We start from the raw sequence: 286,162 nt of genomic DNA on the forward strand, positions 1-286,162 counted from the left end.
GCTGTAATCTGCGTGGGAGGTGAACTAACTTGCTGTTACAGATGTTCTCTAATATTTGTCAGGGCAGTATACATTTATCCAAATGGATATTTTGTGTATATGCTGAGAGAGTCTTGATGTCCATCTTTAATTAAGCCAAAGGGGATTCTCTTCAGTATAAGAGTTAAGTATGATGGAGGCACTGTTTCACAAAAAGAAAAAAACAGAAACCCATTTAGGGGAAGACGCTAATTTCACTTCAATACATCAGAATCACACTTTGCAAGATAAAAAAAAATAAACTTATGAAAGTTGCAAAATTAATTTTCTTCCACACAATCTTTTATTTGTAAATAATAAAAATGAACTTTTTATATAAAACATACACGAGTCATTTGAGCCACATCTGTAATACAAACAAGAAATGTTGCAGTGAATACTTTTTTTTCTCTCTCTTTGTTTCAGTGGAACACAATTGTAAACAATCAGCATTTTTCAATAATACTGACAAAGTAAATGAATCAGCCTCACTGGACATGAAAAGTAAACTTTATTAAACATGTTTACATGACATGAGTTGGAAGTTCATTTAAAAGCACAGGGGAGTGTTCAGACAACGGTTTTGAATAGAAAGATAGCATCCAATTACCAGGAATCTAGCTTGGCCATTGTTTTTTAAAACAATAAAATCGAATAGGGCACCAATGCTTCAGTTCTTCCTGCTCAGCAGGTCCAGTAGTGATTAACCTTGATTGCCCTGCAGAATAAACGGCAAATTTGTCCTGGACAGTTTGTTAATAACAGACAATCACATGGTGCAGGCAGTACATCTTATATATATAAATATATATAATTAAAATCTTGTTTGTACACAGTTTTCTACATCTGTTACAGCCCCACAGTAGGAATCTACACCAAGATATTTAGTAAGAAGGGGGTATGGTCAATACTACGTCACTTTTCCCATAGGGTTAAAAAAACAAAAAACAAAAATATTCTTCTATAGACATTGAGCACCAGAATGAAGGACACAATCTGGATTGAGCTGTGCAAAATGTCTATATGTGAAATGAATGGCTTTAGTTTCTTGGTTATCTTTTTATAATAAGTACGAGCAAACTGTACAAGTACATGCAACATACAAGCTGGTCTATGTGGAACTAACACACATATTTATTTAAGTAACTTTTTTTTTGTTTTGTTTTACAAAATGTGCATGCGGCTTTGAACAGTTCCAGAGTCATGCTGCTCTACTTGATCATAAAATAAAATGACCGCTTTAAGAATGAGAGGAAATGGTATCCTTGCACCTGCACAGTCTGCAGTCTTTTTTGTCACATTTACAGAAATGCACAAGGGAATTTCGTTTGATTTAGTTTTGAAAATCAAGGCAAAGAGGAAATGAAATGGACAAAACGCAAATTGAAATTTGGCTTCTTTTGTCGAAAAAGTTTAACTTTTTGCAGTAAAAAAATCAAGCTTTTGTGCTTGCATTAATTTCAAAATAATGTCAACTAAAGTCTGATAAAAACATTAACGTGTGCAGGGCATCTCACTGAAAGTCAGTGGAACCAAACAAATTATACCATGCTCTAACCAGGGCAAACAGAGGTGTCGAAAGTGACACATATTCAAACAGCCTGGGTACAGCTCAAAGTGTCATATGCTAACCCCTTGTATTGGTCAACATCCTGGGAAGTCAAATATATATTTATACAGGCAGGACTGAATTTAACTTATTTAGGATTCAACAAAGAGAACTGCATTACAAGTTAACATTTTACCGTTGAAATTAAGACAGAAACTGCTTTTCAACAGTCCCCAGCATCATTTGCAGAGAGATTGCTTCAGAACTTTTGTTTTCCATGCAAAACATCAGAGAACATAAAAACCTTTATTCATAATGCAAACGTGTGCCTGTATACAAAAGAAAAAGGAAAGGAGCAGCATGTAGATGCTGCTGTAAACTGCTTTCAAGGGGTAGACGAACCAGAACTGGGAACCAGCGCTGTCCAGAAAGTGGGGAAGGTTTTGCTGACAGACACTGTCTTGGAATGCTCTTAGAGGCTACTGCCCTTTTCAAGGGCTTTGGTTACATGAAAGAAGTGCAGAACAGGGGCACCACAGCAGCGAATAAACACTGATTACAGCTTCAGCAGACGTGTGGGCAAAATTTCCTTCTCTCTCAAAAGGACTCAAAGGTCTTCCAGTTAGATTTTTTTAAGCTGCAATATTAACTCAGTTCTCAAACGTTACAAATTAAAACAGACTCACACTGGCCTACTAGCATCTACATGGTGGTTATTTTTTCTGCCAATTATAAGCAGCATTGTCTTTTTAATTTTTTTTTTCAATTTTTGCAACAGCCCTCTTTCTTAAAAAAATGTACTACTGGCAAAAACAACAGGAGTGATTGTCTGGCTCCAACAAAGCTTTAATCGTGTTTTTGTCTGGTTCTGATTGATATCCTGTTTTTTTTTTTGTTGTTATGTCAACGTGGATTTCCTCTAAGTTCACTAGGATCGGATGCAAGGAGGTCCGGTTGAGCTTTCAAGAGATGACTGGGAAGCCCGGCGAGTAAGGGGTGCTAACGTGGGATCCACCAGGGATGAAGGTGGAAAAAGTTTGTACCAGCCAATCACTGTACTGGATAATTCCAGCTCCTCCAACAGAATCTGAGCAACGCCCATAAAACATTTGTGGTCCATGCGCCCATAATCTCCCCAGACTATTACCTGGTGATGAAGAAAAACACGCAATGTCAGTGGCATGGGCATTAAATAAGCCAGCGATATTTTAATGAGACTTGTAAAAAGGCTCAATGCTAATTAAGTAAAAGCATATTCCTTCTTCAGTTCCATATAACCCCCAGCAAGATATAAAAGTAACACTTGAAAGTGCACCCTACTCAATGCCTCTGTACCAGATGTTCTAAAAGGTAATACCATAAGAAAGATTAAAAAAAAACATTTTTCTAATTGCCTTTGCTTTACCTGACAAAGTAAACATGAAAAACAATAGGGCATAACTAGGGCACAGATTTGTAGGACAAGTGTTTGCCTTTATCTAGGGAAAATAATTACGAAGAATTATGTTGCAGTATGTTGCTCTACCACAGTAGATATATTGTAAGTCTCAGTTTAGATTTTGTTTTGCATCAGTCTGAGCCACTCTATTAGTCACTTGTGGCTGGGATTCCCAAAGCAGCAAAGCATAAATGGCTCAGCAACACCAGGGCTGAGTGGTCTTGAGAGGTCTTGAGGAAATCTTGTGACGTTGTCAGAGATGCTGTGTGCTAGACGTACTGTATTATCAAGGAGGTTTAATTCTAACTGGTCCAGGCATCAGGATCAAAGTAACAACAGCAAGCAGATAGCTCTGATAGGACATATTCCAGCGGGAGACATGTCCAATCCTCCTCTCACATGAGTTGTCGGAGGGGTCTACTGCGATACAAGGCTGATTAACAATTGATCATTTCACTTTGGGTGATGTAGGGGTGTGATGCAAAAAATAATTGCCATTGTACATCTACAGACAGATTATAGAAAAGCAGTAATTTCAGAAATGTATATTCCACTTACCTGTAGAACTTTACCCTGTGGGCTTTCTTCAAAAAGCAGTGATTGCTGGTATAATGGATCAAGTGTTTTCCGTGCAATCTTTGTTTTCTTTTTGGCTATGCATGCTCCGTTCTCCAGAAGATAAACTTTAACATATGGAGCTGGAAAAGCAAGAGATAAGGCGTGATAAAACTCACTGACGTTTCTGTCTCTGGATCAACACTCAGACACGCGCAACATTCTCCAGATCTAATACCCAAATCTTGAGATAGTCATGAGTAAAAATCCTAAATGAAGTACCTAGCTACTGAAGTACCAGTGTGAAAAGAATTAGTGTTTTGAATAAATATGCTAACTCTATAACCAAGACAACTCTACTTACAACCATTATATTTTTTTGCTACATCACTCACCAGGAAGAGATTTGGAACCTGGTTTCGGTGTTAGGCCACGTGCTCTGATAACTTCTACTTCTAACTGCCCTTTCTTGTCCATCATTCCAATCTGAATATCGCCTGAGAACAAGAAAAATCAATAAATAGTGATTAACCTGAAGAAAAGGACTGAAACTGAGGTGGGGTCAGAGTAATTAAAGAGGAAAGTAGAAACCCTGCTAAATACAGCTTGATATATCACATTTTTTCAGAGGTTGCCGAGTAACACAATTTCCTTTAACATTATTACAACTGCCAAGGCAGAATGGTGACAGAACTGCGATTAGAACACGTACTGTACATCCACATCTTCCTGGTTTTATTATATCGATCTCTTTTTAAAACATAAACTCTTATTTCTCATCAGTTTTAACAAACTTGTTCATTTGTTGTTGTTTTTTTGGGGGAGTTCAGAGAGTGCTGCTGCCAGTATGAATCCCTATGAAAGAAACCAAACCCTTACCCATGGCAGGTGTGGCGAGAGTCTGTCGACCAACCAGCTGCGCTGGGCCCAATCCATCAAGAAAATCGCTGAACTGGCTGTCAGCTCCTAATCTCATCCCTGAGAATATTAAACTATACAAAGATGCATGGATTAAAAAGACTGAAACCAAAGAACAGACACCTGGCAAGAGTATTTGTCCCTGCAAGCGCTTTCCTGCTTGATCTTGCTTGTTGCTCTTCAATTGTATTTTAATCATGTTCAATGATGCAATGTGAAATGGTTTGAGATTGTAAAATCAACATATCTTTAGAAAATGGTTTAAATGTTAAGACCTAGAGACAGATACTGTATGGATCACTAGTCAAACCTCTTTTTGAAACTCATGAAACCAACTATTTAAAGAAGACAAGTAGACTGAAAACATATTCTGCTTTTAAATAAGTAAAGCAAAACTCTCTTTTGTGAAGCACACATACTTTCCATTACCTAATCCCTTCAGGAATGCCAGATGGAGATGCCATTTCAACGATTCAATATGTACGTATTCATGAGACCCTTTCTATTAATCACCCTGTAATTAGATGAAATACGTATGGAGTCCAGATCCACTTTGCCATATATCAATGAAAGAAATTTTGAGTGGCAGTATTACTGTTACCTTCCAACATTTTCTTGATTAAAACCATTGATGCTATTTTTGGATTGACAGATTCTGAGACTACTACAGTAGGTAGCCTTTAAACTAAGGAGGGATTTGGAACAAAGTGGCATAAAATACAATGGGGGACTGAATAAAACTACTTAAATACATGAGATGATGGATCTTTGATTTTTTATTTTTTATTTAAAAATCAGTTACATTAATTCAACAAAATTCTTAAACTCATGAGACAACACACTTCTATGAGTATCAACTGGTTTTAACTGTGCATATTCCTTTAAAAAAGCTACTGGCATTAAAAGTTTAGTTTCTAACAGCATATAGAAGGGAGTCATTAATAAACCATATTCTGGTACTCTGGAATTCCCAATGTACAATTATATAAGTAAACTTCAAAGGATTTTTCACTGTACTGTGCATAATTATCTATTGAAAGTATACAACTAAACTTCTGACCTTTAATTTAAAAGGAATCTATCATTTATTTAAGTTTCATCTTGATTTCTCTTGTCCGGGACAGCTATACTGATAAGGAATGTTAATATTATAGAGGACTGGCTTGTTCTAAGATTCTAAGAGAAATTATTAAGATTTTGTACAGATGGTAAGAATTTGACTACATTATGGAGGCTATATTTTTCAAGATGTTGAAGCTATACTACAGTAACTGTAGCTCCCATACAAGAAAAGTTTGTCTACCAGGACTTCTGGTAATGGGCATGACTTTAATAAAAAAACATGTCAACATGAACAAATTAACCCACCTTTCAACAACCTTTCAGTCACACTATAAGGTCATAAGGTGTGAGCAGATACTGCAGTACAAAGAATGTTTGTTGAAGGAATAGCTCTGAGGTATCAGATAGAACCATTTTCACTTGACAGTCTCTACTATATTTACTACTGTTCCAAACTATAACGGAAAATATCTATTCAGTTCAGAATAGTGACACTGAATAGTGGCTGAACTCATACTCACTTCCCCTCTGAACTGTAGCTGTTCATGCTTCCATCTGTGGACTCACGACTGGCCTGGCGAGCCATTGCATTCCTGGGATACTCTACTGCCATGCCCGTTTCCTGGCTTCTTTGAATCTGACTTTTCAACTTCTTATTGGCAGCTTCTGAAAGCAAACACACCTCATAAAGCAACCGGTTTTCATTCAAATACTGTGTATTAGATTTCTGATACATACAGTACTGTACAACCCAAAGTCCGAACGTGACTGACAAAATAGGCTTTTGTAACACTGAATTGAAAATCCAAGGCTTCTGGATTATACTTGCTTATTCCACTTGAACTTTACAAATATTAAGTTTTGGTAACATTTTATTTGAATGTCATTGCTAAATAATCCCTTCATATCTGATACACAATACATTTTAATCCCATGCATAACGCTTTATACTTTAGGTACATGCGCAAATAAAATACTGTGTACATGAGAGGTCGTGACATTTGTTTTTGCGTAATGTATAGCACTTGGTACTATGCAACAGCTTTGCAGAAATGCACACCCAGCCACACCGCAAATTTATAACACCATGATAAAATACTTCTCAGGCTAAATAGTTTTCATAGCTGGGGCAAGTGTCAATGCACTACAATGCAACACAATTCCACATCTTTGAAACAAACTTCATAAATTGTTCCCTTTTCACATCAGGTGGGAATTTTAACATGACCTGTCCTCCCACCCTCCTTAACTGCCATTAGCACCTTTCATTAGTTCACCCACCCATTTCTCTCCCTCATTTCCAATCTCTCTCCCTTTCTCCATTAAAAAGGGGCTCCCGACATTTTCTTTCCCACTCTCTTTTCTTTTCAGTGTATAATTGACCTCTAGTTATATTATGGCTGCACCTCAACTACAGCATTTTTAGAAGAGTATTTTCAGCTTTATGCAGGGGCATTTTAAAGACAAACTAACTCTGTCTTAATGGTATTTCAATGTGAGTTTTTCTTTAATTCTAGAACAATAATGTGCTGTTTTGTTCACTCTTTAATTGATAAATAAAAACTATAAAACCCAATATTTGTTACCAATAGATAATACTGAGAAAGAAATTAAGCAACGTCAGAAAGATGTTTTCAAGATAACAAAGATCACAGTATATAGCACTGTCTTTATCTGAAAATAAAGACAGTTAGTTATAGTGAGCCATTTATATTTTGACAAGGAAGACCAACTTTTCTTTGCTTCAGCAAACTGTTTTGCCATTGTGTGGTTTATTTAGACCTTGTCAAAACTGCCAAGCTGACATCACTGAAGCTCTTACTGAGCCCATCAGCAAACAGCATAAAAAGACCACCTGCTATGGGCAATAGAGTTTATGAAAAGCTGATTTACTGCAAAAAGCTGCTGCAGCTGCAGCTTGATTTACTGTATCATCCACCTGCTTTCAAGATATTATTCAGAGGTTTGGATGAAAAAGAATCAAGTATTATTTTTTTGAAAGTAAATTTATTAAACATAAATAGGCTGATCTTAAATACATTGTACTTTAAAGGGTATCAAAGTACGACTTCAAAGACTTTAGTTCACATTACATTTGATTACGTTCTGAGGATGATCAGTACCTGACAAACGCTGAGCCCACACCAGCCAAGTCCAGCAATGAATGCACAACATTTCATTCTTTAGTGTCAGCAGATACTACCTGACCGTTTGTTTTCATTTTCTTTTAGTTGGAGCCAAGACCATTTTGGATTTTTTACAATTCAAAAGTACTCTGTATTTCTCATATCCTCACACAGCATTACCAACCTGTGACAGATTCACTTTTACGGCACAAGATTCCCTTCTATAAATGTCAGATTTTATGTAAAATAGAACTGCAGTATTCATCGTTCTAGCAGGCTGGAAGTTACAGATAGTGCTTTGATCATACTGTCATCTCTGAACAACCCCCTATAACACAAGTCCATTAAAGAATGTTTTGATTCCAAAGTCATTTTTCTTCTCTGTGGCTTCACTTTCAATCTAATTTTTCGCATACCTATCAATTATAATGGAAAATATCCCATGAGATAATAAATAAATGCAACAATGACTACATCTATACTCTTTGTTATAATTAACAATGTACTGTATGAATTCTGATGCTGTACACATTATAATTTTTCATCAAAACAGTTTAGCTTATATTATATATTAGAGACTTATTGATTTGATAGCAACATACTGTTACATTATTATCACATTTTTAAAATAGACTGCAAAAGATACAAAAACCCTTTTCAAGCTATATGTGATTATTTCATTGTACTGATAAAATACCATTCAGCAAATCTTTGACCACGGTGCCTACATGATGCCTTATCTTGTCACAACAATGTGTCAAACTAGATACTGGGCATCTATCAAGGTATTTGGCCAAATACTGCTTCCTTCTGAGCCATCAGTCTATGTCATCTTCCTGAAAGCATGGTTATTTATGAGCAATGATGCATTTGATTCTTTGAGCTGGAAATAATGATGCTTTCAGACAGCTCTCTATAAGGCACATTATCAAGCTACAGATGCAGTTCCACAATCGGCTTTAGCTCCAAACCGAATTTGGTTTTATGAGAGCCCAATTGCTTCCAGTGTCTTGCATGAGAGGTTCAAATGTGTAGAAATTCATCATTTAAATTGAAACTGCAGGCTGTGTGCAATTTTTAATTTAATAACACCCTATTATTTTTGCCTTGATAATCCTAATAAAAGTTCTGATAATTGTCTTATTTTCTAACTGGTAAAGCTGTGATACTGTACCTTTATTTCACAGTCTACATTTTGTATTTTCTCTTTAATTAAAAATAACATTTTAGCACAAAGTTACTAACCATCCTTATATATATTATGCCTCCTCTTATCAAACTTTACTTTTATTTAAAAAACTGGAGACTGTTTATTGGACTTGCATGATATGGTCCCTTTTTCAGAAATTTAATTTGGATAACCACAGCTGTGTTAGGCTTTCTCTTCTTTGTCTCGTGTCAAACCCAGCTTCCTCTCTTCAAGTGAAAAGCAGCTTCTGAACAGTTATTTGTCTCTAAAGTATGGTAAAGACATACAGTAAAATAAGCATTTCGAATTTCTACTTACAAATCTGAAACCTTCAATATTGATCCACTGAGACCCTCTTTAATCAACAAACACTATTCTCTTTCTATACTGCTATAAAACACAAGTTAATTTAGAAAAAGTAGATTTAAGCGATTGAAATGGACTGGGGACGTCAAGCAAAGAATGTTATTTGTTGAAAAAAAAACAATCCCATATAAGGTATCTCTTGCAAGACAGCAGTACTGGAATACATTGCTATCAGCTGTAGTAAATTCCTTTGCTCAGCAGTTGCTTTGTTTGCTATCATTCAGCCTGACAACATTAAAAATTGCTTTGAATACTTATTTTCAGCAGTGTCCTAGCTCACAATGTTTGTTCTGCAATTGAAAGATCATTTTCCTCTGTTTAATACATGTAATTATCATCAAATCGGAATTCACTAGCTGATTTACTTTTCAAATTACAAGTAAAAGGCCCTTTGAATTGTAAGGGAAATTTCAGTTTGCTGTTCTTCAAGTTTTGGGAACATTATAATATTAATTTGGTTTTAGGCACACAAAAAAATCCAGACAGGATTACAAAATTACCAAAGTGGGAAACCAACATATGTGGGTTTTATTGATAACAGTTGCCAAAAAAGAACATGTTTTTCCTGCTTATTGGAGTGGAGAGTGAGAAAAGAACCGTATGTTTAGTGGCGTACACTCATCAGTTCTCAAATGTAATAAACAACAGCACTGCTCCAGACTGTCAGAGAACAATGCAGTTCCTTTCTTGGCTTTGCCAGAATATAACATAATATCTACTGTAGGAGGATCAGGATGATTTTATATTTCTACTTTTTATGACAGAAAAAAGTGACAGGATCTCTATTTTACTTTGACGTCATACAACTCTATAAGTTTCATGTTAGTAACATTGTTAAATTAGAAGGTACTGGATGGAAAAAATAAATAACACCGAAAGACTGATCAGGTGCACTTTTTTATTTATTTTTTAAAGAAACATCAGCTTTAGCAGGAAGCAAAGTGGTGGAACTTGGGTGTGCAGCGCAAAACTGTGGAGCAAGAGAAGAAATAGCACTGCAGACACTAAATTTGTAAAACAGAACAAGCATTTAGATTTCTGAAAAATATTAACCAGCTGGGTTTCTAATGTTATAATAACAGTTGATATGCTTCACAAAGCTCTGTAGCTAGGCAATAATTCAAACTGAAAGTTGTGAGAAGACACATAAAGGAGAAACATGCTAGAATTCCTACAATTTGCTGAGAAGGCAGAAGACATTTTAGTCCAGAATCATCCCTTATATAAATGTATAGTGTTATGTTTTTTTTTCCCTACACTGATTTTGTATTTTAACATGCAGAATATGTCATTTATACCGTATCTCATGCTGTTTTATTACTTGCATAGCAGCATACCATACAACGATATTGCAGTGATTCCTAATATCAGTCCAAATATGTTCCAAATTTCTATATGAACTCTTTCACATCATTGTATTATTCATCCAAAAATGCAGTGAAATGAATGAAGTGAATAAGAACAACAATTAATTCCTTTGTCTCAGAATATATGAAATTATAGGTTTTATGAAAAGATCATACTTTACAGCAAAGTCCTAAATGCACAAACTTCTTTTTTCTCATCCAAAAGCAATAAATTAACGATAATATTTGCTTACCTTCAATTTTTGAGTTACAGTATAAGATTGCCTTTGATACTGTACAGACTACAGCGTCTTTCAATGTGAAGCCTTTGCAAGCTTGAGTTCCTTACACCTTCTTTTGTCAATTTCTTAACAAAGAGTGTCCCTTTAGGCCTTGTACATCTAACTGGCTTTTATGTTCCATGCAAAAAAAAATCCATAGTCTGAGTGCAGCAGGGGTTCTTTTCTGACAGATTGCATTCCCTTTCACAATAACCTCTCGACCTTTTTTCTTCTTATTTTTTACACTACTCAGAATATAATCTTTACTTCTCATTTCACGATAAGGATAAAAAGAAAAGTGTTTTAAGGTTAACTAAATTGTTAAATGTTTAATTATGCAATTTATAGGAACTGTCAAGGAAAAGTCATTTTTATCCGACTTCCTCTGTGCATCTTTATCTTATTAGATTGCAAACTGTGTGACTCACATACAGTACCAGTACAGAACCTCAGTACTCAATAAACTTGGACAGAAAGAACATTTTGAACCCCTTTTTCTAACCTCAAAAAACACCAGAAATAGAACCTTCCTGGTGTTGTCCAAGGGTAAACCACTTTACACAGATCTATGAGAAAATGGATTAGCATGCCTTAGTTTCAGGAAACTTTCCTGAAGAAAGTTATTTTTCCCCACGTTTCCTACAAGCTCAACATCCGCTGACTCAAAGCCATGTCCAGTGAATGAAAATGTAAAGCCAAAAATGTAAAACATGAATTTAAAACCAACAAAAATCAATATAACTTTGCTGTAAGTCCACAGTATAGCAAGATGGAAGATGTTATAAATATGCAACAATAGCATACTGTATATCGCAATCATTCTTAAAAAAGAGGGAGAGCAAAAAGAAATAATGTCAAGAGAAAGATATTTATATAATGAACTGCAACACACCTTGTGCAACATGTGCATTAAAGCTTGTAAAGTATTACAAGCTTTAATGCACATTAAAATTAATTGCAAGATACGTCTGCTATTTAATATGGTTTAATACAATCATACTAACAAGTTCCAGCAGAAAGCCAAGTAACACCAGAGAAGAACTTCCTTTCCCCTGGCAGTTTAGGGTTCAGACAGCTCCAGCCTGCTTACCCGTTTGGCTGAGCTGGGATGTGCTTCTGCTCCTCCGCGATGGCAGACCCACAATGGCTACCACCCTGGCGCTCAGGCTGGACCGGCGCTGTTTTCCCCCTGTCCCGACGGTCCCGATGGCCGTGTCCGACTGGCTGCCATCGTTCCTCTCCAGGTTGTAGATCTCCCCGCTCACACTTGTGCTCTTCATCATGCTCCTCCCAGAAGGCCGCATCTGTCTGCTGCACATTTTAGAAGGGAATGGACTGTTTTTAAAATCAGGGCAAACAGAAATAAAAGACAGACAAGTGGCAAGACGAGACAATTTCATATCGGGAAACGGACTGCGTGTCTGTCTGGTCTGCAGCTTTGAGTGGATGTTATTACAGAGCTCAACTATAACGATATCGGTACAGTCGGGTCTGGGTGGGAGAAAGGGCATGCAGACATACAGCATATTCTTCCTGCATGTTCCTCACAGAAAGTCCTGTTTTTTTAATCTTAGTGAATACTAACACGTTGTAAGAGTTCCTTACACTTATATAGCACTTTTCTGGACACACCATTCAAAGCGCTTTACAGGTAATGGGGACTTCCCTCCACCACCACCTGGATGATGCGACGGCAGCCATAGTGCACCAGAACGCTCACCACACTCATCTCTCAGTGGGGAGGACAACAGAGTGATGAAGCCAGTTCAGAGATGGGGATTATTAGGAGGCCATGACTGGTAAAGGGCAGGGAGAAATTTGCCCAGGACACCGGGGTAAAACCCCAACTCTTTTTGAGAAATGCCCTGGGATTTTTAATGACCACAGGACCTCGAGTCAGGACCATGGCTCTACATCTCATCTGTAGGACAGCGCCTTTTCACAGTATAGTGTCCCCGTCACTATACTGTGGCATTAGGATCCACACAGACTGGGGGTGAATGTCTCCTACTGGCCCCACTAACACCTCTTCCAGCAGCAAACCTAGTTTTTCCCAGGAGGTCCACCATCCAGGTACTGACCAGGCTCATACCTGCTTCCCTTCCGTGGGTTGCCAGTTGTGAGATGAGGGGTGATATGGCTGCTGGCTAATAAAATGTTTAAAAGTCAAAGTATGAAGGTTCTAAAATGAATAGGCTGAAAGTCTTTTGGAGCTACTGTATCAAATCAATACAGTGTGAGATTTCCTTTTTGTTTTTATTACCCATGGAAAGCCTTTTTGTTGATCTTTGAGTTCTGGAGCATGATACACACTTCACATTTGGAAAAAAAAGTAATCAATATGTTTCCTTCATGTGTCCAATATTCACTTATGTACCTGCCGACAACCTAAATATAACTCTTACAAGCTCAAACGTATTTCAGTTATTATGGGGGATATATGTTCATTATACATTTTTTAAAACTACATACATTAAAAAATAAATAATTAGAATGATGATAATTGACTCAAATAATATGTCAGCATACATTAGTAAAATAACATTGTCAAGTTGATTTCTGTAAAACTTACTTGTGAGTTTATAGTGCATATTTACATTGTGGCATTTCAAAACACACATTTCCTGAGCATTTAATGACAATGCCTAAAAAAACTTTGAAATACAAAAGTAAAAAAATCTAGAAAAAAAAACAATAATTTCATTTCAGAATAATTCCCCATATGAAAATAGAAATACTTATTTCTGTTTGCTGTGTATTTCAAGAAATAATGCAAGCCCCATATAAAACCCAATGTTCAACTCTTTAAAGGTTGAAGGGCTTGAGGTGATGACATGATCTTGTAGATTCCATCTTTAAGCCTTAAAGTCATTCATTACTTGTCTAATAACTGCCACCATATATCACTTACTACTGGTTTCTCAAATGCTATTTAGAACTGCAACAGCATATTTACCCAGCATTGGGATCAACAGTAACCACTAGCATAGTACTGTAAGTGATTTTTAAAATATTTAACCTTAACACAGTTTTTAAAATAAAATGGTGTCCTTTATTTGTTCTAACATTTAGTCTTCTTTAAGAACTCCTATGCTCTCACTTGAATAGCCCATTAAAGCTTTACAGCAGATAACCAATACAATAGCAACCTTTTGTTGAGTAGAACCTTATGACCATTGTATTGATCAGGGAAACTGTACTGGGACTATTAAAAGAAGTACAAATCCAATGTCCAATAATCTGTCATACAAGAGACTCATTTAACACAATACCTCATCTTTACGTATAAGGCTTTCCTATATAGTGATATTTCACCTGGAACCCATTAACAATACACACAATGTAATTTCCTGAAGCAATATTTGTACCATACACATACTGATATTTCACTTATTCATTCTTCACATGTCATCTGCATCAGTCATCTCTATTGATCAATGATTGCATCCTGCTATATGTTTTTTGGAACAGTATGGACAAATGCAATTAAAGACATTCTAAGAGCATAGTAAAACAAAACAATAGACTTTCATATAGATATGCATCAATCTATATTTCAGCACCTTATCCAATTAACATTAGAACATCTAAACATCCACTCCAGTATATTTGGGAGTGTAGATGATAGATAAATTATACAGTAGCACTGACAGAGATATTTGTCAGCACTTCCACCCAAAACTGGAGTGGTTAACTGCTTGACTGAAATACAGTGTAAACAGTACAGGTATAGATTTGTTTTTATTTCCATGTGTTTAAATAAGTGAACACCTTTGACATTTAATGACATGATTAATTGAAAATGCAACTGAAAACATGAATAAATATATACAACACAGAGGTCAACTGTCGTTTGTAATGGCACATCACTATATCTAACATTATTGATTAGAATTCTAGTAATAAATCCGCCTGTTAATGTTATATTGCTTTTTGTCTGGGAGCGCAAAGAAATGCCTTAAAATGGATTAATTGAAAGTAAGGCAGACAAAAAACCACTCACCAGTTCTGTGTTTTGTATCCAAATCATCCAACACAGTGAAATCTACATTTTAAAAGTATACCAATACCATTGTTGCACTGATGTTTGACTTGAGACAGCCCCAACAAAACCAGACTTCTCTCAGCATGCAGCATGCATTTCTATTTCATTGTAAGAAATAGCGCAGTGTCTTCTAGTCGCTGTGTGTTCACTTCTGCACAAAAACTGGGGTACCTAAGCTTCTCACGGTGCCACTGGCCTTTAGCTGTATGGTAGCTGTGACTGGAAAGGATGCCTTCCTCTCCAACGGTGCTATGCAGAATTCTGTTGTGGTTCTCAGCCCCTGTGGCATTCCTTTTTAACAAGGTATCTCATGAATACTAATAGACTCCAAAGTAGTTTAGACTTGAACTAGATAATGCAATAACATATCCTTGCTACTCCTTTGCATTAATTATGACACAAGATCTGGAAGTTGGCAGACCATGCAGATTTTACAAAGAGAACAGAACTACAAATGATCATTTTCTAAGCGAATGGTGTGTGATAAACCATTTTATTCTAATAAGGAGGTGGCTATGGGTTACTGCCACTTTTTTTAAGAATCACATCATGTTTTTCTTTTTCTCACAGTAATATCCTGAAAAATAAATAGGAAAATAATTTTAGGTCCTCTGATTATTAACTAATGTCATGTCTTTATTGCTGGAAAGTGTAAGGACGATACTGGGACAGGTGGTAATACCATGACTGTCTGTTTTTTCATTTCTGCTGGGGGGATCCAGCAGCTACAGTACTTCTCCAATATGAGAACTCATGTGGCTGTAAGCGGTCAATAGTTTAGCTTTAAGCAAGGGTCACCTAGGAAGATTTGAATATATGAACTGTGACACAAAAAATCCTAAATTAAATAAAGGTAGAATGTTTAAAGTAAAGAAGAATGATTTAATTTTAAATCTTTCAATGTCTTCCAAACACTTCAGATACTAAGGATTAGTTTTAACACTGATGTTGCTATAAAATGTTGCTATTATCAAAAGCAACATTTTGATACATGTTGCTGCATGTATCAAAAATTGACTTTTAAATAACACTGACCATGTGTACTCATATTCTTGTAGTGTAGTGAACTGTTCAAATTAACAGTGCTTGATTTTTAAATAATAACTAAGTGTTAATACAATAAGCTTTAAAACCAATTGGCAGTTATCAGAAAGGAAGATTTCTCTATTTTTATGGAAGTTCTACCAGAAAACCTAATTTTTTCACACTAGATTTTTGATTGAAGATCGATGCCTTGCAAGATTAATCACATTTCAATCTATATTTATTTGTCATGGAAGGCATTTGTTCTTAATGAAGTAGTCTGGAGAGCATATGCCAATGGAAAATCTATTTACTGGCAGTATTTTGCTCTTCAAGGCTCTGTACTGCCAAACAGTAGTACTTCAAATTCCTTAAGGATAGAAACAATAATTTAATCCATTTTGTGACAGATTACAAGAAACAATAAGCTAAGCAAAAAAAATATTGCTTTTACATTGTGTTTGTTCTATTAATGAACACCATACAATAAAGAAAAGGCTTCAAGTTGTTGTTCAAATTAAATGAATTTGATTCACAAGCCCAAAATGGACTGAAAACTTTCTAAATGTTATTTTAGGCTCTGACATATGACACATACTGTATGTCATGTACAATATATAACAAATGATGTAATACAGTCTATTATAAAGTATAAAATACAAGAAAAACACACTTCCTGATACAGCATGTCACAATTGGAAGTTCATAATATGACATACCGTATTATATGTTAAACAGCACTAGAAATGAAATGCAGGAAAGGAACCCTGCCCACTACCATATGCCCAAAATAAAAAATGATTGCTCTCTGTAATTTACTGAAGAACTAACGTTCGCAACTTCTGCATATTAGGAGTAAAAGGCAAGCATAATAGAAAGGCATACCTAAACCTAAAGCAGCTTCACTGAGCATTATGCATGTCTTGTAAACTGAAAGCACCAATGTCTCCTTTAAAGAATACATTGCATTTGCCTAATTAATACTCCTGAAGAACATCAGAACAAGCATTTCAAATTGTGGAAATGAATTAACCTTGCAGTCACCTTTGTGTCGCACTGTTATAACAAATATCTTCATGGGTTATACTGTAGCATATATTTTGCTCCAATATGATTTTTACAGTGGCATATACTGTAGGCTTTTTTGCAGCATGTCAAAATAACTAGATTATGGCACCCATACTGGAAGATAAATTATACTGTTTTTTTTTGTTCTGGCTAATTAATCATACTTTGTCACTTTAAACCTTTAAATGAAAGTTCTCACATCTACAGTATGGAAATTTGAACCAGGCACCAGTTGTGAAATTCAAAGTTTCAATTAAAACATGAAATAACAATAGTAACCTTGTATGCAAAGGGTTCTGTTGTTGATTGCGTGTTTAAAATAAAAATTGCAGAAACAGGCACTCTCTCAGATAATGAGTTAAAAAGGTTTTGAAAATACCTTGCTGTGTAGGTGTTTTCAGAGATATCAATGCCAAGGTGGAGAACCACAGAACAATTATTACTAGAGCTTTTTGATATAACATCCTGAATTTTGTGATTATCACTAACAGCACACTTATAAACTTGTTTTAGTTTAAATTAGTCATGCATTTGCCAAAGAATGAAGCATTGCAATAGAAAACTTTAAAAAGTTATTGCCAGATCTATAAACAAACAATTTTAGTTAGGCTTTTTTTGCTGCTGCCATGTGGGTATTTACGCAAAAAGCTAAAAATAACTTGAATATCTTGTTTCATTAAAAAAAGAAAACTATGTCAGTTAGGGATGTTATGACTACAATCCCATATTCCCAAAATGCTTCTTCAAAGGCAAAAAGGGGATTACTGTATATTGTTAAACTGTACCTGTTGAGATTATACGGTTATGTCAGTTTTTCTCCAATACCTTCCATTGGTATTGTCTTCTAATGCTGTGTATTTCTGACTTACAGTACAAGAATATGAATCATATGCTTGTCACAGTTGTCACATCTACTGTATATTTAAAAATCCATTTTTGGCCTACATTCCTGAAGGGTTAATGAGATACAAATATTTGTTGCAGATGCAAATTAAATTCTAATTAAACTGCAATTAAGAGCTCTTCAGTAGGAACTAAACTGCACTGTCAAAAGAAAAATCTACAAAACTAACTAATGGAAGCCCATTGCTGACACTTCAGTTATTGTAACTAAATATTTGCAGTCTTCATCATGATTCAACAGGCCCATTAAGGCTCAATATATTCACACTAGTGTTATAATACAGAACAAGCTTTGAAATGTAAACATTTAAACTTCATCCATTTTAACTGTGTCAAAGAAGGCAGAAAGTGCAGTCCCATATCTGTGAACGTATGAAGTTGCTAGTTTGAGTATTATATCTGGATATAAATGCTAGTGACAAAATGCTATAGAGAGATTTAAAAACCACATCAGTGCACACTGGAAACTAGCAGAAATGGTAATGGCAAAACTTTCAAAACTGGAAAATAATATTAGAATGAAAAGCCCCAATTTTTCACTCTTTATAGCGATTGACCTTGCTATGGTTATTCCACTCAGTTGTGAACTAACATAGAAAGTAAAGGAAACACCTTGATTCCTACAATAAAATCAGTAAAATACTGTATCTACACAGATGCTTCACTCTTACAAGTTGTGAATAACACCTCTATGGTAGTACTATAGTATATTACTAATCATCCCAGAACACCATTATTTAGCTGTCTGGGATCCTGTTACCTTTGTACAAGCCTGATTAAATGCATATTTTAATACATAAACTTACAAAACATACAAACTTATACAATTCTATATACAGTTTATGTCCAGTAACGTGCAAACTAATATCATGCTACTAATATCAGATTTGACTGTTTTTACCGTTTTTTTTTCAAATGAAAGGTTTATTGAAAACTGTAATGATCAAATTGAATACTCCTAAATGTGAAGGATACTGAGTGTCAGCAAAACCTGAAAAGAAGATATCAAATGTGAGATTTACTGATTGCATAGATATTCAAACCCTTAAGTCAGTATTTGGTGGAAGCACCTTCTGGTAGTAATTGCTGCTTTTAACTTTTTTTCATTGGTCTCTTATAGCTTTGCAGAAGTGTTAATATGAAATTGTGACCATTCTTCCTGGCAAATTGCTCCAGTTCTAACATGTCTGTTTGGTATATTTACTGCAATTGTCAAGCCTTGCCATCAATTTTCTATTGGATTAAAGTCAGACTTAGACTGCAATTTTACTCTCTTCTCATCAAATTAATTCAGTGTGGTTTTGGCTGTGTGCCACAGATCATTGTTTTTCTAAGATGTGAATTTAGTGACTCAGGAAGGTTTTCCTCTAGTATGTGCCTCTACTTTGCACCACACATGTTTTACTCAATCCTGACAAACTTCCAAGTCCCAGCTGATGGGGAGCAGCCCCATAACATGATGCTGCTACCACCATGCCTGACATTTAGGATGGTGCTGAATGCGTGAGGTGCTGCGTTGGGATTGTGTCAGACATAATGCTTTGCCTATAGACAAAAATCTTTGATAAAGGCTTTTTCTTTGACACTCCCATATACAGGACATTCTTATCAATATTATTGATGTATGAACAGTGACTCCTATCTAAGAAATGGAAATTTGGAAATCTTTGAAAGCTTTCACAGTAGCACCTAACCACTAGTTTTTGTCTGCCTAGCTTTTCAGTTTGGACTGACCTAGGTAATGTCCACGTGGTATGATATACATTGGACTTGCTAGCTTCACTGTACTCTAAGTGATAAGTAACCTTCTCCAAATCAGTGCTTCTCGACCACTTTATCCCTGATTTGTTTTGAAAGCTCCTTGTCTTCAGGGTTGGTTTACCTTATCACTATGTGAGTTGTGGTTTCAAATTCTACAGTATATCAATGTAACAGATGTTAGATCAATTGTAGTCAAGTTAACCATTTACATCACACACAGATAGAGAGAATCCCACAAAGTTTGTAACCTTTCAAACTATGCTTTCACCTGAAGTGATTTAGGGTTGCTGCAGTAAAGAGAACAGATACTTATGCAATTGTAAATTCTTCTATTTAAATCTAATTTACAGACTACTGGCATTGTTTAGCTTCATCAGTTTGTATAGATTGGAGATGTTTGAAGGTGTGAGTGCATACTCAGACACGAACAACTTGTGGAAACTGTGCAGAAGGCTGAATACTTTTGCATGGCACTGTGTTAAAATACCATTTGGTTAACAGGATGTCAAACATTTGAAATTACTCAACATACAGAGTGAATAAATAAGGTAAACTGTTAAAAATAAAGACGCTATTCAAGGCTACGGGAAAGAAGGCCAGACTTCAGCTAACTACAGGGAGCAGGACACTGGGAAGGGCTAGGAGAGTCCAAATTCAGAACACATTTGTGCCTACGAAACTCACATAAGCACCTGAACATTAATGTCATTAATGCTGTGCTGCTAAGTGAAATTTCACTAACTTCTTTTATTCAGCATTTTCTTGAAACATTTGACACATGCTGAGGAGCACTCTTAACTTCAGCCTTTACGAGGCACGGAGCCAATACGACTGGGACTCTAAGTTGCTAGGCCAAAATATGTTCTGAATCTGGCTTTGGGTGGGGGGGACCTTTACCTCATGTCACCCGCAACTGAGTGTCTCCTCCTACTCAGGTCTTCTGTACTGTGCTTCCTTTCAGTGTGTTCATGCTTTTCCTCTCTGCCATTTAACTCCCATGAAATCCTTCTCTCTTTTTTCTCCTCACCTTTGCAGCTTTCTAAGGACTTTGACCTTTTCACGGCACGGCACAAAGGCATGCAATGTTTAAGTAATATCATTCACATGAAAAAGAATAAATAAAAACAGTAAATGAATAAACAAAAATAAACAGTGGCAAGGAATCCTGACTCACAAAGTTGGGTTAATATACAGTTTAAACATTCCATTTCTTCACTTCATCATTTTCTCCCTAAAATTAAAGCATTACCTCAAAGTTCCTGTAAGCAGTAAGGCCTGTGATTTTGCTTACTAGTATTTTTTGGAACATAAATTGAAATTTTACAAGATTACATAGTACACATTCACATTTAGTCACAAGACCTTAGATGCAGAGTTGCAGATTTGCATTCATTAAAATGACTAAGAATGCAATTGCTGGTCCTTATAGTGCGCCAGTGGTGTAGCGGTATTATGCTGGCGCATACAAATAATGCTGTTGTCTATATAAGTGTCCTGTCTGACCTGTTTTTTGTATTTGCACCGTGGACCAGGAGGAACGATATTTCGTTCCACTGTATACTTGTATATGGCTGGAATGACAAATAAACGTGAACTTGAACTTGTCTCTAATGCTTGGTACAAGCTGCCGAAAGTGGATTTTACCTGATTCTGCCCCTGGGACGCTCGGATTGTATTGACATGTAGCTTGTGCTACTGAGGCGAGAGGCACTGCTGGTACGAGAAATGGCTGACACGTCACTGATATCGCTGTCCGATGATCTAGTGGACACATTGTCACAGCTCCTGTGCTGTTCTTTGTAAAGCTGGAAAGCAGAGAATGACAGACTTTGAGATAACGACTGGTCTTCTGGAACATGACATTCTCCTCCATCTCTGTCACGATGGAGGCAAACAACACACTGGTCTTAACATGTAGAGGTTCCTCTGCTGTGTAAAGGCCCCATAGAAATATGTTTAGATGGCATTTTTTATTTTTTTATTTTTGCAGGAGTCTTTTACCTCACGCTTCGTCTTCAGTTCCCGCTCAAGTTCCTGACTGGAGCTGGACATGGCAGATGTCTTGTAGGAATGTACTTTCATTTGCAGCTGTCGTGCGCGTTCCTCTACAGCAAGAGCTACAGGAAGAGGGAGAGTTTGCAAGGGTTTTCAACTTGCAATAGATTCATTTACACAGAAATCAAAACATATATTAAGTACTAAGACAAAATGTGTGGTGTACAAGTCATAAAAAACAGTGCAATTTACATGAATTTCAGCAAGGATATTAGGTCTATATCATCATTCTCCTCTGTCTTTGCATTGCATCCCTCATTCTCTAAATTCCATGTCATTGAAGGACAAGTAAAAAGCAAGTCTGATCAAAAAGAGGACTGGACTGAATTGCACAGCACTCATTTTAAAGTACAGTTGGAAACATCTGGTGTGAAGGTGATAGCCATGCAGCACACAGTAGGACAAACGAATTTCTCCTCTAAAGATCAGCATTTTCTTTGCAACATCTACGCAGCATATAGCACTGGGTATTGGGAAGCTAAGTATTTTAATAAAAAAGGAGAAATGCATTGTTCTTTTCTGGAGTCCTAGGGTTTAATAAAAAAAAAAAACCCACAAAGCATATAATTAACCCAACAGTTGCAGACTTCTTGTTTTACCAGAAGTTTTGATCAGGAAGATGTTTCATCCTTTTTGATCAGACTTGCTATTTACTTGTCCTTCAATGACATGGAATTTAGAGAATGAGGGATGCAATGCATAGACAGAGGAGAATGATGATACATGTCAAAAACTGATGCCACTGGGATGGGCAAAAGAATCTGCCTTGTTACTCTGATGTGCAATGACTGTGCATTGCCAAATGAAGCTTTATATTGCGGTATATAAATCAGCCATCAGGCCAAACAGTGCGCCTTTACATGTGGAATTCCATCTTCACGGCTTAATACATACATATGTATTGTCACAAGATAAAGCATTTCCATAAACCACTGCTGTAATAAATACAACGATTCTGCTTCCTAACATCTAAGATATGTAATACTCAATGAAAACAATAACATCACAACAGATCTGGGGGTCTAGCATTTTTTTAATTAACTTTTACACGGTATAAAGAAGTAAATAAATCTAATTTATTTTATGACAAAGCCAACTATTGTATTTTATATAGTGTAATAATAGTAGGAATTTTAAAGTTACATGACCTAAACTACAGTATGATTAATTTGTTGGTACAACTAACTCCATTCACAGGCACACTTTCCTATTATGCTGACTACACTGTTTAGGTACTGTATTAAGACATTATTTGCTTTTATTAATTTAGAAGACTGAATTCATAAAAGGAAAGTTTCTTGTTTAATATTAAAGTGCAAAAACTTTAGGACTATAATCCCATTACAATCACTACAATTTGGAAGTTTGGTAAAATGTCCATATAAACCAAGAAAATAAATGGATAGTGAATCAATAAAGAGGTCAGAAGGTCATCTGTTTAACATATAATATTTAACTGCAACACAATTATTGTGGCTTATCTTGGTTTATAGGATCGGAAGGATCATCTCCAGCTACCTTTTGAAAAATGCACAGCATGTCCAGTAGGCTGTGGGGAATACCGAACACTTTTTCTAACCAATTAAATAGAAAATTAAAATGATTGTAAGGAACTTGACTCCAACACATTCAAAAATGCCACTGTATAAAAATGTTGCACTTCTGGACAAAGCATCAAGTCTGAATAAGTAACACAAACCTTGACTAAATAAAATAACTTCAGAACCAGGCAGACTAACCCTGACATGAAGGCAACAATTATTTGTATTCAATTTACAACTAGTGCGATACTTTAAGTTGTACTCTTATTTCTTGCAAGGTGCCATGAAGGTGGTTGGCATGCATGTCTGAATTGAAGAAAACATCCATCTTAGTTTTGTCTGTCTCCATTTCGGGTCATACAGTATGGTTCTGAACATTTATATACAGTATGGAGTTTTGAATGAAAGACTGGGAGGGGATTAAACCCTAATCTCTCCATTTTCCGTTTGCCATCCTATCAATGCTTCTTGTTAAGTCACATTTGAGTTTAAAATCAATGGAGGGAAACTCCACCCCATCTTCCCTCTTTCAGCAGCTCTGTGGCTCTTCGTATGTTATGGGGTTGGGGAGTAGTTCTGACTGTGTCATCCTTACAGACAGGCTGTAACGCTCTTCAGTCAGGTGAGTTACTCCAATAAAGCTCAACTTCTCAATCATAACGTATCAAACTGCATCACTACATATTGGTACTTAATTAAAAATGGCAAAATGTTGGGATTATTGCATCATATACAGCTACTTCCACTGATATTACTTTTTACTCCTACTAATTATCCATGTGCTGTTCATTTATTCAAAGCATTATTACTCACTTATACAGTAGAGTATTTTACTGAGGCAATCAGAACACAGTACCTTGCTCATGGATACAACAACAGAGCTCCAACTGGAATTTAAACCCACAATCATCTAGTTACAACAGCAATTCCAGAGCTCTAACTGCTGCTTTTCACTGTTACTGAAAGTAACAGTGATCTACCTTTATTTTCCAAATCAAGCTAATCCAATTATTCATCTTTCACACAAATCGAGGTTTTCAAAACAATCTGATTGAAAGAACCTGCACAGTGAAAAAAAAACTTTTCACCACATGTCTTAACAAAGCGCTACGTAAGCATTGCAAAAATGGGTAGCGCTGCTTTCCTTTTGGGTTTGCAAACAGTATCCCACAGTACCTTGCTCTATGCTGCTGCTTTTCACTGGGACCTGCGGAAGCTGCCTTCCTCTGCGTCCTGATAAAGGCGTCCCGCTTGGAGGAGACTGAGATAGGCTGCCATGCTGATGTGCTCTGTGGATATGGGGACAACAAAGACAGGCAGAGACAAGACCTGTAAGCACCTGTCAGAATCAAATGCAATGCAAAAACAAGTATTCACTAGCACATGTATTTAGGAATAGATATCATTTGTATTTACTACCAAAACGATGATCCACATCCAAACCTCCAGCAGTTTATCCATCCAGAGTTGAGATTTTAATAATCAGTTTATTTCTTTCCTCATTCTGCTTTTCTAAAAACTGTCGAAAATGTTCCAGCAGACATTCTGCAGCTCACGCTGTTTCTCTTACCTTTGCCATGCAAGAATATGGTCCTGTCTGCTTTCAATAATGGTCAAAACATGGTTGTTTCTCACAGTGAAAATAAACCTAATTCTTTTTACTTACTTGTGACATTGGACAGACACAAGAGTTTTTTTTTCTCCTCCAGAACTATAAAAATAATAACACACAGAGACTGTACTGCCTATAATTACTTTAACCATAGAAGCAAAATACTGAAGGCCGCCAACAACAGTAAATAAATCCCAGACAGAGACTAAAGAGTAGTTAGGCATGGGAGAAAATCACCAAACAACTTGGAAATAAGGAGAGGGGTCCCAGAAAGCACAGGTTTCCAAAAGATGTAATGATAAAAGGTGTATCATTACCAGGAAACCAGCAGAACAACTGGACAACGTGGATTTGGGGCCAAATGTAATCAATTCCAGAGAAAGAAGGAGGAGATGCACTCAGGAGTCAGTGAGGCACAACACCAAACAAGGGAGGCAGACAGCAGCACTTCACTGCACAAAGAATACCACCTGTGCATCAGGGGGGAGGCGGGGGCTGACCCGCCAGGAGTAATCTGATAGACAGATCGGAACATTCGTTCACTAGGCCGCTCGCTCGACCTGGAGCGGGTCGGCTTCCTCTCTTTAACGCTAAGGTGATCAGGTGATCTCGGGGCAGAAGAGATTCCCCTCCCACTAGATGTTAGCCGCTCTCTACAAACAGGCGGGAAAGAGCAAAGTAAAAACAGCGCAGTAATTTATCGACATGAACACGGCTACTGCCGCACCAATAAAACAAATAGAAACGTCATCATTCCTCAGCTCTTCGAAGTCCAGGACTTATTGTTCAGATTTTCAGGTGAGTCTGACCCGTAACGCCTTCAATTTCAATTAAACCAGCAATTCTTTACATTACACCCTCTTTCACATTCCAATGCTGTAATTTCAATTTAAAATCTCAAAAAAGCAAAAAAAAGCAGTTATTCACAATATACTGTATACTGCTGCGGTCAAATTATGTTTTTATTATTTTCTATTCAAACAGATGTCAGATCTGTGTACTCAAGGATTGTGACTTTGTAAGCATATATTATTTACACAAGAAATTAACACACACACGCTCTGTTTGCATACTGTATTTAACAAATATTTAACAATAGTATAGTTTATTATAGTAATAACCTCTAAAATATACAAAAGTAACAGAAATTAATTTTGAAAAAGTGTACTTACAAATATTTTAAGTTACAGAATTTGGGAAAACAGAATAAAAAATATTTTACTGAGATAAGATAAAAGCAAATTTAAAAATATAAAAGAAAAATAATAATAGTTCCCAAGAATGTAACACATAATCCTCAAGTGTAACATACTGTACAATATGCACCTCATAAGACATTTTTGCACTGGTGTGCACGTATTGTGTGAAAGACTTCCAGAAGAACTGATTCTATTTAGCACTTTTCATTGGTTTTCAAAAACTTTTTTTTTTCAATTTTGTTCTGTTATTTTCTTCGAAACTCTTAAACTGTATATCGCCAACATTTTGGAAAGCTTTGTTGAAGAAAGGCATTAAATCAAATCTGCCAAGTTTCAATTTCTGTGAATTCTGACCAGTTTTATCCAGAACTGAAACCATACATTCTAAATACATACTGTATACACACTAACATCAATATCACAGAGTACATATGGGAGTGCATAATTCAGCATTAAAACAAGACCAATAACAAGATCAATGAACAAAATATTTTAAAGCACTATAATAAAAGTCAAGATAATACTGAAACAACACTACTGTACTGCTTTTTTTAAACTTGGTTAAAGCGCTTCCATCAGGTCAAGTATAGATACTGAACAGATCAGGGCAATGATCCATATTTTCAAAGAACACACAACTGGAATGCTTATTATCCAAACCCTTTTTAATGCACATTTAATCAATACCATTAAACTGAAAGTCCAGATAAAACATGTATAGTAGATGAAATGTCAAAAGAAATCTACAAATCCCATTCCATTCTATGGTTATCCAATGTGATAACGATCCAGCATACACATTCACAGTTGCGGTTGGACAAGAAAATAATGCACATAAATCATGCTTATGCATTTTTAAACATGGTGCTCATACTTGGAAATGTAATAAAAAAACAGAAACAAATTATTAGCACGGTATACAGATATATATTTTAGGCCTCATAAAAGTGTTAGTAAAAGCATCCATCTACAGTAAGCAGTTTTAATTCCAACCTAGAAAGTACCATTTGTGATCTTCTGGGGAATGAATCCTGACCTACAGTATGTAAATGATCTGTGTTTAAAGTTAAAAAAACAGTCAGAATAAAATATTTACAAAGTAGTGCTGGCATTTCAGCTTATGTGACCATCAACCTGAATAGTGCTCTTTAACGTAGACAAGCTTGCCAATAGGTGTTTGTTTAGCTAGCTTGCCTACCATGGGCAATGGGAAAAAAATAACCACTAGCATTTCTTCCCCAGTCAAGAGAATTCGGATAAAAGCACTACTGAATTTCAAATGGCATTTCTTTTGTATTTACACATTTCAGAACTTTCTGATGTGGGTGTTGCTGAAATCATCTTAAACTAAAACGTGCATGTACTGACATCCTTAATTTAAAAACAGACTCATTATTTAACACCGAAGTTCCCAATCCTTTAACACCACCACAAGAATGTTTTGAGAAAATACAGTACAAGCAAACACACTTATTGTTCTTTTAAAGGTAATCTGAAATGAGCGAGTGTGTTGATGACTTACGACATTACTAGTTTAACCATTAAGAACTTTTCCGAACAAAATCTCTTTAAAAGCATCACTCTGTTATCACTAGGAAAATGGAGGCCACAGTTGATCCTACCTTTCACTTTCAGGTGCGCTGTTTTTTCTACTATGTTTTTGAGAGCTAGACCTTTCCAGTGTTCTTGACTGCCTGCAACATGGGAAGTGACATGGAACAAAAAAAGAAAAGAAAACAAAAAGTGAAGAATGTGGAGATGGCAAAATGGAAAAGAAGCATTACGTCAAAGGTTAATGGAAATAAATGAACGCCTTCGTCGTTAAAATCACCGTTTTTCTTTGTCAAAATGATGCATACATCTCTTGGTTTAGTGTTATTGATCTATGCAGTGAATGATGATAATGCTTAGAAAAAATACAACTGAACAGATTCCAGGATGCCAACCGATCATACTGCCAAATGGCACAACGTAAACGAGAAACGTAAAACCTTCTCCGCAAACTGGACAAAGGCAAAGTTTTGAAAGGTTCAGAAAAACACACTGCAGATCACTACGATTTTGATGTGTTTTGATGGACAGCAACACCACACAGATAACATTTTAGTGAGCAGTTTAGATCTGCAGTATATTGTAGACTCAATACAGGAGCTCAAGGAACCATCCAGAAAGCTGAAAAATGTAATTTATGATATGTTTGGAAAAAAACAACACCACAAAGAGAATTATTCAGTTTTGATCATGTTTTACTCTATATTTCCTGCATGATTGTTTCTTGCATTTCCACTGAGTGCAAATTTTCTGTGTTACTACTCACCCTGTACAAGGGCTTCTGTTAATCAAATGACTAACAAATGATGAAATAGTAGAAAAATAGAAGAGGTGGATATGCCAAGTGAAAGTGGCAATGAGGAATATGTTTAATCTCACGTTAATGTGAAACCTACTGTTTTATTCAACATATTAAAAAAATATATAATAATAATATATAGCCTGTTTGAAACTCTAATGGAAATGTAACCATGAATGCTTAACCAGGAAAATCAAAGTGCAGAGTTTCTTTGAAACGTGTGCAATATGGCAGTAACAGTGAAATGATAAACCCTTTAATACCACCAGCTGTCAAACGAGACTCATAACCAGTGACACCAGGTTGTCTAGGTCTTTTTATCTGGAATCTAGAAAGAGGTTTGGAGAAAAGTTGTCTGTAGATATCACGTTTTGTCAACAACACAGTTCTCTCTGTTGGTGCTTTGTTACCAAAAACACTGGTATTCATCTTTATATAAAACAGGAGAATGAACCTGTGAGTATTTTTTGTCTACAATTAAGAAACTGCAGAAATTCCCAAAAGATAAAATATATATTGGGTAATGTTTATCTTCATTTAAAGTCTCTGACCAAGTCTATAAATATTGACGTATACAGTATAGCTGTTTTAAAATTAGCTTATTTATATGATGATAAATCTTCATGATATATGTTTTTGACTTTTACTTTTGTCATTGTTGTTGCTGTGCTTTGCTTCATAAGATAAATTCTGCCACCTTTGTTCTACAGTATGTGGGCCACATGGAGGAAATGTGTCTGTTTTATCACACAGTTATGTCTCGTGTGCTGCAGGATATTGTGCAAATAGTAAAATGTGACATTTGAAGATCTAGTGAGTCTATATTAGGAGATTAGACACTTTGTAAGAATTTAATGAGTACAGAGCAAGATTTTCCGCACAAAACCTACGATGAGACAGACAGAGGGCACCACATCTTTCGAAAGTCTTTGAGATAAGTGCTTCTGATATCAAAAACAAAACAAAACACTCACACCCCTCCCCCCAACCAGCACACACACACACACACAGTTTTATCATCAAAATTAGGAAAAGGTAATCATTATTTGCACTTAATTAGAGGTTCTTTAAAAATAATTAAAAGCCATAAATGCACAAAAATAAACAAACCATTACAGATCCCCCATTTCAATTAGCAAAGCTAAACAAGCCTGTATAAAGAATTAAAACAGCTGGCAAATCAGTTAGGTCACTTTACCCGTACATCCAAAAATACATAAATGTAAACCTTTAACATTTTAAAAGGCATTAAAAAGTTATCTCTAAGCTATAATGCTAGCAGATACAATGCTTCTGTGTGTTCCAGTCACCCAGCAGTGTGCATGGAGGTACCTCTGCAGTGCCCCTGGTTTAGCACTGAGGTGGTTTATAGTCTCCTGCTTAGGGACAATAGGCTCCAACATCCAGCTTCGCCGTTAAAAAGGAAGAAACATGGAGGTGAATGGGGAAAAGAGTGGAGAAAACAAAAAACACACAAAGACAGTTACACACAATGGGGATGAAAATGTATATCAATAGCACAACATTTCAGTGCTTCCCTTTCATGAGTATTATTGCTTACTTGCCAGTCACAATCTGCAGCCACAAACATTTCTCTTTCCTGCAATCACTATCTAGTAATTTTTAGAATTTAATAAACCCTCAGCCCTGCTCCAAGAGTAAGAGTTTCTTTAACTAATTAAGTAGTAAAATTACAAACTATCCAATATCCTATTAATTTTTTGAACATACTTTTTTTTTTACAAAAGGTTGCAGGATATTTTACTTTTTAAGAACCGGCATTATGTGAATTTTTATTCCCTGGAAGCATTTAGTATTTACAGTAAATGATATGAACTTGTGAAACTCTAGATATTTGGGTACTGCTGTACTATTAAAATACATTGAAGTGAACCACATCTACTAAAATAACAACACAACCTAAATAACAGCGATCAAGATGATGAACTGCAATGAAGTGTTAAGACAAATGGTGGATTCTTATGTTGTATACGCAATCAGGGAGAACAGGGTACTACAGTCTAAGTTGTTCTACTGCTAAGAAGCTACAGTATGCCAGGCTCTACTGGGGACCACAGAGCACAGGAGGACTGTACCAGTACCTGTCGTCCTCTGGGGAGGCATGCTGGATTAAAATCCTGGGACTTGTAGGTCGCCTCCTAGGCAGTGACTGAGAGGATCTATCCATGATTGCCCCATTGACAAGATAGGAAAGACAGAATGAGTTAGGCTGCAGAGTTCCAAAGCGCAATCAGATTGGGACTGAAGGCAATAAAACCTGCAGCAACAGTCTCCTAAAATAATTTATTTTCTCCTTTGAAAATCGGAACATAGCTCTGGAGCCTCAGAGCTACTTAGCCACTTTTGTCTCTGGGCAGCAGGAAGGTACATGATGACATAACAGGGGTTATGCTTTAACTTAGTTCCCAAAGGAAGATCTAATGTCAAGATCTCCTGGGCTCCCAAAAACCTTTGACATTTATAAGACTGTCGAAGAGCCTGCCTTAGGTCAGCCAAGAGGAAGCAACCAAAGCTAAGAGCGCTTTAACGTGAATTAGCAGAAAAGGTATTTCATAAGAATCACTTACACAGGAACATAAAGTAACACAATAATTCAAAATTAAAACAGCAAGGGCATTGAAAGAAACGTTTAAAGAGAAAAACAACATATACACAAAAATCAATGACTGGACACATAAGCACAACAAAAACTAAATACAAATGAATGCAGAAATGTGGACCTATTAACTTGTCAGTGTTCAAACAGCAATGAGGTCACAGATACTGTATATTAAAATAATAAAAAGCACTATGCACACTAAACTTCTGTAAATGTGTTGCAAAAACAAATAAGATCTTGACATTCTTTAGATTCAGTCTCAATTTTGATCCAACAATCTAATTTTTCAAACTGAATAATGCTGTTATCTGGTTTGAAGCATTAGATTATACCAAACCCACAGCTTGCCACAGAGACAGTTCAATGACATACTGTATGCTATACTTTGCACTAAAAACAGCAAAAAAAAAAATCATTTTCAAAACCTTGTAGCTAGGTGTAAGAGATACGATATTGTACTTTTTGGTCATAATGTGTATTTATTTTAACCACTAAAATAAGCCATAATTTCATCTTTGAAACAAATTGATTTTTTGCTTTGAAATGCATTCTTAATATAAAATTACCATTATGCAAAATTCTCCATATAATGAAAACAAAATAAAAATGATCACCGCAAAGTGCTTATGAACACCGTACAATAACCTTTACAAAACTTCAGAAATGGTACTGTAAACTGACTACTGCAATTTCAATCTTCTAAAGTGCTTGGAGGCCTTATTGGAATGTCACTAGATGTAGCCCTGGCCATAAGATGTGTGCAGTAGCTTCATACTGCAAAAATGATTTAGAACTGATGAAAACTATGATTATTCTAAATTTATGACACATGCAGTATAGTACTGTATGTACTGTAGGTCTGCTTAGATTTATATGCTTAGAACACATACAGTACTTAGCTCAGCTATACTTAGAGAGGCATAATATAACAAACATAAAATGGGGCAAAAGGCATTTTATTGTTACAATATTGTTTATGTGGTAATCTACCAAGTTATAGTTTAATTGCAATGCAAATGATATTGTAACTCTATGGAAAAAATGAAGAGGCAATAAGACAATCTTATCCAATTTGGTGGATGTAAATAGCCGAAGTGAAGTGTGTGTACAATCTCTAGGCATCCCACTTGCATCATGTATAGTATCTCCATTTGAAACTGACTATACAACCACATGAACAAGCCCACAGCCAGTGCACATCAACAAAGCCTACTGTATTTCAAGCAAGAGAATCACCAGCACAAGTAAAAATAAAAAAGAAAAATATTTTCTGTGTACCTTTCTCGTTCTGGTGAATGGAAACTAGTATCTGGTCTCAAACAGTTGGTACTAGCACTTCTAAGCCTGTCAAGAGAGGGCTGGAGGTCACTAGTGCCAGTACATTGCATCCAAAGGGTGGTAGAGAAAGGAGAAAGAAAGGAAAACAAAAGGAAAACCATGTTAGATACTAAATCATAAAGGACATGTAATCTTAACACATGAAAAGAAACAACAAGTATGAGGCCATTCCAGATGTTAAAAGAAGCTGAAATGATTACTTCTAAAGTTGTAAGCTGAATCCTTTTGAAATCAAAATATGGGATAGCAAAATAAAGACTATACAATGAATTTCAGAATTCAAGCTCTTATTTTCAAGAGTAGGCATCAGGAAAGTTAAGCATCTCCTTACTCTTTATACCTAAATAACTAAGCACACTGCTTCTAAAATAGCTGAGAAATATAAATAATTTATCGAAAAATTAACAAAAAACTAGAGAGTAAATTCAGAAATAGCATGTTTTCAGCTCTTTTTTAATATGTATACTTTACTCCAAAACTTTGAATGCTTCTTTCATTTTTCATTATTCAGGAAATTTATTCATTTTTCAAATATATTTCAGCAATCTGACAGTACAGCTGTTATCCAAGATGTATTGCACATAAATTATAAGTCCAATAATTGATCACAAAATTCATAACATGTTGTTGTAAACTCTATAGTTTGTCCTCACACTCTGTCATATTCACTTTAAAATGATTTCAATAGTCAATGTGTAGTAGCCTAAATGATTAACTACACATAAAGCAGATATAAATCTCAGTACTCTACGGAAATAAACTGTGACATTTAAAATTTTCTTCAGTATATGATATGTACATGATGTAATCAGTCAATTCAAAGTGACTGCATAAATCACAACTTCTGGGAAAAGGACAGGACAAATATTAAGCATGTTTATTTTTGTTCATTTTCTGTGTTTCTTACCTACTCATGATTTCATCTGTGAATCTCAGAACTCTTGTGTTAAAGGATGTGCGAGGGTTCGGTGGATCCTTTCTAAGCAGTGACTTAGTCTTTAAACATGCAGGCAGAGTGGAGCTTAACAAACAGAATATATTACAAAATGACAAAGGCCATGCAGAGAGAACACATGCAAAACTAAAACCAGGTAAACAAAGTGTTGTGACATAAAAATAGAAAAATGTATAACCTTTATGGTTTATCTGTAGATAGTCCTGAATCTTTTTGTAATAAATATTTGCCAGGGAAATAAGTCTTTATTTTACTATAAATTGTCAGAACTTTCATTTTAATTAACTTTTTTAGCCAAGAATGATAAGCCAAACAGAATCAACTTGTTTTTAAAAAATCCACAGAGAAACCACTGGAATAAATTAGAGCAATTCTTTTTCCTGTTGTTCTGTTTTGCTTATTATACCAAGCACACATTAGAGTGTGTGTTTCTAGCCAAATTTCCACATGCGGTTAAATGTCAAGTTCAAAAAAATAATTATTACATCCTGAAAGAAGCAACTCATCTTCTACAGGACATAGATTTCAAGCAGCAATATTTTAACTCCTGAAATGGTTGATTTGCCAGTTTTCTAATTATGAACAGTGCACAAATGCTAATGTAAAGCAGATACAGGCAGTCAGTTGCATGAAGCTTCAAACAAACTAAATATGAAGATTCAACACTCAATAAAGCTATAGTAGTACTTTCTATCCTGCATATTTCAAAAGGATTTAGGACCCTTTTTTCAATGTTGTGTCTACGGTAGTCTGTGAAGTATATTATTGACCTGCTCTACACACTGTTATAGAAACTATTCCAGAATATGTTTTGGAACTGACCTATTAGTTTATCTACACATTACTATATGAAAACAGAGAAATGACCAACTTCTTGCTACAACATTTAAAAACAAATACTGTAATTCAGAATCAAAGTAATGTAACTACTTGCAGTATTAATATGGGACCTTGAATATACAACCAGCAGTCCTCTGTAGAACCAGCTATTCCAAGAGAACCAGAAAAGCATAGACTAAGCTCAACACAAATCTAGCCTTGTGGCTGCGTAACAGGCCATCCAGACACAAGAAATATGAATTCCCTGTAGGTCTCTATTGCTTCTGTCCCAGCCCATTACAATAGAACTAGCAATTGTAAAGTTAAATTGTTAAGTTCACAGTCTTATCATCAAAACAAAACTAGTTTACATAGACTCCCAAAAGAGACTATGTAGATTTTTTCAAAGCTTCTCAGTCTGGAAGCCAATTATGCTCCTAACTTACAGAAAGTAAAGGTTTAAAGGTACACTTTCTGCAAGACCCAACAATGATGAGATTAAAGAAAATGCTGAATATGTACACTATATTGTTATTAGCATCTAGTTTATCACGAGTTAGAAACAATTTGAGTAAATTTCAAGATTAGATAATTAAGCATAAAATCTAAGCAGCTGCCATGAACCAATTCTTCTAGAAACACCATTTTTATCTTTTTCATTCGATAGAAAAGACTGCACAGCAATTTAATTAAGTGAAGGATGTGTTTTGGCTCCACAAGAGACCATGATTGTCATATGATGTTTTTTTTAGAAACTAGCTATGCAAGAAACAAGTACAGTATTAACTCCAAAAAAGCATTGTAGCTTATACTGTAGCAATTTCCAATTAATTTGCACAGTTTCAAAGGAAAAAAAAGGAAGTAGGGTAAATAAGAAAGATCAAGGTCTAACAATTCTGTGCTCAAGGCTCTGTAGCTCAATAAATTACTTCAGGTACTGTACAAATCCTCAGCGAATGATACATGATTCAGTAAACAGAACAAATGTTTACCTTCTGTGATGGGTATAGCGATCTAAACTGCTGATACGTTGTTGGAAAAGTGTAAAGATTGTTATAATTCTGTTTCTGTAAAACCTATCAGGAACCTGAGGATAAAACATGGCATGCCATCAAAGGCAATGTGTAATGAGAAAATTAGAACAGCAAAAGATTTCTCCCTCTTAATAGTTTCATTTTAGCTTTAGGAAATAGCACTTTTTATATATTTGAAGCAGTAATTTAAATAATCATAACATAATGAATTTAATAAAATATTTCTGTGAAAGTCTGGGATATTAGTACTGTCTAATGTGTACTAGGTGCTTCTGGACAGGAAACAGAATAAACTCCATCAACAAAGACATCAAAGAGAAAATGATTAGCTTAAGATCACAAAAACAAAGTAACTGTATGAACAGAAAACATAACCCATGAATTCATTGAAACTGGAGAGTTGCCATAAAGCAATGGTAGAATTCAGCAAACAAGCAGCTTAAAAGTGCCAAGTCAGTAACCACAGAAAGAGAGTGATGTGAAAAGAAAAGAGATTTACAGGGAAGAGCTGGGAAACATGGGGCAGCTGTTAGACAATGACAAAGTAAAGCGAGGCACAGAATATAGGGAATAGTGGGTGGGGTGGATCACTTGCCTCCCAGTATCTGATATGACTCCTTACCTGTATATGTTCCTGTGAATACCATTCACTAACAACGGCATCTTGGGAGGTAATGTTTTGCTGTATTTAATTGAACTTCTTATGTTTGCCAGCACACAAGCGCATGCAACAAAGAAAGCAAAACAAAGCAGAAGCATGCAAGATAAAAAAGTGACTTGGGTCACTAAAAATATATTTGACAAAATGTAGATAAATGTAGTTCATTGATGTTATTTTGATTGTCACGAACTATGCAAGCATCCAATTCATTATAACAAACTCAAAGTAATGCAATGGACGTTACAAACCAATACCAAGGAATAACTATAATGCTCAAACAAAGCAGCCTAGCCATAGCTGACATATTAGCACACCACATACAATATGACATGTCAAGGACATTTCCAAGCCACAGTTTGCACTGGGCTCTGAAAAAAAGGGAACAGCGATCCAAATAACAAGACACTCAGACTGCAAACTTGAAAATTAAAAAGCCGTGAAAGTTCCCAGTGAGTTCCTCTGTCTTTATTTCATAAACAGAGTACACATTACAGAAAACAACTTCCACAGATAAATCATACTAATGACTTCTTCATGATCTTAGAGTATTTAAATATATAACTAGATTTATATTATAAAACGCAATTGGATGATTTTGAATTGTTACTGCAAATGTTCAATTAACACTCGTAAAAATAGACCAAGATGTCTAAATATCCTGAAACGTTTGACAAGGTACTTACAGAATATTTTTTGAATGATTACATTTTCTGCCAAATAACCTAAAAATTGTCTTTTAAGTGCAATTTACTTATCAAAAGTAAAAAGAAAAATGGTCTTTTCCATCAAGGAGGTCTTTCTGTGTAATGTAGCCATGGCAGACTTGTGTATGGGAATGTGAATTTAGTGATGCAAAGGTCTAACAGATAAAAATAACAAATATTCATTAGCTTTATTAAGCACTGTAAAAAGAACTGAATATTTGTACTCACTGGATACTTCACATAAAGCGCCAAAAAAACTTATATATCATATACAGTAGTTGAAATTTTTCATTTCAGAGAATCTTTAGCTTTTGCCTTATTTTCTATAGCAGGCATGTATATATTATTGCAGCAAAAAAGTAAAGGAGTTAAATATCCATGAAAATTCTATGCTGACAAAATGTAGGACAATCACCACAGAGAGAATAAGCAAATAAAAATGAGCGCTTAAAAAATGTCTCAATCAGAAAAACTGATAAATAAATTGATCGGAAATGCTTGTATGAGATTCCAAATGCAATATGCGCCAAAATAAAATAATAAAAAAACACAACTAAAAGAAAGGAAATAAACATTGTGAGTTCTCAGACTCTCAGATTTACCTTTTAGTATGCAGGCACTCTGCACTTCTCCCTCTCTTTGCTCTGGGCAGCATGAGGAACTCGCTGTGTTAATAATATGGATGGGGTAACAGAAGAAAAATGAAGTAATCAAAAAGAAGGGGAACAGATGTATAGTTGGTGACCCAGTGAAAATGCAAAAGAAAAGGCAAAACAAATAAAAGAAATCTAACGTACTTTTGTTAGGACTTTAAAAGTACAACTCTAAGAATATGGCCAAACAATGTACGGTTCTTATAAACAAAGTTGTCTATACTACTGCAGCTATTTCAGAAGCACTGGAAAACTGCACAGGTATTTGTTAGGTCTCTGGTGAACTAATGCTTTCCACATATCAGCCTTCTCTAAAACATTACCAAATATGAAACTTCTTGTTCCTGCTGTCCTATGTTTGAAGAAAGAGTGTCAATAAACAGTAATCCACACAACAATACCATATACAGTACGTAGGAACTATTAATGTAGATGAGACTTAAAGTACAACAGCACCTTCTAGTGGATATTTATTTAAAACATTCACAAAGGGTGCTGTAGCTGGCTACACTAGAAACTTATTTTTTAACCCCAGATAAGAACTAGAATGTTTATGGTGCAACCTCACTAGCCATGGCAACAGAAGTGCTTCTAGTAGAAAAACTGATTTTATAATTAATTTCAAAATAACCCATTAAAAAATGTGCTTCTTTTAAAATGTTAATCATAAGTACTAAAACAAGCAAGATGCATATTTACTGAGACATTGTGTGGGTGGGACAACTATTTATATACTGCAAGCTTGACAAAGAACACTATCATATCAACATTTTCATCACGGTGTAAACCAACATAAATCAGTATTTCCTCCATTTTTAATTTACAGTACCTCATTGTCCTTTTGCCTAGAAATGCATAATTTTTACTAAGCATTAGTTTGGGTTAAAAAATAAAGTCGTTTTCATATCAAAAGCTCCAAAGTGTGCACACTTTTTATTTACCTTTGACCTAAATTCAACTTTCCAATCGTAAAAAACATTTCTATTTTTGCGCTATTTCAGTCATGAACACTGACTATGGCCGGCTCATGTGTATGCAGCTACTGAAAACAATCTTAAGGGACCAATCCTTCACAATTTTTTCTTAAAATGCATAAAGTAAACCCCAAGTTTACCCCAACCCCAAGTGTCAAAAAGTTACAAAATACTGCATATCGCACCCTGTAATTTTCATTAAGTATTACACGCAATAATACCATATTCTGAACTGTGTAACTACTGTACATTTGTGTCTTCTTTTATATTCACTATTTCATTTTAAAATTCAATGCTCACCTATAATAAAGGTACAGATCTACAGGCTTGAAACAGTGAGTGGTATATAGATTCTGAGAAGGAAATGGGTTTTTTTTTGTCAGTTGTGCACTCATACAGTTTGTTTTTGAGCAATGTTCAATATGAAAAATAACTTCAGGACGTGACACATGCTTTGCACCGAAACCAAAAATGTACCTTTCCTCTGGAAAATACTGGCTGTCCCCATCTCTGGACCTGCGATCATCCTTACTTCTAGAGGCATCATGGTATCTTGTTGGGGAACGAGACTGTCTTGACTGATGAATTTCATCTAAACTCCTACGACACAAAGAAAAGACAAAGATCTCATGACTGAGCAGAGAGAAATGATAATAACACAGAGGAACAGGAGGTGTGAACGAGTGGAATTACTGTTTTGATGTATGAGTTAGGAACTATAAAGACAATGAAGTCCCAAGAGCGGAGGTCATTAATTAAAGGGAGTCTGAGTTGTTTTTCTCAGACACTCCTTAGGTGGCAGAGGGTGCCCACTACCCAAAGCAGTCCAAGGCTAGAGCAAATGCTTACCTCTGTAGTGGCACACTTGGTGGTCTGGACCGGGTCCTGCCCTGGTCATCACCGCGATGAGGAGAAACGGACCGCGAGCGGTGGTGCGCCACTCTCTGCTGTTCTGGCACAGTGAGGGTTGTAGATTTCCTTTCTTTGCTGCTAGACCTGCATTCTGCCGCTGTTTGCCATTCAAAACAAGACACATAACAGAAAAGGGTCGGTTCAAACCATTTGTACGTGGCAACCTGCAGCAGCACCAATCGAGGAATTTTATTGGCTCAGCACTACACATAACATTCACTTTAATGAGAGTACATTTTGTCATGCGGAAATCACGTTTCTCTAGGCTTCTGAAAAGCACACTGGATCAAACATGCCCAAAAAAAAGAGTTGACGGTCAAGTGTCGTCCCTTCTACATTATGCATGCAACTCAAATGAAACAGATCAGTTATTTGTTATGAAAGTGACATCCTTCTAGACATCATGCAAGAGTACGTTTTCTGGTTCGCTTAACAGGGCTGAAGCAGGAAGGCAGAGGGGTGCTGAGGAGAACGGTGTCAATACTGTATGAATATTCAATTGACTTCAGATTACAAATACATAAGCGATTGGAAATCAGAATTGTAATTTACTTTTTTACCTTACAGTAACTAGTACTGTGAATTTGAATTGTGCCTTGAAAAGCACAGGACAAGAAAATCCTTTGAGTGTTGTTTTCATTGTTCACAAGTTCAGTGATCACCTCCAGTATGTAGTGCTTTGGTACACTACCGTATGTAATGTACATGGGCAGCAGCAAACCTTTGCTCCAGAAAGAAAATCATTTAAAGGGAGAATGCTCATGGTAAAAGAAACAGCATCTTCACCACCCTCACATTTACATGTTATTTACTCTCACTCTGGGAATAACATTCGCAATGTCCATTGAGATTTCTGTCTGGCGTTTACTCCATTTTACTTCTGACCTCCTGCATGAGTCCTATAAAGCACTGTGTAAAATAACTGAATCATGCTCTACCACCCCACCCACCTGTTGAAACTACTCCAATACCATCATCAACATCATAATCTGAGATGTCACTATCAGTGATTCGTTGAGACCCTGTATAATGGTGGGACAAACACACAGCTGCAGATTTTGGAGATTCATCACATGTTAACACAGCACGACTTTCAAAGCGGTCCAGATTTCCAGGCTCTTATACAGCATGCCCATGAGGACAGTGTGCTGTTACTGTATGCAAAGTGTCTCTTGCATCATAACCCATATACTGACATAGAATAATTTTAGAAACTGTGGTTCTGGAATCATTCAGATGGAAAGGCTCATCTGTGTTTCTCCATTTGCTGGATGTGTTAACACCTTCCATATTCAACCTGGACATATTGGCATGATAAAGCAAAACAGACAGAGGAGTTTGGAGCACTTGTGCAGAAAACCTAGAGTAGTGACAGCTGTATGCTGTAAAATTGGAAAGTGACTGATTTACTGTATTGGGGGGGATGTCATGCATCATTTATTTTTAAAAATGTAAATAAATTTAAACGACCTTAACTGAATGTTCATTTTATAGCACAAAAGTCAAAATATGTAGCCACATTCAACTTAAACATAAACAATATCAACAAAATGTCAGTAATAATCTCAGACGATGAAGTATAATCCAATAAATAAAATTTTCAGTGTCATCACCTCTTTCCTCTACACCCAAATATGCCTAATGGAATTTTTTAAGCTTACATTTTTAGTGCAATTGCTGTACATGTACAGTACTTAAAATGCATATGTAGAGTATATTTAATGCACTAAAGGTCCTTTATGATGTTGACAACAGTTCAAAAGGGATGGAGTGGAGCTTGATAAAGTTATTTCATATGTAATTTACACAAATATTCACTTCTGGAGGGGGCAATGCCTTGTGCATTTGAGAATTAATGCAATGTGTTCACATATTTACCACACCTCTATGCATTTGCTATTGTCTGAAATACAAAACAGTTTTCTATGAGTCACTTTGAATTACCCATGCCCTAAATTCTGATAATCACCAAATAGCTTAAAATTTGCTTGTTCTTGTTGCTCTCGTGACTGAGAATGTGCAGGGCTAATTTCCCATGATCAAATGAAATGTAAGGGATTTTGAATCATGATAACCTACCTTGTGTTTCTTTTATTTTGCCTGCGGCTGCCTGTTGTAATTTAAAATCAACAAGACCCTTTAAAAATAAAAACAACCATAAAAACTTACTTTGGAGTTTTTTGCATGGGCTTTCCCCGTGGATATGTCTCCGTGGCATGTAAGGTGATGGCTGTGGCAGAGGTAGTGAAGATACATCATGCGTCTGGAGTTTGTACCAGTGTGGCTCATCATCCAACAGAGCTGTTTCCAGCTCTATTAGAATCTAAATATAAAGATGAAATAACACCTCTATTACTTGGGAAAGAAACTTTAATAGTGTTATATTACAGGGAAGTTTGCAGTAGCAGTGTTTTTTTGGAAAATCCTTAGCACGGAACAAAACCTATATTTAAAACCATGGTCACAGAAATATTTTAGTCCTATTCTTGTACGAAGATGAAATTGTTGGATGAAGATTTCGAGCAGAATAGAATTGCCACGTCTGAAACATTGGTTTACTTGTTAAAACGTACCTCTCCCAGAAATTCACTTGCTTCCTCTTGTACTCTTGGTTGGTCCCATACGGTGATCTCCAGCATTCGCTCTCTGAAGTCCCTTCGATGTACATGGGAATACAGAAAGGTTTGGTTCCACTTCGGCTCCAGGCTCTTCTTGACTGTTTTAGTCCTCCGTTTACTCTTGTCACTGAATATTACAATAAAATTCACATTTAAAGGTTATCTCTCTTATTCTGTCTACGGCAGGGTGTACACTGCCATCTACTGTGGTTTAAAATAACTGATTACTGTATTGCTGTTGCATCTTGGAATGGGAAAAATTGCGTTCATGTAATAGATGATCAGTAAAGTGTAATACAGTATACAGAAAAAATAAAAACATTATGTTAGATTAATTACCCACAACATTAAAGAATGAAACGCTAATCTTTACATATATTATTTTTTGTTTCATGATTTATAATTATGATTTGTTGACCAATCTGAGTTGCTTTGCACTCAGCAATATGTTTCTGTTTACTCTAAGTTCTTGTGAATCACCTCCTCATGAAGAGCTGATGACAATACTCAGCCATTTTATCTGCACATGCTAGCGTGTGTTCTGATCTAATTCTGGGTTTTATGTTTAACCTGTTTTGGTATTGCAAATTACATTAATTATTTCCTGAGGTGCAGTATCTTAAAAACAATACAGATTTTAATACAAATTTAAATGCACAATCGTAAAACGTTTACGGATGAAGAAAGTAAATTGTCACAAACATCAGCAAAGAAAAAACAAAAATACTATTTTAGCTCTGATTGAAATATTCACTTTTAGAAAATGGTTATATGTTGGGTATACATTATTTGCAATTCACCAAAATGAGACATTACTGGAAGGGGGTAAGTATTTTGAAAGGCACTGTTAATCACCCTTTAATATATAATTGTAGAATTTGTGGGATACTTTGGAATGTTACTGGTTACTGTATCTCCTGTTGTTTTTCTTCAAAAAATTTTTACAGACAGGGAGTACTGCATACCCTCTGTCCGGAAGAAAATACATTTTGACGTATGGGTTCCTTGGTCGCCCATCACTTCTTGCTGGGAGGCCAGTTGCTTGAAGTACATTAACTATTAGCTGGTGTCCCACTTTATCATACCACAACTTTACCTGTAAAATATTGATTTTCAATTACTGTTATACTAAGAAGAAACAACACTAGCAGGCTAACAGGTCTAAAAAAAACAGGACATACAAAATTTAGAATCAGTTACAAGAAAACTAGACGCCATTCATGCTAGCACCTGAGTAGACAAAGCTCCATGAGGCTGAACAGTACACACCACTCTCTTGATTTTCTGACCTGCATGTTAGTCAGCATTTTGGGTTCAGCCCAGATTTCCTCTTAAAGTGACCACAAACTAAACCCAAAAGGCTGGTGAATTTCCTAGAGAAGAAGACAACCTCCAGAATGCCCAACCAAGAAACAGAAACTCCACAAGTCAATTTATGCATGGTGATATTTTCACAATATTATTAATAAATGTCTAATCTATACACATATTGTATAACATGACTGAACTTTCCATCCTCATCATTCTATTCTTATTGTAGTTTTACAGGGCAAGAACACAAAGCAGAACACCAGACACCAAGAACACAAAACTGAAGTTCTCCACTTGCTCATTAGTGGAGTGAGGGCTGGTTCTTCTACAACGCATGCTACTGATTTTACCCATAAGGCTGTTACAACATTCTGTTTCAAAGTTTGTTTTATCTTCAAGAAGTATTTAAAGTAAAATCAACATTTGAACATTTCTGAAGTCCCAGTGTGCACTGTATGAAGTTATATTAAAAAAAACTAGAAATTTAAACAATTTGCTGTTGAAGAGAAGATCTACATGCCAACATATATTAAAGTAACAAGTAATAGGTTTATTCCATGCTGAAAAAAAGAAGAGAGAAAAAACACAACGATTCGGCCGTGGAGCCTTCTTCCCACACCTGAAGAAGGCTCCACGGCCGAAATGTTGTGTTTTTTCCCTCTTCTTTTTTTCAGCATGGAATAAACCTATTACTTGTTCCTTTGCAGCCTACGCATGCTGACGCAGCTACCCACCTGAACATAAATATCTGTTTTGAGTTCACCACTCTGTTCATTTTAATGCTTGATGTTTTCTTTTTTCCAAAGAAGAGCTGCACAGGTCTCAATCTTATTTTTATTCAGAGTCAGTCTGTTTACAAGTGGGGTTACATTGCATGAGACGCTGAGAGATGGCTAATGTACTGTACATCTTAATAAATATATAGTACTTATAGCATTGCATACTTACAGAAAGCTGTCCTGGTAGAACCTGAGGAGCATCTCTGAGAGTACCTGGACTCGTTGGGGATATAACTGAAATTGAAGGTCTTTCCATTTTCTGGGACTCAAAAGAACTCGAACCTGTATGTTCAAAGAACAAGGACATTTAATGTACACTGAGCATCAAAATTAGATTAATATATTTCTTATTTCTGCATTTATGTTTTTAGGAAAAAAGTGTAGAGAGCCAAAGAGACTCCTATGTATCAGGCAGTCATGACATTCAATATAATGTTTATTCACATTTGGCTTTGTAAAAACATATGTGAATAAACAGTGATGAGTTTGTTTTTTATGCTCAGTATACTGTATCTGAATGCTTGAATGAGTGATGGTTAACCATTCATGTTGGTGTGTCCACTAACTTATATGATTTGGCTTGACAAAACCAAATTATCCCAAAAATAATTCTGAGAGAAAAAAAAAGAATCATAAGGGAGAATTTTTTACAACATACTGTATACTGGAACCTAGAATTCAAATTATAAGTGTGCAGTTGAAAATAATGTCCCTTAATAATTTTTGCTGCTTGATACATGAAAGTGTCATTGCTATTTGTAATCCACAGAGTTATGAACAATAACGTAAAAGGACATGGACATTGATATTACTGTCAACTTGTTGTAGAGGCTAGAAATATAGATTTATTTAAATTGTACATAAACAATACAGACAACATGCTCCTATGACACTGCCCCAGAAAATCACTTATAAAGTATGAGTGCAAAGCAAGGAAATATTTCACAAAACCTACTGGATTCTAGTGGAGGATGTGAAGTTTCTGGAATTCTTGGGATATCTCTAAAAATAAAAACAAATAAATCATAATACCATCAAAATATGTATCCACAATATCGATCATTGAAACTCAAGAGCTCGAGGCAGGACATTTTAAACATGTAAAGGTAAGCTTATTTCTTTTAATAATGAATTACTAATTATTTAAAATAATTTATGGAATAAAATATTTGTATATTATGTTTAACAGGAACATCCACAAAAATGGGATTAAAACATCTATCATCACATTTGTATACACTGAGATTATTAAATGCATTGATTTTCCAGATCAATGCATTATCACATGTGGCACTTTTCTCATTTTCTGGAAAAGACAAATTCTCATGGAAGAAAACATAATGTAGAGTTTCAATACACTGGGAAGTGACTTATAACGTGACTCAATCAAAAAGTCACATTTGGAGCCAAACACTTTCACAAACACTTTAGAAGAGTCACTGGACATCCAAGAATGGTCACTGAGGAAGAGCAGAGACTTGGATTTGCATTTAGCAAACCCACATTTCTTACTGTGCACACAACATTGTGACAGGTGGGGTACAGTTTGAAGGAATAAACAGTAAAGTCAAGCAATAGGAACATATCAGCCTGTTTCAGAACAAAAGGGATAAAAACAGTTTACAGTGTATCCTTTCCAAAGTTGTAAAGTACAGTGGTTTAATTGTAATCAGACTGGAAAGGGAAAGGATAAGGTTCATGGAAGACCACAGATACTGTATATACAGTACTTGTTACTTACTGGTATGCTTTATACACCTTTCTCAAGAAGTTTTTGGAAAGAAATCGATGAATACATCTTATAACGAAAGAGGAAGACAAATCAGAGGTGAGAAAAAATGTTAAGAGATCAAATGAGTAACCAAAGCTCGGAAGGAAGCAAGGAAGAAAACACAGAAAACAGCAGGGATGCTGTGAAGTACAGAAAAACAGGGGGGGAAGGGCATGGAACTCAACTTAAAGAAAAGGAAATGCACAAAAGACAGTTGAGAAACCCTTTATGAACCAATCAAGAGGCAAAAGGGTCTTTCACATAGCCTGACATATTTTGTCATGAAAATAATTTGAATCAATTAGGGTAAGAAAACAGGGGATATGCCTATATTACACCATTCTATAGCAAGCCCAGAATGTTTTTTTTTCCAAGCACCAGTGTGAATTCATCATCATACAATCAATATTAAAAAATGGACACAAGACATTCTTTATAATCCTCACTCTACTATTTTAAGAAAAAAAAATGCCCTTTTACTTTATTTCTTTGAAATAAGGTTCATTTTAGGTTTTTTTATTTTCTTAAAGCAGCTGCTGTTGGTAAATGAATACCACCATTTTTTAAATATTTTTTTTTAATTACAATAAATCTGTCATCTCATGAAATACCACTCACTGTGTACTAAATTGTCTTGACCTAATTTTTTCTAAATTCACCACAGCAACATTTCTCTGTGGACAGCATAATTCATGCTTGCTTTTCCATCCAGTATAAATATTTTCAAATGCCATGGACACATTGCATGTTGAACAGACTTTAACATTTATACCAGATCTGTGAGAGATCAGAAGCAGTGCTTGGATGTTTAAAAGGCAATGCTAAGATGAAAGCCCCAGTTTTCCCCAGAAAGGCAGCATTTCTGTGGCTATTGCTACAGCTCTGCCATCTGTTAGTTGCAATCTCAAACTGCGCATTAACACAGCTGATTAGCTTTTTTGGCAAACGCAAGCAACTTCATCACATCACCTCATGGTACTGTGAAGACCTGCATCATTGTTCCATCAGTGATGGCCAGTTGAAAAGTGTGATGAGATCAGTAATCAATAATAAACACTCGATTATTACTGCTGTAGTGTGCATTACTGAAGAAATAAAGTAGCGGCCATTTTATACAATTGTTGTGAGTTGGGAGTTGCACCTCTTTTGTTAGAGGCAAAAGCATTTTATCCTTCAAAAGGTGCCTCCCCAGTTTCACAGCATAGAACAACTGCTTTCAGTAACTTCTTAGATGAAGAGTTGGGTTGAGTTTTTTTGGTTGAGATTAGTTTTAGGGTAAGAGATGTGGGAGTTCAGATGGGGCAACTGACAAAATGGCTGTTTTTAAATATGCTAACACAGAAAGTTACAGAGATATTCATATGAAAATGCTAGAGCTGAAAAATGCACATTACAACCATAGCCGGAATACAGGCACAACTATCAACAGATAACTTCGCAGAAACAATGCCACTGGAACATGATTGACAGATTCAGCCACTTGGTTAAACACTCTATTGATAAATGTCGAATTCGGGCGCCATATCTTTAGAGCTTTATCTACCATTGTAGTGCCACTGCAGTAACTATGTTGTTATTAGTAATCTCTCTAATCTTTTGAAAGTACAGCTTTTTGAGACTTTTTTTGTCCTTGACTTCAAATATGCAGTGCATGTATTATATGAAACCTGAACTAGCAAAGAAGTTGGTGGTTGAGGATATCAAAACCTCAATATTCAACAATGAAATGAAAACAAGCAAGGAACAACTGGTCCTACAGGTACTGTATAAGACAATGGAGTTATTTTAAACTTACCCAATTGGTCTTGAAACTACGATTTCAACTTGGAGTTCTGATTTGGATTCCAAAATGATATTGTAAACCTCCTTTTTTGTAGCTCCAGGTAATGATTTTCCATTCCATTGCAACACCTCATCACCTTTCAACACAAAAGCCCATTTAAATGCTGTTTAGTTTTACAGAACAACAACATGGAATTGTTGTAGACAAGTGATGACAGAAAGACCAGGTAATGGGGAACATTCAGTTAGCATTCATCTAATGTCATTTTTGACAAACCGAACACCTAAAACATTATCACTGGTTTAAATGTCTGTTGTCTCTGTGTAAATGCATAACCATTACAGTAAGCTTATTCAAACTTAAAAATTGAAAAGAGGAGATCACAAAATAAGCTCAACAAACTAATACAGTATCCTTAATTTTTTATCACCATGGCAAATACTTTTTAGTTATAAGGAAATATCACATTTAATTTAAGTTTTAATTACATTCCTCTAAAGCATATATTTATACAAAATACAGCACATATTTCTTGATACACAATAGACATTCGGTCTTATAATATAATATTCTTAGTTGCACACCTGCTTTTAAATGTCCAACAGCATCAGCTAAGCTTCCTTTCTTTACTTTTGTGATGAAGGCACCAAGTCTTCCTGTTTCTGTAATCTTTCCTCCAACAACCTGGATTGATCAAATATTCTAGTCAGTACAGCAATAGAAAATAAAAAATAAGCCACCATCACGAAAGTTTATAAGATACCATCCTGCTGAACACTCTTATGTACAGTACCATTATTTTTAAATCTGCATGTCAGAGCCCTAGCAGAGACTAGTTTTTAACTACACTTCTGTGTCACAATGCAGTCCCTAATTGTCCTACATTGTCCCACAATTGTCCCACTTGCACTGCGATCCCAATCTCACCCACAAAAAAATAAACTTAGAACTCACAATTGCAGGATCTAAGAGTGTGAGTTTCCTCCAAGCTTAGAAAAAATGTTAATATGTGATATATATTGTATAATCTGAATTCGTGCTGATATTGCCACTTTAAGAATAAAACAAATCTTGTTTAAATCAGGTAATAAATTAATATAATAGAACTTATTAATATATTACCCTTGCTTAAATTTAATGCTATATTTGTTTTTGCCCATCCAATCCTGCCCACAACAAATTTCCATCTGATCCTAATCCTGCTACAGAGTTGTGCTATACACTTCATGCAAATACCTGTAATTCAAAATGTGGGAAACTGTAGATTAGTTGCATACTGTTTAATGCTACTTACTGTATAACATGCTCTGTTGTAACATAGTTTGCTTTATAGGACTTTGAAATTATGTTTGCTTTAAGAAAACACTATATTATTAATTTATTTAGCTGATGCTTTTATCCAAAACAAACTTGAACCCAAAATCTTCCAGTTATGATTAAACAGCCCTAGTTGCTGCATCATACTCTAGAAATTGATAATTTAATTGATCTCATATCAAGCTTTTTGGGTCTAGATACAGTTTGATGGTAAAACATGGAATAAATATCACTTTTTGCCTTTGCTTTTGGCAGTGAATAACAGGAAATGTGAATCACTCATCTAGGTTTACAGGTAAATACACCTACATCTAAACTGACTTTTATTGGAGGAGTAACTACATGAGTCAGACCAAGAAACTCATTGGCTTCTGTGTTAACAGTGTACATTCATTAGAAAAGCTTTTCCCACTAATTTGAAATCAATTACTCTAAATGAGGACTGAATGAGAACAGAATTCATTATTAGTGAACTAGTATCAGTGCAATGAAACTAAAGGATAATTAGCATACTTACTTTTAACCCTAGTAATGAACCTGATTCTTTTGGCATAGTTGTTCTCTTGCTTAAAATAATGCGTCCAATTAAATGATCACCTTCTTTGGATGGCTGCCATGTAACAGGGTGCTGTAAATAAGAAGACATTGATTTAATCCTATTACAACAAGCAAGTTCCATCATACACTCAGGATATCAAGTTCACAAATATCCTTTCCCAGCTAAACAACGGCATTAATTATAGACCTGTGATTATCTTGACAAGTCTAATTTGCTCAGGTCTTTACTTTTACAGTGCTATTGTTTAATGTGCTGTACTCACAGAGTCTGATTGTGAACACAACAGAAAATATAAAGTTTCAGTATGCTTGAAGTAGTAAATGCCAGGAGTCCATGCTTGATCAATTAGAAATTATTATCAGGTATTATTCTACAAGTACTTCATCTATCAGGAGATCTTTATATGGCACTTTCTAGTACCTGTCATTTATCATGTATTAATTAATTCCTGACAATATACTCTTGTGATGCAGTGCAATATGAGATATAAGAGAGTAACGATTTAAAGTTATTTACGTATCTATTGAAACTCTGAAACTTCAATTCTTTGTCAAACATTCCATAAAGTGCAGATCAAATCACTAATTTTCACATTACCTTAAAAAAATAAGTTAAAATACATAAAAAAAACAAATTCCTAATACAAGAAATTGTATACAGTATGTCCAATAAAGTGATCTTATCAATGTACGTTCATATGAAAAAGCAAATGCTCAAGAGAGGTTTTCCTTTTGTAACATCAAGTTTTCTTGATCATTTTAACTGTTGAGGTTATGAGGCTGTCAAAAAACAAATCAGCTCCCACAAACCTTTAAAATTCACTTTAAAACCTCCAGATTGTTTATTCATTAATAAGCAGGTGTCTTACCGAACTAATTGGGGAAGTCTCACTTACATGCCAGATGGCAGGATCCAGAGGAAAGCAATCCCAGTCACCTGCAAACAAATGTGAGAAACTAAGCAACAGTGTTGGAATGCATGCTCAAGACAAGGATTAGGGCAAGCGTACACAGTGCAGATTTTCTCCATTGCTTATTTATACAACAGAGACAAGTCTGGATTCAGTTTAAACAACATTGTTTATAGAAAAAGTGCAAGGTTTATTGAACATTTAAAAATAAGGTGACAGTGCATTACAAAGCGACATGCAGATCATGCTTACAGTTCTTTGAATTGGAAAGAAATTACTAATTTAATTTTCCTTCTTATGTTTGTTTAAAAAGTTTGTGGAAGCAAACTTTAATACAAAGGAAGCAAACAGAAATCTCACACCCTTCCACAGACTTCTAATAGTGCAGGGAGCTCACATTAAAGAGAATGTGGGCTTTTGAAGATATTTGTAAGTACTGTACAGTATTTCAGACCTTTTATTATGCCATGCAAGCATATATATATTAATGTTTTGTGTCAGATGCATCCAATTTAAATGTATTGTCTGGGATACATGTCTAATGATGTACAGTACAGTATAAAACAGACAAATGGCGAAAGTTCTCTTTCAACTGCAAGATGAGGTAACAAGGCAGTTCAGCCAGCAAGAGGAAGTGACTATTAAGATGTTGTTTTTACAACAGTTGTTTATTACATGCTATAAATAGACCTGACAGAGAAAGAGGCAGAGAACTTTTTCACTCAACCTGCCATATCTTGATCTCGGATGAAATAAAGACCTGATGATCACTTCACCTCTGTAGCCTGGACTGTTTGTTTCCCAGTCTCCTGAAGAGGGTTCACTTCACCTCTCTGCCTTCAGCTGTCTTGATCCCCAGCAAGGCAGACTGGCCCTCTCCTCAGTGCTATACTTAAAAGGTAAATAATGGGCCTTACCTTGCTGAGGATCCCACTACTAACACCAACTGAAGGCAGACTGTTACTTGTAACTTGTCCGTTACTTAAAGTTCATTAGCTAATCAATATTGATCTGCTGTCTGATCATCTTATTTTCTCAAATGATGTATAGCTTGGTGATCAGACAATTTGTTCCTGTCAGCTGTTTACATTTTATTTTTATCAAATGTCAAAAAAACATTTTTATCAAAATTCATTGGATATAAACAATTTAAGTAGTTTATAGGTTAATAATTACACGATAACTGTACAAAAGATACAAAAGATAAAAGCCAAGTTAATAATGCTGTGATTACAAATATGTTATACAAAATACAAAATCCAATCTTTCAAAGCAAAACAAAATTAACTTATTGACAGTAGTCTAAACACGTGTATTCACCTAGTTACTGGTATCTTTTCTGTCTACTTCTGTATTAGAAAGAAGTTAAATAAAAAGATGGAATGGAATGTATTATTAGGTCATGGCCAGTTTCTGACAACCTCTCATTGTAGTGCTACTGCCAAACATAGGCAGATGGAAAATGTCATTGCTAAATCCCTGCATACAAAGATTCAAACACTAGTACCACACACATCTGACTAAGCCCACTATTAGGGAATAGAACCCAACTAATTAGCAATTTATTGATTATTTTCTCGGTTACATTACCACAACATCAGTAACTTCTATATAAATTATTACCCTGACCCTTCCACTTTGACTCTCATTAGTATACTGCCACAGATTGAGAAGGGTGGTTTGTAACTTTCTTTTTTCAGTCCTGCCAACCCGGAATAAGATTATCCACACAAAAATGAAAAAGAAGAAGGAAAAGCTATCATGGAAAAATTATAAATTAAAAAAACACTAAGGGTGTTTTATATAATGAAGTTTCATTGCTGACAGGCATCGACAGTATATGATATGGTTCCTGGTGCAGTTGCTGTTTTGAGATTCCACACTGATGCTACAGTATACTGTAATTTATGGATTCAAAGGACCATAGTTCCCAAATGTGTAATAATTATTCCAAAAAAGATCAAACACAGCAAATAGAACTAAGGGTTTTTATAGGAGTGCTTTGTATAAAATACTATAGGTGAATGTTAACCAATTTTTCTGCAAGTAAAACATGACACAATTGAGCTTAAATATTTGTACTCCTGTCACTGATGATGTACCCTGTAAACATTTTTAATAAAAGTTCCATTGGTGTTTTTTGGAGCTTGAATCTGCAGATGACTCCTTTTTAGTAAAGTTGCCATATCACTTTGGTCAAATATGTCCAGGAGTCAACCAGCGAAGAACAGTCACAAAGGATAAAATTTATTTACTGGATTGATCTGCAACATTCTTAGCAACACTAACATACTGTTACACAATACAGTAAAATCCCACCCACGGTAGTCTTTTGAAATAGTTTTCAAACAGAACTAAAAAAGGCAATGGATTTGATCAGTATGTCAGACTGAAGGAAGACAGCACATTGTTGCAGTCTCTCCCTCTTTGTCTTTTCAATATTTTCAAGTGAACTGATAATCTGACTTTATGCATGATAGACAAAGGAGTTTAAAAATCACAATTATTCTTAAAAGCTTTGAGGCTTACTTACAAAATTCTAAAACCTAAGCTTAAATGAACATACAGAACATTTCTGAAGAAAATCCCTGCTTATACTGTAGTTCCAAAGAGCTATATTATAGATTTTCTACCCTATTTGTGAAGTGTGATGCTCCAAAAAAAGTCTCCCTAAACAGAAATGTAATCACCGAATGTGTACTGACCACAAGAAAAGTAACTCAATTAGGAATTTAAATTCAAATGCCTAATTCATTTGAATTTCATTAAAGCCTGCAGTCGTAAATCTACTGATTCTGTTTATTCCAGTTATAAGAATGTTAATCCCTGAACTTCAATGATTGTAATCACAGATGTAGCTAATAAAATAACAAGAAGGATAAAAGTATCAAAACACTTACTATGTTTCATAAACTCTCCCCTAAAGCAGAATCCATTTTGATTTTTAATCATGCATCTACAATAGAAATGTAGTATTGAGGTAGGGTGATTCTTACAGCACACTAGCATACTGTACTTCAGTAACACAATATTATTGTTGTATTATATTTGTAATATTATTGTATTTCAATAAGCAATTAAAAGGGGAAAATGTCGAAAAACCTTCCCTGTTACCTCTGTACACACAAGAAATATTTGAAACATACTGCAAAATGTTACACAGAGAACCCATTATAACAATGAGAATGAAAATTCTGGAATGTACTAACCACTGTGTTGTTCTCAAGGAAAACAACCCAACTGTCTTCCACCAAAGACAGCCGCTGAAAACACCAGACACAACAGGGTACTTTAACCATCTTTCTTTTTTCCACATTCTAGCTGGGTCTCCAAGAACAAATGGACCTCATATCATCTCTATTACAAGTCATAAAGCTTAACTGAAACTTGCAATGTCCCATTGCTGTCTTCGTCAACGTAGAAAAGACAACAGTCAAGATTCTTTCCCATGCGGTGCATTCTTTGCTGTTCCGAGAGTTAGAACTACCAAGAAATCTCGTCGTTAAGGCAAACACAAGCTATACTTATCCAACTTCCAGTTCAAGCACACACAATTAACACACACACATTTCACAGCAGCAGCCAAGCAACTTCAAAGCACATCTGATTTACCTGTCCCTGAGTGCAAAGTATTAAGCAAAAACAGAAAAACCTTGCAAACATTGCTAACTTGAGACTTCAATTTTTTCCAGGAATAAGGATCTCAAATATATTTACGTAGCTGACAGGAGAAAAAAACCCATTGACTTGTAAAGCGTTACAAACTTCTCTGCCATGAAGACGGACCAGATTCTCCCTATTCTTTCTTTAGTTCCATGGAAAAGTGTCAGCATAATCCTCCGAAAGCACATTAAAAAACAGCCTAGTGTTTTGACACCAGATAACAAGGTAGGAAATGAAACTGTAATCACAAACAAATCTCTGCAGATTACAACAGTCATTGATTAGTGTAGTAATCCGTAGGTTCAATCTGAGTCAACTAGGCTTTCCTTCAGGATCTATGGTAGTACTATATCCATGAGCCCAGCATAGACTATTGTACCTAGCTACATGCAAACTCTCAATTCTCTCAGCAGCTTAAGGGCAAATGAATTCAGTATACTGATGGTGCTGAATGAGGAAAGCACAACCCTTAGGCACCCCTGGAATCAATATCTTTGCAGTAGCTATTATTGCTATTTAATATTGTATTTCCCACTGGAGGAGAAATAAATCACCATTTCCCTTAGAGGTGCAAAAAAGTTCTCTACTCAGGCAAAGTCAGTTTTTGTTGGTTAATTCAAACATTAATGGTCTCATAAAATACGACAGGTGAAATTATTCTTTTTCTTTGTAAATTGTGTTGAAAATAAATATAATACATTGTGTTCTATGTTGTCTTTTTAATCTTAATAATTGCACTTCTTTAAACACAAAATTGTAAAATTAAAATGCTTTAAAAGGTAATGAATTCACAGCTCTCAAAGTTTTGCAAATTCTAAATGAGACACACTATAACGACACACATTAGTTAATTTAACAATATACAGTATAACCATCAGTACCATTTTAAAAAATACCTGCATCAACAAAACATATACTAATTAAATTATATTTTTATACCCTTTAGTGCTCCATGCTTTGTAATAGAAATTAATCATTTACAGTTAAACAATATTATAGTGTATTTTCAATAATTATTTAGATAATGACCTTATTATATAAAGCTTACCTACTTTCATAAAATGAAGTTCAATTGGTTTCCACTTTCCAGAACTTTCCTGTTCTGAATAAATCTACGTAATGGCAGTAGAGCTTCTTTCCAACCGTAGGCAAATATTTTACAAAGTCAAATAGCTGCTCTTCTGCTTGACGTACTACAGTACTATTATTTACATTTTACGTCCAGCATGCTTAAATAAATTGACCTTTTAAGTCCGTCTTCTTTTCTTGTGTGAGTCAACTAAGTAATATGTCAAAGTGACTGTGTTCTCTTCGGTAAAGTTCTTTAAAATACAGGACAGCTACTGTTCCTCAATAGGTACTGTATATTAATCATTTTCATGTGCCAAGACATCTTTTAAATGAAACAACAATGTTGTAAAAGAGACTAGACAGAGCATGTAAGCGAATTTGTAAATAATAAAAGAAATGTCTTCAGGTAAGTAAAATAAACACAGAACACCCATTATATGACAAACACAACTATACAGTAAATATAACATGATTTCTGAATCACTGAAAATAAACAGTCTTTGTCTTTTTGAATTAATCCTTAAAGATCTTACCCAGATACCCATTTCCTTTTTTGTTTATATGGCCCATTTTGCTTGTGTTATCTTTTTTATAAATGCAATCTTTAAGCAATTCAAAGCTGAAAATAAAGAAGTTTATTGCCAAAGGTGTTTTAAAATTTGACATGGAACAGAAAGAACATGACCTTTTAAACCTCCATTTAGCCTTCTGAAGTAGCATGAGCTATGGTGAGCTACTGTACATGACCTAAACTTTCTGTTCCAAGAAAAAACGGTATCTCATTTACAGTATATGTATATTATATGAATCACCTAAACTCTATTACAGTACCTGCCAGAAAAAGCAAAGCAGGGTGTGCATACTGTATATTGTAAATGAAGAAAAGGAGGAGCAAATTATGATTTTAAACTTCATGGGAGGTGAATGGGGGAGTGAAAACATTTCACTCCTTAAAATAAAGTTTGAATGCATTTGAATGCATTTTCTCAAAGTCTTGGACCGGTTCATGGATCATTTGTTCTGCAGCCTGATAACACTACAGTACATACTGTATGTGGCCTGATAAAACTACATGGTGTTAATAACACTACAGTGATTATTTGCAACACCCCGACCCTGAAAACATTATTAAGCTGAACATTAATCTACATGGGAACATGGAAAGGTTTATTACATACTGAAAAGAGAAGAAAAGACACACAGCGATAGTACTGTGGCTAAGGATCTGTGCCTGTGGCTGGAAGGTTGCTGGTTCAAATCCTGTGGCTGGCAGAGGAATCCTACTCCATTGGGTCCATGAGCAAGGCCCTTAACCCTAGCTGCTCCAGGGGTGCTGTACAATAGCTGACCCAGCGCTCTCTCCCTGTCTGTGTGTCTATGTGTCTCAGGCCATCAAGCTGGGGTATGTGAAAAGACAAATTCCTAATGCAAGACATTGAAAATGGCCAATAAAATGATCTTATATATGCTTTCTGGATCTTTTCACTTATTTTTTAACAATCACTATTAACAATAAAAAGTGTTCCTGTGCCTTTTTTATCATAAATATACAAGCTTTAGATTTAATGTGTCTCAAACATACTGTACAGTATAAAATTAGCCAAAGCACACAAAACACAAGAAGCACCTATTATACTGTAAGTAACTGACCAATCATTGTAGGGCACCACTAATATTCATGAATTTAAAATCTATTTTATTTTTACCTTGTTTTATTATTTTGGCATTTCCCCATCGTTGCGAGAAACTCTGGCATTTTTAATGTTATAGACAACATATACTATATGTGTTTCTGTGTTTGGAAAATGAAAGCTACAGTAAGCCATGTAAAAAGCTTTTTAGAAATTTTGTAATTTTTTAAATGTTTGTTTAAATGTTTCAAAGTTTTTAAATTAAATATGTAATGTAAAGGTTTACATTTTAAAAACTTTTGTAATTTATAAAACTTGTAATTCTTGACTTGAGAGAATACTTAATAAAGTTAGAAATAAGGCACTTACATAAGTGATAATTCATAATAAACTTTGTTTGCCATTCCAGAATTCAACCTTGTTCATCATACAGTACATATCACCTGTGAAGCTCATACAGTTTGAAGACTTGCTGGGCTTATATATAAAACAGCTGCTGGAGTAGAGCAGGGTTAAATTTAATAACATGAATCCTATGATAACATTACATTTATTGGTATTTGTACTTTTTAAAATAAAATTGCACATTGCCAGTTAGCCACTAGTGTAATTAATTTTTTTTCCACATTTTCCATATTTAGTAATTAATGCCAACCCAATTTTTTCTGTTTCGTTTACTTGTTTAGCTGCCATAGAAGTAAATGTTTAACATTCATGGTTATTATTTCATTGTAGTCTCTAAACTGACAAACAGATATTCAAACACAACTACATTAGCAAGTACTTCCAAAGATTCTTCTTGCAGTTTATGTACTGTATGTACAGTAGTGATGTTAATATTGCCTCTTATGGTATGTGGGGCAGGATAGGTAAGCATACACGTGCAGACTAGATAGAAACATTTTAAATTAGTTGAAATGATGGTAAAATTTGGGAAACATAGAGTATATTTCTACCAAAAGTACAAAGGAGCATATGACTATTGTTGACTGATCCCTCTGAAAAGCATCCCCTTAAATGTACTTTCCAGAATGAAATCATAATTACTGTGCACCAGAACAGCCTGCAATTGCAAAGTTCAAAATAGCTTTCATCCACACTGTGTTTAAGTGCATTACTGGCTTATATAAAGCAGAGTAGTATCATTTTTGCACTGTTTGCTGATTACAGTGGATTTTATGGCTCCTGTTAAATACGTATTCCCAAAGTAGATATGGCTCTACTTTATATATTTACATATGGATTACATATCCATATCCTAAGAGATGTCTGCATCATCCAAAGCTTCAATTATATGAAGCACATATCAGAAATATTAAAGTCTCCTTTCCAAATACTGAACTGCATTCATTGGAGCTTTCATCCAATACTACGGATTTATCATTTAAAAAGGCCATTAAATATCACAAAAAGGAATATTAAAGAAAACCTTACCTTTGCAATTTTAGACATTGAAACTCTGACCCTAACTACTGTAAATTCAACACCACACCGCTGGTTTGCCCTCAAAATGCCATGAAGTCAATTCATAGTAATAATAGATGTGCCAGTTGAAACCTAAATAAAAGGAAATCCTTACCTTTTTCACTGACACTTTCACTCTCAATCTCAACGTCTTCACAACTTGTGTACTCTGGAGTAGAACCTCCTTCCTCTTCGGAACTGCTCACAGACATTTGTCGTTTGTTGCCTCCTCGTTTTGTTTTGTAGGGTTTGGGAGGGGGAGGCCTTAGAGACTCCGACTGATCAGAACTGAGTGAGTCATTTCTCAGCATGGTCTCCATCTTTTCCCGCTTGGTCTTGCGGATAATAGCCGCAGAACTGGGGTCTAGATGACATTGCTTTTTGCCCCAGTCTTGGTCCTTGGATTCTAATTGTGAAGCAGGAACTAGACTATGCCGCGCAGTGGGTGGGCTATGATTTGCCATCTGCTTGGAAACAGAGATTTGCACATTACCTGTTCTTTCTATTGAATATGACCTGTGGTTTTCCATTGGCGATTTATGTTCTTCTGCCCCAGGAGGCTGCGATCGCCTTCCCAGTCGGTTCTCTAACACTTCTGATCCCTCTGCCTCTGTGTTTGCCAAAGCCACATCGCTATGCCTCCTCTGATGCCGAGCTTTTGAGACTTTTGCGTGGATGAGCATCTCCTGTTCTTCGGGCTGGGGTTTGATGGGATACCTTGCTAAATTAGGGTCACTGCGGTACCGTGTCTGGAACTCCTCTTCTTTCCTTTGCTTCTCCTCCTCAGCTTTTTTTCTCCCCTCATCCATGTCTGGGTAGTCCTGTGACCTGCCCTTCTCCAGTCGCCGACTTTCACGGCGCTCTTTGTGCTCCTTGTCCTCTATCTGCCGTTCGCCGTGCTGAGCAGCAGACTTTGGCACGCGCTTCCGTTCATTTTTCACACCTGCCTTTCCATTCTGCTCAGGAATTGCTGAGGGTTTTTTCCTGGGGTTTGAAGACAAAAGACAACGACAGCTGGAATTAAGCAATACTAGAATGGACTGTATTACAACACGCGGCCTTTTGGTTTTAATTCAATTTATCTAAGGACTACTTAACTGCAATAATTACTTTCTTAACTGAAAAAATGACTTTTTAAAAACTGAAACCTGCTGGTCACAATGCATGAATAGGCCTGTACCACAAAGCTCAATGCTTTCATGAAAAATACAAAAGTTTCCTTTAAAAGACTTTTACAAATAAAACATTCGATCCAGCTTTATGTTCACGTAACTTGAATACTTAGACATTTGCCAAATGGGATCGCTAGAGAAATAAAAAATCCACAGTAGTGCCTCGCATAAATTGAAAAATATCACAGCTAAAGAGGATTTTCATCTGCGGCAAAAATCGTTTTACACAAGCACAAAAAAAATCTCCAAACAAGTACAGTCTTTATCGGCAGGCTAAAAATACTTTGTACAAGAAACATCTAGAGGAATAAAGGAACTGACAAAGCTGTGTAGAGGATTTGTCATTTAATATGAATGGCCTTGATTTCTGAGAAGCTGAGTAGAAGCCAGTACCCTAGAGAGTGATGATTATAACAGCTGTGCTTTGTGATGTGATGTTACTGGAGACCTGGGCAGGACAGGTTTTATAGTTTATTCACCATCTACCCACATTACAAAATGAACATGAACCATATTGCATTGAGGTTGCTACTGGCAGTGCAATGAGCTTGGATGTAACCAATATAATTTAGATTCGACTCCACTGATCCTAAAAAAAGACTATGCAGTCGTAATACTGTATTTAGCAAGCTAGCCATTGTAACGGTTCTTGGGGTTTCCGCCCTTTCTGCTCCCACCCTGCCTGTGCGCGAACCCAGTTCTGTGGCGTCATGCAACAGGGAACTCGCCAGCTGAGCTAAAGGAGACCTCCTTCAGCCTGGGTGGCTGAGATCCCTGTTATACGCAGGGGCATATTCATTAAACCATCTTAAAAAATACATGTCTCTATACTCATTTATCTTTCTTTTGTGAAAAAATATGATTCTGATGCAGCACTGCTGTGTCTTGTTTAGGTGCTATTCTTTTTATTAATGACCTATTCTCTTAAGGCTCCTAGTTTTTTTAGCATCTGCAGTTAATTCCCTTTCAACTCCACCATGTCAAAGGTTCTTCAGTGGGAGGTAAAAATAAAGGCAAATGTTAAGTGTGAGCAGTGAATTATCTCTCACATTCTGTGGTCAAAATTCTATTGAAGGGAAAGTGAAGAAGTAACATGAAGTTGTCTCATTACAGAGTGAATCCCTTACCTGTCTCTTGGGGGTTCACTTCTGGAGCGGGAGGAAGGCATTGCTTGCAGAGCAGAATCTGCTCCCTTGCTCCTTTCAGTAGCAAGAACGGGCTGGGGGGCTTCCTGAGAGCCTGCCGCCGTACTTAAGGGGATTTGGGATCTCGAACGAACTTTCTTTTCTCTGGGAACATCACCACGCATGGCAGTGTCGCTCAGAGCCCCATCCAGACTGGATGCCTGCGAACCTCTTCCAAAAAACCATTCTCCCGACTTTGTCAGAATTTCTTGTTGCTTACGACACAGATTGCAAACCCACATTACCTAATTCCGAAAAAAACAAACAAAGAAAACATGATTAAATGGTCCCTTCTCACAGAAAAGGACAATATTTTGAAAACAAGCATTTTGTTATTAATTGTTTTAAGATCTAATTTAATTATACTGTAGATACGTTTTTTTTATTTCAAACAATGAAGACAGATACTAGAATGAAAATATTTCAAAGACTGTTATCTTCTCAGATTTTGTTTCTGAATATTTAAAGGGTCATTAAAAAAAATAAAGTAAGAAATAAGTATTTTCTTTAATTCTCTGCCAATATCCCTGCATTAATTTTCCCTAAATTAATTTTAAAACTTGAATTCTTCTCTGAAAATTTGATTTTAGATTTCCATAAATCCCTTTCTCCAAAAAGGAGATCATCACCTTTAAAGCTTCAGAAATAACAAATAAAAAGCTTAATACCTGGACTGGTCTTGTTTCAGATTTTAGTGTGTGCCTATAGTTATTTCAGCTTTGATAAAAATAAGAAAGATCAAATCTTCTTTGGTCATCATTTTGTTTTCAAAACGGCAATGCATTACTCTTTTACACTTAATTTTGAGGCACTATTTGAATAGATAAGTTAAAATAACAATTGCAAATCTAAAGCTATATCATTACAAAGAAATTGCTGGGAGGAGACAGGAGAAAATTTGCCAGAAGGCCAGAAGACTTTTGTTTGGGGAGTATACAGCTACAGTAGCTGCCACATTGGAAGGAATCACACAATCTTAAAAGTTCAGACAATTTTAAACACCCAGAGTCTTCTGAGTTTCTTCCACCTTCCCTATTCTAATGAATAGAGACAAAACATTTGAAGAAAGAGACTTAGATTTTCCAGCAAAGGAAAATGTTTTTTTTGTAAAACATTGCATTACTGTAGCAATGAAAATGTTCCAATGCAGTAGCAGGGGTTCTGTCTGAGCTTCCTCCCTAGATAGGTGTGGAACTGTGCCAGAAGGCTGCCAGCACTCAGAAAGTCAAGAAAAAATGGCCACTAAGGAATTGGTGGCATTATTTTTCAATGTGATCTTTATTTCTGTCAGTATTTTTCATTACTGTAATAGAATCACTAATGGTTCATTTGCCAGAAGCCTGAGAGTTTCCAAAAATACCCTTTTTATCTATTTTTTTTCTTCTCAAAGATTACTTTTGATTAAAAATGAAAACCCATGAGGAGAAAAAAGGAGAATAAGACTACATCACTGTTTCTATATTTAGTAGAGCAGTCTATCATCACATTTGCAGCCTTAACTAATTTTCATACTTCTGTACCAATCTTACAGCAGTGCAAGTGCTCTCAAGCCAACTGATACATCTTATTGCACTTGCTATACTAGTGAAAGCATTTGATCCTAACTTTATGTGTTTTGGCATCATAAAATTATAATATGTCAATTTGTAAAATATGTGTTAGAATAATCTAGTTAAAAAAAACTAAAGGACTAATTAAACAGGACTTTTTAAAAACTAGGTCAACCCATATGTAAACAGGATAAGCTGAAAAATATTTTTAGGATGAATGTGTTTCATAGTAGAAAAGAGACCTTTTCGTTCTAATTTAGTTAGAATCAATTAAGGAAGGTCATAACTACTATCCCATGTTTGGAATTGGTCGTGGCACAGATTTTAAAACCCTTGTCCATAGGAAAAGTCCTTCAGGATCATGCATTAATGTCAACATTAATAGTAACAGCGTGGAGTAGTGCTTTGGGCTTGAGAGATGTTGGTTGTGCGTCTGTATTTCAGCTGGAATATTGCTCCTCACCTTTGGACAAGGAACCTTAAATAGGTCTCAAGATTGACATTGTCAACGGCTATTTGTTCTTAACTGACTTATCTAGTAAGATAAAGAACTCCTTCATGTCATAGCAGCCATATTACTCAGCAGTTGTGACCCTGGGCAGTACCTGGATAGGAGACCTCCTGGTAAAAACTAAGGTTGCTGCTGGAAGAGGTGTTAGTGGGGCCAGCAGAGGGCGCTCACCATGCAGTCCATGTGGGTCCTAATGCCCCAGTATAGTGATGGGGACACTATACTGTAAACAGGCGCCGTCCTTTGGATGAGACGTAAAACTGAGTTCCATTTCTCGAAAACAGAAGGGGGTGTAACCCCGGCGTCCTGGCCACATTTCCCAATGGCCCTTACCGATCATGGCCCCCTAAAAATCCCCATCTATGAATTGGCTTCATTACTCTGCTCTGTGTGGTGTGTGGTGAGCGTTCTGGCGCACTATGGCTGCTGTCGTATCATCCAGGTGGATGCTGTACATTGGTGGTGGTGGAGGGGATCCCCATTACCTGTAAAGCGCTTTGCGTGGAGTGTCCAGAAAAGCGCTATAAGTGTAAACAATATTATTATTATTATTATTATTATTATTATTATTATTATTTCAACAATAGGCCGTTTCTATAGTACATGGTTCCAGTTTCCATATTGGCTGTGAATTTCCTGCTCAGAGGGGCCAGTGCCACCAGGCCCAGCCTTGTTCGGACGCTAATATGAAAACAGGCAGAGTTGATCTGTATCAGCTGTGCTCTTATTGTATATTGCACTCTTAAATATTGATACAGTTTGTTTTTTTTAAATACAGAATACAAAGCAAGATCCTCTGATCTGTATTGGCTAGAACACATTTATAAACTTAAAAAAATATATTTTTTGCAAAACAAGACTTGGATGCATTATTAATTTTTTGCATTAGCCCTAACCTGTTTCTTACCACTCTAGTTAATATATTTGTACCATTTTATTATGTTTTATTTGTTTCAGCACAATCATGTGTTAGTTATAAATGTATCAGTGCTTGTTTTCTTATAAATGATTTTGCATCAGTTATAACTTGTAAGCCCAAAAAAGCATAAGGCAATAAATTAAACAAACCTCTTGTATCAACATTAATTTGCTTTAAGAATAATCTGAATGCAGAAACTGGGCTGTAATAATTGGGTTGTTGTGATCATGCAATAGAAAGCAGAAATCTTTAAGCAAGCTAACATTCTCTGTACTTTTTAAGCAACCAGGAAGATTTTAACATTTTCATCACAGTTAATACAGTAATCATAATACATATACTTGCTTTCTCATATTAGCAGAAGGTACAGAAACATAATTTATGTACATAAAGGCTTCTTGCAGTATTCATAAAAGTACAAACACAGTCAGCTGTCAGTTTTTATCATAATTTGAATTAAATAAATAAAATTAAAAAGAAACGCAATACTTACAGGTAGCCATCTCTAATAATAAGGGGCTTCCTCACAGTAAAATAGGATGTTTTTTCTTAAAGTTAGATTTCCCCAACATGTCAGAATAAACAGCCAAATTACTGAGTTTATCATGAAAATTTTAGTGCAAAACCTTTGCAGTTATCTTGACAATTCCAGCAATGCAGCTTGCATTTTAAGCAACTAATGTGTAGACTTAAAGCACAGCTAACCCTCTGACAGCAAACAAGTATTATACCCTGATTGAATATACTTGGACTGTGTCCAAACTAATCTAAACTAAAGCAGGCCCGAGTAATGATTCAGCTTAACAATCCACAGATGTCAGGCAACCAGCTAAACACTCTGATGAGGGATTAGTGGGTTCTAATTCAACGTCTTCACCATTATTTAATACATCAGGCAAATGCTGGATAACGGATGGTAACATTTTTCAAAAACAAGAATGTAGAGTTATTAATAACAAAAAATATGGCTGAGGAATTTGTTTCATTTACATCCCATAACTCGGCAACTTCTAGAAAAAAGTTCATTTCCTTAAAAGGACATATAATTAAAACTCTGTACATGTATGAAAAAAAATAACATCTGAATTTTGGCCTCATTGTAAATGACAATTGACACTTGTTTCCACACAGTAGATAAAACTTTTTCCCCCTTTTCTCCTGAATTTCAGAGGTGTTATCCTGGAGGGGGATCATTCTTACCATAAAATTAGACAGTACATCTAATGTATAGCAGCCCCAAGAAAGTGCTGCCTTTATCCATTCTCATTTGTCCATGTAACAGTAGCAAAACATATTAAGTGACACTGTGTTTAAAAAAACAGTTGGTGCAATGAAACTCAAGCTCTCTTGAAACACATGCAAAACCACAACATAAGCAAGAAAATAAAACATAGGACAAGTAAACTGATGAACTTTGGAAAGAAAAAAAATAACAATTATAGTAGAAAAATAGTTATCAAATTGATGTATTTTTTATTATTATAGCATGTTTATTCCAGGACAGATTTTAAAATGTGAGAGCTTCTATCCCTCTGGTGCTTGAGCCAAATGGCAGGGATATTAAACAGAGCACCATCTAATAACTTTAGCCAGAGAGTATAAAAGCACATATATCTTAGAGATAATCAGATACAGAGCCATTTAGAGCTTTAGGCACACTTTTACAGATGATTCCTTGTTTGGCTTGTATAAATATGCCTAAATGGGGAGGTCCTGGGTAGACCAGAAAAAAAGATTAAATGTCTTGTCACCAATAAAATGCTTTGTAACCTCTATTCTAATATATTAATATGTACGATCCTTGAATTGTTATATTACATTAAATATGGCCATGTCTCTGTAAACGTTTTTTTATGCTACATTTCCAGTTCCTTTATGTTGCCCATCTGATTTGAAGTCTGGTGACTTCACTGGTGAAATTTCTTCTCAGTATTATTTAGTAAATAGCAACTACACATTCAGATACTAAAAATCCAGAATGGCACACATCATGAAGTCATGCTGAATCAAATGAAAACAGATTGGACAAAATCCTTAAGCAAAAAAAAAATCATTTTTTGAAATCAGGTTTGAAAGGTTGTATATGATATGTACTGTACAGTATGTATGGCAATGCACCTACAATATTTTATACAAGTTCCTCAGAGAGTAGGGGATGGGCTTAATACATCCAGTACAATGTGCTGCACCAACTTTTTCCTTAAACCTTTCCCTAGATCAGCTAAGGGGTCTCATTCAATTTTGTCTGCAACACACTGCACTAAAACAATTGAAATAAATTATTGAGAATAAGTTATAAACATATTTAGTTACACAGAAGTGTCACAAATAGGTATCACAAATGTTTAGCATACTTGTCATCAGCAGGTGTTTGTGCACGTCACTGATGAATTTGCATGTTAAGGAATGCATTCTCTTGCATCCTCTATAATGAGCACAATGCAATGAGCTTTTTGAACTAACTGCTTCCAAATTGTTTGTATATCTTTACAGCATTCAGCTCCTAACTGGAGCTGTTAGACTGTGAAAAATGAATAGCTAACTATATTAAAATATTAAAAATGTATGAGGAGTGACTACATGTGATATATCCAGGAAGAATTTCCTGGATTGAGCCACAATGATGATAAAACTGTCACAGTTGGTGTTTCTCATTTCAACCCAGCACATGCTCTGGTCGTAAACACGTCACCAATTATATAGCTTAGATTTATTTTTATTTGGCCACCATGTATACATCAGGAAAAGTTATTTAAATGAAACAGGTCTCACTCAAACACAATGTATAATGTGTCCGATTAAATGCTGTTTATCAGTGATTCAGTGGTACAGTACCTGCAAATGATTTTTGTTTACTGTATGCACCGAGTTCCCTCTAAAAAGTCTGGGCAATGAAGCTTTAGGCTCCTACATACACACTTGACTGATCTTGCCACTTCTTGGTTCTGTAAAAATAGTGGCAGAGATGATAGAGCAGGTACACCTGTTCATCTCCAGGTATGTTTATTAGTGAACGACCTTTTCACATTGATCTTCTCATTTCGGATCCTTAAGCCTTCCCTAGCCATGCGTATACTTAGTTTTTATTTGCTGCCAAGCCTGTAAGGCTTTTATCCTATCGGAATCATCAGATGATGCACAGCATGCAGCCACATTTAAGCAATTAGTATGGGCTGATTACCCTTTGTGTCAGACTTTAACTGTAAAATTGTGCAATAACAGATCCTGTGTTCTTACATGGGAAAATTACCTTGCAAAGAAGCTCCACATTTGAGTTCAATAACTGAATCTTTTGATGAATTCATACGTCCATCAATCATGCTTGCCTTCAAGCTGACCTACTTTTAAGTTCGACATAGCAACGTAGCATTTTCATATAAATTTACAACAATGACCAAAAGACTTAACTTTGTCTTGCTGTCATTGCACTTCTTATTGAAAAGACCAGTGCTTAGCATGCATTTTGCTTATTTCAGCTTTCACAAACAGGTCAAATAAATGAAGTCTACCAGAATTGCACTCTAGACAGTCATTACGTGAGCACGTTTTACTGCCAGTTTGATATATAGGGCAATGCACTACCAATAATTCACTGAATTATAAATCCTGGATAAGGATTAAAGACTGTCATAAAACAGATTATAGTCCATTCCTTATAATGAGCTTGTATATCAACTCTCCAAGAATGTCGCTCTTCATGCTATTTATAACAGTTTCATATTTACTTAATATATTTAGCATTCTAAAATCAAACCAGAAAATCAATATTTTTAATAATTTGTTATGGATCTTTGTTGATTTCTAACCCCAGTCTTATTGTTTTTTTCACATCAAGAACAAAGGTACATCTGTTTACCCTGGGTAACAATGAAGTGTGACAAAGCACATGATTTTCAAACAATTCCCTGTAGATTAAAAAGACTTGCACTTAATATAATTTGAGCTGGAATATTTTATAAAATTCCCATCACTTCTATGAAGATTGGGTACAAAAACTTTGTACATTTATGTAAAAATGTAGAAATAACGGACGTTTGCGATTTTCTTTTTTGAAAGTGAATAACATTTAGTGGGCTTTCATATTTAGCACTAGATGGCACCACAGTATCTATCATTAGTCTTCAGAGTGGTTTTTCATTTCCTCGGATAAAAGATACAGTAATTCTTTCAGTTTATGAAGAGTGTAAAACTATAGGACATTAAGGTTTTCTCGTTTTATGAACAAGAAAGTGAAACGTTCACATTATGCGACATTTACATGGTTTATTACTAAAAGAGAACTCCTTGAGAACAATACTTCCTCAAGCATTAAAGATTTTCCAATTGTTTTCCACTGGGTGGCATCAGGCCTCAGCTTCTTTCAACAAACAGAAACAATACAAAGCCAGCTCGTCTCCAATTCAAAGAGTCAGAACGCCAGTTCAACGTCTCCTCCAAAGGACAGCGACTTTTTTACAGCATAGTGGTTTTATATTTAAGTTAATATAAATACAATATCTAAATTAAATTTGAAATCTTTTACAGTTACTTGTCTGACGTTTTGATATACCCATCTGTAGGTTTTCATTAGTTGGTAATGTAAGGCATTCAAGTAAAGCAAGCAGAAGACAAAGGGTTCATCAAGAAATTTGTATGTTTCTTCCACAAAACAAATGCGAGAATCTTTCAAAAGGGATACAATCACAATGCATTTCTTAAAACATTTCTACGAACATAAAAAACTACTGTGGTATATCAATGAATAAAGCATTGTAAAGTGTGGTAAAAGCACAGCCAAGCATGTTAAAATATAGTTAAGCATAACAAAGCACTATAAGGACATACTGTAGAGTTGATACCTAACAGTCTGTGAAATTAACAGAAGGAAGCATGCACATATACCACAGTAGTTCAGTTTAAAGAAGGTGGACCTGCAATTGAAAACAGTACAATATGCTGCTTTTTGATAGCTCCTGCAGGAGACAGAAAAAACTTCGACTTCCTAGTACGTGTGCAGTGGGAACAAAAACAGGGTAGCAACACAGTTAAAAATAGATTTAAAATGAGTCTCTACTGCGCTCCACATTCGATTTTCCTAGGTTTGAAAAAGTCTATATATTTTTGCTGACATTTTGCTTTCTCTTAAATTAAAATGTATTAAATAATAATATTGATGACGGTTATATGTGATATCAAATTGTATCTTGCTTTCCTGTTAGTTTTTTGGTATACTAGCATCCAATATAAACTGCCAATAATCCTTCCTTCTGTAAGAAGTGCAGTGTGTAATATTCATCCATTAGTTAAACACAGGAACTTCAAAAATAAATTAAGCATCAATAAAAATAGAAAGTGGAAAAAATGCGCTTGATTCTGAGCTTTTGCCCAACATGATTTCCTCTTAGTACTGAGGAGTGTCAAAAGTAATGGATGAATTTCCCAGTCCGGCACAAACAGCAAGAATTCTGATATTTCTGTGGTATGCATCTTCTCTTAGATCCACCATATTCTAGATTTTCAAAGTTAATTAAGTTAATTAGGTTTAAAAAAGTCTTAATGGAATGTAATTCATTAAACACAGCAAAGATCAGAGGAATTTAATTTAGAAAATTGTTTTTTTAATTACAAGTAATTTAATTACAAGCAAATAATACAAGTGTATACACTTGTAGCATAGACACACAGTCACAGTCGATTTTAATGAGGTCTGGTTTGTATAACACGTCTGAAATGAATGCTTTACAAGACTCAGAAATCTGTGCTAGAGGCCGGATAAGCACATGGTTCTCACTACAAATTACCACATTATACAACAAATATTGTGTAACCATGTCAGTGACATATATGGTAAATTCAAGTTCTCTAGAGCGATGGAGACACTGTTCTGTGAAGACCATATGTTTGGATTTGTTATTGGAAAAAAACAGCAACTTTATAACAAGTTTTAACTTTGGAATTTTTTTTGTTGTTAGCATGAGAAGGGTTTTGAAAAATGCAGCAACACAAATTCTCAAGGAAAGTAGCACCATTTCTCTCCCCAGCAATTTCCCTCGAGTCTGCATGCCTCTGGAGTTTTTAACATTGACAAAAGCATGCACCAATATGCATTACCATTAAGAGAAACGTTAGATTAGTTAAACTGTGTGGAAAACCTCTGCGTCAAGTGAGACCACTAGCTTTTGTCTTAACTCATTGAGATACATGCCACAGAAGGCTATCCCATGCCTTCGGTCACTTCAGAACATTGCACACTTAAACATTCTGGCAGCTGGTTTTGCAAGGAGTGATCATGCTTATTGAAGACGGATTCAGATGACTGCCACTGAGGAGTCTAGGTGCCGTGGTGAGACCACTAAGTGTGATTCATGCAGAATCTTTCCATTGCATCTTACCCTGTCATTCGATATGTGAAACTTAACAGAAAGGATAAAAAAGCATTGTATCCAAGTTAGAACTGTGTTTGAAAAAAGATTCAAAAGGTGCTAATATTTAAGTACATCAGAGTTTTGCATATCTGGACTCTAGTGTACAAAATTGTAACTTCTGGCTGATTTAATTTTTATTTGTTTTTTATCCATGTTCAAAGTTGTTGCAGACTTACAGGCTGTCAAAATCACTGCATTGCCAGTACCTACACAGCAGTGCTTCAGCACATCCCAATATGTTGACAAAAGAACAGCTGCATTTAGACAGAGTGCAAATATAGCCTCTGTTCACATTGGGTCAAATGTTTGCTTAAGCAATTTAGGGTCTATAGTGAAGCTTTACAAGAAGGTTATAGAAGGGTACATACACTGGAACAGTAAGTGCTTGGTACTCTTAAAACAATATAGGTTGCCTGTTTGGGAAGTGTTCTGCAAATGTGCCAGACAAAATTTGCAAAAAAGTCAAAGTCGTGAGTTAAGGTCAAACCAATGAGTAATTAAATTTCATATAATGACAAAAACCCTTCTGAGACTTTGACTTAGTCATAAATTAACAAATGCCTCTGAACAAGTGGATAAAAACCTCAATAGAGCATGAGCCAGATAGTGCTTCATTCATGTACTGTACTTGTACAGCTTACAAATATTTGAAATAAAAACATCAATAATAAAAAAGATGCTAACCACTTTGTCCTCCTTGTGCAGTGCAATCCAGGAAGCAATGAAAACAAATACATAGAGAGAAGTGAGGTCAGTGTCAATAAGTACAACACAGCATAAAAGAGATTAGCAGGGTGCGTCAATCCAGTCTTCTGACAGAAGTAATTTTGAAGGATTAAAACAAGCAACAACATGCATGCATTAAATAGGCCTCTGCATGTCATTTGTCATGCACTTTTAATACACACACAAAACAAATGTGATTAGACCTAAAAAAGTTGTTTAACCATTCACTATTTTTCTATATGGCTCACATACACACAAATAAGCTTTAGCCTTACTTGCAAAAACTGAGAGTATATGAAGTTTTCTTTACAAAACAAAAGTAAACTATGTTGTGCAATGTTTTCCTAATAATAATGGGTGGCATGAAATGTGCTCAAACATTGCCACGCTAAGGACATTGAGGTGTATTGCAGGCACCAATAACCTAGTTTACAGACGACTATCATAGTTTGATGCTATTAATATTTGTATGTGTATTTCAAAAAACAACAACTGAATAATTAATCAGTTTGCCATTAGTCAAATGTTTGAATTTATGTCAAATAGCGAAGAAATACAATTCCTTTTGTGAAAGTAACTAAAAAGGCAAAATGTTAATTACACCAGAGTGTGTAACTGTTCCTGGGTTCATCAAGTCTACTCTGCAAACACAATATCCAACACAAAAGCTAGTAATTCTCATTTGGGAAATTAACTTTTTGAAAAGTTGAGAAAAAATATCTTATATAAGAATGAAAGGAATCTGGGCACGGGAGCAGTACAGTGGGCGAACAGAAAATCTATTTAAAAAACTGTACATATTCTAATCCAATTTTTACACTTGACTGTCAGCTACCCACCAGCATTACTACAAAGACTAACTCCTAAAACCAAAACGGAAAACAGTCAAGACACATTTTGGTGACTGATTGAAAACAGTCAAATTTAAGAAATAATTTTCAAAAAGGCTAGTCATCATTATTTGGTGGGATGGTACAAGCATCCAGCCCCCATCTTAATCCTTTTACCATCCCAGTAATCAGATCAAACGTCTTAACATCGAAAAGCTCCTTTCTGTGAATCACTGGTTTTGGGCACCCACCATGAAGTGCTCTTCCCATTTTGAGCATCGCCATATAATGGGCTTTGATCAAATTAATGCAAATTCAGAACAGAATCGTTCTGGGTTCTAACACCCATGGGTTTGTTTTCAAGGTGGACATTTTTACTGTTTACTGTCTCCAGATTAGCTTTTCAGTACTAATTTGGTATATTGTGTCAAACCCAACCCTGCAGGATTCCTGTCTCCCCGCTGTTCAGCAACAGGCACAGCTGGTTGTAGCGGAACTGAAGCAGCTTGCAGAACAGCATGCATGGGCTTAGCCAGAGCAGGAGAGCTCCAGAGCCAGTTTTGCTCTCCCAGGAGGGGGTTTGCTGCCCCATCAGCAAGAAAGACAACCTCAAGAGCACCGCAGCCTGGGCCTGGCCTCTGCTCTCTCATTACGAGCCAGCGGGGAGACCAACTCACCGCATGGATATGCTGCTTACTGTGTTGAACAACTGCCAACATCTGCATCTTGTATACCCACATAATAATCTGGAGAATTGTCCTTAAGGAACAGAGAAGCCTGGATTTTAGAGTGGTTAATCAAGAAGCCATTTGCTGTTTTGTTTTACCTTTGCAGTCTCAGTTGTGTCTTTTAGAAAAGATCAAGGAAAGTTAGTCCTTAATTACAGGACTACACCTTTTGTGAGCTTCAAGTATAACATGGTTTCTTTCATTCCTGGCTAATGGCTACGCAGAACGTTTTCACTGAGATGGAGAGACTAGCTTTAATGTGACAAATATGTACTGTACCTTGGTATTGTTTTACCCACTATACCAAACTCAGCCTTCCTATTTCAATCTGTATAATTCCAGTATATTTCATTTTTCTCAATCACTTTAAAAAATCGTACTTCCAAGGGATGCTCAGTACATTTCTGATGATCAACCATTGAAGGTTGATCATCTCAAAAATGTCTGAAGGTCAGAAAAAAAGTTTTACTGCCTGAGATGTATTAGACTGGCAGAGCAGAAGTGCATAATTTAATTAATGTTTTATGGTCTCTTTACAAAACTTTTGAATGTGTTTACTGCTGAAAGTACATTTTAACATTAGAAGATGTTTACATTAGAAGCATTGAAGTTGCACAAGGCCAGGATTGATGCAGAACTCCAATTAATTAATGATACTGTTCATTTTTACTCCTCTGATGTTCCTTACCCTTTTCAATAATGAACACTTCAAGGGCTTTCTGTCTGTTGACTTTCCCTTCACAGACTCATTATGAATAAGAACTAATTAAAGCAACAGGTTCCATAGCAGCAGTCTCCCAGGGGAGCAATCATTAAATATTGAGTTCTAAGTAGGGGTCAACTTTTGAGGTATTTACCTACATGACACTCATACTGAAACGTTTCAATAACAAGACACAAGATGGCTGTTTACCCTCCATGGTGATCTAGTTTGCTCTCATAATTCCTCATTACCCTTTCCTAATCAAGTCTTGGCACTCACCAGCAGTTTTAAAATAAGCAGCCTTATTCTAATAATTTCATCTTTATCTATATGTGTGATATATATTATCTGTGGTTCATATGTAAAAATGCATTTTAGTAGTATAATTAGCATTATTAAAATTATTACCTTAGCTTTAAAAAAACTGTCTAGTGGTTTGCTTTATGACTGTTATGTTAAGGAAATGTTTTTTTGAGCTAACTCCTTTCTCATTGAGTTTTTTTTTATGGGATTTAACTTTAAGAATGTATACCACAATGAAATATTAAAACTAATGAACATATTGCTTGCCCTTCTAGCTGGTAAGTCTGAAAATAAAGGCAGGGCATTTGGTTCACATAACGTGTTCATCACATAAACTGTCATTTTTAATTTCTATTATAAAAAAGAGCCGTTCCCTCATTTATGCAATGTGTAAAATGATTCAGTTAGGGTGACTAAATAAGGGAGATATGTGCTCGTAACTATATGCCTCTCAACTAAATAATAAGCAATATCAATTTCAAAAGTGCTTGTTATCAGGTAGTGTTCTGCTTGTAATTCACTATAGCAGTCTCTCATTCTTCTATACTGCTGCTATTATTATTAATTTGAAACTCAGTGTGTGAAAAGAATTATTATTGTTTTTGTTATTATTATTAATGGAAATAATAACAGCAGGAGTCATCCCCTGCCTGCATGTATATTGGAAAGGGCAAAGAAAAAAGGCTCACTAAGGATGGAAAAAAATTGCATAATGACATTTTACATGCATTTTCATCTTAAATTGGTACATATGTATATATGTGTGTGACAATTACTTGGAGACTGCAGTAAAGCATGTTTTGTTCAAGGTTTTTTCAGAGTAAAAAAGTATTTAAAACCAAACCTTTTACTTGTAGTGATGTGCAGAGCTTTTGACTGAAATCCCTTTGGCAGCAGTAATTCAGAGAGCTAAATGAGCAGGGTGTTTATAATTGTTTTTTTTAAATGCAAACACTTTAATGCTTGTCAAATTTAAAAGCATTTGACAAAGAACAACAGACAGCACCAATGTGAAAATCATTTCAATCAAGAACACATTTCTTTTCAGAAAAGAATACTAGAGGCTGAAGAATAGTGTTGGTGTACGGTATATTAAGAACCAGGCTGCTTATGTGACATGCCTCTTTTGCTCTCTTATTTCCTAATCACTGCAAGTGTACTTTTAAATGCAAGTCCGACTTTAATTATACATTTCAGATTTTAAAGTCCTATCAATTGTACTGTAAGTCAAAGTTATTTTTCTGAGACCCATCTTTAAATGGTCGACTTTTAACAAGTCTGCCACTGAAAGGGGGTGAAAATATTGCCTCTCTCCACCTTTACCTAACAAAATAGTGGAACAAGAACTCAATTTCAGTGGGCACGTACAGTATGTCAATTTCAGTATTTTGATTACATGGTTTACTTTACTGCTCCATTAATATACTTAATGTAGTTTGTGACTGTAGTTATGAATCTCAATTTTAACACCTCACATTCACATTTACTAGAACAAAATATTACACGATAAATGCAATGTGACAGTATATATTTTCACTGCCCAATCACTAGAGACTTCCATCACGTTAGCACACAGTTTCATTCACTAAATTAACTTCCAATGTACAGTATTTGTTTTATACTTTTCAAACTCCCCCTATCATTCCTTTGGCCTTCATGAGCTCAACACATGAGCTGACTGCCTTAATTACAACCACTCCCACTCCCACTAAACAATGCAGCTTTGACATTAGGTTAGTACTTCCTTTCAGACAGACAGTTCAAACTATGGCATTAGGGGCACACTGTAAAACATCATAGCTTCTTGGCTGGTCATTACATAAGATATGCCCTGTATGACATACTTCTATGTAAAACTGTCTTTTCTTCTTTAGTTTCAGGTCATTGCATTAAGACATGGGTCCATTTTTATTATGAAGCTGATCTTTGACTACACTTTTGTAAGCCCAATTCCCCTTGTCCTAAAATGTATAATGCATTAATTAATCATCATCTCCAAATGAAACAGTAGACTATCAGAGAGACCTAGAAATTCAGGGAAACCTACAAAACATCTTTCAAAACAAATCATTGACATTTTTTAGTTCGTTTCAGAAAACTTTCTATCTATTATAGACCTTTACTTAAAAAAAAACATTTTGCAAAAAGCTTCAAGGTGGAAAAAATATTTTTCTTGTGTTAACTGTAGCTGTTATAGACATGGACCCATGCAACTGATGCAAGAAAACCTGCAGGGCTCTAAGCAATGTCTCCTGAGGTGATCAGTACACTGTCACATTACATCATTTAGAATGTGATACACTTGGAGGTCATGTGATATGCTCTAATTTTAAAGAACAACATTAAAAAATCATAATGAATACTTCTTTAAAGACAGTCACACATTTTTATTTAAACCTGGTGCATTTAATGTCATGCCTATTGGTTTTGTAATGTATGAATTAAGCAAACACAGTATCACACAATCTGATTTCTAACCAGTTACATTTAAGGCTAAGCATGCATTAGGTGTTTCAGGGGTGCTTTACTTTTCCCACATTCACCTGAAACTCACCCCACTGTGAAGGACGAAGGCAGAGCACACAATGAAGAAATGTGTTATACTCGCAATCCAAAGCAGAGCCTGAGAGAAAAGGAAACGAGTGACACTCACGTTGTTGGAGCGGAGAGAGACCCGTCCTCCACACCGGGCACAGAATTTCGTCTGGCAGTAGGAGCAAATGTGGCCACAGCCGTCTGCAAATTTGGTTTTGCGACAGATTCCACAGGTTGGAGCATCATCTTTGTGCTCTCCTTGGTATCTCCGTGCTTCTTCCCCAATCTTCCGGACTTGTTCTTTGTAGCTTTCAAATTGTTGGTGCAATCTTCTAATAAGAAGTGGGAGAGGTTTGCTTGTAAGTGGCAGGTTTGATTTTAGACACAATTTGAATACAGTTTATACAGCATACATAACATACAGTGTCTTACAAAACAAATTATTCCCCTGAAAAGCTTTTACATGTTGTTGCTTGTAATTATTAGACTTTCAAATAGGAATTTGTAATCTACTCCAAACTGTTAAGAGTGAACAATTGCTGATAGTATGTAAACAAGTTAGATTTTTGAAAAAAAAATAGAAGATTCTCAACTGCTTCAGTTTTCCACACCAATTCCTATGCTAAAGCAATCTGTTCAGGTGCGAAATAAAAGTTTAAAAGCTCACAAAATTAGTGTAATGGTCTTTGTCTGTTTGTAATCAAAGTGGTTTAATGTCTCTGTAAGTTCCCTCAGATCAATATTGAATTTCAAGCCACAAGTTGCTTTGCGATACAACAAATCGACCATGAAGACAAAGGAGCTTTCAAAACAAATCAGGGAAAAAGTGTTAGAGAGGCACAGATCAGGAGAAGGTTTCTTATCCCTTAAGGGAAATCTACCTTTAAGAAGTGGAATCTGCACTATCACACAGACACACATAGATCAGGCCACCTTTCCAAACCTAGTAGACAGGCTAGCAGGTAAATAGGTAGAAACATCCCTGTGAAACCAATAGTGACTCAGAAAGATTTAAAAAATGAGAGTCACTATTCAGACGTTGACAATATCCTGGTCCTAAAGCTGACTTATCTGGGCGAACAAGAAGAGAGAAGCCTTTACTGAAAAATACTCATCTGAAATCTCTTATAAGATTTTATACTACAGAAATGTGACAGAAGGTTTTATGGTCAGGTGAGACAAAAAATGTTTTAAACTTCTGGTCTAAATGCAATGTGCTATGCCTAGAGTACACCTATCGTTCACATCACCCAGATAGCACTATCCAATCTGTAAACTATGGTGGTGGCAGCATCATGTTATTAGAATGCTCTTCTGCTGAAACACATAAAAAATGTTCTCTGGCAAATCAATATGTTAAAAAATGACAAACCCAACCTCTAGGATAATAACCTTCTACAGAACATCACCAAAAACAATTTAAAACAGCACCTATGAGCTGTTTGAGCTCCACAACTGCTTGACCCACCTAAAAAATAAAACATGGTAATTTATTGAGTTCTTAAGTGAATGTCTACCCTTAGTAAGAAATTCTGTAAAAATATTTTAAGACTGTATGCTAGATTTCCATAATCTAATTTGGCACAGAACAAAAGTCTTCATTTGATAAGGCATGTCCTTCCATCGAACAGAACATAAACTACAACAGACCAGATGAACCTCTGCACTTGTAGATAGCACCACAATACAGGAAACTGGATTGAAACAAAGTATACAGTAGCTGTACATTAGGCAGAGGTGCATGGCAAAAATAGATTGTTTTTCTGACAATTTTTTAGCTGAAAATATTGTCAAGAAAAGCCTTTGTTGCAGTGGCAGTCAGCCTCAAGCGATATTAATGAAAATGTTTCAGGCAGTCTACGAAAAAAAAAACTTATAAGAAAGTGAGAAGAATCTTTATTCCCCACTTGGTTTTCTCAATGTAAAAATAACCTTTTGTGAAATGCAAATTAACCACAGTCTCTACATGAACTGGCATCTGATAATTTCCAATGAAGGCAAAACATTCACAAAGGAATAAAGCATTAGCATAAAATTTCTCTAAATTAAGGTATGCTGCAAGCTTTAATTACCACTGGAAGGATGTAGATATTGTGCAGGTCCCTTGCAATGTAAATACTATGCAAGCTAACTGCACTCTCTACCAATGAATTTTAAAAGATCTGTCAAAAAATAAAAGCCAGCATGTCCTGAGACAAGGCTAAATTAATTAAGTGATGTCCATTTTAAGTTTATTAAGACATATTATAATGCAGTATCCACAAAGCAGTTCCACACTTATGTTATTTATTTAATTCCCTTGCTGTTTAAAACTGGATTAACATTGCTGTTTGATGAGTATATTTTTTTCTGAAAATTAAAAACATTTGTGTCTCTAACCACAGATTTTCTGGTATTGTGCACACTGCCTGAATTGTAACTTTAAACAAATGGATCAAAACTAAATCTAAAGCAGAACTGAAATCCTAGTTCTAAAAACAAAATAACAAGTATCTGTCTCATCTGAATATTATTCATTCCAAAAACAGTTCATCCAACAAGTACTGTATATAATGAAAATGGCTATACCATGTTGTCCCCAATATTAAAATCATTATCTACCAAGCAATTCAAAAATGAGAAGATACTATGATCTGCATAAAATATTGTGTCTGTCTGGAAATACATTCTCAAATGTATCTATTAATGTTCTGCCTTCATAAATCCAAGAAGGTAATTTAACCCTAAAGATGTCAGGACTGATTATTATCTACAATAAAAGACCCAAAGCAAACTGGGCTTACAAGCATTCCAAAAAGCATTTTCCAAGTTAAAAGCCCACTCACTGAAACCTGCCAAGTTTCAGTGAAACAAAAAATGTCCATTAGCAAGTCATTCTGCAACTGGAGTATCTTTAAAGGTGTTTTACTCTTAAGAATAATGTTGCACCTGTTTTATTTAGGCTTGCTGGCAGCAAAACACAAAAGTATTATAAAAAGATCTTCACTGCTATGAAGTACCTCAGCACCCCACCTTGGGATTTCAAATGTGCTGTTATCTGTAAATAAAACATGTATCCTAAAACGCTGTACAACTTCAATTCAGTATCGAAGTCGGTCTTCATGCAATTTATTTGTACTTCAACTGAATTCCCAATCTTGAATTATCATCATGAATCTTGATGAGCACAGGATCTCTCTCTAATGGCTTCCAACACATTTAACAGGATAACAACAGTGATATCGTTCTGCAATCTATCTTTAACTGTGCTTGCAGTTCACACACAAAATAATTAGTGTGACGCACCATGTGTATAAGGTTTCATTCACTTCCACCTTGAATGTGCCTCTGGTCAATGTAAGTAATGGAAATGTTTTATTGGGATTCTAGTCTTCACTGACTTCATTTTCTCATGTTGTTTATTGTGGGGGAGGGGGTGCATTTAAAAAAGAAATTTGATTCAACAACATTCTATTTATACTAAAATGCTCGATACTGTTTCAGATTTCCCTGCCTTCTACAATTATTTATAGAACAAATGCTGGTTTTACTTATTTTGTCACAACACCTAATAATAACTATACTTTAAATACCACATATTGTCATTTTCAAGGGTAATTATTTAATATTATGATAATGATTAAAACAAACAGTCAATACAAATGTAAATATGTTGAGGCTGATTGTCTTCTGTGATTATTACAAAGGTAACTGACTGCCTGTTTAAAGATCCAGAAGCACAGATGGGCCTCAATTCAATAATTGGTATTTTTATTAACCTTATACAAAGAGATCTGCTTCCTTGTGTTTATTCATTCTGTTGATCTACCTGATTTTTAAAAGATAGTGAGAACACATTTCAGGAAAAGTAAGAGAGCTCTTTTGATCGCAGTAATGTTCAGTTGATCTTTTATTAATAATTATGAGTTTTTAAAAAAGCAATTTTTACCAAGAAAGCTTGCTTGTTTAATAAAGCAATAAAGACATTCATGCAATATATTGCATTTGTACTATCACTCCCCAAACGCATGTTTCGTGTAATGTTTATACAACTTATATTCAATATGTAAAACTGAACTATAAAATACAGTATATAATGTAAAAACTACTAGCTTGTTTTACCAGCATGATTGAATTAAAAATATATTTAACACTGATTACTAAAATACATTTTTATCTTTGCAAAGTTCTTCAAAGTGTAAAACAATTTTAATTAAGCTAAAGATAAAAAATCATGTACTTTAATCCCTTCCATTATCAGCAGACACAACTAAATTCTGAAAGCTACTTAAGAAATTTTAATTTAAATACAACAAAACATTTCAAAGATCTGCAAAAGGCTTGATATTTGACTTGTCCAATGATTGTGTTGGTGTGGGCTTTACAGTTTTTTTTAGCACTGTCCCAGTTAATCAGCAACACTTCATTAAAGAAGTGAAAATTAGACTTGTTCCCTACTTCTTGTTTTTTATAGCTGCTGTGTCAATTTTTCCAAAAGGTAATTCTGCTACAGTATACATAAACAAAGGAATGCTTAGTGTGCATAATGATTCGAATACACTGATCCATCACAAAAGGTCAGAAGAGAAACTTAAGTACCTCTCAAACATCACACAAAGACTATGTGCTGCAAAATTCTATGCACATTTGAAAACTTAAAATTATAATTATTTCTGTCTTCCCTCTGCTGACTGCTGACTATGTGCATGCTAAACACCTACTCAGACTGTCAGCACCTCATCACAGACTGGACTTATTTTAGGCAATGTAACATCCCACTTAGACTCCTTCCATACTGGAAGAGTAAACAAGACTCCTACTCAAGCAATAGAAATGTTAGTCTTCAATGTCATTTTTTAAGCGTCCACTTATGGATACAGACCTAGATGTACTACAATGACTTCACTACAAGGATCTACAAAGTGACACGTTTTAAAACAACACAAAGACCAACCACATGGGATAGAAAACAATACATACAGATTGAGCTCAATTTTTAGGTATTTGAAGGAGTTCACCTTTTAAACAAAGGTAGTCTCTCTTGACCCTTGCATGTTTCTTTTGGCAGTGAATGCAGAAAGCATACACCTGCAGACATGTGCAACAGTGAAGACAATCAATGTCAGATGCTTATTTTAGACATTTTAAAGTCCCTGAAAGCTTACAACTCAATACAACTCAGCTGGATCTACCAACACAACAAGCATATGGCCTTCCCTGATAGAGACAGAAATAGCACACTCCTTTGAAAAAACAAATAGAAACTTTATACTGACGCTACAGTGTTCTGTTCCTATCACACAGTAACATTTTGACATTAATTAAATTTAATTTCACACATCAGGAAATGAACACTTTTGTTTTTCTGTGTTTCAACATGTTCCTTCCACTGCTTCATCACAGTGCAGTGCACTTCCGCCCTTGAAAGCCTGTAACTTCTGTTTCAATTGACATGAGTCTCAGTAGTAGATGTCTCCCTCTCTGGAGAGGCCTATACTCTGGGACCTGCTGAGACCTCACAGTGTTGCCTTAAAAATGGTACTCAAGTACACCCACTCACTCGTTCATTTGAGTTCATCTAGCCTGGTATTCACGTGATCAATGGAACAAGAGCAGCTTTCACTTTAAAAGAAATCTTCCTCTATTCCATTGGTTTTTAGCCTGGGGTGCACATACTGTACAACCTGGGGGTGCAAGATGCCCTTTCTGGCCATGTGAGACAGCCAGATTGTTTAGAAGGCTAATCATCATTAAAACAAACATTAAACACAAGCATGTAAAGAGCAATGTAAGAACAACTACTTTTTTCATCATACTTAGATGTTTTAATGCAAATGCACCTTTAAAAATAAAGTGTGTTATTTTTCACATTTTCTTAATATTACTGCATAGTTAAAATAAATATATAACTTTAAAACAGTGTATTTTTTCATGCATTTTTTATTTTATTGCAAAACAAAAATATTTATATTTATATTTCCTTCATTCCAGTTATTATCTTAGGTTTAAAGAACTTACCTACTATAACAATTTTGAACATATTGTGATAAGCAAAGCTGTGCAGGCTGCAGTAAGGGTTAAGAACCACCACTTTATTTGAACCACCGCCTTTCATGAGACATTTTATTTTAAAAAACATATAATGTATCGCCATAACAACAGAAGCAATATCTATTAAGTCCCTTTTAACAGATCAAAAGGAAAAAAAAACTTGATTAGTTAGTCAGCTTTTAAATTATATTAACCTCTGATATCTGCATGATTGACTCGATTCATCAATTCTAATTTGCCATTAAGGACCTCCCTGCTTAAATCTTCTTGTGTTGACATTTATGAATCTGTTTCAGACTATTAATAATTCCTGTTTAGTTGTTGTTAAGTGCCTTCCTTTAATGAGATTCACCTCATAAAGTCACATAATAAAAATAATATATGCTATCAACTGCTACATTAGTTAATAGAGCATTGCAGGTTGAGACTCCCAAGTTCCATATCTTACCTTTTAAGTTATGTCACATTTTAAATTGTTCCACAAAAAAATATTAAGCTAGAGAAGCCAAATTAAGTATATGAAGTAAGTGAAATTTAATGTGAATTGTACTTCTACAAAGGGCCTAAATTGACTAGAAATATTTGACAATTGGTTTCAATAATCATTTGTTACATTTTTAACGTCTCTCAGTATATAACGTATATAAAGTAACTCAGAACTAAGCATTAAGATGTAGTTGTCCACAACAATATGTTCACAACAATATTTTAAATAGACTTGAAAACTTGAAAAGACTTGAAAAACAGTAATAATCAACAGCTGCGTTTATCTAGGCAAAGACTATCTGGTGCTGTTTGCAAGTGAATTTATTACCACAAAGCACATACCATCAGCTGTGAGAGCTCTGGCCTTTCAGCTTACAGTAAGTCTTTCTTCTTGCTAATTATAATTCACTGTCTCCTGAACAGCTGATCGCTTCACAGTAGAAGTGTTGACTTGGAAGTGGAATTTCAAACCTTTATCATACAGTACCAATACATGCCTCACACACTGCAAAACAAGCTGCATCTGTCTACTTTTCATTATTATACTTGGTTTAACAAGTAAATGATGCAACACACCTGATAAACCAGCAACTACACAGGTGAGTCAGGAAAGCCAGACATCGTGGAGACGTGCTGAATTTGACAGATCTGTCTCTGGGTGTTGAGAAAGCTAGATCTCTGCTACAATGTATTTTTACTATGTCTCTATTCTAGCAGTCCTCACTATCATCTGAATCATGTAGTATATTGTGGATAACTGTAAAAAAGGAAATGAAGGCGTTGGTAAACTTAAAAATAATGAGGTTTTGAGTACGTAGAGTTCAGTTGTAAAGATGCACTAATTATTGAATGATAGCCTGTCAACATCAGCCCCCAACACTGGTGAACCAATGAGCTCAGGTTTCAAAACAGAAGCATGCCATTTTCCTTGTATCTCTTTTTGCTAAATACAGCAGACGACTGCTGACCTAAAATGAACAGTTTTGTCCAAGAGGGCTCTAGTTCAAAGGAAAAAAAACGTGTCCAGTCCTCACTGTCAGCACCATGCTTGTTTAGCCTGGCCGGCTTTTGAGGCTTCTTCTGCTTACATAAGCACTTCCACTGAGTCTCAGTGCCTCTGTTCAAACTGTGTGGTGGCATATGGCATCAGCAGCAGCCTGAAAACTGAGCCTCACTTGGCTACTAACTGTTGGCAAGCCTCCCTTCTTTTTTTTTTGCAGGAACTTAACTTTGCTGAGTTTACCTTCTCAAATCCTTCCCCCCTGGCCAGGCATGCAGTAATACAGTGCTATTCCAGAGGTCTCACATGGCTGTTTCATTCTGCACGCTGAATTTGACATGCACTAGCCTCTTACAATCACCCACTGTCCAGGCCAAGTCACTCTTGAAAACTCAAAAAACAATCCTATTACTACTACAGACTAAAAGCATAGGTTTAGGCAACCAATAAAGGAAAAAAAAGGTACATTTTTGGACAGGTATTATATAACTCAATAGTTAGAAAAGAGCAGTGGTTATGATTGCATTTACAGTATATAGGATACTCTAATTACACAACGAATCACAGCATTAGCTGTACATATTTTTTTAAAGCAGGAGATTACTAACAGGACTTCAGCATATTAGATTTTAAAACAAATATACTGTACTGCAAATAAGTCCTTCATGCGCGTATTGAATGTACACTATCACATTCTCATCTTGCATGAAAGCCCTTGTAATACAGACAACATGACGATTGTCCTACTGGAAAGCCTCGGGATGCGGCAGCAGAAAGTGAGGTCCCAGGTCTTAGTCCCTGTAGCGCCTTGTAACAGTTAGGTTGCCATCAATCACTATTAGTGGAGTTCTGTGGAGACCAGACACTCTTGCCCTGACTTTCACACTTGGTCTGCTACTGTATACACATAATACCCATCATCACACATCCAGCCATTTTACAATACAGGGTTACAGGGGAGCTGTAGCCTGTAGCTGTATCTTGGCAAGCAACAGGCTCAAGGCAGTTTACACCCTGGACAGGACACCAGTCACTCGCAGGGCACACACACACACACAGAGACACGCACACACTCTCATCAGGGCCAATTCTTCCCAGAAGGCAATTAACCTACCAGTATGTCTTTGGACTGTGGGAGGGAACCTGAGCAGCAGGATAAAAACCCACAGGATCCCAAGGAGAACATAAAAACACCAAGCAGATATCATCCCAGGTCTGAAATTGAACCCAGGGCCCAGGTGCTGTGAGGCAGCAATGCTAACCACTGTGTCAACATGCCACCCTATCATCACATATCACGATTTAAATGTATTAATATTAATTCGCTCTTCACTGAATATCAATGCTGCAGAATTTTTATTTACTATATGTGCTCAAAAGGGAGGAATGAGAAATCAAAAGACAATTCCTTCCCCTGTAGTTTTGTGATTGAATGAAGAGTGAATTAATATTTGTTCCTGTAATTAATTTGAAATGCTACTTTTCTAGCCCCAGCTTTCTCCTATAATTAGCATGTTCTATGCTGAGTGATGTGCACAAATCCTAGATTCACTGTCAAAGAGGACTCCACCTTGGTCTGTTGCAACAATGACGTTTGTTGATCACAGACTAGACTGTGTGGTCATCTTGCCAGCCACCAATAAGTGTTCAGGACCAGTCAGCCATTTCTGCTGTGGAAGTGGCAATGAGAAAACAATTTCAAAGAGATGTACGGTAAATACTGTATTAGAACGTGTTGAATTTGGAAATACATTATGACTCATTACCTATCATTGCCAGCTGGAGTTTGGCTTTAATTTCCTACCAGGTTAGAAATCTCTGTGAACACCTCAGATGGGAAGCAAAAGAGCAATGCTTTAGTTCACCCTCCAACATACCAATGGCACAAAGGTATTTTACTCTTAATATTAGATACTTTCTTGTTTTTTCTTTCTTGCTTTTCCCAGGTTTAACATTAAACACGTTAAATCACCTCATCACTTGTGCCTGATCTACTCTTTTACAAATGAGCTAAATGATGCTTATGCAACAATCTAAGTCACCTGAGTGTGCCACGATTGGTCTTGAATGATAAATGAATTAAAATGGCCTCAAGTGCATTTCATCAATACTCAAATTCTCTATACATTTTTGTCTATAAACATGTAGAAACTAAATAATAAGCTTCTTCTGTTGCTCAGTATACAAGTGCTGTAGATAAGTCTTAAACAACGTTTTCCTCTCTGGGAAATAATGGCATGTCATTAATCATTGTTCAAAACAAGCCGACTGAACACCACCATGAGACTGTAGCCTTTTGCCTCTGAAAAAACATTTTTAAATACATACTTTTTCATTCAAGTCCCTGGAGGATACTACAGCCGAGTTTTAAGTTAACAGAGCTATGACCTGATCTGACTGTGTAACTATAAAGTACTGTATAAGTGGAGTAAATTTTTTGTCACAATGTCTTTTGATTAGCTTTTATCTTCTGTGATGAGCAATCAGAGAAATTACCTTTTTACTATTATGGGAGTTGCATCATATAGATAGGTATCATAAAATCAAAAGCAGAAACTTTAAAATCCAAAACACAAAAGAATTTGGCACGTCTAATTTTTCAGACTCTACTTGGCAACCTGAATTTAAAAATGAAACACTTCTGAAAATGGCATGGCTATTTTGAAATAAAATTACTCATCCTTGTGTTACAATGCTAAGAATGGTAGAAGATTATGCAACACTCTGCACACAGAGGAGGTAGTATTCAAAATGCTTCATCATTAGGATAGACACCATTAGCAGTTGCACTAGGTTGACTATTTTTTGCACTAGGTGAACAAAAGAAGACCATTCTGCCCATCTGTCCTGTTGGGTAGTTAGTAGCTTACTTGATTCAAGGATCTCATCCAGCCACTTCTTGAAATAAACCGATGCATTGATTTCAACCACATGGCCTGTTCCATACTCTCATAACCTTTCCATAAAGAAGCAGCTCCAGTTCGGGGTTGCACAGTATGTGCACTTCCAGGTAGTTTTACTTGTTTCCTCTTGTTCATGTTTTATTCTTGTTAATTCTGATGTCCACTCCAATAAAGTTGACTGCTTTTAATTTTAATTCCTTATTAGCTAATCTCTTTTCAAGACGAAAAAAAAAGGTTCAGCCAGTTGGTCTCTTAAGTCCTGCATCAGGTTGGACTGATTCTAGAAAACCAATGTCTTTTTTTTTAATTGGTAACAAGAATTATACAAAATATTCTTCATGAGGCCTAAATTTGCATTGTACTATTTTAACATTACATCCCTTAATAGCTAGCTAGGATATTTGCCTATAGATTGGAAAATTGCAAATGTAACATCAAGTCATAAGAAAAGGAACTAAAACTGAACCAGAAATATGTAGACCAATCAGTCTTATATCTGTCTGTTAGAAATACAGTTTTAAAAACTTTATTCAACTAGAAACAGAATTATTCAGCTAAAAACAATAAGAACCCAAGGACACTGTACAGTATGTATGTATACAATTGGATCAAGAACTAGTTCACAAACAGCAGCACGTCATGTTAATTAGCAAAATCTCTGGCAAATGTAACCAGTGGTGTACCACTCAGTCGTTCTTCCAGTTTTAAATTGACCATTTAGATTCTGGAATGATTAGATAACTTTCATATGATACAATTTATTTTTAGGGATTAGCCCAGAAGAGAAGCAAGAAATTACTTTTGTGAATAATGTTGTAAAGCAGAAAATTTCCAAAATGAGATGTAAACCAAAGTCACTGTGATTAATTCAACATACCTTGTTCTGTGATTTTTTTAGCCATTCCTATAATGTGAAATAAAAAGCCTGTGTACCAAACAAAATACATTTAAAAGGAGCCAATATGAAAAAATGTAGAGCAGTTCAGCAGTGCAAATTACAGTCTAAATGTCTCCTACAGTCAGCAAGATGTAAATCTAAATTTATATTGTATTCCTTTAACTGTATTTTTCAGCTGAATAGACTCTGGTAAATACTTACCGGGGGGGAATACCTTATTAAGATGCTTGACCAGAAATCCCAGGAAACTCTTTGGAGTTCAATACTAAGTACGTCATGTGACACCCACATTCCTCCCACAGGACAGGTACAGAATACAGAACACGAAGAAATGTCCTCATTATGCCACAAACAACACTGCACTAGAGAGCTTTCACCATCCATCTCACAGACTTTTTTTCAAAGGGATTACACCAGCCTGACTTCGAAGGTAGACATAGCCTGATTTTTAATTAGAGTGTAAAACCGAACGTGACTTTTTTTCTATTCCTGTAGTCAAGTTTAACGTGGGTACAAAATAAAAACCTTTTGGTGTGCATACGCTTGAACAGATTTTGGAAATGGCAAAACGCTTTCCATTATTGTCCTTAGTACAGTACCAGTGTGAGATTATTACAAGCGTTACATAAGCATAGTACATTTTGGATCCAGGAAAGTATATTTAGCTTCTAAGTCTCAAGTTTATAGAAATACAAGAAAGTACCTCTGCACCTCCTGCTATACACACCTCACTGCAGCTTGATTCAGAACTGTCAGAATGCATGGTGCTACCCTGCATAGTGTGTGCGGTTAATTAACACATCTATAAATATGCTGCAATGAGGGACTACTATTTCTGTTCCTCCGCCGACAAAGGTTCTGTGAAGTGGTGCAGAAATGTAAAACAAGTTTAAGACTTTAACCTTCAAATACCCATCGGATCCCAGAAGGACAAGTATCGTGTGCAACCTGAGTTCACAGCTGGAGTGTATGAAGTAAATACAGATAACTGAAAAAATAGAAATCTTCAGACGATTAATGTGCATAAAATTATTTTTAAAATGAACAGTGACAGTATCTGTACAGTTACTGTTTTTGAAAATAGGCTACTGTTTTATGCGTTTTGCATGTGGAACTTCCTGTCTCAACCAAAACTGTCTGATCTTAAGAAATTAAGAAGTTAGTTCTAACTAGGGTGGAACAGTTGGAAGATAGGTCAAGAACAGTTGTATTTTACATCTCATTACTTAACCTACATCCTCCAGACTCTGAAACCAATTTGAAATAAAGACTGAAGGAAAACAAGTCTTTCTTTGGACAGCTGGGGCTTAATGTAGATGACAGAAGACGAAACCTACTTTCTACTCAGGGAAATCACAGTGGATGCTATTTGTAAGCCACCTTAAATCACTCTAACACAGGGAATGGGCTCTGAGGTTACAAACAAAGCACTGTATGACTTTAAGCCTACCATGTGTTTACCTTCAAACCCTACCAAATCACAGATCAGCAGAGTCAGTTTAAAGCTATTATTTACATTAAGGTCAAATTTAAAATGCTAAAATAATTAATTATTGTTTCCATATAGACTATATACCAACCTGATTCAGAAGTGCCTCTTGTTTAGAGATTCTGTTTTCTAGCCACAGGTTCTGTACTGGGTAGCATTGTGACGAAGTGGTTAGCATTGCTGTATCACAGCATTGAGGCTCTGGGCTCAATTCTGGATCTGGGGTGCTATCTGCACAGAGTTTGTATCTGCACAGTTTGTATGTTCTTCCTGTGTTTATGTGGGTTTCCTTCAGGTGTTCCCTTTTCCTTCTATAGTCCAAAAGCATATTGGACAACTGGCCCTGGTGTGAATGTTTGCATGTCTTTGTATCTGTGTGTCTGTGTGTCTGCACTGCGATGGACTTGTCCATCATGACCCATGACTCTGAAATAGTTATAAAATGGATGGATGGAACTTTTATACTCTTATGGAAAAGAAGAAGACCCATGAACATGCACCTGAAAAAATATTTGTTATGTAACAAGCTACAGACTTCATAGCATCTGACAGGTGAGTTAACGCCTACTGGAGGAGCAGTGCATCACTCACAGGTGTCATTGTAAGCCTTCAATAGCACAACAAGTCTCAGGGATTTGCGGTTTGCTGTAAAGACAAGACAGCCCTCGCTTGAGTCCTGCCAGCTGGGGATTCCTGGTCATAGTCATCTAGTGACATGATCCAGGCTTAAACGTCCGATAACTGGATTATAAATTTTGCGATTAAGGCAAAAACCGGTTCTAAATGTGTTTTTGAAAAAAGGTTGTGGTACCCATTGGCAGAACACATAAATAAGTATCTTTTCAATATGAGAAGCTCATACTGTACATACACAAGGCAAAAAAAAAGGTTGCAAGACATTCATGTACTATGCAACTGTTTCATGGGGATAGAAAATGACTAAATCCACCTACATTCACATTTAGGCTAAGAATTTTTATGCTGCAGTTTAGTAATAGATAAAAGACTGTTTGTATTTATACAGTAGCCCTGCTGTATTCTTAGACAAGCAAATTCCTAGTGATGAATTCTGACTTGCCGAGTCAGTCAGGCCCCCCCTCAGAAACCCTCAGTCAAATGAATGGACTTGCCCTGGCCTGAGGACCAGATAGGCTTCCAAATCTCCTCTGGCTACAACAATCTTCAAATCTAAATTCTATTCAATTCTGCCACAACCAGCGGAACATGCAATTTAATGCACTAGACTAGAACAATACAGGAATCTGTGAAACCTTTTTGGAAACAAGCCTAGTCTTGTCTGAACTGTTATTGCTGCTCAAACTAACCCGAAAAGATCAGTGATTGGTCTTCATATCCAGATAGTTATTATAGTTAGTAGTTTGTAACTCATTTTTTTACTATTGTAAATATGTAATCTTTAGAAGTAGGCATCTTCTACTGATGATAGACAACAACCAGTAGGAGAAGATCCATTAGCTAATATATACATTTGAGGTTTATAACCTAACTGCTGAAACTGCTGTTAAATCGAAAAATCACCTATGTTATTGAATTATTATAATAATACTGTTGTTTTGACAGCATTATTCCAATTAAATAATTTAATCTGGTTTGAATACATTTATTAAATGAAAAAAGATTTATACAAATTTATAAAATAGAGCAAAATAGTTTCATGTGTTAATACTTTTGCTTTCATAGGCTTCCTATTCCAAGTTGACCAAAAAGGAAACAAAAGACAGATGGAACAGGAGATTGATGAACTGCCAGCAGTCTAAATGATAGAATATAGAATTCCCCGGACCACTCTCTCCATATGGCTATACAGTATACTGGTGGTATTCTTTGCATATACAGTAAAACAGCCATTTAAAAAACCATGTCAAGTCACGCAAACAGCTCAAATCATTTTCTGCATGCAAATTATACTATTTAGTGTTTTGAATAAGACTCTTTTCAAACCATTTGCTTGTAAACTTGACGAGCACTGTTGCATCCAAAAAGATGCCTCTGAGTATGCCCAACACTTACTAATAGCAGTGGGAAGAACAAAAGGCTAAACAGTGCCTGAGGGTGGAACACTGCAGCTTAAAGACTGAAATTTTAGATGTCTTTTTCTGCAAGAACAATGCCCACCTAAATCTTAAAAACTGACATTTGATATATCTTTTCTACCTCCATACTTCTGTTTTTCTATCTTTAGTTTTCTTCCCATAGCTACTGAAATGTTATTGTCTGTTTTCTTCCTCATTTATTTTTAGCTGGGGTTTTGTAACCAAAAGATCATTAAAATTCAGACCTCAATCTCACACACCGTGTACTGTAGCATTTAAGATTCTCAGCTTCTTTTCCACAGCTGCTGCTCCCCAGAATCTCTCTTCTTCCAGCAATCTATATTCTCAGAGCCTGTGACGCTATTATGGCCTCTGAAAGCATCACTTCCGGATTCATTGATCCCTGAGTCTTTGTATAATACCACAGACACAAAAGAGTCTAAAAATATTATATATTTTAATAGATCCAGACTTACAATTTTAGGAAGTGCTTTTGACAGCTAAAGCCATTAAGGTTTAGCTTGTAAATTTCATTTTCTATCACTCTTATTTTAAATTTTATATTTTCCTTTCATGTGTCACAATTCTGATCAAATTGACTCCTCAGTATTATTTACTACAACCAACAAAAACCGACCCAAATAGAACTTCCACAAAATATTCCAAATTACCATCCAGCATCACTTAACCCTGTTTATAACAAAGAAAACTGGACTGAGGGAAAAAATAAGTAGGATTATGTAGGTTTCAAGTAATATACTGGGCATCAAAGGAAACCCTATCACTCTGTGTGACCACATATGTTTATAGAATTTAATATACAGATTGTAAATTGATTAAATGCTGGCTAGAGATTATTGATTAAATGTTTTTGGAATCATTCTGATCCATTGATCATTAATGATTGACTGTAATATGTTTTTTACTGTACTTAATAAGCACTAAATCAACTAATGATTTATTTCAGAATTAACCTGATACAGGTTATGAGGTGATTTAACTCAAGGCTCAGTGTAGACAGACACCTCATGGACTGCAGCACTTAGAACACCTCAATTGCTGTGTACAAGAGACCAGTCAATGATATGGTGCAAGAACGATGGTCTGAACAGGATTCCCTACTTCTACAGAACTCCTTTATGTACTGATTGACAGTGACCTGACTGCATGGTGTTACAATGATGAAACCCTTTACTCTCAATGTTGTCATCAACATCATTCCAGACGAATAACCCAAGACCTAATTGTAAAAACTGGTAACAATGTTTGGGGTTTTTTTGCAAAATGAGAATGCAGAATCTATGCCATGGATATAATATAGACCAGACAAAAGTATCTGTGGAATGAGCTGGGATGATGCAGCATGTGACATCTAGAGCTCAGAGACCAGAGAACAGGCACAAAGAATGGAAATTCCACCAAACATCGTATGCAACCTGGTAGTGAGCATGTGTCAGAGATGTATAGTACAAGTTGTATTGTTTCCAACATTAGCCACATACACTACTAGCCTGTGACTTTAACAGTTTAACAGCAGAACCCCTCCTCCCCCCCACCCCGATGACAGATGTTAATCAGTATAGTGAACTTACTTGTATCGTGTCTGATCAATAATACGTAAGTTTCCCTGCTACAATACAGATTTCACCATTTTCCTGATATGAGCTTTGTGAATTTGTTGCAGCAATAAATGACCAGTGGCTTTTGTAGAGTGATGTAATCAGAACCGTGTATCATAATGGGACAGCTGACATATCGATACTGTTCTGAATACAACTTCCATCCATCCATTTTCTAAAAACTTTATCCAATATGGGTGGCAGGGAAGCAAGCAGTGGGCAGAAGGCAGTACACACCATGGATGGGACACCAGTCCATCACAGGGCACACACAGTCAAAAAGACACACTTACTCCAGGGTCAGTTTTCCCAGAAGCCAAATAAACTAACAGTACATCCTTGGAATGTGGGAGGAAACTGGAGCATCAGGACAAAACCTATGCAAGCATAAGGAGAACATACAAACTTCCCGCAGACAGCACTCCAGATTCAGAATTGGACCCGGGGTCCCAGCGCTGTGAGGCAGCAATACTAAACACTGTGCTACATGTCACCCACTTTATGCCACCCTTCATTATTAATTACCTCATCTACAGCGAAAAGACATTCAACATGGTTATGGAACTCTAGGCTGCTTGTAAAGCTGGGATGAGGAACCTAGTGTGCATTAGAGCAACAAGATACAAAATGAAATGAAAATGCTGTTTTTTTTTTAACTATGATTATCTTCAATTTCAAATAAGTGCATGCCTTGCAGCAATTATAATATCCAGCCAAAAAGCAAACTGAAAAACTATCTGTAATTGTAAAATCCCCAAACTTTAGCCAAATCTCTGAAATGCCCAATTCAAGGTCTAAACGCAAACACATGGTCTAAGAAAAGGGAATGCACAGTTATGGTTTAGGAAGTATAAGCAGAACTCTAGTGTTCTATTCTATTACTCTAAACAGGACTTAGATTACCACCAAAGATAAAATACACAGTCTAATACTTTGTTACACAATTCCCTTTCATATCTATTAAGGATTATTCACAAAGTTATTTAAACTGAAGAGACCTACACAAAAACTCACTATTGTGCCACCTAGTGGGGTAAAATGAAGTATCTGAAGTATGCATTCTACAAAGATGAAAAAGCAAATACCTAAATGTCAGAGAAAAATGTTTTCAATAACTCCATTAACTTTATCAAGATTAGTAAAGACGGAGTCAAATCTTAGCTTCATTAACCAATATCATTTACAGTTGCACTTAACAAGCATCAGCAGGAAACTTTTATTCTGTTTTATTTCTCACTCAGTCAACTAAAATTAATTTTCAACATGCAAAACATTGGCTAACACTGTGTTAAAATATTAGAACCATAGCCCTTTTGAGTACATTGCTCAGTTAACAGACACATCCCAATATCTGTTTTACATTTCACAAATCAAGAAACAAAGACTTCCATTTTAAAATAAAAATCCTGTTACAGGATGCTTGTACATGCACCATGCCTGAAGCATTTAAAACTCCTACTGTGCAGATTACCTTCAAACAGGATTTCTGGATAACTGCGGGAACCATATACATCACATATGAGATATATCCTCCTTTATGCTTTCTACTTGGTTATAGTATACTGTTCAATTCCATCAGGGTTGTACAAACTCCTTCGATAAAAGCAGGCACTATACTAAAATACTGAAGGTGACAACCAGACTTGATCTCAATTGTCTAGATTCCAGAAGGCAGCATTTCACCCTTCAAAGCCCTTAATATTATAGACATAAAACATCCATTAGAATTTTGAAGTGAAGTTTGCTCTATTGCCAATTTCAACTTTCAGAAAGATTGAAAAAGGCAGTAGAGAAAACTTGTTTCTCCAGCAGAAAAAATAAAAATGTAATTTTCAATTAGGGTGCTTCAATCTTTAAAAATAAACGTCTCCTATTAACAAACTGCCAACCACATTATTGGAAGCATTGAGTCACATCTGGCACTTTAGTAACGTTTGCCATACTATTTATTGGTATATTTTTAGTGATAAAGAATTTCATACAAGGCTGAAGTGAACACAGAGGACTTGATAAGTCACTTATTCTCTAACATTATCTTAAATGTCTTGTCCAAGATGATGGCTCATAAATCTGCCAGCTGTCTACCATTACAGCCATTTGGATTAAAAATAAAACAAGTAGCTCTAAACCATCAAATCAATTCTACTCTCATACACTGGAAAGCACTGCACAAATCAATATCATTCAACAGAGCTGTTAAAGGCTTTCTCTTCCAAATGTGGGATTCTCTCACATCCTTGAATGGAGCTGTCTCCACCCAAATTTAAATCGTGGAACTATTCACAAAATGCTTACAGTTCATGACTAGAGTCTCCACATGCCCTTGCACAAAGATCTTAACAGTTATGTTTAAAAACATTTTTTAAACAAGACAGGCAGCATTGATTTGAACCTCGGATGCCCAATAGGCAGCTTTTATTAGGTAGATCCTGTAGGAGGTAAAGCCAAAGGAAAGCAGGAGGTTCCACTGCTCTTCTTTTGTCTGTTGGATCAGGAGAAGGTGTTCACAGGAAGTGCCAGTGGGGATGCTTTATGCCCACCTCTGCTTGCATAGGTCCCAGCAAAGCACAGCTATCTTCAGCTGGAAGAGGCAGAGAATTACGAACAAGACCTCTGCTGACTGTGGCCAATAGTCAACTCTGCCTTTTAAGACTAAGATCATCTACCATGTTCCTTGTCTGCCTTATTTCTGTGTTTTTTACAAAAAGCTTATCCCACTGTATAAATTTGTGTCTTCATTTCTCCTAATAAGTGTCTTTATCCTGGCTTTCTATGATAAGACGGGATTCATGTGGGCATGAATCTGCCTTATCTCTTTGAGCCTCCCTGACAAACACATGCTGTAAGTGTGTGTCTGGGGGAGGGGGTTAGGGGAATAAAAAAATAAATGGTTGTCATAATACAGGATAAGATGGGTCAACCCCACCCCCTCAACTTTTCATTGCACTTAAAATAAATCAGTAGTCTGCTGGGTTTCCTTTTTTTTTCAGACAAAGTGCTTCCATCATTCATGTCTCACGCATGGGATGCACCACCATTAGTAGCTGCATATAAAATGCCGTTGGCCTTCCCAGAAGGCCCAGCTTTTCTAGTAATCACAGCACTTGAGAACTCCACAAGCCAGGCAGCTAGCAATCTGCATTGCTTGGTAGGAGACGTACAGTCACAGAGCCACAGGGCTACAGAGTAGGCTATAGTCACAAGTACCTGAAAATTATAAGTTCAGTGTTATAAATAAAAGAGCTTAACTGTACACATCTGTCCAGGAATGAAAAAAACACTCACCACACTGTAACTTGTGAGGTAATGGACGATTTTATTCCAGCAGGCAGTTCCTCTTAGATATCCCTTTTTATACTCTTTTACTCTCATGGGCTAGAAGGCAGCAAAGCAAAAAATAAATCTAAAATTCTTCAGCCATAGCTAATTGTTATTCACAAATACAAATGTGAAGGGTTCAGTAACAAAATTGTTTGCAGTACTGATGAGCAGCAATACTGCAGGAGGCAACAAACAATAACCAATTGCAAATGTCCTCTTTCGTTTGGATCAGCACCAAATGAAGACTTTACCATTACAAAAAATAAGTTTCACTTGAGTAATGCACTTCATAAAGAACATTTTTATGAAGATTTCTGTCGGTTATAAAGAGACCTCTGGAAAATGTACTTTCAGTTTCAATGCAATAACTGAACACAGACCCAGTTTAAGCAAAAATAGCAATGACAGGGTTTTATTAACAGTGCATCCTGTTCATTAAGTAGATTGCTGCCAACATATTAATTAGCCAAGTACCTCCGAAATATAATATTTAGTATGGAATATTCCTTGGGCAAGAGCAACCTTGGAAAAAAATCAGAAACGGAAAAAACAGGCAGAGGAGGTTGAGAGCATGGACATTAAACTTTCATGCTGTTCCGTTCTCAAAGTGCTTCACAGTTCTGTCTCTACAGGGCTGCTAGTGCTGACAGACTATCATTTTCTTTACGGAGGTGCTTTCCTCATTAATATACTGCCTGGCTGCTCATCTTTCACAATTTTTTACCTTCTCTTCCATTTTTGTTCTGTAACCCAGTCTACACTTTACTAAAACACCATTGCAATAGTTACTTAAGTTTATTAATTGTCTTATGTGTTTGGGCATTATATGTACATCACCGATATAAAATTTAGGATTATACAGGTGTAGGAAATGTGTGAAAGAGGTTTCTTTCCTGATCACTTATGATCTTTTCTATAACTGGATAACTGCCAAAAGAAATATAAATCAATTAAAATGTACATGTATGTGAGAGAGCATAAGCCCAGGAAAAAACAGCTTTTGATACCTAATTTATAACTGTCACCCTAGCCTCCTGTAAAGTAATGAGGAACACTGCTAAGAGTTTGAAACTGAATTTCTCTCCTGATGATCTCATACTTATGTAAATGTTGAATTTTGAGCTACACCACATGTTCTGATCTTACCTTTCCTCTCAAGGCATATCGGTGATACACGCATCTGTTCGGCCAAGAAGATGATTATGGACTCAAGTTGCAAGATGATGAAGTTGGATTCAATCAAAGTTTCCACAAATGAGACTAGGTTTTGAAAATGAGGAATGATAACACTCCTCAGACACAACACTCATTTCTGAGGTTAAGCTATGCAATCTCACAATCTCTAATTGTGTGTGTATGTTTTTGGTTAATACACTTCTTTAAAAAAGTATAAAGAATACTTTTTGTACAGAATATTATAAAATTGCTTATTCATCTCTTTAGGGAATGTTGTTTAAAAAAATCAAATTACCTATATTGCACAGTGAATTTATTGTAGGAATTCTGAAAGGCAGCACACAGTCCAAGCCTTTCCAAGTTTTTTCAAGTCTGAATTTTTGCTGAATTATAGGTGCCTAATTATGAACAATGAATGCCATCCTGCGTCCTTATTTTCTTTTCTGAGCTTCATACTGTATGTGTGATACAGTATAGCCTTGTCCCATTTTTGCTTATGAATTCTGGGAGAACATTTATTTCCCAACACATTATACAGTTTCTTCTGAAGATTTCATCACATTTGTGGGGGATCAGTCGTTTTTATTCAAAAGTTTCCAAATGAAATTAATACATTCATCATGTATCCCCTCCAAAAACATGAGACTGTTTCTCAGAGATGACCTAGTTATCTCTCACTTCCTAAAAGGGATATTTTTAGGTGATACAAGTGAGATACTCAATTGAAAGAGAGTGAATTTAATGCTTTCAATTCCTTTAATACTTGCTCTCTCCCTGAATTAACATTTTCTTTACCAATATCCAGTGTCTGGGTTTTTAACAGCAATAGTATTTAAAATTTGCTAAGATATGTGATCAAAGAATGATTTAACATAAAACTGCTCTAAACAAATAGATTTAAATTAAGATTTTTGTCTGCACTGAATTCAGACTCTTCTGAATGTGGCTTTCAATAATGTGGCATCCAATATTCTTGGGTGTATATTATTAAACTAGGTAAGTTCTAATATATACATTTATAATAGATGCATCAGAATGAATGACTTGCAGTTTATATATTTAGAAACTACATTTTCAACCCCTACACTGAAGTGTTGACAGTAGCTTGAATAGTTTGAAAGGTCAGAACTGTTAAGCACAGAAATTGTGATCCATCTGTCAATGACAGCTCTCTTTCCTAAACCAATAATTAAAAAAAAATCCAAACTTAGTCATAATGTTCAGGGATCCATCGTACAACTCACCCATAAGTAAAACCAAAAGAAAGACTAATAGGAACAGTGATTCATTTGCTGAGGAATTACCCAGAATCCACATACAGGTTTGCCTTTATAAAGTGCCTTTTGATTGTTGTGCATCCCTCAATAAACACATTTTTCTACCTGACATTTAAATTTTGCTTTAATTTAAAAAAAGTATTTCTCTTGTGTTACAAATGCTTGCAGAAAGTTATGAGACTACAGGGTTTGTTTTTTCTGTACCTCTGTATATGTAATTTAAAGGTCTGACCAACACTATATGCAAATAACAGTATCTTAGATCAGAAGAGTGGCATGGAAAGAAAAATAATTAACAATAATTAACTGGGAATAATTTACTACAATTTAAGGCATCTACACAAATCAACACAGTAGCTCAAAACTGCAAATACCTGATTTCCCACATGATTGCAAACAAAATTAAAAACAATCAAAATTTCCAAATAACACCTCTGCTTGACTTTTTTATATATACTCCTGTTCCAAAGAACCATACACCATTAGTGGAGAAAAAGATTCTGACAGACACATTTTAAAGTTTCTACTGTATTACTAAAAATATTATGAAGGAAAAATAGGTATTTGGTGTTTAAAGTACTAAAATAGCATCTGGTTGTTTTACAGAAATACAACACTACAGTATGTGATAATACACACATATCATTCCTTTACTAAATGCCAAATGATTGTTTTTTTAATTGTTCATGTCTAAAAATTTAAAACGTAATTACTCAAGGCTTTGCATTTCAATAAATTCTTTAAAACATATTTCCCAACTTGCAACGAGTGAAGTCATCCATGAATAAAGAGGGTACAGATGTACAGTGAAATCTAAGCGCATGGCACACGTTTCTTGAAATTGGTCGTTGGAAATTACAGCAATGAGACTGACAATTAAGCTTTTACTGATTATCAGCAGAATCTTAACTTTATCTTAGAATCAGAAGAACACTAACTACTACAGTATGCGTTTGCTGTGCTGTACTGAGAGATAGTAGATAAGAGAAATACACTGTTTTATTGGTCTTTCTCTATTATTACAAGTCTCTTTTTAATTGGAGATAAGCACAAACTTATTTCTAACCATAAATAAATCTATATTCCAGATTTGACCAGACATTAAGAGACCCAAGTTCTCAAAAAAATGTAAGCAACAATCTGGTATTACTAGTCTTCCGCTGAGAATAATGCTCTGAAATTTAAGCACACTTCACCCTATAATCAACTTATAATACACCTTCTCAGAATTGACTTTATTGTCATATGACTAGAAATGCTTTGTTTTTTAAAGCTTGCTGTGTAAAGAACATAATGCCCCAAATCTCAGAGGTTTTCAAATGCAGCACTCATTAACAGATTGTACACCCTTTAAGAAAAATCCAAACAGAGCATTGACAGAGCCGGTAAACAGAAATATTTAAATATTTCACAAGCTGCTCCCAGTGAGATTCTATTTCCAGCCCTCATCTGTAATTCAGTGATAACTGCCTTTTGGAACCCTGAAACCTTTGGCTCAGTTTGAACACTTTTTTATTGAAAAATGATCCTTGTAAATATTTAGATTAGTGGCGTGACAGCTAATTTAAAATAATACAATCACAACAAAGAGTTCAACACCCTGAAAACTAAACACATACAAAGTCATGTGCTTAGCAACAGGAGGCCTCCTTGGGATTTTTTTTCCCTCAGATTCATCAGAGAAAACATTTGAAAGTTATCAGTTTTGAGAGAATTGGGATTACAATTTGAGGTTTATTTTACTGTAACTTACGGTTTCTTTCAAAAACTATGAAATAACAATTGTAGCGCTTTCAAGCAGGAACACTGATTTGACATTTACATGTAAATTTACATGTATAAAATATTTAATAATATCATGTGATTCAGTGCCTGTCATGTTAGGTGCATCTCCACTCACCAGAATAATTTGCCTGAGCACACCACCATTGCAAGGTAAACATTGCGTTTTTATACTGTCAGTCATATTGGGGAAGATTAATGAAGCATAATTTTGGGTCAAATGTTCAAAATTCTTGTCTTGTAGGCTATGATTTCGTTCCCTCTCCTCAATCACAACCTTAACTCTCTGTAATGTTTCTGCCTTTGTGGCTCTTCATCTACAATAAAGGCACTTTGGAAGCTAATCTGGATACAACTTGACTTCTTTTTCATAGTTATACATGGAGTCCACTTGAATATATAGTATAATTTATATTCTAAACTAAGTCAATGGAATAAACTAAGCTATTGGAGTCCAAAGAAGTCATAAATGTCAGATCTACTGTGAATGTCTATAGTACTTAATAACTTACCTTATATATGAACTAATATTACATAGGATAATTAAGCCAGTACAAGTTCACAGGTGCTAAAACCTGAAAAACAAAGCTTCTAACGTCAATAATTTCATTTCAATAGTTCTTTTTTAACTTTAAAAGTATAATCCTTTACCTGGAGAAAAAGAAAAAAAGAGCAGACTTGCATACAGAATAAAATCTTACTATAGCTGTACATTAGTTAAAATCTGAGGCAATTGTGACTCCTTTTCCTCTTTCCTTTAGCTTATTAATCTGCTTAAGGAAGAAACACTGGTTTGAATTGTCTTTCAAACTGCCATGCTACAGTCAACTGAATTTTACCTCAAGAGAAATTTAGTGTTAAATGGCTCTAATTGCTGTAAACTTGAGCATCCAGCCAGAAATATGGACATACACAAACATCAAGTGCTTAGGACTGGTCACCAGCAATGCAGAAAATGCAGAAAGTCTTGCAGTTATTTATTATCACTGTATGGGGAAAGATTTATTTTTCCCAAAAATGTAAGTAATACATCTCATGTTCATTTCTATGGCATGAATTGTGGCCCTAGTTTGTTCTTTCCTCCAGTTTCAACAATAATACCATACCACTCTTATTCTTCTTATATGTATATTGGTTGGTATTACTTACAGGAAAGAAATCCGTTTCACATATTCGATAATTGTATATGCTGTATACAATTGATTTACCAATCAAAATGACTGTGCCCCCTAATGCGAGATGACACAACAATCAAAGACAGTTTGGCTTATCTGGAAAAAAAGTCCATTCTAATGCAGGATAGACACAAGTGCCTTGGGTTTCTTTTTTGTTCCTTTGCGTTAGTAGGCATGCTCCAAGTTCATAAGCTAACAGAATGCCAGCTTTGTCACGTTAACAAAGATACTCACTTTCTTAAAATGCCCAATGGCACTCACTCGATCACAGCAAAAACACTACAGGCTTGCAGAGGTCTATGACATAAAAGCGTGTGGGAAATGACTCTTGAAATGACCAGGGATGAAGGCTAGCAGTGTATGAATATCCAAGAAGACAATGATGACTTTCTGGTGGAGAGTAAAGCATTTAAAAAGAAGCCTATAAAACATACTTCTGAGAGAAATAAAAAAAAACATCTTATGCCTTATCATCCTGCTTCCCTTGCACAAACTAGAGAACCTTTTTTTTGCCTTGAAGTTGTCTATTAGGAAAAATTTAAATGCCAAACTACAGTTCCCACAATTATCCAAAATACTTATCTTTCAAAGCGACATCTATTGTGCAGTCATATGTTAAGTGCCTGTTATGAATACTACAACGCAGTAGTATCTATTTCCTATAAAGTATTTTATATTATCACAAATACAATGAACCACAGAAACACATTAAAAAGTTTTCCCAGAAACATTTTTGCACTTTCATTTGCAGATCTTCACTGCGGCGAACAAAACACCATTACACTTCACTGAAACAATAGTGGTCATTTTTTTCTGTGATGAAACATTTGTGGTCAAGTCTCACTAACAAGACATATGCAAAATAAATCTTAGAGATGATTTCAAATAGTCTTTAAGTAGTAAAGGAGGCTTTTCACAAAAACCTACAGTACCACAGAGATAAAGGCTGTCAGACATTAGCTATATTTGGTATTCTACAAACTTCAGTGCTTATATAACACATTCCACTGTCATAAGATAAAGTACCCTTACAGCATTCGTCACAAATCCATTCCATAGCTAAGAATCCCAGGAAACCATCCCATAATTCCAAGACTTTCTCTGACAGAACAGAGACTATACTATTAATTAATCAAGTATCCATCCATGAAATGTGTGAATGAATTCATATGGCATACAGATGAATTTCAAACAAATGCTGTTTCTTTGATCTATATTGTTTCTTCAGCATGAACACCAAAACTATCCCGAATGCCAATGATACAGTAGATTTTAAGACACCATATAATTTATTTTAATAATTTAGTAATAAAATTTAAGCTGATATATCTGACAACAAAGGTTCTATTAAATTTAATCACGAATTACAAATTTTGTGTAAAAAGACAAATGATTAACTAAACAAAGCGAGGGAGGCTTTTTTGTAATGTCCACTCTTACACCATAGTACACGCTTTCAAAAAGATCAGAAAACCATTTACTTGATGATTCACTTAACTTTGGTATGGGATAAGGAGTATACTTAAAAAAACCTAGGCAATTAATTATTATTGACTATTTCAGTAATATTCATTGAATCTTATATTACTGAGAGATGGGTGTGAGAGAATGTCATTGCCCCTTTGTGGAAATTATTGTGAAGAAACACCCCATGATAAACACACAATCAGCATCAGACAAATATGTTTATCTATTTTTACATCCTGGAGAGCAAATGCAAGGCAGAAAATCATTACTAGCTCAGCAGTATCCAAAGATCCCAGATGACCCAGAGTTCAGGGAGGTCAGACACAATGTAGCAGGTGACTGGTTACCAAAATGTATCTGGGGCCACTTTGGAGCTACACTGAAATATCATCAGAGCTCTTGTAAGTTCTGGGTCAAAGTCAAAGAATGTTTGAACAATGAACAATGGTGTCCAGTCATGGCAGTCAACTGGATAGATTTTCACCTTGTCCCACCTGAGCCCTGGATGATGATAATTAGGTTAGCAGATGCACTTATCCATGGAGACTTACAGTGCAGAAATTAAGTGTAATTATAAAGAACCACTGTACAGGATACAATAGAGTAGAATAAGATTAACAGATAATAAAAAGTCAATGAAACCAGTCGATTCAGGACTAGCAATGCAAGTGTCATACTAATAATTAAAATAGCACGAACTTAATCTTAAGCTTTGACATTGCTTGACTACTGGTGCAACGTGCACCACTGAATTTTAATTTCTTCTGTTGCATATTTTCATTCAAAAATGTTTCCATGCTTTCATACTGTCCCAAAACTGAAGATTTTTGGTTTATGTAGGATACACGCTGATACTCAAGATGTGTCTGCAGCGGAGGTTATCCCTGATTAATGAGCTTTGAGCTCCACATTTGCCACTGCTGTATGGTATGAAGGAACTATAGCTGTTTAAATAAAGACATTTCAACTCCATATTGTCATTTTAATAAATATAGCCTCCCCTATCTTGTTTCTCCTTTTAGTTTTCATCAGAACGCAAACTGTTATTTCAACATTTCACTCCAAAGTTGCTACTCAGGAAGACAAAGAAAATCTGTTTTCTCTTTTTAAACAACTGCCAGTCTATCGAACTCAGGAGAATGGAGTTAATCCCGAACAAGGTATACAGTACCTCACTTCTTTGTCATGATTACTAGCTCTGTTTTCTTTGATTCCCTTACCAATACAGGCCAGCAGAGAAGGAGCACGCAAAAAGATAATAATACCGAGGACACTGGTCTATTTTTTAAATTATTTCAATTGGTGATGTCAGCTACATTCTTCTTGTACCGACACTAGTATCTGGTTTGAACAGTTTTACTTTACAAAAACCACCACCTCCAAGTGGATAGTATCAGCTGCTATATAGAAAATACAGTATAACTCTTAGAAGAGTTTAAAATCCCAGGTCATGTTCTGTTCTATTGTTTTCTAGAAATAAGACTGGCTCACATGAAAACGGCTCATGCAGAAAAAGGTGTCCAGAGTAAATACCATCCAGGTTTTTGGCTGGGATGTTTAAATTAATTTGCTTTAAAAGACTCATCTGCCAATAAAAGGTCTCACAGACCTTTGAATTTGTATAAAAAGACTCTATGTATTCATAGTTTTCATAAATTTTTATTTTTTAACTTGTAAATAGAACCTGAACAAAATAATTTTTATATAACATATAATTACATATTATTTATATGTACCATATATATATTATTATATATTGGAATATTATATTACATAATATATATATCAAAAGATGAGATACCTCTTTTCTTTTGAACTACTTTTAATTGTGATACACATTGTACTTCACATGACTCAACATGTACTGTGATACAACACAACATTAGGTACATTAGGTCCTTTGAATAACCAGATGTGTTATAGCTGGGCTCCTCTACAACTCAATCTGATTTTTAGTCAGAGAAACATGGACATTTCTCTGAACATCTGACATGCATATGTTCCTGTGTTCTCTCAAGTCAACAATGTGAAGTATATAAATACTTTTAAAAAGTGTATTTTTTCCAAAACATCAAAGCATCTCAACATTGTTTGTTTCAATTCATTTATAAATCATGAATCCTTAATTTGTTAGATTTGTTGATGATAGAAACAGAGACTGCATTGCAAAACAATTTTTAAAAGAGCACTTTACAGTAATGAAATGGAAAAGCAACTGAAATAAGGCCTTCAAGAGAGAATAATATTACACTTCTACCATATGGATTTCACTATTAAAGAGCACAAACCCAATCTTTGAGACTTACTAAAGACATACTGTATATAATACAGCTGAAATCAAGAAAAAGCACAAGCACACAGAAAGTTCAGGTCAGAAAAACAATGATGCTCTTTGTGTCAGGACTATGGTGAACTTCCCAAGTTTTCTGAAAAAGACAGCTGTAGACTCGGGCCTTAGCCTGTCAGCTCTGGAAGACTATTCCCTCCATAAAACACCATTAGATGTGTCAAAGTCTGATTTGGAATGACTAATAAAAATCCAAACCTACAGCAAAGGACCATTTACACACAACCTTTAAATCGAATCTGTCAGATATTAATTCACAGGCCTCCCACAGACAACATGTGCAGATAGACCTGAAGCACAGCTAGCTAGGCTTTGCAGCTTGAATACATGAGCTCAAAGTCAAGACAGGCCTTGTCTTGTTGAGGCACTGTTCTTCCGATGAACTCCTTAAACACAATACACACATTTAATAAGCATTAAATACATTGCTACACACCTTCAGGAACAATGATGAGCACTAACCCTGGCAATGTATATACAATAAAAAACAGTCCAGTCTTTGATGCATTTTTTCCTGTCCCAGTTAATACTCCATTCCTTTTTCTAATTCTCTATAGTCTGTTTCAACAAGGTTCCTTATTTTTTATTTTCACAGCTAAAAACCGAAAATCAAAGATTATAAATCTATGAATCCATTGTGATAGAAAATACAGTTTAAACAGAAGCGTGTGAGTTGTTCTTTACCTTAAATATGCTTTGATGGATCTGATTACTAAGCAACAATGAAACAAAACCTATAAGGAAATGCACTGAAAACTAGATTAATAAACAGGATTAATGTACTATGTACTATGAAAGATATAAAATGAACTCAAACATCATATCCACAGAGCTGCACACAGAGCTGTAACATAGAGTTACTTGCGCAATGTACACAACAATGAACAAATGAACACGTGAAACATTCTGTTTAAGTATGTAAGAGTTTGTGTTGACTTCAGACCAAGAAATGTATTCATTAAGAAACTAGGGACTACTTCTTAAAATGGAATATTGTTTCTAGTCAGCAATGTTATAATCTGTCGGGTGTAGCTCTACCTTTTTCAGCACCACTGCAAAAAGTGTATAAAAGTATAAAACTAATTTAATCTGACAAAAGATGGGTGTGAACCACAGCAAGACTTCAAGGCAAATCAACATACTAAGAAACACAATAATCTCTTCACACCAGCCACCGAATAGCACTTACAGACACCAAGCAACACATTTAACTCTCTTGTTTCAAGCACTTGACAAGTTGAGGGGAACAAGAAATAAGAAAAAAGAACAACGTTATCTCTGCAAGCATGCCAGCCTTGCTCATGATTGTTAGTTTTCATGTTGGGGTAATGCAAATACATCTCAGTGCTACTTTGTATTAAATCACACATTAAGAAAAATCAAAGAGCAAAAATTACCAACAGTTACCTGATTTCAATTTGTTCAGGAAGTTTCTTTCCCAAAACGAGCACAGTTCTTGCTTCTATTGGATTTTCATCTCTATAATACATGGCAAAGTGTTATAAAATAGAACTGCATTTACGGAAGTATCGTACTCAAGATTATTTTGCTTAAAGCTTAAACTATAATCATACATTTTTTATTCTTAATAGATATCACTGCAAAAGGAACTGCATCACTGCACCCCACTCATATAGTCTATAAATTGTCTGATCTATTCTAGATGAATTGTGTGTTGGTGTATAGGTGGGATTATGTATGCTTGGAGCTGAACGTGTTGATTGTGAATCACCCTTTTCTTAAGAATATTGTTGACGCAACATAATGTTAGATTGCAATCAGGAAAAAAATTGGATTTCATTTTTCCGCAATGGGTACCCTTTTCAAATGCTGTAGTGGAAAAGAAAAATTGTGCCACAGTAACAGAGTTTAAAGGTTTTGATCCAGAGCCAAGAGAAATCATTAATTCCAAAAAGAAAAAGAAAAAAAATAAAGGAGTGGCCTTCTTTTTCAATACATTTTGTTGTGATAATTTGTCCATAATTGCCTGATCTTCATAACACTTGCTTTTAATCTTTTAATTGGTAGGGAAAATTGATGAGAAACCTCTAGGATTTATAGAGGGTAGATACATCGCAACCCATTGGCTAAATAAAATGATACTTCTCAGAAATGTCCCCAATATAAATCATACACATCAGTTTCTGAATTTTAATCTACAGCGTGTTTACAAAACTAAAAAGAAAGCACTGCAAAAAGTTCAAGCCTTTTTTAATACTTGAATATACACAGAACATTCTTTGCAAAGGTCAGAACTATTAAACAAAGCGTTTAGAATATTTATGGGAAGTGTTTTCATTTTTAACTATGCCTTATCTCTTCAGCATCTTACCTGCAGTAATTGAGTCAGCACCTTCATTTGACAAAAATTGAAAGAGCGGTTGTAATTATACACAAATTTTAATCAGTACTTCATTTTACAAATGAAACTGGCATCTGGTGAAAGCTTTCTAGCCCTGTTTTTAAACATGTTATACCATACAAAATAAAGGACGCACAAAAACCTCAAAAGAGAAAAAAATTCACTGAAAGATCTGACCAGAGAAAACCTTAACTAGTATGCTTTAGTGGATTAGCTTGGATTTGAACAGTTCCAATTTTCTGCTTAACTTGCTTAAAGGGTTTAAGTTCTTTTGTTTGCTTTGCTTATTTTAAGATGTACTAGTACAGGCTTGCATGCATTTAAATGTCATGTTACATTTTGTTAGTAAAAAGCTGATAATCTAATGCATAATAGGATAATCAAGGTCACTTATTAAAAGTGTGCCATGGGAAGTAAATTCCACAAAACATGTGAAGATTTTAACTGACAATATTAAAATGGAAAACCAAACAGTATTTATACTTTGAATAGATAAGTCCCAAAAATTTTATAAAAGAACACTGCTAGAAAGCAAACTATTTCTTAAAATAAAGGTAATTGGGTTATGGAAGAGACCAAATGAATGACACTGACTCATGTTTCCGACATGTTTTTAGAGTAATACAGTATGTTGAGCTCTGTCTGAACTGTTACATTGCATAAGAATCTAAATGTAATTTTCACAAATCTATTAAGGATTCCAAATGTAAATAATATCTGCACAAATTTCACCACAGTTATTTTATGTGCATGCTCATTAAGTAATGACTTTAGACAATATATCAAACTTTATCAGATGTGGGCAGCAGGCGAGACAATCCAGATCCAGCAATCTGTTTGATTCAAAAGAGCTGGTCATATAATTAATCTCTTCATTCTTCAAGCTGCCTGCTCTCCAGGTAAAGAATGATTGTTGGCACTTATCTGGTCTTGGCACAAATGCAAAGTCAGAAGGTACCAGGTCTTTTTTCTAATGTCCTAAATAGAGTGCCTTTGCTTAGCTTGCTTCTACCAGCCCTAAACACAGGCCTACACACATAGACATTATCACATAAAGCAGGTTTCTGTCAGACTGCATTTGTATACTCCTTCATTGACCATCCAGTACAGCACGGATCACAGATTTACTGAGCATGCTCATAAGTGCTGCTTCACCAGCTGCACTTGAGTGGATTTCTGTTCCTCAAATAATGGGGCTCAGTGATCTAGCTGCTGATCCAGTGTTTGCTTGAGGGGCGTAGTAAGCTAGTCACTTCTCAACGAAGCAACGGAACGTATTTAGGAAATGAAAGGATTCATTTACAGACGATCTCAGTTATGCACACTACCTACGACAGAGTTCACAATTGTCAGGATTGAAGATTGTCCGAATTCCACAGGGTTGCGGGATGAACGTTATGTGGTATCTGGAAACCTTGTGGATGCCACAACACACATTGTATGACAGAATGTGGCCAAACAACACTACAAAAATACCCAGAAAAAATATGCTTTTAACACTAATGTCTGTCCAAACTCTTTCCATAGCAACACTAAATGGGCTGTGCTTTAGAGAGATGGAATTCTAGTTCATTTTTATTTATTTATGTACTGTGTGATACATTTTCAGTGGTGTATAAATAGCAATTCAATTTATCATAAGACAAATGGAGGATGTGAAACTACACCCTACAATCGTTTCATTGCTCTACTTCTTAGAACATTTTGATTTCCTTTATCTAGGCCACTCAGTAGAACACATCCTCTAGAAACCACTAATACTCAGACAAGAAATGTAGCCTTCACATTTACCACTAAACAGTATGATTGTTACTGAAGCTTTCTACCTGGAATTGGAACAAATTAAATTTTCAAAAATAGAAAAGGATGAATATTAATTCATCTGTTAAACTGCAATAATTTGTATTTTCATAATACAGAATTAAGAATAAAACAGGAAAAAAGTTAAGGAAACACTAAAACAATAAAATCACTGCAGACATTGCATTCCCTAGGCTTGCAAAAGCTTTCATTAAAAAAAAAAGCTTTAATGGGAATTTCAACAGTTATAAAATGTTACTTTTCCGAACCTTCTTTTTTACGCTTGTGCTTGATTTAAAAGTAAATCTTAAATGCGTGTGTTGGAAGGCTTCAGCTGCTGGACGTAAATGGTTTTAGAAGTCGTGGACACACATTTTAGCAAAGCATCAAGAATAAAAATTGTGAAAAAATCACAATCAAGCCATGTATTTCTAAAGCAAGATGTAAATCCACATGTAAATATGTTACCTACAGCTGAAATTAATTCTGATTAATTAAATCAAAGCTAAACTTGACCAATTAAAAAAATCTTGTATAGTAAATATGTATAGTGTTCATCATCTCCTTTGCAATTATGATGGTTACTGATGTCTGTTACTCAGTTACTGTTATAACTGTTTTCAATTGTACCCCAAGAACCTACCTTTTTGTGATGCCTACTTAAATCAGATCCTTCACATAAGATAAGACCTTATATTGTAGGTAAAACTGACATATAAAAACTGAGCAAAAGTTTTAAATCAATGAAATTTACAACAAAAAATAATAAATTTAGAGCCAAATACCTGGAATAGAGAAGACAGTATTAATATGTTAGATATTCTAAAAATATGTTACAGCAGTATTGCTAAATATTAAGCTGTTTTACAAGACATGTTTCTTTAATTATGTACAAATACTGGTATTGTTTGTAAGAACACCTGTATGGAGAATTTATAGTTATCATGTTCAAGGAACCCAAACACAATACCCCCTAATTAAATGATTACATAACCCAAATACATTATAGAAATATTTTCCTTCAATTCAGCATTCTAAAAAGGCTTAACATAAATATGTCTCATTATTATCTTTGTTCATGACATATGGCAAGGGATCTAACTATGCACAGAATCTTTATAATTGAAGAGAACATTAAAAGATTTAACTGTTGAATTATATGCTTAATGGAGGTGGAAAGTAATATTTAATTAGGTTCTTGCTTCAAAATCAGGAAAAAGTAAAGACTCAGGGGTCAATATTTAACATGATCTCAATTAAAAGCCATGAACCCAAGTGAAGGCCCCAACTTTTACCTTCAGGCTTGAGTCTTAAATAGAAAAAAATCACCTGAAACATTCCCAGTCAGATATTGTAGTGTTGGCCTGTTGGTTAATAGCACAGAATTGGAGCCATCATTTTGCTCTGTTAATATGACCATCAGTTTTAAATGTTGTTTCAGAGATTGAAGTTTAAAGAGATTAATGGATTAATTCACTGGTTTTTATTTCTAAAGTGCAATCCAGACCTTCAGTAAAACCACAATTTATTTCCAGTATCAATACCGATTACAAATAAAACTATGTACATTTAATAATCTTTTGTTATAGTGAAATCCCTGATAAATTAAAAATTTCTGACATAAATGCTGACAGAGTAATGAAAAGAGAGATTTACATTATTTTTAGATGTTTTGTTTGTTGCTGACATAGTTTAACCTTATCTACTGTATAAATGTACCAACTGGAAAATGTGAGGAAACACAAAACAATGGGTGGTACAACCACCTGTTGCAGGAGGTACAGGGGATTTACCAAACCACTTAATCCGGAATGTTGTTTGCAGATTATTTGTAATAAATCACACAGTGTTGATCGTTACAACATTAGGAATAGACAGAATTAATGTACATTAGAATCCAAATATTGATTTCCTTAGATGTTCCATCATTTATTTAGAAAAGGCTACATTTCTCATAAAAAACAGCAAATTATACTATGACTATAATGACATCAGAAATTTACCAGTTTCCAAGTTTCACCGTCTGTTTTGGATACAAAAAAATAACTAAATGTGAAATGAAAATACTTTTAACAGCCAACAACCTGTAAATATTTTTCAAATAACAGCTGTGTCATATTAGAATACAAGTGAACAGCAGGGACACCTGAATTAAAAAGAAACACAATGAAAGTAAAAGAAAATCAAGAAGAAATTCTCAAGATTTTCTAATCAGAAGAAAAAAACAGGAAATTTCAGCTCAGGAGAACAAAATTATCTTTTTCTTCATACCAGCAAAAGAAAAACAAATATTGGGTATTATTTTCTAGGACACGAATACTTAACTCTCTTACAAGCATGATAAGAATTCAAGTTTAAGAACATGTAGTCTCAAAGGTGAGTATTTAAAAGATACAGTACACACAAAGAGAAGGGTTTTCCCTTTATGGAAGGGTAAAAATTCAATTAAATTTTAAATTTTAAGATAATGTTAATCAAAAATGTATTTTTTTCCACAATACACAAGAGACAGGTCTAACATAGGCAGACATATTTATTAATTTCATTACCTCGCTAAATTAACTACAACTGTGACAATTGATCATACTATTGCAAACTAAACTAATGCAAAGAAACAACTACTTTATAAAAACAACAGATTGACTGAGCTCTTATTTCCTATGAAATATGACAATTCTTCTCAGTATATGAAGTTCTTTGCTTCTACAACGCTGACATTACCCGGTTTATTTATTAGGGTCATACTGAAGAGTCAGTAAGAAAAACCAAAATTGTGAGCAATACTGAAAAAAAAAACACTTTAAATTATTATTCAGTGGGAAACGCTTAGACATTTGTATAAACGTGTAAATGATGTTATGTATTACAACCAAACCTGTTTATTATTATTTTTTTGCTTTAGTTCCAAAACACAGTAAACTGCCATATACGCGTCACATTAAAGACAAGTTTTAAACATTTAAAGACACTGTAGTGTATATTTAAACCACCTGTTCATCCGTTATTTTACGGCTAAACCAATAATTGAATAGGGGAGAAAATCTTAAAAGGGTATTAAAATTAAGCAAACAGCATTGTTAAATCTTTCTCTAGCAATTGTACTTCTTTAACCATAGAATGGGCTGCTGTACATTACAGATTACAGTCTGAACCCATTTTGTTCCTTTTCGTAAAAAATAATGGAATTTACACAGCGCTCGTTTAAATCAATTTTGTGCTGGAGGTACACAAAACACAAAAAAAAATATACGATACGGTTGTTACAGTTAATCATAATGACTTGCAAAATAATTTTTATGATAAAAACACTGGAGGCAGCTCACACCAAATGAAACGCGGCGTATCGTGATCGCATCCTAAAAAACAGGAAACAATGGACGATCGGCAAGTCTGTATGAAACTGGATCACACATACTAACAGGATTGTTAGAAATCTGGATAAAATTGCATTTTTCTCATCTTTATAGCTACCTATCTCATTTACGGGTCCAAGAAATGTATTGAAAAAGTGCTGGCCTACACAAAGCTCTAAAATTGTTAACCACACCCCGCATGCTGAAAAACGAATATGGAATCCCCTTCGAGGGAATTTGGACTATATAAATACAGTTTATCAATTGTTAAAGGGCAATGCGAAGTAACGAGGTTTCGCAAAGAATTTTGCCACCTCTCCTTTATGTCACTGATGTCAAAGGCCATGCTCTTGTTGTATAACACCATTAGTAATTAATTATTTGTATATGCTATGCTATTCACATTTCTGACCTGCTGCTTTGCTAACTAAATGCGTTGAGGTGTGCAATAGAAAACCGGTTAGCGCCCCATATGTAAGAGAGAACAGGGGTATAAGGAGGGGGAAAAAAGACTTTGATAAGTTGTTGGGTGGAAACAGACTATGACTCTGATCTGTTTTATATTTGTTCTTGTTTGATCACGCCCCCCTCTAGCCTCCCCGAGATCGAAGACAGCTGTGGACATGTTCGACTCGCGTTTTTTTTCTTCTTCAGACCAAATCTTATTCTCACAGTCCACCGATTACTTAATTAAGATGCTTAACCATTTTCTACATTATACTGGTCTGTCAGCAGGCTGCCTGTGTATCAACGTGTATGTCGTCGGGAGAATCTATACAGCACCCAGCTATCTGACATGTACCTAATACGAACTAACCTTTCTTGTAAATTGCTACCAATCTAAGAAGTAAATGAGTCTGAACAATTGCAGTCTCTGTTAAAGGCATGCTGCTTCCCTTGTATACACAAACACACATAATAAAAGATTTCACGTTAGTACTATTTGATCAATTTGAAACATTGTACTACAAATGGTAATAATCAATTGACTGAGGAAATATTTAATAACCAAAATGATGGCGGACTGGAATCCAGTATCTCACTATCTCTACAGACCATAGCCACCTTACACGAATTGGAGTGCAACGCTAATTAAAAGGAACTGATCTTCCCTTACTTTAACATGGCTTCTTCTTTTTCCTCTTCTTCCTTCTGTCTAACCATCACAGCCATTATAATTTTTCTTTCCTCCTCCGTCAGATGGCTCAGGTCCGGCAGATCTTGCATCGAAGGAGGCGCGGTGGGTGGGCGAGGGCCGTGGGACCCCAGAGAAGCAGACATGTTATAGCCCTCCTTATCGTGCCGTTTTCTTAATAAAACCCGAGTACAAACCCACTTCTCACAATATAGTCCACGGACAGAGCAGCGGCTCTTGCAAACAGTGCAAGCCTTTCATGGTTGCGGGCACCCACGATTGTGCTTTTTTTTTTCAGTTCGACTTCCCCCACCCCACCAAAATCCACCTCCAATTACTGGTAGCCCATCTTTAATCGGGAGATAACACACAGTAAATCAGCGGCGCATGGGTTTGGTTGCTGTGAAATTTCCCTACCACTAGGCTCGGGTTTGGTGTTTGATGTTGGCTAGGCGGAGTCCGTACGTTGCTCTGCTCTTTGCTACTGTTGCTGATGCTGCTGTCAGGGAGATGGAACAGTCAATGGGACCGCAGCCCCTCAAGCGCGCACCCCTCTCATGCACGAATACGCGCACTCACATTTGAGAATGGGACTGCTTGTACGCGCACCTCTCCCCGTGTGAACAAGCTGGCGGCGCGCCCACCTCCCACCTCTGCCACCCCGGTTCCCCCTACCCCCTCTGGGCTCGTGCACGAATAAATCTCAGCAGGAAGTACAAAGCCTTTTCCCGTGCGCGTCCGTGTTTCTATTCTACTGTCTTGTTCATTCAGGATCCGAGCCGGAGGCAGTCCTGGTACCGGGAATTCACTGTCTGAAAGACGGGCGCAGTATCTACAGTAGTAGTTGATAACCACCACTGCTGTAAAATGTTCAATATATTGTAAAACTATACCTTATATTTTTTTAGGTAAGTACAATGCATCACGCCCTTAATTTGAAAGAATGATGTGCACGTTTCACTCCCTTTAATGCACATCTGTCATCTGTATTTTACTGGTAATAACACAATGAGTTATATTTTTTTTTCATTCTTGTATGTAAAGAGGGGTGTGTGACTTTGAAAATGTGGCTCTGCGCTCATATGTTCTACGTAGCTTCCAGCAAAAAGAGGGTAAAGATACTGAATTTGATCAACGTAAACATCTGAGCATAGGGAGATTTATAATCGATTAAACATCAGCAAATCTCCTGAAACTAGAGTGAACGTTCAAAGAAAGAAAGTAAACTAAGAAAGTTAATCGATAAGAGAGAGAGATCGCTTGGAAGAATCCCCAAACACCATTTGAATTTTCCTTCATTATTACCGTGTAACAAAATTTCAGTGTCTATCATCAGATCTAAACTGAAGACAATTTGCAGGATCTGTTGAATCAATTCAAAGTAAATATGTATGGTTTTATTAGGATGATTTACAATTCTGATTGAGATTACTTTTATGCGCGTGTACTTATTATATGCTTATTAATATTTATCATAATCATGAGGCTTTTGACCACCCATACTATTAGACAAAGATTTAGGAAAAGTCAAATGGTTCTAGAAAGCTATGAAAAGCTGATACAACACCAAAATAAAGGACAAAAGTCACACGATGGCAGTCATACTGTAGTTGGTTTTTCCGGGAATCTTTGACTTAAAAATGTTCTCCAAAAACACAATTGACAGAGATTTGAAACTTGAACTACAGACTTCCTTTATAAGTTTGATTTATGTTTTTTCCAAGAAAACTTGATTGATCACTTGATTTGATTAAAAAAATACTCAGCTGTGTCTGCATTGTTAAGCTATCAAAGTTATTGAGGAGAAGTAGCTACATAAAAAAGACAGCCATCGTAATCCAACAGCAATTTCTAGATGTTTGCATTCATTAGAACATGTGATAGAATATAATGTGATAAAGAATGTAGGAGATCCACAGATCTTTAAGTAAAAGAGACCTATGTCTAATATAACATCCACAGATTAATTCAGTTGATTTAAATTTCTTTGGCCATGGCTCTTGAACTAGTGTTATAGTCACATGCTCTATCAAAAAAATCTTCATAACCTCTGACCTCTCCACATTGTCAAATGCAAAACTGTATTGTAGAATCTTAGAGCTGTAGAGGTCATCATAGTGTAAAATGGCTATATTCCCAGTCATTACTCTTTGCTGCTTTCTTTTAAAGATTATTATTATTATAGTAATTACATCCTGTCCAGGTTTCCTAGTTGTGCTCATTGTTAGCTGTTGTTAAACTGTTTTAACACAACCTTGTATTGGATTAAGAAAATGGGTGGATGATTATTCTGGTATTCTGTTCTCATTTGGTTCTGATGGACTTGGAAATGATAGTAGGCTTTTCATCAATGTTTTTTTTTTATTTGAATGTGATTTGTGGGGCTATTTTCCAATAAAAGTGGAGGCATGTGATGCTCAGACTGTTTAACAGCTGGAAGTCTGGAAAGGAATTGGAAATCCCCAAAATTTCAATTTATATGGGTAAGCTATTTTTTAACAGCTCCATAAACAAACCGCACACAGGCACGCAGATACCATTGCATTCCCACAAGCACCTGATCACTCACTAATGAGCTTCACTCACCTTGTCTATTTAAACTCCCACTCTGCAACTTGTCCTCACTCACTATTGAGGTTTCCTCAGCCAGAGCTACACATCCAGTTAGCGACTTACTCAGACTTCTCATTCGTTCTTCTGACCCCTTGGATTTCTGATCTACTGCTTCTGATCCCCGACCTTGCTCTAGCCTCACGATTTGGATTACATTCGCATAGGAATTCAGTTTTCTCTCTCTGACTCTGCAAAGGGTCCTAAAATATGCACTACACATGACAGGCTCTCATTACAAACAACATTATTCATTTACCAGTGATGTTATACATGGTTGCAATTTCAACTGCTACAATTTTCATAAAATAACCATTGATTCAGGACCATGGACAGAACTTATACTGTAGCTGATCTGTGGTTCTTTGGAAGAGAAGATTCATCTTATCTCTGTGAGCCTCTTGCTTACACCAATAATCTGTTGCATTCAACTCTACTTCCTGAACACTATCTTCCCAAAACCATAACAAAGCATTGAAAATTTGAAACAATGGCTGAATTGCATAAAGTTTTTAAAAAATCTAGATCCAAGAATCAGATGCACAAAATAAACTATTGTAGTAACCTTTGCTTGTAAGCAAACATACACAATTTTAAAGCAAAAAAAGCCACTAAGGTTGTATTGGCCTGCTATACATTATGCAAAAAACACAATTTCCTTGTAACTCCAAGGTAGATAACATGGGTAAAAATGTATTTAAATTCTAACACTAGTAAATATTTTTACTCTGACTAGATTAAAAGATTTTGTCTTTTAAAATTACATTAAGAACTGGTGTTATTAATGTATGTCCTGTTTTTACTATTGCACATGTGCACAATAAAGATGACTATTCTGTTGTTATAAAAGATAATTCTCTATTGTGCTAAAAAACAATAGAGCATATAGTAATACCCGTAGTCTCTCTTCAAATTGTGTTTTCACTTCAGGCTAGAAACAAAAGTTTTTAGTTATTGATTTTAAAACAAAAACATCACAATTATACAAACAGTAAATCTTAGGATAATACTAGCAGCAAGACATTCACTTACAATGTAGCACAAGTATACTGTAGATCGTCTTAATGCTTTTATTTTGTTTATGATAATAAAATCCTTATAGGAGCAATGAGTTTTTCTTTGTTGTCAAAACATTTCATGTACTGTTATAGGTGTGTCATAAAAAAGCCTCTGTTTTGTCTTTCGTTCTATTAACAGAAACTTTCTGAAAAACAAACTATAAACAAAGTTAGATACTTGAAAAATAATAAAAACTGTAATAGCTGTTCTGATGTGTCATCACTGAGATGGTATTCAGGCATTATTTTTTTGACACTTATCACAGTATTTTATGTAAATATCTTTGTAAATTTTACACAATTTATCTTCCATAACTTAAAATTGTTATACATCTCGACTTTGTACTACATGAACACATTTCTTGTACAACCATTTAGAGCTGACAGAAACAGGAAATCAATAGAGAAGTAAAAAGACCTGTTGAGTCTGGGAAATATATGATACAGTACTATGTTAAAATAATATGATGAGAACAGAATAAAGGCTACAATGAGCTAGCTGCCCATCTGGCCTCTTTAGTGGTTCATATTTAACCTTTCTTATGCTATTACTTAAACTGTAATTGCAATTCCTAATCACGTAACATCCCTGCAGTCTGTGATTGTGCATCATCCATTTTTGTTTTGTTATTTATGGCTTTTTTTGCAAGAGGTTTTTTATGTTTAGTGTTCTAATGCTCTTAGCAGCTTTTAGCAGATAGCAAAACAGGATTCATGCAATTTGTTTAATTAGGAAGCTGTGATGTTTTAAGAGGTTGCTCCTTGAGGAAGACACCATTTTGGCTCAAACCCCAGGACTAATGGCGTTGCATTGGGTCAAGATGGCTGCCTGGTAATTGAAAATTGCAGCAGAATGAGACACAGCTGGGCTGATTGAGTCTGGAGCATTCTGAGAGAATGGAATTCCACGAGAAGGAAAAGAGCCGTGAGAATAATTCTCACGTGGAATTAGTCACATCTCTGACTAATCAGGAGGCTGTATCTAGGCTCATTGAGAGACAGGCAGAACCCTGAAAATGGATGTTGTTAGAAATGCATTTGTGTAGCTAACAGGCCTGTAGGACTGGTGAGCTCTGGAGCAGCTTTAAAAGGATAATGCACTGAGGTGTGCCACTCATGGGTCCTAGGCACAATTGGTAGGGTGTGTGAGTATCACATTTCTGAAAAACAGGAATAGCTTGCTGAACCTGGGCTTACAGAAGGCACTCAAATGAGGAGATGTGAGGAGGCAAAAAAAAAGCTGTGTATCTTTTTGCTTTGCTCAAGAGAGCCAAGACATTGCAGAATGATACATAAGAACATAATAAGTCAAGGTAACTTGAAATGAACATTCTGTGCCTAGTGTAAAAGAGTGCAAAGATCCAAAGAGTAAAAATATTAGTGCTGTCAATGTAAGACACAAGGGAGAGATCAGGGAAGACCTGAATATGTTGGGTTGTTTCCGGAAGGTGACCAATGAGAAAGCTAGGAGTCCTGGAGGGCATTTGAATGTAACGATTACATGAAGCCGGATCACTAAAAATGACAACAGGTCATGTGACGTGGCTAGCACAACTCAAATAGTGGGAAGGGTAGCTTGGTCACATGAATGTATTGAACTGTTTGACAAGAAACATTACAATTGACTTCCTGGCAGATTCAGCATTTTTAGATTAGTCAACTTAGTTACAGAAACATGTCTAGTGAAAGTACTGTAATAGTGTATATTTTCTTCATTTACTTTATACACTTTTCATGACTATTTTAATTAATCACTGAGGCAATTGACATCTAGTAGGATGTCAATCTCTTGCTTTTGTAATTGTATAATTAAGCACCTGTTGTCTTTACATACCCCCGTTTCTGAGGGTGAGACTGTAGATGTTGGAGGAGTTGAGTATGGTTTTTAATGGCAATTCTCATTGTGTTTATGAGTTTAAGAATGTGGCTGAAACTGCTAAGTGTATTCTTTAAACATTTGGCTATGGTTTTCTTTCTCTTCTCAGCACTTTTCTATTCACCTGATTAAACAATGCATTGCAGGTAAAAAAATCACTATGAGAGTACAATTCTGTCAAGTATTTCATTTTTGTTTTTTATTTTTATTTTTACACTTGGCCCCTGGTCCTGGATGTAACAAAATCTCAAATTGTATTCTTAGCAGGTGTGCCTGTATAGAAGTGGAAGAAATCTTTTCAGAATGTTATTATTCTATTGATACTTACTACCTTCAACAGCAGTTAAAATCTTGACATAACCTGCCTAATACAATCCACATCAGGGCTTTGCAGTCCCGGGTCTGGAGAGCCCTAATCCAGTGTATTTTATAAATCATACTAAATCAAGGATTTCAAAAGACTTGATCAATTTAGTAATCACTATTCATCCAAGAGAATTATAAGTGAGCTGTGAAATACTTCATTTAAACAAAATCACCTGCAAGTACTTTTTTTCCCCAAGTCTTTAAAAAATATTTACCCATACCTTTAAAACCTGCATAATTAGCATCCTGAAAATGATCTGTCTTCTGTTAATTACCAGTATCGACCAGAAATTCTCACTCCTGGTCCTGCAGGGCAGCTGGGCTTGTACTAACCTGAATCTGCTCGTCATTGGCATAAATGTACTAATTATCCGAGTTCTTCAGGTGCTGGTGCGTTAAACAGACCTAGACCATCTGCAGCCACACAGCCTCTCCACGACCAGGAGTAGAGATCTCTGATATAACCTCAGGACAGACCCAGTATTTGAGCTTGATAGTAGATAACTGAAATCTGGTGTAAATAAGCACGTGTTAATACTGGTATTTATCTTATCAACAGATACCAGTATGTAATTATAAGATTACAGACATTGTTTTTGTTTCAGTAATGTATTTAAAGCTACAAAGCAAGACTATCATTTTGATATTACGATCTAGCCCATGCGTTTTTGTCGTCCAAGCCAGTAATGCTACATTGTGTTCAATAGATGGCGCACAAAGCTTCCGTGCGCTTTATCAGCAGTTTTTTCTATTTCCTAAACGCGACTGTATAACGGAGACACCGTTTGGAGGAACGGTGCTGGTTTGCCGAGAACGATTCTTGGATTCATGTTACAGAGGTTTGTTTATGGTTTGAATATGCTTTAATTTCTTTTTTAAAAGCTGAAACCCATATATGATATACCTGGATAAAGTTTTGGTTTAGCTAATTTGTTTACTCTTTTAAATTAATGTTTAAGGGTTTTCATTTGTGTAATCAACTAAGAATGTTGTCGCTGTAAAAAGCGGCACTCTGGAGTCCGTTTCTTTCAGTCAATACATATGAAAAGTATTCTTTGAAAATCTGCAGTGCATGTATTCCTTTGTTGGTATTCCTGTCATGTGAAATGCTGGGAGATACGTAGTTCCTTCTTTGATGCGATTTACTAGTGCATACGTAGAAAGTTCCGGTAGGTACATTAGCTGCGTCAGCATGCAAAGTTGTTCTTGCAAAGGAACTAGTAATAGGTTTATTCCATGCTGAAAAAAGAAAGAAAGAAAACGTTTCGGCAGTGGATCCTTCTTCAGGTGTGAGAATGACAAGGCAGTGAAGTCTGGTGAAGAGTTTACCTAATATAATAAAGGTACTTTTTTACTTTAACCCAAGAAGGGATATTTTGGGTAAGTTTTTCATTCCGTTGTTAATGGTTAGTTTTGCTACGCAATTCACGTGATAAAATACGCCTGTTCTAGGTCAAGGTTCAGAAACAAGCTTTGCCCACTTTTCTGCCAAGAAACAAGAATCGCTGAGGATTCCTGTCGTGAGCCAAGTTCCTAGTTTCAAGACGCAGTATTACAAGGTTAGTGAAACGTTCTGCAAAATTGAGCTAAAAATAATTTAAAAGAACTGAAAAATACCGCGGAGGGCAGATTCGTATGCTTTATAAATATATATATTTAATCTCTAATTTTTCACAAGGTGAATTAATTGCCATGATACCTGTCATTGTGGTGCACGGAGGTGCCGGGCACATTTCGGAGGAAAGAGTGGAGCTGTCTCGTCAAGGAGTGCGGGAAGCAGTTCTTCACGGGTACCGCATCCTTCAGCGTGGTGGTACCGCGCTGGACGCAGTGGAGGAGGCTGTAGTGCAAATGGAGAACAACCCCGTTTTTAATGCTGGTAACATATGACTTAAATTTTGGATACTCTGCTGTAGTACTAGACGAGAACCTATCCACAAAGACATCAAGCGCCATCCTGATATTCATGTAAAAATAATTCTAAATTTAATCATTTTTAACAAAAATTAAAAAAACCTGTAGCCTAGAAACATTTCCACAAAACACAACACAATGTTTGGTACTTTAAGCGGACACATGGTATCATTTGCTGTTTCACACAAAATATGCAGTGACTTAAATATATTATGGCATGTTTTGAAGACTATACTGTGTTTGTCTGGTGTTCTTGTTTTCCCATGTACCTTTGGTTCAAAGGTCGTGGCTCAGTCCTGAATGAACTGGGAGATATTGAAATGGATGCGATTATCATGGATGGCAAAACCTTGAACAGTGGAGCAGTCTCAGCTGTCAGAAGAATTGCAAATCCAATCAAACTATCAAGACTCGTTATGGAAAAGGTATGGAAATCCTGCAGCTGGCAGAGGAATCCTACTCTGTTGGGCCCCTGAGGAACGCCCTTATCCCCAGCTGCTCCAGGGATGCCGTATAAATGGCTGACCCTGCGCTCTGACCCCAAGCTTCTCTCCCTGTCTGTGTCTCATGGAGAGCAAGCTGGGGTACGCGAAAAGACACATTCCTAATGCAAGAAATTGTATATGGTCAATAAAGTGATCTTATCTTATCTAAATACACCTGTCTGAGCTCTAAAGAGAATGAAGAATTCCATTCTGGGAATAAAATGAAATGTCCAAGTAGGAACTAACAGTGTTCATTTTATGGTCAAACTGAATGTAGTCTTTGTTTAATTTTCTGTCTGATGCATTATGTTTTCGCACAAAGACTAACACTTTTTTTGGATATATGGAAAATCTTTTGATTTTTACAGTAGGTATCTGTTTTTCTTAGACTATCGCTTAACATGTACCAATTTTAAAGGTAGGAGGTGTTATTTATAGTTTCAAAGACTGATTTACACCCAAGGAAATGATTATATAGTATGCTCATAAGAACTTCACATACACACAAAAAAAACCCTGCATACATTTCAGATAAGAAGGCATATACTGTACAGTACCTGAAGCAGCATTTAACAGTAATCGGCTTAGTTTTCTTATTCACTCTTCCTGATTCACATTACTGGTCAGGGGCTAGGTTTATCATCTAAATCATTAGGTTGATCATGTTATAGTCCCCTTTTTCTTTTCATGTTGCTGTTCTGTGTACTCATGGTATCCTGTTTGTATAAGGACATGATTGGGTTTTTGCTCTTTGGTGCTGCTGGTAGCTTATTGATGCAAAGATCACATACTATACTGTCCCGGGGATCCTTCACAGATGTATCTGTTTGAACAGCTTGGTTGGCAGTTTGTTCCATATCCTAATGGCTCTTATTATGACGTGAACCCTGTTTTCAGTCTTAAATGTAACGGTTATACTTTTCCATCTTGTGGTAGTCCTCTGGATTAACTTTGAGCTTGAATATGAACATCCAGGGTCAATTGCTTTGGTGGCAGCCATGCTCTCATACCATGATACAGCTGTGAGAAGCATTTGCATCCACAACTCCTGTTGAGATCGGTTCAGCTCTGCTTAGTGGCTGGGGATAAAAAAAAGGCTTGGGTGTGAGCAGAAGTAGGTAGGACAACCTTAAATATTTTCACATGGAGAAAAGACGTGGTCAGACTCATTTGGACTTAATGGTCTCGGAAGGAAACACAGTGCCAACGCTTCAGTCTCTCAAAAGAATGCTAGTAGTTTATGTAGAATAGAAAACAAGCATGACCCTCTTTATTTTTTCATGTTAAACTACAACTGCTACTGGCTGAAATTTATTGATTTTCCTGGAAGTAGTTCACTAATTATGTACTTTGCAATTCAATTCCTAGGGAAACCTGGAAGAGCTTTCAGTTTGCTATAAAAAAGAAATAAAGGCTCCAGGGAGATTAATGTATTGCAGTGAATTTTTCTGCCTTTCTTTCTAGACGAATCATGTATGCCTGACAGGTCATGGTGCATCTAGATTTGCCAAAGCAATGGGTATTCCAGAGGTGCCAGAGGAGTTCTTAAAAACAGACTATTCCAGGATGAGATGGAAGAAGAATCTGCCCCCTGGATCCAATCCAGTGCAATGTCAGATGTATGCAATTCTTTTCTATTTTTTATGTTTGCATGCCAAAAGATTAGATTAAGCTTGCCTTGCATGTAAATACACTGTAGTCAACAGCATGCAGTTTCTGATTGTGTCAAAGCTAATTTCGTACACTTCTGAAACCACCGTCAATGGTGTGCTCCTGTAATTTATCAAAAGATATCCTTAAATATTCAACAAATGAAGATCTAAAGAAATCAACTTAAATTCAGAAAATGTTCAGTTCAATTAAATTTCAGCATTTGTGGAATGATTTTTTGTTACAAATGCGCCTTCTAACTTGTTAATGCAACTACAGTACATTGCTAGCTTTCATGGTTCCTGTAGGAATATCTAGACACTTGTGCTGTGTAATTGTCTCACTGACGTGTCCTGATGGCTGTGAATTTTACAGGGGAAAAATGGGCACAGTCGGTGCTGTTGCAATTGATGCTGAAGGGAATGTGGCCAGCGCAACATCTACTGGTGGAAGGCTTAATAAGATGGTGGGGCGTGTTGGTGACACAGCTTGTGTAGGTAAGTTATGATAAGATGGTGAGTTTTCTTTGCAAATGATTGTAAGACTACGAGAACAATATGGGTAGAATGGCCTCCTGATTTGGTTGTTAGTTGCTCAGCAGTTTTTTTTTATAGATAGTCACACCACTTTGTGTAACAAGTTGATTCCTAAATGTATTGTAGTTGGGTACAACAGGAATCAATTCCACTGCTCATCTTATAGCCTGCAACTATATCACCATTTAGCTCACAACTGGCAAGCCACTGAAATGAAGCAGGTGTGAGCCTGGCCAGTACCTTGATGGGAGACTTCCTGGGAAAGTTAGGGTTACTGGTGGAAGATACATGTATAGTGGTTCCACCTGGAAGAGCTGGAAGTTGGACCAGTAAGGAGCACTCACCCTGCAGTCTGTGGGGGTAATAATTAGCCAGTGTAGTAATGGGGACATAATACTGTAAAAAAGGCACCACCGTGTGGATTACATGGAAGACCGAGGTCCTGACTTTCACATTTCCCCCTGGCCTTCAACAGTCAGGGCCTCCTAATAATCCCCATCGATACACTGGCTTCATCACTGTTTTCCTCCTCACTGATAGCTGATGTGTGGAGAGAGTACTGCCACACTTTGGCTGCTGTTGCATCACCCAGGTGGGGGCTGCACATTGGTGGTGGGGGGGAGTCCCAATTACCTCTAGAGCACTTTGAGTGAAGTGTCCAGAAAAAGCGCTATATAAGTGTTGTGAATTATTATGAATTACTTAGAAACTTACAGTGGTGATCTTGATTCTATTATATTAAGAAAAATGTAGGAACAATTCACAGATGGTACCAAAAGGAGTTCAGCCACTGTAACAGCATTATCATTTAATTTTTTTCTCAGTCTGAAAACCACATTTCTTGAAAATAATTTATTTCATATGCTATATAAACATACAAAAACACAGCCTAGATACAATTTTAAAATGTAACATGGCTATACAGTTTTTTTTTCTATAAAGGGAATTGCATGCTATGAATTGAGCGTGGATCCATTAGATCGAGGGCTCTTGCATTACACCAGTATGTTTTGTACTTGTACAGTACTGTAACATTCATGTACTGTAAGCCTAGGTCTTTAAATCCACTTGATATTGAATCATGTAACTAAAGGGAAAATGTTGTAGCCAAATATTTAAAAAATATATATATAATAACATTCCTGAATGTTATTAATAAAATTAATTAGGAATATAAATACAGTATAATTTGTATAGCTAGATGTGGTAGCTGAAAATAAAAATAAACTTTTTAGTTTTGGAAAGTTTTGATATGCTTGTTTTAATCAGTTTTCCGGTGAGCTCTTGCAAGTTAAAGTTAGGTTCAAATTAAAAACATGACTGTGCAAACATGCAATTTAAGTCTGTGCAATCATACAAGTATTTAATAAACCACCAAGGGTGGAGTGGGCCTGCATGTGACAAAGCAGCACAACCACATATTTCTGAGAGGTGTCGTTTTTACAGGCAGTGGAAAGGCTGGGCTGTCTAGATATGTTTTCTTGTTTATTTTTGGAATCTGCGAAAATGAGAAATACTGTACCTCAGTTAATTACATTTCCCCTCAAATATCGGAAGTTGTTTCTCCTCAAACGTTTTTTGCACACTTTTGCACATTTTAGAATTCAATTCAACCAATTTCAATTAATTTGTAAGGATTACAGTTGTCAGCTGTTTCCCTCATGTCAGCTATGTTACAAATTTGTCATAAATAATTTGTGATGTGTGAATAATTGTGCGGTGTGTATTACACAAAAAGCAGACTTAAAATAAAAGTAAGTTATGTGCTATATAGTACATTTGTAAGAGTTGATAAATACGGTTTTCTTTCATGATAGTAGCATATAAACCAACTTGATTTTCCCATCAGGCTGTATGAAGAGCTTTTTGTGTACACTTGAAAATGTTATTTTAAAACTTTTTTCAAAACGCTTTGTCTACTATTTTATTTTCCATGTTACAAAGTGTCCTGTAATGGTAGAATCACCAGCAGTTTGAGGAGAGAGCGTCAGCATTCATTTTCCTGTCCCTGCTCAAAACATTGTCAGCAGGTGGCAAAAAGTTGTTTGGCGATAGACGCATCATGCAATTTTTCTCATGCAAATCGACCCAGAAACTGGTTATTCTAATCGCCCATTGTCTTTTGGTCTTTAAAGGTATGCCTTGATGTCAGGGAATTCTAATCTTTGTAGCTATTAGGTGGAATTAATCAAGAATCAAGATCTTCCTATCAAAAAAAAATGTAGCAAATAAACACATTACTGATAAATATTTTTCTGCGTGGGTTTTCATGGACAAGAATGTAATGAAACACAACCCAAATCAACACGGCTGCATATTTCTTCATTTTGTAAATGTTAAGACTATACCTATTTAGTAATACTGCACACACAACCACATCCCTAGTACATCATGGTGTTTAACTCGCGATATGATGTGGTAAGTTGAATTCCAATCCACTGTATTAACGGATACAAATTGGAAATTTTCTCAACCAGAAGTTATTAAACCTTTATGTCTCAACACCTGTCAGATAAGGTTGTGCCCAGCAGGTGTTGTATTTAGATTACTGAGGGTGTAAAGAGCCAATGAGCACCAGCCATTCTCTTTAAGGAGCAGAAACCACACTTTCACACTATTTCCAACAAAATATGTTTGCTTTATAATATATTGTTTTGGGCATTTCTCTGTAATTCATTCAGTGTTTTTTTATTTATATAGTTAAATTTTTTTAATACTTCTGATTTGTTTGGTTTCACTTCCTCTGCAAGCAATTGTAAAATCAGTAATCTTAATAATTTTGAAACATATACAAGATGGTTAAAATTAATAACATCTGGGAATAGAAAGTAACACTTAGAACTCGTATTTTAATCGCATGATAAGATTGCCCTGTTCAGTAACAAATTGTGTGGCTCTAATGTTTCTAGTGCCGGGTATCTGTCTCAACGGTATGACTTTATATGTCAGGTTTTCTGATTAAGAAACGTCATTCTTTAACCTGCTTTGAGCAATTACTGTGAAGCTTGTGTTTGTCCTAGGTATTAACTGCTACTACAGTGGATGATCTTGAGCTTTTTCTTAAGTACATTTTGCACCACCTAGTGGGTAATAAGATTTATGACATCTAGCTGGTTTTGCTGGTCTTTGATCTCTTCCAATTTGCTTATCACGACGCTTTTTACCAGTGGTCTTAAAGCAGTAGTGGATGTAATAAAAGAGCATAGAATAGAATGTATGACAAGTAAGAACCAAAAAAAGATACAGCTGTTTCTGCTGGAGAATTTCAAGAGGTTATTTGTCTTGGTATCTGGACAAATGAATTGTAGAAAATGTTCTCCATATGTTTATGTTAGATGTATCACAATAAGGAGACCGACTTAATTGTCATACATGCTTTTTTATGCAACCAGAGTTTTTAGTTTTGATGACTAAAATCTCTAGTGATGCTAACAACTGGGATCTTAAGTGCATTTTTATGAATACATGTACTGTATATGCTTCCCTGCTCCATGAGCAGAAGTCCTGTTTTACTGCCATCCCTTAGGGAATCCTGCAGCCTGTGTTTTGAACCACCTGAGTTAGCAATAGCTTTGGCCATGATGCAGGACCCTAAACTGGAAAGCTGCTTCTTTGTTTACCCCCAGGGTGTGGCGCCTATGCAGATAACTATGTGGGTGCAGCGTCCCCCACAGGGTGTGGGGAGGAAATCATGAAGGTGACATTGTGCAGACTTATCCTGTTTCACATGGAGCAAGGTAAACTTACAACATATGTGTTTGTTGTGTACATACTGTGTAAATGGCAGGAAAGTGCAGCAGTGTTGGTGGACACATTGCCTGAAAAGGCCATGTATTTTGTGCAAATAAAAGTTGCTTTGGGCAGCCAGGGTTTAAGTGCTGTTGTGCTACCTTTTCAGTTCTGCTGCAAAATGGTTCCAGCCCATTCCTAATATTCTGTTAGGTTTTTCCTACCTGTGAACAGGACAAAGTGGAGAGAGGACCAAACAGAAGGCTCCCCATCATGAAAAGTAGCAAACAAATTGGATTTTTGCAACAAAGCAGTATGTGGGTTGAAAAGAGGAAATATTCTCAAAGATCTGTAGATGGTGGCAGACCTATCTGCAGTAAATGAGAAGTAATTAGTAACGTAGCTGTTGATATGAAGTTAACAGGTTTTATAGAAGAGGATCCATTTCTGAGGGATATTCTTTAAACATTTCTATTTTGTAATGTAACCTTTTTTTTGCTACACATCTGTACAAGACAATCTGAAATAGAGATAGAAAATACATTATAAAGGATGGAAATGATTATGAACATTCATTCTAATCATTAGTTTCAAAATGGAGTTACTTTATCATCTAATTCAGAGGACAAGGTTTATTAAAACCTAGGACCTACAGTTAACGAGAAAAGAAATCGATTAAAATGTCTGTGCAAGTTTTCTACCTGAAATGTCTTTTCGCTAACCATTTCTCAAGGTCATTCAGATCTGGTGTTTGTTGGTTAAACATTTACCTCAGTGGAGAAGTGAATGAATCAGAAAGTCAATAAACATGACATTTGTCATGTCAGTATTCCCTGTAGTCTCACAGTTAAGTATGTCCTAACAGGTACTGAGATTAAAATGTAACATTTTTATATTTATTAACTGATTAATGGTTTATGTTGATATTGTGCTTCTCAGCTTTTGAATGCTAATAGATCATGTAACATATTAAATATTTACATGCACATATGGAAAAAGATCTCCATTTCTCCAAGAAATTTCCATAAAATAAAGATTCCAGTCTTCCTCCCACAGTCACCAATTGGAAAGTAAATAAATCATGTTCCAAATTCAGCAAATAGTTTTTGGGTCATTTATCCAATAGCAATAACCCACCCTTTGTTGTAAAGCTTAAATAGACACAGCAACGCACATTAAACTGCACTGAATTAGTGGTATAGTCCTTTCCCCTGGTCTATAAGCCAGGAATGAGATGACTCGAGTACTAACAGTATTCTTGAGCTCCAAATATAATCTCCATTCTCTTTCCTCTCTCTTTCTCTCCCTCATCTCAGGAAAGTCTCCAAAAGAAGCCTCCGATATTGCACTGGCATACATGTTTGAAAGAGTACAGGGGTTTGGAGGGGTTGTGGTTTTGGACAAAACTGGAGACTGGGCTGCTAGATTTAACTCCAAGCAAATGTCCTGGGCAGCAGCAAAGGATGATCAGCTTTATAATGGACTGTACAAAGATGAACTCTTATCTATGCCCATAAGTAAAACCTAGCATGTTCCTTGCACATCTTGTTGTAAGTATTGCTATTTCTACAGAATGTTTCTAAATCTCATATTTTTTGTTTTTTGATTAAATTGTTTCTGCTCTGGAAGGTTTGGAAGGTAGTCATAGTCACATCTAACCTCTAGATTTTGTACCAAATGGTTTTCAAGAAAGACATTTTGACACTGATTTCAAAAGAAATGATTTTTTTTAATCCGACAGCGATTAATTGTTGTTTTAATGAAGCAAAACATTTTCCATTTCCTTTTAATGAAACCCTCTTTGTTTGCAAGTTGAATTTTTTAACTCTGTTGAAAAGGCTATAATATAAAATCTCACACATTGTTTCTGGCAGATACCTTGTCACAGATCAGTGAAAACTGCACTCTTTTGGATTTTATTGATTATATGTTGTCTTTTTTACAGGTTTCATTGGGTATTGCAGTGGACTACATGCCTTTTCTGACATTGAGTCTGTCGGGCTAATCTTATAGGTTATAGAGGTGAGACAGTGGTGGTCGATTTATGAATCGTAATTGATAAAAGTCTTATCCAATTAAATGTTAGAATCGTGATTTTTAGAACTTATCTATATTAGTTGTATCAAGTCAAGATAAAATTGAATTGTGTCACTCAGTTTCATAAATCAGTTTAAGAAATCGACTGAAACATAGGTGAAGTGAAAACAAACTCTTATTAGTACACATTTGAGATGGAGATTACTATAAAGACTTAATGAATAGATCTTTGAAAAAATGTTAAAATCTTTAGTGAAAATGTTTCCATGTTGGGAGAATTCATTTGCAGAGGGCCATTTTAAGCAATGTACAAGGAACTTCTAAAACTCAACGTCTGATTTTGAATGCATTGATTGTTAAAAATAAAGCTGAAAAAAATTACGTGGGTGGGATTTGCCATTTATTAAATGCTCAAATAGAACACATGATGGAAATTAAATTGACTTATGTTTTCTGAAAATGCATTCCATCGATGGATATTTGTTTAATTGAAGACATAAAAATAAATTGAGGTGCGGCACAGTGGCCAATCATTGGCACTGCTACCTCGCAGAGCTGGGGCTTGGTGTTCAATTCCAGATCTGCAGTGCTGCCTGTGTGGAGTATGAACGTTCTCCCCATGTTGGATTGGGCATACTGTACTTCAGTTTCCTCCCACAGTTCAAAGACATACTGGTTGGTTAATTAGCTTCTGAGAAATTGGCCCTGGTCTGAGTGTATGCATGTTTTTCTATCTGCAATGGACTGGTGTCCTGTCAAGGGTGTGTCCTGCCTTTTCTCATTGCTTGCCAGGATAGGATTATTATAGATAATAATCAGCATGGTTATTAGAAAATGTTTTTGAGGTGCTTAAAAAAATGGCTCATTAAAAGGAAACAAGTTACTGAAGAATTGCATTTAATCAATTTTTTAAAACCGAACTCACGGCTACATGGTTAGGTTTTCACTATTGTCCTGTTGTAAATTCACCAGAATGTTCTGCATACCTTTTCTTGAGGAAACATTGGAAAAACACAATGTATTTGAGAATAGATTTCTAAGCTAAAAGATATAAAAATATATAATTGGTAATGACATTTGTCCATGGAAAACCGGTATAGAAGATTTAACTTACCTGATCTCCCCTGGGATGTTTTAGCAGTTACAGTATATCCCAAAATACTTCCTGGAGAACAAAAGAAAACGGAATAATGTATTTGGAAATATACTAACAGTTAAAATTTCAAGTCAATGAAAAGAATGCACTTTTGTATTTTTTTTAATATTAAATCTATTTCAAAACTAATTTTATGTGGTTTGAAATGAGAGAATAGGTAACATAGATTAAGTGTTAAAAGAGACTTTGAAAATATACAGTATAGGCTATTTATCAACCTCTTCTTAATTAAAAAAAATGACCTGTTATTAAACATTGTAATTAAACATGAGTAGAAGTCCATTCCTACCAGGTTACTAACACTCTATAATGCTTTGATAATATATTACATGTTACAAATTTATAAATGGAATTTTAAACCTCTGATCTAAAATATCAAAATGCCCTGGCTTTAACTTGGACAATTTTTTGTCAAATGTCAGGATCTAATCTTTGACCTTTAACCTTGACTTCAGTATCGCCAGTTCGGTTTTCCCTCTCTTAATCGTTTATGACCACTCACAAGTGTAGAAATAAATTGATAATCCATTCTAAAGTAAGAGCTACAACGGTCTTACAGATGAGGATTGTACTGCCATACTGTCACAGAAAAGCAATGTGGACAGAAGTATAAGAATTCTTATTTTTATTACATGTGAATCTCATTTTACGCAAATTTAAACACAACAATAGTCTATACTGAACCATTTCAGACTTAAGAACAAAGATAACAATCACGTCTGGTTATTATCAATCTAAAAAAATTCTGAGCTGAACATGCTTAAATCTAACACAAAGTGAGTGATTGTCTCAGTCTAAAAACAAACTTGCTGAGCCACTGGAAAAAAAGTGCAAGAGTGAATCATGCAAATGCACCATTAAGCTGTTATGGTATAAACTAAAAGGGACTTGGTTGCACATGTACAATAAATCATTGCAGAATAAAATGAATAAAAAATGTTAAATCTTCATTTTATTAATTCATTTTTACAAGAATTAATTGTGTGCAAAATTATAAGATCCATAATGGAACTTGTACTATTTAACCTTAAGTATTTTTTTGGCTGACCTTTCTCTTGGTTAAGATGAAAATGATTATTTTGTTTATGAGTTACAGTTACCAACATGACAACAAGCCAATATTTAAAACCAAATTCACAAGGTCTATCCCAAACAAATCCGTAACTGATGACTCACAGGTACACTGTACAACTGATGACAGGAATATATGTGGTCATCAAGTAGAAATATATTTAAGGTTAAAGCAATAACCTGTAAATGGGTAAGTGTTTTTCCACGTAGGTATCGGGCTTTAATTCCTTTTGTGCATCATCAGAGTAAGCTTTGCCCCCAGAGCCAAGTGCCTAAGTAATGGATACCTTTGAGAAAATAAAACCATTATAAAAACCTTTAAGCTCAGCAATTGGTGGAACAGGAATTAATGCAGATTGAAATAAAGACGCATGTGCATTGCAAGAGTGTGGGGTGTTCAAGGTGAAAGGCTGAGGTGTGCTGTACTCAGCCTTTGCAAAGACTATTTTTGTACATCATTTGTCGTCAGTATAAACATACCCACACTCATTAGATGAAGCATGCTCCACTGCTAATAGGGGCCGTTGCTGCTATAGGTGCAAAACTGGATTTAGGGTTTGAGCATCAGAACCTGTTTTCCATCTGATGAGTCAGATTCTGTCTGGTTGCCTGTTCTACCTTGATTGTTTATAGTCAAAATAATCTTGCTATGCTTGCTGTAGGAGTGCTTCTCACTTCCTACGCTGAATTAACATTTGACATTGTACTGTTAAAATATTATTTTACATTTGCAGAAAATATAACTTTATTATGTTTGTGCAATCCTACTCTCTCCCTATATATAAAGTACAAGAATAATACTGCATTAAAAAATAAAATCACTTTGTCTAGTGGGCATTTATACATTTGGAAATATAAAGCAAAGCTTTTAAAAATAGATATGTAAATAGACTTTTGATTTAAAGCAGGGTCATTTTGTTCAGCAGTAAACATGTTATTTTGAAGTCCATCTCCAGATCTTTGAATGCCTAAATGCTTTAAACTGCGTAATGGCATATTACAGCAGCCAACATTATAATAAGGGTATTATCTTTAACTTTCAAAACACAAATAATTAAAACACAACAGGAATACAATTGAATACAAAAAAAATCAAGATTTGAAACGTATAGCATCATCTTCAACAATCTTTAATTCTTCTCACTACAGCAATCTCCATCATGACCAATATTCAATATTCTAGTCTACATGTTAAATATCCAGTGGATTTGGAGGTTCAAAACTTTGTAGAAAAACAAGACGTCTGTCACAGAGAAACTACAGACTCTCTGGAGATTAGGCCCTGGCAGCGCTTTGCCCAGTCATTTGTTCTGTCCTGGAATGTTGTCATTTCCTGTTTGTTCCCCTGAGTTTTATGATGCGATCCATGATATAGCAAAGTCTGTGTAGGCCTTTGCTAGAAACAGAGCAGCAATTCAAGCTCATGAAAGACCCCTCTGATTCTGTCACTATCACTTCCACACAATAACCATTCTGAAAGGTGTACAATGTATGCTCAATATAAGGTTCACCTGGCACAATAACTATCTTACAGTACTAAACATGATAGAGTTATAAAAACATGCTTGCAAGTATTTCTTGCTGAAGTATTAGATCTGTCCAGGTACCTAGTAAAAGAAAATGGTTATCCCCAAAAAGTAGCAGAATTGTACCCACATTTTAAATATGAAACTTCAGCATCAGGCCTTATTCTGTGTAAATACTGTTTGAGTTATGTCTGGTGGCATTGTGGCACAATGGTTGTCATTGTTGCCATGCAGTGTTGTGGCCCTAGGTTCGATTCCAAGGGGGGGGGGCTATCTGCATTGAGTTTGTTCTCCCTCTTTTCACGTAGGTTTCTGCCCACACTCCAAAAACATAGTGGTTAAGTTAATAAGCTTCTTGGAAAACTGGTCAGAGTGTGTGCATGCCTGTGTGTCTGCCCTGTGATAGACTGGTGTCTCGTCTAGGGTGTATCCTGCCCTGCACCCGCTGCGTACTAAGATAAGATCCAGTTACAAATCGAATTTCTCTGTGCTCTAAGGTAAAAATCTTTGCATGTAACTTGCTGCCCTTCCTACAGGTTTATTCCAATGTGACAACATTCCTGGTGGTATAACTTCAGGAGGGATGGGAATGTGACATTTATGCCATGGATACACTACACACGAGACTTGAGCCACAGTGAATGTTTGTGGGATGAGCTGGAACAGAAAGAGTGGCATCTCGGGCTCACTGGCCACTGGCAAATCATATTTGTCCAGACTCTATGAGAAAAAGAGCACTAGGAGTCAGTGGATTTTACAATTTTACAGTGATGTGAATCGATTTGCATTTTGAACTAGAGGTTTCCTTCGGTATGCAGTATATTTATCTGAGCATTTGAAAATAATTGAATCCTGCTGAGAACCAAAGTGTGAGTTTGGGAGCCCCAATTGAAACTGAAGATGTGGCACACTTTTCTGGACGTTCCAGTGAAGGTGTAAACAGAAATGCCAGTGAAGGCTGTGGCATGTGGAAGGTTTGCCTGCTTTACATGTTTATCAGCTGTTAAAAATCGCAGCTTCCACTACTTATTCTTCTGACAGAAGCTTCTGCTAGAAGGGGCTTTTAAATATTTGCAGCAGTTTCAGGTATCATGCTTGTCCAGATAGTACTGGAAAAAAAAGCAGCTACTGTACTTTACCTTCACCACCACTATTTTTTTTCTTAATACATGAAAACAAAATACTCAAATGAATGTATGGCCACTAAAATAACAAGACTGAAGTTAGAACATTTTACTAGTTTTGTAATGTTTTGAAATAAGGCTTTAATACTTGTGCAAAATTGTTTGAGGGTAAAAGAACTGAAGAGGCATTTCCATTCTGTTTAATCTAAAACAACACTAAACGGATTCCTCTCCACACTGATCTTCACTGTTGCACTCCGACTGCCTTTTCAGTTATTTACTTTTTTCTAAATGGCAGGATGAGGTTTTTACCTCAAGTGGGGCTAATCGTCATAAATATTTATATTTAACAATGTAGTCATAGTAGTCCTTCCCAGGCTTCATGGGGGCTATTTTGAAAAGCAAAACAGATACTATCAAAGATCTACAGTATCTTCCCATGGCAGTACGATTTAAAAGGTGCGAATTTGCAGGCATTAAACCAACGCAAACTGCACACAGCAGCAGAATGCAGACTAGATGGAAACAACGAACGCAATGGACATCCTATGGAAGCGACTGCGAAAAAGATCAAGGGCGCTATGTGAACTATGTGAGAGCTTTCAGATCCTCCTACAGCTCCAACTGCTACAGTTCACAGTGATGTTTATCAATAAATGATATGTAACCCCTCTCCATCCTAGAAAATCATTTCAGCTGAACAATGTGCTTATTTGGAATATAGAATCATTTCGTTTTCTATACGGTGCAGGGTACTCTACGTTGTAATATCTTACGGTCCTATCCAACTCGCAAGATTCCAGCGCTCCGCTGCTCGGTTCCGATTCGTGAACGTTCAACAGATTTTATGAAGAATGGTGTTCGTGTTCTCTGGCAAGCATGGCTCTCCGACACCGTGTAGTTAAATAAATTGAGTTGTATGTACAGTATGACGTCTTAGTCACTCACACAATCACAATGTTCGCGGAATAAATTGTCGTTTGAAACAGATATTACTGTAGTTGCAGTACCCAAAGTCAACACCTTTGTTTCAGAGCTGTAAAAGGGGAGACAGACCTGACCGGAGAAAGTTAGCATTGAGTGAAAATATTCAGTAGAGATTACTAACGATTTGCATTTCAAGTTTTCTCCGCACCTAAATTAGAACATTCACTGGATGATTCCTTCTGTATTAAAACAGACGGAAACCTACATCTTTGTATCAAAGGGGTATAAATTAGCTCTTCACAAACCTCAAAGTCTTTCATGTTCAAATTGCTTAAAGCTGTATAAAGAAACTGTTTATTCTTGCAAACATACGGACGATTATTTATATCCACCAATTTTGTTAAACCAACAGCTGACTTTTTTTTACAGAACCATCTGTCCACTTTCAGGTATTGTCGGGAAAATATTTCCAAACGGAAAGAATTTCGATTTCCCATTTAAGTAATCATTTAGGACCACTGTCGATGGGATTTTGCGTGAGAGAATGCTAGGTCATAAAAAAGGCGATGCAGGTTGTTGGTTGTCTAATTAAGTGGAAAAAGAAAACATCTATGGAAAACCAATTGACTAGCTATGGTTATGATCATTTATACCAGGATTGGTTCTTTAGCCATGTTTGCAAAGCCTCCGAGGCTGATTGGGCGCTTATGTTACGGTAATTTGTGGCAGGAGGTCAGTGTGCCTTTGCATTTCTTTCTGTATGTGTGGACCGCTCTTCCCATTGATCGCGAGTTGTGCTGCTGGCTATTGGTCAGTTTTGTGTACCAGTGCCAGAAAAAGGGGCTGGCCCATTTCAAAGAGCCTTCATAGAAAAAGTCAAGACGTGCGGTGCGGCCAGTGTGGGTCACAACAAACAGCGATTAAGAAGAGTACACACAGCTGGAATTAAACAGCTAAGAGTTCGCTTTGTTTTCAGATCAAATAGCTTTTTCATTTTCTTACAGGTAACACTTTTTTCCCCCCAGTGCTTAACCGTTTTTACGCCGTTTTATTTTTGCATTGCAAATCTCCGCAGTGAAACGAATGATTTCCAGGGAGAGCAGCAAGATAGAGCCCCCAGCTGTCAGACATAGGGAAATGGTCAAGAGTGAAAAAGACAAAGAACATGGCGAGAGTTAGTGGGCAGCGGTTAAATGCCACCTCAGATTAATATTACATACGCGCACATCAGAAAAACGAAACGCGAATGTTTTTTTTTAAAAAGCTTATAACAGAAGTTCCTCCAGCTTTAAAGGGGGTAATGGAAAAGTTCAGAACCTAGCAAGACGGCAGGGGTCAAAGAATTTACCCTTCACTTGTCTTCCAGCGAACAGTACTGGTGAGTATCATTTTAAAGAAAACCTGAACTCTGTGTGAAAGTAGTTGCCGCAGTGACTTCAGTGTCGTTGCATAACTTCTCTTCAAAGATATCAGTGAAATCCCTAACAGGTTCTATTTGTTTAGTGTGCAGTTAATGGAAATAGAATTTGACCGCTCAGACTACTCGGTCCGCAAAACTGCCTAATAGTAGTTGATTGTGACATTAACAGTTCTTGACCGCGTAAGACGAATGCTGAAAACTTGTCTCTAATTAAGAGTCTGGGAATGCTTTGAAGAATGCAAATTTTTATTTCCGAAATAATTAACAACTGCTCATACGATTTTAGGATTACAGAGCACCTTTGAGTTAGCTTGGAAAACCAGACGATAGGACATTAAACGGAAAGGTTTCAAAACTTTAAACATTGAAGACAAGATAACTCATTTCATAGGTCTTTAGTTGCTGTAATACAGATCATTACATCATGTTTTGATGAACCTCGCTCAGCTAGATTTTAAAGCAAAGAACCTTCATAGAAAAACGTATCGTATTTGAACACTTTACACTTACAAGTAATCGATTGTTTTAATGTACGTCTGAGATGCTGATTGTTATTTATAAAATCATAATGCCCACACTTTATTCCCCTGATTTAAACTGTTACGCATCTTTCCGAGATGTACTGCGTAACTTGAGTAAATACTCTGCTTTGCTAACGGGACTTGGAAATTATGAGTTCTGACTTATTTATTCTTAACCCCTATTTAAACGGTTTGCTTATAAATTTCGCTAATATAGATTTTCATCATAACCTCTTAATTTAATTCATTAGGAAAGATACAGGTGAATATATTGTACGTGTTTGTTAACTGAAAAGGAATTAAAGCTTCTGAAAAAGGATACATTTTAATTTATATCAAAGGCATCTCTGGGCATGTGGCCTACCTGGATCTTGTCCAAGATTATGGTTCCCAAACACAGTCAACACCGTGAACTCCTGAATCAACGATAAAACACAACCCAGGTGACAAGTGTAAACTACAAGGAAGGGCATTTAAAACGGAAAACATTTTTACACAAATTGTTATGTGTGTCTGTTACAGACTAATTGACTATGTTCTTAGGGTGATGCCCTGGCTTCTTTAAAGAAAAAAAAAGATTCTAGAATAGAATAGCTACTAGCAACCAATCAAGCTGAGTCAAATGGCTTCCTCTTTTTTTGCATAGGACATTTGACTTTCTTGATTGTGATTATTAGCTTTAACTATAGGTGTTAGGTCATTATTTTATGAAATCACAATACTTGGATTGTCCACATTCGAAATGACTACAATTTCAACCTGTATTTTGTTGTTTTACTTGGTCTATTGGACTTCCTGAAACGTCTAATATGCAAACTAATTAGGCATCAATTAAATCACGTTTGGCTGACAGCTCCCCACTCATCACATCAATTAAAAGTGATAATCAAGTATACCAGTAATATGTGTACTTCTAAAATCTATACATTAAAAAAACACTCTTCCTCTTACATTTGCTATTATGAAATCCCTTGACGTTAAATTATCACTGCAAAATATTTGAATTTTGTTTTCCCACGCACCATTCAAACAAGTTGAATATTTTGTAGGCAGGAGACTTTGGAAAATGCTTTGACATTTGGTTGACCTTTGAGAGCCAGCCTTGTTAATAAGTGTACTAAGGTTACGGATGACTGGTGTGGTGGCTTTGTTTTAAATCGTGCTCAGAATATCATTTGTTGTTTAATTACTACCTAAGTGGTCAAAACTCTCTCTCTTATGCAAGGTCAAAAGGTTTTTGTCTCATCGAATAACTGCCATGGGGCTCTGTTTTGCTTAAAAAAAAAGACTCGATGGAAATGCTTTCCTTCCACCATTTACAGTATGGGGTGTGTCCAATCAGATAAAGAATGGAAACACATATGACTAAACATAGCTATGCTTTTCCAAAATAAATTGCAATTGGAAAGGACAAACTTGAGTTCTGAAGGTTACAAGCTACTCAGTAACTAATTTTGATGGCAGTGAAGCACTAATGGCATAATTGCAAATATAAACTTAAACAACATGTGAGAAGATAGTTCCACACTGCTCTACTAGTTTCACTAGGGACAGCAACATCCAAGGATTGAATGCCTGTGAATGCTTGGAATAGTTGGCGAGAAAAGTTTGGCTTAGCCTGCTTGGTTAATGGGTAGCCTTCTGGCTGTAGGACAAGGAAGTTCGATCCCCCTTCAGACTGAGTGAACCCAGGGGTAGAGCAAGGTGGAAATGGGGCGGAGGAGGGACGATTGAGAGGAATGTGAAGGGAGGCGTCTGAGTGCAGTTTATGTAGCTAGTTTAATGGTGATGGTGATTAGGTGCAGTTGTGCGAGATTGACTTATCGTTGTTATCCCACCTGAACGCCAGTTAATAACTTCTATTTATGCTGTATAATAAACAAACAGATAATGCCAGACAGAATTATACAGTAGAACATAAGAAGGGTTGAATTGACTCCTTTCGTTTGTAAACTATCTGACTCATTTGGTTACTAGTAAATAAATGTTACCAGGATCCCATACAGCTGTTCCTTGAAAGATGTCAGAGTTTCAGCTGCAGCAGCATGGATGTGTAGCTTGTTCAAGACTCCCACAACCCATTGTGTAGTACCACCTGTTCTCAATTCAAATACACTTAATTTTAGTTCCCTATTTGCCTCCTCTGATTTACATTTCACTGTTGACTCTAACAGAGTCTATCAAGTTAACTTTGTCAGTGCCTTTGAGGATTTGGAATACCTGGTTGTCTCTTCTGTTAATGACTAAAAACATTCACTTCATTTAGCCTGTCAGTGTAGGACATTCCTTTAAGCCTGTGAGTGTATCTGGTTGCTCCCCTCTGGATGGTTTGTCATTAGTACATTTACAAAACTGACCATTGGACTGTCTGTTTAGGACAGGAAGCCTTAAAGTTGTTAATTCCTTGTAGCAAAATACTTGTGATTCAATCAGCTGGCAAAAAAAAAAATAGAATTCCATATCCTATGGCATTCTGTCATCAAAGACTCCTGTGGTTAATTCTGATTTTATATTTCCTTGCATTATTTCCAGACTTGGAGAGATCCGTTTCCAAGGGGTCTACATTCAGACAATCTGGGGATTGTTATTTTTTTTTCTGGGTTGGGGGATTTTGGCACTTTTAACAAGAACAAGAATTTCTTGGGGGGGGGGATCTTGCTAGCGTATCACTTTTCACTGACCATGACTACAGGTGTACAGAGGGCTTGCATTGTCATTTTATAAGGTAGGGCCATATAAGAAACAATATATAAGGATTCAGGCATTTTAATATTTAGTATGAAAATGCTACACAAGCAACTTAAAGCATTTATAAAAAGGCATATGTTTGTAATAGTTTCAGTTTTATGCTGAAAGGTGCCATTTAATGATTTAAATCCTTTGAATAGTGAAAAAAATCATAATTCAGTGCAAAAAATAAGTACTGCAGAATGTCTTAAGACGTCGATGGAAGAGATTTGCCATGGGTTTTCCCCTTTAGGTATCCCCCAGACACACTGTGAACCTCAAGACAACAAAACAGAGTGGATGGAGAGATACAAAATACACAGAAGCAAGTGTCCACTAAAGTCACCTGAAAAGACTTTGAATATTCAATGGTGGCGATGAACGGTTTCCTTGGCATTAACTAATTTAGCACTACGTTACTAATTAAATGTTTTAAAGTCATACTTTTAATAAGGCATAGCCTGCACATGTAATGTCCATTTGGAATTGTGAGCAAGGAATATGGCCTCAAAAACAGTACCTATAAAACAATTCTCATGGTCAAATATACAAAAGGAAGGCAGATAAAATACAAAACTGACCTTTAAATCCAGGAGAAACAAAAACACCATCCTTTGTCTGCTGTAGGCCTTGTGAAAGTTCCTACACCACATTACCTGAGCCTGGAAACTACATACACACATGAACTTTTTAGAAAGAACAACATTTTCTACCACTTTGATTTTCTTGTAATCCTGGTGTCCCCCCCCATCTTCTCATTGTACAAAACAGAAATCAACATTTCTTTTATCCTACTTCAAGGAATACTATATTGCCAGTAAAAGTTTTCTCCTCACCTTTAAGAAGCAACTTAGAATATCACAGAGCCAGCACAAAAGATGATCTGACACAAACTGTACTTTAGGCTTTAATAAACAGGAAAGCCTCTGCAATTCTACAATCTTGTATTTAACTAGTCAGAGATCACCTACCATAGCACTGCTATATAACCATAAACTAGTAGTATGTCACAGTTGCAATGTCTTACCAATTAGACTGAATTGTAATAATAGGTTTAACTGCCTATTTAAGACTTCCAGTGCTTTATTAACTAAGACCTCGTCTACCAGAGACACCTATTGGTCATCTGCGGTAGCAATGCTTTTATTTTTCTTTTGATGTCTCCCTTTCCATGTCCAATTGAACTGATCTTCCGGAGCCTGTGTTCCATTAATTTTTTGTTTGTTTGAAGATCTCTTTTTATCACTTTAGATTTTGCTGAAAGCCCTTGTATTGTGAAGTCTTGAGAAAAACTACGGATTAAAAACCTATGTTAGGTCAACTATTATCTGTAGATGAGTTCTAGTGTTTGGCTAGCATATTATATTTAAAACCTGTGCATTTTACAACATTTCACAAAAATAAAGTGTAAAGAGAAAAATTAATAAAAATGTTAAAACGTTTTTCTGTTTTGCTTTTTAGGACCATGACCTTTCAATGACTCACACATGCTGTTTGGAAAATCTGATTCTCTTTAACTTCATTGGGAAAGGTATATATGGATTTGAAACAATAACATGTTTGAAATTGCATGCACTTTGTAATCTTCCCTACTCTTTATCCACACCCTAATCATGGTCTCCCAATTTTTTCCTTAAATTGGATACCATTTTTAATTAAAACCTAAAGCTAATTGTTCTTTTGTCTATAGATATACATTATCGGCTTTTCATTAAAATAAAGAGCACTCTTTCATGAAAAATGAAAAATGTGATACATCATGCATAAATGTTTAACAACAGAGTTGTATTACATGTCCATGTAATATCGGGTTAACTTATCGAGGGCATATCATATAAATAATTTCCTTGGCTTCCTAATTGATCCATATAATCACAGTTGATACTGTCATAGTACTACTCTCATGGCCTTCAATAAGTGACTTGCACCTCTGATTATGACGAACACCCCTCCCCCTGTTGCTTTACTGTGCTATATGGTTGCCAAGTGTTAAGAATTCCCGGAATGCAGAATTGCAGTGTTCTGATAAAGTTTGCTTTGTTCCCTCAGTGACTTGACCCACTGAAGAAAATATGGGACCCTGGGATTTTAATAGAAGAGAGCCAGAATTTTTATGAAGTATAGTGGCATACTGCCTCAACCTGCTTAATACCCAGGGGTTTTATTACATTTTCAAAGCTAGAGTTAGTGCACCTTCCTAAATTAAGGAGCTATAGTTGAAAAATGCTGATGATTAATAACTTTTAAAGCCCCAAGGCACTGTAAAATTATGATTCTAAAAACCACAAAATGCATTCAGGTAAGAGGGTAGCTATGCTTGTGCTCAGAAAGTTTTCCAAACTACAGAAATACCAATGAGCTCATTTGTTTGAGAACTGAACCTGTTTCTAAAACAAACCTAGCTCTTAACTGCACTTTTCTGAATTCTAAATAATTAACAGTTTTAGGATTGATGGAGAGGTCTGTCAGTATTAAATAAGGAATTGTTGAGAGCACCTCTGCCCCCTTTCCCTCAGTAGAAATAAACAAAAACCATTTCCACTGCCTCATGAATACTGGAGTAGTGTTACTCCTGCGTTTGTTCTCTTTATATTATTGTGGTCGAGGTAAGATACATGATTCTTGACTGAAAAGCAAAGTGCTCAGTAGTGTTTAGAGTTATGGGGACAAAATTGCTAGCCATTGTGTGCAACAGACTGCCACATTGATGATCCAATCAATGTTCTTGATATATTAAACCACAAGACCAAAAAAAAGACAGTCTGAACAGCCTCCTTTCATCTGCAGCTTTACTTAATTGTCACAGTAACTCTGAAAACCTTATTCTTTTAACACTCCTCCCCAGAGAGGTGCTATTAAGTCATGATATGCAAGATGGCAATGATAGCTACATTTGTGTAGAAGATGATGAGGAGTTTCTGCATCTGACAGAGCTGTTGTTGTTAAAATGTTAGAGGGTTGAAGCCCCTCCTGTGAAGTTGATGGAGTGACAGGAGTCTTTGGATGTGGAATAGGGGCACAGGGATAGGAAGGGAGAAGGCCAGCCAGCAAGAGGAGCTTGGTTCCTAGTACGTTTGTACGTCTACACAGTAGAAGCAATGGTGTCATTGCTGAAGGCAGGCTGTGCCCTGAACTGAAACTGCCTGTGTCAATTGGGAAAGCAGTTGCAAAGCAGACAGTGAGAGCCAATACAGTATGTTGTCCAGTTTGAGCAAATTTTCTGGGAGGTGGAGCACAAGACCTACCTACAAGGTAGGCAGAATTCAGAGATTGAAAGCACATGAAAGAGGGGGGTCTGTAGTTTTTAGTGTGATGGTGACCGAGCTATAGTTCTGGGGGTGTGTAGGGTTGTGTTGTTGAGAAGAGAGGCCAAGGATAATGTTCACGCACTAGAGAGGGAGACCGGGGAGTGGAAGAGGGAGTTGAGGGTGTCATACTTAGTACAAGAAATAGCCTGAGGCAAGATAGGGGCTGTGGAGCTGCAGTCAGGCAGAGGGGCTGGATCGCTGGCCTGGGGACGTGGTTATGTGGGAGCAGTGGGGATGGGGGGTGTTGAGGTCAAACAAATCCAAACAAATTTTCTCACTTCTTGCAAGAGTAAATGCAAGATCATATTTCCATTTAAAATCAGGCCTTTAGTTTCAAAACAATGACATTTTGAACCATCAAAGGTTATGCAACCAGAAAAATAATTTCTGTTCCTTGTGGCTGAGTCATGCAGTTTGAACACTACAAAAAAAAGTGCCACTTCAGCACCTGCAGGACAATCTCTCAGACTCTGCAGTTTTAGGGTAAACAGGGATGTGCCTGTTTGGACACACTTGAAGGGCAAACATAAACAAGAGCCGGGTTGCGGAATAGCAGTGGTCAGATTACAGAAAACAGTCATATTACCATTTGATCGACTGATTCTGTGTTCGACAGGTTTGTGATCTGTGTGATTTAAGAAAGTTGGTATGAGACTCTTTAAAAACCATGTTATCTTGCATTTCAGTGTATTTTGTTTGTAAAGTGGCATTGATGTCATCATTTAATTTGCTAAAATCCAGCCTTGACAGTGTGAGAGACTCTTCGTGGGAGCTTCTCATGGTTTGGGGTTGACAAAGATAGATGGCAGTACTGGCAACTGTAAACATCCTTGACTGGAAGCTGGTGCAGAAGATGGGGCTTTCAGTCGGATGTTTGCAGCTGCCAACTGCTATTACCTTCAAATCCCTCTTTCATTTTTGTTAATAACTCTCTGAAATGTGATGCTCCCATCTTGCCTTCCCAAAGAAGTTGATCATTTCCAACAAAAAAAATGCAAAAAAAAAAACACTGAACAAAACAGAAAAAAAACATTGTCATTGCTTGGACAAAAGCCCCATTGATACAATTCTCAATATAACAAAGATTTTTAAATAATTCAAAAGTATTTAATTCTGAATGTCACAGTGAATATAGTGAAAATAGCTGAATAAAATACTTGCTGCTAACTATAATTGATGAGAATTATTCTTTACTATGGCATGTTTTCTTATTGGTACAATGACAAGAAAACAATTGATTAAAAACCATTATGATGATTGTTGTTAATTTTAATTGGGTGCTTCTCCTAATTCATATAGTTGACTGCAATTAGGTTTCCTAAATACCTTCATTTGCAACTAGCATTGTAGTCGTACTGTTGATTTCACTGTCCTTGAATCAATGCAAGAAATTTGAAAATGCATGCAAAAACTGGTTTATAAGAAGTAACATTTAGAAGTTAAAGCCAATGTGGCACATTGAATTACACCTTGAATTCAACGAATGGATATATTTTAGTAATAAAAAACATTGTAAAACAAAACACCAGAGCCAATAGGTAATTAAAATGGTTGCTTTGTAAGTTGCAGCTCTTTCTGGTTGGCCTCTGTTGTGGAAAAATGTTAAACTCCTGGGGTGGGAGCTTAAAAAAGGGGGATCTTAACAAGTGCTGATTTTAGCAGTGAAATGTCAACCCTGTGACACTTGGCATGGCATTTCTTTCAGATTAGTTCTAGTGACCATAAGAGAAACATTCCTTTCAAGCAAATGCAGAACCATAACTACCAGATTAGTGCTGCTCACACGTTCAAGAAGCCATAACTTCGGCTTTTCTTAAACTCAGGATGACAACTTCAATTGCAACAGGTCTTTCAGTGTTCTATTTTTCCTATGATGTCTAAGTATCTTACCCTAAAACATATAAAATAGAGCACAGTGAATGCTGTAGATGTTTTTGTTGACTCCATTCAGGGTTTAGATTGAATATGTAGTGTAAAAAGGGTTGTCTCACAGAAACGTTTAAAGAAAATGTACTATAGGGGGATTCTTTTGTATGCTCCCAGTATTACTTTGGATCTTAATAATGGTTCAATCCTTCTAATCAGCAATACAGTCTGACAAGAGTCTTTAGTTGCATTCATGATGATCCACAAGGTTGAAAAAAAGAGTAAGAGTACGAAAAAAAGAGTCAAAACTCTTTAGCTTATATTACAGAATATTAAAAATGCATAAAAACTGTGATATTTGGATTCTGATTAAAAGCAATTATAACCGAAAACAGAAGGCCTGAAGGCTCTCCATGACCAAGGCTGATCTTTCTAATAAATTGATCATTGAATTCAGCACCCTGGACAGCATACTTTCAGATACCGCAACCATATTTCTTATCAATCCATTATTCTGAGAGAGGACAGTGCCATAAGTATTCTAATTATATCCCTGCCGCGAGTTCAATAAAATTTCTCCTTGGTTGATCATAGCTATCTATTCATCCTCATCCTTGAATCTTCCATTCATATTCTTTGACTCAAAATTGTCTCTCTTAAGGGAATATTCTTTTGCCTTTTACTTTATTACTGCTGTTTTCTGGGGGTTAGAGTCTCCCAATTCAGTTTGCCACAAATCCAATAGCAATTGAGAAAATTATTGTGTCAAAAATAATGAAGGACCTTAAACAATGTCGTCGGCTCTGATCAAATGTTTTTCTTTTTACCTATTTATGTATAAGATATTCTGAAACCCCTCTGGCCTAAACTTAATAAATATATACATTTTCCTTAAATTCCTTTGTGAATAACCTTAAACATAAATGCATACAAAGATAAACTCAAGGAGGTGCTATCAGATATGTTATTGTTTTTTTTTTAGTTTTCCATAGATTGTGGAATCGCTTATTTCTTTGTCACACTGATATGATAAGACCTTTTGTAATAATAGCGTGTTTTGCAATCTAAAAAATCATTAGTCCACAAGCTGGTTGTTAACCTATTTTTCGATCTGATGACGTTACACTGGGGTTTTTGCTCTACCTCAGGAAATGTAAAACTGAGCTGTTTATTTTTTTCATTGATCCTTTAATGTCTACCACTGCTGCATATAATGGAATCCAAACCATTTTCCTTGTTTCTTGTCCCTGAACTCATCACACAGTTCTTTTAATAATAAGGGCTGCCCTGACTCCTCCCCCTGCGCCAGTAGATTTGTTTTTTGTTTCTCTGGTGTATCATGAAAGGGAGTATCTTCTGAAAAGTAGTTCAATTAGTGGAGCAGCCTCTGGTGCTTTTCTTAAAATCTTCTCCCACATATTATGCATCGAGAGACACCTCTTCCCAGCCTGTCTTGACCCTGGGCTCTCTATAAACAGAGCGTGTGGACCAATTCCATGTCTCTGTTTGCTCATGGGATTAATCAGGAGACTCCCTTTCAACAGAGAAAATTGGGCCAATGAATATGAAAAGCTTTCAATCAAAATCATTCGCATTCATAAGGTTTGCCACATCCTCTGCACAAGAAAGAAGGAGGGAGTTAGTTTGGGTTCTTGCCAGATTGTAACAATGACGTTCATCAGTGGGAGCAAATGTCTCAGAGGGCAGTTTGCTTCTCTCATGTTTATTTTAAAGCACAGTGATACACATAAGCACTGTAGTTTGTTACAATTTATTTGAAAGGTTCTGTCTTCCTAGAAACACTTTAAAAGCAATCTACAGGGAATCACTGTATAGAATATGAGCAGTGGCCTGTAGTAGCTGTTCTGCTACTACAGGAATGTTTAGATCCTTGAAATGGCTTTGACCTTTTCTTCTGTGACTTCTCCAAAACCAAAAATCACAAACTGTCCTTCTCGGTTATCCGCCACTCAGAACGTACAATTCCTTAAGGAGAATGGCTCGAGCGCTTAACAAGGTTGACTGATCGTTCCCCAAGAAAAGCACCTTGTGCAGCTTGTTGCCAGAAAGCTAAGAGGAAAGCTGTTTTATCCTAGAATAAAACTGGGGAATGTGGAGGAAATGCACTTGGTGGAGTTAACTCTCCGCGAGTCCAGCCGCGAGTCTGGGAGAGCCAGAACACATCAAAGCTTCCTGCCTGGGCCTCAGAAAACAGCTTTTCTACAAAGCCAGTATTAGTTTAGAATACTTGACTAATCATTGTATATACAAGTCCTTTTTTCCTCTGGACCTTTCGATGGGACTTTTAAACAACCATACTGACAGAAAAAGATTACATATCTTTCTATAGGTTCAATGTATTAGATATAGATTTGGGCTGATTCTCATCATAAGAGATTTGAATGCTTTAAACTATTAGCCTGAACTAAGGAAATATGAATAATTAGGCAGTCAAGACTTTCTCACCTGAAGAGGAAAGGTGGATTCAAAACCTATGAGGAGGCTTGAATAAGGTACTTACATTGTCTTTAACTGGGTTTCTATTGCTAAATACTGAACACTTTCTCACAAGAGCTCCGAGATGAAGGCAGTGTAAACATCCTACACTCTCAGCTTTGGCAAGTAAAGAGGCTGGGAGAGGGGTGTTTGCGCTCTCTAGCTCGGAAAAGCAACGTCTGAGGAAATGGGCTTGGTTAAACTAATAGATTTGGACTTTAGTACACTTATGCTCTGTAGGAATTTGATCTGATGGGCTCAAAAAAGCAGACACTGGAGTTAAACCTACCAACTTTAATGTATTAATAAAATATTTTTCTTATTTGCTTGTAATTCTAAATCATTTGAATTATTTTTTATAAATTATGGAAATTAGCATTACTTTTAAAAGACGCTTGGACACATAGTGTACCTAATGACTTTGGTGGAGAAGCTCCTAGATATGTTATATAACTGCTTCCTTCCTGAGAAGTTGAACAAGTTCATTTATAACTCCTAGCCCTTGAAGAATATTTTGTTTTTACAATGTATCATGGGAGTCAAAAGAAATGATGGTTTTTACAGATTTCCTGTAATATTTACAGGGAACTCTTCTTTAAAAATGCATTAGAAATCTGTGCTGTCTTAACACAGGACAGTGAATGGGAGTCTTGTAAGTACATGTATTAAAAGATGACTACATTTGTACGGTTTGCTTTTTCAACTTCGGTTTGTTACTAAAGCTGTGAGGTGGGTTGTTCAACTGCTAGCTACCCAGTTCCACTTCTGGAGTAATGACAAAAATGCACAACTAGGATTGCCCGTCTTTGCTAGTCGGCACACTTAACATCCTTTTAACAGCTCAAGATGTATGTCGTTTGTAGCACATTATTTGTGGTATGATTTTTAGCTTTTCCTGCTATCTTACAAATGTGAAATTATGTCAACACTTGGAATACATTCTTGCTTTGCACTTGCGATCTTGCTCAATGAAAGGAAGTCATGGCGTGCACGCCCCTTCGGGCAGACAGGGCTGAAACACTTCCACCTCTCTGGCCCCTGTTAACATGACCTTGCTTTGTGTGCAAGATGTGCTGACGACTGTTCTGCTTCATTGACATCATTAACGTGGAAGTCTTCATTTCCTGTCAGGTTTTAGATTTTTCCTGGCTTAATTGCAACATAAATGCAATACTTGTGGACTTATTTGAAAAAGTATTTTCAGCAGTTATTTTTTAAATTGGTGGTTAATAACCCTTTGTGACCTATTAGCAGGATTATTTTTCTAAGATTGTATTGTATTGATGTGTGGTGCACTACAAGTTGTTGCAGAGCTAAGACTAAAAGGATTAAAAACTGTGAAAGGTTTGCAAACATCAATTTAAGTTCTTTATAAAACGTTTTTTATGTATAGGTCTTTGATACTGATATCCGATCCGATCTGACTTAACCTACCGAGGCACAGAAAGTGTCATCTCTGCATTACTTGGGGAAAAAAAATATTCAGAATGTATATTATACAGGTACTAATCATGTTGATGTATTTACACAATATCCAATTAAAATTTGATATTCCAAGAATAAAGGCTTGTGTAAATTCTGCTGCATTTTTCCTAATAAATATTGACGATTTTAAACTATAAAAACTCAATGCTTACGTGTCTGTTTGCCATTATGCCTTTTACAGATAGTGATTAATAGGAAGAGTCCTCTAAATACCAAAAGTATACATTAATTCCTGTTCAAATTTTGATTGTATAGTCACTTTTCACCCCTATTTATAGTTTGTTTCAATTTACATTACTTGTCAGATTTTAATTGTCATGACTCATTTTAAACTTAGTTGTTAATTTATAACTTTGACGATTAACCCATCAAGAAAACTGACAGTAAATTCTTACCTGAATCCAAGTTGTAGAAAGAGTAATCATTGTAAATATCCATCCATCATGAATTAAAAAAAATTGATTATTGTACTGCTGAAAAAAAAAACTTTTACCATAGTTAGAATATAAAGTTCCAGAAAAAAATTATGGTCAAGGTTTTGTTGCATAAGAAAAACTTTGAGCTCCAATTAATTTTTATTTCACAACCGGTTTCATTTCTGTGCGACCAACTGCATTTATAATTCACTTTTGATATATCGACATTTCCATCCCAGATGCAAGACTAAGAAATGCAATGAGGCTAGTTTTGAATAGTCAGACTTACAGATAACTGGATATGATAAGCTTAAGATTTTAAAGAATATGAATAGCCTTGCACCAAATGTCATGCTTTGCAATACAATTAAAAAACATGCGTCTAGGTACCAGCAGAGGGCGACATTTTTATCTACAAATCCATTGCTTAAAAATTAACGTTTTTACAACAATGACAAATCTTTACCCAAATTGGGTGCCTCTAGCCACTTATCTCACTGCTTTCAGCTAATCTATGTACTCATTGGGTTAAGCAGTCAACATCTGGATGCCAGATTCAGCAAAACTTTTCAGCAAACACTAGTTTCCATGTCAACTACAGAAAATGCAATTGGGTGAGACAAGGTTCTGAATTCTGCAGAAGTATACATTAGCCCACCTGCCCCACTTTGTGGTGATTGGCTGCAGATCAGCATCTTCTTCTGTGTGACTAGTGGTCAATGGCTAATTCTCATTCTAGTATGACTTAGAGAACAACCTTCATCATTTCATCAATTATCACTATTTTATTTGCAAAAACCTATCACAAGCTTCCTTGTGGACATGGAACAACTACTCAGCCCCTTGCTAACCATCTTTTTACTTATTGAATTCAACCAACCACCACTGCTGTCTAAGCTGTCACTGCTGAGCTGTCAATTCAACTTAGCTGTAACCTTGAAATAACAGAAAGTAAAAACTCAGTTACTCAACTGTGCACAAAGCTGTACAAAATAAGAGAATGCAAACTTAAAGAGTCTAAACAATTAATCTTAGCATTACACGCATCTCCAATTTAACATTTTTGTATTATGTATTGTGAAATATTGCCACAGATCTGCTGTACCCTACACCACTGATCTAACAAAATGGGAGCCGGGTCCGGAAAATCATACCATAACACTTCATAGCATGAGCAATGCCTTAATGCGATCTCCAAGAAGAAAGACTCAACTATGCCATCCTCTTTTTTTAGCTTTATTTTTTTTTTAATGTGTGACTGAGGCTTCCATTGTTCTTCGATTAGCAGAACCAGTCTCATATTCCACTGCTCCAAGGACCAGTTTAAGTTGCACGGGAGGCAGGGTTGTTGGTGGTGCTGGAGCTCCCGGGAGTTGCAGCCACTGACATTTTCTTCAGAGTGCGATTCAGCTATATGGAAAAATGGGACAAATATCAGGGAAGTACGAGGCATGTTCTTAGCATAGTTTAAAACCTAACAGGCAGTCTTATTTTAGCTGCAAGTAAAATAACAGCTGTTTGGAATCTTGCACTGCAGGTAATTTGGAAATCAATACATGCTAATAAGGATTCAAAAAATAACTTAATATTTAACAGCCTAGTTTAAAAAGAGACAGCATTGCGTCACTAAGCCAGGGTTGTGCTTTCTTAATTTTGAAGTCAAAAGTAAAAAAAGATTTTTCTTACCTCTTCAAATTTGTGAATTTGTCTGATGAAGAAATCTCCATACCGCCGAGCTACTTTGGTGTCTGCAATGTGAATCATATCCTAAAAAACAAAATCACCAACAAAATGTAAACAGGCCAAAATCAAAAATGGCAAAAGCAGCTTTGCTGACTATAAAAACATTTCCACTTAATTAATAAGTAAGAGTGGAACCTATGGGATGCCATTCACTTAAGAGTTTAAACTAACATCCCTCAAAGACTAACACGTCATCATAAATAGCCACTGGGGCTTCCAGAGATTCTTCGGACACAGTGGTATCCCTGCACATCTACAGACCTTATCTATGTAGAAGTCGACCTCGGAAGCAGACTGAAACTCCCCGTCAAGAGCCGAGATCCCACTGGTCCACACCAGGTTCTTCATCTTGTGCTTGAACACCAGCAGCTGGATCCGAAACTCTTGCTCCGACATATCCAAAAATCCTGCCAGTTTTGCCACTGGCATAGTAGTATACAGCTTTAGAAAACTAGGGAAAAGACAGGTTAAATTGTAATGATATCAAGCAGTGACAATACAATTCTAACATTTTGAGCAACAGCACACAGGTCAAACTAATCTGAAGGTTACTGGTATAGTCTGTCATTTATCATGCTTATTAACTGAAACTTAGTATTGCACACCCTCACTAAATCACAGGACACAGCTTTTGAGTAAGTATGAGAAAATATTACACTAAGACAAATGGCACCTTCATAACTGACAGCCAGAAACCCTTGAAATGAAAAAAATAATTTTAGCTAAGGAAACCAACACCTCAATGAAAATGCATAGTTGAAAAACTGCTACTCTGCTGGGCTATAAACAGCAATATGGTACATTTAACAACTTGAAAATGTTGTAAAATGGTAATGTTAATCATGGTTTCACATACAATAGTCTGTCCACAAGCATGTGGACAACTAAGCTCAAAGAGAACAAAAATTACACCATAATAAATGCAAACTATACCTGCGAATGGTGGAGAGCTGAGCCTGCTGCTGTACCTCCTCAGCAAAGACTTTCAGCTGCTGCTGGAAGGGCTCTTTGTGGTAGTTGGGATGCACAGTGTCGTAGTTTGGAACGACAGGGGAGAGGAACTTGGGACAGGCAAAACTGAACAGCTCTTCGAACACCTGGAGATCACTGAGGACCAATGAAGTATAACAATAAGAGCACATACAGCACTACTGCAATGGTACTAAAGAGCTTCAATACCAAGTACTGTCAACCCCTTAAACCTTAAGAAGCAACATAAATTCACAAATAGTTGGTGGATGCCAAGTTCTGATTGTGTTAAACGACCTATGTGATAAGCATCTGTAAGTATGATGAAGTCTGACAAATAAACCTAGTTATTTAGACTTACCCTTTCTGCATGCGTAGCATCTTGTCCCCATACTTCTCCCTCAGCTGGGTGTGAATACTTTCATCAATCCTCATGGGATACATCGTGAGAGCAATGGCCAGAAGACCGTGCATCTGTTCGTTTTGTTTATTAATCTAGAAAACAGAAATTCTACAGTGATATGCTTTCAAAACTAGATACATCTATCTAATGAACTGAGCACACAATCCACAGTGAGAGAAGCAATAATAATACACCGACCAATCTACCCTTCATAAGGAATGCATTAAGTGATTTGGAAATGCTTACTCAAGACACTGTGGACTCAATAATACAAACAGGTGTCAACACACACACACACACTCCTAAGACACTGACCATCTCATATTTGTATGTTGATCTCTGGAACATGTTCCTAGTCCTCTGTATGTAGAGCAGGATGTTGGCAAACACTCTGATGGCGTCCTGGTAGCGTCGCATCATCAGATAGGCAAAACCCACATAGTAATAGGTGGTGATTTGACACTCTGGGACACGGGAGTACATGCTCTGCACCACACAATTGAGAGACTGGTTAAGTACACAACTTAGTAATACACAAAACAGTTTCAGGTAATTATATGCTCCATACGTTTTTCAATATGGGATGATTACACGTTTATCATACTAAGTACAAACAGACTTTTTCAAGAAGGTCTGGAGAGATGTAAATTGCTCATGATTGTTTGCACAGGATAGAAGAATGAGAAGAATCAGTGCAGACTGAATAAATTAAAGGAATATTATGTTTGAAGCTAGTTGATTTCACTTCCAAACCCAGCAAATCTATTATATCCCAGTCTGCAGTGTATACTGAGGTACTCAGCTCTGGTGGAATTAGGGCTTGAACAGTACCCACATGCAGTACACAGACTGGCAGAGTAGTCAGGGAACAAAAAGCCTTCATTAATGTCAGGAATCCGAGAAAATGTCTTTAAAGACATCTGAGAACTTTATTAATCCTGAAAAGGAGCACTGAGCAGCACTGAGGCTGGATAAACGTGAATGAAATGTCAGTGATGGATGTCACACAGACTGGTGCCAGTTGGTTATAAACAGGCCTTGACTACCCTGCTGCTCCCTATGAGGGGCCTCCCTCATGTGGCAAACCTAATCCATTTTGCAGCAATTTTGTAATTTGTGAATCAGACAAAAAACTCTACAATCCAAAATTCATCTGTGTAAAAGATCTATATGGTTCAAATTAACTGAAACTCATCTCTTCCAGCATAACCACACTGAAGTCCTTCCAAGCATGCTATAATATTTAGAAAAGGAAGCAGCACTGAAAACTAATTCAGCATGGAATAAACCCGCTAACTGTTCATTTGCAGCCTACGCATGCTGACGCAGCTACCTACTTGAACTATTGTATCTTAAATACACATTTTAGTAATTTATGCATTACGTGCTAAACAGAAATATATAAACCACAGGTCCTTCAGAAATCTGATTTGTGACCTCCGAAGTACAGCAACAGTATGAAGCATCAGGCTCCGAAGCTGTGGTTTTACAGTTAACATGTAAATGCCCAGTGCCTTGAAACTGCATGCTAATTCAATTTAACCAGAGCTTTCAGAAACACATTCATAATTCAAATGTTATACTGATCTATTCCTAAAATTGAAAACTATCTGCAAATTAATCTGCATTCAACTGAAAAATGCTTTTTGACACAAGTACTGACAGTGATCTCTCCCTCCATTCTTCAAAGTTAATAACTATAACAATTTTAATGGCCAAAATGTGAATCTATACATGCATATATATATAATTTGGTCTATAAGCGTTTCTGTGTCCACAACATACCTTTTTATTTAGTTCAATGTTTTCCAGCACTTTGATAGCCTGGTAATAATCCCCCAGTAGAGAATGAAGCCTCAGGAGACCCACCAGACTGAAATATCCTAGCATCTTATACAGTGAGTGCCGGCCATACTCCCCAGCAACACTCTCAGGGTCTCCTACAAACAAAGACACCACTGATTAATCCCAACAGGGGCTTAAGAGACTCAGACATACAAAGACAAATAAGGTACCTACTTTGAAAAAGAAAAACAAGGGTTAGGTTTGCTATATTCCCCTACTGCACTCTTCTGCAGCTTACTGTATTATGTGGGATTTGCTATGATACAGTGGCATACCCCAAACACAAATAACACTGCTGCTCTACAATCAGCCTAAAGAAGAGCAACCAGTACATTTCTAATTTAAAGAAATGTACCACAATGATAGATGAAAAGAATAATCTTTTTATTCCTGAACAGGTGTACTGGGAAATGCATTTAATGCTGAACAGGAGGCACTTCCTTACACAAATAGTTGAGAAACCTGGAACAAGCTAGCCATCCATGTTGTTGAAAGCAGTACCCTGGCTGGCTTGAAGAAACATCTGGATGACTTCTTAGAATCAATCACCTACTAAAATCCAACCAAGCTAGACAGGCAGAATTGCCTTATTTCTAACATTTCTTATATTCCTGATATTGATTGTATAAGGAAGAACAATTATTAAAAAGGACCTGATGCCCACTGAATCAATCCTTGTGTAAGTAAGGACTCTGATCCTCTTGCTTTCTTTAAAAAATAGCTGGATGAGATCCTTATGTCAACAGGCTATTAATGACCAATGGATAATTTATTAGAGAGGCTGAATGGCCTCCTCTCACTTATAACCATTCTAATGTTTTTAATGTCAACATTAATTAAATCTCAAATCAAAGAAAAAGATAAAAACTGTACAGTAGCCTCATCTCAGCTCAAGTACTCACAAAAACAAAAAATATTCCCAAACCTAAAGAAAACAAAGTATCTATAGTTTGACAGGCAAACTAAAACTCATCATGAAGACAGACCACTGACCAGACAAATTAAGAACAGAGTCACAGAAGTATGAGGTATTTCTCTGAAAATCAGAACAGCTACAAAAACACCTGCTTGTCTACTAAATCATACAGAGGAACAAATACCTCCCTCAAAAGCTATAATTTAGAGTAACCAATCAAACCTAATTTGCTGATTTTTGGAAGAGAAGAGAAAACAGAAGAATTTGCCAAAAAACCCATGAGCTTAAGATAACACGCAAATTACACAAATAGACACCCAGAGTTGGAATATAACAGGAACCTGGACCTGTGAGACTGCCACCATGCAATTGCAAACAGTTTGGTGAGGTAAGGTAAATTGACGGTAATTCATTAATATACATCAACACCTAGATAATAACCCTCTATAAGCAATTATGTCCTTAAAAAAGTTTCCTCTCATTTCATATAATAATGGATGTTCATCCGTTTGCTCCTCATTGTCACAATTATTGGACTGCATAGGCTCCTTCATCGTTTTCAGGTGTACTTACCCCCACTGGTGTACACCTCCAGCTGTCTGTTGATGTTACTCTTGTCAACCAGAGAGTGCAGCACATTCAGCACACTATGCACATTCCAGATTTTGGGGTTGTTCCTCAAAAACTCTAGCTCTTCCTCAGATTTCTTTGCGGTCTTGCAGCGGTACTGGCTGAATGACTGGAACTGAAGCACAGAGACAAACAAACAATCACTGAAATGAAAACAAATGCGGAAAAACTAAGCAAAAGGCAAAAAAACAACATTGTGAAATTTCCAATGCAGCCAACTTGCAGGATTACCTGATAGATGAACTCATCAATTATATCCCACAGCCACTGATTAGGGAGCTCCAGTGGAGCAGGGCCATCTGCATCTGAGGGATTGGCATTCAGAGAGGCATGTCAGGTAAGAGGACTGTGCACACAGTATCAAGGGAAAGGAGTAGTTTACACTACTGACAGCTACATGCTAACAATTGCAGAAATATCAGGAGAATTGTTTGAAAGCAGGACACGTAAGCCTCATCACCTCACAGCAGCATCTCAGACGTCCAATTTTCTGAATTTCAAATCTGATCAGCTTCATCTGACCACTTTAGGTTTGAGCCAGATTTTTTTTTCATTAAAACTTTTATTTAAATCGCCATTTTAGGAAAAAAAAAAACGGTTCTTTGAGATAATTTCTAATAAGATTGTGACATACACTGCACAAAGTATTAAATATTGTTTTTTTCTGACTTGTAGCAGTAGTAAGTTGAAGTAAATACAAAAAAATAATAAAAACTTTAGAAGACAAATCTAAGACCAAAATGGTACTACTATTTGGTATAGCTCCTAAAGAAAATAGCTGCAAAAGTTCCCATATAAAAACTCACTCAGAATGTAGTTGAAGAGATTGCAGTAATTGTAATAGGACTCAAACCTCTGGTCCAGTGTTGGTCCTCCCTGCAAAACAATTTCTGATTAGTGCTTAGCACTGTTGATTTAACATTTAACATATACAAATGACCTTTGACTAAAATCGCCAACATGTTGGCAGAAACCTTTATAAAAATGTCTCAAACTCAAATTCACTGCTCTTTAACCCTGAATCCAGCTCTATGTATTTCATAAAAGCTTTGGTTATTTTATTCCATTATATTTATACATCAAATTTAAAAGGACTAAAATGCATGCCTTCTGCACTTCCATTTTGTTCACAGAAATGTTAATCTAAATTAGAGAACTGCATATACTGTGCAAACTATGCAAGACATTTAGGATACTTTTAATTATTTCTAAATATTCAGATTTATAATTTATTTCATCTTTCTCTACAATATACAAAGGAAAGACAGGATGACTCACGCTGACTTTTGCATAGATGTGTCTGTAGTACAGTTCTTTATAGAGAATCAGGAACACTGCATCTGAGAGAAAACAAAGCCATTTTAACACAACTCTGGAAATAATTAGAAGTGATTGCTGAAGTCTAATTTATTCTACAGAACTACAATTTTATTAAGTATGAAAAAGATGCTGTCACACAATCTAAACACTACTTTTACAATGAGGTATAAATAAAACACAAGGACATTATTCAGGTTAAAATGACAAATACTGCGTTTAAAGGAACCTAAGATGCTGAATTATCTTCTCATAAAATTATCTGCACATGCCACACCAGCTTAGCCACTAACCTTGTGGGATTCACACAAAAGGCCCAAAAGTAAATACATTTACTGATTGCTTTTAGGAAGATGCATGAATTCTAGCAAAAAGAGTCCTAATCTAAATTACAAAACAGTCCTATAAATGTGGTATTTCTAACTATTGTTCTATTTTGAGGTTAACATTGTAAAATGGCTTATAAATATTTTATTTCTTAGCAGCACTCTTACCTTGTTTTCCTGAGTGAGGATTAAGCACTTCTGTGATTCAAAAATACATTATTTTAAAATAGCCTTACCAATCAGTTAGTTGTGCTACAGTGTAATACACCCTGACAGAAACTGATAGTGTGCCTCACAATCTCCTTGATGTACATTTTACTTACATCAGTATTCTTATTAAAAACATTTTTACCATATCAAGAAGAACAAAACTTAATAATTAATAGTTTTATTACCTTTAGTATTACTCTTTCTGATATGGGTAAGGGTTAATGTTCAAAATTAAAACATCTTTTACACAGCTTCAGCAGACACTATTGCTAATCAATTATTATTCTGATATGAAAAACAAAATGCAAAAAATGAAAAGCAGAAGATTTTTTTGGCTAATGCTGTTAAAATAAAAACTTACCATTTCCCACAAGGGAGGCTATGGCCTCAGCTTCTGGCCATGGGGAGGTCTTAAAAAATCTTTCAGTCAGCTTATTCCAGCTACAGAGAAGAGGGAGAGAAGTGGTATAGGTACACAGACCTTTATTTAACAACTGCAAGCCACCTCTGTTTGAAACAGTACACATAAACAAAGGACACAAATACAAACACCTGTAACACCTGGCTTTTCATAAGAATACGTCTAATTAAAAAATGGAAAAGAAATGTGCAATTTAGGAAAGACAGAGGCTACATGGAGAAAATAACTTGAAAGACAAACCATTTACAGCAGGTGAATCACCAAGCAGAAGACGGGGAGCCACAAATTTACGAAGAGCACATTCAATTAAAGCCAATTAAAGCCAAAACATAGTGCTTAAGGTCATAAACTGGGATCTTTTAAGAACCACATAATTATTGACATCTGAGGAATCTGTAAGCTTTGATGGACTTAAAGATCTGTTTTCTATTGTACTTGTTCTCAGATGCTTCTGAGCTAAAGCAGACATATACATTTCTGCTTTTCCTATTCAAAAACATGTTTCTGCTGGTAATGGTTTGTGTACTCTCAGTGAGCATGTGTACTAGAACCTTGCGATACCTGTTCTCATATACATCCTGAATCTCATATATCTTCTGCTCAATGCTCTCGCTGGACACTCGATTGGCTTGCAGCTCATAAACCTTCTGATCAATGAGGTCTGAGATCGTTTTGTGAAAGTACTGCAGGAAGTTTTTAATCACTTCTGGGATGACATGGTAGGTCTGTTGCTCATACTGACGCTCATAAGCCAGGTCTGCTTTAGGGTCACCTGAGAGACAACATAAGAAAGGCAAATGTAGTGTACAAATATTACCAGTAGTCAGCTTTGCAAATGTGTTCATGCATATATCTTACATATGAATCATAATAATAATAATTCTTACACTTCTATAGCACTTTTCTGGAAACTCCACTCAAAGCGCTTTACAGGTAATGGGGACTCCCCTCCACCACCACTGTGCACAATCCACCTGATGTGGTGATGGCAGTACACTCCCCACACATCACCTGAGTAATGAAGCCAATTCATAGATGGGGATTATTAGGAGGCCATGACTGGTAAGGGCCAATTGGAACTTTTGGGGTTTGGGGGTTACACCCCCACTCCTTTCGAGAACGCCCTGGGATTTTTAATGACCACAGAGAGTCAGGACCTCATCTGAAGGACAGCGCCTTTTTTTACAGCATAGTGTCCCCCGTCACTATACTGGGGCATTAAGACTCACATTGAGTGGGTGAGCGTCCCCTGCTGGCCCCACTAAGAAAGCAACCTTAGTGTTTCCCAGGAGGTCTCCCATCCAGGTACTGACCAGGCTCACACCTACTGAGCTTCAGTGAGTTGCCAGTTGTGAGTTGCAGGCTGATATGGCTGCTGGCTGCTGGAATAAACTATTTTTAATTGAATGGAATCACCCTGTTGGGGATGAATGAGCCGAGAGCTTACGTTTTTTTACTCTTAAAACACTCACCCGTGTGCAAGTCGTAGTCACTGGAGTAAGAGTAGGGATCATACTGCCAAAAGAAAGAAAACAGCTGATAAATTAAAAAGGAAAATGCAGACAGTCCATTTTAGAGCTGTAAAATAGGCTAACATCAGTCAACACCCCCGTTTTACTTAAAAACGTTTAAACATTTGGAATTCGCAAGTGTCAAATGCAATATTTACCAATATTCACAGGGAGCAACACAGTTATTCACACCCGATGCACAAGAATACACATGATGAGGTATAAACTAATGTATGAGGTAGTTGACCACCTAAAACAATACTCTTTATTTTTTGTCAAACGGGTAGACTATACGTCGGAATCATAAAAACGATAAATTAATGTATTTCCTTCCAATTACACCCTCGTCTATATGTACGTTACTATATGTAACAATTTGAAGATGACCACTGTATGCCGCGGGCCTCCGCCTGTCGGCAGCTCTATTTAGGAGAGTGATTATTTCATGTGCATTATTCGACTTTTTCCAGAACGAGTATAGCGTTACTCACAGTACTTACATCTCCGTCTACGTCCTCGTTCTGGTATGACATGGTTTTAGGATTGGTCCCCTTTCAGTCTGTAATAGATTCCAGCTAAGAATACAACCATGCAACACACATAACGTGCACAGGAAAGAGGAAAAAAGGGCCTTCACTTCCGGAGTAAAACCCGACGTGCTGTGCATTCTGGGATTGTGGTGGAACCGGCCGTGGTACTTTTTGCTTGTGTTAAAACTACCAGTCAGTGCAGACTCAATCATGGGGGGCGCTGTTCGTAGAGAGGTTGTGATCGAAGAATAAGTGAATGCAATTGACTGCCCTCTGCGTTTTACGATGTTAAAAAATACGGTATTGTGACAGCAGGTGTAAAAACAGGTTTCGCTGTTAAACCAGTAATCTGTGGTACAGTGTAATACATGTGCTTTATAATCTTGATGCATATTTTACTTACAAAGACATAAAATGAAAGTTGCATTTGTCTTGTATTACGAAAATCCTGTGTCCATAAGAGTTCATCTAATAGTTCTATTAATGTTTCTTTTAATTTTATTTTCAATACATAAGAAATAAAATAATACGTTTGCTAATTCTCTCTCTGCATCACTGGTGTGGACAGGCATATGCAGATCCGAGGCTCACAATGAGCTATTCAAAATATCATAAGATTTATCCAAAGGACATGTTTTCTCCCGTTATTTCACAGTAATGTTACTGTCAAAGTCGGAAACGAGACATATGCTTAGGGAAATTTAATTTGTCTTAAGAATGGTTTTTGGAATAACAAGCACAGTCGATTCTCCGTTTTCTAGCACTGGAAACAATCAGGTGCTGACCTTCCTCTATTCCCTCTATTTCTAAAAGAAGAGGAAATGTTTGTCAGCAACTAGCTGTTATTTGTACTTGCTATATGTGTTGTTGATTGTGTACTTTCCCCTGCATTAGGTCGTGGTTTTATTTGCCAATAGTAGGAACACTATACTGTAGATACTGTAGCGAGATGGAGTCGGCGAGGATGCAGACAGGAATCCATACTCTTTTTAGAATGATACCAATGAAGTCGACAAGTTTTACTACATAATCAAGGTGTCTTCACCGCACCACGATTTACATCGATTGCCCATATTGCAAATCAAGTTCGACGTCTGCGTGAACTGCTATGGAAAAAACGTAACCAGGTCAAGCATCCACAAAATGAAGAGTGTACACAGCCACGCAGTTTCTCAAGAAGCACTATGTTGCCACAGCTGTGTATTCAAAACGAAAGAATGCATGTAACCGCTTCTGCCTGCTAGCGCTACCTGGTCAAGTCCTGAGTCCCGCTATTTATGCAAATGTATTTCCACGCCTGTACTTGCACGGGCATAATCACATACGTTGTTGCAATGCACGGTTTAAAATAATAAATAGGCAATCTGTGCAAAATACAATGTAAATGCATGTAAGAATGTCAGCTATACTCATCAGTTTAAACCTAAAGTGTTACACACAATCTACACAAAAATGAATTATGCATACTAACGAAACAATTACGTTGTCGTGAAACTGCCTAATCCTAAGAGCTATTGGAACATCGACAGAGGTGGGGGAAGTGTGAAGTGTACCACTTATTGCTACACAATGGAAAATACCGCGATTCAGCTCCTCGAATTCCTAGTCACATCCGAAATAAAGGACAGGCTCCATTCTTGCGTGAAATGTTAATGGTATTGGAAAAGGCAACTTGCTTTACAGGGCTACATGTTTGGAAAGTCGTCAGATACATTTTACAGTTAATCGGGCATAAAATATACATCTGATCAGAAACAGTATCGTTTGGTATAACAGTAAATCATACTGTATATCAATGATCCCAATGTATTACCGTTATACTTTCTGAAAGGTGATATATGCTAGTCTTGCTACAATTACCACAGTGTAATTCTAAGCAATAGGAATCTCCCAAATGAATTGTTATGTTACTGTGATGGGAACATCATCATTACTGTACGTCGGTGGTGAAAACTCTTTGCTCTTTAATGTTACAGATTTTAGGAGTTCTAGCTTAATCACATAATATCGAGGTATGTTTTCAGCTTTGGAAGATAACACCCACTATTATCTTTCTATTAAATAAAACCACTACAAGGTTTACATTATGCATTGTCATCTTGTACAGCAAGTACCCATGTTGGCTTTTTGTTATAAAATATTTCCCTTTCTTTAGAAATGTTGGCTGACTTTTAAATACACTTCCACACTTTTACATAGGATCCACTTGTTTCTTCTGGTTCACGTTTCTACATTAAGACTGAAGAAATCTACTGGGGTGATGGTTTCTGTGCCTATTCAATATTATTATCAAAATTATATTAATAATAATAATTCTTAATGTTATTCTTCAGGATTTACCACATGAACAAGGCACATCTTTTTCCTATCAATTAATTCAAAATAATTTGTAATTATTTCACCAGATACCTTAAACTCTAGTTCACACTGACAACCTGGTTTTTACCCACCTATGCAGCAGGACACATACTGGAGCAAACTGAGAGAAGCACAGTACTTTGCTCAAGGGGACGACAGCAGGGTGCCACCCAGGAAGTGCAGTCATGGCCTCCTGGTTTGGTGTCCAGAGCCCCTCGTTACTAATCCACACTCCCACCCCCAAATCCAGGTGTGACAAAATCCACAAGGTGTGTAATCCAGCCCTTTGAAAAATAACCTGAAGGCTGCTGCAAGTCTTCTAAAATAGGAAATCAGTAGCTGGATGAACAGCAAGACTGTGCCTGGTAAGTACTGAGATGGGAGACCTCCAGGGAAATCCAAGTTGCTGCTTGATGCTTCAGGTGACACTCTTCCCAGTGGGCCGCAGTTTCAAAAGCAATGTCTAATGACAGTGCTGTAGCCGGTGTCATACTTTGGATGAAATGTCAAACCAAGGTCCAATGCATTGAGCGTCATTGCTTGTGGTGTTTTTGTTTTTTTTTGGGGGTGGGTGCCTCCAAATCTACAGGTAATAGAGTTGTTAACCCCACTGTCAAGGCTAAGCTCCACCATGGGCTTGCCCAGTTGGGCCTCCTAATTCAATTAGAAAAGCAAATGCTGATTTCCCTTCCCAATCTGTTGTGCGGCAGGGCTGCTCATCCAAGTGAATACTGTGCTTCTAGTCTCTTTGGGATCCTTTGGAATTAAAAGAGCTACATAAGCGTAATAATTATTTTTAATTAAGAGACTTAAACAAATGTTCCCTTAGGATGGAAACTGCAATATTAGAGTCTGCCAATAGAGGGTGCCGTTCGCTCACAGTTAAAAGTCATCGAAGAGCCGAATGTAGTTGAAAAAAGTAGATTTAAGTCTTTCTTCTGTGTGAATTTCTTCTGTTTTAAAGTGTTAAACGAATCTCAATTTCAACCCCTTTTTATTGTGTACAATCAACTACATTCTAATTTTAATTTGAATGCGTTTTATTTTTTCCCACAAAGGTTTCAAATACGAATAAATACTACCAGATAAAGTAGAGGTAGCCTAAATATAATGAACATCGGGAAATACATTGATGAGGAAACTAACAACAAAAGGAGAAACAGCATTATTATTATTAATAGTAGTTTTAAAATATGATTAGTAGTAATATTAAAGGTGTAAATACTTAGTTTTAACTCAAAAGCCTTTTACCCAAAAAATAATTAGACTAGTCTTTTTCAGAGATTTGCAGAACAAAATAATGCTTATTAGAATATAGGCTAAGCTATAATACATCACTTTTATTGTAAAACTGAATCAAATTCACCTCTCATGTTAATTACACTGTGCTGCTTTTTATATGTAATTAATCAGCAATACATACTGGTGTGGTGGCAGTGCACTAGACTTCTCATTGCATTGATGCTTAGAAATCAAAAACGTTAAAATGTGTTTTGTATGTTGCATAAGGAATTATTTGTAACCAGGCTGATGTTTGTCTGTGTTCTGTGAAAGCCTGTACCTTAGCAAGTCCACTGTTAAAAGTATTTTGTCCTTTCATACTTTTTAATGGTTTTATATGTTGATGTATTTTAATGAAATTTAGGAAACACTGGTCAAACAGGGTAGCAACCATCTTTCTAAATAAGAGATTCCTTTAAAAAATATCAGATACAAGCTTTCCATCTTCATTCCTCAAGCAGAATAACTATAGTATTACAAAAAGAAATAGAACTATTATAGAAAAACAGTTTTAACAAAACCACTTTTTTTTCTCTGACTAATACCATATTAACATGGGTAGTATTTGTCTTCATTAAATAGTGCTTTTGAGGAAAAACTGTCATGAAGTATGATTTTCTTTACCTTTTAGTTTTTTGGATTTTTGCTCTCAGTTTAATAAAACGTTCTTTTAAATTGAGATGCAGAAATATTTTATTTAATAAAATGTAGACAAGAAACAAAGGACATAAACCTGTGATGACAGCACTTGTTTTTTTAGGGCACGTAAACATTCTATTTTCACACAGGAGGTGTCAGCTCATACTTAATTTCTCAGATCAGTAAACTGAGGAACAAGACTATAAATTACAAGGTTTGTAGCCAGAGTGCCTGTTTTCTACCTTTGCCATATATTTCAGAGAGTTTTCTATTCAACGTCTTGCAACACCTCATTACTGGATGTTTTTCTCATCTGATTAAAAGTAACAAAGATATATCCCTTGAGTTAATTATTTTATGCACAATGTGCTGTATCTTAAATTTGACATAAACTAGGAGAACCAGCAATAGAGGCTCAGTATGTTCTTCAAGAAGTGCTGATAGTTTATTTGCCAAAAAGGGACAAACTGAAATAACAGAAGGAAGAAAATACAATATCATTCAACTTCTTAAAGTATAAAAAGAAACTAAAATTGCCAGCTTTTGCTTTCATAAAGCAAGCTAGGTTGCAACTTGTCCTTTATTTTCCTGTAATTTGTTGTCCTTTATTTTGATTTAGTAATCGCTGAAGAGTGAAAAAAATGTGGAGGGGTTGACATGGGAGGAGAAACTCTTTAGTGGCCAGCTGGTGGGATGAAAGAGCAGAGAGAGTGAGAGACTGAGGCAGGGACAGAAAGAGAAGTCAGATAGTTCAGTCAGCCCTGTGAGGCACAGATTAATGCACTTCACTCTCACACAAACACACTTTCTCATTCACACAAAGGTACAGCTAGAGAACAAGCTTGCTTTCTTCCTTTCTTTAAACAACAACAACAAAAAGAAATACGACAGAACAAAACAAGGATTACCTGTAGCGGCTGATCACATACACAAAGCAAAAGAAAAAAAAAGAAACAAATACTTTTCTCGTGTTTGTGCTGGCTTCCAGCAGATGAAAGATTTATCCAACACTTACCTACCTACCAGAGAGGCAGATCCTGCATTCGTGATAAGAGCTCTGACTGAAAAATAGAAGGGAGAAGAGAAAGAAGAATACGAAGAAGCTGAAGAAGCAGAAAGGCTGCCTAGAGCTCAGTGAAAAAGCTCAACGCAGGAGGGAAACATCAATGTGACACAAAAAGAAGAGACACAGGGGGAAAAAAGAGAAGAGAACAACAAAAGAACTTTATCTGGCTTAGGAGGAAGCAGACAAACAAATTATTACACCAGGGGATCCAGAAAATCATTCTGCTAACAGTGAGAATTTGACAGCTGCCCAACTGCAGGGTTTAATTCCTGTGAAAAGCAGGGTGGTGGGGAGCACCTCGAGGGGGTCCGAAGAGCTACGCAGTTTGAGTCCCACCAGGATGCTGTTTCAGCCGTTACTCCTTCTATTGGTTCTGCATGCTGGATACTCACAGAAATTCTCAGCTCTCACGGTGAGGAGACATGCTTTACTTCAAGCAAACTCATGTAGCTGCTGCATGCTTCCACATGATTTAGGATGTGTGTGTGTTTAATGTAATGTAATTTGATCATGACTGGTGCATATGTGTATATGCATTTAGCTTGCAATCTTTGATTTAACGGTTTTTCAGTCTATACATAAGTATGGGAAATTTGCATGTTATACTATTATATATAGAACAAATGTCTATTCCAATATGAATATGGCTTAAGAATTGTGTTTGTGACAAACACATAAATTCTTTAAAATTATGATTATTTGAATAAGTTTCTAGAAAAAAGAGGTGAAGAAAGTCCACTGACATTTGGAATCAGTTGGCATCTATTGTTGCAAACGAGATTTCCAAGCAGGAAAACAGCCCAAATTTACATAATAAACTAACTCACCTAAAAGCTGTGCTTTGTTTTACATTGTCCTTAAAGATTAAAAAAGTAAACTTTTGAACTCACTGTTCCATTAAAATCAATTAATTTAACAATTTAAATCATTTTAAATTCATGAACATATTTATATGTGTGAACAGACAGAACCAAGCAGTATATCTTCCTTTGATGACAAGTCTGTCTACAAAAACAAAAGAAGGTTTAGATTAGTTTGTATGCATATGTTGTTATTGAAAATAATGTAAATACAAGATGTTTATCCACATAAACTATGATGGAAGTGTGGTTTTCATTCTGCTTGGCACACTAAGAGCTATAATTCTAGTGGGTGCTACATGTTCCAAAAAAAATTATTAAGGAATGAGAGGTGGTGACAGAAAATCAAGGCAGATAAAGTGAATATGTCAGGACTGCAAAGTCTCAGATATTCAGGTATTGCTAGTTATGAGGGTTCAATGTTGGACAGTTTAATTTGGTATTGTTGTTAAATTATTAAATCTTTGTGCCATATATACAGTATAGTCTCATTTAAGGTTGCTTGCTATTGTAGATATAATGTACTCATATACAAAGAAAGAAGTGAAAGGATAGAGAAAGAAGTTGTTAGATGGTATAAAAAAAGGCCCCATTCCTCACACTAGATATAAATATACACACTAGATACAGGCCAGATGTAAATATTAAGTGCTGTGTGCATCTACACATGGATTGTATGGATTATATCAGCAGTCCTGGTCTGTGAGATTTCAGCTCATTCCAGGCGCAGTATCGATATCAAAAAGTGTGAGAAAGAGGGTTTCCTATCTCCTCTGTGGAGATAATTCTAGGAAACCCTTCACATGCTCAGTGCATTTCAGGTCAATGATGCTCAAACACCCTTTCCGTCTTTGACTGGCGTAGGTGGTATGAACTGGATCACCATTTTCCACAGACCCAATATGTTATTTGAGGTTTATACAGGCAGAAATGGCTTCAGAATGTTCTTCTGGGGAGAAGGTCCCAGGTGCTCAAAGATTACCAGCCTGGACATTCCACACTGCACACTATGACAGGCTATGTTGTTGAGGCTTGCAATGAGTCAATGTCAGTTTCTAAGCCGGATGGAATCATTCAGTCGACAACTGACTTTGGGTGGGGTGGGGTATGGTTTGCATCTCCATTGTTTTATGGAATCCTAGATTCTTAACGAGAGCTTTTAATCCTTCCATACTTACATCTGGTTTCTGTGGTTTGTTTTCCATACTACTAGTCTCATTTAAAAATGTCTTTTGTTTGACTTTGGGATTACAGGACAAAGGACAATGATTGTTTCTGGTCTTTTATTAAAGTGGATGATCATCCCGTTATATACGTACAGTGGAATATGAGTTTTCCTGGTGGCTTCTGCTAATGTTCCATGGCCACTTATGCGAAGATGCGAAGTGTCCTATCATGTCAAATTAACACTAGTCCAGACAGATATGTAGTGCAGAATGTAGTGCTGTATAGCACACTGGTTGCCACACATGTAGTTTACAATACAGCAGTTCTGCAAACGGAACCATTGTGCGTTGCAAGTTGTAAACTTTATTTTTTGGAATGCATGGTGTCAAAGCATTGCTTTGATGATTTAGTACTGCCTGTAACAGTTGCCACCCCCTATCAACATTATTTATGTGATCCTTTAAAGGTCTTGACATCCAAATGGAAACCAATTGCTGCAGTTGTTAACCCAAGGTCAGAACTACTTTTTTTCACAGACAAGCCATGGAATGCTGGAAGCTGAAGAATATGTATCTCTAATGGAAACTGATGTTAATACCAGGAGAACTTTGTACATGTACTTAGTCACACAGTCCACTTCATAAAGTATAAACCACAAACTCTTTCCAGTAGTTAATAGTGCAGTTAGTAATTTGGTTTCATAGTGATAACGCTAAATGCAGTAGTGCGATGGCTTCTACAAATGTATAACTGTGGTAGTCATTAGGAGTGTCTGGGCTTCTGACACCTTAATGATGAGGTGTGTGTGTGACTACGAGTATTACAGAGAAAAGTGAATGTTGGTAAATTGATGGGAATCTACTTCAGTATTGGTGATTATTAGCAATGTCACCTTCATGGAGCCTTAGTTAATTTTCTTCTATATTAATTCAAATATACCAGTTGACAGAGTCAAAGTGCGTCAAAGTGCATCTGTTATGCACAAGCAAGATTTTGTGATATAAAAAAGTGAAGAAAATGTATTGTTTTATATATTATTCTGTGACACTGTGTCCTCCAAAGAGACTTTTTAGTTTAAGACGAGGACAAAACTCTTCAAATTGATCAAATAATTCCTGAATTCCCCTTGTTGTACTTTTCTACATATTTAAACTCCTTTTGACTGACTACCTAATGTAGGCTCTAGAGTCCATACCAGAAAAAATATGTTCAACTCACAAAATGTAACCTAAACATGCATAGATGATCAGTTTAAAATTTTCATTAAAATGTAACAGGAGGCATTTAACATTAGTTTCACCAAAAATAAATGAAATGCTGCACCTGCAAACTATTCACATGGTAACTAGCCTTTCTTTACGTTTTTCAAAGCAATTAAATGCTTTTCTATTTGATTGAGTTAATAGCTTGGTTAAAGCCTGTCAGAATCGTCCTTGAACCAAGCTGGAAATTAATGAATCACACAATCTGTGCAGGAAATTCATGGGGGGACAATTTCACACATCTTCATGGCAGCTCAGCTGGTGTCCTATTTAGAGATTAGCCCCTGTTCAATGCTCGCTCCTATGCACATCAAGACTTTTTTTCTTTGCTGTTGTGTAGAATTAAACAATATATACTCTGTTGGAGTTTTATATTGAAAAGATGGTCTTCGGTTCTGCAGCTGTCCAAAGATGGGATAACATTTTATTTGTTGAATATTAGGTTAAGTATAAAAAACCCTAAATGCCAGAAAATTCTGTTTTTTTCATAATTCCTATGTATTTCTGTACTGATTTTTAAAATGGTAAAGTTTACTTATACACTGCATTTTCAGAGCTCACATAAACCTCAGTCTTTATCTATTCATCGAATCAATACTTAATTTGTGAACATAACATAAACCAATGAAAACGCAAATTCTGACTTGTCAAGTGCACTTAAGTGCAAACACAGCCTTATTTCACAAAGCAGACTTGGGAAACCACCTGTTGTGTTTATTGCGATTTTAAAAAATTACATTTAATGTTATCAGATTTCTTTATATGACAGTTTATGTTTTCTTAAGGAAATCACGTGGCATACTGTATCAGTTCTAATTCATTTGTGCTTTCTGTCAGTATGAGCTTTGCATTTTAAATAAAAACACCAATTAACAACCTCTTACCATTTACAATAGTTCTTATCCTAGTGGAATTAACCTACACACCCATAAATTTGTTATAGAATATTTTTGAAAGCTCTGATTTTTATGATTGCTCTCATACATTTATTTCTATTTAAATTTGAAATCCTTCACTGTTTCTTGCACTTCTGTGCCACTTTCCCCCTTAACTCTCACAGTCCATAGGTCATTGTCCACTGGGACAGGATGGATACTGGAGGCTTTGGCAGTGGGACAAAATGATTATGATTTGAAATGATCTTGGCACAGTTAGACTGACCTCGGCTAAAGATTTTTTGACAGGTCTTTCATTCTGTCTTTTATTTGATGTGCAAACTGAGCTGTGAAGAAAAAGATGAGTGCACAGAGGTCACAGCTGCAGAGGAGAAATCCAAACCGCTTGTTGCCTGAGGAGGAAAAAGACAGGCGGTGACCCGAGACTGCATCGGGACAGGGGTGGAGGGACACAGCCTCTATCTACATCGACACTTCCCAATACAGCTCTTCCTGACCCCCAGTGTCTGATGGCTTTTGTTCCAGCTGAGCACTTGATTAATTAATTTGCCAACTAGGGTTTTTTGTCTTGTTTTCAATTCTAGAAGTTAAGTGACTTGAAAACTTCACCTTTTCAGGGGAGGCAAACAATTGAAAAGGTCTAATTAATCAGATTATTCGTTAAATTAAGGGCTGGATGGGTTGAACGTCTGTTAAATCTGTGAAGGAACAGGAACAAGCTGAAAGTTCTGCAGGGTCACACAGCAGTCAAAACAACACCATCATTGGGAATGGTTTTTGACTAGCAGAATGGCCTTTGACAAGAAAGATCTGATCATTTCTGATCACAAACATCCCAATATATGTTTAGTCAAATAGGAGAACATTTCTGCATTTGAGGAGGAAAAAGAACAAAAATAAATTTCTTGGGTGATAGCCATTAAAAAAACAAACCAAAAGAAGTTTAAAGAAAGAGGAATTCCCAAGGAAATTTACATTAACTGGTGGTGTGTTTGGGGACAGTAAATAGAAGACAGAAGAGATCCATCAACTATTCAATTTAAATACATGGAAAGTTGGTTAGAAGAAAAATGTAGAGGGATGTTCCTTGAATCACAACACTTTCTTTTCCTGAATGGCTTCCTTTCTCTGATATGTTCTAACCAGTTATTTCTTTCAAAGATTTAGGATGAAAGATAATAAGAAAGGCTGAGTTTTATGGCTCCAGGCTATCTGATTTTATACCTTTCCAGGTGCAGATATTGCCGTTTGTCTTAAAGTTCAATAGCCATTATTGACTTAAATACTGTTAATTTGTATATGTCAGAAAGAGCAAATTTGCCTGAATCTATCCATCTGGACTGGTGATATATCATGTTTGATCAGACCCTTTGTTTGTCTAGGATTGACTCGGCAATTCAATACAGTTTTTTAAAAACAAGATTTATTAGAAACAGGTTTTTCCTGGGAAAAGTGGTATGAAAACAGACAGCATGTTCCCCTGCATGATGACAGAGACTGAAGGGGTTTTAACACAAAATAACTTAACCCTACAATGCCCTGCATAGAAATGATGCTACTGTACATATATTGCATTTACTTCCAGAGCCCTGGGTGTTATGTTGGATGTTTTATTAAAAGGATAAACTTAACTCAGTGACTGTAATTTGTTTCAATAAGAAATAGATATTGTACATACTTCTGTTCCAGTCACTAGACCACAGTCTTAGGAAGTTACTGATTCATAGCCCACATTGAAAGAATTGTACTTTGTAAATAAAAGCTCTTATTTTGCTCCTCTATGAGCTTGACAAATGCCTGATATTTTTCAATAAAAATAAGTATTTTAAATTACTTTCAATTTCATTGTTGTTAAAAAATTCTCACATTATATTGAATGCACAGAAAAATTATGACATAGAATAACTTACTGTAGTAACATTATTCAACTGTGGTTTACTGTGGTTATATTAAGAAAAAGACATGCTACAGCATATGCTTAATTTGCTTCAGTTTATGTGGTTGTGGTTTCTACATTTATCTTACTAATAATTAAGTAATGAACCAATCAAAATGCCACTTGACTGCTTTATTGCTTTTGTTTAACAGCCAACAATGAGCGTATGTTTTGTGAACATCTCTTGCAGCCAGTACTCTGAAGGTGTCATTTACATCTCAGAACTGAAAAGACTGACAAGATTATATGCATTTCCCATTTGCAAGTTTCTTATTACATTGCCTTTCCTGTCACAAACTGCCAATGTTATTGCAGCACTGGGAAGTTGTTTGTTTACGGATCAAGATTTCTTGGAACTTATTTTAAATGCTTCTTGTTCTCCCAGTTTTTACGGGTGGACCAAGATAAGGAATGCAACCTGGAGTGCAGTGGTGGACCAAAGAAACCCCTGTGTGCCTCTGATGGGCGAACCTTCATGACTCGATGTGAGTTTCAGAGAGCCAAGTGTAGAGACCCCCAGCTAGAAGTCATTAAGGGACCCTGCAAAGGTGAGTTTTATTGTATCGGTCATGGACCATTTTCATTTTCTTGTAAGAAATGTGTGGTTATTTGCATTGTATTAAAAAGTGATCCATAAGAGCTTTTGTATTTGGAATCTTCTGTGTCTTAGTGAAATCTTAACAATTTCAAAGAGCCTCATATATACTATGCTTTTTCATTGCTTAGTTTATTTCTTAAAGATCCCCATTTTATCTCCATTATTTGGTACTTACGAATGGGCAGCATCAGAGCTCTAGGGTCAAGAGTTTGACACCTCCCCTGATGACTATACTTGTGTTCAGCATGAGTCGACTTTTGTTGATCCCCTTTGTTTCCACCTCCTAGGAACATGTTAACTATGTACAATAACTGATTATTATTTATTATTTTTACTGATAGTTTTTTGAAAATCCATATGAACCCATGTGAGAACTCACTTTCACAGACTGAAAACAACTACATTATTTAAAATGATCATCTCACGGGTGATCAAAAATTGTTCCTCTCATCAGGGTTTTTGTACTGAGTCTATATTTGTAGGAGGTAAATGCAATTTGGAATTGCAAGGAACGGTGATGGTCAGGGAATAGGAATCATTTGGCTTTGACAGAATTTTAAGCCTGCACTGAATACTTTAAGAAATATATTCAATTTCAAAAGCTGGTCCTTCTGGGACCATTATTATAGAGGTGCAAAAATGCAAAGTAAATTAATTTATATGTACTTTTTACTTCCATGTCAAATGTAAATTTAGAAACTTTGGCTAATTAATAATTCAATGAATTGCTTAGTACCTCAAATATGACATTTTGACAAGCTACAAATATACCACAAATTACATTTTAATACATCTGCAAGTACATTTGTCAGGTATTAAAAATGGTCCTCTACATTTGATATTAAAACCTCCCTAATATCACTTTTGTGGTACAGTTAACTACATTAAAACATGAAGCGCTATCAAAGACTGCTGTATCACTGCTGCTACCATTGTGGAAATGAGCCATTCAAGGCATTTCCAGGTGTCTTACAGTCACAAAGACAGACGTGTGGGGTCTACAGCAAACTTTCAGAACACAACTGATCTTACTGAGGTGGAGAATTAACCAACAAACAAAAACCACACTCTACACTGCCAAGTGCACAATACGTCTTTCATGAGTTCAGTAATGACAGACAGCAGCCCCACCCAAATACCTTGGATGGCTCTATTTCAGGGGTTTATAATGCCTGCCTGCCAGCTCGTGAGGAGCATGTCGAACCAACTGCTGCTGAGTTAATGTAGTGCAGATCACTTCTAATCCCCTCTTGTCCTGTCACTCCCCTGTGCATAATCAGCCAACGTACTGGGCTGTACAGGGATCATCCACAGTCCACAAACAGGGACTAGAAAACATTATTTTAAAAATGTTCAAGTTCAAGAAAATTTCGCTATCAGAATTTTAACGTGGAGCTTTCTCAGTAACACTAATCGTCTTACTCCAAAACAATTAATTGTACAGGAACTAAAAAGGAGTTGTGAGGTCTTGACTGTCTCTGATGTCATGTGATTTCAGCCATGGAAGATCACAAGATTGTGTTCTGTGAAGAAACAGTAAATTTTCACCCTTATATCAAAATTATATCAAGGGTATCTTTTAAGTGTTTATGTGCTGTAGGACGTTTTCCAATTGAAATTGGTCCTGGTCAGACTTTCTGTCTGATCCTGTTTCATACAGAAGGTGAATATTCCTAAAAATAGACGGTGTGTCCATATGGCCTCATTCAAACATCAGGACAAACTTTTACGTCTTTCCTAAAACCATCTTCAAGACAGGTCATGCAGAGTGGCACACTAAAAGTGACTAAAATTATGAGCAAGTGTCAAAACAAACAGTAGAAGTTACTAAGCAAATAAATAGAGTTGTCCAGGCATGACTACTGAGCAGACTGGAAAGTGCTTTGTGGTAATGGCTTGTAAAATTCAAAGGGCATTTGCAGAAGGGCTATAGAAGCCTAAGTTTTCTACTCAAGAAATTTTTCTTCTAAAAGTTAAATTTTTGGAAAAGAGAGAAGTGGTCATCTACATATTATCTAAATTTTTTTTTCATTTCATGAGTTTGCACTATTGTGTTGCCCTGACAAAATATATTTAGTGTATGTTAAAATATAGACTGAGATTTTTATGTTTCTGTGAATAAAACTCTCCAATAATCAACATTTCAATTGGAATTTACGAATAAAGAAAAAAAGAAAGATTACCTCTTGGGTTATTAGTGGTTAAATGATACAACAATCTCATCCAGCCATTTCTTGGAAGAAACCATTGTAGAATCTGCATCAACTACTAGCCAGGTTGCTGGCCCCAGTCTTTTATGAATAACCACACAACTGTTAAGAACTAAAGTGCAAGAGTACAGTTTCAACATCAGTCATATTTACGGCGCTATCAGTATCAATGAATCTAGAAAAACAGATTTTTTTTTCCAAACTTGGTGCCATTCCATTAACTTAATCTTGCTCATTTCTGCTCTCCCTATTTCTACACATGCATATGTGTATATCTGTGTGTATACACGTGTAGGCTTTGCATGTCCCAGTGTTTTTAAATGGTTGATCAAGTAAAATACTACAGTGTGTCCCAGCACCGCAGAGGAAGAACATTAAACTATGCTAAGAATTCCACATGAAAACTGTATTGTTGATGGATTACAAAAGAGCCAGATCAGTAACTGTAGGACAGAACAATGCTTTGTGAAAAAAGAAAAAAAATCCTTTCCACATATTTGCATTCTTTTGGTAAGTCTATGTTAACTGTTTAATATGATTCTGTTCTCCAGGGATGAGAATGGTATATCTTTTTATTTGATTTACTTGATTTACTCACATGTATGCACTGTATGTGTTATAAAGGTTGCTTATTTATGGCCAGAGTGAAGAATTTGAGTAGTAGAAAACATACCTGAAAAAAGTTCAGTTTAATGCTTCTTAAAAGTTCTCCTTGCTTTTATATTTACAAACACGCTTGTATTACTAGGAAACAGTAAAATTGAAATATGATTTTAGTGACAGAAGTGAAGAAATATTTACAAATGTGCACTACTGTCAAGTTACAATTGTCAGGCAGGCAGGAAGTACGTCTGTTCAAAATAAGTCTTTCTGTGGTGAGTTTTGTTTACGTAAAAAGCTGCAAAAATGCACAAAATAACACATAAGCAAGCCTGACTCTCAGTTCCATTCTTACTTGTGATTTTAAGAGTATCTATAAAAGTCACAGTGTCATTGACTCTGGAAAATTCCCCATAAAAACAAACATGAACACACAATAAAAACTCAGCTATGGTTAAAAAATAATTTATTTCAAAGGAAAATGTTTACTAAGAATTATTTTGAATTTCAAATTTTTTTTAATTGTATGTTCTTTAATTTTGTTTTAATTGCCTGCTAATAGTTAATAATGTATAGTAAAATGTAACACACAAACAAAAGAGACTCTTTCAATAAGACATAAATCTTAAAGAACCAAGTTATTATTGACTAGATGTTGTATATCTTCCGATTTTTTTACACTGCATATTCGTTGTTTACTGGAAAGGCCCCCAGCAGTGAGCAATATGTTTCCAATATGACCATTTCAATTTGGTTACAGAAGCCTTTCATTTTCACATTTCCAAATGTCATTGCAGTTCAATGCAAAGAGTAACTGCTGTGCCATGCATTCTCTACCAAATGATGTTTATGAAAAATATAATACATGCATTGAGTTTCTTTGAGAATTCTTCTTGTGTTTTTCAGAGAATTCTTTGAGTTGTTAATTTAAAGGGGAAAGAAATGCCACAGAAATTCCTGACTTTATTCTCTGTTGGTTATTTATTTCTTTTCAAGGCTTTTGGGTATCAATAAATAAATAAAAAGCACTTTAGCAATCCATATTTTGCCCCAATATATTGTTACGATTCTCTGGATTACAAGCCAGATTCATCTGAAAAATGTGTCTGTTACCCATGTTATTCATTTCTCTCCTCTCTTTTTCTTCTTGGAGTATCGTGTGGCATTTATGATTGGTCTTCTATTCAGTTTAGTCTTATTATGAGAAAATTACCATCATTGGTTTTACATAATAGGCAGAGTGAAAAAGAGGAGCAGAGCTTTGAGAAAATCCACAATGTTGTCAAAATCGATCAGAATTCATGTGTTATGTTTGGTGAAAAATGATGCCCTTGTCAGAAAGCAAGGTCAGAGCTTTCACAGATCCCTTGTTGTATTACAGATGGAGGAAGATGCTTTGGACAGCCTATGCCCAGTTACGCCTCTGCAGTTTATCACCCAGTTAATACAATGAGTTATTCTTTTAAATAATGAATAATAGATCAAGGAAAAATGTCCTTGGTAGAAAAGTTAGATTTCATGCCTTCATAAAGCACCATAGCAACAACTGCACACCCAGACGTCTGCTGGGACTTGCATGTATTAGCCCTGAGAATTCCAGCTAAGAAGCTATGAAGAAAAGGAATAAAAGTTTCATTGTGTATCACAGGCTGCTAATCCAATAGCTGACTTTTGAGTCCATACAAGTTCCTGGAAAATGGGAGTTTTGCAGACCTTCAAAAAAATTAATTGCAACTGTTCTGGTTGAAAGCATACAGAGGACTTATGTCAGCTGATCATTGAGGCACAAAGCCTGCAGATCCCGAGCAGGAATCACATTTGTTTTCTATAAGTTAGATGATTCAACTTTGTGTCAGTTTTTCCAGCTGGGGCTTGAGAATGGGGTCACTTTCATTTTCCACCAAAGCTAACTGTCCTCTCCTGCATCAGTAAGAGAAGTGCAGCAGTCATAATAATGATTAGGATTTTCATTATGATAACATAATACAACAACAATAACAATACAATGCTTACCCATTATTGGGCACTGACTAAGACTTCATTAAAAGAAAATGTAACTTTACTACATTTTGGTACTTATGAAAAAGCACAGATGTTATTTCAACATTATTTGGAATTGTATTCAATATAACTGCTTTTATGTCTTTAAATATTTAAAAATAATGGGGAGGAAGGAAGATTTCTGCTGTCTGAGAATTGTTGTTCTCACCTGAACTTTGATAAAACCTAGATTATTTCTTTGCAGGGTGTATTTTGTGCATGTCTGATTTCTTGGTTGCTTCTGCATGCAGTACGGAACAAGTATATCTTAATTGTTTAACCACTTGGCAGTTGATGTCATGCTGGTTAGTAGTCAGCTGTTCTAATAAGAATAGTATGTTGGTTGTTTTCCCAGTCCACGAATGATAACCACTTCCGAAACATCTTGAATTATTCCCTCCTTTCATAAAATATAAACAGAATATTCTTCCTATAAATCTCTTTTTATATCTTTTTTAGATACTTCCAGATGTGTGGCAGAAAAAAAATACACAGAACAGCAAGCAAAGAAGGTTTTTCCTCAAGTTTTTGTTCCAGTGTGCAACCCAGATGGCACATACAGTGAGGTATTCACCTGCAGACACAGTAATGGGATCCAGAGTTGTTCATCATTTCTTACTCCTAGTTAGAATCTTCTCATGCGTTCTGGACATGTTCATTTAATCAAATACAGGGTTTTGATTGTCACCCACTACGTGAGATCCTCACTACAAATTGCATTAAACCAGTCAGTACCAGATATTTCGGTATGTCTTCCTATGGCAAGCGAACTGAAAAATAATAGTAACTGATACTTTCTTTTATGGTTGAATGCAGTAAAAAATAGACACAATCTAGATTTGTACACTTTCATCACTTTATGTAATGTAGGTAAGAACCCAAACTAAGATAAACTAGTATATGTAAACACACTAAAAACACATATAATGATGTTATTTTATAGTGCAATTATGCTTTCAGTGCAGTGTGGTTATGGAGAAGGTTTTAGGTACAACAGAGTCATGGCCAAGGTCTGGACCCAATAAACATTTCACCGATCTGCCAGGACTTCATGGTGGATTTGAGTTTGCTAGAGGCCTCTTCCTTTTGCTTAGAGGAAAGCAATAGGTTTGTAATTTGTGATTGAGAGTGGGTCAAAGTTTTGATTTGGTCCTGCTTCAAGTCTTTAAATGAAATGACAAACTAGATCAGAGTTTGAAAGGCTTTTTGTTATTCCTGAGGGAATAGCAAAAATATCACTGGGTGAAAAATGACTGGTATAACACAAAATCATTTAAAATTGTTATATGAGCTTTAACACTGAATTTAGTTTGTACAATGGGCTAAACTTTACTAAGCTGTATGTGAATTATTCGTTTAATGCCACAAGATGCTAAATCCTTTTTTAAATTTTGTGTAAAGCAGAGGAATGTGACTGTATTCTAGCATTTGGTTATCTAAAGCTGTGTTGTGCTGTTTCAGGTGCAGTGCCATAGCTACACAGGGTACTGTTGGTGTGTCACTCCAAATGGGAGGCCCATCAGCGGATCAGCTGTAGCTAATAAAAAACCCAGATGCCAAGGTAGTACGGAAGTGTAACATGGAGTATTGGGTTAACTGGTACTGATTTATTACCAAGACGAATTATTGTGGGGATTAATAACATATGTAAATGAAGTAGAATTTGTTCAAAAATAAGCAATTGAATATTGAGACCTTTTAAGTAATATGCAAGAAATCTAGAGATTTTATTTTTTTTAATCAATAGCAATTGTCATGTACTGTAGGTTCATTATATTTATCTACAGTACATTGGTATTGAAAAATAAAATGTTTCCAAAATTGCGATGTCTTAAAAATAAAATATGAAAAATAATGTATGTCTACATACAGAAAAAGGGGAAAGAAAAAAAAAGAAGTATCGTTACAGATAAATGAATATGTGAGCAAGAGCAAATTCTTTGCCATTAGAATTTTTTTATTGAACTTTACGGCAACAAATGCTTTTATCAGGGTTATTTAAATACAATAACATTATTTTTTAGGATCAAAACAAGAGAAGGTATCACAAAAAGAACCAGGAAAAGCAGGTAAATATTTTAAAAAATCGTCATGGCCATTTCTGCTTTTGTAGCGCTCATAAATTTCTGATTGTCAACAGGAAGTAATATTAATGGCCTTTTCTAATTCTCACTTTCGTGTTGTAAACGTTTAAAATAACTAATATTTCTATCCTTCATTACCCTTTTTCTGAGATACATGTACATGACACGTGTATAAAATAAGATTCAGTCTGGGCAGTAAATTGAGTAAAATAATAGCCAGTGACAGAACAATGTAACTACTACAGAAAACCTGAATGTCTGCACTCACACTGAAGCTCTGTTCAGTGAATTTTTTCATTTCTCCTTGAGGGAACAGTCTGTCTCAATAAGAAGGATTTATTTGGTTCAGATAATTATCTGTAAACTCATGCATATTTCAAAGTCTGGATTTCTTTCTATTCTCATGTCTTTAAAATTAACCTTGGCTCATTTTTGATGCCCTATTTTTCTTTCAAGCACAGGTATCTCCTGGGAATGTCTGGTGTAAACCTAACTAACAGAGGCGTTGTTCTCTCGGTTTATAAGAAAGAGACTATTATTAGCTTATGGAGTGAACATATCAATTAATTAATGGGTTAATTAACTTCATTTGTATAGTTCTTTTCATCTTAAAAGATACCCAAAGTGCTTTATATACAGGACGCGACCCACTTCTTCCACCACTGAAATGTACAGTAGCTCCCAATTGGGTGATGTATAGCAGTGATGATGTTTATACCTACTGTACAGTACTTTTCATTTGTGGAAGACAGTCAGCAAAATAGCTCTGTCATTGTTTCCATTGACAGAAGCAACAACCCTGTCTTTAATTTACTTATGGAAATAGTTCAAAAGCAAAATTAGTAACAGGGCAAACAAGCATGAAATAAGGCAAAGCGATAACAAGTGAACCATGTATTGTGACCTGTATTTAAAGGTTTGGTTGTCATCTCTCAAAACCAAAAATTTTCCTTCTTTAAGTTTTGATTTACTTGCTTTCCCCCCTCCTTTTTGTTTTCATGCATTTGGGTCATATCATTCATTCACTTCCAGACTGCTGCTAACAAAGGAAAGACTGTTAGCATTTTAATTATCATATTCTACTGTCGTTTTCCCCTTTATTTCAGAGGAACTAGGATCTGTTTTCAGACTTTGTTGTTAGACTGTTTTTTTTCCTGCCTAGGTATGTCTTTTCTTCTAATTCCTGGGATTCTTATGTTTATGACTCATCAATCTTACCTTTGCTGTCTCCCCCTTAGTTTTCTAGTTGCTGGAGTTGTGAGGTGTCTAAAGCTGTGCTCTGAGAGGTGGTTAATGTATTTACTCATTAATGAGTAATACAAATTATTACACATTTCCTTCACTTGTTTACAGACCACAAATGCTGTTTCCCAACACAAGAAGCATGTAATACTTGTACTGTTTTTTTCTCAGTCTTTCCTTCCCTCCTCTACCCATTGTTGATCATTGACAGTATCTCTGCTCTCTTGACTTTTTCGTAGGTCTCCCTCTCCTTCTTTGGCTGACCCATCACTCCCCCTCCCCCTTTCTTTCTAGGTCCCTTCCTGATCAGCCCAACCCCCACTGCTCTCTCTGTATTTTTCCTATTGGCCGGGCTATGTGCAAATCATGAGCTACTGACAAATGTAGAGTGATATCTAGCTTACTCTCATAATTGTAGTCTCCTTGCAAATCTTATCCATTCTAAATTCAGATGAGCCTGCAGGAGGAGTAGTGGAGCCACCACCACCCACAGATGAAGAAGGTGAGATCGTCCCTTCATTCTAAAGAAAAACATTATATTATATTAAAACTACAAGCAGAAGTCTTTATGTGGAGCAACTCATTTATATTCACTTCCTTTCCAATTAAATGGCTGTGATTCCCGAGGTGATATATCTCATAACTTCTCTGCTCTGCTTGATTGTCATCTCAACAATCCATTTCGAGTTTTATATAGACTCCTTTTCATAGTAAGCCAAGCCTTAAAGATGGATTTACCATTAATGTAAAAAGTTTATAAATCAAAAGAGTTGTTATAAAGTAAGCTTCATATACTGTACAGTCCTACAATCAAGTACCCATGACTTATTCACATTCCAATAATAATTAGTTCTGACACAGAACATTAGAAAACAGACTTCTAATATTCTGCTTTGTGTACTATATATAATCCTTGAGAAATATATATTTACTTATGTGTCACTGGTCGAAAATAACCATTTTGTGCTAATAAGGGGGAAACACAGCAACAGAATTAATTTGATCAAGCAGAATTCATATTTATCATCTTGTAATTCATTATGTTTATAATGTTAAAAAAATAAAAAGGCCACAACAACAAGATTCAAGACTCTAGTATCCATGTCTTTGGAAAGGTCACATATATAGAGGAAGCCTAGAAATTTATAATAAATGAGAAGCAAGGCTAAAAAAATAAACTATGCAAAGAAATCACCCCTGGCCAGAAAGAGCAGTTGCAAAAATAATGTCAGCTGAATGTTAAGAAAAGCAGCAGGTGTGTTGCTCCATTTACCTGCTGGTGCCTGTTGTAGGACTGAAAAGAGGGCCAGGTGAGAAGACAGAAGTGAAAGAAAGGGAAAACAGATGTGTCATCAATGCAGATTTTAACAAGGAGATGTTTGGGGCTTCTCTTACAGTAGCAGAGAGTTTCAAAGTGATAGTGTCATAAAACCGAAAGAGTACTTTCCAAGGGCAGCTGTCAAAAGTATAAGTTGCAAACATGCTAGAAGCAGAGCATCAGTTATCACGTAAGAACACAGGGAGTATGCTGATTGGAGAGGTTACCACTCCTAGTGTTGTGGAGGGGCTTGATAGGTTAGGAGAAAAGTCTTCAAAGTAATTCAAAACTAGGCTTGAAGCCTTGCTGGTCAAACCATGTGTGCAGTAGCATGTTCGTACCACTTTGTGCCATAGGAATTCTCTCAGATATGTTTTTTTATCTGCTAGCTTGCTGATTGAAACTTGAAGGGAGTCCAGTATGAATGGTGCAGTAGTCCAGGAAATAGGAGTCAAAGGCAAGAAAGTGTTTCAGACTCTACGGAGAGGGAGGTGTATGTTTATCATGACAAAATATTTTTGATTAGATAAAATGAACAGTGAAACATGTGGCTAAATTCTGGAATATCTTTTTGTTTTAGATTTAATATCTCAATATCCGACTCTCTGGACTGAACAAGTGAGAAGCAGACAGACCAACAGAACTAGATCTCAAGGTATTGTATCTATTTTAAGAGTACAAGGTACAGGAGGTTACAAAAGCTCAAATCAGGGGAGAAAATCATTAAACTTCCACTTCATTCCCCTATCTGACAAAACATTCATTTCACATAGACTACAGTGCGTGACCTTAAGTGTACGCCTAATGTCTGCCAGTGAACCAAGGGTCAGGAGAACTCAGAACAGAATTTGTCTTGAAATAGTTTGATTAAAATGTCTTACTTGTTCTGGCAGCACTAAATTCCCTGGAATGAGAATGTGAATATCTTCACAAGATGCCTTATTAGGCTGCTTGTTTATGGATATGCTGATTCAGTTATCAGTCGAAGATATTTTTTTAACTATGTTGCCAAAGCGAATGCATTAGATTTCCCTATCACTACCCTGCTGACTCACAAGTAAACAAGCAGTGCTGTGAAACACTGGGCAGAGCCACACTGGCCACTGCTGACAAAGACATCAGACTTTTAAATGTTTATTTTACCTTGGCACCCGAAGCACTGAAAAGACATTAGCTTCTTATTTTTTCTAAATATTTCAGTGGAGCAGATAACAGAGTTGGCAATTATTACATGATTGGGAACTTTTGTTTAAATGTTTGGTGAGTGTTTAAAAGACTGGGGTGAAAGGGCACAGAAATGCAGTATTTTCTTGAACTTCTGTGTTTCACAAAATCAGGCTTAAGAGTTTTTTTGTACTCCCTTAAATGTGAAACTTATTTTGTTCATATTATTGTCCTCAGAAAAAGAATACAAACATGACAGAACTGGCTGGACTTAGTTAAACTCATTTGCTGATTAAGACTCTTCAGTGCCATCTTGTTTAGCCTATTGTTAATACACAGTCTTGTATGTTGTTAAAAAATCTTAACAAATAAAATAAATTTTCTGGTCTTTATGGAAGACATATTATGTGTTCTTCAATAGCTGTAATAGTATAATAAACTAACCAGCTCCATTTGAAGGTCTGGGTTTGCTTTGCCAACCAAAAGCATGAAACTGTGATGCAGCCCAGAATGAAGGGAAATTAGCAAGGTCCCGAGGAGAATACAGGAAAAGTTTCCCAGGAAAAGTCTGCCAGTGTTATTTGTTTCGACACATATACAATACTTGTTTATCTTTTGTTCTTTTAGCCATGCAAGAGAAAAATAATTTATTCCACAAACTCTAAAGGAGTGAAAATTATGATGTAAAGACGGACTGACATGTTTAATAAATAATTCGACAGCACTGAGAAAATCCATTTAACAAAGCAGATATGATTACAATTTTCCCATTAGCAATGGGGTACCAGTTTTGTGTTGTATTAGTATTTTTATATATAATCAAGACTGTTGTGAGAAATGTCAAAAACTGAAATTGCTGTTTTTTTTAATAAAAATACCATTGTTGCTAACTCCTTTAATCACAATTGATGAATAACCATATAATCCCATTAGCATAACTATTTCATTTAAAATTGAGAACAGGAGGCATTTTTTTGTACTCAAAAAGATTGTGGGGATCTGGAACAAGTTATCAGCCATGTTGTTGGAGCCAGTGCCAATTGGTTCTTTCAAGAAATGGCTGGATGAGAGATTCTCCCATCTCTGTGCCTCAAAGCTCTGTATCACCTTGGATAGCTTTATAATACCGTGAAATTGTAGTTCTGCTAGTTTGTTAATGATTTCCTCTGCAGCCTCTTCCTGTGATCAGGAGCACCAGTCCGCACAGGAGGAAGCAAGGCAGAACAAGAATGAAGCCATCTTTATTCCTGAGTGTGCCAGCGGGGGTCTGTACAAACCTGTGCAGTGTCACCCCTCTACGGGGTACTGCTGGTGTGTGCTCGTGGACACAGGACGTCCCATCCCTGGTACATCCACAAGGTAGGTTTGCACCCTTTGACAAGCTGCCCACTTCCTCTGTTGCCCTTATGGCTTACTGTCGGTTTCTCTGTCACTGGTTTCGACACATAAATCATAGTGCTCTAAAGGGGAGATTAGTTCATCAGTGTATGAATTCCCAAGCAGCCTGCCTTCAATAATATAAAGTTCAAATGTAGCTATGAATCATGCAGAGGCATGTATGAGAGTTCTCAGGAAGATTTAATCCCCCTGGAGCTTTGTGGTATATTTCACACAAAGCATCCCGCAGTCAGATGTTGTTTTCTGCCTGCACAGCAGGAGTAGTTGTGTTGCAGATACTGCAGTTCCCTGCTAGACACACGGGAGTCTCTTTGCTCTCTCTAGCCTTGGCCTTATCTGTGTCTAGGACAGGTGAAAGGATTTCTGAAAAGTTTAAAACTGTACAATTAATGTTACATTTCTTTTTATATTACTTCTCTTTATGTTGCAGGACAAAACACCTTTTCTGGTGTATGTGTTATGTTCTTATTCTTTCTCTCACAGTGCTGAGCTCTTAAAAAATAGCTCTGTCTTCATCCGGCTGTAATATTTCTACAATCACTTCCCACGGCAACTTACATTACACACTGTAGATTCCAGTGAGAGAAACAGCCTTGAATTTCCTTTAACGTTATACAGTAACTGCACCACAAACTTTTCAAATAAACCTTGAGAATTGTTATATAATTGTGTAATAGCTCTGGTGGCTACTCCCAGTCCTTGAAGAGATTCTTTTTATTGTTTTTCAATCTTGAAAATTAAGATAGAGATTCTTGATGGGCCTACAGGTGCGTGACTAATTTATAAACTGCAGCATTAGTAGCAGTATGAGCTTGTCCAGAGATAATAAGTTAACAAGGTAGTTCATAGTGGTTCACTGCCTAGAAGGTTTAGGAAATGAGAAAATGTGTGGGGAACAAGAATTAATGAGTGAAAGAAATGTAAAGTGGGGTATCAGATTAATCGAGCAACAGGCAGGATGCCAGACTCCACATTAGTGCGTGTAGCATGGAGATTTCCCTTTCACTTGTTTTCTTGGCTGATTCAAGAGGTCACCCATCAGCTATCAGAATCCAATGCATTTCAGCCTCGCCATCAAAGCAGCTTCTATCCTGGTCTCCAGAGGGGTGCCTTTCTCACTCCTGGAGCTTAATGAGTACCAGCATGAAGTTTCATCACATATCAGATGGCCTTTCAGCCAGAAGGGTCTGGCGTTTGCTCAGAGTGGATTTTAACAAAAACAAAATCTCACCAAAACACCATATAGAAACTCACTATTCTACATATATCATACACCACTTATAGAGGTTTTATAATTAATGTAAAATATCAATAGTATTCATGCCAAGAATTGTATACCATAAACACACATATTGAGATCAAAGCAAAGATTGTTAAATTCATTTTCCCCAATTCTCTTGATTAAGAAGTGACGTCAGTTCCACATTCAGTGCTTTAATTTAAAAGGGCAAATATAGCCAGACAGGGAAGGGAATAAAAGCAAAGAATGACTTTAACAATCTCAAAATATGCATGCGTATCAAACATGCATCTGAAATAAGTTGCACTTTTCTATATAATTTTTCTACAGATTTTTTAAATGTACTTTTCTAAAAAACTATAACTATATTTATTATCTATTTGAGTAGTTTGGTCAAACCCTAATTAAGGTGAAGAAGAGGGATGAGTTGAATAGTGATCTTTACTGGCGTAAATCACAGGGTTGAGGAGGAGAACCACATGTCTGCAAGGATGGGGCAGCTAAAGTCCTCCTCCCTTTTAATGAAGGATGAGACAGAAGGCTGCTGCAAGGGCAAATATGGGGTGTGCAAACTTGCAAGTGAGCAGGCAAGAAGAGTGATACTTATACAAAGGTAGGCTGAATTGGGTGAGATTAGGGATTGACCTTCTCAAAACCTTTGTTTTATGCTGCATACAGTGAAGACACTGAAATCCAGACTACAGAAAAAAAATCCTTCCATTCCACGCATTAAGAATGGTTTTCTACATTCACGGTGTTATATGCTCCCTGTCTTTTTGAAAATAAACACAAAAAGGATTCATATTGCAAATTCAGCTAAAGTTCATTCAAATATGTCATCTTTTTCTGAGGCATTATTTTTTAAAACAAAGCTGAATTTGTTGGGGAAGTTAGAAGCAGGTGAGTAAAAGCTTTGAAATAGCTTCCTAGACACTCCTTATATGCTTGCGTATCTTGTAGGTATGAGCAGCCCAAATGTGATGGGAATGCAAGAGCCAATCCTACAAAACCAAAAGACCTCTTCAAGACCAGGCATCTCCAAGGTCAGTGCAAAGGACTGTGCTCAAGTACAGGAGCGCAGCACCCATCTTTGAGACAGAAATAAATAAATAGAAAGAGTGTGTGCACTTGTGTGTGTGAGAGAGAGAAAGGAGAAGGGAAGACTTTACAGAGTTAAAGTGGTGTTCTTCTTATCCATGACACACAGAATACTTGATCCTAACTGTACTGCACACAACAGCTTACTGTTTAGTGCGTTTCGCACATGGCCATATTAATGCTGTTATCTGTTAACTGGAACATTAATATTCCTTGGCTTCCTCCACAAAAATAATGGGAGAACATCCATCAATAGTGATAAGCAGGCTCAGCTCAATGTGCACTTTCTGTTTACATGATTAGAAGAGATTTCTGTGGATCAGCTCGCCTTATAGAATTTTCCTTTTGTGAAATGATTACAGAAATGGCTGCTCCAGGACTGGAAATCTTTCCAATACTATGGAGTATCCGGCTATATGTATGCTTTGAAACAGGAGTCACAGGACAATTTTAAAAGTCACATTTTATTTAAGTTGACAGTGATCATTTGTTGTGTCTGCATTTAAAATACCCATTTCAGATACAGATGGTATAACAATTTAAAAAGCAGCTGTATTAAATAAATATTGTCCATGCATGATCTTCTTCACCTCAACCTTATTCCAATTAAGCTGGGGTAGGCATTCTAGCAAAATTATACAGCCCCAAAAAGGCAGATCAATGAGAAAGGAGTCTCACTCCTGCTCCTCACTTTATGGGCAATTTAATGTAGCTAATCAGCTTATTAGTAAACTGGAGCACTCTAAGAAATGTCCATACACAATAGTAATAAAAATAGTTGTTAATTATTCCTCTTTAGTTGGATTTATTTGAAGTTACAAAGAAAGAATCCTTTTACATCAGTGGATGTAAATATCCAATATTACCCCATCCCCATAATACACATGAATTGTGTCTCAATTTTTGTTGTGGACTGATGATCATAATGACACCATGACCAGGACAAATACACATTGTCGGCAGCAATTCTTCAGCTTAAAAATTCAGGACTTGTATGAATTGGGGTGGGGTGGGGATTGCAACCGTCACATGAGGCACGGGGAGTCCAAAGTCCTTAGCTTCTACCAAACACTGTCTGTCCCTAAAGTGCTGATGTCCAGTTTTTACGGTTTAACTGTTAGGGTTATTAACAACTTTTGACATGTTCTTTATGAATGTAGTTACAGAGGTATCTACAAGAATCTGTGCTTTATGTGGACAAGATATAGGATTAACTGTAGCATTCAAAAATAAATTCATATTTTCAGATACAATAAATCATTAAAATCATAAACTCTAAGTACAAAATCAAATTAAGAAGCAATATTACTCGGGGAATTAAATAAATCACACAATGTTATTTCAGTGGGGTATAATATATTTTTTCAGCTGTACGTCATTTTATGTATTTTAAAACCAAAATAATTTAAATTATATTAAGTATTGCTTCAAATCAAGAAACGACACATAAAATCACATTCCCTTTTACACATCTCCAATTGCAATGTGATGCCAGCTATTTCCATCTCTGGCTCAGGTTATTTTTGAAGAGGATCAATTGTTTCATCAGACAATTTAATTAATACAAAACCAGCTCATTATGAAATCGTGTTTCCTTGGTTTATTTGTAGTAGAATAAGAATGTAACTTTTGCTTACAAAAGCCAAAACAGCTCTTTTAGAATGTTCTTATTAAAATTATGCCTCATCAGCAGCAGTCACTCCAGTGAAGAAGATTATAGGAATATGCTTTGGCCAAGAATTCTGTGGCCAGGAGCATGAAACTGTTTTTTCTTTAGAACTAAAAAGCCTCTTGGGAAACAATTAGTCATTGATTAGAAAAAATATATATATCGTTATGATAATACATTTGTGGCTTTAATTCGATAAAACAAAAACATATTCATATACACTGCAGCCAACTGCAACAAGAAAAAGAAACTTCCACAAGGCGAGTCAGAATTCTTCTCCAAAATTGCTCTTTCACAAAGTTGGAGAGCAAGAAAGAAATGGTTTTGTGTTCAGGACAGCTTTGGAGGGTTTATACGCTTCCAGAAACCGTGGAGACAAATTCTTTCAGAGTTCAGAATTAAGAAAACCTTTGTGACATTTTTGTAGAGAAGTCTTGTGTTAAAGAGGAAGAGCAGGAGAAGACATGGTTTTCTGACTCTTTTTTCATAGTCAATAGAACCAAGATGAAGATTAAACTGATTTCTGAGCTCCTTTCTATTGTATTTTTATAATGTTTGTTTCTATAAATCTGTATTTTTGCAATTACCACTTACATAAGTTCATGACTGTAAGACTTTGGTCAGTGAGTTGATGAGTTATCCAGCTGTAATATACTGTGATCTATGATTCAATTCATTTTTAAAACATTTGCAGTGCAATATGGATTCAAAAATTGCAAGAGACAATAATGTATTTAAACTCCAATGAAACCTGTTATTAATTATAATTTGACAAGGATATTTAAAAAATGTACAAGCTACCAAGTGCTTCCATTTCATAAACTCTTAATTATAAAATGTTTTTAGCCTTCACAAAAAAATGTAAAACCAGTGAAGCCAGTTTTCTCAAATATTGGTATTTGGTTATTACACATTAATATGATATTTTTAAAAGTAAAAAGCATTTTTAAAGTAAAAATCAATATCCCTGTCAGTTTTTGAGTCGCTGCTAACGGCCATTAGCATGGGTAGTTTTAAGCAAAGCATATTTAACTGCGAACTTATTTCCAAGAAACACTGGAATCTATATTAGTTCTCCACGCTGAAAGACTTACTGCTAGATGTAAGTTTTCTTCGTACCCTTCTTCTTCGTATTGTCTGAATGTTAAAGATTTCATAGGGAGCCACAAAGAATAAACAGAGTCTTAGTGGCTCCATAACTCATATTTCTACTTGTACAAAGCATTTTTGCTATTGTACACTTATTTATCCTTAATTGTTCTAGTTCTGTCCTCTTAGGTGTTAGTGAGATTGGTGCCATTATCGCTTCCACTGTGAGGGAATAAACAGTCCCTGTCAGACTGAAGTGTATTTTTTCATTTGGTTTTTCAGCCAGAATTTTTTTAAGCAAACAGTAGATTAATATGCAGTGTGTGTGGATTTAGGCAGTGAAACAACAACCAAGTAAAATGCTGGAGTTGCAGACTATAATAGGTTTGTTTCTCTAAGCAGTTTTTTTTTCCAAATTGGACATGTTTAAAGACTTAGCTATGACACAAAGCTTTTCCTTGACATGCTCCTGAAAAATTACAGTCCTAGTGAGAAGTGAATAGTCAAATATGTGGCACAAGTGTAATATGTTTATTCAGTGTCCTTTTATGGCTTGTAAACATTTTAATAGACCTTTAGACATGCAGAGTGTTAATGAACAGAAGCTCTACTGTTCTCTCCTATATTTATGTAACTGTCTCCTTATTTAGTCTGACTGACACAGGTGGCTGCTGAAAACAGGTCCAAGCTGATGGTGTTGATTTATTAGGGGGGAAGCTGAATGAATACTGGTTTTAAATATTATTTAAAAACCCACACTGTTTAAAGAAAGAAATTGAGAAAAAGGTTTGAGTAATATTTTTCATTATAAGGAGCTTGTTTGTTGACCACTTTGCCAACATATTATTTTAACTACCATGTGTGAAAAAGTGCAATTAGCAGTTTAAGTACTTTTGATCTTGATGAATGCATAATGAGGGCTGTGCATTTTCACATTTTGTATAACATTACAAATCAGTCCTTAAACTCCACTGGTCCATATAGAAACTCAGATTCCACTAATCCAAACAATAATCATCTTGAAAAGATGGATGTGCATGTAAATACAAAATACACTGTGTTTCTTTGAGAGGCCAAAGAGAGCAATAAATACCTAGTGTGCCCTACATGGATTGATATATAATTGCTTATTTTGCACCACCTGCAATTTATCTTTTGTACCAAAAAGCAAAAGTAGATCAACACTTAACAAAAACATTTTAAAACATTAAAGATTCAAACTGACAATTGTAAGACATCATCTTACATAAGAAAAAGGAAAAGAAAGGCAGGAAAGTTAAGTTATTTGCTATCTGACAGAGGCATTTGTCTCTGCTAGTATTCCCCTGGAAAAACTAGACGGCGTAAATTCCTTAATAAACACGTAAGTCTCGGGAAGGGGGGGGGAACATTCCATCTGCAAGATGCCTGAGACAGGAATATATCCCCAAAACTGCTGGTGTGCACAAGCAGAAAATTCAAGAACCAACAAATGAACAACCATCTAAAAAACAACTTACAGTTAGTGGATACTGCTTTTCAGACAATATTAATAACTTGCCACTTGCTGAAGGCTTTGTAAAACACATAGCTGAATTTGGAACTGATAATGCCACTTATGTAATCAAGCAAAACAATGCTCTCCTTTGAGATTTGTTACCAAATTCTCTGCATTTGACCTACAATGGAAGTACTATTGGTTCTAGCCAGTAATATCCAGGCACTAATATCCTGGAAGCAGACAAACTAATCACAAACATAAAATAATTTTTCAGCATTTCCCCAGCAGAAAACACTTTCAAAAACTTCCTTGAAGAGAGCAATTATATTAAATGTATTCTAATCTTTATTTACAAGGACAAGCAAAAATGAAAAAAGGTTGATACCATTTTTTTCTGAAAGAGGTTTTTCCATATATGGACACATTTTAAAAGAGTAACGTCAATCCATGAAAGCAGGTTAGATTAAAAATTTGGGAATGTTTAAACAAAGTACAAAGAATGTGTGTTTTAGTCAAATATGAGTTAACTGGACTTAAGTCCATAAATTTAATTAAAAAAAACAAATATGTTTAGAACTAATAACAGATTGTATTTGTATTTTATTCTATATTAAGGAATCAACGCCATGTCAGAAATGGGACATCTGATATTGGATTTTTATGTAAAAAATGTCATAAAATCATTTTATCCTAAGAACTAAGGGTAAGAAGAAAAGTTCCAAGCAGGAGGAAGCTATTTGGGGCATCTAGAGTGAAGTTTATTCTTCATATAGAGCTGTTCTTTTGATAAATTATATGTTTGTACATGCTGATATTCAGCTATCGTGTCAATAGCTACTGTATCTACAAAACTATGAACTCATCTGCTTACTACAGATTTTTCTGAAGGCTAATTAGAATTATTAAAAGACACTGGTATGACTGTTAAATGATTACACTTTACTAGCTTGATCCAAGGCCACATTGACCTCTTGAGACTGCTGGACTTAATTACAGTTTAAAAGACAGGTTGTCTTTTTACACACATAAAGTGGTTGTTTTTTGTTAGAACGGTGAAAGCCAAGATGTCTGCGTTACCAGCACGTGACAGAAAGCCAATTGCCTTGGCCTAACAAAAATAAATACCTCTAAGAATGTGCTAGTTGAATTTTTACATAAAGATTTATTATATTCTCGAATCCAGACAAACGGAACTGGATTTCAGCAGGAGATGTAAGTAGGACTGACGTACTGTATTTGCAGTTGAAAAGGCAACATTTTATTTTGAAGGGATCCTGCCTGGGGTTCAGGGGGTTTTAGGTGCGGAGACAGTGGCCTCACTTGACAGCTGCACAAACACTGCTGGCTGGTTAATAAACGGCCAGGTGGCCACAGCTAGATGTAAGACATTGTGTCATGGATGTATAATCGGCCTGCTACCCTGGCGGGAAAGAGGTACTTGAACCTTACCAGTACATAATCCATGTTTTAGGATCTCTGTGCTGAGAGCAACTCGGTTTTCATTTGATAGGCTATGAGTTGCATTGCAGTCACATTTTAACATGTCTTTTGGGATACTAAAAAAATCAAACTTTGCTTTTTATTCCATGAAAGATCTCAATGAGTAGTGCATTAACTTGAACTAAGGACTTTATCTGCTGTGTAATAAAATCAACATCAAGACATGTTAAGAGGAGATTTATTAATTAGTTTCCACAGAGACCGATAGGCATAGGATACTACTTTAATGCATATTTTGCTGTGGTGCATTCGTTATATGAACTATTAACTTATTTTCTTACTAAAAGATCTTTTATTTTTACATAAAAACTGAATTAAGACATATTCTGAAGTTAGATTCGTTTTGATATTCAGAATTGCACATAGCAAATATTTGTAAAAGATGGACAAAAGCAGTTTCTTTCCTAGGTACCCTTCCATCATTACAAAATACTTCATACTTCAAATGGAGATGCATTAAAAGCAAGGCTTTTAAGATTGGTTTATATATTGAAATCTACTAATCACAGTCATTTGATTTTTTCACTCTATAATTATGATCTGAATTTTGCAATGAAAATGAAAAAAAGAAACTGCTTGTTTATATTCCAGTTCATTCACTGCAATCTTATTTTGCAGTATTTGCATATGAAGGGCTCTTTGAAATGAGGTGTATGGAAAGGGGCCATAGAAAACCCTTAGGAGTTTGTGCAGGCATTTGTTTAAAGAACTCAATCCCCCAGTGTTTACGAAATAACACTCACCACACATCATCTCACATTCCACAAAAGCCTCATGCCTCCCACTGCTCATTTTCAGTCTCCAGGACCATAAAAATATCTCCCACAAATATCTTTCTCTTCCAAACAGTACAAAAATCAAACCACAAGTTTCAGGTTGGCAGTGGTAGCCCTATTCTAATAGTGCACGGGATCGGATGTTAGCTTTTAAAAAGACAAAATGGCCTTGATTGTTTTATTAGCAGGTCTGCACTAGAGCCCAAACCTTTCATTGATTTACATTTCTGCATAAGAAGCTGCTGACAATGAGATAAATTCACTGCAGATGTGCAATCAATGACTCACAGACAAAATTAAAAGAACAATCTAACTGCTGAGTCCGTTACCAAACAAGTCCAATCTTATTTAAAATGAAGACATAAGAAATACATCTGGATTATTAAATCATCACTCTCCAGGCATGTGTGTATCATATCAGCATGTGTTCAAACAGGTTTGTTTATGCACATTGACACCACGTTCCTTCTGAGGGTTTACAGCAAAAGCCAAAGTACTTTGAGTGATCATGAAAAGACAGAAAAAAACAACCTTGAGGCACAGTCCTTTTTCTTGCCAATATCCTCTTTACCCTTGATTACATCCCAACAGAAGGAAAACCATAGTCTGTCTGAATTCATTGAAATATCGAACTGTAAGTGACATAAGTAAGATTTCTTCGCAGTTCCAGACCATTTTAATTGGTGACTATATTTAAGAAAATGGGAAAAACAAATCTGTATTAGACACACAGGTAAGTCAATAAGGAGTGATACTAAAAAAAAATATTTTCTATTTCATCTCCCAGATCCACTGCATTAGTAGGTGTGTCAAAGCAGAATATGAGTCCATTGACACACATGCAATCTCTTGCTTCTAGACAGACTTGCTTACTCTGCCTGCCTGAATTCTGAAGATTGTTATTGTTGTGGGTTTAATTTGTTGCTGTCATACACTTCTGACGTGACACCATTGGGGTCCTAACTCTCTCATGAGCTCCAGCAATAACATTTGAGAAGGATGAGGACCTCGTTCTTGGAGGCTCCACTGTGTCTCCACCAGTAAATGCAGTGCCAGTTTAAGCTCTGTGACCCAGACATTGAGGGTTTGAGCAGTTGCCATGTCACTGGCTGACTGTGTCTGGACTGAATGCTGCGGAGATAGGTTTGGGATTAGTCAGCCAGGGCTCTGCGCACTTTCCCGTCATACAATGGCTTCTGTCATTGCGGGTTTGTAGTGATGTCAGTGAGAGAGCTGCTCTTCCAATTAGGTTTCCCTCTTCTGTCAGGCCCAGTGCAGCATGTCACTTACTGAATGGCTGTGCAAATGCATGTGACGCAGGAGCACATCCATGTTTCTCATTCTCTTCCAAGCACATACACAGGGGCCAGTACCAGATAGTCAGGGTTTCAACATAATGGCTAATTTCAAACTGAGTGGTATGTAATAAAAATAATTTACAAAAAGAAAAGAACATTGAAAATTCTTTATTTTGTATTTTCTTATGGTATCCTTCAGAACCCCAAAGACCAATTGCATTGTTGAAGGATTATGCATGTGAGTTTGAAACAGTTCATGGTTTCTCTTTAAGGGATTATACTATTCTTATTTAACTTCCCTTATGTGTATTTTGTGTTGTGTGTGATGTGTACTGTACATTCTTTAACCTTATAATATCCTTATAAGAACTAGAACATTTACACAAATTACCTTTATGAATCTGTTCAATACAGATTTAAAATTTAATTTAAACTAGATATTAAAGAACAAAGATTAAAACCAGTTTACAGGTTTTGGTCCGGCATTCCAGCCATCATCGTGTGCAAGAAACTCTGAAATGCACAAAAAGACATGAAAAGTTACAGTATTAGAAAAGCAAAAACAAATAACAGATGACTCTGTCCATGTTCTTCTAATCTGTGTAAATTCTTCAGAAGACATTACAGGGTTCTTGTGGATGTATTCCACCCTCCTCATTAATTAAAGGAAACCCAGTGTGTTTCTGTTAGAATAAACCCTTTGTTCTTTCTTTCATGATAGGAGTGCGTTAATAGCAATACGGTAACAATGTTCATATCTAGATGATTGTAGCATATCAGACACAATCAAATGTGTTCAGTGACCACAGTGTAGGCTGCTTTGTGTTCTTTTAACTTTTGATGAGAAGTACAACCAGCCTAACCAATATAAACAGAATGGTCACACATTGTAGTGATTTTGTAAACCACATTTTGGTTGTGTTCCATTGGAATGTCATGTTTAGAGAGGCACAATATTTCTTTCAAATACTGACGTTAGTCTTGACATCACAGTACAGCTCATATTTGCAAATTAGTCTTTTTACGTGTTCAGAGATACCTGGGACACAAGGAATTGTGATTATTAGCTTCATTAGTGGATTCATTGTTGGGCTTTTTAGTTATTTGTATCGCAACCTTTTATGATCTACAAAGATAATCACAACCGGCCAGTTGTGTGGTAAAGTATTCAATGTCAATGTTTAACATCTGCACAAATTTGCTGCAAATGTCCTTTTTTCACAAGCTAGCCAGACTCCATTTCATAAATAAAGGGCATTAATACAGTACAACTGTGAACATACATTATCTTAATGTTTGATTTTGGACTTGAGGAAGACAATTAATATTCTGGGGGTTTGTTGGAACGTAAAGGTAAACAGGTGAACCTTGCATATAAGGAGCTTGTACTCCTTGGTTGAAAACACTTCCCAAACCTTTACATACAGTTTTTGAGTTCTGTTTATCCTTATCATTCCTTAATGTCATCAAAATAAGTTGAAAGCACATAACATTCTGCTACATTGCGGGAATAGTGATTAGGGCACAGGACTGCTCCATATAAATTGTTCAAAATAACCTCTCTTCCTTATGTCATTGTAGATGACAATTTGTTCTCAGTTTACAAATCTAGTTAAAGGATTTTCACTATTTAACAGCAGCATTACAACCTTGTACCTTGTACTGTAGGAGGTGTTGTCCTTCTGATGAAATGTGAAACCGAGGTCTAATGTGTACTTGGTCTTTAATGGTCCCAGGGCATTTTTTTTTTAAAGTGAAAGGGGTGTTAACTCCAGCGTCTTAGATAAATTCCATTCTGGGCTTGTATAATCTGGCCTTCATAAAGTTCTCCCTTAATTCAATTTGTGCAGCAATTTCACAGCTCCCCACCAAACCATATTATACAGGCACAAAACATCTCTCATGTACAGTAAGTGCTGCACTTAAGTAGTTCTTTCTTGTATGGAGAGAGTTTTGGGATACTTTAGGATGAAAAGCATTATATAAATGTAAGTACTTATTATTAATTTTATTATTGTTGTAATAACATATTAAGAGACAATTTTGGATTAAGAGAGAATTTGAGTGATTTATATACTGATGTCATGCTATCCCATAGAGCCTTTAGAATGTGCTTTGTGTTATACTGTACATAAAGCACAGACGAATCTGCCAATTTCTAGTGATATTGCTTCTGCCAGCTCAGAAGATTCCTTTGGTTTTGTTTCTGCACTGTAATGTCACTCATCTCAAAGATCAGGTGGCAGAGCTTGAATTAGGCTATAATGAATTATTCACTGCAAGTTATCCTTATATCTGCCTGTAGAGACTAAATGTAATGAAGGAATTATAGTTCTCAACCAAAAGGAGTTGATACAGTTTCCTATTCTGTTACTTTGTATAGCTTTGACAGCTAATATACTTTGTCTTAGAATGGCTGATGCTGAAAGCTCAGACTATTACACAGCAGGTTTTGCAATGCTTGAGGTGGTGTTTATTTTGGAAGGACTTTTATGCACAACTACAGATCTCAGGAGCTAAAAAAGACTGTTCTTGGCCAATACAGGGATGGGAAATCTCTAAGAAAAAGCATTTTTCTGCTGCGTTGGTATACAAATTGGTGGATTTCCATCCATCTGGTCCAGATTTCCACACCAATGCTCGATTACAATGACCGGGGACACTATGCTGTCCCATCCCATGATCCCTCTACTTGCGTGTTAAAAATGCTATTACACTAATGGTAAGAGTAGGAGTGTTAATGCTGGTGTCCTGGCTACTACTTTGGAGTATTCTACTCTGGATTTGCACAATCTGGGCTATCTAAATTTCACTGTAGTTCAATCAGAGAAGCAATTTCTCTGTTCACTACCTGATCTGATGTGCAGTGAGACTGTTGAAGTACATGAAGGCTGCTGCACATCATCCAGGTGGCTTCTACACTTCAGCAGTGGATAAAGTGGGTCCCCTCCTCTATGTAGGATGTATTCCTGTATATATAGTACTTTGTAGGCAGTCAACACCTGTTTATGCGATTCAAAACTAAACAGGCACTTATCCTAGAAAGTGCAGAAATTGCTCCTGGAGGGCTTTGTTCTAAATGATTGGAAAGACTCCTTCCCTTGCAAACAGGCGCAAATCTACAGGAGCCTATCTCTTGTTTGCATTTTGTCTAACATTCCAAAATACAGTGTGCTCATTACGAAAAAGATATTTTAGACGTACTACTAAAAATTACTATAATTTAAAAATGATTTTACTTAGATTTCTTTAAATGGGAATCCCACAGTCTTGTCAAGTCAAACGACAGTTTGTGGCTTATTTATCGAGAGGAAATGAGTCTTCTTATTGTTCACATAACATGATGATTGTTTAGTGCTACTGAACATGTCACCAACATCCACTGCACATCATAAGTGAGTTTTCCAATCTGAAGGTTTAGACGTTCAGATGTGTGCTGATTGTGTTTGTTTTGGGGGCATCGTAAATTGCATTCTGTGTTTTATGTTGAAAGCACAGCTCTTGCTCTGTCGGGAGTGCTGCTCTGCATGGCAGGGCCTATTAAGTGATCATTTCCCAGACAGACCTGTCAGGCTCTTCTTCCCTTCCTCCCTTAGCCCTGGAGGCCGGTTGTAAAGTGTAATAGGATAATGGAGCTTAGTGATTGACAAATGCCCTCCTCCCTCCAAAGGCTGAGGAGCTCTTATTTATTACAGGAATAAAAAGGCTGTAGAGAGCAATGGGCTTTATGAAAGCTACCTTCTTATATAGTAAAGTACTTTTTACAGGTTTTCATCCGTAAATGTTCACTGCACGCTAAACTGTCTGCCTGGCTGTTATCTGCAGAAGATGGAGAAGCATCTGTATTTACTGAGTATCAGTTGTGGGAAATTAAAACTACAGGCCTGCTGCTCATTTTGCAGTCCCTGGAAACTGTGTTTGATGTATTAACATGAAAGGATTATTCTATTTTCTCCTTCTGTGCAATTGTGCTGATTAATCACATTTCCTTGACAAACCAAAGTCGTGAAGAAAAAAAAAATCAAAGTGTTTTGCAACACCTTATTTTATCTGTTTCCCATTCAGGATGCCCTGGGGCCAAGAAGACTGAGTTTCTAACCAGCGTCCTGGATGCTCTGTCTACAGATATGGTGCACGCAGTGACTGACCCCTCCTCTGCTGCCAGGTGGGCTTCCCTGTCCCCGCAGGGGGAAGTACAAGACAGGAGGTCAGCAGTGTTCTCAAAGAGTGTCATAAAGAGACAGTGAAAGTCAAGGGACTAGAATCATAGGATTCTGTACTTTTATCTGTGTTACACAAGCCTAAACCATTACTTGTGCTTTGCCTTGAGAATGACTCAAGAAATAAATGTAATATTTGAGTAAAACTCCCACAAAAGGTGCAATTATGTCTTTGAGATTGGAGGGACCTGTTATTGACTGGGCAATTGCATATCAGTACTCTTTAAAATGTGATACTAACGCAATGAAGTAGGTTCATTGTATAACTAATGAAGACGTTTCTCCTCTCAGTAAGTTTATAATAAAGTTCCAACTCTGACCTGACACCACTGCTCTTTGCTGCCCTTTGCTCAGGATGTGCGAGCCAGACCCCAACCATACTCTGGAGGAGAGGGTGGTCCACTGGTACTTCAGCCAGCTGGACAAGAACTCCAGCGGAGATATTGGCAAGAAGGAGATCAAACCCTTCAAAAGATTTCTGCGCAAGAAATCCAAACCCAAGAAATGTGTGAAGAAATTTGTGGAATACTGTGACGTAAGCAACGATAAGGCTCTCTCCTTGCAGGAGCTCATGGGCTGCCTGGGAGTAACCAAAGAGGAAGGTGAGTGAAGCTGTCCTAAAACTATAATACTAAATACACACTTTCCTTCCTGTTGTTCTGGTCTGGCACGTGGCCATTGCTACAATTGTCCCCAGATAAGCCTAGAGAAGTGACAATGTTATGTGTTTGTCAAGTTCTGCTAGTATACAGTTTTAGACATCTTTTGACAGATATAAATAGACAGAATGGAACATTTTCATAATGTCAAGGACATTTTTTCTATGATCAGGTAAAAATGCAAAAATATGTTTTTCAGAACGTATAGCTACATGACTTATACAAATGATCGATGTCATAAAATGCAGATTTTCTTGCAAACTGTTTTTAACATCCAGTTTTTTTAGTAAATCCAAATATTATTCAGTGATATTGGCAAGAACTCTTTGGCAATTTTATGCAGCAGTTTTAAACAAATCTTTATTTTTTTGTTCAACTTTACACTTACTGAACAGCTGTTGACATTATTTGTGTTTAATAATATGTGTTTAATAACTTTATGTGTTTAATAACTGACATTCAATTTTGACTACCTGGTCAAGACTGGAAATATTTGGTTAACCTTTTCCCCCCTCACTTAGGGCCCAGAAGTCCTGTTGATGGCGCTTCCTCTACCAGACAGGTGGGTGACATTCCAACATTGAAGGGAGGCTGGGAGTGACATGGGGTTTATTTCACACCACCAGTTTAGGTTTCACTTGAGGGGGTTGTGAAAAGTGGTATCCACATTTCAGATCAGCACAGAACTGTATTGAAGGTTCACTGGCGTGATGCTAGAGGGTACAGTTGTCTGAATGTGAAATCCAGATGCCCTAAACATTTGCTCAATATATTGTACAAAATGTGTTCTTATGCATCTGCTTCGTCTTTTATACTTTTTCCTGGATATAATCAAAACTTTGACTCTTAAATTACAAACCTAGTACTTGGAAGGTTTGCTTCAGTTAGAGGGCAAAAAAACTGAAAACTGGCCTTGTCACTTATAATTGCAGGTGGGTCATTTTTTTCATTCAGTCTAGACCTTTGTGCAAAGCTTTGCATTCCTTTAGAAGAAAAAAACGCCAATTTCTAATGTTCAATTTAAAAACTTTGTAAATGCCTTTGTAACCATTTTGATTTCCTTCTTTTTCTTCTTTCCAGCAAGCCTCCAAGAAACAAGGCTGAAAATATGAACTTCTTGCAGCAACACTTTTTTAATTCTCTCGGAGATTGTTTCCTCACCAAATGGCAATGAAAACCATAGTATTTGCACTTTGTACTTTAAAATGTAAATTCACTTTTTAGAAGCAAGGTATTTAAGCAGACTTTTGAATCTGTGAAAGACGTAAGTAGTTTTCATGTCTTTTGTTAAAAAATTAACACATACAATGTATGTGTCTTTTGTGTCTTAAAGGTATGGCTTCTAAGTTGTAAAAGATTTCTTGTATATGTGTTTCATTTTGTTTTATAGTTTATTTTTAGTTGCATTTTCCTAGAAACAAGAATAGACTTTGGGTTAAATTGCTGAAGCTATAGCATAGAGATACTGTATTAATTTCCCATCTGATTTAGCACTCATTTCAGAGCAACAGTACAGTAGTTTTAAAAGTGTGTATTAAACATGACTTGATGCAAAGTAAATGTTATTATTAAAATGGATTAATAGAATTAAAAAACCTTTTTACACCTTTTTCAAAAATATTTTGTCAATAAATAACAAAAAGGTAAACTAATAAACATGTTTATCACAAGACATTTAAATGGCTCCTTGACCTTTTTTAAACATGTTCATATTTTAGTTGTATTCTACAGTATGTTGCTCTTTTTATGGTGCTTCTTTCTGGTTTAACACAACTCAACTTCCTTTTTAGCATAGTGTACTGTAAAAACATTTACAATTATTCCTGTTGAATGAAATTAATTTTGCTTTCTACTCCAATGATCCATTTCTGTTTTGTCATATGTTATTAAGTATTAAGTCATATTCAGACTGAGATAGCATCTGTTGTCATTACTATCAAAATTAATGCTGCCAAGCCCCAACATAAATGTTGGAGCAGTTACACACAATTTTGCAAATTGGATTGATGACTATTATTGACAAAAGAAAAACACCCTGCATTTTAAGGGTATTTGGACACTGATCCTGCCTGTGGCACCCTACTTTCAGACAGGGGGATTTCCATTACAGGTTTAAATAACATCTGTTGTTCCTGCTAGAAGTGCCTTCAGAACAAAGAGTGAGGAGGTGAAAGCAGATGTACACTCCACCAGAAGGGAAGACACTGGTTCTTATCTTGGCAAAGGGAGTAACTTAAATCTTTTCTCATAATCATACAACTTTAACATATAAAATGCATATGTCTGGAGTGGTAAGTACTATGATAGGACTACGATTTTCCAGATTATTTCCTGTGCAGTTCTGCTATCTGTATTATGATTTTTGTATCATAGCCTTTATTTTGCTTAGTTGATGTAGAACACTCTGCAGTTCTGTGGTCTGGATGCCTCTTATTATACAATTTTAAAAATATGGGAAACATAAATGCCTAAGAAAATATACACATGCAAAACATCTCTGAAAAAGGAATCTATTTTTTAAGAAAATTCCTCACAAAAAGAATGGCTTTAAGTAGTTTCTTCAATATAGCTTTAAGACTGAAGCTCTGCCCTGCTCTATAAATTATTTTTAATGATTTTTCCACACAACAGAAAACGTGGTTATGACTTATGGGTAAAGAAATGTTTAGGCTCTGTGTAGGTGGAAACAGTGAATATTATGGTTACACAAATATTAATTATATAATATTTTGATGTCATCAAACAACTACTATCAACTTCCAAGTGATTAGCCTGTTATTAAAAAAAACTACCTATCAGTAATATTATAGATCTAAAGAAGAAAAGAAATGGAATTTATGAAAACCCAATTAGCACTTAATAACTTTTAATGTAATAGATATAGATTGTGTTTGGAACTTAATCAAAACCATAATCTTATCAGATCGGCAGTAGTGTAAAAAAAAACAGTGTCACTATAGAAAGATTTGCCAGTTGATTTCTAAGCAAAAATCACTAAGGCAGCAGAAGGGTTTGGTTATAATTATAATACATCTCATGTGTGCATTGCTTTATGTAGCCGCAAAAAGGTCATTATGTCTTATTCCACACATGAACAGAGCAGCTGTGGTAGTTTTAAAAAAAGAATATTTAGAATTATTAGAACACTATTATGTCATTTCTCCAATTACCTTGATGATGTTTTAAGTTGCTTCATCTATTTTTACTTGTGGTAATCATTACAGGATGGAGGAAACTTAACTGCTGAAGTGGATTATACTTGAATGAAATCATTTGCCAAGAATTCCCTTTTCAATTATATTTTATTAGAACAAGCCACATTATACTAAAACACATTGCACAGACCATCTGATTATTGGAAGAAATCATGTGAGCCATCACTAGAGCTTTTGACTAAAAATAAAAGCTCAGAGTGCATTTTAGTCTTGATGTTTTTGTTATTTATGAGCATCAGTTATGATTTAGCACGAAGTTGGTAAGCCGCTCATGAAGAGCCCATATAACACATCTTAGTCATTGGGTTGTCTTATTAATACAACACTTCTATGGATTCTTTTGAAGAACAATCTGCAGCACTGATTTTTATACAGTGGTACTTTTACTTAAACTGTTTAAGCTTTTACTGGTATGTAAACACCTTTCCACTGGTATATAGCAGCAGACAATCAATCAATTGCAGGCTCTCCTTTACCACTCCATACTTGTTCTGTTTTACACATCCATATTTCTTTTCTGATAAGGTTTGTAATACAGTATTAATGATATTACTGCTCATTTGGGCACACTGCTCTCCCTGTCTTGAAAAAGTGGTACTTAAGCTAAAAAGGCTGAAAAACATTACTCATAAAATTATCATCCATAGCCAAGAGTCACAGACCTCAGCTGATTTCTTTCATTGTCAGTCTATGTACAAAAAGGAAACTCCCATCCGGCTCATGTAACATGACATAGTACCAGCCTAGTGCTGTAAAATTATTGAATGTACATGTACAGAAGAATTGTTAAGACCTGTCATCATGCATTTTGCAGAGGGATGTCCTTCTTCACCAGCTCCCTTTAACTTTTTTTTTTAGGAAAGAACTTAGCTAAAGGGTTTCATACTTATTCAAATAGGAGATAGAGCACAGTCATCCACATATGGAGACTTAGTAACTGTAGATTCGGAACTAATGCAAAAACAAACTTTTTATGCTGCGTGGTTAATGCTTGGAACAGTGTACTGGAGCCATGCGGTTATATCCAACATGCTGGGATTCTTCAAAAATCAGTTAGATGTTGTCTTTGGATTATAAAAGACAGGTCTGATGGGCCAAAGAGTTCCTGCTCTGCACTCCTGCTTAGTTTGTTATTTGTGTCTTCTGGTCCTGGTTGGCTGCCGCTTAGCTGAAAGTAACTGGGTTCAGATTTTCTCTCCCTTAATCAAATTTTACTGAAGTCCTGTTTATCCTTCGTTAAGTGCCTTACAGCAAAGCAGTATCCTTGTTGTTTGGTGGTAACCAGAATTGACCTTGAATTCTCTGTAATGAATGGTTTTAGCGTTACATTTCCTAATATACCGTACATACCACACATTTGACTACACATTTACTGCCTCACACTGAAGCCAGTTCACTCATTGTTTGTTGTTGTCCAATGCCACGCCAGTGATTGTTTATGCACATTTATTTCATTAACTCATGCCATATTTTCTATTCTTTTTGTATTTTTCATTTTGTACCCGATCAATTTGGAATCACCAATGATTTTATTAATGGCCAGACTCACAGCAACAATGCTGCGTAGGCAGAAGAAGGATGGGCAGTGGAGATCCTCTGATGTTCCCCCCCATTGAACTGTTCACCTTGTGATTATACTGAAACCTCCAGTAGACAAATACAGGAGAAGTGCTTTCCTCTCCAGTGTCATTTCAAAACTGCACATATCCTGGAGGCCATAAAGTTCATTGTTTTGCTGAAAGAGCTCTGTCTGTCTAATACCTACCCTACACTTGGTGCTTGGTGGAGCTCTATCAATTTGTGTGCTGTCTTGATAATCTATAAGAAAAGAAACACAATGTTTCGACTGTGAAGCCTTCTTCACGCGTCACCTGAAGACGTAGCTACCTACTTGAACTAATATGTCATATATTCTTACTATAAACATCATCTATGCTTGTGTTGAATAAATCTTTTGTGACCAAAAGTTGCACTATAAACTAAGTAAGATCTGCTACCCAAATTAAATCTAACCTTTTAACAAAATCTTGACATAGAGCACAAATAACCTAACCTCTTTCTTTTTTAGTGATCATACTTGACTATGTTTCCAAAATCATGAAGCAGCATTTCACTAACTATAGCAGACATAAATTACATTCTTAAAGAACGAATTCATTCTCCTTCTGGAACATATTTTCATAATTTATTTCTAGGTTTTGCATCCAAGTCAACTTATGTCATTGGAATTGTATCCATTCTGGCTAATGCCTGTTGGTGCTGAGAACAGTACTTGTGATTTTCAGCAGGACACAGAAGCTGTGTTATTCTAGGTATTTACAAAGAAAAACATTAATATGAAAGCTAAAACTCTTGGCAGACTCTAGCTCTCATGTCAGCCTTATAAATTAAATGTAATAAATTTCCATTGAACACTTTATAATTTTAGTTGATGCTTACCGTTTCATCTTTTCATACCTTGAGAGAATTTTAAACAATGTTGGTGGCAGTGCTTTGTGATGGGATTAGGTGCATCTTATTAACTTTAAATTACTGTTGTAATTACGCTGTTCTGTGAGAATTACCTGCTTGATATGTACAAGGGAGGGAAATAACATAAGCTTCTGTAATGATATATTGTATAATATCTAGATATTGGAAATAGTCATATACAGTATATATTTTACTTTCTTTCATAGGTATTAAGGCTTGAATATTGATGCCAAAAGAGAAGCATTAAAATGTCTGAATCCTGAGACAGCTTACTTCCTGACACAAACAGCACGTAAAAGCTATCCTTTCCAAGCCTGGAAAACTGCTTAGGGACACATAAATAACAATAAAAAAATCAGCAAGGCCTGAGATCCCTTAATTGCATATCACAAAACACTAACACACGAGTGGATGAATTTTTAGATTTGTCCTCAACCGGTTCAAAAAGACCATTCAGCCCAGTGGAGAGATATGTTAAGATATACAGTATCGAAGACAATCAGCACCGGAGCATGTCAGTCATAATTGAATATTTTTAACAACTTGACAAATGATTGGTGCTGTTGTTTATATTCCTTCCAGCTAAGTGGGTGTAAGCCAAAACCATCTGGACAGCCATCAGAATTCCCTCAAGTTCATAAAAAAGTATGCTGTCTGAATATGATGGAAAAAAATCTCATTTCCAAAAGAATGAATGGCAAAAAAATGACAAATCTCTCATCAACTTTAAAAAGAAGATTTGCCTATTTTCCTTGAGGCATGGATTGATTAAATCATAACCATTTTAGATTGTTTAGATTGTTTCTCTTCCTGTGCCGTATTTATTTGTCCTCTTACCCATTTAATTATGCTGTATAACAATTATGTTTTACTAGAGAATTGTCACCACATTATTATATAGCTTTAGCTTCTGCTAAGTGTCGGTAGGTAGTTCCGTATTTGAGCCACAGTGTCCAGAGATCATCCTGGTTTAAGTAAACAAGAGCACATGACTCTCCCCCTGGAAGGGAAGTCAATCCCTTATAGAGCCTATCCCCAGCAAACGCAGGTCCCTATTCATAGAGCTGGGTGGACTGCAGCAGTTGAGGTCAAGTACATTGCTGAAGATACAACAGCAATGTGTAAAGCAGGGACTTGAACCCACAACCCACAAGTCAGACATTTATCCACTATGCTATGCTGCCCCCTTCTGCTTTGTGAGCAGGGTTGTGAATATTGATAAAATTGCATTACAGTAGCCTCCAGATATAGTACATTCATACCTCTGATAAAATAGGAAAAAAATATCTGAAAACAGAATACATTGCAGATTGGATACTGGATATTGCTTAAAATAATGTTCATATGTTTTTGTAACTGTATCAGCATTGCACTGAGAAAAGTCAAATTAATGCAGATGGCTTAATTACCTGTTAAGCGCTTTGAGTGGAGTGTCCAGAAAAGCGCTATGTAAGTGTAAGCAATAATAATAATAATAATAATAATCATCATCATGAATAAGTAATTGAATTCCAAAAAACAAGGGAGTCACATTTATTCACATCTCTAAGCGCTCTTAGAAATACAATTCAACAATGTCAGTTTTACAATTACTTTCTGCTCCTTGTAAGTGCAATTGTAGTCTCCAGAACTATACAGAGCCCTCCAAAGGTTTCCTATTAACTTGTGGTATTGCAGGAGGCAATACACAAAAAACATCCAGTGTTACCATGCATCATCATGGTTAATGTCAGAGACAAAGACAGCAAGCAAAAGGTCATTGAGCTACACAAGGAATGGCTACAAAATGATCCACAAAAGCACTACTTTCAACTGTAGTGTCCATTTGAAATGTAAAGCAAATGATATAGTGGCCACCCTGTTCAGAATAGGATGCAAGTGCATATTGCCACCACAGGCTGTAACTAATGTGGTTTGGAAGGCAAACATAAATGCGAAGGTAACTGTTGATTTCAATACACACCTGCATCTTCAGGCAAAAAAGTGTTGAAATCTACCATCTGCAGTCACCTGCATGAATCTGGTATTCATATCTGGGTTGCAATGAAGAAACTTGTTCTGAGGGCCAATTACTGAAGGAGACAACTCAAAGCTACCAAACGGAACTTTGACAACCAAAACAATATCTTATGTTCATCAGCAGGTATAAAAAATGAAGCTCACGTTGATAGAAATATCATGCCCAATGTGAAATGCTGTGTGGGGTTGGGTTATTATGTACAGTATATATGGATCCTGGAGCCCTTATTAAGATAGGAGGAATTTTGCCCAAAAGCCTGGTTCCCCCTACCAAGAAGCTCACACAGGACTGGAAATGGACATTCCAGGCAATGATTTAAAGGACACATCCAAGATGACAAAAAATGGTTCATTGCACACAGAATAAATGTTTTTGATTGTCTATCTCAATCTCAAGCCCTCTATCCAGTTTAATTCAAGAATGGTTCAAATTCAAGAATACACTTGACAAATGGGTTTGAAAGACCTAAAGAAATTCTGCCTGAAGGAATGACAAAAATCCCCCCCCCCCAAAAAAAATGAAAGAACCCTACAGCATACTACAAGAGTTGTCTTGTCAGTGTAATCCATGCCAGAGGAAGATTTACAAAATACTAACTACAGAGGCGGAAATAATTCAACCTTGCATTTTGAATTCAATTGTTTATGATAAATAAGAGTTTTCTCTTACATGTAATAAATATTACAATATACGATTGTAACACTGATGCGAACAAAACTTGGGGGCTCTCTATGTAATGTTTGTTTATTATGTACTTGTTCCTAGTGTGTCCACATAAACAGCTCACGCATAAAAGATTGCGTATATACAGAGATGTCAAAGTTAGAAACTGATCTAAATGGGTAATAGAGATAATTAAACCTAAGTCTTCGTTCCTTAAAAAAATCAGTACCACCAGATACAGTACTCCATGTATGTGCTAGTACAAATTAGGAGCAGGTGTGTGATACGTCCTGTTATTTTATTTTTTTTTCCCTGAGAACAAACAATATTGTCTTTCATTCTTGAATTTCTTCAAGGATTATGCCTACAGGGGAGGGAGATCCTTTCATCCCATTCACACAATAAACCTTTCGCTGGTTATCATTTGTGAAGCTGTGATGGTGGAAACATTTCCTTCAAGTCTCTCTGCACTTCAGTGGCTGGCAAGTCTAAGCCTTAGGGATTAGTGAATCAGTTATCTGCAGGAATGTGCTGTGGGACATTTTGCTGACAAACTCCTACCAACAGCTGGCCTTTCAGGCAGGTGCACAGGAGTTCCAGAAAAAAAAAAAGTCATCAATGCTGAGCAAAATAGTTAAAATTGTTATAAACCTTCTTGTCTGCTGAAGAGCTTACAGACAGGAAACATGGTGAGATGTAATATTTAGAATTTCACTTTTTTCATATTTGATGTAATAATCTAAAAAATAGGTTATAAGCACATTTCTTTTAAAAAGTGAAAATAAATGGAGGTATGCTGTCAATCTAGACTGTGTTGACAGCCAAGACAAGAAGATCATTACTGGCAGATGGCTGCTCTCGATACATATGGAATTCATTTACTTAAACATTGTTAAAAATGCAGAAGTCATTTCTTTGGAGTTGGAGCAGCTGTGATCTATTTTGTCCAAAGGGTACAAGCACCGCATAATGCTTATGTGCTTTTTGCATGTTATGATCCTTGCAACAGAATAACTAGAAGGTGCCTACTTTGTTTCTGTTCCTTTCCTCATCATTTACATCAGTTACCCTGTAGGATAGATGCCTTGTCATACTCTTAAGTGTCCCATTAAACTGGCTTAATAATATATACATGAAATAGTGATGATCAAATTGTCAACTCTTATCAACTTATCACTGCAACAAATTCATGAACTTATTATCAGGAAAATGAGAATCTTTTCCCTAACAGGTGCATCTTCTTGAACAGGGATGACATTGGTACAGCCATTATGCTGATTAATATCAACAGGGCTGAACAGTACAGTCTACTGGGAAACTCCTAGGCTGATGGAGTGTGTGACCACTGTTGGAAACACTGCATGCTGTACATTTGCGACGCATGTTTTTCAGTATGTTGCAGATTCTTTTCTGTGCCGTTCTTTACCATTCCTGTTGTGCAGCCTGGAGAAGTATGTGCCCGTTCAGCAGTCTTTTTGCCCAAGGTGCCACATGCTGCCTCTGCTCATCCCTCAGATGTTTAATGGAGCTCAAGACAGCTAATAGGAAGAGTAGGGCATCCACAATATACATATCACATTCTCACTTTGAAAGAAAGCCACTGTTACAGCAGCATGAAGATGGGTGTTGTCCTGATGCAATGTTGTAGTCACTATGATCCCACAGGAGAGCAACACATTAGGTTCCAGGAATCGATCAATGTAGTACTATCCAGACAGGTTGCCATCACGCTGTAGTTCTCAACACTACTAAACCCAGATTGTCATATTTAGACCTCCCCATCTATCTTGGCAAGATGTCATGACTCATGGTCTCCCAGATCATGGCATATTGTTGACAGATTGTGTTTAGCTGTAACATTTTGCCAGATCAGAAATTGCTGGCTGTGAACACCTTAGGCAGTGAGGAACAGTGCACAGACTTATTCAGGTTTCCAACATATGAATGGCATGAAGGAGTTGTTCACTTGAATAGCAGGACATTTTACTTCCTCTGTTTTTCTTTCTTGATTTTCAGCAGGTTTGACATTCAACAGGTTAAATCACCATATATTCCGCACCCCGTCACAAATGACATCACTCATCACTAATTCTCACTAATGAGATGATGTAGTGCTCATGCAAGTCAATGTTATTTGAGTACATAATTTTTGTAAAAACACTACACAGAGTGACAAATTTATTCTTATGTTCACCATTTACATATACAGTCTGTACTTTGTACTTTGTGTATATAGCATTGCATATATTTGTTTCTATATCAGCTATAAATTAATGATAGTAAAGTTTAGGAGATATTCTGCATTAGTTCTGTATAAATATGGCTTGCTTCTTGCTTAAATGAAAGTGATCAGAGAAAAGCAACATAGAAAGATTCAAGCAAATTTCCTTCTGTGAGCCCTGTATAAGTCCTGATTTTGTTGATGTTATGAAAATTAGATACAATAAATGTAAACACTTATCACCACAGGAACTGTACGTAATCAACTGCCATGCTCCTTTACACTACGACTCATGAGCACGACAGGGTAACCAAGACAGTGGAATACAGAACAGTCATGTAATACAGTGTGGTGAAATGAGTAGTTTTAGTGAGTAGGTACGATATAGAAATAAGTAAACTGAGAATGACGATAACTTTGTATTCTAACTTGTAATCTAATTATAATGCCTTAGCTCTAGACACATGGAAGAATACACAAAATAATGTTTAAACAGAGATGAACAATGATGAAGGTCACCCTAACAGTCTTACTCCAATAATAACAAACCCATGCAGGAGCACCTTCTTTCATTTGTCTCCTTGGTCTGCAGCAAAATAGAGGAGAAGTCTTGTGAGAACTGAGTGCCAAACCTGCTGACACATGACAACAATTATTTATTTTAATTAAGAAGCACACTTAGCTCCATCTTCTCTAGTAGCACCCACACAAACACACAGCCCCAGTGTCTCAGAGTGCCAGATCACCAGAACTGAGCTCAGGCTCGCTACAGTTAATTCTGGTGTGGAGTCAGATTTTCTAGATTATGTCTTACGAGCTGCAAGTACATAAAAGTCTAAGAGACATCTAAAACCAGGTTATGTAATTCTATGAATACAAACAATAACCAGTTGAACCTGGCCATTTGAGAGTCACCAGAAATATATTTTTTTTCTATTTTCCTACACACTGCAATATAAAAATGCTGTGACCTTTTTTTTTACCTCATAACCTTTAAAAATATATTGTGTCTCCTTTGATGGTTTCCAAATAGCCCGGGGTTCTCTGCGTGCGTACCTCTGTGTTCCAAGGTGTCTGATACACCGAGACGGTGATACATGATACAGCCAATTTACCATTTAGAGGGACTTGCCATCTCATGCTTTTATAGATGAATAAAATGTCTGGCTGCTTAGCTCTTGAATATGTTGAACAATAAGATTCTTTTTACAATATAATTGAGAGGATTTCTTAGCTGATGAGTTATATGTAAGGTGATTCATAAATCATGCAATATTGTAGGTGGCATTATGAAAATTGTGGGGTACGTGGAGAATCATACACTTTAAAGACCTGCTGGGCCTCCAGAGGTACAATGCTTACTTTGAAAAAAAGAAGCCGAAACAACAGAACACTGGTAAAGTATTAACATTATTATAAGTCGTGGTGGTTACTACTTTGCATTACGCATTTGTTCTGTTATTGTATATATGTGCATCTTCCCACTACAGTGCTACAATGTCAGTGGAAATGTCTTGGCCAAATATGTTCTGTGAAGTGTGCTGCAAAAAACTGATTTCTGAGTGTCCAAGGACAGACCTTGTCTAGTTGTCCATTGTACTGGCAATTCATTAGATGCATACAGTACATATCTAACATGTTCATTCATTCACAATTATGTTTTGGACAATATTGTATCATTAATTACAAAGCTAGTTAACTTTTTCTGCTATACATAAAATAAACTATTAAAAATTAAGCATCCATGAGTTTTAGCATCAAAAGCTGCTGTAGAAAGCTTTCACAGTAACACTGAACAAGTTGATCAAATATAAAACTATTCCATTTACATATATGAAAACTTAAATCTATTTCAGATGTAGAAAACAGAGAAAATGATCACTTAAAATTTAATGGGTGTTGTTGTAGAACCCATGCGACAATATAATATCACTATTGGCTGAACAATTTGTAAATAGCACGGACTCCAGTTTCAAAGCTTAGAATTTTGATGTAATAATTATTCCTTTGTCTGACTTTTTGTTCTGATACAGATCTATGAAGATCAAATGAAAAGATCATCACAGTAGGATTGTTTTTCATTGTAAAGTTGATTATTATGTTAGTAGAAATAAATGATAGCTGAAGGGAGATTTCTTTGAAACACACAAGCAAGGAGAAAATGAACTCAGAAGCTCTGGAATACAAGTGTGTCCTGTTTTGAGCCACAATGTATCAAGTTTGAATACCTGCATCTAATATGTATGATTTTTTTTTTCTAAAAAGAATTACTTAGTGTTTGTTATTACAAATGCATTTTAGATATCCTGTATATGTGGTTTATGGAACTTTTATGGTCAAACATTTTTGCAATGCATATACAAAGAAGTCTTTTAGGCCTTCAGGAGGTATATAGGTATGCATGCAATCTTCTATATACTGCCATAAGTCCTTTGACAAAGAACCATGTCAGCTCTTTTTCTGCAGCAGTTAGGCATTGAGCAATGGTCATTAGGTTCTTAGAATGATGATAGGATTAGCTGCCATTATGGATCTATGATTACGCTGCAGAATTAATCCTTTAATGAAATTCTCTTTCACCACTGAGACAATGCTCTAAAGACTGATTTTCCCATCTAAAAACCAATCTCTGATATATAGACTTATATATAATCAACTACTATGAGATCTAGGAAAGGTGGAAATTAAGCCAATGTGTTTTTTAGTAAAAATATTGGGACAATTAATCTTTAAATGTTTATGTGCATTCAGGATGTAGGTCACATGTAGCCTATGAACATTCTTCACAGAAAAAGGCCAGTGACATATAGACAATTCTATTTCAATTCTATTTTCTCTACTCAAGTTAATATAATGGTTTCTGTTAAAAGCATTACATAAAAGAAAGGTTGTGATTACAGAAACATATTAAGATTAAATCTGAACAGAAACACTTTGGTCTTGGTTTTGGGGTGCCACTTGGCATGGATGTTTTATGATTTGAAACTGTTTGATAACAAAACAACCCTAAATATCCTGGAAAGAAGTCCATAAGAAGTCACTTGGTATAATTACAGAAAGATCGCCACAGTTGTGAAATGTTATTGTGGTTAATATTTATCATAGGATTTTACACACTATTACTGTGGTTTTAGTATAGATTTTCAATTATTTCCTATGGTTTTAATACATCTTCAGCTGTATTCACATGTGTTCACCATGTGCTACACTGGGCTATACAAGTACAAGGGTACACTACAGTAAAAATGCTTTACAAAATTTATATATTTCATGGAATTCCTAGTGCAGTAAAGTACAGGGAAACCACTGTAAATATATGAAAAGGTCAATAAAAACATCTTATTTTTTCATTTCCCACAGTTACCTTTCATATTAGCAAAAGACTGAACAGACAGGTGAAAGCACAAGGGTACACAAACAGATAATGAGAGTATTCTTATGGCTCTTAATCCTACAGTTACTCACAGAGAAACTCAATGTAATGAAATTGCATTATTTTCCAAAGTTTTCATTTTGACTTACACTGTAAAATAAAACTTTAAATAATCATTGACACAAAAATGATTTAAACCTAATTTGCATTACACTTATACTTTGGAAAATCAATAAAACATAACTTCAAGATAAATCTAATAAATAATTTCATATCCAGGAGAAAAATAAAAAATACACAACTAAATTACCTTAGTAACCCAGTAATATATCTGTATATATTTGTCCATTAAACTATTACTTGGCCCTGACATAAGGCCTACTGAGGCTTACTACAAGCTTTCTGACTAGTAGGTGAAAATACAATAAGATTTTTCTTTATAGTTACAGTATTATCCACTGACACAATGACTGTTAACATGAAATCATTATAAAACTCTTATGTTGGTGTAACTCAACAACAGTTTTTAAAATAATTGTAAATAATGGCTTTTTCAAAATTACCCGAACACCAAGGAAATAAAAAGTAACATTATTCAAAATCAGTCATATTCAGTACAGCTAATGAGTCTAAAAAGACTCCTTTACCACATCATCTGTGAGCATGAGGTTAACCAGGAAATGTTATTTGGAACCACAATTGTGTTTCAAAGGCATTCCGGTGGACGGGAAAAGAATTTTAAGAAGCAAATTTGTGAGTCAAGCATGATTTACCTACATAGTACATTGTTAGACTATTGAGATACTTCATAACATAATGGCTGCAAACACAAAATAATTCTGTTAAGATCAAATGAATAACATTTGAATATCTAAGACAATTCTTCTAATGGGGAACACTTGGATAACAATGCTAATTAAATGGTTATAACTAATAACCCCTAAAGGATATGAATACTAATTGTATCGACTATTTAAATCTGAATTTAAAATAAAATTTATTATGCATTGTGTACTGTGAGCTGTGGAATGGAAAAGGGATCGCTCATAGTTACACAGACATTTTGAAGAACTGCATCAGGTCCAGTTTTATTAAAGGTTTCTGTAATTACCTGATCACTATTTCATATGCCTGAAAAAGTCCGGAAACATTCTCATAAACTATTAAATAATGTTTATGTAAATACAAATGCCTAATGGTGTTCATGCAAAGTGACTTCTGTTGACAAAACACTCTTATTTGAAGATCACTGCAGAAACGTTTAGATGAATCATAAAGACATGCCTTTAGACCACCATGTAGTACTTTGTTTCTTGTTTCTCTTGGGACTGGTACATTAATTAAAGCAATATCTAGACTTTCAAACACAGCTTTCTATCAGCTGTTTAATCTGATTATTTTACTATCCAAAAATATTAATATAGGAGGACAGAGGTGGGTAAAAGTACAAAGGTAGGTACATACAAAAGATACATACATTTGATAAGCAGGTTCATATTTAGTTTATTAATAAAAGGGCAACGGTTAAATATTTCTCTATAATTAACTTAAAGGAGCAGAGCCAATGTTATTCATATTCACACCTGTATCATGACTGTATAATGTCCTACTCTACATCTGTAACATGTGTAAGATACAATTTGCACTAAAAATTGAAGTACAAGTCACATGAGTAAGACTGATATTAAAGACATGACAAAATTACAGAGAGCCCCTATTCCCATGGGAAGAAAAGATTTTGCTTTGTGTGAAGACTCCCACAATTCAATATGAAAATGCTATACGGAATGAAACAGACGACAAGGAAACAGAGCATCTTACTTTAAAGTCAATATTATATTTTTCATTTGTACCCTTGTGACAGAAAGTAATTTTCAAAAAAATGTGCAGAAAAACTGCATGAACAAATTACTAATGGGAATTTCATTTTCTAAACCCAAAGACTAATCTCAGTTGTATTTTATGTGCATTTCCATCATCAGCCTAATGAGTTCTACAACTGTTCTAACCACAGAAAAGACTCAGAAACCAGGCAGTTCCAATCAAACTGCTGTAGTGGGTGCTGAAGATGCTATTATATTTATGCAGCCCATGTAATGTGATCACAATTCTGTGAATCTGAAGATTGAGAAGGCGTAAGATTCTCAAGTTGACCTACTCTCCATTTTGCAATGATTGTTCATCCATTTATCACCAGGATGATCCTCCAGTGACATGTAAGGCTTGCAAACTCCTTTTTTGTGGTTGATGTTGCTAAATTCCCAAAGATATTTGTTGCCAGATCAGTATGATATTTTTGGATTACTCCTTTGCCACACAACTAGATTTTTTACATTCCAGCTGCTGTGAATGAACCCTCAGCAAAACAGACAGGCTGTGATCTGTCCAGAAAGGTTACAGATGGTGAGGTATTAGTCACATTGTTCAAAAAGAGGAGACTTCAGCAACTGTAATCCTGGGTGAAAGACCATGAAAAGATTTATTGTTGTCCCCACTCCTTGGTTAACGTTAGAAGCAAGATTATATGTGTATTTTCTGTCATGAGTTGCTTAAATGGAATTAGTTTTGAATTTCTTTCTTAGAGTGCTTATCTAGTACAGACCTGCCATGTATGCAGCATATGTTTCATGTCTCCTTCAACCTGAAAGATGGGATTTACAAATAACTTGCAATAGAGTAAAAGCTATTGTCTCATTTACCACTCAATGGTGTGATAAAATATGAGACTCTTTTACCTTCATTTTTTCAGTGAACTTAGCAAAACAATAAAATATAAAAATTCAGGACAGAGTACGTTGCATGTGTGTGAAAGAGAGGCATACAGTAGATTGTTTGTATAAAAGTCTATCTTTGTCTTTATTTCTGTTTCTTAGTTGATAGTTTTCTAGCATAAAGGGTCAGGTTTTCAAACAGTTCTATGTGGTGAGCAAAGCCAAGAAGCTGTTTAAAAAATTAATATACTAATATACACAATATATACACAAAGAATCACACAGAAGATTTTCTTTATTTTAATGAGTGTGTCATGTCACTCAGTTGTTGTTTCCTATCTCGGGCCGAAATGTGGTTTAAAAAAAATGAAGAAAAAAATGTGCAACCCACCAATATAAAATGGAATCTAAATTGCAGTGCACTCATTGGTGTTTCAGTCTCAACAGAGGCAATGTTTTTAAATGAAGCAAGACAGCTTCACATAGAATGTAAATGAGAATGCTGTGCAGCTGGTGGGCTTATGCAAAAGCCCGAACAATAGAAAAGTATCTTGGCAATGCGTTAGCATTTTTTTCACCACATCCTGAAAAATAAGAATGTGTGACAAACAGGCTGAAGCTGCAGATTGAAGTGTTAGACAGTGATCCATCTCTGTTCTGTGTTAATTAAGTTGTGCTAGCTGAGCACATCAAAATAAACTATGGTCAAGATTTCACAGGTGTGCAGGTATAATGTATCCCAATATCATGAGTGATGCAGGAAATTCAACAGCTACTTAACACACAACTATCAAATCTCCGCTTTACTGATTTAGCTATAAAGTGTACGGTGATCTCCAAAAATACCGGGGAAGTGAAGTCTTAACTCCGCTTTCACTATGAACTGTAATAAAAATGGTTTCTCAAGAAAAGATACAACAGAGAAGTACAACTCATAAGTATCTTATCTTTAATAAAGCAAATTCAGTTCTACAGTATCTTCTTGGGTGAATATAACAAATTCATAGTTTTGAAACTCTTTATTTTGAAGTATTTAAAATAATACGTTAGTTAGGGGTCATAAAAGAGAAGTGTCTCACTTGGACTTTGATGTTTGTCCATCGTCAAAAGGAAAAACACAAAGAACTATATATAGATAAAGAACCTCCTGTCAAAGGAAATCGGGCAATTTTGAAGGTGAAAAAAGAAAAAACTTAATAAGAATCATAGCTCAGAAATTGGGCATAGCAAAAATCAACAATTTGGAATATGTTGAAGAAACCACAGGTATAATTACCAATCAGCCAGGTCCCTGTTGGCCAAGAAAAACATATGCAGTTGATGACGGAAAAATGATCAGAGCTGTCAGGAAAAACCCTAAAACAACTGTCAGTGAAATCACCAACAACCTCGAGAGTGCAGGGGTGAAGGTATCAAAATCCACAGTTTGCAAAAGACTGAGACAGCAGAATTACAAAAGCTATACCACAAGATGTAAACCTCTCAGCAGCACCAAGAAGAGAAAAGCCAGACTTCGAATTGGCTCTGAAGTACAAAGATGAGCCAGGAGAGTTTTGGAACAAAGTTTTATAGACAGATGAGACCAAGATAAACCTTTACTGAAGTGTTAATTTGTGGAGAAAGGTTAAAATGTGGAGAAGGAAAGGAACTCCAGATGCTTAAAAGAACACACCACATCATCTGTAAAGCATAGTAGAGGTAATATCATCACCCTTGGTTTGAGTGGCTACCTTCAGAACTGAGTTTACAGAAACTGGTTTTGTTTATTTCCATACTTATTGGGTAGTGTTTTACAATAAAGCATGATTATGACTCAAAATATATGGCCTATGTAACCAAGACATTCATCAGGGAGAAAACATGGAAAATCTTCATTTTATTCTGGTGAATTTCATATGAAACATGTTGGTAACAAATCTGGAACTCGAGGAAAACAAATTTCCATTCAATAATTTGGTCAAATCCTAAATAATGCAATTTAATGATGAAGTTTATGTGGTGAAAGTTTATTTGGCACAATTTGTCTTGCTAAGGAAATGGCAACCTGACCATGTGGATAAAGCTAACTTAATCCCAAAAGAGATTAAAGGAGCCTCATCACACAGGATGTGAGTTCTTCAAGACAAAGCTTATAGAGTGCAAGTTTCTGGTTGATGGGGTCAGTTCAGATATGCGCAAGGTAGGTTTCACAGGAACACTAACCTAGCATTTGATGGTAGACACTGGGATTACATGATGGGCTGCTGACATTTTGACCAGGAAGGAGTAACATAAAAACTGCTGGAGCTGAGACTGGCTCTTTTGCATTGATGTGCAGGTGATTTAGGAACCAGTGGTGAGTAAGCAAAAGGGAGTAATAAGAGTAAGGGACTCATAAGGCAGGTAGTGGAATGAAGTTTAAAGTACAGAATGTAAGTATGAATGGAGGATGGATTTTATTCTGGCTCCATTATGAGCCCCAAAATACAACAGTAAAAGTGATGGTGTTTTTTTGAGTACTTGGGTGCTGGGTAGGCTTGAGAGGGTCCCCACCAGAGCCACAGGTGGATGAGCTTGGGGTATGGGGGCGATAAAGTGTGGCCACTGGAGGCAGTAAGGGCCTGAATACCCAGCCTACTGGGTAGAGTGAGTGTGACCAGGGAGGTGTGGAGACATCATAAGGATACAGAAGAGAAGAGCAAGCATCTTAACGTGCCAGATGGGAAACCATTAAGCCTCACGAACTTCATATATATAAAATTGGACACTTTTTTGTAAAGGACCCAGCCTGTTTTTCTTCCTTTGACTGGTTTCAACTGATACTTGACAAATGAACCATGTGATGCTCATCCACCCACAGAAAAGACAGAAGGGTATTTTGAAATACAGCACTGGAAAATAGAAATCAAATTGTACGATTTGAAAGATTTGTTTATGAAAGACCTGCATCTCTGTTGTCATTTCTGTCAAGAAAACTCACATTTGGAACAATGTTGCATTTATTGAGTCTTTGACAAGCACTGCAGTTTTTTATGTGCAGTGCATATAAATATAAAGAACACGCCTTTAGTTCGCTGTTGTAGTATAGTGCCCCTATATCACATTCTTGATCAGAAGATAAACTGTGCTGATAGGAAAGCAAAAATCTTGTTAGAAACAAGTCTATCTCTCAGAAGCTCATATATTAGGTGAGAAAAATATCTCTTTATTAGGGCACTCTCTCATATCTGTCGACAAATGTATTTCTCATAAAAATGGGAAAATACATAGTTATTGTTTGAATATATGTCTTCTGCTTTTGTGTGAAAGTGTAGATCAGCTTTTTAAAATGTAATAGTTGTCTTGAATTAAACCAGTTTTTGGATTTTTAAAATGTTTAAAAACTGAAACCACTACTTTCTTTTTGTACCTTTATTTTATGGGAATTTGGCAACAAAAAAGGGATCATTGTTCTCTTGGGTTTCAGTGAAATGGTAACTCTTGTGATTTGTAGGGCAGTTACAATTGTGTAGTAACACACCATTGCTGCCTGTAAGGCAGGATGGATCTCACAGTGTGTCAAACAGATGAGGCTAAGCTTGAGGATGAGTATATAAAAAACTTGAAAAATTATACAAAGGCTTTTTCCACTATGGTTTTCACAGTAGTAAGGGTGGGGCTGAGGAATATACTGTAAAAGTTTTCTTCATGCATATACAGTACAGTCAGGACCATCAGACATTGTTCATATTGCAAGATCCATGGTGCTCAGTTTATGGAAGAGCTGCACTCAGTTATAACACTGCAAGCTCAGAAGAGCCTAACAAGCTGCCGTATTGATGCTATGCAGCTGAGTATAACCTGACTGACTCTAGTAACCAACTGCCACTGCTTAAGGAAATCTGGACACAGTCATCTAATGACATACTGTAGTTCAGGTCTAAAGTGGCCATGTCTAAGGTATAGTATTATTATGGTCATTAATCCTCCAGAGAAGTCGGGAATCTAAACTCACTCCCTTATCAGATGCAAAGATTTGGTTAGAATCTGAATACTCTGGATAAAAAAAAATTCCACACGCAGTCTTTAAAGTTTAAAATGATTAAATGAAAGCATTAATGGCACTGAAATCACCAAGGATTACATTTATATTGATAATGACACATATTCAATAGATGTATAATTACAGATTAATGAGATTCCTCATATACAGTACGTCATATACTTAAAAGCCAAGATGCAATGTTTTTATTCACTTTTTGCAATATTTTCAGATATTGATATTAGTTTGCTACATTATATGATCGCAAGCAATTAGCAAAGTAAATATTAAGTGAAAAGTGCATCTCTGTTTAACAAAGAATACCACCAGTGTAATAACTCCAAGGAGACAGAACACAGTATGTCTAAATGTCTGGAAGCTGTAAGGAATTACATTAGTATAAGAAAAATGCACAATTTAAAGCATTTAAGAACTGTGTATTCCATCTGAGGGCCAGTTTCAGGTGTGGGTGGCTGAAAAACTAGTTAGCCTCTAATAAAGATACCAAACAGAGAGAGATTTGTTTGCACAGGCGTCTGTTGCACGAAGTGAAGTGTTACAAATGCGTTCTAATCCTACCAATGATGAAACAAAAACACCTGAGCTAGAGGTTGCACTGAAGGAAGTGTTATTAATGGTTCCGAAGATTTTTGTCAACTGTATGCAGTAAATTATTACTTCAGGCAGCTGTCAATAAGGACTTGTTGAGGCTGGCTCTACTATGGAAGGCTCATGGCAATCAGCATGTTTGCTTTTCTAATAGGGATTCTTTAGATGTATGAGCACTGGGTTAAGAAGTCTCAAAGGTGTGCTTTGCCCCACTTTTGATTATACATTACATGGCAAGAACAAAATAAACACTTCAGAGAAAGACACCTTCAGATGCATTCGTCATTTTCAGCCTCATGTTGGCACTGGAACGCAATTCTGGCCCCCACACAAAATATGCTCTGCAAATACGATTTATTGCTCACAACCAAATTATGCTGTGGTTTCCTAAACAATCTAACCACTCTCTTGAAATGGAATTTCCATAAAGTCATTTTGACAAATAGTTGAAGGATAAAATTCAAGGTTTTTAAATCCTATTCAATAAAGGTAGCTTCCTATGTTCCTTCAAAGATTCTTTTTTCCGTCAAACAAGAAGTTCGTTGATAAACCATAAAACTGTTGTGATGATATTTAACCATGCCTATTCCACCATTGCAGTTTTTTCCCATATTATTTGGAAATTTAAGATATTTTTTGTATGGACTTCATATACCTTCAGAATGACATATTTTAGTTAATATTCAATGAAAATTCAAAAGAATAGCTACTGACCAATAGATAAGCAATGTTTAATTATTGCTGTGGCAACTTGCTTGAACACAGCCCTTGTGTTATGCTATTTTAATTAAATACATACAGTACATGTGAAAACAAAGCCACTGCATCCTTTATCCTTCTCATAATTTAACTTGCATATTTATAGCCACATAAAAAACACAAAACATAATTCATTTTAAGGATATATGTGTTAAAATTCTTAACATTTTGGAACATTTTACTTGTAGTGGCACACAGGCCCCCATTCTAGTGTAATTTCTCTAAATTTCACTACAGTATGATCAGTATGGTCCACATATTTTCCATCCTCAGAACTTGTGAGGCAAAATGCACTTAGAGGCAAAATGGATCCTATAATGGGTTGTATTTCAAAATGCATGGGCAATTTTCTGCCATTTCATGTCAAGATTGATTGACTTAAAGCATTTTAAACCATGTATGGAAACTGTTTCTTTAATTATTAAGCTAACATTTGCCTTGCAAATATACAAGATGTTAACCTACAAATCTGCTCTGTGTGGAATGTTTTGTTTAGTTCTTGATACTTATTCAGGTTTACAAAGAAAATATTTAGATTGAGGCATTTGGATGAAACGTAACCTTTAAGTGTGTCAGTAAGAGTGTAGTGCTACCAGGAACTCTGTAGAAAAGAAAGCCTTGTGCACTACCAGGCTCAGAGCTGATTATATTACAGGGGTTTTGCTGAAGTTGTCACATTGCCTTTGGGTGCAATTATTGACAGAATTCAGAGTAAATGCTTTAGTTATGGGTCAGCTAGCAAAAAGTCAGTTTTAAGTGTAGAAACTACATACTAGTCTCCCTTTTCCCCACCTGTAGCTATCCTAAAGGATACTTTCTGTTTGAAAGGCCGATAACAATGGTTATTTACTGACTTTGGAAAATGAAGGCCGGAACAAAACACGCTTTTGTGAAAATAGAAAAGGTTTGGTTGGGAGAGTTAATTTTGCTTTGATGTCAGAAAATGGGGGGGGGGGGGAACTATGGTTAGTGAAAGAGACACATCTGTTCTTAAAAAGAAGGCTGAATAAAATATATTTGACTACATATCACCCAGAGGTTTATTCGTGAGTAAAACATGGTCTGCAATAGAACACAAAATATGTCCCTCACTTTTTAGTGGCATGTACGTTTCATCAACATTATGAATAGATGAACTAACAACATCTTATTCAATTAAAATATTAATCAGTTCCTTACCAAGCTATTTTATGTCAAAGCAAACTGAACTAATCTTATCTGACTGCATGTATTATAACATCTGTAAAAATCCATATAGATTCTACAGCATCCAATATTCTTCTCTGGTTGCTTCTACTGAATCTAACTAATTGTTCGTAAAATATCATTTTAAAGGTAATGGTCAATTCTACAGAATGCAGAAGTGTTTAACAAACCTAGAGACTCCTACAGGCCAAACTCATCAATCACATTTAGCACTGAATCATGGGACAGCTGGCTGGCTGTGCAGACTGACGTTTGTTGGCCATGGCTATAAAAATTCCAGCCTATTTCATTTGAAAAGATTACTTCCAAAGCAGAGAATATAGTGGCACAAAAAAGCACTTGTTTAGTTTGAGAGTGGTTATTAAACTTTTTTTAAATTTTGTCTTTTGTCATTCTAGATATTAATCTTTAATGAACAAGACTTTTACACTTTATTTGTAATCCAGTCCTCTTGTACAGTTTCCAGGCATCTGTGTGCTGCCTTAATGAGCATGTTGTTTATGATAAAGGATTGGGAAATATTATATTTTGCTGTTGTAAAAGCCAGTTGATACTGTACATTGTCTGATCCAAGTAATTACGTTTGTTGTGTTATTTGAAAATCAAATTATTTTTGTACCAATAAACTTTTTAAAAATAAAACATGCATTGTTGTAAACAAAGATCATTTCTCTCCATCTAGTTTAGGAGTGATCAACTTTCTTACTGGACAGTAAAAATCTTGCTGGTTCTCCGCAAGGTTCTAAATGGTTGATAATTAACTTGTACTAATTAAGAAGATTAGCTGTCAAATGTATTTATGTATAGTGCAGCTGGAATTAAAATAAAAGACTATGTAAGATCTGTAAGATCTGGGTTAGATAACAAAGAGACTGGACTCAGGTAACCCTGAGGTTAATATTCATTTGAGATTTAAATGCATTTATACAGTATTTATATGCATGTAATTTTGATTTAGAAAACTTAGAACATTTATGTTTTTTGATATTGAAAATATCATCTTGGTCACCATTTTTCCATTAAAGATGAAAAGAAAGAGTATTTCTCATTTGTGTCTCTGTGTTACAGTACATTCTCTCTTTTTGCTCCCTAATGTGATTGAAAGCTTCTATGTTTCTCTATGGCGCTAAAAAATCTTCATGCAAGAAATTCAGTCTGGTTTTGATCCTGTGAAAACAAGCCCAGATATGCATCTTCTGTATAAGAGTATGTGGGGTTTAGGACAAGCTGTCTGGAAGATAATTTAATGGTGTAAAATAACCTGCTCTACTGCTGGTTAGTTATGGCTTTAGATATTTTGTGACATTTGGCCCAGAGTGCAGCAGGCTTAAGAATGGTATTTCATGCATAGCTTTCTTCTTCAAGAGACTATTCAAATGAACATAAAGTTATCCAATTTCCTCTGATGAGGATACCTGAAAGGTGAATCTTTACACCTGTCTTTTAGAAAAATGATGGGAAATGTACATATAAGTATAATGTAATGTATGTGCAAGAGATATTTCTCTCCTTGATGTTACTGGTATTCAATAATTTTATAAACTGTGATTTTTAAAAAAAACTAAGTGACTTCCAGTCAGTCTGAACTCTTGCCCAGCATTCCTGGAATGTGTTCATCAGCTTTTTAGAAGAGTACTCTAACTTTTAATGGTTTGTGTCAAGTCAGACAATTTACATTTTTGTAACTGTTATGCCCTCAAATCAATGTAGAGGCATTTCTACAATTTAGGAGATAATGAAGAGAACTCGGTAAAAGGCTGAGTATATTCATTAATGTTTTCCAATTGTAACAGGAAAGCTGCACTAGCAATGACATTTTAAAATAGCCTGTTTAAAATATGGATTGTGTTTTTCAGTCTAGAATCATGATTTTTAAAAACTGTGTTTGAAATTGTGAAAATAACAGGAAAACTAGTTACTGATTTTAAATCAATCATGTAAATAATAAGTAAATTTGTAAAGCTTACTCTGCATTTATTGAATATTGGTTTATTAACTGTCAACTAGGAGGAATGGTGCTGCACGTTAGTCCACCTATTAAGTTTATATTAATGTGTGTGAGTTTGAGGATATGATTACTGTACTTTTGGATCCGTTCCATTAATTCACTGCAAATGAGACTTTTAAATTTCATAAAATACAATCCTTCGATTTATATAGTAAAAGTATTTTTTGTGTTTTTTTTAAATTACAGCTTGGTGACTCTATCTATGTCCATGACATTAAATTCCTGTAAAACATGTTGCTCGTGTCAGTATCTACCTTCTTCTTTCTTGAAACAATGCAACTCTTCATTGGGAAAGAATATTAAACCTCCTATAATAGCACCTCTGTTATTCACACTTTCAGTGAAAATGCAGTTGTATAAATCAACATGTTTCTTAACGTCAGGTGCCAGGAATTTATTGCACTGTTAAATTTCTTATGCACTCTTTAAATGAAAAACTACAAAGTTCAAGTACAAATATTTATAGCTTAAATATAGGCTTTTAGAGAAAGAGTTTTAGTGTGTAGGTTTTCCAAATGTTCTTATCACTACATTAATTGTATTTTTGATGAGTTTACATATCCCATTGAAACTTCACATTTATTGGCTATTACATTGCTTACAATACTCTTAAATAAAGTTAAAATTAATCCTGAAAGGTGAGCTGGAATGTTTTAAAGAACTGTGGAATGAGCCTTTGAAAGCATTAGGTTTAAAAAGGAGCTCAATATATACCCTTAAGCCATTATTTATATATCACTTTTTATAGTAAACTCTGATAGAAGTGTGACTGTATGTGTGTTTTGATGTTTTCTTTTTCTTTCTTTCTGCTTTACCTTAATTTCATTTTTCATTTCTTTCTTTTAATTTCATTGTTGTTCTCTTACAAAAAACAATGTTTCTACTGTGGGAACCTTGTAATATTTAATAAAAATGGAGAAAAAAGACTCTTAAATTGCTTTCGACTTCTCTTGACCCCAATTCAAAAATGTAACACCTTTCTCGGGTTGTTAGTTCAAGATCCAAAGCCGCTAATCTGCTCTAGGGATTCCTGTTCCTTTTCCAAACTAAACTGGAGTCCCCATGACTGATAAAAGTTGCTAATACCACCACGGCCCTTGAACGAGAAGCACCTGCATGGTACAGTATTGTCAAAAGACCAAATATCTTTTAGGATCACTATCAGCATGGGAGGGTCATGAAAGATGCCCCACTGGCTGCTCCTCGAGACCTGAAGGAGCTCTTGTTTTTGCATCTGTGCTCTCAATTTCTTAGTCTGATCCCTTGATCAATTGGATTGTTTTTTTTTTCTTTTCGCGAGTTTTTAACAACTGAGGAGTTTAAGATAATGACAAAACCAGGAAGACTATGGATCTCCTACTCAGGAGGACTGGGCCACCCACAGTGCAGCTTTTAAAGAGTTTTGCTAATTTACAGTGCTTCTCTTTACAAAACCTATTGTAATCCTGGAGAGAGGCCAGCAAGTTAGTATAGAACCTTTTCTTGTAGCACTTAAGAAGGTGAACATTTACGCTCGAACCATTTTTAGGTGAAACACAAAGACACCTTTCCAACAGACTGGTATCCTTTCCAGTGTATTGTCCAAGCCTAAGCTTCTAGGAAAGTGCCATGACCCTTACCTGGATTAAGCAGAGTTCTCATAATGATTCAGCAGCATCTACACTAACACTGACATATAAAAACTAATCAACAACTTCAGAAACCTGAATGCCACGAGGCAAGAAGATTACATCTGAATTCATACCCATTCACTACTCATCATCATTTATTTCATGTTCTATCAAAATCTGAGTTCATAATAAATAGTTATCATTACATGATACATGATGCTGCTTCTCCACCCTCAAATCTATGGTTGATAATTATAGTTGCTCTGTGCATTATTGACCTTTGAAAGTGTGGCAGTAAGGATGAGCCTGAGAGGTTCAAGTACTAATTATGTCTTTCAGATTTGAGCCTTTAAGTTAACTCTTTTAAAAAAGTTAGATCTCTTCGATGTTACAATTTACTGTTTGTCCACTGCTTCATCAGTTCATCTTCACATGGAGACAGTGGCGGGATAGTTTTATTGCTTGATCCAGAACCCCACGTGACATAAAATGAGTCTAGTGTTGAATCATAAGTGAATGTGATTTTCCTATAATATGCAAAAGTTCAACTTGGAACTTAAAAGGAAGAAATGTCCATCAATAGACCCATATACTACGGGTCTCTGACTCTAAACCAACCAATGCTTGTGACGTCCAGAGACAGACACTTGGAGGGAGGTGCAATGAAAGCTATTCACAAGGCAAGCCAGAAGTCAGACGTTAAAGAAAATGTGTAGAGATTTCAGCCTGGCAGGAAAACAAGTCAGCCTCCAGCATCTCTGTCCAAATTACATGTCAGTTTCAGTTCCTAGACGTTCAGCAATGGATGTCGTCTGTACGGGCAGACGGCACAAAGAACTCCATATCTGGCAGTTTCACTTGTGTGTTTAACTGACTTGACTGAGTCACAAGTATGCTGAAGAAACAGTTTACATTTCTAGCACATTGTATTCTAAATGGGTTCCAGAAGATAAACCTCTTGAACTTATGTAAATAATAAGAATATGACTTTCAAGCAGTTTCTTGTGTCATGCACGGTGCTTATGATGTGCAACGCAGATGACATAATGCCTTAAATGTTTCAGATCATTTGGGGTTTTAGTTATTTTCATTAACAGGGCGGAGAAGGCTACTTCAGTTGACCTTTCTCACTGCATAACACGGTCAATGGGGTTTGTGATTAGCTTACCACAGGATGGAAAATAACAGCACATCCCATATCAGGTCTGTCACAATGCAGCACTTAATTGACATCAATCATACGTTTGAGAATAAGGAGAGGTCTTGCTTCTAGAGAGTTTGGAAAGTGGGGCCCGGCTAAACAAAAATTAAGCATGTTTATTTAAACTCTTGCTTGTTTGGTAAACATTTTGAGATGCAAAAAAGTCATCTGAAACGCCAGCTTCCTGCATCCTTGTCATGGGCTGAAGTGAAGTTAAGAAAACAATGCAAAGCATGATTGTAGGAAAATAATAAGAACAGGTCATGGAGCCCAAAAAGTATAATTCAAAATTGTTCAAAAACTCTAAAAACAACCTCGTGGGATGTTAAAAAGATAAAGAGGCTTGTCTTGCTCCTGTGAAATTCTTTTTAAGCTGTATTCATAACAGAGGTCCCCTGTGATGCTATAAATACAATACTACATATCAAATTATAACATAAAACAAATTATATACATCTTTGCAAACTGGCTGGTTTCGGCATTTTGATGCAATTATTTTACTTGTTCCTCTATTTTATTTTGCTTTCTTATGCGAAGGAATAATTCATTTTAAACAGTTTTAAAGTACTATTAGTTTTTTTTAAGTTTCCCCCTCTTGAGCTGTAAAGAGTACAAATCTGTATTTAAAATTGCCTTGGAGAAAATATGTTTTATGGTACATTGGCTTGAGTATTTCCCTGACCATTTTTAATTCTTAGTATGAGTATGAGTTCCATAGATGTTATTAAAGTGCACATGTAACAGTGGCAAACTACAGTAGCTATAATGGAAAGTCCATATATAAATTGGAAAGTCCATAACATACCATTAGAACACATGAGACTCTATATTTAAAACACTTATACACCACAGTCCTCACAGGAAGCAAAGGATATGGTTAGGAAAAGGTAAATTACATTTACATGGTAATAACATATGCAGGTTTTATTACCAGTACTTTTAGAGATCACAGACAAAAAGCAACTTTACTGTGGGGACCTGTGAATGGAGTCTTAATACTAGGATGTACAGTACCTATCAAAGTGGCATCTTGTTATTAGAATTAACCTGAATTCCTGGAGATAAAGTTGTTCTGTATGTATCATTTTTAATATGAACTGATGAGCAGCATGGGTATTGCTCTTGTTGAAAATGTGGAACTATAGCAAAGGAAACGTACTCAGCACAAAGACTCTCAGAGGTACAGTACAGTCTGCAATTTGCAGACTTTATGGTGTCAGGAGAAAGAATATTGTGTGGGCTTTGTTCCTGTTGTAAGATGACTTGAGCAGAAGTAATTTCAGTTATATCCACTTATTGAACATTCTGTGTAACAATACAATGAAATGTGAAATGTTGAAACAAAACCAACAATCTGCTTCAGGTTGTGTATGGAAATCTTCACTCACGTTATTTCTTATTTTGCCAAAAACGGTGCTTAGTTCTGGTCAAAATGTCCTCTGATCACATTTAAATGTCATGATACATATACACATACAGTATATATGTTCAATTAATAACACATTCGTTCAGACAAGCATCAACATAAACTGTGCTAACAGTTGTTATCATAACATCTTTGTTCACCCTTCCTTTTGTGATGAGGGTGTTGGGAAGCAATTAATTGTTGCAGGCAGTGTTTAAAATATTTTGATTTTTAAATACTTAAAGTAGCCTGTAAAGGAGAATCTTGTGCTATTTGGTTGAATTACTCTTTTATTTTAAGTGTTTACAGTTATAAAACAAAATAATCTTGTGTGGTCTTTTGTTTAATGAAACACACTCAATCCTCTGACTGTCAGATCAGGTTCCAGCACCTTATAGTGTGTAAACTTAACAAAAAAAGAAAAAAGCTTCTTGCTGGATAATATCCCTGGCTCAACATCAGTTTAGTAATATTAATTTGCGACTATTAATGATATTTTTCTCTTCTTATGGATCAAAGGATCAAAGCGAAAATGCATAGCCTATGTAAGCGATATTTTACAGCATGCACAATTATGACTTAATAGCAGTGGTTGTTTGGTGCATGCTTCTGCAAGAATTTCATGCAAATTTCCACAATGTCCAGCTGTGTTTGTATTGTTGCTTTAATTAAATCCACTTGGCACCCCTTGGGCAATGTGGAACCTGTGCAGAGCTACTGTTTAGCCTTTGAACATTAAAATGTTGAAGATAGCCTAAATTCAGACAGGTTTGGCCAATTACAATGACTCCTTGTTTTGCTTTAAAGGGTAGAACATAGTTTCTTTGTGAACATACAGTAGGTATTTATGAAGCTTGAGTTTCATCGTTGCCCCGTCTCCATACAGCAGCTTTTCAACGAAAAGAAAATCTAAATACATATTGGACACATAAAATAAACTGACATAAAGAAGGCATAATGCATAAATAACATGGCGACATCATTACAGTTAATACAAGATCATTGAGGACCACACTGACAATAGTCCCATAGGTGCATGTCTAAATAAAACAAAGATGTTTAACTGCAAAAAAGCTTAGTGCTGTTTAAACTTCCTACGACTGACAGAGGCCTCTCCATCATCTACTGTTCAGACGCAGGAGCAGGAGGCTGGGGAATTGAAATGAGGTGAATCACATGCTGACAAGAGAAGGTTTGAAGATCTGTCTGGGTTAAAATGGATGAGCACTTAATCTCTTGGAAATAAACCAACCTGTTTCTGTATTTTGAATCCTGCAAACAGCTTTCACAGCTGCTTGTCTCTTTGTCCTTTTGACTGACATGGCCCACTGCAGTTCAATACAAGCTCCAACCTTTGTTCTCCTGCTTCAGGTGTGCTTGCTTACTAGAGAACCTATGCATAACTCTGATCAGAAAATAAGGGACACAATGTTTAAGGTCGAGATCCATAGTCTCCTCGTACATGGCAGCCAGCCTCTTCGCATGTTTGCAGCCATTTTAAACAAAATTCTTATTTATTGTCTTAACAACCCTTTTCTCTAAATGTGGTGCTCACAGAGACTTCCACTACTGTCCAGAGGAGAATGGTAAGGCAATAACAAAGTGACATTCGCTTTTTATGTAGAAAGGTTCTTGTCTACGACAAGCAGTTTCCCTTTAGATGCAGAACATTCCCCTGAGTTATTCTGCAGTTTGAATTCAGACTGAAAATTTACTGCCATGTCTCATCTGAGACTCAGAAAAAACAACAAAAAAGAATGAATTCACTATGGAATCTGTATTATACAGGGAGCAGTTGTTTAAAAAGGGCACTTTTTAAACTTTCAATGTTTTTTAACAAGTGTACATTTAAAATAAATGTTTTTGTGTGATTTCTGAGATTTAGTAAACTTCTTCCTGTCATGTTGGCAAGGACTTAAACATGTCGTCAAAACAAACCCTGAAAACAAAAAACAATTTTTCAAGCAAACAACTTATTTTTCAACAACGTGTAATGTTTCCGATTCTACACATTTTGTCCACAACACTTTTTACATGCTGGGGAGTTTTTCACATTGAGGAAGAGCAGAATCTTAGGTAAAGTCATGTAACTGTTTAAGCAATGCTTAGTAAGGACGTTATAAAAGATCAAACATTACAGGTTGTGGAAATGCTTTAAGAATACTTTATAATTACTTCTCAAAGTACAAAACTGGTATAAAAAGGTCTTATTTGTAATACTTTATTATGGAATGCTGCATCACATTATGTACACAGAGAGGCCTTTGTTCCTTGTACTTAATTTTTTTAAAATAGTTTATTAAGAGTTGGACTACATAGCAGAAGTAAATTATTACTCTATGGAAATGCAGATACAGTATAGTATATTTAAAGCCTGGAGGAAAGTATTTCCTGAGCTCACTTTTTTAAAACACACTTGTTAATAGAGACAGCAGGAAAAGCCTATCGTCACAAACTAGTGCCACATTACGCGTCTTAATGACCGTTACAGTCACTGTAGAGGTTTTCAACACAAAATTCCATCATTTTTAGAAGAAAATATACGAAGACTTGAAATTGGAGTGAACCAGATGATTTTAAGAGGCCCCAGTTTTCAACGTCTCATTTACAAATATTTGTTTATTAATTAATTTATTTTAAATTAAATTAAGAGGCATAGCTTTTACATTCAGTCATGACCTATAAGGAGGTGTATGTTTTTTCATGAAATGATACAAGTCACCAGAGGCCTGTTGTGATAAGTCACTCCTCTATGTGATTTGGCTCTTTTTATATTCATGCTTGAAACTTTATTGGCCAAACATAAATAGGGGCATTCAGCTTAATATTAAGTTGGCTTTTTTTCCCCAATCCTAGTTCATGGTTCATTCCAGTTTATATTAAAAAACACCTTGTACATTAATCTTGGGTTACTCTGGAAGACACATTTTTGGTAATACTGGGTACATTTTCTACTCTAGCATTGGTGTTTAAAAATGGCCTATCCTGGCTACTACTTGTTCTATGTGTGTGCACATCGAGTGTGCACTGATGGAAAAAATACATATTTTATAGCTCACAATTTCAGCATTCAACTAAAATGTTACATTATGTGAACAGAAATTTAGTTTGCACAACAATTTTGTAATACGAAAATTGCAAGAACACTTCAAAAGCTTAAATGTCTGTAATGTAACACAGATGCCAGTGTGATACTATCAATGTATTCCCACTGAACCGTCAGACAGGGTTAGAATCTGTCTCTTCACCATCAAAGCTCCTAGCCAATGAAGTGCTGGAAGACATGTGAAGTGCCTGGATGATCCAGGTCAGTTTTGTTCTGGGATTAAATTATCATTCGTTTTAATTTACTTGACATTCAAAGAGTCTGGTTTCTTCATTTTCCCACACTTTTCTCTCTGTATAGTGGATTAATTTGTTTAAGTAAAAAAAAAAAGATTTTACAAATAAAATGACAGTGATATACTCTCTTGCACTTTACTTAGGAACAGTCTACACAGGGGATGAATGCTTTAGCTAAGACTATTCAGATCTCTGAACCTCCACTGGTTAATATGTTGGCCCCTTAGCCTACAGAACATAATATTCATTCACTTCTGGAATATAAGACTTGCATAATCATTTTCTAGTCGGAGACAATTTTATATGCTTTGAAATTGCTACTTGTTTGTGACGTGCTTGAAATATTGTATTTCAAACAATGTACATACAAAAGCATTTTGTTTATGTATTGTGCAAAGCCCACAAATTACAAGAGATAATACTTATTTTGTAATGTCCTCAAAAAACATCCTGTTTATTGTCTTGTTTTTAAAGTTGTTTAAGATGGGTATGTTATCTCACCCTAGCTTTTTCCAGTGTGACATAGTTACTTTTTACATACTTCAACACACAAGGAGAATCTTTGTCTACTAATGGCTAAAAGAGACCTGAACAGAGGAACTAGAAAACATTCAGATCAAAGAAAATGATAAGGGCGGTACCTTAAAAGGTACAGGACCTACTTAAACAAAGGTCTTGCATTGTTCTTTTTCATCTGTTTCGAGGTGGTATGGAGCACAACTCTTTTATATTCTGGTGTGTAAGGGCACACATAAACAAATGCTACCTGCATCATCCTGAACATTTTAAATAAATGCAGGAGGTACAATGAATTTTCTGTGAAAGTCTGTTAAGAAATCATGATGTCACCTGAGATGCTCTTTGAGGATAACGAGAGATAGAAAACTTGAAGACACTGCAACATGTCAAAGTCTTATCAGTGCACAACCAAGGATGTTCGACCAGATCGGTCTCTAAAAGAAAAAATTAGACAAACGATACAAACAGTTTAATGATGCCTGCTTGTATGCTGTTCACTCTTCCTTTTCTTGTTTTCTTGATAGTGGAAACAAAACACTTGAGCACTGGCCTTATGAATGGTTTAACTCTGCACTTTATTATAAATCCTAGTGGATGCCTACAGAAGCAACAGCTAAACAGGAACCAGAGGCTACAAGTAGAAACTATGTGAAAGAGCACTGAAAACTGACAACAGGCAGCAGTTCTGTTTGTCAGAGTACAGACCAGGTCATCCTGTCAGATTGATACAGCCAGTACCCTGGCTTCTTCCACAAATCAGACGGATGAGATCCCCAGGTCAATGAGCTACTAACTACCAATTGGGATAGATTGGAAAAATAGCCTCCTCTTCTTTGTAACCTTTCTTATGTTTTTATGTACATTTGCATTTATGCAAGCACAAATTTGATGTTGGACACTTTTCTCCTTGTTTGCTTTAGTTGCTCTTTGCATTGGTTTCCTATGGTCTGTATCATCTCTCTCTACTTCCCCGTACTTTTATCATGATCTCACTGTTCTTTACAACAGTTCAATCTGTTTTTTCCACAGCATACCACAGTAACCTTTCCTAAGATTGCCTAGTCTCTTAAATAAAAAGAAACATAAAATAAAGATAACATACTCTAGACCTCTCTAAGATGTGTGGTCATCAGAAGGACGGAGTATCTCTGTAGAGAGAACTCTGTGACATTATTTATGGGAAGCAGGGAGACCCAGCATGCGAAAGGTCACATGCAGAACATCTGGTTTCTCCTCCCCATTGAGGACCCCAGAGCCCCAGAGACTGTGATTTACTGAAGCGCCTTGGGCACAGGGCAGAGAGCTGTGCCACACTAGGCTGCCACTCGCATTTCTCAAATTAGATTGATGAAAAGTCAAATATTCAGATAAAAAAAAGCTTTGTACAGGAAAAGGACAATATCATTCCTTTCATGTTGATTTACAGGCAGATCATTTTCCATTTTCCTTTGTCTTTCTAGTTTAGGTGCGTTAAATAAAGTGCTTGAATTTAAAGTGAAAAACATCTCTTTTTACTGTTTTCTGGTGCTGCTGTACTTTGACTTCTATAACTTTGCAGTATATACAATGTTAAAATCATAACAGTAACTTTCTGAAGATGCCTATTTTCTCTGGGCTTGCAGTTCTTTCAATGTCATGTACTTTAGAATTGCAGCAGCAAGCAATGGCCTGATGCTTTGCTATCCCTAGTCCCGAGCATAATGAAAGTGGGAATTTTAATTCGAGAGCTGTGGAACAATGTGCCCTAACTGGAAAGTTTTTGCACAGGTCTTTCCTGGCCCTCCACCCACGGACTGACAGAATATCTGCACTATTCCCTGACCTCCTGCTTTACTCATACAGCAGTGATTGTCACTGAAAATATCGGCCGTTATGGACTGTTGGAAAAACCAGCAGCATGGTGCCTAAAACAGCTATGCTTTATATACAGGACATCTAGAACTATGTGATAATACTGAAGGTTTGTGCAGCGTCTTCTCTTATGAGAGTAGTGACTCCACTGCAATAATAATAATATTAATAATAATAATAATAATAATAATAATAGCTTTTATTAATTATTAAGATCATAAGGAAGTACAATTCTCGGAGTACTGTACTTATTTGGCACTCATCAACATCTCATTTTTATATAATTCTGTGCATTGTAGAAAATAGAAATAGGATCTTTAAAACTGAATTACTTTATTGAAAATCATCTAAAACAAAAGTAATGGCAAAGAATTGAATTAAGTTTTAATATGCATTAATACCAGCTGTGTAACTACAAAATATGCTGTGTGTTAACTAGGAGCTCCTGCACACAATCAGTTACTGAAACCGAATATGTATTTTTTCCTGTTATGTCTTACTTGAGCTTTGGCCCATAGCATCTGCAAAAGGCACAATGACTATGGAGAACAGTTAAAAGAAAAACATATATGGACTCCATTAACAGACAATAGAAAGAAATGTCAATGTTGCACCGTGTCCTGCTGGTCACAAAAGAGTCAGTCAGTGACTTGGGGGAACTAGAAAACATTGTATCGTTCTTAATGTGCCTCCACATGTTCACACAGTGTTCTGGCCATTTCTATCGATATCCTTGCAGGATGACATCAATTAGAAAGGGCCCGTAAAGTCCTGAGGTGGCTGCTTTTTAAAAAGTAAAACAAAAGTTACAAACAAGGAAGTTTAGATTTGCTTTTCTTGTTCTTCATTCAAGTGGTTTGAAATGTTTATAAAGAGAGTTCCCAAGTTTTCCTTGGCCATGCTATTCTGCCAGCAACATCAGACAATTAGTTTTCATACGTTTAAAACAAATGTTACTTGTCCATAAAATTGACCACAAAATCATATTTTCATACACACTGAACACATATTTTGTACAATTTTAAATGGTACTGTATGCCAAGTAATATTTCATTTAATCTGACATATAGTATTGTGCATCAGGAAACACAGCACACAAGACATTCGACTCTTTTTGTTTTGATTTCTCCGAGTATGAGAAACATTCTCTACTAAGACATCTTTGGAAATGACATTTTTCTTTCGCCAGCTTTCTTTTGAGGTAAATTTTATTGTGCTACCAGTTTTGAAATAGTGAAACAAACACATGGGACTATAAGCTAAGTGTCTGAAAGAGATTCAATGGTGAAGAGAGCACTGGTGTATTGCAGCAGGGTGGAGAACCTGTAATTTTAAAAGAAAAACATTGCTATACAAGAAACCCTGAGCTCATGTCTTGGGATAGTTAAAGTTCAATGCTTGAGTCCACAACTAGCATGTCAGTTATATCCCTGGTGTTGGGTGAAGAAATCAGAATGCTCACAGAATGCCACAGCACTTAGAAACTCCTGTATATTGGGTAAATGGGTGGCAGTGTGGCTCCTGTTATGCCAATCATCGTTAATTTTGGTTAGATACTACTTGATATATAACTGTATATGAAATTATTGGTTTGGCTACTACAATATACTACAATAGCACTTTATAAACCTTAAGTTTAATATATTGTATAGAAAACACAGTGAAATACTCTACATTTGTAATCCCACAAACAAAAGATTAAGATCACTCCTTGAGATACCAGATTCTTCTACACTGCAGATTTGCTACCTTACAAAACTGTAAAACCAGGTTAGGAGGATAAAACTGATAATTGTTTAATATTGTGAAACTGCTACAATCCAGATATCCGCAATCTTTTTTCTCTTTCAGGAAAGCAGGATTAATATGAACATATGCGAGCACTTAACCCAATCATGCGTTTTAATACTTTTTCAGCATACCACCCTCTGGTGTCTTTAATTTAATTAAAGAAAAACAGACTGTTTCTGAAAAGGTAAGATGTATACCTGTTTTTGTTTAAAAGAAGGATTAAAAAAGTATCAAGATCTTAATGTGCTTTCTAAAAACACCCATTAAAAGCCAGTCTGAAAAGGTTCAACAGTATGAAATGTTAAATGGTGACATCTAGTGGTAACTGCAATTACAAATAATCACACAAGAGAATTCATTCTTTGAAGAAAGCAGACCTTTACATTTCCTGATTAGTATTGCTCTTCCTCATTGATTTATAAGCATTATTTTACACAACATTAAATATTGCCTGACTACAGGTCAGACAGATTCTACCCATGCTTTTTAAGTGACATAATCCAAGTTAGAAAGGAGTGTTGCCGTTAAAAGAGTGACTATGCTTATTTTTCCGCTGGTCATACTTGTGGCACTGACATTGTCTGACATTGAGATCACAATTTTTTTCCTTTGTGATGCTCAACACCAAGAGTGCACAATCCTGGTCTTGGTGGGCCGATGTGTCTGCTGGTTTTTCTAGGTCTCTTTAAAGCAGCAGCACCAGAAGAGCTGGGGGAAGCCATTAAAATGGTCCAGTTAAGACAGTAGCCAGCTGGTTTAGTTAATTAAGAGGTGAGTAGGACAGAAAACCTACAGATACACTGGCCTTTCAGGACCAAGACTGAACTCCTCTGTTCTACACAGTGAAGTCGGAGAGTCTCCTTATTTGTGATTCACTGGAATATGAATGAACTGGGATTTACATCAGCTTACCAGAATTGTTAAAAGTACACTATGGTCTAAACGTTTTGGAAAAAATTCCTTATGATAAATGTCACCCTACTGTAACTGTTCCGTGCCCATACGAATTAACATGCGAAAGCAACACATCGTACTTCTGGAATATGGAAAAGCAGATAACTGGGTTTTACTTTACAGTTCCAACATTTCAGCATATTTCGCATAAAACTACCAATCAGGAAACAAAAAATCCTCAATTTTCCTGAAAAAGATTACACCAATTTTTCAATTACATTTTTAAGGCCCATGATGTCATGGTATACTAAACTAGTATATTTGTTTCTAAAAAGTTGGATAAATCTAATGATTATAATAGTATTCACAGAAAATCATCAATGTCTGGATCAAACCGCACTGAAGTGCAATGCCTAAACATTAAAGTCCTGCAATGGTCTAATCCTGAGACCTTTTAATCCTGTAATTCCATAGCACTGGTAAACTCTAATCCTGCAATTCTGTAATACTGTGACACCATAATCCTTTAATTCCATAGCCCCATAATCATGTAATTGTATATTAGTGTAAACTGTAACACTATAATATTTTAATACTTTAGTACTGTAATCCCTTAACCCTTTAACCATGCAATGCTGTCAGCCTGAGATCCTGCATTCATTTTCCAGTGTCTCTCCCTAGGCACAAATCATCACTCCAGTAACACAGTTTGTATTTTTAAAGGTTTTGAGGTGAGTGCACTTTCTGATGGGTGGCCTGTCAACAAATGGCATGGTCACATTTCAATGTAGTAGAGCTTTAGGTAAGATTGAATTTTTTTTACAAAAGATATTAACAAATATTATATAGTCACTTTCTCCGTAATTATTTCTGATACCATGTAATACCTGCTTTTTTGTATTTTAATTAATTAAATTACTTTGTTAATTTGATTTTAGTTTCAAATTCATGAAACAAAGCCCCATTTAAATTTCTTTTTTTGACTAATGTAATATTGAAAAATCTTAAAACAAAACTTTTCAATTCATTTGGAAAGTGAATTCACTATCCAAAAATGTTTGTGACTGAATAGCTTCTTTTGGCATCTATGGTAGTATAAGATTTATTTGCCATTACCAGGCACCTACAGTAGGCCAGATTGCAGTATACAATCCAAACATGAAATAAAATAGCACACACACAGATGAAGGACATTGGTTTCTCTAATGATGTACAAAATTTATTCATTCCTGATATTGCAGTGGTCCCTCAAATATGGTCCTTTTACCACTTGCACAGCAGAATGTTTTATTTAGGTTTGGCTCTGGAGACGTACACTGTATAGTATCTCCCCTCCAAAAAGTATATGGAAAAACTTATTCAGTACTATATCTGCAATACTGAAAGCGTATAAATATCTATTTCCGTGACAGTAGGTCCCACAGGTAATGTAAATTATAATATAACCCCCCTTAACTTCCAGAGACCAAATATTGCTGTGGTTCACATGGAGAGCACAGAGAACAGAAGACAGCATGTTGCACTACCTTACCCTAGTGCAGATGTTATTCATATATAGAGGTGGTGCGGCATTCTTGTCCTAGCAAACTCTAGTAATGCTGGTATAAATTGCAATATTGGCAGCAATGTGCAGTACCTGCATCAGAAAACTAGATAGTTTTACCCACCAAGGAAGCTGGACTTCTGTTCTTTCACAGTAAACATGTAAGTATGTTTACATACTTGTTCCAGCATCAAAGACCTCTAATATAAACATCTGAAAGGATTACAGACCCTCCTTATCAAAAGTTTACATGTTTTAGAAAGTTTAAACAGTTCTTCTTCTCTCTATGTGGTATTTTCTGTTTTGCTGGTCACTGTCTCTCAGAGAGATGTCTGGTAATCTGTGGAGGAGCTCATTAAGGCCAGATATTTGTCCCCGTTATGAAGCTTGTTTGCATCCGTTTCTCACTGGGAAGTTCATAAAGAAAGGTTTTTCAAAGCTGTGAGCTGTACTTTTGCCTCCAGTCCTCGACCTAACAATTGATGACTAACAAGTCATCTGGCATGTATCTTGATGTTTATTATGCCAAGAACATTGAGAGCTTTTGGGGGAGATTTTTGCATGTAAGTTACTAACTAAAATTACATTGGAAAAAACTGGTTTTCTGGAAAACAAATACAAGCTCTAAATAAAGATAGCTGCACAAATGTGGCTTGATATAATTTTTAAATATTCACATCCGTTGTGTGAATTGTGGATTTGATCAACTCTAATTCCACATGGTACTCTGCAGGAATTCTTCTGATATCTACATTATATTGCATTAGTACAAGATCTACAAGATGTCTTGCAGTTCATCACTCCTCAACAGTAAGAGCACCAGCTGCCCTGTAAGTGAGGTTGTTTGCTGACACGTCCTGTTAAGCCAGCTTTCCAAATCTTTGTAGCCTGCGTGACCGGTTGTTTTATGTTTCAGCCCTACAGAACAGTAGCTATCTGACCTGTTTCAAACAGATTCTCAAGAACTACAACTGATAACATACAAAAAAAACAAAACATTATTTCACAGAAAGGCTCTTCCAGAATACTTCCTACTGCGTGCCATACTTCAAATATGTCCATGTTTTTATTCCAGGTCTTTATCAGTAGGGTTAAGATATCACCTTAAAAGAAACCCAGCTGAAATTTGTTTCTACAATGTAAAGGTCAGAACGATATTGGATTCATGCACAACCCAAACATGAGCAAGCTCAAAACCCCTAACAATAAGGGTAGAATCACTCAGCAATAGATGTTATCAGGTGTTCCTCTTTTGAACAAATGTATCTCTTCCCTCATGTCTGAATCCTTTTTATTTTGAATATTTCATTGCATAATATTACCAGTTGATATGCAAGAAATATATTCTTTCCTTAGACAATGACAGGTGCATTTGCATGTGTGTTTCATTTCTTCAGTAAACTGGCATGACTTTAGAGTACATTGAACACATGTTGATTAGAATGTAGACTTATGTGAAAGTCACAGTCTCAATGTAAAATAAACATATGTGATCTTGAACTCCTTTAAGGTTAGGCATGTGGGGCATGCACTGTTTCTTGCCATGGCCTGCAGCACTAAAATACAGACATTACAAATGGCAGCTTTTAAGACATTTATTATCTTGCACCTTTTAAAAATTAGAAAAGGCTTCATGCCTGGATGTGCGAGAACACAATTTAAATCCTGCTTGTTGCTGGTAGCTCTATACCCTGTGCAGGCTGTCATGTCAGAAAACACAAACTAAGAGAGATTAATTATGTTGTGCCTTGTGGACCAGGGAAATCATGCCAGAAAACATTTTACATGCTGCCAAAACTAAGAGCCTCTAGAGTCTTAAATCATCATTACCTCACGTTACATTAATCCAAGCACATCTTTCACACTGTTAATCACTCATGGGCTTTATGTGTCTTAATTATTTGCTCCACAGTTTGGCTTTTTGATATTTGCCAAAAATAACAATACCAAATAAATTCCAATACTGATAATGTCACATTTATTAACTTAAAGTATCACTTAGCATGGTAAGAAAAAGTGTTTTGAGCTGAAGCAGATTGGGTATAAACAGTTGGGTGGTGAGTTTATTTTTACTTAAATCAATAAAGATTTAAGAAATTAGTATGTGCAGCTAATTTCTGAATATTGGACAGGCAAGTTCTGCAACAGGATCTAGATCACAACATCCATGAAAATTAGTTTTCCGCTGTTTTCTTTAGTTGAAGAGCACATATACACAGCACACAGAATTGTAATGTTTTGACAAATACTAATTATACAATGTACACATATGATTGATTATAATGGAAATAACATTCCTGAAATACATAACATTACAGTACTTTTTCCATTGCATGTTCAACAGCAAGAATTAGATGAAAGATTGTCAGTCAGGAAAAGCTGGATGTTCTTCTGGACGATTGTATTAGCCTTTAGAAAAGCATCTCATTGCTTGGTCACAGACCTAGGACAGCACACTGGTAGCACCAGAAAAAAGCCAGGAATGACTCACCTGTCTGCATGAATGCTCAGAATACACATCCCAATCTGGACACAATTTCCTCAGTAATTTCCTTTCATTCTCCAGTCTCGAACATCAGTACCAAGAAGACTGATAAAAACTGTAATCAACAGAAATATTTTAAAAAATTAGAACATAAGAACATGCATTTTTTTTTAAATCATTGTGTTGAGAAGCTAACTTAAAGAGAACTAGATAACGAGACCTGGCTGCTGATACTGTAAGTCATAGTTTCTGTTAATGATAAGAAGATCCTAGCTGTCATCGATAAAACAGAGTCAATTTCAAGGATTCAGTACACTTTCCTGACTGTCGAATAAAGCATAACTGCTGAAAGACAACTTTTTATAAACATTAAGTGTGTTGGGCTATGGGTTTCATTGAAATCCTTTCCATTTTACTAATGTTTGCAATCAGGTCATACAATATATCTATTGCAAAAGATAACTCAAACGTCTCTCCCAGTTTTTTTTGCTTTTCGTTTTTCCATTTCTATTAAATTGGAAGTAGGCAATCAAATATATCCTTCACTCCACCATTCAGGCATGATTAATCAAATCGTCACAAACTTCCAACGGTACAATCTATAGAAACGCCAAACATCGATCGCTAAACAGCAGATGGTCTCCACACCTGGTCCCGAGGCATCGAACTTTAGCAGATATCACAGTTGATTCCTAAATCACCATTTTTTAAAGTCCTGGTGATATATCATTTGATTAATTAAACAACAATTAATGTAGTCATTTCCAATTGCTATCGTATGCATGAACGATATGCTTCAGGACTCAAGACTCAAGATTTTCATCAAATGCGTAATTGCGTAATTGAACAATATCTTCCAAGTGATCCTAATCTTAAAAAACATCATGATTTAAAGGCTACCTTAAACTACGTGGACTGGGTTTCACATGGGGCATAATGATATTGTTATTAAAGATGATAATATGATGATGACTTCTTGGTCAACTGCCCTGGGACACTTTTGTTTAAAAATCTGGTAATTGATATCCGTGCGTGATAAACGTGTAATACTGATCGACAATTAATTATTCTTGCTATGATGCTGTGAACAGCTGAACAATGTTGCTGATTGTTTCGAAAATGTTTTGGGGAGTTGGGTATTGTAGCGAACGGTTGATCAGTTAAGCGTTTAGCGTCGAATTGTTTTTCATTTCGCTCATTTTGAATGTATAAATTAATTCAATGTATGAATGAACATGTTTACCAAGCTCACCGAGTAGAAAAAAGCATTTGAAGAGAAGGTGCTAAGAGGGAAGAACAACAAGGGAAATGTATGTAACTTTATGTACAGCCTGACATGTAGTAGATCACCAATTGTGGTTAAGCCTTGCTGATACCGAAGTGAACACAAGATGTCCCCCTTGTACTACACCCAAAGAGTGTAATAACCATCGAGGGGTTTATGTGCAAAAGCATTTGTTCTTTGCCTGAAAAATAGGTGGAATTATGCCTTCATTTCAACTACAAAAATGTGAGAAAATGTCTTGACATTTCGTTTTTTAATTACTATGTAACTTAAAAGCTGTACAAAACTGTTGCTGTTGCCTGTGGTAATCAACATATGCTCTCGCATCCTGATTTTCACATAAACTAATTCTAACTGTCTTTACGTCTGGCAGTCAGAAACGTTTTATTTCTGGTGGGAAAACTACAAAGAGAAATATCGTGTGGTATTTTAAAAAACAAAACAATGTTCTAAAATTACAGATTCCTCCAACTCGTACTCTCTTCTACTACCTCCTGTCATGTACATACTCATTGCATATATTTAATCTATTTTTCGTTTCCTTTTGTACTGTAAACCGCCCTGAGAAGCAACTTCTAAATGCGCTACAATAGTAATAATAATAATAAGAAGAAGAATATCACGTCGGTAGAACAGAGGTTTTTCCTTCCTAAGTAAACCACATGTATGCATGTATCATGTCTTTGTGTGAGATGGATTGTGCTCCTGTCCGGGCCCTGATGAGGGGGCACTCGACCTGTTGTTACCTCGAGCTGTCCACTAACCGATTATATGGTCAAGAAAATGTTATTTACAAAATAATCTTAGTCGTGGTCGTACTTTTTTTTTTGAGTGTTTGAACCTCTTCAAATGTTCATTGATTTATGACTGACAGTGTTTTATTTAAAAACACGCAAACTAAAGACACAAGGCTAATTGACAAAACTTGATTTAAATTTCACCAATGTCTAACCCCCAAAGCAGACTGGACTGATTAACCCTTCTGAAGGCGCGACTTGATTCTTGGTTCCGTTACTGTTCTTCGGGCTGCGGACTCCTGCAGGCTTAGCAAAATACAACCATGTGGAAAACAAATTCTGATTTTTCTTTTTTTTGCCACTACAAGAGACAAAAAAAACTTTGTTAGACAGCATAAGCATAGGCACAGCTCTAGATTCATAGAGAACAAGTGTGATCGTATTTAAAATACCCTTTATATGACAATACTTATTACAACAATGCTAGTTTGTAACTTAAACCAGGTTTAGTGTTCTTTCATAATAAATACAGAAGGTAATTTAGTAATTTTGGTGTTTAAACGGTGCTCTAGACTGAATACTTTGGTTCAGACTTAAGACACATTATTTTCTTTTTTTCTGACACATTTTCCCAGAAACGCAGAGTAGGGAGCCCAGTCTTGGCACTCGTTGTCGCAAACAGATGCGCATAGTAAACCTTGGCGTCAAAAGATCTTGCTAGCCAATGGATCTTTCCTCTGGAGGAAAGGGGGTGAGGTTGGTGAAAATTGGTGGGCGGGCCATGGAGCGTATCAATGCAGGTAGGTGGCAGTTCGAATTGGAGATACAGAGGTCTGCCAAAAGCGAAGTCGGAAAACGGGATTCACTGCTGTGTATGAGTTTTTACTCGCGAGGTGATAAAAAACCGTATAGGGCCGGTTTATAAAGTGGCAGCGGTTGGTACGCTCCGATGTCCGCACCAGAAATGATGAACAGAAAGCTGGGCTCAGGATCAGGATTTGTAAACGCGACCGTGGGCATTGATCGCGGCCGGGTCGGGGAGAGGTTACAGGCTGCTCTGGCTGGAGTGCAGGAGCTGCACCTCCTGAAGGAGAGGCAGAGCGGGATGGTTCAATGGGCTCTCCAGATGGCCCGGGAGAAGCCTGCACTAGTGCCCCATCCAGACGCAGGGGATCCAGGTGGCAGTACGGATGAGCAGCGGCTGGAAGCTACCTTAGCAGCTCTGAAGGAACAGCTGGTACGAATTTCACTCAGATGCTGAAGTTTGTGTGTCTCTCTCATCTAGGTTGAATTCAATGACAGAAATGCAATTACTTTTGGTCACGTAAACCATAAGGTCTTTAGTAAAATTCCTTTTAAATGTCTTTTGTAAATGTATTTTCATAACCTAAAATGTATTATTTTGTAAAATACATTAGAAGCTTTTTGGCGTTCATCAAAGTTTGTTTCAGTATTATAGCACGTTTTCTTTAATTTGTGGCACGCATCTTTACAGTTTAATTTGCTTAGCAGGACGTTTCCGGTACATGCATTATAATCTCAGTTGCATTTTGTATCAAGAATACAGTATTATTCCAAGCCAAGACACGTCTACGTGTATCCGTTAATTCTCGTCTGAGGATCAAAACGTTTCTAATTGCACAAAGTTCGATGCGAAAAAAATCCTTCTGTAAAATTATAGTGGCTTACAATTCTTTTGATCCGGGAGTAACATGAAACCTTACATTAAAAACAATTACAGAGGAATGTTCTAGAGTCGCAGGTTATAAAGTTATAAAGATAAATGATTATTGTTATGACTTTTGCAGCCCTCATAGCACCCAGATATGAATAATGGCTCTGGAGAGTTTGAACAATTTAGGATTCTTTTTCAGAGCTGCAAAGGATCCGAATTATTGTTGGGAGGGTTCGGCGGACTTAATCTTTCAAAAGCTTTAACGAAAATTAAATGTCAAATTTGTAAACATTTCAAAGTGACTAGGGTCAATTCATTTGTGTGATGAAAATCGGTAATCTTCCATACCGTTTCATGAGAAGCATCATCAAAATGAGTCGCACCGCTAAAATAGCTGTAAGTACATAAGCAGAATATACTGTAGGCAATAGAAAAAACAATCGATTAATCTACAGCTTTTGAATAATAGTAATGGGAAACTAACAGATAAAGACATTTAGTTGAAACATCACATGTTTACTGGAAGCTTATTAAAAGCTAAAATGTTTGTTTCTGAATCAATAATAAGACACTGGCAGATATGAACCTTCAATCATGTTATTCTGGAGTTTATAAATAGGACCATTTAGAAAAAGGGTAGTTTCAAATACAAACTTTACACTTTCTTTTTACACTTTTCTTTTTAACTACATTTGGTAATGTGGTGTTCTCTTGCACTGGGATTACGTTTTGTTAAGAAAATAGGAAAGGATAGTGGTTAGATTGTGTTTTATATTTAATTGCAATTCTGTCCCAAGATGGACTGATAATGCTTGTCTTCGGACTAATAAATGAGATGGCTAATAGATTATTATCAACAAGAACTATGAACAGGTTAAGGTCAGGGTCTTTTCTGTGTCATTTTGGATAGGCCAAGAAGGTTATCTCTTCTTGTTTAAAAAATTAAGGGCTTTAGGAGAATGGCTAAATAATTAAATTCATTTCAGTAATAATGATTTTCCTTTGGTTTAAGGAATTACTGTGGTTAGATGCTAAACAAACAGTATTCTCATTGTCCTCCCCCCTCCGATGTTACACAATGCTGAACTAACTGCTTTGGGGGTGTAATGAATTATCCATGAAAGCTAATTCAGCTGCTTTCATGTCCAGCCTCTGTTAATGGTAAACCAATTGCTACTTCTTTTTCCCCCAAAGTGTTGTATAATGTTAAAAATATGTGAGAGAATTAACAGAGGTGTCACACTTTGTTTAAAACCCCTGCATAGAGTCAGTTGTCTTATTTGACACATAGTTTGCTAAACATTCAGTGAAAGCTCTCATTTCCTTCTGGTCTGGGTCACTGCCTTCTGTACTGTTAGGTTAATGTCACACAGTGGCTCATTCTGAACTCAGGTCCTGTCTATAAAAACATTTCAGTTCAAAAAGTAGTGAAATAGTGGGTTTGCAATGGTAAAAAAAATCTGTTTTCTTTGTGATAGTCTTCCTGTTCAATTTAACATCACATTTTTGTCCATCTGCCACATTTTTACTAGGCAACCTCAATGAAATTTAAAGGTTGCAATTGCTTATTTCATTTTCTCAACACAGTTTAAACTTGCAGTTCCTCGTTTGGTAGAAAACGGAGACGTGTCCTGCTGTACGAGGAGTCCCTTAACATTGCTTCTCAACCTGTCTCTCAACCCAGTCGCGTCTGCGAAGACAGGACGTGGGGCTGAAGAGCCACCTGCAGCAGCTGGACCAGCAGATCAGCGAGCTGAAACTGGACATGTCCAAGGCCTCAAGCGAGCACCTGGAGAGCGACAGCCGGCCTAGCTCAGGTAATTGAACTGTCAGAGGCTAACAACCCTCACCAACTGGCATCACAGCTCCTATAGGACTTTTGTGAAACTGCCTTAATTAAAATGGCCAGGCCCTGAATATAAGTTAAACCTACACTAGGGAATTTCAATACACTAAAACATTGTGTGCTAGAAGTATTTCAAAGCCTTTTTCAAGTAGAATGTTTGTGTGCATTTTTTTAGCACACATTATCAAGGAGTAAGCAGCAGGGCTCTGTCACTTAGGCAGTGGAAAAACAGTCCTGCGTTCTGCTCTGGAACAGCTGTCCATGAGGAGTTCTGGAGAATGATGACACAGCAAGATGCTAATCCAACAAAGGGCAATGACATTGTTCAATCCTGTTTTCCTCATGGAGCAATGTGTGTTAGTTTGGCCAGAGACAGGTACGACAAAGTGCCACAAAACTCCCTCTAATGCTGTTTTGCCATCTGTAAAAAAAACAAATCTAGCTGATTTTCTCTTTATTGCGGTTTAAAGTCTTGTAGATTGGGATGTTTTAGCAGTTCAGCTTCAAAAAAATAATTAGGAAACTGGGATTGAATTTGATTAACCTTTATTGCCCCTAAGGGAATTTCTTTTGCACATCAAAAGAAATATGCACATCATATACCAATAATCATAATACAATATACAATATACAATAATAATAGACAACAATACAATATAGCGACATCACAATACCGTGAAACAAAACAACATTTAAAAACATTGCTCAGTCAGAATTCACACTACAACACAAGCCAACACAAAAACTCTGTTCCCTTTGTGCTCCTTTGTGCCCTTCAGGATATATCAAAATGTAATTCTGGCCTCATGCTAATTGTATAATCTGTTCCTCAGGCTTCTATGATTTGAGCGATGGTGGCTCTGTGTCCCTCTCCAACTCCTGCACCTCGGTGTACAGCGAGTGCCTGTCCTCATCCCAGAGCAGCCTGCTCCCTTCCTGCCAGCACAGCCCCCCAGGCACGAGGCCCCAGTCCGCCGACGAGATCACCGTGCAGGGCAGCGCATCTCAACGGGGGGGGGTGCGCATGGGGAGCAGGATCCGTACCAGCACGGACCCGCCTGCCAGCAGCACCAGGGCCAGACCGAGGCCTGTCTCCACAGGTAAACAGGGCCTGCGCTCTCGATCCCGGAATGATGTGATTACCGAGGTAGATTTTTGATATATGTCTCTCTTGCCAGCTGTTTACTGGTGAGAACTATATTTGAATAGTGTTCTTTTAAAGTGTAAAATACAGGTTTTAATCTTGTTCATGACGGCCATAATGTCATGTCATGTGCCAAACCGCTTTATCGCGGTGAAGCTGGAGCCTACCCGGCAAACAACAAGCGCAAGGCCGGGTACACCCTGGACAGGGCGCCAGCCCATCGCACACGGCCATAATGCTCAAATGTAATTTTGCTATCTTAATGAAATGCCACCAGAAATCTAAACCTTAGCATAGTATTCTTGTACAGATTTCCTATGCTGCAAACAGATTGAGTTACATGTTTACCTTTGATACTATGTACGTCTTAAATAATTTACCTGTCTGCTTCAGAAAATGTGTTATCTGGCTGCGTTTTGCAGATTGAATAATGGTTCCTCATTTTTTCCAGGTGACTTGGACAGAATGGTGTTACCGGGACTGGGATTCTATAAAGCCCCAGATACGAAGGCTGTACCGTCTTTATCTCATGGCATCAACATTAAGCAAACTGCAATTGACCCCAGGTACCAGAGCAACCTAGTGTCTAGGAATGGCTCCGATGTGTACCAGTATCCCAGCCCGCTCCATGCAGTAGCCCTACAGAGCCCTATCTTCTCCCTCAGTGGGGAGACTGCCACAGCACAAGGCAGTCAAACAGACACAGTAGCTGGCGCCACTGTCAGCAGCTGCGTGTCTTCAAAAACTTCCTTTGAAAGCAGGCCTGATGGTTACATCTACAAACTTCTCCAGCACAAAAAAAACAGGGAAACTCTTCAGCCTGAGGGCTGTTGCCAGGTAGACAGAGCTCAGCCTCTTTTGTCATGTCATAATGGGGTATTCTCTCTTAGTACGGCAGTGACTAAGGTTAACTGCAGAGCAATGCTCAAATCTCAGGGAGATCAGAGTCTCTCCCAAGGACAGCCCAACATAAAACAGCAGGAGGTCAAGACTGTTTCTGAAGAGAAAGTGGCAATTGTGAACTACAGACAAGAGACAGTAAATTGTGCCCAAACTGCTAAGGTGTTCCACCACAGAGAGGATCTTAAAGCCTGCCATTCCCCCCTTGATGCAGACCAAAGGGTCTCAGTGCTTGTGGAAGCTAATAAATGTCCGGAGAGAGTTCAGAAGGGTGAGGGGAATTCCTGTCCTGACCATAGCTGTGTGGACACACTTTGTGAGGCAGCATTATCAAGGAAGGCACTAAACAGAAAGCACAGCAGCACCTCTAGCCTGGAGAAGAAAAGCCATGAGGCACTTCCCCAGTCAGAATTTGTTCACGCCAAATTTGTCCCTGCCGGGTCACTGCAAGTGAAGGTCAGACAGGCCGGCAAGAAGACAAAGGCAGTAAAACTCAAGAGGCGAAGCAGTGAGAAACTGAGAACTGTTAAACAGCTTCCTTGTGAAAATCTGAAGATACCTTTGGTCAGTGGGGGCCTTTCTGCTGAGACAGCTCCTTTTAATAAACATTCTGGGGGTAGGGCAGTTTACAAAGAGCACAACTGTGTTGGGGAAGTAGCTGGCAGGTCATGTTCACAGTCTAGCTTATATCCCGCTCATCTGAGGCAGACGCAACAAGTTCCCAAGTTCGGGCCTAGCACAACCCACAGATTGCTCCTGCCAGAACCAAGAGTTTCCGTGGATACGAGCAAGAAGAGACAGACACGCAAGTGGCAGTCTGTAGTGGAGATCTCCACTAAACCCTCCCTGGCTCCCTTTCCTAACAGCCGCCCCGCTGGGCATCTGCAGGTTCTGCGTAAGGCTGGCATGATGCGGAGCACCAGCCTGAGACACCGGCCAAGTCAGTATGGTGTCCCACGCCACCCCCACCCCAACTCCTACTCCTGCTTGCTCAGCGAGTCGGAGGTGTCTGAGTACTCAGCCGAGTGCGCCTCCTTGTTCCACTCCACCATTGCAGAGAGCAGTGAAGGAGAGCTGAGCGACTTCACAGCAAACCGCTTTGGGGACAGCGAGTCCAGCGAGAGCAGTTCCGATGGCTCTTCTGACAGCAGTCTCTCCCTGAACTCTGAGGACATGGAGGACGGCGAGCTGGTCTGGGCACAATCCACTGTGGGCCCAACAGCTGCAGGACTACCCCTGTCCAGTAGGCCAGAGCCCCCTGCCTGCCGCATCAAAGCCTCCAAGGCCTTGAAGAAGAAGATCCGCAGGTTCCAGCCAGCCGCTCTGAAGGTGATGACTATGGTGTAGATCACCTGCGTAGCTTCCTGCATTTCTGCTATGCTTCCTCCTGAGGAATGAGGGCTTTCATTTCTGGACTGGAGTTCAACCTATGTATCCCAAGTGTATTTTTGTGGAATAATTTAACTTTCTGTATTATATTTTTCCCTTTTTCTTACAAATTGTTCACCATACCTTGTAACCATTTCTTAATAGAGCAATGCTTTGCTTTACAGCAGATTTGATTTGTTATGTGTTAATAAAATGTTATTTAATATTGGATAAAATCTTGTGGTTTGAGTTTTTCTAGTTAATAGTGAAGCTGTATTTTCAGAACTTTTAATACTACATAACTCCCCAAAATACTTATGACTTACAAAATACAAAGGAAAATCACTTTCCATATTTGTTATATAGCATGTAAACATCTAACTGGTACTGTCTTTGGATGTAAATTATTCTATTAAACATATCCAGTCTCAGTCCAAAGCCAGACCGATGTGAGTGTGTGTTTGTGTGTGAGGGACAGGGTATATTTTGCCTTGCGTCTATTATTTGCCGAGATTGGTTCCTGCTCTCCTGCATCCCTGTATTGCATAAAGCAGCTAGAAAATGGTTGTATGGATAAATAACGGAGAATTATAGAAGACCGAAATGCCAAGCGATGGCAGATTTATTTCTGACTGAAGAGTGCATCCAAAAGTACACTGCATTTTTGTAGTTAACTAGAAATAGCAGGAAACTAGAAATGTTATGCAGTGCACATTATACTTGAAAGCTAGTAGCACGTCTTTTAACCTGTAAATTGAAGCATGGTGAATCCAAGGGAAACACCCACAGTTGTAGAGAAACAACAGTAAATGTACAATACAGTAAGTGTATGAAATGACACGGTTTTAATTGGTGAATAAGTGAAGCTGTTTACCTACTGTACTTATCTAACTAATGGCTTCCAAACAATCTCCTGTTCAACTGCAACAGAGCTTTTGACAGCTGTTCATGGATTGTAACAAAAAGTCACAAAAATGAATTACACCAAGTCATACATACAATATATCACACTATATGGTAAAAAGGGCATCCATGTTTATCTGGCAGTGTAACCTCTGTTGCAGGGTCATGTCTTTGCCCAGTGTCGAGTACACTGACATCTAGGAAGCTTCTACAAGCTGCATTGAAGTACCCATTCATATCTTCAAATCTGAAACAGCAGCATTAATTATGTCATTCTGTTTTGTTTAGCATTTAGAAGAGATTTTTGTGACAAGCGCACGCCCTCAGTTTCACTCAACACTGCAAACCTTTTGCCTGTATAATTGACTAGCAGGGGTTGAATTGAAAGAGTTATCATTGTTTTGAAAGCTTTTTTTTCTGCTCAAAATATATGCTGTTGTTCTTTATTGATTTAAGATGTCAGGGACATTGGATAGTTTGGAATTTCAAAGGGGATCTTAAGACTGACTTAGCTTAATAAGTTCATCTTTCTGCTGTTATTTCCGATATGAAGTATAACATTTTAAATGGGGTGGAGATCACTGTGACAGTTCGATATCTGAAAATGCATGGTCCTCAATTCGATCCATCGACTCCAAAATGTTCCATCTCATTTTCAACGATCTGTAGAGATTCCTTGTAAAGAGTGGAGTGGCTCCAAATATATCGCAGTAAAGATCTGTTTTCAGGTAGATTTCTGTTTGAAATCTTATAATTATTATGTAGCATAGGGGTTTCCTGAATGCTTTGTCTACTCCTCTAACCTTGCGTCACGCATGTCAACTGAACGTTAAGCAGCTGTTCCATCTAAAGATGAATTATTGATATATACAGACTTGCATGTCTAACTATGGCCAGGTGTATCTCAAGAGAATGAAAGCAACAAGGCGTGGCTGAGAGCCTTTCGTTGCTGCCCTTAGCATATAAAACGAAAATACTTGTTTTGCTTCAATCAGGTTGGATGGTTGCTAAGCATGACGGACCTAAAGATAAACATTGAACACAGAATAAAAAAATCTAAATAAGCTCTCGGGGAAAAAATAGTCTAAAAATAAAAGGATTCAAATTTTCAGTTTTTTGACTCATCAGTAGCTACTCCACGGCATTTTATGACATTTAACTTTATTAGCAGGAAATTAAATGCCTTGTAAAATAATGAAGTTTAACTGGCAAGGATTTTAAATGCATTTTACAATTGCTTACCAGGCTTCAATACAAATAAAACTGAAAATGTTTGGTGAAATGCTTCAAAAACATTAAATCTCAAACTAATAAAGATATTTATAGAGCTTTTTACAGCATTTATCATGTACCAATGCATATGTGTTTCACTCCATAATTATTTTCATATATATTAGTAAAGGATTGGTATTCTATCTATCCAAGCCTTTGGATTAAACTACTTACAATATGTTGGGCCACTGAGGGAGATCACTATAATTACAACAGTTAATTCACAGTTTTGTTCAGTACACTGAGTAGGTGTGCTTAGGTAGTATAGTACGTGACTACGCTAATAAACTAAATAGCTCAAAATGAATTGTCAGACAAGACCAAAAGATGATTTATGTCATGTTGGATCTCATTACATTATTATGCACCATTAGTAATGCAAAATAATACACTAGCTTAATGTTCTTCATGAACCACAAATCTATCTTTTCTTGCCAAAGGGATCATTTCTATTTGTTCTTAAGGATAGAGGTGTTTTTCTCTTGACCTTCTTAGGTATTTAAGGGTTAACAAAGAGCAATAATCTAAGAAAGAGTGAAATACAAAATAATGTCTTCTTTTTGTTATCAAACAATGTTCAAATGACAAGCCAAGTTAAACTAATTTGCTGATCTGAGTAGATTTTAGGGCATAGCAAAGCTCAGTGTTTTGTGACCTACTTACACAAAAGGCTGACTGTATTGTCAGACTCTGCCACTTCACATTTGTCTGATGCGGTGTGTTTTGTCACACAATTATAACCTGATTATCTTGGAGACCATATCCTCTGCTCATGTAAATGTCAATTAGGCAGTGATCTGTGCTGTACCATCAATACATCTGTGTACAGTTCATAGCATTGTAAAGGTTAAACCCTGTTCTTACGGTGTTCTACTAAATATCTGGCTGTACTGCAGTTTGCTTGAGTTGAGGAATGGCCTGAACTTTGACTTGTTAATCACTGTGAAACAGGAGGGCCATGCTTACAGCAATCTCCCAGGGCTCTGACAAAACATTCCAGCTGTAACCACACTCCAGCTAACTACACTAAGACAGCTCTTGCTTCCCCAGGAGGGTCATTTCCATTATTTATTTATTCTGTAAATGTCCTAAACAGGCATATTAAATTAATTATTAATTAATTAATATATTAAAGAAACTGTGTCTCTCTTCAGACCCTGTGGGACAAACATTTTTACCAAATCATTACCTGCATTGCATTGCTTGTCAATGCATTAACCATTAAACCCAAATTTCACAGCCTGAAAAACCCCATCAGAGACATCAATGAAAATATCTTTGGCTAAACTAAAGTCTTCCACAGCCATTGTGTTGTGTTGAGGTAATTATAGAAACATCTCAGTCAGTGAAAAACATGAAAGTAAAAAATAATGTGTTATATGTGAATGTGATGAATATGCTTCAGGATCTGAACAGAAGACAAAACTGTACTAACTCCTTATAACAGGTTATTTTGTCAAATAAAACATGAATGATTTTTAATATCTGAGGTACTATTTCAACGATTGAATGCAAGACATCTCTATTGAAGAAAAATTTAATCTTAACAGTTCCATGTAAAGTCATCTTTGTTAGATAAAATATCTTGGCTTCTGGATTAGCTCTTTAAAACTTTAACACTTTTTAGGAATTAATAACATCCTCTACTGATTTGTTCCCCGATGTGTTGCTGGTGTATACTTGTAACAGAATAATCTCCAACTGAAAACCATGTTTTGAGTTCTAGTTGCTAAAACTAAAGTCTGAAATATGTTTTGGTCAGAACAGAAGCAGTGAGACTAAAGCCATATCTTCCCTTCGGAATAATCCAAAAACTAAACAGGTTCCCTTTCAAGACTGCTTATTTAAAACTCCCTCACTTTAATCTTCTCAACAGATGTCCCTTACGAATGATCTTGATTGCCTGGGTGTTTTTCTTTGCTGTTTCAGTTTGTTGGTACAGTGGTCCTTGCTCTTCTAGAATGTTTTTGCAAGGTATGCCACCACAGTGTGAGTACCTCCCTTAAAAACAGCCAGCTGAGTGTTTCTTGCATTTAAAAGAGTTGAATCTCATTTAGAATTTTTGTTTTTAGAGGTACAATGTCTTTTTGCGCAGGTTCTTATGTGATACCACAAAGCTACAGGATAGCATATAAAACAACAGACCAAGGCAACTACTGCACAAAGACAATTGGTCTTATATATAATATATAATTTATATTAGTAATCACGAAGGTATATGTAAAATGTATTTCTTGGTTTTTTTACAGTTCTTATATTTATTTGTATTATATCATTGATGACTAAATATTTTAATATTTAAAGACATCAGTGGAAATGCTTTTTAAGAAATTGTAGCCATGTAGCCAAGATACTTGCCTTTAAAATAATTATAACTTTTTTCTTTGCTGCTACACCTAAGGCTCTGCCCATCAGAAAGTACTGTGAGCAACTGTAGTGGGATTTGATGAAAGGATTGCATTAACATGTTGTCAAGACCAAGCTTATGGTTTACTCCTTATTATCAAGACCTAGAAGCATCATTAGTCATTGGATCAGGGATTTAGAATCCTAATCACAATGTATTAGTGCCCCAGGAAAGAAAGTACATGTCTATGCAATTGCTTGAACACAACTTTCTTAAGAATTTATTTAAACATGACCAGGCAGTGCCCTCTATACAAATCTAAATTCTTTCTAATCCCCTTAATAATTCAAAAAAACACATTCTTATAAATAAAATGTAATTCTTATAATACAGTTCTTATAAAACTGACCTAGCTAATGTTTTGTCAAAAGGTAAAAATCCTGCTATTGTTTCTTTAAGCAGTACAAAGTGTCATATGCAGCGTTTAGCACTTAAATATGATTGATTGTACGAAAGACCAAGGATGTTTGTAGTGTTGAGGAAGTATTGCAATTTATCAAACAATTTTGTTAAAACAATAAAATATAAAAAAGAACTCCCAAACTCAGTTCAAACTCAACTCCTGATGTCAGATTGAAGGAGAACCATTCTAAAGGTGATAAAACCAAACAAGAGCAACAGCCCTCATATAAGAAGACCATTGTCACCTCCTAGAGCAAGGATCGTACTTGTATTTCCCCCACAGGATCACAAACTCCCTGCTGTCAAAGGAAAAGCCTTCTGTGTCCAGTTCTTTGTTAGAATACAGTACATATGAATAGGGAGGTTCAGGAAACTTCCATTTCCTGCATGTGAATGGCCAGTGCTGTTTTTGATTGTGGGCTCATCCAGCTGTAAGGTGCACAAGATCTTCCAGTCATTCCTCTCTTTTCTCCTAATGCTTTTAAAAGAACTCCTGGGGCACTCAAAGATCCAGACTTACAGCACATCTGTACTGTTTATCCGCCTGGTCTGGTGAAATGCACCTGCTCCTTGTCTGAAGACCAGTGTTTGCAGTGCATTGTGGCTCTTCTGCTATGGTCAAAAAGCGGTCAAAAGGTCAACCAGGCCAAAAACATTCCAATTTCCCAGAAGAGACCATTATGTTACTGCTAACACATTTGAATAGCTTTCTCTCTGCACCAGAAGCCTCTAATGATCTGAAAAAGATGTGTGGCTTTATTCATTTATCATGCATGTGCTTTTGGGTATTATTGTGCTTCATGTTTCAATTCACAAGGGTCACTTGGAGCTTTTTGTTGCTCTTCCTATCTACACAAATCAAGGACTTCTGAGGATTTTTGATAATTGTTGCAATGTTTTTCTTTAATTCTCCAAGGAGACCCCAAAGAAACAGTTTATTTTATTGTAAACGTCCAGTAAATAAGGAAATGGGCAAAACCTCACGTGCCATCTTATTACCACACACAGAAATTTGTAGAGTTTTGTACAAGGAAATACAAAATTTAAACAAATCTTTAAAAAATGAAAAGGGGAAATCACAAACATACCAACAGTAAACAGTAACTAAAATCCTATTGCTGTACAAGACAAGTTAGTTTTGACTTAGAACAAAAAAGGAAAAAGAAAGTTTTTTCCTATTAGAGGTTCTGCACTTTTCATGCTTGGAGATATGCTTGGAGTTGTTATCACTGCTGTGTTTATGTTGGAGTAGACAGATCATATAATTTGAGTCTGCAACAAATCATGCCCTGAGGGTTACATGGAGGCAGTAACATTCCTACAAGATTTTGAGATAGAAGGCTGATGTTGGGTAAGGAAATTTCTCAGGGAGCAGTCAGCTAGGATCTGAATATCAAAGGGAAAGAACTGGACATGAACTTAAGTCTCTGCATTGCTCTATCATATCCTATAGATAAGATCAGATAAGAGCAGCAAAAGGGTTTCCTAACCGATTGTCTAAATGGTTGATAGATAAGGAGCTTTTTCCTCTTTTTCATCTTACTTTTTCTTTTAAAATGCAGCATGCAAGCAGAACACTTATCAATCACGGCACTTTAAACATCAGAACTGAAGGCTGTCACTTAATTTCATGCAAGAAAATACAGTTGTCTTATGCTCCAGGTTCAAAATGTTTCATTGATTGAATAAAACAAAGTTAATCATTTTACACAGTTTTACATTTTATTACCTAGATTATTTGGGTGGACAAATGCTCTTCTTTCAGAAGAGAAGCACTCTGGATTATCTCATGTTTCCTAAAACATTGTTTCTTTTAAGTGGCATCTGTATTTTTAAAATGATGGCACATTTACTAATTCCAAAAATCCCATTCAATTTTTTTTCTTTACTTCTTCCAGGTCATCCTTACCATAGTGAGCACGTTGCTTTAAAACCAAGCGGCAACAACCAGATTTAAACAGGAAATACAATGGTGGATTAAAAGCAGTAGAGTCCCAGAACTACCTATTTAATAACATTTGAAACACATATCTGTAAAGCATCTTGAACCTTGGGTGAAAACATTAGTCTCTGATTCAGCAGTGCTTGCACGTCAGTAAAACTGAGCTCATAATGCCTGAACTTCACAGCCAGCTTGTGAACTCAATTACATTCTTTATTGGCAGGAAGGAGGCTGAGGAACATTAAACTTTTTTTATAGATGTATTGTGTTACTATTCCTATACAGTACAACAAACTTCAAAAGCCTAGTCAATCACATACAAAGATTAAGTTTCCACCTTTTCTGATTCTTAATATTTAGCTTTGAACATTTAGTTACAAGATAACCGGCTATGCTAAAACAATCCAAAAAAGGTATAATAATTCAAAGCATACATAAAGCTACAGAAAAGTCTGTACAGACAAAAGACAACCTACAAGGAAAGCCTACAGAGAACACCAGGTTTAGTGAGATGTATAGCTTTTATTTTTCATTTTGGTTCTGTTGCATTTAACATTTGGCAGCTTCGATCCTTTTATTTATGATCTTCTTTTAGGTCAGTTACTCATTACCCCACAGTATCAGGGACCTGCTGTTAGACAAAGGATCAGCTCCACTGAGCGGTAATGCTCTACAGCAGTTTACTTAGATGTTGGTTTAGCATGGGAGAAAAGTTAAAAGGAATTCGAGAGATTTGAACATTTTTTTAAAAAGTGTTTACTGAACGGATGTGGGAGGTATGGGTATATACTAATCAGGATCCAAAAATGTCTATATACTGAAAAACCAACCATATTTCTACAGTATTTTGTGATTTTTCTTTCTTTATTAGAATACCCAGGTACTATATTGTTCTTCAGTCCTGTGTTGAAATTACAGAGGATCATATTGCTCTTTGTCATTAAACCTATAGGTACAGTAGTTACTACCAAAAGTAGAAAAGCTCATTGTCATTACTGTTTTGTTTGTAAAGATATCATTAACTTAAGTATTAATTAAGGAGTTTTTATACCATGTAAAACAAAACACTCACTCCTGACTGTAATTGTGTTCACAAGAAAGTAGAAGGGACTGAGACCTGGAATGCCTCGAAAAAATACACGAGCCCCTGATCAAAGGGGAAAAATCAGGCAAACAAAATAAACAGGGTACACAGTCCCATCTAGAAGAGTAGGTGGAGCTCTGATAGAGAAGTGTGGCAGATATGTATCAAAAGTGTAAGAGTCATGTTTGTACCTGGGTGACCATTTTCTTAAATGATCTCAGCAGATCTGTGTGCAATGTAAATTTTCCTACCAACATATTCGTTTTTTAATTAAAATATACTTTGTACAGAGCTGATGCCTATATGGAAATATGAAGCTCCCTGGGGCCTGTTCCAAAGACAAGTCCCTACACAACCTATGCTTCAAGAATTAGAAATGTGTGAATTGAGTTTCCAACTGTCTTTCATCATTGAGCAGCCAGCTCATCATTAGCACAAAATGAGCACAGCGGTAAGCACGATGCTAGAGCTCAGGTGTTAGCTGTCACCGCCTGTTTCATTCCCATCTATATTTTGTTGACCAGGGTCAGGGTTTTCAAAATTTATAATGACTCCCGGATAGACAAAAAGCTTCAGCTTCCATTCCCTTGAGAGAAGACACTTCAGGGTCAGCAGGGAGGTCACATAAAAGAAACAAGGAAACTTAATATTTCAGAGGTCAGCTCGCTATCTGAGGAGCACCGCTTTCTTCATTTCAGCCAAGCATTACATCTTTCACTGACATTTGCTGTTCTGCAGACTGTTTCTGCAGAAAGCCATAAATATGATTCCAATCCAGGGGAACAAGGATAGGACAGAACCAATCAATCAATGACCAGCTTAACTTGTATGTATTATTCAGCAAAGTATTTGAATTTGATATTTAGAGTTAAGCCCGAAGGTTTTCTACATAGAGAAGGTATATAGTGGTATATATTTCACACTATAATGACATGGTATGGATTTCTGAAAGGGCATGTTCATTCCAACCTTTAAATTCTTTATCCAATCTTTAAAGATGCAACAACTAAAATGGATGGTATAGTGCATGATATTATCTAGAGTGCTTTTGACCAAGTATTACAGGTTAATTCTTGAGCCTAGATTTTCTGGAAACCGATTTCAAAACGATACAAATAATAAGACTGGAGATTGACCTCTCTTGCATTCTTTTTGTGTTTTTACATTTCACATTTCCTTGCAAAGATAATCTCACAGATTTGACCCAGTATGGCCTTTTAAGAAGACAGTACTAGTGATTAGAATAACAGAACAGACATTTGGCTTTAAAATTAGCACATAAAGGGGCTGAATTTAACTTTGAAGCTCACTGACAGAATGATTAGTCACAGATGGGTTCAGCAAGCTGTTCACATGTACAGATATCTTTATTGGTATATTCTTATTATATAGTGACTATTGTGGAAAACTTTGAAATACTGTGTTTTTTACATTCAATGATATTTGATCTTATAAATAAATATAGATTTGAAATACACTGGATAGATCTGAAATCATATCTCTTTTTAAGAATGGAATTCATTCTCAGAATCCCTTTTGTACAGTGGAAATTCATAAAAAGAAAAACTTATTTTTATTTCTTAGGGGGGCGGATTACAGGCCATTCTGGAACCTGAAAATGTAACCCCTACTTTTACTTTTTTCACCAAAAAATGACAAAAGAAACAATAATAACAATTAAAAAAATGACAAAAAACAATAATACCTTAGTACAGTACAGTTCTGTACTATACAGTAACCACTTTATTTGCTTTCTGTGTAATATCACACATGCTCACAATTCATTTTCTTGACACTTTTAGGGTTCATGATAAAATCTAAACCACATTTTTTTTCTTACATGAAAAGTAAGAGCACACAATAACGAACAACACACAAAGCAAGACGCGATGAGATGTATCACACGTCTCTTGTGCTAGGCTCTGTGCTAGCTCTATCCCATCCTAGTTAGTGGAATTTGATGTGTTTACTCGATATGAAAGGATCTGTACGATACCTTCCTTGCCACTCTCTACATTTGGTGGAGGGTGTCAATTTGTTCTTCTTATCACTTCTTCAATAATTTCGTTATGCGAAATGTTGATAATAATTCATGTGTTTCTTACCATCAAATGTTCATATTAAAATATTCCAAAAAGAGGTATGGGTGTATATCAAATGCATTTAATTGTCATTTAAACCATTTACCATTTCTTATTTTTCACCAGGACACTGTCACGTCCATTGAAATATAAAACAAACAGAAATGTGAATGACATGAGTACTACACCACTTAAACCTGTGAGGTACAATTTAAAATTGTATAGAAGGGTGATGTGTAGGAAGGTAGGAAGCATTTATGATCTCTTTTCTGAAAAGAGTATGTGTATTAGAGCTATTTTGGCCCATGGGATGCTGCCATTTGAACCTAATAGATGTTTCTAGAATTATTCTGGCACTTCAATAGCTATTGTAAATATCTAAATACTGGTTTGAATCAAAAGAAATGTTAACAACTCTCTTTTTAGTCAGACAATAACAGACCTCTTGGGTGGTAAACGAACTGTCCCTAAATGACATGTGAATAAACATATATCATATTAAAGGAATAGAAGATGTCACTGTATACTTATACATTTGTGCTAAATGTTTGCTTTATATTTTTATTCTATTTGTATTTCACACATTTATATTGAGTGAGTCTGTACTTGACTTAAATGCAATAGATAAATCAGGCAAAAGAGATGTTGAATAAATGCACTTTCAGCCACCTGCATTTTGATTCACCTGCAGAACTTCAGCAGAATAATTTTGTCTTCATAGCTACCTCATCTTGCCCATGCCCCATCAGAGGACAGATTTCTCAAAAGGAAAATGTACATCAGATGTGGCATGTGTTTTCTGGTGTACCAAACGTGAGTTTATTTTTTTTTTACTTTCCTTGAGAGCCATCCGATGAACTCTTCACTCTTCACAGCAACCACCTGCTGAAGTCATCAGCAATGGCCTTAAAATTGTTGTTCACTGAATGCCCTCAAACCTGAAATACCAGCAGACCAGGACCAGGACTGACTTAACAGAGCCTTATTAGATAATAAATGATTGCAAAATCCATTGAATTAAATTCTCCAGTAAAATTGTGTTAGAAAATTAAATAAGAATGAATTCTGGTTGAGTAGGAAAAAAAATCACATTTCAGTGAATTATAGGTAAACAGAGACACATGGTCATTCAATCAGAGTACTAACAGGGTAACAACCAAGAGGCTTTAAATATATATCCTTGGCAATCTGGTGGCTTCATTGTCTGTTGCCATGGTGCTCTCGGCAGCCAAGTCACAGGAAGTGAGGAAGTGCAAGGCTTGTGTCCTCTGTTTATGTTTCTCTGGGTGCCAGAAACTCTTCTTTAGAACTTAATCTTCCAGCACTGGACCTAATTAAGTGCTTTGTCAGCTCTTACCTATTTGATTCTTTCATTTCCTCTTTAAATCTAGAACCATGGCAACAAGGATTAAAAAGACTAGAAAGTCCCAGTGGTAGAGTGAATACTTTTGCTACTGATGTTTGGTCCACTGCTTGCTACCAGTTCCAGTAAGGATTTCTGTCTGACTTGCTGATGCGACCTGAGGGCAGATTAGCTACAGGAGGTTTGAACAAGAGATCCACCTAGACCCAGTGGGAGGACACAGATGGGCCAGGAAAGCAAGGTCTCCAACTGCTGTGAAATGCAAAAATTAATCCCCAAGTTATATTTGCACTTATCTTTTACATTTCCACTGCCTCTCTGGAGATTGTCAAAATCTTTTTGATGTCAAATGTTTATCTATAAAGTTGCAGGGACATACATTTAAATACTATTTGCGGAGATCTCCTTTTCTCCAATGGCACAAGAATAAAGTTTTCTTTCACAAACTGGAGTCTATTGTAAATTTAGTATAATATTGTAATGTTTCTTTAAATTTCCAGTCATTGTTTAGAATGATCAAGTTCAATGTTCTGGAATTGAAATCACACAAGAAAAGCACACACCTTTCAGCACAAAGACAGCTTAAAGAATTCCCACAAAACCCTATAGGCAACACTGGTGAAAATTTTTGTAACAACTGTGGTTTACCTTATTGAAAATTAAGCAGCAACAAAAATACAATGTGAACATAACTGAATGGAAAACACTGAGAGCTGGAGAAACTGACAAACACCAAACTGTCCCATCACGCTGAGAATTCATTCAAGCTGTATTCTGATGTTAGATGAAGCTTTTATGTAAGACGTATTACGGTAACATTTTATTTTAATAACGACTAATTAGGCATGTATTAGGCATTTATTTGATAACTACATATCATGGATATACTTTAGTTTTTGATTATTTTCATTCCCAGATTATAAATTGAAAATGTATACATAGCGTAATACGTCCTGTGATTATACCATCTTATTTTCTCTGCAACAGGCTCACAGGTATAGATGAGGATATACTGCATACAAAGACAGTCTTACCACAGCCATTTGTGAAATTTCGGTATTGACCCTTCCACTTTTTCAACATTTTTATCCATCCTTACAGTTCAAAAATATCTCTACTTTCCACAAACACAATTTAACACTGGACAGTGTGTTTCTGATAAGTGTTAGCAGTTTTAACACAAGGTGAAATACTAAATCCAGGTGAGGAATTATCACTTTAAATGATATATCATTCTTGATTCATGAAGCATCTTTTGAAGTATTCCTTTCTAGTTCACAAATCTATTTTCCTTAAACAGCCAACTCCATCTTACTCTGCCTTGTTTTCAGGCAGTCCCTCAGACACTGTCAGAGACTGTTATGTTCTTAATTTGAGAGTGGCTTTAGCAACCCACAGTCAAGATTTATTTAAAGCAAATGCTACCAAAGTGTGCTTCACATTTACTTTAACATAATTCTGTTATTCTTGCCTTCAAGTATTTGCTCCTAAAAGACTGTTGACATGTCAGTGACTGTAAAAGTTCCAACACCACAACTTCCTGGTAATGTGTGAATTGTTTGAAGTGTGACTGCCTAAATAAATTACACCCTGGGACTTACATTTTCCTGCTAATTGGTTCTTGTTGTTTTCTTAGCTACAATGTTACCATGCTCTAACAGCTGCATTTATGTTTTTCTTCCTACTTTCAAAGATACTATGAGAAAAAAGAAGCCAGCAGTCCTATTCTTGTGGACATCTCACCAAGTGTACATATTATTAAATTTTGCAAAACGTCTTTGTCTCTTTTTTAACTGTGAATGTTTGGAACAGCATCCACGTACTGTAGATGGACAAGTCATAATAGTCCTAAGCCTTCCCAAGAATTGTAGTAACAAGTTAAGCTCAGTAGGCAACTGCCAGACATGAAAAAACAGACGCTATTATAAAGCAGGCTTGTGATTGTTTGCTTTAGGACACGTTTTGTACAGCAAGAAGCACGTCTTTGTCAGTTTGAACTTGAGTGAAGGTAGAAAAAAACATTTAAAGCACTGTGGGTGAGACATATTTATGCATAATCGCAGTAGATTGGTGGGGATAAATGCTTTGTTCATCTCTCATGTAGAGCTGAAAAACATGTGGAACCAATACTACTGATGTTTTTTACGGTGCTTTTGTTTGGTCTTCTTCCTTCGTGTGAAATAAAGATCACAAGAAAGGGAGTGTAGGGATTGTTTAAGAAGGATCCTTGTTTGGGTCATGTTGTCCATGCAATGCAAAGCTCCTGGAATGCCAGTGCATAAGTCTGGCAAGTCATTGGATGTGAACCCCACTGAGAATGCATGGAATATTCTCAAACAAGGCTTTTTGAAAACATCCCAGTAAAACTAATTATGTGGTAAGAATGGTGCTACACCATGGACCAGCTTCATTTATCTCCTCTTCAAAATACTTTGGTACATTGCTTCTTTCTTAATAATAAGATTAGATCAATTCTAATCTAGACATATCTTGTGATAAATTCACAAATATGACTTGACCATTCCTTCATGAATGACCTACAGATGACCGCAGTCCTAGATACAGACTACACACACTGGTGGGTCAGCTGATCTGCGGGAGTTGGTACTTTCCTGATCAGCCTGACATGTGGCTGCAGAATTGATCAAATCACACTGTCTCATGACTCCAGTTCTAAAGCAAGAGCATATTTCCATCCTACCAGCAGCAAAAACTCTGAAAAAGTCCTGATCATTTCAATCCGTCAATAGGAAAAGTCGAATAGAGGTATTGGGAGTGATTATATAATGGTTAACTGTATGATGTGTACAGTATATTGTATTCATTGTTAGTGTGAATTACACTGAGATTTGGACAATACTGGAAATAACGAAATGAGCAATTTTTACTTTTCGTTACTAAAGAAGCATTCAAAAGCTTTAAATGTTGTAACAACAGCTCAATTCACGTTCTTGTCCTGTGCATAATGGGCAAGTTTAGACAGTATGAAATGTGTAAATGGTGCCTATCATCATGACAGCCCAACATAAAACAAGCAAACCAGCAGTGACTTGTATGTTCTACAAAAATCTGGCACCAAATGAAATAATAAAACGGTAATGTAGTTTGAAAGACTTTGTAAAACAATGTTTCAAGTATTCCTTTTACTATATAAATTATAAATATATGGATCAACAAATTAATTACAAGTTTATTAAAGCATTGGCAAAGCTATGCCATAGAAAGTGATTTGCTCATTGATTTAAATTAGGCAACATGAGGTTGTGGATCAGTCTCAGGGGGTGAGAGTGATGTGATATTTGCCATATCATAGAGAAAGGGCAAAATACATAACAAAAAATACAGAAAACTGCTGTTTCAGGAAGGAGGTGATCTTTTATCCTGACGTCCATGAAAAGGAAGTAATGTTACTGCTAGTCTGAAGTACAGGAAACATGAACTGAAGAATGATGCTTACTATGCCAGGCTATGCTATTATCATTCGATGCTGCTTTGCTTGTCTGTGTTTAGAAGCCTCTTTTGTTAAAAGTTCCAGAGAAACAGGAAAACGCTTGTTTATTGGTCACACTTGTATGGTAGCTTTCAAGACATGTTTGAAAGGCATTCCACACCTCCTACCATTCCTAGCATTGACTGGTTACAGCTACCAGCAAAAACCAGCTAAGGCAGTTGTTAGTTTGCCTGTCTGACCCAGATGGTGCTTTTCCTGTTAGCATCATTAACTATCAATGAAGTTTTTAATTCACTTGTTGAATCTTTTAGGAGTTAAGAGCAATTCAGATTGCTTATTTATGTTGTGTGTGCCAAATTCTAATCTGAAACCCAAATTTATATGTTATAGAATTTTCTCTTTGAATTGTCACAGAACACATGCATTTGTAGGGCATGTACTGTATGCAACAGCTAAATCATCTCAAATAATCTAAGCCATCTAAAATATAAATGATAATTTAATTTTACAACTGCACTTTATTACCTACATTTTGCAGGGCAATTTAAAATATTGAATCACATTAAATGTCTTAAGATTACAGAATACAAGAAGTGTATTATGCAGAAATAAATTGAAAATAAAAGGGTGAATTTTGCTGATACTGGCTACAGAATGCTAGAGACCAGATTATACAAGATGAAGATTTATATACTGATATCTCCCCTTATACCAGTCCAGGTAGTTTACAGCTTGTCATGCATGTCTACACATCTGACACATGTCGATGAATGTTTGTATATTCTTCTCCTGTTTGGCTTAAATGACTCAGCTCAAAGGTCACCTATGGGAGGATCTGTTCTGTTCATGTCCATCTCAGAGCTGTGACACTACGTTCTTCAGAGACAGCATTGTGCTGAGCAAAGGTTCAATCCAGACTCGTGATATAGGTTGTTTTTACTAAAGATTGAGTTGTGTGCACTTCACAGCTTGGTGCATGTCACTCACCAGACAGTGAAAGTTATCACCAGGAGGCAATCACTGAAGTGTTAGATCCAGCTGCAGAAACTTAGCTCATAGCTTGCCTTCCGCTTGACAATTTATCTCTCCTTCTGTATCATCTTACAGACACTGGAAGGCCTGCTACAAGTATTTAGGGATCAAAATTCTGGGTTGCCCTTTATGTGTTCAAACAATTTTGAGTTTCATTGTTCTGAGACTAAATTAATAGAAACCGCTATTGGTCTCTTGGGTTTAATCACAACCTATGTTTTTCCTTTCTTCAAGAAAACCAGCATGGGATTAATTTAAGACAGAGAATTTAAACACACCTAGTACATTTAGTCCAGAGGGGCGATAGCAATCAGAACTGTAAGCTCCAGTATTGATTGCTGTCTGGCACACACTCTCTTCAGACACAGCCAGCCCTGTCTGACCAGCTGTGTACACTCTTGAGCAATCCCCTTAAAACAAGCTTTATGAACTGAAGAAGCAATAAAGGATGTTGCACTGCAAGGAACCTGAAAATACATTTCTATTGCATTCTAATGCATTTCTAGACTGTCTCCATGTGGAAGTGCCTTTGTCTTTCAGCTTGTTTGTGTGTGAAAGAGTGTGTAAATTTACATTGTCCACTATGAAATTTTCAAAGACATCCTACCAAGGAAAAAGAAGCACCGTTATCCATAGGAAAGCACATATTATGAAATAAAAAGATAAATGATTTTTGAGTAGAACAGGAGAAAATAAAATGTGTGTCTGTTCTAAGACAAAATTACTGTTTTGGGTCGGTCAGCTGTTGTGCCTATTGTGTCTTCACATTTGGTGTAGAAAAATAGACTGCATAGAAAACTATTGAATATGCAATTCATGTCTAAGAAAGAAATAAGAAAGTCAGTTATTTGTCTTATAAATTTCTTGTGGTAAACATTTACATATATTTTGTCATTCTCTTTGTTTTTAGGAACATAATTTTTCTAGAGTTTAATGTTACATTTAAGAATATCCCAATGAAAAATGACTCAAATACTTGTATAATTAACTTAAACAAAATCTATCTTAATAAATACTTTTCTTCATAATCACACGTTTGGAAAAGATGGATAATTATGAATTAGCGTGCAGTGGGGTAAGATGTCTCACGTGATTACACAGAGCAAGTATGAGCATTTCACACGGAAAGGTAAAGGCAAAATAGCTATTACAAATTTATGAGGAATGAAAACCACTAAGACAGGTCTTCAGTCTAAAATGTCAGGTTAATGTCCCAGTTAGCTGGCGCATCAAGGGATTGAAGAGTTGTTGGGGATCAGGGAGCAACAGGGAATTGGATATGGAGACATGATGTCAGGAGAGCTGGCCCACAGGAAGTAGATCCTGGTGATCCTTGGATTAACACACTTTTAGCAACCAAACTAGTAAAACGGGACATCTGACCTTATTTTGTTTGCATATAATTCATAGGATTTTATGTCATAAAGTCTGGTGTATTTTTATCACTTTAAACTAGTATTCTAAGTTGAAGGGTTCATTCAAATGTATCACTTATCTGCAGACTGTGAGAAACTTTGCACCAATACTGTAATGTTTTCCATTGGAAATTAAACACTTTCTGTATGCTCTTGATTTCTATCTTACACGATACACATGTAGCTAATGTCTCTCCAGCTCAACTCTAGCAATTGAGACAAGACGGAACTCTTCATAGACCATTAGTTTTCTATAACTAAAGTTTAACTAGAGTAGTTTATTCTTCATCACAGGATTAAGCTGTGTCATGCAAGTGGTCCCTGATGATTTTCATCTCCTCCAATAAATATATTTTTACCCACAGAGGTACAGTATACAGATTTTTTCAGATACCGGTCTAAGACAGAGTAAAATACACCATTAATTGAACCATCAAAATTCATTTGGGCCTTTAAAATTGATGTAATTATCCATCCTTTATCACTAAGCCACTTCTTCGTGGAATTGTACAACACTGTGTAACAACTACTTAATCTCTTCAGTGAAACTTAAACATTGCTGCAGTAAATTATCCATTCTTTATGAAGCTGCGGTGCTCTTCTTCATGGTAATCATTGTATGCAGTTGCTTTATTCCTTCCAACACCCTTTGGATTGTCACTGACTTGACAAACTGAATGTCTTTTTCATAATCTGCACTTTTACAGCATTTGATCATCAGGGAAGAAGTAGATTGGTTTGCACGTAAGGATGGACTAGGAATGCAATCAATTATACCCTGCTATTTCTTCTCTGGACACACACTGATATCATTGCAGATCCCAATCCCAGATAGGTGTGATGTGGAGAGGGCCTTATCCTGGCTGGAAGGGAGGATATATAGGTTCCTTTCCCCCTGCTACTCCCTGCTCCATCACAGATAACATCAGACCAGAGTTCTCCAACTTCTTATCAGTCCAAACTGCCTAACTCCTCAAGGTTGTAAAATGAGTTTGTCTTTCAGCTGTGCAAAATGCTTCATGGAAAAAAGGAGGTTGCTCAATGTTATTTGCAAGGGCATTGCCTCCATTATTTGCCATATCAGTCTTATCTCCCAGCTGTTTGTGTGGCTTATGAGCTTCAACTAACTGTGATATTTTTTTCACCCTCCCTCCTCCCACCCTGAATCTCAGATTCCATTCATTGCCATCTTTATTTGTTCATTTGTTTATTCACGATTAGAGTAAAACACCTACTCTGTGTGACAACTACTCCCCCCCTCAAAACATAAAAGCGTAACATTGTGTGATTCACAATGATTTTGAGACCTGATATCAAATAACCTACCTGTTTGTTTCATTTTTAAACAGTCCAGTCATTGTTAGTGCTGGGCCTTGTCAAAACTGTTTTCTGGTGTTCATTATAACTGAAGTCTTTAAGTGAAAGCCTTGCTTGCAAAGAGCTTTTTGTAACCATTTTTTGCTATTAACAAGGGAATTTGGTGTTACAAATTAACATTAACTCTCATTCCAAGTTTTACAGATCTTTGTTCCCCTCATTTATGCATACTACTTAAATGAATAAGTGTCAGGAATTGAAGCCAAGCAGAAATAAAAAAAACAACAAAAGCCCTTATGGGAACATTTAACACAATGTAATTTCCAGCTGTGTCTCTGTATCATTAATTAGCAGCCTATTAAGAAGTGTTTAGACAAATATAGGTGAGCAATGGTTTATTAAACAGGCTGAGGTGAGACTGACCAAACACCTTAGGTGAAAACTCTGTTGGCAACAATACTGCATAAGCAGTTTATTTCTGAAGGCAAGGGTGGTTTGGAGAAAAAAATATATATTAAAAAAGAAAAAAATATTTTCTAAAGACTCAGCAAATAAGAGGTCTGAATGTGAAGGCTCAAATATTTTCACGGGTTCAGGAGTTCAGAGCACATTACTATTTTAATGTGCTTCTTCAGTTGTATTTATAAGGTTAGCTGCTTCTAATGTTTGTATTGCATTGTATGCTGATGCACAGTATCTTGATGTACATACACTGACTTAGTTTTATGTATATAAATATCTATAACGTGTTGAAGAACAAAACTCTCATTAAACTGGCCTATTTTAGCATTTAGACTTCCTTTTCATAAAATGTCTAAATATATCAAATGTAGTATATTTTAGTTACCTGCTCAGACCTGACAAAAGTCTCCTTTACTGCGGTTATGATAACACATTATTAGATTTATGTTTGTTGACAGAATACACACAAATCTTTTACAGGACACTTTTTAAAGGACATCTTTTTGAAGCTAAAGAGGACCCTATGTAAATTAAACTGTTCCACAAAATTAGACAACACACATTGGGGATTTGCTGATTGTCTTATCTTTTGTATTTTATTTTAAATATATCCTAGTGATTTAAGTGAGTTATCTACGGCATTTAAAAATAATAGGCTAAACACCTCACTTGTCAGAACCCAAAGTGTGAAAAACAGTGGAACAATATCCTATAATTTCAACAAATAGCTGTTTGTGAAGACTGCTTAGTTTTGAGGCTAGAGCCTATAGGCAAGACATACACTGCATCTTGAATGGATTAATGTATCCCTATGAGACTAACAGTCTGTCACAAATTATAGTCTTAGATAGCAGAGTTTGGGCCCCAATAAATATCATGTTTTTTTTTTCTTAATCTGCATTGTAGGGGGTCTGTGGTTTATTGTTGTTAATGGTATCTCATTTGCTTCTGTTAAATGTGGAGGAAGTTATTTTTTTCTCTCTGTTTAAAAGCAACCTTTTGGTCTTACTAGGTGTCCAAAGGTCTGTAGATCCTTTCAGGTCTGTGATGTCTCAGTTTAATTACTGTCAGATGAAGAAATCATGCCCAGGGCCATGATGAAGATAAAGGTCTTTAGTATGTTTTCTATGTCAGTAGGATGAGGAAGATCAGAATTTTCTATTGAGATAATGAAACCGAGACATTAAAACATCAAATATTATAATAAGCATCATATGTGGTGTTTTTTTCATATATGCCTTTATGTTGGGTGAATTTTAATACAAATAAGGTTTATTTTGCTTTAGAATTCAGTATACTGTAGCTCCCTGTTACAGATAAAATGAGATTTTATGTTATTTTCCCTGTTTCAGACAATAAAATAAACCATGGCACAGTATGGGGGTAATTTATCTTTACCTCTTACAGTGCAGAAATTGGGAAGAAGGAAACGAGATATCTTCGCAGATTCCCCAAGCCATTCCCTAGAGCAAAGTCATCACAGCTCTGTCACCATTCAGAGGTAAACAGGAGGTGATACCAAAGACCTCTATTACCGTTCTTTGCATCTAAATGTTGCAAATTTAAATGAAGTCTAAATTTCATTGTCAGTTTTTTTACTAAAAATGACAACAACCTGGTGACTATTGTTCATTAACCTGCTTGTGTAATGTCAGAAAGAAATGACCACATATTTCTGTAAGAGTGCACATCTAATCTGTTGATCAGAGCCTTTTTCACACTAATTCTTCAGTTCTTATCTCCTTGCTAGACCCCATGCAGAGGCCAGATAATGGACCACCATTCCATACGTGTATGACAAAGAGCCTTCCAAGTGTGATAGCTCCCCATATGTTAAGGATGCTAGGTGCCCATTACACTTGGGATCAAAGCTTTAAAAAAGCAGTAAAACACAGAGAAGCTCGTGTGCTTCTTTGTAGCAAAGTGAGTGCTTAGTTGGGGCAGGAGGTATAAGCATGTCTGAATGAAAACCATTCGATTTTTAAGGAAGTGTGGTTGAAAATATTGCTCAAAATATGTGCATTATGGGTTCTCATTCTCCACAACAGAGATTTAAGGTTTACATTATAAAAACTATATTTCATTTTGCTGTAGCATCACCTTAACCTAGGTCTCTTAAGGATGTATTTAACCGCCATATGCTTTATTGAGCATTAAACATTCTACATGATTCTTGAAGCTGCCAAAAATGAAAGATTATTGTTGAAAATATATAAAAAGGTCAGAATAGACTGTTATCCCATTTTTATAGAGTGTCACGTTAACTGCAGCTCTCTTTTTCACTTTAATAATAATAATAATAATAATAATAATAATAATAATTGCTTACACTTATATAGCGCTTTTCTGGACACTCCACTCAAAGCGCTTTACAGTTAATGGAGACTCCCCTCCACCACCACCAAGATTAAAGATCAATACACTGGCTGTAATATGTCTCTGAGGACATTAAACTCCTGTCTTTGTTTCATGGTAGAGACAGGCTGTAACTAGAACTGATACTGTACTTCAGCTGCACACTGTTCATTCTCTTTGTGCTACATCTTACATGGACAGATAATATAAAATTGTCCATTCCAAATACTATAATATTTGGTGGTGGTAGAGGGGATCCCCATTACCAGTAAAGCATTTTGAGTGGAGTGTCCAGAAAAGGGCCTTATAAGTGAAAGCAATTATTATTATTTATCATTAGTAGTGCAAAAATCACAGCAATACTGCTTTCTTAAAAATACATTTTTATCATTTCTAAATCCCCTGATATATGAAGACTCATTTTCCATCTTAAAAGCTTACCACTTCCTTTAATACTCATTACCTCTAGTTCCAGTTGTGAAATGTCAAGTAGGTTCCATGTGAAATGAATTCCATTGCATAATGCAAATTAATCATTTAAAAAGCACACAAAAATGTGGAAAATAGGTTGTAAGAAAATACTCTTTCTTTTAATTTAATAATTCACTGTTACTACTTTTATTCAGGTTTTTAGACAAAAATAAAATAATACCTACTCCATGACAATATAATTAATCGATTGTGATGCAAGCCACAGTCTTTATCTTGAGGGATAATTCACTATAAGGTAAGTCTGCAAGACAACTCTGTACTTTTGGGAGCTTTTTCTTTGTTGCACATGACAGAAAATAATAAAAAAACATCATAAAAAATAATTCAGTAATTATATTATACATGATAAATGTTCCTGCTAATGTACTTCTGCTATGTCTACTTAAAGTGACAATTATAATATTCATCATTATTGTCATTGTTTTTCTTTTAAAAAGACTAAGGGACTGGTTTATGTCTTGTCAAATATGAATGAATCTTTTGATAAATAGCTAGTGCATGGGAAGTCTGTTTACTATATTACTGTAGTGATTACAGTGAATGGATTTCATATGAATTCTCACAGGGAGGTAAAGTACTCTATTTACACATTTATGTGTTTAAAATACAATTAAAGATTTATTCTCTGCATGGGCATGCTTCAGAAGAAGGCAGAATTTTTTAACCATTGACTTTCATGCTTTAAGGAGGAAACAGAACAGAAACAAAAGCAGTTTTCTTGTCGATTTAAACATGCCTGCTTATTTTCTCAAAATAATAATAGCTCAGAACACCAACTGTTATAATCCTGACAGGATTCTAAGTTATAACCCACAAATGAAGATATAAAGATACTACTACTGCAATTGTATAAGGCTTGTATGAGGGAACTTATTTAATCAATCTCTGAAGGGCAGCACCCATCTGTCTGATGCATGACAGCCAAAATGCACCAGCAGCCCCACCATTGTATATAACAAATCAGGTAGAGATGTGTGAAACTGCTTTACCAATTGATCTAATGAGGAACTTTAGGAAGGAATTTAGCCAGGAGACTGGATATAATACTCATGTACTTTATTTAAAGCAACGGCAATATTTCATTTGATCTGTGCTGAAGTTAGCATGGAGCACTAACAATGTACAATCAACCTGCTGCTAAAAGTTGAATTACATTACTGCCAACAGGAAACCAATAATAAACCTTGCAAATGGCCTTCGCCTTTCTATTTACTCCATCGCACAGCTGTAATGTGGAAATCCGGGACCAGAAAGACCAGGCTGATGATGTCTGCTGGCTGATAATTTGCAATTTCCTCCTGTTCTGCTTACCAGCGTGTTTGGCACAGCTGTTGTTTTGACAGACAGCCCTACATTTCTCCCATTGTGCAGGTGTGGATACATATAGCATATATTGTATACAATTTGTGGATAGTGTTCTTGCTTAAGGTAATTTTGCTCAAGCAGAAGAGCAGCTAGGTCACTAATGTTTCTTACTTCTATTACTTTGCCCCAGGTCAGACTCTTCTGTGCCACTGATCCGTGCATTTCAAATCATTTGCCTCTCATACCCACCCATTATACACTACTTACTTTTTCTCCCTCTTTTACCTATATACTGTATGTCATCCACAATTTTGTACTGCTAGAATGCTGTGTTTTTAAGTGCTGCCGTAGGCTTGAACCTATTTTTGGCATTTGGGCTGATCAATACACCCACGGTATAGACACCTTTGCCTTATGGTCTTCAATAAATGAACATCAAGTGCTAATATTCAGTGAAATATGCATGATAGTGGTAGTAATGCATGTTGTGATTTGCAAAGGAGTTAGTCAAGGAAAAGCTTCTCGGAGAATGTAATGCTAAGATAGCACTACTGGTGCCTTAGGAGTACAATTCCTTTCAAACAAATTACAGTTTGTGGTTGGACACTAGCTCTGATTAATGTATGTGCCTGAGTAAAATTTAGCCACCTGCTAAAGCATGGAAAAGTGCTTTGACATCTGAGGGTACATGACAAGACTGAGTGGCTGGCCAGTAGCTAGATTAACTGTTTTTTTTTATCATGGTTTCTTAAAAACATAGCTGTCTTCTCTGATGTTGTTACCGCTTGCTGGTACAATATTTACTTTAAACTCAAGAATGTCTGTGGCTGAGCGGCAGTTAAATTCACTAATTAAGCCGTTTTTGTTAGGGGCAGCCAACACAGTGAGTAAGCACCCTTCACCCATCTCTGTGACCCCCCGTTCTTTGTAATCCTCTTAAAGACATGGCTCAGTGCAGCCTTAGAGACTCACTGGACCCCATTGGAAAATGACAAAAAAGAAAGATTATATCCAAAACTTACTTAAGCATTGAATATGTTTCATTTAAAGGATCACATTGAGAACATAAACACTACTCCACCAGCCCATTAATGAAATTAATGAAAATTCCCCAAAGTACAAACTGACTGCGGTTTAGTTTTTCTGCATTTTTAATTTTTGGATCATACAGTTTTTTGCAGCATTGCTTTGACATGTAAACTAAATATATGAGAGCAACACATATACATACATACAGCAAGCAGAAAATCACAAATTCTTTATTTTTAAAATACCGATAAGTTAACTTCTAAGAAATTACAAAATGTAAAAATATTTTTTATTGGTGATATTGAATGAATCAGAACATAATCTCTATGCTATATTAATTTGTTATTATTATAAATTATGCTATAATTATTATGCCACATACTTAATTTTTTATTAATGTTCATTTTTTCTTTGAGAAGAGACCCAGAGCAGGTGTAAATTGGATCTGCAAATTGATTTTAAATCAATAATACTCCAGAACACAACATTGAGTCGTTTGCCTGGAACAAATTCCAAAATCAACTAGCTTGTAACAAACCCGGTGTACGTAGTGTTAGATTTATCTTTATTTTAATTTGATTCCCTAAATTCTTTGCACTTCTATTTTGATTAAAAAACATTTAGGTGAAGATAAAGACTTTAAAATAACAACAAAGGGGGCTTTCTATTAATATTTTTGTGTTAACAGGATCTGGACATATCCAGTAATCATTTAAAATACAGGAACATTTTTGGGGAAATTTAATTTTGGGAAATCATTTGTCTGTTGTTCTTTAGTGTTTGAATTTCTTCATGCTTTGCGTCCTGATTTAAAAAATGTTGCAGATATTTAAACCTATAAAAGCAATAACTCTGAGTCATGGAATTGTGGATGTAGGAGATGAAACAAAGCAAAGTGATAGTCTAGAAGAGACTTCATAAAAGTACAAGGAAAACTTCAAAGTGTGTGGATATACTTAAGTTTATCTTAAGACAGAAATGCAAGTCTTACCAGTTTGAATAGAACATAAGAACAGAAGAAAGACTGCAGATCAAAGGATGCCTTTTGCTCAACTTGATCTCCCACTTCTGAGTAGCTTAGTATTCATAGAATCCCTGTCCAGATTTTCCCTCCACAGCCCCCAGTTACTCGGCACCCACAGCATGACTCGACAGTTCTTTCCACACAATCTTTTTGAGTGAAGAAGTGCTTCCTGTTCCCAGTCCTGAAAATATTTGCAGTTCTTTACTTGCCATGCCCTCTGGCCCCGAGGGCATGGCAAGTAAAATATTGCAAGTGTCAGTTAAATGTAAAAGTTTGTTACTCGTTTCTCACAACGTTCGAAAGCTTTTATCAGGTTTCCTCAAAATCTTTGTTGCAGTCAAAAAAGTTGGACCTCTTTTCATCTATCTGCCTATTACCTTCCATTAAGACCTGGCATCGCAGCATTGCCATATAGTTGGCAATGATGAAAACTGAACATAATACTTCATCCATCCTTTCATTTCCTGACTGGGTCAAGGTCATGAGGAAGCCAGACCCTATCCTGGTATGCAACAGGCATAAAGTGGGAGAGACCCTGGATGGGACACTATTTCATCACAGGGCACACAGACACAAATACACACCAGAGCAAACTTTCTCAGAAGTCAATTAACATACCGGTATGTTTTTAGACTGTGAGAAGAAACCAGAGCACCCAGATAAAACCCATGCAGACACAGTGAAACATACAAACTCCATGCAGACAGGACTCTGGGTCAGGAGTTGCAAGGCAGCAGCATTAACCACTGCACCACTGTCCTTCTCCATAGGTTTAACCAATATATGAATCTGAGTATGAGTAAACAAATACAAATTCTGAAAAAAAAACAAATTAAGTGTTTGCTTCAAAGTAATGAAACAAGGACCCAAGGATACAAGCAGAAATTAGAGGAGGTGAGTAGGTATTTGTACATTTGAGAGTCTCTAAACCACCTACCCAGAAAAGGTGTTGAAACTGAATCTTTCAAGAAATGCCTGGACATGACTCTTAGTTGAATACAAAACTAAACAAGCAATAAACAAGCTCCTATTTATACATTTTTCCTACATTCTTTTGTTACTTGAGCAATTTACATATATGAATACATATGAAGGAGGAAATTTATATAAATAAAAATAGATGTAAGTAGCTATTCCATTTCCATTTGCATTCCATTATTGTCAAAACATTTACCACTTAAGACCATTCCTAATGTCATTGCTGAGTGGGCACCTGAAATCTCAGTGATTTACCTCCCACCTTTAAATATTGTCATGGTTTCCAGTGAGGACCCAAAGAAATGAGTAACTGCCAACTGTAGTGTAGGCTAAACGGAGAGATTTGTACCCATGGATTCTCTGCCCCCTGCTGGCCATACTTGACTATTCAATTCACAGACTACTTCACTGTGTTAATGGTCAGTGCTTTCAGATGTATATTCAGAATACAACTCAGCCACACAATGGTTTAATGTCCCATTAACCACTCTATTCATTGTTGTTTTAACTGTGTTTCGTAGGTTTGCAACTCAATGGGTTTGCAATGAAGGAAAGACCATATCACCAAGACAATAACAAGAATATCACAGGGCCCCGGAGCTATAATATGCCAGATGTTTAGAAGGTAGGAACAAGAGTTAGTGTGAAATTGAACACAAGACAGTTTCTGGACATTACTAGACTGGAGCTACTGGCTCTCTGCTCTCTCTGGGGTTTCGCATTCCTGGCTTGAGTCATTCTACTGGAACAACCAGCCTCTTGCTGTCTGGTGCAGGTACCCCCCGCTGTGATTCTCCCCCAGGGCGGTAAGCTGCCCTTTAGTCGGTGGAGTCTCTCAGTCTGATAACTAATGAGATACTGTGTTAATTATTTGTGCAGCTAACTGGGATTCTGAGTTAAATTTAGAACACACCATATTGAAAACAAATTGTCCTAAAATTCTGTTTGAGTGGGAATTTTATTGATTTGAGTTTTGGGAAGATGTGTGCAAGACAGGAAGATTGGTGCATGGTTTATTGTTTTCATGATCTCCTTTAGGGCTTACAATGAATGAATATATGAAGCTATATAGCAACTTTGGATTGGACACTCTGGTCCAGACGGAAGAGAAGAGTGCCACCTACTGTTCAACCAACCTGGATTTCTTTAGAAGCCTCCCATCTTCACATTCATCCATCATCAGTATTGACCAGATTCAACCCTTCTTAAAGAGATCAGGCTACAGGGTGGGAATGCCGCTGCCAAGAAAATATTTTTAAGGTTTAAGACCTTAAAAGCAACTGTTATTAATTACTTTAGGTCTGTGTCTCTTTGTTTCTTAATATAGATAAGGAACCAAATATGCCTGATACAGCATGTGCCTGGTAAATAAAAGTGCAGTTTACATTCATAATTAAAAGAATCTCAGGAAGTTTTCAGTATAAGGGTCAGGGCAGCAAAAACAAATTCACAAAGCAGAGACAAATTCAGTGACTTCAACATTTTATTTCCCCAGGTGGCGCTATAGACTAATGATTTTTCTTGAAGCCCTCATAACTTTTACTTGTTAATAACTGTGTAATCCATTTCTATGCACAGAAATGGTAGTCTAGAAAAATGGGTAGATTATCTGAGAGCCATTTAAGTACTACAGAAACTGCACCAAAAGCATTTACATATATTTTACACATTTTGAACAATTATTGAGGACAGTGCAACCAGACTCTGACAGCAGCAGTCCAAATGATCCCGCTTCCTAATCTGCAAAATAGTGTGCTCAAGGAATAAGGTAAAAAGATTCAGACAAAGGTCTTCTTTAATTAATAGGACTTGCCATTGACTGTTTGATCATTTCAGCTGCAGTATCACATGGCACAGTAGAAATACTGCTGTCTGAGTAGTCAGTCAGCTGAGTCTTTATAGGTCTGTATTTCAAAGCACCAGTCTCTGTGTACAATCACATTGCTAATCCTTTAGAAATACACACTCATTCCAGGGGACCAGTGAGGCTGAAATCAATTTGTTCTTCAATCCTGTCAGCTCCTTGTCTGGCTGCACAGAAGAACACTAATACACTCCAGAGTTCACCATTAATTATAGGCAAACAGTACATTGTTCAAAGAATACCTTAAAGATGCTGATGTAAAATATCCTTGCATTATATAAAACACAAAACAGAAAAAGATTCGATTGTGTTCTGTCCCTGACCAATTCCTCTCTATAGGGTTTTTGGATGGAAACCAGATCAAGTCCACAAAAAATGCCTATACACTTTGTGTAGGCGGTGTTGCATGCTGACTGATATTGTAAAAGAAGCTTTATTTGATGTTTGAATGCAGAGGTAGACATGCAATCACCAACATCATCAGCACATTCTTCTACCTGCCTGAAATCTACCTGTCTATCTTCAATATAACCTGCTTAGCTCTGTGACCTCAGCCTTTGCCTGGGAGTTGCCTGGAACTTACCCACTCTGCAAAGACACGATGTAAAATAAAAAGTGTAGTGCTTTTGTTTTGATTACTTGCTGGAGAAGAACACTCAGTTCACATTTGTGGTAGGAATGATAAGCAAATTAATTATTTTACTTGTGTATGAACACTCAGGCTTTTTGATGCGTTTATCTCATTTGACTGTTTTTGACAAGTTGGCTGATTCCAAAAAGATAACATAGCTTCACAACATCAATATGCCCAAAAACACTTTTGACCCATCGGTCTAGGGGTATGTATGGCTCATTGGTCTAGGGGTATGATTCTCACCCCTACTTCGGGCAGAATGGTGGCACTGTGGCTAAGGATCTGTGGCTGTGGCTAGAAGGTTGCTGGTTCAAATCCGACAGCCAGCAGAGGAATCCTACTCTGTTGGGCCCCTGAGCAAGGCCCTTAACCCCAGCTGCTCCAGGAGTGCTGCATAAATGGCTGACCCTGTGCTCTGACCCCAGGCTTCTCTCTCCCTGCCTGTGTGTCACATGGAGAGCAAGCTTGGGTATGTGAAAAGACATATTCCCAATGCAAGAAATTGTATATGTCCAATAAAGTAATCCAAACTCATTTGCTTCCTTTTCTCACTCTTACGCTCCTCATCTTTTAACAATTTAAATTCTACTTCCCTCAATTTGATTCTACTCATTATGTACAACTCCTCTTTACTACATTTCTCCACTTATTTTATCTCACATGTCAAGATCTATTCTTGTTGGTCCACGGTGCCTTTACAATTGTTTCACCAACTACCTTATTGCCTGAGCATATTCCCTTCCTTCTGCCTTGTGACTAATGGGAATGTGTCTTTTGCAATCAGTGGAAAACAAGGTTCAGAGGAGCTTTACCCATGGGCATTTTACAAAGAGGAAAGCTTTAAGTCATTCAACCATTAAGTCTGTGTTTAAGGTCTAGAAAACGTCTTAAATCAGACGGTATTTCAGGTCAATCTGATGGCTGTCAGACAGAGTTTTTAACCAGCTTTTAGGAATTTAATGTCCAGGCTCTCAGACGCACACCAAGTTCTGTGTTTGAGGGGCCATTGCATGAGGTCAGGAGTTAAATGGCTTAATGACGGTCAGGTAAAGTGTAGTCTGTCAACCAACCTCCACAAACTTGACCTTCAAATAGCAAGACTAATCATGACTTAAGAACCTGTGAATGTCTGCAAAAAAAGGTCAATTCTTGGTTATTTGGTTGCAATCCAGTGAAATCTAAAATTAATTCTATTTATTGTTGCTAACCTACATTGACTTAATGAGGACATGAAACATCTACACCCATATTTCTTTCACAAACTGTTTCTCGGTTTGGAAACTTCATTTCTTCATAGCCTTCTTTTCTGAAATTATTCTTGAATTAGATTCAAGGTTAGGGATTTGATGGGTGTCTGTGTAATTTCTAAAGGACTATGCTCTGTTCTATAATGAGAAGGTACTCACACAAGGGTGTGATTTCATATTTGTATTTATATTAAAATATAATTATTACATTCCTCTAATACTATTTGATTTAAAGATTTACTTTATGTATGATAGGATATTATAAATTTACCAGTTAACTTAGTACCTTTACAAACATTAAAATACAATACTAATACTGTATTTTCTTTAAATGCACAATGTAGCAAACATTACAATGCCTGATACATAATGCACAACTGTGGTAAAAAAGTTTGCTTATTGCGGTGGTGATCTCCACCTCTGTAGTGAGTGGTGTTAGAAACTACAACAATGATCATAATTCCTTGGCTGTAAGACCGTCAGGCAAACTGTAAGATGGATACGTTTTAAGAATGTATTGGAAAGTGGTCAGTGACAGTATGATTTAGACATTCAAAGGCAGCTGGTTCTAGTGTTAAGGGGGTGGTGTTGGGCAAGGTAAGGAGTGAAAACCCTCCATCTATAAGGAGAGAAGACACAGCCGTGCTGCTAGCAGAAGACAAGCACAAATAATTATATATAGAAAAAATGCTTAGAGAGGAGGCAGAAAGAATATGAATCAAACACAAATAGATGTAATAAGTGGAGAGTCTTGTCTAGAGGAATTGCATGAGAGAAGCATGATAGATTGTTCTTTTTGTGCACTGTTTCTTGAACCTTACATGCAAGTAAAATATTTGTCCACATGGTGGCAGTTTAGTGTGCATAAAGAACATGAGGGAGAACATGAACTTTATGCAATCATCATTAGTGATAGATTACAGTATCAATATGCTACTATTCTATGATGTGCATATAAGCATGAGAAAAATAAATCTCTTCTAAACTTTGCTAATCCAGATGAACTCAGTTTTTCTCTACCAACTTTTTTTCTGCGTGTTTGTCTCCTTGTTTGTTGGACATAGCAGCGGGCAGATATGGAAAACAGAGAGCCAATCTCCCTAATGAGAACTATGAAATACAAATACTTTAAACATCTTAGTTTTAAGAATGTGTTGAAGCAAACATATTTTAAAATCATTCCTTGTTGTACAATTCCGTATATAGGTTGAACAGTACTAGCTTCAGTCAATCACACAACGATGCTCCGATTTTGCAGAAAGCAGAAGTCACAGTTCTGGCTGATGTGTATGAGACATTTATCTTAAAGAAGTTGTTTGGCAATAAAAATAATCCCTACTCTCCTCTAGATGAATCCTAAAATGGCACTGTTTTAAATGAGATAAGAGAGGAGTAACATTCTGGCAAGTAGGTGTAATTGCTCAGATATCTAAATCAATAATTAAAATGACCATCTTGAGTACTACTCTAAAGTGCCCTGGTTCTGCTCTAGACAAGATGAGTTCTCTGTATAAAGAGATATTTTGTTTCTGTTCAAAACACTGTCAGCACACCCTGCTCCCCTGTAAATTCCTGTGGTATTTGAAACATGATGACATTATACGAGGATTAGAGCCCTCAGTTTCTGTGAGCAGAGTGGGTCCTTCACTCGGCTTGCAGAAGTGTGCAGGAATTTTCCCAGGGTCTGAGCCTAGCTTAGGCCCAGCCACATGTAGCCAGTGCTAGCAGCTGATCCCGGAATGTAGCGTTCCCATGGCAACTCCTAGCCCCATTTGAAAGCTGCTAACCCCCTTTCCCATTGTACGGGGCCCGAGTGAAAGATGCTTTGTTGGATGATGTAATGTAGTATATGTAAATGAATAGGTGCTGGAAGGCGACTTGCAAGAGAGAGGAAAGTTCGTGGAGCTGCTGGGGGGAGGGTGGAATTGAACCATGCACGCTTGCAAAAATGAAAACAATGCAGATCCTTCTTATCTCTAGGAAAGGCAAAGAGACACAGGAACAGGTGTGACTCCGACAGAGAAAGCCATTTGGACAGGACAATAAAAACCATAGCTGATTAGCTCCAGGAATTAGTCTCAGCTGCTTAATGCAACTTTTAACCTCTTGCAAAGACTTTTTCAAATTCCACTGAATCACAATCAATGGGCTGCTTAAGGCTAGATTTTCTGCTTCCTGTCGTTAACAAATGTTGAAAATTAAACAGAGGTTTAACAATAGGTTTGAAGCCAATTATAATTTCTGCTTTTATAATAAAAGAGTATAAAGAAAAATACAACAATAAAATAATAATAAGGACATGGAGTACATTTCTACAATGTTTTAATTGTTGTCACTCTTAATAAAATATATGTTTTTTATGTACTACTATATCCTTATTCAGAGCAATGTATACAAAGTCAGCATTACAGTATGTATAAGAACAGGCAAAACAAATATAAAACAAAAAGTTTAATTAAGAAATTAGAAAATATATGTTAATATATATATAAAATGACAAAAGTGCAACTCAGGTGACATGAAAACAAAACACAAAGGAGGCGACTAAAAGGTTATACTGATAGTGTAGTACAGAGCAGTTATGTAAACACCCTGTGGGTGCATATTCTAGGTTAACAGTGAGTAAGTGCAATTAACTAATTACATTACCAGCTTGAGAATTAAAAAGTGCAACACAGTGGAAGGCTAATGAACATGCTGCCAAGATCTTAGAGGCCACATATGCTGCCTAAACAGATTATTCTTAAGAAAAGATCACTTTATTGGCCATATACAATTTCTTGTATGAGGAATTTGTCTTTTCGCATACCCCAGCTTGCTCACCATGAGACACACAGACAGAGAGAAGCCTGGGGTCAGAGCGCAGGGTCAGCCATTTATACAGCACCCCTGGAGCAGCTGGGGTAGGAGCCACCACACCACCCCCCATTCTTAAGCAGGCACCTAAAGGTGGTCCTGGGACCGAGCAGTGCTGGTTTCTATGGGTATCATAGGTATAAACCAATTTGGAGATTGTGTGAGGAGTTTATGGACATATAATGGACTGTACAGACAGATCTTGGGGCTTATGACAGTTTCAGGAACATTAATAATAATAATAATAATTGCTTACACTTATATAGCGCTTTTCTGGACACTCCACTCAAAGCGCTTTACAGGTAATGGGGACTCCCCTCCACCACCACCAATGTGCAGCATCCACCTGGATGATGCGACGGCAGCCATAGTGCGCCAGAACGCTCACCACACATCAGCTATCAGTGGGGAGGAGAGCAGAGTAATGTAGCCAATTCATAGAGCCATTCACATTACTAATGACTGTTCAGTCCCCACCCCCCAAAAAAACAAGAACTGTAGAATATACAAATAATTTAAAAAAGACATTCCCACTTTAAGGTAGACCAAACTGTCAATCCAATCACAACATAGTTCCTGCAAACTTTCCTGAAATCAGTCCACATTGCACATCTTGAAATTGTAATTCAATAACTTCACATTAAGCGCACTGTCCTTCTGCATGTGCATGACAGCCGCATCAGAAACATTTGACAACCTGAAACCTGCTCCATTTCCCCATGCAACATACTGTATGAACAGCTGTTTTTGGACTAACTGTATACTGTGCACAAATGCTAAAAATTAGCATTATCCTAGAACATCCATCACAGATATATTTACTCTTGGACATAGTGTCAGCATAGATATGGTACATGATGGAATTTTGACTTAATAGTGGGACAGATGTTGAATCTTATTTGTAACGTTTGTCATGTTTGACCCAGTCCTTCCTTGTTTTTGTAGCCAATTTATATGGACATTTTTTGGGGGTAATGGGTTGTTCCATAGATTTGTGCTTGACAGAAACATTTATTCTTTTCAGGTAAGAGTCAGCAAAAAATTAAGTAATTTAAACACTTTCATATGTATTATTACGACAGAAGGTGAATTACTCCATGGGCATTCCTACATTAGCAATGGTTCAATATAAGTCTCTATGGAATAAAAACCTGAAGTAAGAAGTTTGGAGGTAGAGTGTGTCCCCCAGCTCATCCTTGTGGCAGAGGAATAATAATGAAATACTCCACTCTAAGGCAGTTGTAACTTACCTGTGGCTCTTGGCATATTGTACTTTAAATTGTACTAGTTGTACTTTTTAATTAACCGCCTTATTATTTTTGCACTGTTCGCCAAATTACTTTTGCACTGTTTTTGTCCACTTCGTATACTTTTCTCTGCTTATTTGCACAGTTTTGACAATTTTGCACTGGCACCATACTGTTGTTTACACTGTTATCTTTATTGTATTACTGTCTATTGTCTTGTCTGCTGTACTATTTATATACTGCACCTGAGAGACTAATGAGAAACAATTTTCACTATACTATGCACCTGTGTTAAGTATAATGACAAATAAAGCTGAATTGAATTGAATTGGACCCCTGGTGGTTTTTGAAGCTACTGCTGGTAGCTAGTATGTCCCCCCAGCCCAACTAAAATGAACATTATCCAACATCACATTCTCTCCACCACACTTACCTGTGGTGGTACACCTCCTCCCTGCATACCTGTTTTTATTGGTTCTCCTCTTTCTTGCGTCTCTCAACATGACACTGCATGTCTTAGTACATTGATATTGTTCATTGTTATAAACCCACCACCTGTCTACTAGGCCCCATTCCTTCGGTTTTATGTCAGTCTGTTTTCCAGCCTTCTGTGGTCCTGTCCTCAGCATGATGAGTCCGTGAGCACTGGAGTGACACCAATGGCTTTACAAGTGGCATCAGTTACACCTGTGCCTAAAAAACCAGAACCTCTGGACAACCTAAATTATTTATTCTTTTCCTATATCCAACTCACCTAAATTTAGAAAGTTCTGATGCAGTACATTTTACAATCACCTCGTTGCAAACAGTCTCTTTGAACCCCTCCAATCTAGTTTCAGACAATAACACTCAGACAATAACCATGTTAAAGTTACTTCTTATGGCAGCTGATTCTAGTACTCCTTCTATCCTAATTTTGCTTAAGTGCTGTTTTTTAAACTGTAAATCATGACACTTTACTCTCTTGTGTTGAGACTGTTTGGAGTTCTAACATCGCTCCTAAATAGTTCAACTCGTATCTTACTGATGGGTGAAAAGTTTTGTTTCTCTTGGGGGTTTTAGTGAAGTACTGAAGTTGTGGGTCAATAACTCTGGTGCTCCCCGAGGCTCAATACTGCCCCCCCGCTCTTCAGAATTTACATGTTCTTACTTGGTCAGATATTTAACTCGTATGGTCTGAATGATCATTTCTATGGTGATGATATCTATCCATACGAAATCTAACCCTTAAGTTGCTGTTCCGGCACTCCCTAATTGCATCTCGGATATAAAATCAGGATGACTCAAAATGTCCTTCTCAAACTGCAACAAAACTGAGGTCATGCTATTCAGCACCTCCCATCACCTATGTAAAGCCAATACATTAACCCTTTCTGTGGATGTCACTGTGCTTGATTTTCAAACACAATTGAAGAATTGTGCCATTTTGCCAAAGTGACCCACCAACATGGTCTCCCCCAGTCCTTCAAAACAGCCATTAAGGTGAACTACAGTATGTCTAATGGGCAAGAAGGGAGAAAAACCACCACATAGTGCAAATGTATTCTCCCATAGCACCATTCACACATCGAAGAGCACTTTCCCAGCACTCAAAGCAAGGCATATGCAAAACCATATTCAGTGACAGTCACAAAAGGCACATCTTAAAGGCTTTCAATTTCCTTTAAAATCAATCTCAGGGCA

General features: G+C 36.2%; 5 protein-coding genes and 1 long non-coding RNA gene across 58 annotated transcripts; 4 read left to right on the forward strand and 2 right to left on the reverse strand.

The window, feature by feature from the left end:
- Window positions 1-299: 299 nt before the first annotated feature.
- Window positions 300-113,800, reverse strand: rims1a (regulating synaptic membrane exocytosis 1a). Of its 45 annotated transcripts, none has more exons than XM_069179736.1 (36): window positions 113,174-113,800; window positions 105,949-106,020; window positions 75,636-75,846; window positions 60,252-60,553; window positions 58,068-58,936; window positions 50,082-50,149; window positions 49,172-49,282; window positions 47,922-48,021; window positions 47,350-47,473; window positions 45,525-45,581; window positions 44,739-44,785; window positions 43,953-44,065; window positions 42,659-42,789; window positions 41,649-41,820; window positions 41,245-41,398; window positions 40,026-40,097; window positions 39,013-39,172; window positions 38,641-38,763; window positions 37,139-37,201; window positions 35,794-35,871; window positions 33,271-33,384; window positions 32,304-32,393; window positions 30,508-30,585; window positions 29,738-29,812; window positions 27,678-27,749; window positions 25,327-25,509; window positions 24,421-24,533; window positions 21,650-21,765; window positions 21,293-21,453; window positions 20,546-20,701; window positions 11,939-12,159; window positions 6,062-6,206; window positions 4,440-4,552; window positions 3,956-4,057; window positions 3,564-3,703; window positions 300-2,714 (listed from the first exon to the last, which is right to left on the reverse strand). In XM_069179736.1, exons 1-36 carry the CDS (start codon window positions 113,335-113,337, stop codon window positions 2,496-2,498), a joined length of 5,289 nt encoding a protein of 1,762 aa, XP_069035837.1. In that variant the 5' UTR covers window positions 113,338-113,800; the 3' UTR covers window positions 300-2,495. The 45 variants fall into 45 exon arrangements, with proteins under 45 accessions (XP_069035837.1, XP_069035839.1, XP_069035838.1 ...); XM_069179738.1 differs by having other exon boundaries at window positions 50,109-50,149; window positions 75,636-75,849; XM_069179737.1 differs by having other exon boundaries at window positions 6,062-6,203; window positions 75,636-75,849.
- A 5,931-nt stretch (window positions 113,801-119,731) lies between these two features.
- Window positions 119,732-129,833, forward strand: asrgl1 (asparaginase and isoaspartyl peptidase 1). Of its 2 annotated transcripts, none has more exons than XM_015363241.2 (9): window positions 119,732-119,940; window positions 120,554-120,660; window positions 120,780-120,980; window positions 121,298-121,440; window positions 122,965-123,119; window positions 123,526-123,647; window positions 127,313-127,423; window positions 128,732-128,965; window positions 129,361-129,833. In XM_015363241.2, exons 3-8 carry the CDS (start codon window positions 120,794-120,796, stop codon window positions 128,941-128,943), a joined length of 930 nt encoding a protein of 309 aa, XP_015218727.1. In that variant the 5' UTR covers window positions 119,732-119,940; window positions 120,554-120,660; window positions 120,780-120,793; the 3' UTR covers window positions 128,944-128,965; window positions 129,361-129,833. The 2 variants fall into 2 exon arrangements, with proteins under 2 accessions (XP_015218727.1, XP_015218728.1); XM_015363242.2 differs by lacking the exon at window positions 119,732-119,940 and adding an exon at window positions 120,269-120,444.
- A 6,254-nt stretch (window positions 129,834-136,087) lies between these two features.
- Window positions 136,088-149,219, forward strand: LOC107079393 (uncharacterized). 2 transcript variants are annotated; one of them, XR_001480362.2, is made up of 3 exons: window positions 136,088-136,634; window positions 141,386-141,455; window positions 141,974-149,219. It is a non-coding gene; the product is annotated as an uncharacterized lncRNA (long non-coding RNA). The 2 variants fall into 2 exon arrangements; XR_001480361.2 differs by having other exon boundaries at window positions 141,386-149,219.
- A 1,498-nt stretch (window positions 149,220-150,717) lies between these two features.
- eif3s6ip (eukaryotic translation initiation factor 3, subunit 6 interacting protein) lies at window positions 150,718-160,425 on the reverse strand. 4 transcript variants are annotated; one of them, XM_015363298.2, is made up of 16 exons: window positions 160,287-160,424; window positions 159,748-159,790; window positions 158,837-159,047; window positions 158,216-158,295; window positions 157,813-157,842; window positions 157,280-157,341; window positions 156,808-156,877; window positions 156,233-156,306; window positions 155,945-156,116; window positions 154,396-154,550; window positions 152,926-153,096; window positions 152,569-152,702; window positions 152,172-152,345; window positions 151,500-151,689; window positions 151,182-151,262; window positions 150,718-150,905 (listed from the first exon to the last, which is right to left on the reverse strand). In XM_015363298.2, the coding sequence occupies exons 1-16, from the start codon at window positions 160,317-160,319 to the stop codon at window positions 150,819-150,821; spliced, it is 1,767 nt and encodes a 588-aa protein (XP_015218784.1). In that variant the 5' UTR covers window positions 160,320-160,424; the 3' UTR covers window positions 150,718-150,818. The 4 variants fall into 4 exon arrangements, with proteins under 4 accessions (XP_015218784.1, XP_015218783.1, XP_015218785.1 ...); XM_015363297.2 differs by having other exon boundaries at window positions 160,278-160,424; XM_015363299.2 differs by lacking the exon at window positions 157,813-157,842 and having other exon boundaries at window positions 160,278-160,425.
- Window positions 160,426-165,295: 4,870 nt separating this feature from the next.
- Window positions 165,296-201,136, forward strand: smoc2 (SPARC related modular calcium binding 2). 3 transcript variants are annotated; one of them, XM_015363198.2, is made up of 13 exons: window positions 165,296-166,072; window positions 172,167-172,329; window positions 177,689-177,795; window positions 178,691-178,790; window positions 179,254-179,298; window positions 180,974-181,057; window positions 182,454-182,528; window positions 184,210-184,396; window positions 186,636-186,718; window positions 198,651-198,792; window positions 199,160-199,407; window positions 199,986-200,026; window positions 200,545-201,136. In XM_015363198.2, the coding sequence occupies exons 1-13, from the start codon at window positions 166,001-166,003 to the stop codon at window positions 200,566-200,568; spliced, it is 1,371 nt and encodes a 456-aa protein (XP_015218684.1). In that variant the 5' UTR covers window positions 165,296-166,000; the 3' UTR covers window positions 200,569-201,136. The 3 variants fall into 3 exon arrangements, with proteins under 3 accessions (XP_015218684.1, XP_015218686.1, XP_015218685.1); XM_015363200.2 differs by having other exon boundaries at window positions 198,651-198,750; XM_015363199.2 differs by having other exon boundaries at window positions 181,007-181,057.
- A 42,990-nt stretch (window positions 201,137-244,126) lies between these two features.
- Window positions 244,127-250,542, forward strand: dact2 (dishevelled-binding antagonist of beta-catenin 2). 2 transcript variants are annotated; one of them, XM_015362704.2, is made up of 4 exons: window positions 244,127-244,184; window positions 246,744-246,876; window positions 247,739-248,005; window positions 248,501-250,542. In XM_015362704.2, exons 1-4 carry the CDS (start codon window positions 244,179-244,181, stop codon window positions 250,294-250,296), a joined length of 2,202 nt encoding a protein of 733 aa, XP_015218190.2. In that variant the 5' UTR covers window positions 244,127-244,178; the 3' UTR covers window positions 250,297-250,542. The 2 variants fall into 2 exon arrangements, with proteins under 2 accessions (XP_015218190.2, XP_006638824.3); XM_006638761.3 differs by lacking the exon at window positions 244,127-244,184 and adding an exon at window positions 244,197-244,621.
- Window positions 250,543-286,162: the final 35,620 nt, after the last annotated feature.

This window comes from Lepisosteus oculatus, chromosome 17, assembly GCF_040954835.1.
Source record: "Lepisosteus oculatus isolate fLepOcu1 chromosome 17, fLepOcu1.hap2, whole genome shotgun sequence".
Taxonomy (NCBI): domain Eukaryota; kingdom Metazoa; phylum Chordata; class Actinopteri; order Semionotiformes; family Lepisosteidae; genus Lepisosteus; species Lepisosteus oculatus.

Coding starts and splice junctions, on each gene's coding strand:
- rims1a (XM_015363093.2), bottom strand. CDS start 113,337: ATGTCTGCTTCTCTGGGGTCCCACGGCCCTCGCCCACCCACCGCGCCT. Junction 106,021..113,173: donor AAAGAAGAAGCCATGTTAAA/GTAAGGGAAGAT, acceptor CATGTATTATAG/AGATGAAAATCCAATAGAAG. Junction 29,813..30,507: donor GCCTCCCCAGAGGACGACAG/GTACTGGTACAG, acceptor TTAACGGCGAAG/CTGGATGTTGGAGCCTATTG.
- asrgl1 (XM_015363241.2), top strand. CDS start 120,794: ATGATACCTGTCATTGTGGTGCACGGAGGTGCCGGGCACATTTCGGAG. Junction 123,120..123,525: donor AATCCAGTGCAATGTCAGAT/GTATGCAATTCT, acceptor TGAATTTTACAG/GGGAAAAATGGGCACAGTCG. Junction 127,424..128,731: donor CCTGTTTCACATGGAGCAAG/GTAAACTTACAA, acceptor CCCTCATCTCAG/GAAAGTCTCCAAAAGAAGCC.
- eif3s6ip (XM_015363297.2), bottom strand. CDS start 160,319: ATGTCATACCAGAACGAGGACGTAGACGGAGATGTAAGTACT. Junction 152,346..152,568: donor ATGCTACGCATGCAGAAAGG/GTAAGTCTAAAT, acceptor ATTGGTCCTCAG/TGATCTCCAGGTGTTCGAAG. Junction 151,263..151,499: donor TCGACTTCTACATAGATAAG/GTCTGTAGATGT, acceptor TTTGTTTTTTAG/GATATGATTCACATTGCAGA.
- smoc2 (XM_015363198.2), top strand. CDS start 166,001: ATGCTGTTTCAGCCGTTACTCCTTCTATTGGTTCTGCATGCTGGATAC. Junction 166,073..172,166: donor AGAAATTCTCAGCTCTCACG/GTGAGGAGACAT, acceptor TTGTTCTCCCAG/TTTTTACGGGTGGACCAAGA. Junction 199,408..199,985: donor GGGAGTAACCAAAGAGGAAG/GTGAGTGAAGCT, acceptor CCCCTCACTTAG/GGCCCAGAAGTCCTGTTGAT.
- dact2 (XM_006638761.3), top strand. CDS start 244,334: ATGTCCGCACCAGAAATGATGAACAGAAAGCTGGGCTCAGGATCAGGA. Junction 246,877..247,738: donor CGACAGCCGGCCTAGCTCAG/GTAATTGAACTG, acceptor TCTGTTCCTCAG/GCTTCTATGATTTGAGCGAT. Junction 248,006..248,500: donor ACCGAGGCCTGTCTCCACAG/GTAAACAGGGCC, acceptor CATTTTTTCCAG/GTGACTTGGACAGAATGGTG.